Consider the following 239,237-nt stretch of genomic DNA (forward strand, 5'->3'; position numbering starts at 1 on the left):
AGGAGCCCAAATTGCTAGTCGCATGACCTCTAACCTAACCCATCTCTCCATTTTGTTTCCCTAAAAGTTCTGCAAAATATTTTGAAGTTGACTCAAAGCTCAATCAATATTCAAATATTTTTAATATCTCAGAAACCCTTGAAATTTTTCAAATATCATTTAAATTTCTCACCATGTCCATTAAAACTCTACAGGGGGTTTTGCTACAGATCTAAAATCGGAATCTATAATGCCTTAATTTTAGCATAATTTTACGATGTGTGATGTGATGTCACGCATAATGCGATTCAACACTAGGCAAATGGCTTAATCTAGGCTTTCTGGCAGCTAATTTTAAATTTAGACTCCCAATTCAACACAGTGCTAATCTTGAGCTCATTGCCAGCAACTAATCGCCTTGCTAAATACCATCTCAGGTTGATGAGATGGGATTTTATAACCGTTTTTTAATTAATGTATTATTAACTAATTAAGTTAATGACATGTTTATCCAGCAAACAAACCAAAAACATCTTCCACGGATGGCTATTGATGACAACATCACTTACAAATATTTACACTGCCAGCAGGGCAGGCATAGATATGGACAGACAACAGGCAGACAAACGGATGAATGGTTGGATGGATGTACAAAAGACCGGATTTTGTGGTGTTATGTTGCGTTTGGGGTGCAAGCGCGTAGTTCAGGCGCTTAGACAAACACTCGCATCATCACCATAACCATCGTCGTCATCACCCATCATCTCATTTGGTCTTCCCATTCGGCCATCATTATGATTAAATGAGTACTTGCAGCAATAAAACCCTCCAATCAAAAGTGATCGATGATGAGTGAAATCTAATTAAACCCACGCTAGCATTTTGGCTTGGCTGCCTCCTCTTCTTCGGGCTTCTGGCAACTGAAAATAAATAACGCCACCATTATACCTACCTCCAAGCCATGAGCAAACACGGCCGTTGAGGTTTCCAGTTACGACAAAGACAACAGAGTCAAGATAAGTATCAACACATCGCGGTACAAGAACGAAAACAGACAACAGCAACCACAAGAAAGGTGCCGTATTGTCCAAAAAAAAAAAAAATCTGTGCGTTCGATTCACAAATGACATTAAAGGAACAGTGTTTTGGGATGGGGCTTGAAATAATGCTGTATGCAGCTTAGAATTGCTCGCCTTTGTCTATGATATTGACTTCAAGGGTCCATTCAACGCGATCAGCAGCTTTGGGACAAATCTTTTAAAGTTCAGAAAAAAAGTTTGCCAACCAAATCTGTCTTGCCATCTGACACTTTTGTTGAAGACCCCACCGCCTACCTGTAAGGTCTATCATGTTGTCTCTTCTTTGCCGGTGGCTAAATAAACATCGTTGATTGTTTCCTCTTCATTCTAGCGAGACCATCAGAAAAAATTTTCAACGGTGATTTTCCCCCTCATAGATATGTATTCCGAGGTAGTTTTCTAGAAACAAACATCCTGCTGCGAGGTTCAGGGATCCTCAAAGGACGAAGAAGAATTTCTTTTTCCAGAATTCTTTTCTCCAAGCTCATCTCAATGGTTGGCTGAACTATAGTTTGCATTTAATCTTAACATTCACCTGAAATTGGAGCACCTACTCGAATGGGAGATCGAAAAATGCGTTCCCCTTTCCACCAGCGGTAGACTCCGTTCCTTTAATGAACCACCTTTCTCTTAGAGCAAGAACATCCGGAACTAATCCATGACTCTACTAAGGTTAGAACCACCAACTTGCCATCTTAGCTTTGCTCTTGCGTTTGCCAGCATCATAGCACCATGAAGATCCGGTACACATTACCTAGTTTTTTTTTTTTTTTTTTTTTTTTTTTTTTTTTTTTTTAAGCAAATTTATTGAATAGGTATCATGCTTAAAGTAATACTACAACTAGTCTCTAATTACAAAGTGACTAACTAGTAGTTTTGATGCAGACGTACTAAAAAATAATTGGGTAATTAGATTAACCTAATACAAAATATTTGAATTAAGATAATTTATTTCTATTACGTAATATGCTATCTATCTTCTATCCTGTGAAGCGTGTTAACAAATCATGGGGTTTGAATCGTTGCAGTCTTCTGAATTGATTAGAATAATCGAGCAGCTTTAGGGCCTCAGGGTTAGTATGTTGCTGGAGCCGCATTGCATGTTTCTGAGCATGGTTAGAGATTTCCTCTTTTACAGTTTTCATTTTAAGATCTCGATGTAAGTCACTATTTCGGACAAACCATGGTGCATTGACAGCTGATCTCATTGCTTTATTTTGGAACCTTTGTATTTTTTCTATATTACTGTTTGAAGCACATCCCCAAAGTTGTATGCCATATTGCCACAGAGGTTTTAGCGTCTGTTTGTAGATCAGAAGTTTGTTGTCCGTTGATAAGACTGAGTTTCTTCCAATTAGCCAGCTTAAGTTACGGTATTTTATATCTAGCTCATCCCTCTTTTTATTAATATGATCTTTCCATGTTAACTTTGAATCTAGGGTAAATCCTAAGTACTTTGCGGAGTTTGCTACTGGTATTTGCTCAGAGTTTAAGTATAATGGTGTATTTCTAGTGTGTACCTTGGAAAAATCCACGTGAACTGATTTATTACTATTTAGTTTTAGTCCCCACTCTTTGGTCCAATTAGATATATTGTTTAAGGCAGATTGCAAGCAAGTTATTGATTCTTTTGAGCTTGAACCTGAAGACATCAAGACCGTATCATCAGCAAAAGTTCCTATGAAACAGTTTTCGTTTAGAGGCATATCATAAGTATAGATAAGATATAAAATAGGGCCTAGGATACTGCCCTGTGGGACTCCTGAGAGTATGGGGTGCAGTTCGGAATATTCATTTTCGTACCGTACCCTGTAGTATCGATCTCTCAGATACGATGTGAGGATATCGCTATAATTTTCAGGAAGCAGCATTCTGAGTTTGTTTATAAGTCCATTATGCCAGACGCCGTCAAACGCTTGAGAGATATCTAAAAATACAGCTGAACAAACCTTCTTATTTTCGAATGCCTTTTCAATGGTATCGGTCACTCTGTGAACCTGTTCAATAGTAGAGTGCTTCTTTCGGAATCCAAATTGGTGATTGGGTATTATATGCCTTGTCGAGACAATTGACTCCAGCCTTTTGCAGAAAAGCTTTTCAAAAAGTTTTCCAATTACCGGAAGAAGAGATATTGGTCTGTATGATTTGGGGTCATGCGGATTTTTCCCTTGCTTTTGTACCATCACTATTTCGGCAACTTTCCAACAGGTTGGTATGTATTTATGTGTTAAAACAGCATTCATAATAGTCGTTAATCTAACAAAGCCATGGTAAGGTAATTGTTTTAAGACATCTCCTTTTATAAGATCGAATCCTCCAGACTTTTTGTTTTTTAATTGTTGCACTGCATTCCATACTTCTTTAATTGTAATTTTTTCAAATGGTTCAAAGGAAGTATCTCGATAAGAATTATTGTTATTGTTGGTAATTATTGGTGACGGATTTGAAAAGGTAGATCTTAAAACGTGGGCGAATGTATTTGCTTTTTCGATATCGCTTTTTGCCCATTGGCCGTTATGATTTAAGATTGCAACTTTTTGTTGTGTTGGTCTATGTTTATTCTTTGCAGCTTTCCATAGGGAGTAATTAGAATAGATGGTTGGATTTAAATTTGCCAAGTAATTGTGAAAGGTTTGATTGTTGTGTTTTTTTGTCAATCTGCTCAGGTTTTTTGTAGCACAGTTTAACCTTCTTTTGTCCCGTGGCGATCGTGTTATTTGCCATTTTTTCCTTAATTTTCTTTTCTCTTTTATTTTATTTAAAATATATTGGGGGTATGCCGTTGCACCTTGGGGGATAATTACCTTCGGTGTACTATTCCAAGCAGCTAATTGAATTATTTTTGTGAAAACGTCTACTTCTTCTTCGATGTCTTCCTTGCTATTAATGGGTGAATGCTTAACTGAGTTCGTAATGAGATGTTTAAAATAGTCCCAGTCTGTATACTTATTAGTTAAGACGGCGCAGGATTGTTTAACATTAGGTTGGCTCGAATACGTCAGATAAATCGGAGAGTGATCAGAACTTAGTTCATGACCTTCTTCTATTATAAGTTTGGTTCGTTCGATTTTTCTAGTTACAAAAAAATCGATCACGTCAGGAATTTTCGAGATATCTGTGGGCCAATAAGTAGGTTTGCCAGTTGAAATTACTGCACAACCCGTATGCTGCAGTGCACGGAAGAGTTCTTTGCCCTTAGGCGTAGTTAGTCTAGAGCCCCACTGGATATTCTTCGCATTGAAGTCACCTCCCATCATAAACTTATGTTTGTGTGCGTTAATAAGTTCTTCATACTGTTTGGATTTTATGTTGTGTCTCGGTGGACTATATACAGATGTTATAGATAACGGAGATTTGTCTACTATAATTGTAACCGTTGTAGCTTGAAATTCCTGTACACCTATCTTATTTTCGAGCCAATGCTCGATCGAGCTTTTAACAATGACCGCGCTCCCTCCTCTTGAGTTATTACTGGGGTGAACTGTGTGGTATATATCATAATTTTTTAACTTTAGGTAGGAGTCTTTGACAAAGTGTGTTTCGCTTATAAGACACACGTCGATATTTTTTTCTATTAATAAGAATTCTAATTCGTTTTTTATGCCTCAGTAGACCGTTTGCATTCCATTGCATCACTTTTAACATTGATAACATTACGTTTGTATAAGTGTACCAAAGAAATTTTCTTCTAGTATGCTTAAACGCATGTCTAATGATTTATTGAAGGATTCAATGGCTTCTAATTTAGACAAGATTTTGCTAAGTGTGTTTTCGTAATTGGGCTTACTTGCGTTTGCTTGCTGTGTACTATTTAATTTCGTTGCTGCAGAGTATGATTGACTTGGACGTTGTTGTTGCGGTTGAATTCTTTGTGGAATTGATACTGTATTGGCGGAAGTGCACGGGATTGCTTGTGAGAGATTTTCGACTGGCTGAGGTTGCAGGGTTTTCTGTAATTTCTGTTTATGGTTGCGCAGTTTTTGTAGTTCTTTAGCTACGATACAGCCTCTATAGCTTGCCGGATGTTGCTCACCGCAGTTACAACATTTAGGAAGGAACACAGTAGGTTTTTCGCAGTTTTTTGTTTCATGTTTGCCGGCACATCTGGCACATCTAGGTTGTTTCGAGCAATAATTCTTCGTATGGTTGTAACCTTGACAGTTCTTACATTGTGGGATGTGTTTTGGTAATTTTATTGTTTCAATTTTAACAACAGTATTTAAAATATGTTTTATTTTATAAATACTATCTAAGTTTTCAGTAGGATCAAAACTTAGGATAAAAATATCTAGCGGATCTTTTGTGTAGAAGTGGGTCTTATTGAAAGCATTCAAAATTTTGAAACCTTGAGCTTTCAAGTCCGAAATAATTTCGATGGGGTCGCATGTATGGTGTAGATTCTTTGCAATAACGCGAATAGGTCTTTCATGCTTATTTTCAAAGGAATGCCATGGAATATTAGCCTCATTGAGGGCTTTTGTGACTTCTCTGTAGTCATTGACTTCAAAGGTAGATATTTTTTGGGAGTGTTTGTTTATTTGCTTTGCAATGAAGCCTTTCACTGCTTTAGGTTTAATTATATTACGAAGTTCTCCGAAATTTTCGACAGCACTTACTATAATAGGTGGTGGGCGAAGTGGCCTTGTGGGGGGCCTTGGCTCGGCGGTTTCCGCATTCTCTGGTGTTTTAGCAGGCATCTCTTGGACTGCTGGTGTAGTAGAGACTTCATCGTCAGTTTGCTGTGACAGGGTATTGGACCTTTTCTGGCTCTTCTTCTTTTTCTTGAGGATCCATTCAGTTTCCCTAGCTAATTCCTCCTCGTCCGTTAGGTACACGGTTGGCTGGACAACATTATTTTCGGCATGGACGCCTGTATTTTCGCTAGAATCTTCCATATTTATTACATCTTCATTGATAGAGAGGTTCTGGTTTGCTGTTTGAATTTCCGCAAACTGTGCTCTTAGGGATACATTTTCCTGGTGGAGTTGATTACAAACATTCTCCAGTGTTTTAACTTTTTCCAAGAGCTCTACATTAATTTGCTCGAGCTCTTTAAGTTTAGAAACTCTGAAACAGCTAATGCTATTTCTTGGAGTGGCGGAGGACGAAGTGTCCTCCATTTCCCCTATTACTTTCAAAATAACTGCCAAATACTTTGGTGGTTATATATGGCAATGCTGTTCATTGTATCATATGGTAAACTGTGATACGAACTTGGCAGCACTGTCGTTGCCCCTATTATGGGAGACACGAACAGATGATTTGTTTTGTGCTGAATATAATTGTCTGTCCCTGTTGTTTATCGTAAAAATATATATTTACTTTTGCCAATAGTTTTCTGTTTTGTGACAAAATGTTTTATATATTGTAAATTATTCACGACACACCAGGTGCACAACTTCACGTCCAGGCAATCACCCGCGGCGCGAACCAATTGTGATTGGGTGTTAAGTGATCTAACAATTCAGGTTTGTGGTAAAAAACTTGAAAAAAGCAGGAGCACGGTAAAACGAGTACGAACGTGAACAACACCGTATATACAATGATATATACGTATAAACATTACCTAGTGAGCTAATATTGTTCCACAGTCATATGGTTGGCTACGACCTCTGAATTCGCTAAATTAGTGCCATGCGTCTTTAGGATGAGGCGCTCTAGATTTTTGGAGAGGAAGTTGTTTATTCCTATACCAAATCCATCGAAACACTCTAAATATTGGGTTGTCCAAAAAGTAATTGCGGATTTTTCATACAGTCGGCGTTGACAAATTTTTTCACAGCTTGTGACTCTGTAATTGCATTCTTGCTTCTGTCAGTTATCAGCTGTTACTTTTAGCTTGCTTTAGAAAAAAGTGTGAAAAAAAGTGTAAAATTTGATTAAATTTCATTCCAAGTCTTATTAAAAATGCATTTACTTTCTTTAAAAAAAAATCCGCAATTACTTTTTGGGCAACCCAATATCATTCACTAGGTTAGGTTAGGTTGAAAAGAGAGTGCAGATATTAATCCACCCCCCGCCACTATGGACATACACCTAAGCCAGTAATCGGCTTATTGTGCGCTCCGAAAACTCTAAAGTTAGGAATTCCGTGCTACTTACAAAATCCTTAATTGTTTTCAATACCACTCCACCACCCTACGTCGGTTCATGTCTGATATTGTGTCTCCACCAAAGTGCCGGTATCTGTTAGACGCGAAAGCCGGGCAATGACAAAAGAAATGCTCCAAAGTCTCATCATCTTCCCCACATGCCCTACACATGCTATCACTTGCAGCACCTATTTTACATAAGTGAGCTCGTAGTCCTATGTGTCCCGTTATGATACCAATAGCTATACTGACCTCCTTCTTGCTTCCTTTCAGTAATAGCCTCGGCTTCTCACCATCTGGATCCCCCATAGGAGTTTCGCCGTCCTACCGACCGTTTCGATGTTTCACAGGGTTGTATGCGCATTCGTCGCCCACTCCCTTAACTAGGACTGCGTCGAGCCGAAAGGCTGCGGATTAACCAATTTTATTGACGGGAGAACTTTTGGCCTTCACCGCCAAATCGTCTGCCCTTTCATTTCCCCATACTCCGTTATGGCACGGGACCCAAACGATGTGGATTTTGCCATCCTCAAAGAAGGCGTTAATCTTCTACTTACACTGCCAGACTGTGAGTGACCTTATCGTCCTGGTTGTTATTGCCCTTATGGCAATTTTACTGTCGGCAAAGATGTTCACACTCGACGTCCTCGCGTTAGCACCACACCACTTCACGAATTCCGTGATCGCCCGTATCTCCGCCTGCAGGTCTGTATTATGGTCAGGCAGTCTAAAACAGATCTCAGTCCCTGGGTTCTCGATGTAAACCCCCAGGCCCACTCTTTCCTCTAGCTTTGATCCATCCCTGTAACATGATCCCCCAGATGGCAATACTAGGGTTCCGTCAATCCAAGACGGTGCATATGGCAGCAGTGCCTCGCACTCGATCTCAAGGTTCGTCTCAGGTATCGTCGCCTCGATTAATCCGCGATGGTATGGGCTGCTTCCATCCTCAATCCATTCTTACATCGCCTTAAGTCTCATAGCCGCAGTGGCTGCCTCACACTTAATCTGTATGTCAATGGGTAGGATATCTAGAATAGTCTCCAGTGTCCTAGTGGGCGTGGTCCTCATCGCTCCGCCTATGCCAAGACAACATGTTCTCTGAACCTGTTGTATGGTCCAAATGTTGCACTTTTTCTCCATAGCAGTCCACCAAACTACTGAGGCGTAAGTAAGTTTTGGTCTAATCACGCTCCTGTAGAGCCAGTGGACTATCCTAGGATTTTGACCCTACGGCCCGTCTACATATTGCCCAACATCTGTGAGCCTTCTCAGTACGCTCCTGAATGTGACACTTCCAATTCAGTTTCCTTTCCAAGATCACTTCTAAGTATTTGACCTTGTCAGGTATCGAAATCTTTTTATTGAGGAATCGTGGTGCGTTAAATTGGCCCACCTTCGTCTTCCTCCTGAACAGGCATATTTCAGTCTTCTCTGGGTTAAGAGTGAGACCTATGGGTCCAGCCCAGTCAAATGCCAGATGCAAGACCATTTCGGCCCTTCTGCATAGCTCGTTTGGATGCTTACCCCTAAGAAGTATCATAACATCGTTTTCGTAGCAAACGGGTTCGAATCCCTCCTCAGTCAGCATTTGTAATAGGTCATTTATGGTGGTCACCCATAGGAATGGCGATAAAATGCCCCCCTTGTAGCGTGCCCTGTGCCACTTTCTCCCTTATAGTTATGCCATGGGACACACAATTTATCCACCTGTTCCTTAGCATATGGTTTATCCAGTCTCTAAGGACCGGGTCCACCCGGCACTGGTCTAAGGATTAGATCAGTGTGTCGGTCCGCACTTTGTTAAAAGCCCCCTCAATGTCAATGCACACCGATGTACGTTTTGACATCGAAGGATTCTTCTAATTTATGGACAACTTCGTGCAGGGCAGTCTCCACCGACCTTCCCTTTACATAGGCATGCTATTGAGCAGTTCGCTGGATGTCCTACTCTTTATCATGGTGTCCACAATACGTTCCATTACCTTGCAGAGCTTGGGTATAAATACCAACCTTGCCTGTTGCCCAGTTTTCGGACCATAAAAGAGTACTACATACAGGCCAGATTGGGCGCCAGATAGTCGGCCTCCTTCTGTAGTAACGCCGAAAATATTCCATAAGCTACGGGTGACTTAAATGGTTTGAAGTTCCTCAAAGCATCATAATTCCCAGATTACGGTGTTTCCGTGTGTCCCGTCGTATCCTGCGAAAAAGGGGTTATCATCAAAAGCCTCAACATGTCCTCCGTTATCTCCGCTCTCAAGCACTTGTCGTCTACTAACGTTTCAGCTTGGACATGGGTTTTTGAGAGAAACTTTTTAATCTTGGCGACGTCTTTAGCGCCAACGACCTGGTTGCAGTAAAACTTTCAAGAGGCAAGTTTTGCCGCTCTGGTTATCTTTTTGTATTCCTTGAGCCGTGTGTAATACACATCCCTATACACTTCCGTTTTTTTACGACGTGCTCTGTCTGCGGAACTCTTTCCCTATGTCCCGAATCTCTCCGGTCATACAAGGTTTTTCTTGGGCTGATTTACATTCTTGAAGAGGTGCTCCACAGACTATCTGTTGAATTCGAGCCTTGTTGAACCATTTGAGGTGTTGTTGCAGTATTTTGTGGGTTACCACCATGGTGTTTAGCAACACTACCAGAATCATTATAACGATTTATGGAACGATACACCAACATTTCGTTCACTTTGAGGTGTTTGAGTTCGCCAACTACAGCTGCTTGTGAAATTTTCAGATAATCATAGCGCAATCACTCAATTACTCGGAAGCAATTGCTTTCAGTGGCTTGTAAACAATATATTGACCTGTCAACAAATCAATTATCATGTAGCTATCATTGCTGGTTTGACAGATGTACCAATGTGACATTGGTTACACTTTGTGTCAGCTATACAGTATGCAGGGTTAATGCTTATGACCCATGCACAAAATCCAACTAGGAACCTAGGTTAAGTTAGGTTTAAGTCTGCCATCAGACTCATTTAGATGTTTTCGTCCATTGTAATACCACAGAAACAGAATAGTAATAATACCTTCTAGTTCCTACCGTTCCATCCATCCATCCAGATCGCTTCAAAAAGCCCAATCACTAAATCAGAAAGGTTCTCAAAGAAATGAGAACCTAAAGTGAAACTCCTTCCGACTGCTAGTGCGGGACACACACACACACAGAAGTTGTTCTATAGGCTCTTCTTCTACGATGTCCTCACAGCTTCTGCAAAAGTCGTTACTGGCAACCTTTAGTCTCTCCACATATTTTGCGATTAGACAGTGACCTGTCATGACGGACACAATGACTGAAACGTCTGTTGTAGTCAATGACAGCAAAGCGGTAGACCTCTTCAAGTCTAGATTAGGCCACATAGTTTCGGAATGCTCACAGCCCCCTCTTTGTGACTTTCTAACACTCGTTGTCCTTCGGGCCTGGTTCTGAAAACTTAGCTTACATGTCGCTAGAGGCATACCCACAGATTCCAGTGTCCCTGGTATGAGTAGGGTAGTTTCTAGTCTCGCAAGCTCCTCCGCTTTACAATTCCCTGGGATATCTCTGTGGAATGGCACCCAGAACAGGTGAATTTTGAACTGTCCAGCCATCTCCTTGAGAGATCTGCGGCAGTTGGTGGTGGTTTTTGTGTTCAGAAACGTACGTTCTCAAGGGATTTAATGGCTGCTTGGCTGTCCGAGAAGATATTTATGCCAATCGTCGTAATGACATTATATCTTACCACTTCCTTAATTGCAAGGATCTCCGCTTGATACACACTGCAGCGGTCGGGTAACCTTTTCGATGTGGCCAGTTCTAGATCTTTAGAGTACAACCCAAAGCCCACCTGGTCGTTTGGTTTGGATCCATCCGTATAGAAATCTATGTTACTTATGTTACCAGGGATATTGTAGTACCAATCGGTTCTGTCAGGAATAGTGGTATAGTACTTTTTAAGAAAAGACGGCACAGGTAGGGTGTAATCAACACTGCCTGGAACATCGTATATTGTATCAAGGATAACACAGTGTCCGTAGCCGCCACACAACCAAAGACAAAGCTCCTTTAACCTCACAGCAGTGGTCGCTGCAACTTGTCTAGCCACAATGTCCAGAGGCATTTGATGTATCATTGAATTCAGTGCATCATATGGTGACGTCCTCGGTGCGGCTGTGATGCACAAACAAGCCATCCTTTGGATCCAGTTAAATATTAAGCAGTAGTTGGGCTTTTGGAGCGCCGTCCACCAGACCACAACACCATATAGCATAATAGGACTGGCAAATGCAGTATAACCCAATGCATGACAAGCATTGGGTATATACTAGGAAACTAGGAACCAGTGAAACCTTTGGATATGATCAGCACTAATGGGCTAAGGAAGATGATTTATAAATCTGGATGTTGGAAGAGAAGTTTACTTCTTTAGACATCTAATCTTCTCTCTTTGCCAGCTTATGAATGTTATAAAAATTCCGTTTTCCAAACACTGTCCCTCCTAGTCAAGTAAATCTAACGATTCGCTATTGGTTACATGGTTACCGTGGAATATGTGAATTGCGGTTGATTTACAATTTATTTGGATGACAATGAACACGCGTGTCGACTGCCCATTTAGACATCCGCTGGTGTTGTGGTAGTCAGACAGCAAAGCAAACAATGCAACCAAAACATCGGATGTGCCTACTCAAGTGTCAAATGTTTTTGAGAGTAGCAAACAATGATGCGGATGACGGTCTTTGGGAGGGGTTATTTCTCCTTAAGGACCATTGATGTTAACCAACAAAGGGTGTTTTGTTAATTTATCGCATTTTAATCTGAAAATTGGTTTTTGTTGAAAATTTCTATTTAAGGTTGTATAGCATACGATTATGTCTCATATGAAGACTTGGATGCGCCATGAAAATGTCAAAACATAAGGAATGATAAGATAGCAAATTGTGATGTAGGTACAAAATGACATTAAGGAAAAAAATTGCATTTTCTGTTAAGAAAGAAGCGAGAGTGCGTTTATAGGGAAAGTTTTATCGAGAAGAGAATATTTTGATATTTGGTGTTGGGAATTGCCAATATTTTCAATGAGTAGTTCGTTAAAGAACGGCGGTTATACTTCTCTCATTTATGTAAGTACTGTTCGTTGAAATTTATGCTCAACGACATTGGCCCGACTTTTCATTGCTCATTTCCTATCCGATTTGGTTGAAATTTTGAACAACGACTTCACTTATGAACTTCAACAAATATGACAAATATGGTTCTAATCCTCCGCCGAGGTCAATAAACTTGTTGCAATGCGGGGGCTTAAGAATAAAATCTAGGGTCGGTGCATTCACCTGGGAAATCATACTGCCCTAGGCGCCATAGGTTCCAAGGTGAATACAATGGCTTCGGATTCAACCTGAACTAAAAGTTATCCTATGATATACATACATGAGTCACAATATTACAAAGAATAACTCTGCAGGTGGCCATAGGTTCAGTGCCGTGAATTCACCCGAACTAGGAGGTTCGGCAGGGACACAATATCTGCAGATCCCAACCTCATGTCAAACAAGCACACAACAGACACCATACTTGAACTCTACATACAATACACTGATCCGACAAGACAACATTGACTTGTCCCCCTGCGAAGATTCCTGCAATGGACTCTCGGGAGTTGGAGTGATCCAGCTTTATGAACCTGACAACAGCTGTAACCTCAACTCCTGATGGAGAGGCGGATACCTCGCAAGTGTACAAGCGGAAAGTACGGAAGACGGACGAGTAGAAACGGGAAGAAGGCTACAAACGCTCGTCATGATTTCTGAGTAAGATGGAGGGTCTAGAGCCATCTACTTTGATGATCCGTGACAAGCGTTTGATGCGCAACCATACGTACCACGTCAGGAAGTTCGAGTCTATGATGAACACTACCGGCCCTACATCGAACGATAACGGAAAAAACACCAACGCTACCACTACAACGAGAACTGTCAAATGCGCTACAGACTAAACCAAGACCGCAGATGGAAGGCCCTCGCGCCAGATACGAGCCCAGATTAGGGCACAACTGTTAAGACGAGGCCTTTCATCGATCCTGCCGTCAATGCCAGGAAAGGTGGTCAGCAGAGTCTCCTCCCGATAAGGGTATCACACTCAAATGACATGCCCAATCCAGGAAATAAGCGACAGTGTTTTGGCAATGTGAAGGCACCTGAAGGCAAAACGGCCAAGAAATTTATTAGTTTGTCAACAGCGACTGAATGACAAGTGGCTATCTTGGACCGGAGCAATCCTGAAGGCCGGCAATCCACTGAAAGATGGTTGTTAGTTGAAGAGATGATTCTCCGAGCCCTATCGGAAGCCATTGGAAAAGGCGAGGATGACTCCTTAGCGGCTTTCGATAGCGCCAAGTGGCAGAAGGGCGTCAAGGTCATCGGATGCGGTTATAAGAAAACTTTGGATTTTCTTTCGACTTGCCATTGGTGGCCTTAACCCTCTTTGGCTTGGCATGAAGATAGAGTTGCACACGGTTGATCAGATCCCCCGCTGGACTACACTGAGAGTGTGGATTTCAGTGTTGGAGGCGAAACCATACTCAGGCGGCTTAAAGGGCAGAATAAACATCTTCTAGCGGAGAACTGGACAATTGTAAGGGCACGAGCGAGGGATAAAGGTAAGGATCTCTGGATCAGGGTTCAATCAGAACCATTGTCACTCCTGAAGTCCGCGCTGACAGAGACCAAGTTCGGCTTAAACCAGGTGAGAATTATCCTGCCTACCGATGACGGCAACGCCAACCAGTAAGCTAGGGGGCATGAGCTGCCTGAAACAAGTGCAGATTAACCTGCACCACTCAGAGGCAGCCACATTTGAGCTGCTGAGGGCTATGGGGAGGGATGGTACTGATGTAGCCCTTGTTCAGGAACCGTGGTTACGTGGTAACAAGGTTCATGAATTTAGATCACGAAATCTGAATTTCACCTACCCCCAGCAGAAGGTAAGGTTAGTAGCTGTATCGTAGCCAGCAGGGTTTTGAACCTAACTCTGATTTCTCGTTTTAGCGATGAAGACTTAACGGTAGTAGCCTTGGAGAGACAGCGCAAACTATTACTGGTCCTGGCCTCCATGTACCTACCATACGATGTAGTCAGGTCAGCTGGTGGGAGGATAAGGGGCATGACCTTGTACTAGGGGGTGACGCCAATCCACACCACAGCCTCTGGGGAAGCACTTTCTACAATCGGATCAGTGAACAGGTTATAGATATAAAACTTGAGTCAAACGGAGACTCTGTAAAAGTCTTGAGTTGGAACGTCTTCATCCAGTTCTCCTTTTCGGATCACTATAGAATAGGTTTTCAGGTTAAGCATGAAATAGTGAGGTGGAGACCATAAAGAAACTCAAGAAAGTCCAACTGGGAGAAGTTCAGGGAGCAGATACAGAAACTGTGGCCCCCTAGGCGGCCTCTGGAGGACGCAAGGGAACTATAGGCTGCAAAAGATCTCGTCACGGAGTGCCTGAACGAGGCCTTTTTAAAGGTATGTCCGGAACGAGTACCGCCGTGTAAAACCCGCCAGTCATGGTGGTCACCAGAGCTGAAGGTGCTCAGGAGGCAGAGTAGAAAAGTTTTTAATAAGGCCAAGAAGGAGAACACGGCAAATGGCTGGGACGAAAATGGCAATGGCCTTGTCAAGTTCAAAAAGAAGACGAGGGGGGCGAAGAGGAGTTTCTTGGCGAAATTCGGTGGAGAATTGGAAAGCACTAGTGAGACATCTAGGTGGCGAAAAGTGTTCCCGTAGGATCGTAGCACGCCTAGCTCCCTGAAGTGCGAGGACGGGATTTACACCGAGAGTGATCAGGAGACGGTGGAACTCTTGATGGAGACGTATTGTATTTCCCGGACGGTCAAAAAGAGGTCGACGATCAAGATATCACAATACATACATATGCGGCCTCGGGGGATGACCCCATCAAGAACATCGTTGACAAGGGGAAGATAGTGTGGGCAGTCCGCACTTTCCGGTTATTTAAGTCGGCCGCACCTGACAACATTATACCGGAACTGTTGCAGGAATTCTTTGACTCACCCTGTCCTGGCTTGGAGTTACTCTACCCTGTCTTGAACGGAGTGAGGTCAAGGTGAAGGGTGAAAGGGGGACTGACGACGGAGAACTTCGAAACGACTCTTCACTAAGGGGAACGAGTGGTCGAGACGTCTCTCCAACAGAAGGACTATATTTTGGCGGCCTTCTTGGATACTGAGGGGGCCTTCAATAACGTGGAGTTAGAATTGATAGTCACCGCACAGGACCGCATGGGGATTCACCCCATAATCTCCCAGTGGACCAATATTATGCTCTTTGGCAGGATTATTGATGCGAACCTATGAGATAGTGTTGTCAGAAGGCGGGTGACAAGAGGAACGCCCCAGGTAGTGGTATTCTCGGCAATTCTATGGAACCTCGTGATAAATGAAAATCTGTTGGATCATGGCGGGGATGGCACGAAGGTAAGGACGACGTCGTGTTGCTCGTCCGAGGCAGGTTTCTGTCGACGATCAGCAGTATCAGAGAAGAGTCACTGAGGTGATTGACGCGATGGGCTACCAGAAATGGGTTGGGAATCATCTCAAAGCAGATTGTGCTGGTACTCTTCACGCGTATATATAAGATATCGGATTTCAGACTCCCGTCGTTTGACGGGATTACCCTACAGTTGTCGAAGTTGGCAAAGTACCTTGACATAGTCCCCGATTTGAAGCTGTCTTGGAAGAGGAATACCGAGGAGAGAGGCCGTAAGGTACTGTGCACTTTTACTGCTGCAGAAGGATGTTCGGTAGGAAGAGGGGTAACCCCCAAAATTATTTATGTATACGGCCATTGTGAGACCAGTACTGGCCTAAGGAGCACTGGTATGGTGGAGGGCCGTGGAGGAGAGGACTCATTCGAGAGAACTCGAGAAGGTCCAAGGACTGGCCTGCGACGGGGTCACAGGAGCATTGAAATTCGCACCGCAGGCAGGTCTGGAAGCGATGCTGATTATGCAGCCCTTAGGGGCCTATATTCCAACTTTCGCCGCCAAGGTCGCGCTTAGGCCAATGGAGCTCAGCATGTTGAAGGAGGATAATTGCGGCCACAATTCGATTCTGGATGTTATGAATGCGAAGGGTAGACTGAGGAGGATCTCCGGCAGAGGGAACTCGGCATTGAGCATGCCGAGTTCCGGCCACAATTCGCTTCTGGATGTTATGGATGCAAACAGTAGAATGAGGTGGATCTCCGCCTGAGGGAACTCGACATGCTCAAAGAAGACAATTACGGCCACAGTTCGATTCTGGATGTTATGGATGCGAAGGATAGACTCAGGAGGATCACCGACTACCTGGCAGCAGTACCGACTGGGATAAGGGCTTTCAGGATTCGTTTTCTTGGAAGGGATGGATGGAAGGCCAATGCTATGTTTGAGGAGGATGAGACCTCGATCTTCACCGATGGCTCCAAGATGTAGTCACGGACTGAATTGAGCGCGTATGCTCCGATGCACTAAATATCGGTGTGTCTCTGAGACTGCTGGACGAGTGTACAGTTTTCTAGATGTCTGTGCCATTGCAGTAGCCGCAAGAAAAATTTTGGTAAGGGTTTTAGCGCCCTCAAAGCTCAGGATTTATGTGCACAACATGGCGGCGCTCAAGGCTTTGAGATCGAGGACGGTGAGGTCGGGGCGGATTTTTGGAGACCCTGGATAAGCTTCGAGTCCACGATGTAACGCTGACATTGGTTCCCGGACATGAGGGTATTCCAAGGAATGAGGGAGCGAATGAATGCTCCAGGAGGGGTTAGTATGCGCCAGGGGGACCAGTCAACGGTCCTGCCTACGTGCAATTTGTCGAGCTACTGAACACAGAAGAAGAGATGGCCAGAGTGGTGTCGGTGGCAATATGGGACTCGGGGCGGAGGTGCGCGGCGTATTGTTTGGAGTCCCTGGATAAGCTCCGAGTCCACGATGTAACGCTGATATAGGTTGCCGGACTAAGGGGTCATGGTCAGTCAACGGCCCTGCCTACGTGCTATTTGTCGAGCTACTGAACACAGAAGAAAAGATGGCCAGAGTGGTGGCGGTGGCTATATCGGGGACTCGGCGGATGGTTGCCGGACCGCTAGGGTGCTCTGGACTGTCATCGACCAGAGGAAGTGGAGGGAGTTGCTGGCGTTCGAGAAGAAGTCGATGAGTAACAGGGGTCATTACTAGATACTATGCCATAGGCCACTTGGCGGCGTGCGTGGGAATAAAGCATAATGACTACTGCAGGAGTTGCCTCGATGAGGATGAGACAACCGAGCACTTGTCTTGTTCGTCTCCTGGTCTACAGGGACGCAGGAATGCTCTCCCTCGTGGGAAGCCGACTTCTGCGATCTGGGTGAACTTGAGAACGTACCTCTGAAAGGTCTCCTGACCTCCGGGGACCCGGCCGATCTAAGCAAACTTTTACCTTGTTTTTTATGTTTTTGCTAGGATTCGAAACAAGGCATTCTGCATCATAGACGGATTTACTAGACTGAAGTCCACGATTTATTTGTACTAAAAACTCTCCATCTTTAACAGTCTTAACATAAGCCTTTCTGAAATAAAAAAAATCATTCCACAGCAATGCTGTGGTGTGCAATGTAATGCTCAATTGAACAATTGAGCTACTTTGCCTCAAGTTGCTCTGATGCACCATACCATGCCATCGTGCCCAACGAAGTATGGTATGACTCCCTCAAATTTGCCCTGGACATTTTCCACACCAATTTAGCAATTCAAAAAAATTCGTTATGGTTGACTGCCGCCTTGGCAAGGATTGCCTTACTCACTTAACACATCTATTACTTGTAAGCATTACTTTATTCTGAGCAGAGAATTGGGTGCAGAAGCCTCTGTTTAGGGCTTTTGTAATCACAGCCAAAGTACAATAATTAAATGACGATTTGGCACAAACAACCAAACGGTTGACACGCGTTGGTTGCCCTAGCTACTCTGGAGTTATTTAGCCAAAAACGAGAAGCATTGGCTGCAGGAGTGAGCGATGGCAGTTGACATACAATTCTCATCTGTCCTATTTCTAGGTTGGCAGAGGGAGGCATAGGGCCACGTGCCCGACAAGTGACATTGGTATTAAGACTCAATTTGGCTGTTATCAAAGCAAACAAATCGAAATCTGGTACGTTCTGGTTCAATGTTACTGTAGCAATTTTTGTGGACAATGCGACAAGCGCGACAAAAATTCTTCCTCCCCACTTTTACCCATCCACAAGCATGACATTTAAGACAGTCCGTTGTTGTGCCACTGCCGTTCTTGGGAATTTGAGGAAGAAGAAGGGCAGGGTGGTTGTATGACATTCTCCAGATGAATGATGTATGAATGTTTGGGCTGTCGTGTGTGTATGTTTGTTTAATATGACATTTCCAAGAGATAAGCAGATAGGAGCAGCAAATCGTCCCCATATTCTCATTGTGTATGCACTGCTCTCTTGGAGTTTTGAGTTTTGCTTATGAGGGTTATACTCATATTGTTTCCCTTGCAGCAAGTCTTAGCCCTTTATTCACGCTACTGTTATCACTGGAAATTTGATTTATTTGGTCCTTTTTCGCTGTGAATGGCTTTAAATTTCATGTTCTCTGTATTTGTGGGCGGGGTGGTACAGAGATGAGTCTGGAGTTATTAGAAATTTGATTATGCCTCAATGACAAAGTAAATGGGGAAAGGAATTCACTCTAGCAAATTGTTATCTCTTTAAGGATGAAATTAAATTATTCTTGATCATATATTAGGAAAACAATATCGAAATAATGTGGGAAACCTTATTTCTCGGTACTGAGTAAAAGAAATTTAGAAAAATCCAAAGACTTTTAACATCATAACATGAAGTGTTATATAGACAAGCATAAAATTGTGCCACCGAAAAAGTACTCAGACTCTGTCTCTACTAAATGCAATGCCCTACACTTCAGCATATTCTCTGATAGTTATGGGCCTTCTACTTTAGTTGGAATAATAGACATATATGATGGTGATTAGTAATAAATAACCACAGGGTAGCTGACACGTAGCATTACCTATTTAAACGACCACATTTGTTTTGGGAAAATATTTTTTATGATTCAAATGACAAAAATTTGTGGAAATATTCTAAATATCGGAATTCATTCACTTTTGCTGGACATGAACACCTTTTGCCTTGATTTTTGCTTTGATCAAAAAACGAGTTGCATGGTGTACTAATGTAATCTGACGTAATATGTCCTAATCCCGTACAATCGGTATCTTCAGCGCATCCGAACTGGTATAAGGATACCCACCACCATTGGATGGGGGTATACTAACCTAGTCGTTCCTCGAAATATTGATCGTCGACCCCATTTATATTCTTGATCGTTTGGACATTTTGAGTCGGTCTAGCCATGTCCGTCCGTCCGTCTGGCGAAATCACGATAGTGGTAGTAAAGGGTGATTTTTTTGAGGTTAGGATTTTCATGCATTAGTATTTGACAGATCACGTGGGATTTCAAACATGGTGTCAAAGAGAAAGATGCTCAGTATGCTTTGACATTTCATCATGAATAGACTTACTAACGAGCAACGCTTGCAAATCATTGAATTTTATTACCAAAATCAGTGTTCGGTTCGAAATGTATCAGCGACCAACATGCTGGTGATTGCAAATGGGCCATATCGGTTCAGATTTGGGTATAGCTCCCATATAAACAAAACTCCCGATTTGACATATTTAGCCCCTAAAAGCGGCAATTATTATCCGATTGGTATGAAATTTTGCATGTAGTGTTCTGTAATTACGTTCAATAACCGTGCCAATAAGGTGGAAATCGATCTATAACCTGACATAGCTTCCATATAAACCGATTTCCGGATTTGACATTTTGAACCCCTGGAAGCATCGAAATATCGATCTGGGACTCAACAAAGTATATATTGGGTTGCCCAAAAAGTAATTGCGGATTTTCATATAGTTGGCGTTGACAAATTTTTTCAACGGCTTGTGACTCTGTAATTGCATTCTTTCTTCTTTTAGTTATCAGCTTGACATTCTAAGTCGATTAAGCCCTGTCCGTCCGTCCGTTTGTCGATCTGTCCATTTGTCGAAAGCACGCTAACATTCGAAGGAATGAAGCTGGGCGCTTTTCCACAAATACTTCCTATTAGTGCAAGTTGGTTTGGATTGTAAATAGGTTATATCGGTGCATGTTTTGGTATAGCTGCCATATAAACCGATCCTAGATTTTGACTTGTTGAGCCTCTGAAGGGCGAAATTCTCTCCCCAGTTGGCTGAAATGTTGCACCTAAATCGGTTAATAACCTGATAAAGATCCAATATAAACCGATTTCGGATCTTGATTTCTTGAGGGCGCAATTAATAACCGACGTGGCTGAAATTTTGATGAAGTGTTTTGGTTTGACCATCAACAAGTGTGACAAGTATGGCCTAAAGCGTTTCATTACCTGATATGGTTAGGTTAGGTTGAAAAGAGGGTGCAGTTATTAATCCGTCCCATGCCACTACGGGTATACACTTAAGCCAGTAATCAGGTTGTTGTGCGCTCTAAATACAAAAAAGAGTAACCTTGAAAAAGGAAATCCAAGTTAGGAAGGAAATCCAAGTTAGGAAGTGCGGGTATCTGATAGACGCGAAAGCCGAGCAATGACATAGGAATAGCTCCAACGTCCCCGCATGCCATACACATGCTATCACTTGCCCCACCGATTTTACATAACTGAGCTCGTAGTCCTATGTGTCCCGTCATAATACCAATAGCTATACTGACCTTCTTCTTACTTCCTTTCAGTAATAGCCTCGTCCTCTCACGATCCGCGTCACACCCAAAGGATTTTCGCCGTCCGCCCTACCGGTTCGCTGCTTCACAGGGTTGCATGCGCATTCGTCGTCCCCGCCCTTAACTCGAACTGCGTCGACCCGTATGGCTTCGGGTTAACCAAGTTTATTGACGGCAGTCCTCTGGTCTTCACTGCCAAATCGTCCGCCCTTTCATTCCTCCTCCGTTATGGCCCGGCACCCAAACGATGCGGATTTTGCCATTCTCAGAAAAGGCGTTAATCTCCTACTTACACTGCAAGCCTGTTCGTGACCATACCGTCCTGGTTGTTATTGGCCTTACGGTCATTTTACTGTCCGTAAAGATGTTTACACTCGACGCCCTCGCGTTAGCATCACACCACAATTCCGTGATCGCCCGAATCTCCGCCTGCAGGACCGTATTATGGTAAGGCAGTCTAAAAACGATTTCAGTCCCAGGGTTCTCAATGTAGATCCCCAGGCCCACTCTGTCCTTTAGCTTTGATCCATCCCTGTAACATGATCCCCCAGATGGCAATACTAGGGTTTCGTCCATCCAAGACCGTGCCGCTGGCAGCAGTACCTCGCACTCGGCCCCAAGGTTAATCTCAGGTATCCGATCGGAAACGTCTTCCTTTCTTTCAAAGGTTTCCTATGGTCGCCTCGATTATACCGCGATGATATGAGTTGCTCCCATCCTCAATCCATTCTCCCATCGCTTTAAGTTCCATAGCCGCAGTGGCCGCCTCACACTTAATCTGTATGTCAATGGGTTTCATATCTAGAATTGTATCCAGAGCCTAGTGGGCGTGGTCCTCATCGCATCGCCTATGCCAAGGCAACATGTTCTCTGAACCTGTTGCATGGTCCTTATGTTGCACTTTCTAACCATTAAAGTCCACCAAACTACTCAAGCGTAAGTAAGTATTGGTTTAATCACACTCCTGTAGAGCCAGTGGACGGCCCGTCTGCATAGTGCCCAACATCTGTAAGCCTTCTCAGTACGCTCCTGAATGTGGTCATTTACCGACCGATTCGCTGTTCCACAGTGTTACATGCGTTTGTCGCCCACACTCTTAACAATCACCTTCGGGTTAACCAATTTGATTGGCGGCAGTCTTGTGGCTTTCACTGCCAAATTGTCTGCTCTTTCATTACCCCTTACTAGGCCCGTGATGTCGCATAAGCTTTGAGACTTAAGGCGATGGGAGAATGGATAGAGGATAGGAGCAAGCCATGGTATAATTGAGGCCATGGTAGGAAACCTGGAAGGAATGGAAGAGGTTTCGGTTTCAAAACCTGAGACTACACTTGAGATCGAGTGCGAGGCTATGCTTACAGTGGTCAGTCTTGGATTGACCTTTCTGATCATCATGCTGCACAGATGGATGGAAGCTAGAGCGCAGAATGGGCCTTGGGGTCTATATTAAGAACCCTGGGACTGAGATCTGTTTTAGACTGCCTGCCCATAATACGGTCCTGCAGGTGGAGAACTGGGCGATCGCGGAATGCGTGAGGTAGTGTGGTATTACCGCGAGGACGTCGAGTGTGAACTTCTTTAAGGACAGCCCACATCCTTAACTCGAAGTTTCTCGACCCGAAAGGCTGCTTCGCGTTAACCAATTTCATTGGCGGCAGTCCTGTGGTCTTCACTGCCAAATTGTCTGCTCTTTCATTACCCCTTACTCCATAGGCCTTTGGTGTCGCATGAGCTATGAGACTTAAGGGGATGGGAGAATGGATAGAGGATAGGAGCAAGGCACACCACCGTGGTATAATCAGAAAACGGATCGGAAACGTGGGACGACACTTGAATTCGAGTGCGAGGCTATGCTTCCAGCGGTCAGTCTTGGGTTGATGGAACTCTGATATTGCCAAAGATAATGCTACACAGATGAATAAAAGATAGAGGATAGAGTAGGCCTGGCGGTCTATATTAAGAACCCTGGGACTGAGATCTGTTTTAGACTCCCTGACCATAACACGGTCCTGCAGGCGGAGATCTGGGCGATCGCGGAATGCGTGAGGTGGTGTGGTATTACCGCGAGGACGTCAATTGTGAACTTCTTTAAGGACAGTAAACTGACCATCAGGGCAATAACAACCAGGATGGTAAAATTACGAACAGTCTTGGAATGTAAGAAGGAGATTAACGCCTTGTTTGAGGAGGGCAAAATCCACATCGTTTGGGTGCAGGGCCATAGCGAAATAAGGGGTAATGAAAGAGCAAACGATTTGGCAGTGAAGGCCAGAGGACAGCCGTCAGTAAACTTGGTTAACCCGAAGCCTTTCGGGCCAACGCAGTCTGAGGTAGGGGAGTAGGCGACAAACGCGTAAGTAACACTATGGAACAGCGAATTGGTTGGTAGGACAACGAAAATCCTATAGGGAGATCCAAATAGTGAAAAGACTAGGCTGTTACTGAAAGGAAGTGAGAATGAGGCCAGTATAGCTTTCGGTATCATAACTTGCGCCGAGGCTGTGATGATCTCAGAAGGCTCCAAGTGAGCCATTGAATACCATACTCGTTCTTGTGCCCCTGCACCTTAATGGTGGGTATGTGGCGCAATCTCTTCGGCCTAGGCGAAGAATGCAGAAATCTAACATTCCTCGAACTATGAACTCACTTCTTTTCTGCTGGGGGCTGGGTATTGAGTCCTCCTTGTTGACGGATAGCATTTCCCGCTTTTACAGGACCTTTGGCAAACACGAATGGGCCGCAGCTGACACTGAGGCAGAATCTTGACAACCCTAAAAGCACTGGAGATGAAGTTGGTGCAGGGGCGTCTGCCCCATGGGACTGTGGCGATATACGTGGATAGTCAGACGGCACTGAAGAGTTTCTTATCGGGCCGCATAAGATCGAATCTTCATCGAACCATTAGCTCCTCTAAGTCCGGCGCCATCAAGGGGTGGTGGTTCATTATATTCCAAATCATACATTAAGATCGATTTCACGTGTCCTTTTAGATGTACACTAACACTTTTTTTCACCAAAAACTCCCATGGTAAAGTAGTAGGGAAATTATTTCATTTCATTTCATGGCATTCCATTTGAAGTGCTGTGATTTTATCACCAAACTCAAATTCTCCAACAAAATTTATATTTTTGATGGAAATAATTTCATTTATTTTGGTAGGGTTTTTCGTTTTGTTTTGACAATGTCATTCAACGATTATCAGCGACATGAGGGACAAAAGTCAATATCAATGATGATGTTGATGATGATGGTTTGGCATGGAAGAGGTAGAGTTGGCCTTATGACAAATCAATCATTTCAATGTAATCAAATACTCCAAATGCCTGAATGAATATTGGAGCTGGACACTTTGTCGCATGTGTTTCCATGCAATTACAGTTGATTGTGCTGGGGGAAGCAGAGTGCTGGGTGTTTACTTTTTGATTTGTTTTCGATTTGGATTTATTAAAAGCCAGTCAGTCACAGTAATCAAATCACTTGTCAGTACAACTGTAGCATTAGGGGCAAATTAAAAAGAAATTAGTTTGCCATTGATATCAATTCAATACAGGGATGGCAGGGAGTAGGGGGGCGATTGGTGATTGTATTAAATCGAAATTTTGCTTTTGGGGCTATGATGATATTTTAATGGTTTTGTTTTTCTATTTTTTGATTTGTTTTTTGGATATATTTGCGAGTGTGTGTGTAGTACGCCAATGACTCATCATGTAATACCAAAAGTGTTATGAAATTTTCTTGAAAAGACAAACTTTCAGCTAAATTTTCTCTAAAGGCCAAATCCCAATGAAATTTTATCTATAGAATCTCTTGGAGTTTCTCACTCTGCCATGTTTGTGGAACATTGTCCTAAGCCTAGAGAAATTTTAAAAATGTTGAAGCATTTATGATACTAACAATCAGTAACAACAGAAAATTTGTTAAAAATGAGACAGCAGCAATTTTTTGCTAAAACAGCAAACATTTTCTGCTGTTTTCAGATGGAAAAGTAGCCTATTCCATCTGAAAACAGCAGAAAATGTTTGCTGTTTTAGCAACAACAGGTTTTCTATTGTTACAGCAAACAATTTTGGTGTTTTTACTAATAAATTTCTCTAGGTACATTTAATGAGGCCATAGAGAGAGGTCAGGGGTGGTCTTTATCCCCAATACAGGAAAAAGTAAACCACAGCACCACAATGAATTATAGGCTCATAAGTCTGTCATCGTTTTTACCCAAAACATTGGAAAAAATTGATAGACCTGAAGATGAAAGAGGGACTAACCCCGGAGAACTTCAGACGGTTCCAATATTCTTGCCTCAAGGATAGGTCGTAGAAGATGGCCCCATACGAAGTGGTAAGAGAGTTCAAAACGTCTATCCAACTAAGAAAGTACAAAATGGAGTCCTTTCTGGCTATCAAAGGAATCAAATAGGCTTGATAGTCACCGACCTGCAAGATTATCAATTCGAATTCGAGTGATAGTGTAGTTCAAAGGTGGGTGACAAAGGGAACGCCGTTTATCTAAAACTTCGTTATAAATGAAGTCCAATTGGATATGAACAAGGATCATACGCAACAAATCGCATATGCCGCATATGCGAATGATGTCGCGCTTCTCATCCAAGGCAACTTTCTGTCGGCGATTAGCGGATTCATGCAACGGCCACTGATATCTGTCGCTGACTGTCACGATGGGCTACGAAAAATGCGTTGAGGACGAACCCAAGGAATATGTAGATGGTGTTCTGTACTGGGAGATTAAAGATTACGGTTTTGCGGATCTTGAAACACTATCCAGCAAAAAATTTGGAAATCGGACCGCAAATGAAGATTTAGCCGCCCGAACAATTTTTGAAATACTAAGAACACCAACTTTAGGGCCCTTCCAAGAGGCGCCCGGACCACCAAGGGCCTTGAAATTTTGCACCATGATTACCAAAGCTCTAACCATTTCAAATTTCAAAGAGCGTTAAGATCGGCCGTGACAATAGTAAGGAAAGTGAAAACGAATATAGAGCTGTGAGTATGCAGCTTAACATCAGAGTCTACTACTACGAGGTTTGCCTTTTATATTTCGGGATTAGAGAACAAAAATAATTATTAATAATCGAAATCGGTTTATAGTTTTTCAAAATATTCCCTGTCAAGATCTTTACACTTTTGCATGCGTTCACGATTTAATTCCATTTTTTGGTCGAGATGAATTCTTTTAAGTTACTGTAAACAACACAAATAGCGCTCGTATGTCAAAACGTTCTGAGTACGTAAAACCTCAAAAATGTCAAGCTTTACGATAGAGCTGTCAGTTGGCGAATTGCAACACAAGGGTTGTCCAATTCCGAAGTATGAAAGGCAACCCTCGTACCAGAGACGCAAGAACCCCATACTTCGGTCAAGTAGTGTCCGTGATCACGCTGTGAATCATATCTCGGCGATTAGCCTAGCCAGCATTCTATCCTTGCCTATCCACCACAGGAGGCATTTAACCCCTCCCTGCTACCCATTCTCGCGTCCCGGTGACCATGTGCCATGCTCACGCAGTGACTCAATCACATTCCGGCGGTTGGCCTAGGCAGCATTCTGCCCTTTTCGCTTAAAAAACTGGAGCCACTGACCACTCGTTTGAGCCAACCGCCCAGTCACGCTTACCGGTGACCAAGTGCCACGAATACGCGTGAGTAAACCACGTCACTGTAACTAGTATAGCGTGCCTTACAAACAACTACCCGTCCGTCCCAGTAACCTAGTACCACATTCAAGCCGTGAGTGAATCACGTTTCAGCGGTAAAACTAGCCAGCATTCTGTCACTGGCCCTTTAAATAGAGGAAGGAAGAAGGAGCCGTTAGTCACGCGTTCGTTATAGCCGCCTTTTCGTGCCTCCCGATAATCTTGTGCCATGATAATACAGTGAGTGTATCATGTTTCGGTGATTAGCCTTGCCAGAGTTCAGCCCTTGTCCATCAGATACAGAACCACGAATTCATGCCAACCGCCCACTCCCGCGTTTGGGTGACCTAGTGCCACGTTCACGCAGTGGGTGAATAACCCCTCAGTGGTTAGCTTAGCCAGCGTTCTGCCCTAGGTCCTCGTATACAGGAGCCATTGACCACGCGTTCGTTACAACCTCCTTTTCCCGTTTCACGGTGGATAAGTGAGTGGCTCGCGTCCCAGTAACATAGTTACACGCTCACGCCGTGAGTGAATCACGTCTGGGTGATAAGTTTAGCCAACGTTCTGCCTTGGTCTCTCAGACACAGAACACATTGACCGTGCGTTCGTTGCAACCGTCTGATCCCTCTACCAGGTGACATAGCGTCACTTTCACGCTGTGATTTATTCATGTTTCGATGGTTCGCCTAGCCAGCGTTCTGAACTTGTCCCTCGAACACAGAAGCCGCTGGGGTATTGACTTAGTATTCGTTTCCACCATCTACTCCAGCGTCATGACGACCTAATGTGGTGAATGAACTACGTCCCGGGAACTTCAGGAGCCAGCGTTTCGCCCATTGTCCCACTATCGCAGGATCCACAGCCCACTATCGCGGTAACCCCAGCCCATCGCTCCGCCCTGGAGTTGACTTAACTCCTTCTGGCCCCAATCGCGTACCGGACCCAAAGCTAGCTCAGAAGTACATAGCTTAAGAACTGCTACTTTAAACAGATAATAATCGAAAATAAAGCACATCTCGCTTCCTGTGACGAATCCTGCCCTCGGTGATCTGTGCCATAGCAACCAAAGGTAAACTTGTCGTTACAGGACAACACTGAAGAAGGTCTCAGATTATCTGTCAGCTGGATCGTCTCGAGATAGTCTCTTCAGGATCTGTTTTCCCGGGAGAGAGCATTGAGAGGCTCTTGATGTGTTGGAGAGAGATAAGATTTGGGTCTCCAAGACTCTCGAGGCTTAAAAAAGAGCAGAGGTCTTTAGTATTACGATAGCCGCAAGTGAAATCCCGGAAAATCAGGCAGTATGACAGCGCTCAAGACTTGTATACGAGGACAGTGAGGTCAAAGAGCATGGAAGAGTGTTTGGAGTGCCTCAATGAACACCGGGCTTATGGCATAGGTCTGACTTGGGATCACGTACATGATTGTAGTTCGGGAAATTGGAAAGTGGTGTTAAGTGCCATGAAATGCTCGTCCATGGTGAGGATTCCATTCGACCAAAATAGTCATACAGACCAAGTTTTTTTGGTCGATTGGGTAGCCCACTCTAAAGGTGAGTTCACTCGAAGGCCAGTCCGGCCCATTGTGACACAGTGACCACAAATGAAGATTGGGCATACCGAACAATTTTAATGAAACGCCGAGGTGACCAACTTTAGGCCCTGCCAAAAGACGCCGGACCACCTAGGGCCTTGAAATTTTGCACATGATATCGATAACAGCTTAGCTCTAACCCGTTCAAATTTCAAAGAGTTATTTCCATGCGTTCTAAAATGGTTTTCCAAGGAAAACCCCCTGTAGACCCAGGGGGTATGAGCAAAGCAGGTATTCGATCGTTTCCTCCCCATCCTTATGACAGCGCCACAGTAGACGTTGTGCGGGACTCCATTGCTCTCAGCCAGATGGCCTTTTTGTACAATGCCCGGTTATGACTCCTGTAAGCATACTCAGTGGCCACTTATTAAGGCCAGCAATTTTCTTGTCCTCTTTTGGTCAACAGCAGCCAGGAGTGTTTTGGCAATCCGCCATGCATCCACAGACTTCCACCTAGCAACCGCCTCCGTTCTGACCATCTCCCCTTCTATGTTCAGAAGTTCAAAAAAGGCAAGTGTGCAAGACCGGCGACCGGAGGCCACCGTAGCGCTGAGATTAGCATGTCTGCCTTTAATGCTGAATGCCTGGGTTCGAATCCTGGCAAGACTATCATAAAAAAATTTTCATCGGTGGTTATCCCCTCCTAATGCTCCCAACATTTGTGATGCACTATGACATGTAAAAACTTCTCTTCAAAGAAGTGTCGCACTGGGGCACGCCGTTCGGACTCGGCTATAAAAAGAAGGACCTTTATCATTGAGCTTAAACCTGAATCGGACTGCACTTATTGATATGAGAGAAGTTTGCCTCTACTCCTTAGTGGAATGTTCATGGGCAAAATTTGCTTTATTTTAGCAAGACCGTCGACGTGTTTGTTTGCCACGGAGGAGACACACCATCGACGAAAGGAAAAGGAGGGAGCAGATAGCTGGGATGAGTGAAAGGCAATATGCGCATAAAATTGTTTCTATGAAATAAAATTTTCTCTAAAGACAAAATTTCCATGAAATTCTCGCTAAAGAAAAAATTTTCCATGAAATTTTTTCTAAAGACAAAATTTCCATGAAATTTTCTCTAAAGACAAAATTTCCATGAAATTTTCTCTAAAGACAAAATTTCCATGAAATTTTCTCTAAAGACACAATTTCCATGAAATTTTCTCAAAAGACAAAATTTCCATGAAATTTTCTCTAAAGACACAATTTCCATGAAATTTTCTCTAAAGACAAATTTCCATGAAATTTTCTCTAAAGACAAAATTTCCATGAAATTTTCTCTAAAGACAAAATTTCCATGAAATTTTCTCTAAAGACAAAATTTCCATGAAAATGTGTCGCGTTTTCCTATTTGATTTTATCTCAGCCTACCATTCCCATTGCATTATTTTAGTTTATCGATAACAATTGACATATCATTTCTTGTGCTACTGTTTGAGTGACATTTAATTGACAACAAAAAAATATTAATTACCTTTATTAAATCTACACTAGCAGAGAATTTATATAACAAATGACATTTATCGATATATAAGTAAGTGTATGGGTATTTATAAAATCATTTATTGATGTATTTACATACATGCCAAATTTGCATAAGTATAGGTATAAACTCACACATAAGCCATTGTTATTGAATGTCACATGAATACAAGCAGACAGACAGAGGGACAGACAAATTCATATCAGGAAACAATTTATCTTAAAAATAAACCTAGGACTGGATAGAAAATACAGTTGGAGTATGTCATGGATGAATGGGATATGAACATGTGCACATCCATACATAAGTATGTTGTACATACACACTCATGTATGAGTGTGTTTGTATATGTATATATTAATTACATTTATTTTGTCCCTCTTGTCAAAATGACAATGATCTGATATTTTAATTGGTTTTTAATTTCGGCTCTCTGCTTTCGATTTGGTTTTTGTTTTTGTCATTGTTTTTGCCTTTGCTGCTACTGCAGTTGATGTTGTTTTTGGTGTCATTGTATGAAATCATTTTTATTATTAAATATCATTGGCCATCAGAGTTCAATGATTGCCTATGAAATGGTAAAATGCTCTTCTAAACAATTAAACTTAATCGCTTTTATTGATGATTACCCATTATATGTCTGTATGTAGTGACACACACTCTCATATGTATTTACATACATGCAAGTGAGTTTTCGTATGTAAATAATTTCCTATGAAATATCACCCATAGCCATGGCAGGTAGTAAAGTCCATTAAGTCCATGATTGCTATCGTAAAAATCATGCGAGACATGATTGCTCTATGGCCTGACTGAAGGTGAAAAACTTACTTTTTTGATGATAATTAAATAATTTATGATCTTATGTGAAAAATCATAAACAAAATAAGAAAAGGAAGGGATGAGATTTTGCAAAGGGTTATGAATGTTTGGTAGTAATTCTACTTTAACGTTAGAGTCTTCTAAACCTTCCACATCATTCTGTATGGGCCCATAGGGCTTGCACCTTTTCACGTCATTCTGTATTAGCATACACCCATAAGAGTGTCCAGTCTATGTGTGTGCTGGTCAAAACCCCTACGCACCTATATATGGTCTCATCTGGTTTCCCTTCGGAACCACACATTCCTGTCGATAGACATCGTAAGATGTTTCATTCTAAGCTTCTACAGTTATATTTCCCCATAGCAAAAAACCATACACGGTCTATATGGCAGCTATATCCAAATCTGAACCGATCTGGGCCAAATTGACGAAGGATGTCGAAGGGCCTAAGACAACTCACTGCCCAAATTTCAGCAAAATTGGATAATAAATGTGGCTTTTTTGGGCCTAAGACCCTAAATCGAAGGATCGGTCTATATGGCAGCTATATCCAAATCTGATCCGATCAGGGCCAAATTGCAGAAATATGTCGAAGGGCTTAACACATTCACTGTCCCAAATTTCAGCAAAATCGAATAATAAAAGTGGCTTTTATGGACCCAAAACCTTAAATCGAGGGATCGGCCTATATGGCAGCTTTATCCAAATCTGATCCGATCAGGGCCAAATTCCAGAAAGATGACGAAGGGCCTAACACAACGAACTGTCCCAATATTCAGCAAAATCGGATAAAAAAAGTGGCTTTTATGGGCCTAAGACGCTAAATCGGGGGATCGGTCTATATGGCAGCTATATCCAAATCTGAATCGATCTAAGCTAAATTGAAGAAGGATGTCGAAGGGCCTAAGACAACTCACTGTCCCAAATTTCAGCAAAATCGGATAATAAATGTGGCTTTTATGGGCCTAAGACCCTAATTCGGGGCATCGGTCTATATGGCAGCTATATCCAAATCTGAACCGATCTGGGCCAAATTAAAGAAGGAAGTCAAAGGGCCTAAGACAACTCCCTGTCCCAAATTTCAGCAAAATCGGAAAATAAATGTGACTTTACTGGGCCTAAGACCCTAAATCGAAGGATCGGTCTATATGGCAGCTATATCCAAATCTGAACCGATCTGGGCAAAATTGACGGAGGATGTCGAAGGTCCTAAGACAACTCACTGTCCCAAAATTCAGCAAAATCGGATAATAAATGTGGCTTTTATAGGCCTAATTCCCTAAATCCGCCGATCGGTCTATATCAAGATATAGTCCGATACAACCCATCATCGAACTTAACCTGCTTATGGACCAAAAAAGAATCTGTGCACAGTTTCAGCTCAATATCTCCATTTTTAAGGACTATAGCGTGATTTAAACAGACAGACGGACGGACATGTCTAGATCGTCTTAGATTTTTACGCTGATCAAGAATATATATTCTTAATAGGGTCGGAAATGTATATTTCGATGTGTTGCAAACGGAATGACAAAATGAATATGCCCCCATCCTTCGGTGGTGGGTGTAAAAACACACACAGCATACTTCTCTCAATCTTCTCTCCTGGGAAAGCTAGTACTGATGATCCTATCCTGAATCGTTATTGGTGAAAGGTCATCTATCAGGGAACGTCAATGTACCCTCTGCATCCATAATGCCTGGGTATAGAACTGTGACCATTTTCATACTCCTAAATGCCCAAAAGGTATTTACACGGTTAATTGGGTAAATACCCGGGTATTTACCCATTTATACCCAAAAGCCGATTATTTATTAATTTTCAGATATCTTGGGTATAAAACATTTACTTAACAATTTTTGATGATTTGGTATTCTTTGCATATAAACCTGAACTTCTGATCTCATAAAATCGGATTTAAGTTATATACAGCCGTTATATAGACCGATTTCCAGACTGAAAGTCTTGAGGCAATAGATTGGTAATTTTTCATTCAATTTCGATGAAATTTGGCACAGTTAGTTGTGATAAACCCCTACCCATTTCTGTGTGTGTGGTTCAGATCAGACTATATTTGGATATAGCTGCTCTATAGACCGACCGACCGATCTCCCGATATAGGGTATTGAGGCCATAAAAGGAATATTTTTCATCCGATTTTGATGAAATTTGAAACAGCGCGATTTAGCACTCCTCTAAACCTTTTTGTATCAAGCGGAGATCCGTGCAATCAAGGAAGTGGTGGAATATAATGTCATAACGACGATTGGCATAAATATCTCCCCAGACAGCCAGGCAGCCATAAAATCCCTGGAGAACGTAAATCTGAACCCAAAAACCGCCCGTGACTGTCTCAGATCTCTCAACGAGATGGCTGAACAGTTCAAAATTCACCTACTCTGGGTGTCGGGCCCCAGAAATATCCCAGGGAACTGTAAAGCGGAAGAGACCAGGTTAGATAGATCTGAGACATGTTGTATATCAAAGAATACTTGGCCACAATGTCCATCGTTATCACGGGAAGCTTAGATGAAAGCTACCTAGCGCGTCCACAGGTTGCGGATGGTGGAAAGCTCCATTTTTATGCGGAATAGCTGCAAATGCGCCGCGGGCAGTCAGCGATTTTCGAGAGGAGAGTCTCAGTGAGGAGTCAGGTGGCACTGGCCCCCTCCAAAATGAAAGCACTCCTTGTTCTTGAGAAAAAGGAAATGGAAAGACGTGAGTGTGAGCGAACTGAGATGTACAGGAATCAGAATGAAGTCCGGAAATTCTACTAAAGAATTAAACATCAAACCGATGGCTTTGGTGCAGGCACATTCTCCTGCAGAGACAAAGAAGGAAATCTGGTAACTGACACAGATAGCAGAATAAGGAAAGAACATTTTACCCAACTGCTAGTGTCCGATTTTGGCGGCGAAGAGGATACCGCGGAACGGTATCAAGTCAAGGTCAAGTAGCGGTGACCCGACTACAAAACAACAAGGCAGCAGGAGCAGACGGGTTACCCGCTGAACTATTTAAGACCGGAGCCGACACGCTGATAAGGCGTATGCATCAGCTTATCTGCGCAATCTGGCTAGAAGAACGCACACCCGATGATTGGAACCTCAGCATACTATGTCCAGTACACAAGAAAGGAAACAAGACGGAATGTGCCAACTACAAAGGAATAAGTCTCCTCCTCATCGCATACAAGATACTCTCGAGCGCACTGAGTGAAAGATTAAAACCTAAAGTCAATGAGATAATTGAGCCCTATCAATGCGGTTTTAGACCTGGCAAATCCACCGTAGACCAGATATTCACACTGCGCCAAATCCTGGAAAAGACCCGAGAAGGACAAATCAGCACCTACCACCTCTTTGTTGACTACAAAGCCGCCTTTGATACTCCTTTACGTTCAAAGGTAATTTAAGCCATGTTTGAGTTTGGTATCCCTGCAAAATTAATAAGACTCTGCAGGATGAGGAACGCGTATCAGTTCCTCAGTAGGAATAGGAAAGAATCTCTCCGAACCATTTAATACCAAACGAGGTTTCAGACAAGGAAACAGCCTATCGTGTGATCTCTTTAATATCCTGCTAGAGAAGACTATACGAGATGCAGATGTGAATAGATATGGCACACTAATCTCAAGAGAACACATGCTACTCGTCTATGCAGACGTCATCGATATCATAGGTCGATCACCGAAAGTATTGTAGTAACTGCAGCCTTTGACAGAATCGATAGACAGTTAGTGATAATGGATCTGGCAGTAAATGGAGATAAGACGAAATGGATGATTTCAACTCCCAAAAATCCTTGCACAACCGAGCAAATAAAGAAAATGGAGAAAGTTGGGAACCACAACTTTGGGACAGTCAGTAACTTTATCTACGTCGGCACCGCCGTAACCGAAACGTATGATACCAGTTTTGAGATTAAGCGAAGAATAATACTGGCACACAGATGCTACTTTGGACTAAGTGAGTAGTTTAGAAACAAGGCCACCTCTCGACAGACGAAGACTACACTTTACAAGACACTGATACTACCTGTGCTGTTATATGGTTCTGAAGCATGGGTACTTGTGAAAGCAGATGAGGCAGTACTTGGAGTATTTGGGAGAAAGATTCTTCGTAAAATATATGGATCAGTTTGCGTTAATGGAGAATATAGGCGACGTAGGAACCACGAGCTGTATGACGACGATAGCATAGTTACACGCATCAAAATACCACGGCTGCATTGGCTACGTCATGTTGTCAGAATGGATGAAGAAGCTCCAGCAAAGAAGTCTTTTGAAGGCAAACACGGTGGTACACTCAAGCCGGGAAGACCAAAAGCCCGATGGAAAAATCAAGTTGTGGGAGACCCTCGAAACTTTGTGTTAGAGATTTTAGAATGAGCGCAGAAGATCGAGGCGCTTGGAACGCAATTCTACGTTCGACTAGTGGAACATATGTTCTGTCATAGCCAATTAAAGTAAGTAAGTAAGTACTTGGTCACAATACAGCATTTAACTCAGTCACTGTGCACTATTACAGCACAGTGATTTTTTTAGTTTGAACGACACCCATGCTGGTCTGGATGACGATATACTTCCACATTGTTATATACCCCCTTAATATCCAAAACGGGGATCGATGTGAACTTTTTCCATTGGAGAGAGGTTTGGGCACTTCGAATTGTTTCGGGGAGAGACATGCGATTTTTGTTTTGTGCCCCACTTAAGACAAAGTTAATGTCAAATCATAAAAAGGTATGTTTCTAAAGATTTCCCAATAAAAACTAAATACCTTATATTCAGAGTGAGCTCCAAATGAAATTTTTCAACAAACCATAATCCCTTGCTTAAATATTCCAAAACATAAGTCAAGGGTATGTGAGTTGTTATTTTTGCAAAAAAACCCTTTAATTTCCTGTCGCTTTTGTATAAACTAACAATAAATACCAAACGAGTAGGTGTGCGAGTGCGTTTAGATGTCCCAGGCAATCTCATTATCGAATTATAGCCACCGCTGAGACCATGAAAATTCACTTACCACCAATGTTGTTATTATTGTTGAAGTTGTTGTTGTTCAGTTGCTGTTGTCCAGTTGCTGTCGAAATCACATCCAGTGTCAATTGAATGTTTGCCTACACAATCCACCCAAACTTTTTCGTTACTGCCACTATTTGGTGTGTGTGTGTGTATATACCCAGCATTTAACATTTCATACATATATGCATACAAAAATACTTGCGTAGATATATACCAGCTCAATACATGCGCATAGTTTTTAATTATTTTATTAATAAACATTTGCTTGGTTTTGTAGATTAAAAGTCCTTTGCACACAAATGAAAAACCGATAAAATTTTAATTTCATTTTGTGCCACACTTTACACATCATTATAAACGAGATGGAGACAACACAAACACAATGAGCCACAATCATTTACGCACAAACACACTCACACACACACACGCACTGAAACTTAAACATTTGCCAGATGATGATGCAAACAGGAAAATAGGAATATGTATATGCTTGTTCTCCTTGTATACAATCATTGTTTATATGTAGTTGAGTATAAACACACATGCTAGTATAACAAAACACTAGTGGGCAAAAAAAGAGAAAACATAATGCGACCAAACAGAGACCTAACATGACGGACACAAGGACTGAAACGTCTGTTCTAGCCAGCGACAGGAAAGTGATAGACCTCTTTAAATCTAGATGGGGCCACAATATGTTGGAGTGTTCATAAACCGCATTTTGACCATTTGTCGTTAGTTGCCCTTCGGGCCTGATCCTGAAGACATACCCCACATGTCGTTAGAGGCTTACCCACAGATTCCAGTTCCCCTGTAATTTCTAAGGTAGTTTATAGTCTCCCAAGGTTGTCTGCTGTACAATTCCCTGGGTTACCTCTGTGGCCCGGGATCCAAAACAGGTAAATTTTGAACTCTTCGGCCATCTCGCTGAGAGATCTTCGGCAGTCGGGAGCGGTTTTTGAATTCGGACATATGTTTCCCTGAGTTTTAATGGCCGCCTGGCTGTCTGAGAATATATTTAAGCCCATCGTAGTTATGACATTAAATGTTAGCCAATCCACTACTTCTTTGAGAAGTTTGCCCCTGTTCCTTAGTGGAATGTTCATGGGCAAACTTTGCAATTTACTACTTCTTAAATTGAAAGGATTTCAGCTTGAAATAGACTGCAGTGGTCGTGCAATCTTCTCTATATGACCAGTCCTAGATCTCCAGAGTACAACCAAAAGTCCAACTGGTCGTCTAGTATGGAATCATCCATGTAGTCTCTCAACCAAAGCCCCTAGAATCTATTGGGTTGCCCAAAAAGTAATTGCGGATTTTTCATATAGTCGGCGTTGACAAATTTTTTCACAGCTTGTGACTCTGTAATTGCATTCTTTCTTCTGTCAGTTATCAGCTGTTACTTTTAGCTTGCTTTAGAAAAAAAGTGTAAAAAAGTATATTTGATTAAAGTTCATTCTAAGTTTTATTAAAAATGCATTTACTTTCTTTTAAAAAATCCGCAATTACTTTTTGGGCAACCCAATATGGTGTCATCATACCCACCACCATAGGATGGGGGTATACTAATGTAGTCATTCCGTTTGTAACACCTCGAGATATTCGTTGTCAAGATTTCGACGTTTTGAGTCGATCTAGACATGTCCGTACGTCCATCTGTCGAAATCACGATAGCGATCGAACGCGTAGAGCTATATATAGCTGACTAAACGAACCGGGCCCGCTCCGCTGCGCCTTCTTTAATTGTCTAATATCTTTTTAGGGTGGGGACACTTTGCCCTGAATGCGGATATCGAATCCGTGCTATTATAGCCTATAACGCTGAACGCGTTCGAATCCTGGCGAGAACATCGTACAAAGCGGTGTTTATCGCCTCTCAACGTTGGCGACATTTGCGAGGCACACATAAAAAATGTTCCCCAAAGAGGTGTCGCACTGCGGGACCCGTTCGGACTCGGCTATAGAAAAAGGTCCCTTATCGTTGAGTTCAAACTTGAATCGGAAACCACTTATGATGTATGAGAATTTGCTCCTTCTCGGTTTCTGGTGGTAATGTTCCCATTAGGGGAGGGATGGCACCTCAGACATTTCGTCTCAAATATGGATATCAAATACGTGCTGCACTTCCAAATCCCTATAATTTGAGCCCCATATTGCCATGGCCGGTAAATATGAACCTTTTGGAGGGTGTTTTGGGGCTGGGGCGGTCACCGGCACTTTGCACTAAAAATAGATATCAAATTCGTTCTTTATTCCCAACGGAAATGAAGTTCAGTTTAGGGGGTGTTTTTGGGTGTACCCCAAAACGCTTGGCTCCAAAATTGGATATCAAATTCGTTTTCTACTCTCAAATACCTTTCGTTTGAGTCCCATACTCTCATAATGGGTCAAAAAAACCAATTTCAATTCACTTTTATTTTTGGGTAGTATTTTTGGGGTAAGGGGGAGAGTCCGCCCCCCCTCCCGTTATCAAAAAATTATATAGCCTATGTTTCCTTCCAGACCAACCTACACAATCTGTGTAAATTTCAAGGTAATCGATTTAGCTGTTTTTGAGTCTATACGGAACAAACAAACAACCCGACAAACAAACACAAATTGAATTTTATATTTAAGATATATCTCCCATGTAAACCGATCTCTGTATTTGAAATCTTGAGCTCTTACAAGCCGCAATTTTTGTTCTACCAACAACTGTAAAAAGTACGGTCCAAAACGGTTTTTAACCTGATATAGCCCCATTTTATAAACCGATCTTCTGATATGATTTTTGGGCCCCTGGAAGCCGAAACTTTTATCCGAGTCGGCTGAAATTTTGCAAGCAGTGTTCTGTTAGGACTTCCAACAACTGTGCCATATAAACCGATCTCCCGATTTTACTTCTTGAGCCCTTACAAGCCGTAATTTTTGTACGAATTGGCTGAAATTTTGCATGCGGTGTTTTGTTACGACTTCCAGCAGCTGTACTTAGTACGATCCAAATCGGTCTACAACCTGATATAGCTCCTATATAAACCGATCTCCCGATTTGACTTCTTGAGCTCTTACAAACCGCAATTTTTGTTCGATTTATCTGAAACTTTGCAAGTGATGTTCCGTTACGGCTTTCAACAACTGTGCTAAGTACGGTCCGAATCGGTCTATAACCTGATATAGCAGCCATATAAACCGATCTCCCGATTTGACTTCTTGAGACCTTACAAGGCGTAGTTTTCGTCCAATTTAGCTGAAATTTTGTACGTGTAGTTCCTTTTAACAACTGTGTCAGGTACAGTCCACATCGGTCTATAACCTGCTATAGCTCACATATAAGCCGATCTCCTGATATTACTTTTTGGGCCCCTGGAAGCCGCAATTTTTATCCGATTTGGCTGAAATTTTGCATGCGGTGTTCTGTTACGACTTCCAATAACTGTACTTAGTATGGTCCAAATCAACCTACAACCTGATATAGCTCCCATATTAACCGATCTCCCGATTTGACATCTTGAGCCCATAAAAGCCGCAATTTTTGTCCGATTTGGCGGAAATTTTACACATAGTGTTTCGTTATGATTTCCAACCGCTATGCCAAATACGGTCCAAATTAGTCTATAACCTGATATAGCTCCCATGTAAACCGATCTCTCGATCACCCTTGTTCGGTTCCTAGAAGCTCTAATTTTTACTGGTTTTAAAGAAGTTTGGTATGTGGTATAAAATTTTGCAATTCAACCAAATTTATTTTGTATAAATTTTTTGCAGAATCCATGGTGGTGGGTCCCCAAGACTCGGCTCGGCCTAACTTAGTACGCTTTTACTTGTTCTTCTTCAGCATTTTTGCAGGGAGATCTGTTTCTCTTTCCGGCTTCCGTAGAAGTGGTTGCAATGTCAGTTCTATCACTTCCAACATCTTGCATTTTCGCCCGATTGCGCTGCCGGTTCATACTCCTCTGTTTCCTTCGTCGTGTCCTGCATCGCTTTTCCGGGCTGCTGGTGAGCCCTCGCTCACCTCTGTCGTCATCCCGCTGCCCTTATCTCTCTATTTGGCTGCAAAGACTGTTTCATTGACACTGTCGCTATTTGAATCCGAGTCGGAAACACCAACTTAACTTAAAAGCTGAGGACGAACTGTGCATCCCTCTGGTTTATCCGTCTCTTCTTCGTTTATTTGTTAGTCTGACGACCATAAGCGTAGAAAGGCCTCTGGGTGTGGGGCAAAGCACCCGCCAGAAAAGTTTTAGTCCCCTAGAATTTTAAAAATTAATTTTTTGAGGCCACCATAGCGCAGAGGTTAGAATGTCCGCCTATGACGCTGAAAGGCTGGAATCGAATCCTGGCAGGAACATCCGAAAATTTGTCAGCGGTGGTTTTCCCCTCCTAATGCTGGCGACATTTGTAAGGTACTTTGCCATGTAAAAACTTCTCCCCAAAGAGGTGTCGCTCTACGGTACGCCGTTCGGACTCGGCTATAAAAAGGAGGCCCCTTATCATTAAGCTTAAAACTTGAATCGGACTGCACACATTGATTTGTGAGAAGTTTGCCCCAGTTTCTTAATGTTCAAGGGCAAATTTGTATTTTGTACATTGGGAGGCCACCGTAGCGCATGTCCGCCTATGACACTGAACGCCTGGGTTCAAATCCTGGCGAGACCATCAGAAAAAAATTTTCAGCGGTGATTTTCTTCTCCTACTCCAATTTATGAAATACTATGCCACGTAAAACTTCTCTCCAAAGAGGTGTCGCACTGCGGCACGCCGTTCGGACTCGGCTATAACAAGGAGCCAGCCCCCAGAAAGCTGGGCTGGCATTGCTAATGCTGGCGACTAGTTGTGCGCTTGAAGCATTACTCTCTAGACTACAGGTGCCAAGGCACCCACACACACCTATAGGAGGGGAGGACAACATACTTCGGTCTGATGACACCTCCGCAGCTGTTTGGTCTTTGGAGTTCATTTAGAGCCTACTCCAATTCCGAGATATGGATATTTTTCTGTGAGGAGTGAAATGAAAACACCTCCACTCCACTCAACAGCTACTATATAATCGGTAAGTTATAATCATCAGCTTGTTTTCCACTCCGTGTCCTATTGTAATGGACACGAGGAATGCGTCTGCTGTTCAAGCCAACCACAGCAAAACGATTACCTGGGATAGAACATCGGTCATGGCATCAAGGATAACACAGTGTCCGCAGCCGCCACCTTTAAGTAATGCGAGTGCAGTATCGAGGAAGCATTACCCTAGGAGAGACAAGGAGCCTGGTATACGACAAGATGGGACATACATCGTTGGATGCGTAATGCATTCTCCCATCTTAGGCCCAACATAAAGACTTTCGGTATATAGCACCTTTTTTTAGTATTTAGAGCCCACAACAAGTCGATTGCTGGCTTAGGTGTATGTCCATAATGCCATGGGGCGGATTTACATCCGCACCCTCTTTTCAAACTAACCTAACCTATTTAGCACCTGGCGGACTATTCGATATATCAGAGGAAATCTCTTTGCTCTTTAAAAAACTGCTACATAATTGCTCACTACTGTGCCTATTCATATCTATATGTGTATATAGAATATACATGCACTGTTTATATCAATTCCATGAACACAAATGGCAATAAACGCAAAAAAAATTAAATTTCACTTCCACTCCCAGCCAGTAGTACAAATCGAGCCATTGAACACAACGCAGAAATCCCAACAAAAGATAACGAAAAGAAGGAGGCGAACGAAAGAACGAAATATTAATAGATTTTATCAACTTTTTCGAGAAATAGAAAAAATGTTGCAAATAAAACCATATTAACGAGCAAATTAAATGAAAGCAGAAACGAACACAAGGAATGCCCGAACAGGGAAGAGAAAAAAGAAAGAAAACCAATTTGGATGAAAAGAAAAAAAAAACAAAAATCAACAGCAACATAGCTGGCTGGCTGGTTTGCTGGCATTAGGAGAAGGATAGGGAAAGTCAAGCATGCACCCACACAAACTCAAAAGTGGCGTTGGTTGGAGGAGGAACAACTTTGCTAGACTATAATAGAGAGAAGTGGTTTAGGGGGTGGATAGGATGGGGAATTCAAGAGCCTGCTGCTGCTGTCAGTATAGCTAAAAACTCAGAAAATCCTCCGCCCTCTTCACACAAGGTATGACTGGCAGTAGGACGGACAGACATGAAGGCAAGTGGAAATTAATTGAATTGAGAGTGCGTTCATTACCGTTGTACATCGTCATCACCAAAGTCCTCGCTCTTTTCCTTCCTCTATTCCCATTCCTTGCCTTGCTTTCATTCGCCTGCCTTCCTGCCTGCCTGACTGTCTTCTGCTTTGGCGTTGTTATAGATTCTCTAGATTCGTTCAAAATGATAATGGAAAACAAATTATTTTCAATGTCTTTGTGTGCGTGCCCGTAAATGATAGAGAGGCCTGTGGCTGTCTGTCTCTGGGTATATTTGTACATGTGTGCGTAAGCATTCAAACGAATTTATTTCCATTTCGCAACGTGACTTATACAGAATCACAGTTCAAGGTGTGGGTGTAAACAGGCTGGTATATAAGCGTGTGTGTATATGTGTATATGGGAGTTTGTATTGTGTCTACACCAAAATAAATATGGCGTCGTCCATTCGTTTTTGCTAAGGTGTATGAAGTGAGGCGTATAGCCACCCACAACCACCCACAAACAACAAAACAGGAGACAAACTTAATTTGTGCTTTCATCTTCATGGCAATACAAAACACACGCACACACACACACATACACTCATGTATATATATATAAGTATCTACCGTTAAGCGATAAAAACAACCACCATATTTTGAGGCGTAAATTAAGAAACATTTTCAAAATGAGCCCTAAGCCCAAATGAAAATAAAATATCACATAAAACAAAACGAAAAAAACCAAAGACCAACTTCATCAAGTAAATGAAATACGAGAATCCTGCAAAAGTTTGCTATACTTGAGAGGCTCATAATTCATATCTTAATGCTGCTTACAGCCATACCACAACATGTGTTAAGGCACACAACTAAATTCACACGCACTTACAGACATTTATTTCACTAGAAATAACATATATTGTAGTTTTGGAAAAAAAACTACTATTCCCCAATGTTGGATATGGAGAAAAACAATAACTCTTAAACAGTCTTCCAAAATAGTTGGAAAATCATAAAGGCAATGAGGAGCACATGAAACTAGAGGAGCTCCAAAAGGAACAGCAAGAAAAATACTTTAGAGATCGAATTTTAATAAAATATTGGCCAAAGACAAAATTTTCTAAGAAATTTCGCCAGCAAGAAAAATACTTCAGAGATCGGAGATTTCAATAAAATGTTGGCCAAAGACAAAATTTTCTAAGAAATTTCGCCTTTAAAGAAAGTTTCTTCTAATTAATTAGGAAGAGACGGATAAACCAGAGGGATGCACAGTTCGTCCCCAGCCTTTAGGTAAAAGTGGTGTTTCTTACTCGGTTTTAGACAGCGACGGTGTCGATGAAATAGTCATCGCAGCCGAATCGAGAGATGAGGACATCGGGATGATCGCCCACAAGCAGGCCGGGAAAGCGATCCTGTGCACGACGAAGGAGACAGAGGAGTGTGTACCGGTACACTTGTGAGCGTAGCAAAGCCATCGCTCACCTCGGCCGTCATCCCGATGCCCTCATCTCTCGATTCGGCTGCGATGACTGTTTCATCGACACCGTCGCTGTCTGAAACCGAGTGAGAAACACCACCTAAACTTAAAGGCTGGGGACGAACTGTGCATCGCAATCGGTCGAAAGTGCAGGATGCTGTAAGGGATAGAACTGACATTCCAAGCACTTCTACGGAAGCTGGAAAAAGAATCAGATCTCCCGAAGAGCATAACACTGCTAAAATGCTGTAGAAGAAAAAGAGCTCGCCGCTTTTAAAGTACTCTGGAAAAACCAAGCCAGCCATCCCACAATGAAGACTCCAGGAACAAAGGAAGCGCGCAGGGTCCCTGAGTCTTTATGGAGGACTGTGACTTTCGAAAGGAGGCTACAACCATCACGGAAACGGAAGATGGCCGCTGAGAATGGTATGGAGCCGGCCTCTTACCCCAGAGTGGCAAGAAAGCACAACAGAGATGAACTGACTTATGCTGTCATCAATATCGGCAGTGCATGCGGTAGGATTCCACCAGATCATCGACCCCAAGTGGGGGATCTGGTTAACGATTAGATTTTCGATTATGCATGGAATCTGCAGGGGGTCCACCCATGCGAATATAGAGGGGACATCTTTACGCTGCGTTTTACGTCGGCAGAATGTATTGATACCGCCAAACAGCTCATCAGAGGTATCCACACTCCCTGAGAGGGCGCAAAGCTCGACCTGGTAAGAAAGAAGGACATACCCCATACTCACATAGGCGACGGTCTTAATCAAGGGATGGGGCAGTAAATTTACGACAGAACGCATGTTGGGATTGGAAAAAGGAAGAAAGATGGACATCACCCAGCTCACAAAGGCGACGGTCTTCGCCAAAGGACGAGGCAGTAAATTTGCAACGGAACGAATGTTGGAATACTTGGGCAAGCAAAATCCAAGGTTTGCTCGCAGAAAAGTGGGAGGGAGGAGAAGGAGGAAGGAACTCTCCTTATGGTTGGCATTGATCAAGTTTCCGTGACGAATTTGGCTAAGATGAATTTTGGCTAAGCATGGCGCACTACGGGAGCAAAGCTGTCTTTTTCAAGATTGGGATGACTAGGATAGGCAGAAATTCTCATATTGAGACATCATGCCGTGTATTGGCAGGTGACTCAATACCGTCCAACGTACAGGGAGCTGACGACGAGACAATCACCGCCTCTCTCAATATTGGAAAGACTAGGATAAGCAAAGATCCTAGTACAAAAATATCAGGCAGTGCAGGTTAGGGAGACCCAACACAGTTTAACGAAAGGCACCGACTTCAAGATTCGGAAGACTAGGGTAGGTAAAGATCCTTATATTGAAACATTAGGTAGCGCAGCGACAGAATTCTCAATGCAGCCTAACGAACAGGTAGCCGATGATGGTACCATCACCTACCCCCAAGAAGCCAATTTACTTAAGATTTGGAAGGCTAAGATAGGCAAAGATCCTAGTATTGAATTATCAGGCAGTACAGGGAATGAAAACTCAATACAGCCTAACGAACAGGCATGCGACGATGGAACCAACACCGATTTTATAAGGTATCGGAAGACTAGGATACTAGGATAGGCAAAGAACCTAATATGATGACATCAGGCAATGCAGTGACAGGAAAGTCAAGGCAGTCTAAAGAACAGGGAGCAAAATATGAGATCACCAAGATGCCCATCTACTGGAGCACCAATGATTGAGGTAAGTCTAAAGAACAGGGAGCAAAATATGAGATCATCAAGATGCCCATCTACTGGAGCACCAATGATTGAGGTAATCCAGATAAACCTCCACCGGAGCGAGACTGCAACACTCGCTCTGATGGAGAAAATCAGCATGGACAAGATTCATATTGCCTTAATTCCGGAGCCATGGACGACCCGGAACAAAGTTTCTGGGCTGAAATATATCAACAACCAATTATTCCATGCTAACACTGATACTCGGCCGAGGACAGTCTTAAATTATATATTTTCCCCAGAGTTGTCAACGTCGGATGCAACATTGATGAGACAGGGAGACGGTGGAGCATACCTGGCATCACTTTATCTGCCTTTCGACTCTCCGACTCTGTGTGAGGAAAGCAAAACAGAGATGAAACGACGTACTTATGGTGTGCGATGCGAACTCTCGCCGCATTTCGTGGGGTAATGCCAACATTAATAAGCGGGCCCAAACCCTGGCAGAATTCTTGAATACCAATGACCTAATAACACTTAATATTGGTATCACCGCTACCTTTGTTAATAGGATAGGAAGGAGGTATTAGATGTACACATCGTCATATGTTCGGAAAATCTAATCGATGAGGTACAGGATTGGAGGGTTTGCATGGAACACTCTTTCTCTGACCATAGCTGCATTAGGTTTAGAATAGCACGGTCAGTGTCGAATCCGATAAGTTTCCGGAATAAGTTCAAATGCAACTAGACAAAATTCGGAAGACTACTCAGAAGAAGACTTGGGCAAGATAAATTATATTGCCCAAGCTTAGAAGACATTGACGAAAATGTCAACAGGATTACGACTGCACTGGTTCTTGGGTTCTTCGAAGATTGTTGTCCTGTTCAGGAATGGAAATCAGCCTAAGAAAAACCCGGATGACCGGGGAGATTCGCAATATTGGGTAAGAGATCCGCAGACTTGTTAATAGAACACGTCGTAAAAAGCAGAGGTTTATTAGGTTGTGTATTACACACGGCTCAAGGAATATTTCCGGCGTTACTACAGAAGGAGGCAGACTATCTAGCCCCCCACCTGACCAATATTTTCACAGCGTGTCTGGAACTTGCATATACTCCGGCAGGAGGCAAGGGTGGTATTTATACCCATCCCCGGCAAGGCAAGTTATGCGACGCCAAAGTCCTACAGACCTATAAGCCTTATGTCCCTTCTTCTCAAAACCATGGAACAAATTGTGGACACCATGATAACGAGTAGGACATCCAGCAAACTGTTCAAATACAAACAGCATGCCTATGTCAAGGGAAAGTCAATGGAGACTGCCCTGCACGAGTTTGTGCATAAAATCTAAGAATACTTTGATGCCAAAACGGTAGAAGAATCCTTCGATGCCACTGGCGATATGCATTAACATAGAGGGATCTTTTAACAATGTGCGGACCGACACACTGATCCAATCCTTAGACCAGTACCGGGTGGACCCGGTGGATAAATTGTGTGTCCCATGGGATAAATATAATAGAAATAGTGGCATAGGGCACGCCACAGGAGGGGGGCATTTTATCGCCACTCCTATGGGTGACCACCATAAATGACCTATTATGGATGCTGACTGAGGAGGGATTTGAACCCGCTACACAGACGATGTTATAATTCTCCTAAGTGGTAAGGAGCTGGTTCGAATCCAAAAGGGTATTATATATGGCATATGAGTGAGCTAGACCCAGGGTTCTCAAAATTAATCCAGAGAAGATTGAAATATGCCTGTTCACGAGCAAGTCGAAGATGGGCCAATTTGACTCACCACATTTCCTCAGCAAAACGATTTCGATATCTGAAATGGTCAAATACTTGGGTGAGATCTTGGACAGGAAACTGAATTGGAAGTGTCTCATTCAGGAGCGTACTGAGAAGGCTCACAGATGTTGGGCACTATGTAGACGGGCCGTAGGCTCGAAATGGGTCCTGAATCCAAGGATATTTCACTGGCTCTACAGGAGCGTGATTGGACCAATACCTGCTTACGCCTCAGTAGTTTGGTGGACTGCTATGGAGAAAAAGTGCATCTATCTCTTGCTGGTAAGATGTCCGTCTATATTGGTTATTAGCCTGCTTTGCCGTCATATTGCATACTCGATTTGCTTCGAGTAGGTTAATTTGGAATCCAGTCTTATCCCTAGGTATTTGACAGACGTCTTTGTAGGAATTATATTGTCCTCTAGGTGCATCTCTAGAGGTATGAGTATGTGTCTATCTCTACAGGTATGAGTATGTGTCTATCTCTAGAGGTATGAGTATGTATCGTCTTGTCTGCAGCAATAGCCATATGTGTGCAGCCTGCGGATCACAGTTTGGCGGAGTTTGCATTGGACCTCTTCGATGTTTCTCGCCCTTGTCACTACTGCAATGTCGTCTGTCTATTTTTTTTTTTTAATCTCGTCTTAAGTTGAATTCCAAAGGGGTGGCCGGCAATATGGATACCTGGGCGGCCCCAGGGGTCACTTGCATCCAAGTACAAATATGATGGGTTGCCCAAAAAGTAACTGCGGATTTTTTAAAAGAAAGTAAATGCATTTTTAATAAAACCTAGAATGAACTTTAATCAAATATACTTTTTTTACACTTTTTTTTTCTAAAGCAAACTAAACGTCACAACTAATAACTGATAGAAGAAAGAATGCAATTACAGAGTCACAAGCTGTGAATAAATTTTTTAACGCCGACTATATGAAAAATCCGCAATTACTTTTTGGGCAACCCAATATTTAATGCCACGAAATTAATTTATGTGCTATCAAGCAATCGAGCTAGGTTCCATCTATGCCTATCAGTCATTCGTACGTCTGCCTATCTGTTGGCACTAAGGACACTACTACAAATTGGTCCATTTTCCATTGTTTGTTAATAAAAACTGATTTTTGCCTTTGGTTGCTTCTTTTTTTTTAGAATCCCGACTAATCCCTATTTCTAATGTCGAGTTTCCCGACTTCCTGCTTTGAGAACCTGGCTAGCCCAGTCATTGGCTTAACCTGGGATTGTAAACAGGTTGTTATGCACCGAGTGTTTACTATGGTTGTATATTAGTATATGGTGTTGTGGTGTGGCGGATAGTGCTCCAAAAATCCCCTTAATGTTCAATACTCAGACGGATCCAAAGCATGTGGGCGACGAAAATACTACACAGAGGCAAGGAGGGCGACATCATGAAGCAGCTGCTGAGGGCTCTGTATTACCCTTGACACAGGGTCCAATATGTCAGGCAGTGGGGTCTACTCATTGTCTTTGGCGTCTATTTGGTAATGGAAGTACTGCACTACTATACCTGATAAGGCCGATTTGAGCTACAATACTTCCGAACATGGAATGGTTGTGGACTGGAGAACCATGTGGATTTTGAGGTATGCTCTGAAAAACTAGCCTTCCCTATTGTTGGAATGGCTTAGATGTAAAGTATTAACGACGGCTGGCATAAATTTCTTCGCAGGGAGCCAAGAAAGAACGTATAGTCATCCTTGTCGTAGATCTCATAACGAGATTGCTCAACAGTTTAAAAATCACCAGTTCTGGGTGCCAGACTACAGATGAGCTTGGTAGACTGGTAACTACCTTGTAAATTCCTTCATAACTGGAATCATAGGAGCAGATTCCCTTTGCTCTTTTACCCCATTGAAATATTCATAGGAAACTTTGCATTTTAAAAAATGCCCTACTTGTCAACACAACCTGAAAGCCATTAATCTATTTGAGCTATAAGACAAACTTAAACCATGTTGAGTTATTAAATGTCCATTTGCTACACATATTTGAATGCCACTGTCATCTCGAAACTCATTTCACACATTCACATTATAGTATGCAAACATCCTATAAAATGTTTTTTTTTTTATTATTTTCTTCTTTTGTGCTTTTTTTGCAAAATGAATAACAAAATAGCTGAAATGTATAAAAAACAAACAAACAAAACATTATTACTTAATGAACACCGAACTCATAAAACAATCAATGCGGCCTCTTAAGAAGAAGCCCCAACTGAGGAACTGAGCTCCTACCAGAGTTGATAGCAAATATTTAAAAAGCGGAAGATAGAGGGAGAGAGAGAGAGTCAAAGGAAGTAAAAGAACATCATGTGAAAATTATTGGCAACAATAATTTATGCTTAACACACAATAAAGATTCATAAAAGTGCCATGACAAACAAGCAAACAAAGGAGCAGCATAGATATAGACTGACTAACCACCACCACCAACACAAGAGATAGTCATAGTAAACAGGGTTGCCAGGGCAATTGTGGTTTTTAAGCACAAGTTTTAGAGCAAGTGAAAATGGCAGCAGGTTTGGTCATAACATAGGGATACCAATTGCGTTTGGTTACCAGATCAATGGAAATTATGGCTGCTACAACTGCCGCAGTCAGGAAATTCTGTGCTAATCACAAATTCCATAATCGGTCTCCATTCCACGCCCTTAATAAAGTTAATGTCTGGTATTGTGCCCCCACATAAGTGCCGGAGTATGTTAGCCGCGAAAGCCGTACAATGACATGAAATGCTGCAATGCATATTCTTCTTCACATGTCCTGCACACGCTGTCACTTGCCTCACCTATTCTATAAAAGTTCGACCGTAATCTTATATGTCCCGTTATTATACCGGCCATCGCAGCACAGAGGTTAGCATGTCCGCCTATGACGCTGAACGCTTTGGTTCTAAACCAGGCGAGACCATCAAACAATTTTTTTCAGCAGGGGTTTTCCCCCTACTAATGCTGGCAACATTTCTGAGGTACCATGTCATTCTCTCCAAAGAGGTGTCGCAATGTGACACACCTTTCGGACTCGGCTATAAAAAGAAGACCCCTTACCATTGGCTTCGGATTTGCCAAGTTTACTGTAGGCATTCCTCTGGTCATTACTTGTAAATTGACTGCGCTTTCATTCCCCTTATTCAGCTATGGCCGGCATTAAAACTATGAGCATAGTGGGGTTAAAATCCTTCTTACATTACAAGAGTGAACGGAGCCTTACCGTGCAATGTACGGTCTGTAGTGATGTTGACACTGTATCCACTGATGCATTCCAGGATTGCCCGTATTTCTGCCTGCAGGACCATTTAAAGGTTCCATGACGGTCAGCAACAGATGCAAGGACTTTCATAGAGGATTCCAAGACTCTCAATGTAAATTTGCAGACAATCTTCGTACTCAGACAAGAACATCTTTCCGTGCAGAATGAACTAACAGATGGTAATAACAGAAATCCGTCAATCCAAGACCAGTATAGTCTGGTAACCACTCGTCACTGGTAGGAGTGTCTAGCATTCGACCTTAAATGTCGCCGCCGAATCATACGTTCCGAAACCTCTTCCAAGCCATACAGATTTCCGATCGTCGCATGGATTATACCCCGATGGTAAGACCTGTTCCTATCTTCCATCCACTCGCCTAAAGTCTCACAACCACCGTGGCTGCCTCACACTTGATGCATATGTCGTACACCTGTAATAGTCTACAGTGCCCCAGCAGGGGTGGTTCTCAAAGTTTTCTCACCCTCTCCCATGGGGATGGATTGTTGTCTTAACCTTTCCCTTAGGGAAGGATAGTTTTCGTACCCTTTTCCTTGGGTTTTGTCAGATTTCGTACCCTTTCCCTTGGGTAAAGTTAGTTTTCCTAACTTTTCTCTTGGGGAAGGATAGTATTCTTACCCTCTCCCTTGAGGAAGGGTGGTTTTCTTAACCTTTCCTTTGGGGAGGAAAAGTTTCCCTTATCTTCACCTTGCGGAAGGGAAGTTTTTGCTTACCTTTCCTTGAGGAAAAGAAAATTTGGCTAACCTTTTCCCTATGGAGAGTAGATTTCTTACCCTTTTTCATGGAAAAGGTTAATTTTCCTACAATTTCCCTAGGACAAGGCTAATTTTCTTACCCTCTCCCTTGGAAAATGTTAATTTTCATAACCTTTCCCTTGGGGAAGAGTAGTTTTCTTAACCTTTCCCTTGGGGAAGAGTAGTTTTCCTAACCTTTCTCATGGAGAATTTAAGTTTTCCTAACCTTTCCATTGGGGACGAGTAGTTTCTTTACCTTCCAAAGCGAGAGGATAACAAAACTAAATTTTTCCAAGCGAAAAGTTAAGAAAATTACCTTTCCCCAAGGGAAAAGGTAATAACATTACCTTTCCTCAAGGAAACGGGTAATAAAACCACCCTTCCCCAAGGGAAGTGGTAATTAAACTACCCTTCCCCAAGGGTAAGGTTAAAAAAAACTATCCTTCCCCAAGGTACCTTCTTCCTAATTTTCCTAACTTTTCGCTTGGAAAAGTGTAGTTTTCTTACCCTTTCCCTTGGGGAAGGTGAGTTTTCTTACCCTTTCCCTTGGGGAAGTTGAGTTTTCTTACCCTTTCCCTTGAGGAAGGTAAGTTTTCTTACCCTTTCCCTTGGGGAAACCTTTTTCTTTGGGAAGGGGTAGTTTTCTTAGTTTTTCCCTTGGGAAAGCATAGTTTTCTTAACATTTCCCTTGGGGTAGGGTAGTTTTCTTACTCTTTCCCTTGGGGGAGGATATTTTTCTCCTCCTAATGCTGGCAACATTTGTGAGGTACTATGCCATGTAAAACTTTTCTCCAAAGATGTGTCGCACTGCGTCGCGCCGTTCGGACTCGGCAATAAAATGGAGGGAAGTTTGCTCCTCTTCCTTAGTGGAATATTCATGGGCAAAATTTGCATTTGCCTTAGTGCCACATTTATTTAGAAGTCCATACGTTATGAAGGCTTGAAAGCTGGGTGTTCACGGCAATTGTGGGACAGTAGGGTATAGTGGGTGACTGTAGATGGGAGCACATCATAGGAAGACTGGCTTTCTTCAGAAACAGAAGATCGCTGAAATCTATAATCAGGATTGGAATCCAGGATTAGGATTGCGACAACCCAGCGATTCCGATTCAGACTAGTTTGGGCCTTCTCGGACAAGATCTAAAGACTAGCCTGTTACTTAATCCGTAGAACGTTGAAAACAACACCGCTTTCAGAGTTGGACGATGCAGCCAAGTCAACCCAGACTTGGACTCTGAAGTAATTTGGACCTATGTGCCATGAATATCGATCGTTTAGACTTCTTGAGCCCAGTTGACACGTATTTTGGCCATGATGTGGTAATATTTGGAGTGGTATTAGACCCCTGACATCCACGCCAAGTCCGATCTGAATATGTGTAGGATTGGGCTGTATTGAGTGCTTCTAATTCCGCTATAAAATTTATTCATAGTTGGAGATCACATTATGCGTATTTTTCACCAGGTCTAAAATATATCCATTATGGTTGGGTCATACCCAACTTCAGCCAAACTTAAGACCTTTTTACTTATTGTTTCAATTAAAACTATGAGTTTTATTGTTAAAACAATTGTTCCGATTTTTAAAATTGAATTGCCGAAAACGACGACTTTTTTCTTGAAAAGTGCACTGTACTGAACATCCTCCCACAAGAGTAAAAGTTCCACAGTGACTTTCAACTTCTTCTCTATGTATGCACTTTTCAGCATATTTAATTTTTTTTTTTCATAAAAAATTTTATCGAATATTCTTTACAATACAAAACGGCAACCCTATTAACAACTACAGCCATACAAACGTATGTATGAATATGTATAAGGTACTTACGAGAAATCCTTTGTGGTAGGGGCAATACGAATGAAGCTCCTATGATCTATGGAGGGAGTAAATGAATATAACACCAGCAAAGCAGCTGGGGCAAAAGCCGTCCATACCTTGTACTCCACCCAACCTAGGCCTACCGCTCCCCCTCTCAACCAAATACCCAACGAGTCAAGAGATAAAGCAAGGCAACTTCGGCTTCTAAGAGTATGAGAAAACTGCATGTAAAGATATGTCAACAGCACAAGTGAATGAAGTACTCTCACACACATATGAACTTAATTACATACCCAAAGTGTTGGTGTATGTATGTATGTTTATGCATACCTCTACTCTGGTGCTCTGCTAAATGGGTAATAACACTCATAATAACTTTACACACACGAAGTAAAGAGTCCCCAACACCCCCAATCCCCTTACCCAAAATCATGTAACATTTGTTGTTGCCTGCCTGTACAATGTCTAAACGTTCACGTGAGTTAGTGTGCAAGTATGTCGCATGCCTGTGACTCGTTGTGTATCTCGTGTTGCGAAAACAACAACAACAACAACAACGAAAGATAACACTTTTCCACTTGCAATTAGTTAAAGTTTTGTATTTTTCTCATGTTCTTATAGTGTTGTGGTCGATTTCGAAATATTTTTCATTTTTCCTCGGCGATACAATCGCTGACAGAGGCAGTAGACGTTTTCCCCTCTTTGCAAAATGATAAACAAAGAAATTTCCCAGTATTTTGTGGTATAATCAAAGGAAATAAACCACACCCTAGACAGATAGCACTACACAAGACCAACAAATATTTACCTCTCTTTCGTATGGCAAATATAGAGTTGAGAATGCTACCACTTGGTATAGTTGTCTCTTTCTAACTCATTGTTATCTGGTCTTATTTGCTTCTCTTCACTGTTTTTCTCTGCCCCAGAAATGCTGCTGCTCTGCCTACCATGCTCTCTCGTGCTTGCTTGTGTTTGTTTTTCATTTCTTTTCATAGCCTGTCGTAGCTCTTCCTTCTTGTTGTTGTTGCTGCTAGACTTTGTCGCCTTCGCATTGTTGTTTATCTTAAGTGTTTGTGTTAAGCGAAACCATTTTTTTAATAGAATTTCATTCATGTTTTATTGCTTCACTCTTTTGCCTTTTGCGCAAAACAATTCAAATGCGGTTTAATAATTTTCCATCGCTTTTACACTTTTGGCTTGGCTTGGGCTGGCCATGACTTGGCTCCCACTTCAGCCAACGAGCAAAGATTGGCTCCAGATTTTTGGTTGAGACCATTTTTCTTTGGCTATTTTTCAAGTGGGTGTTTGGCAAGGTGAGTTGCCAAAACTACACGGCAAATAGAGAAGATAATTAAAGGTCACATATCATATGAGTATTTATTAAATATTTAAAGGCTTTAAATTGAACAATTATCTATTAGTAAACAAAAAATAATTAAAATTCAGAGAGTGCTTACTTAAGAAGTGGGCTGTGTTTCATTGTTGACACTTTATAAAAATTTGATAACTATTAGAGGGGAAGGGGTTGTTTTGGTGATACATGGAGATTTTTAGCTGGTTATAGTTTACAGGAGGCCAGAGGTTAACATGTTTACCCATGCAGCTGAATGCGACTTCTGATGAGAATATAAGAAACAATTCTCTGCGGTGGTTTCCGCCCATAACCTAACCTATCCCCCACTAATGCTGGCGACATCTGTGAGGTTTTCAGCCATGTAAAACTTCTCTACAAACAAGTATAGCTCAGCGGCACGCCGTTCGATTTCGGTAAGAATAAAGAGAGTTGCGCGGTTATCTAAGCGGTTCACATATGTGAGCGTTTTTTCAAAGGACCTGTGCTGCATCGGAAAAAGCTGACGCTCCACAAGGACCCCAAGTTATTGGGCGTAATTCTTGACCAGAAATTAAGTTAGTGAAGGAACGTGCACGAAACTGTCAAAAGGGGACTGAATGCGTTCTACTCCTATCGCAACTCCATAGGAAGGATTTGGGGGCTTAGGCCAGGGATGGTGTACTGGATGTTAACGACGGTTGTTCGGATTATTCTCACCTCTGGATGTCTGATGGCATAAGGCTCTGAACATCTGTAACCTCCGCCAGATTATCGAGAAGGTACAGACTACCGCAAAAGCGCTGGTATCTGGGATAAGAAGTGCGCCGAGAGAGGCGCTGGAAGCCGAAATTGTTATCTGATTTGGCTGAAATTTAGCACGAAGTGTTTTGTTATGACTTCCAACAACTGTTTCAGGTACGATCTAAATCGGTCAATAATAGGTCTTATATAGCTCCCATATAAACCGATCAAACAATTTGACTTTTTGAGCCACTGGAAGCCGCAATTATCCGATTTATTATCTTGGGCCCCTAGAATCCACAATTTGTATCTAATGTGGCTGATTTTGTACTAAGACTTCTGTTTTGGCTTCCAACATCATTTCCGAGTATGATCCAAATCGGTCAATAACTGGTATACTCCCCATATAAACAGATTCCCAATTTTGAATTCTTGAGCTCCTATAGGCCTGACAAAAAGACTTTGGTCTATCTACATACTGATATAGGCCCCGTAAATACCGATTCCCCAATATGACTTATTGAGACCATAGCAGTGATAGGAATCCGTGGTGGTGCCGAACTTGGCATGTTTTTACTTATTTTTGTTTTCATAAAACCGCAAAACGTCTTTTAGTAGGCAGCTTTTTAATATTTCTAAAAAAATTCCAGTTTGGTCTCGGCTATCTGCTTATAATTTACTCAGCCGGTACTCCATCGGGACCGGAGGCTTTTTTATTTTGGAGACAGAAGGCCGCATTTTGTCAGTGAGTTTCTCATAATCATTTTTAAGCCCTCCACCATAGAATGGGGATATACTAACTTCGTCATTCCGATTGTAACACATAAAAAGATTGGACCCCAAGTCGATTTTAAGTCGATCTAGCACAGTCCATCGGTCTGTCCGTCCGTCTGTCTGTCTGTCCGTCGAAAGCGCGCCAACTTTTGAAGGCGCTTCAAATTTTGCTCAACTACTTCCTTTTATTGTAGAAATGGGCCAATCCGTTCATGTCTTGATGCAGCTCCCATATAAACCGATCATCCGATTTTATATCTTGAGCCTCTAGAGAACCCAAGTCTTATTTAACTGAAATTTTGCACAATGACTTCTACTATGACCTGCAACAAATATTCCAAGTACAGTCCTAATCAGCATGAAACCTGATATAGCTCTCATATAAACTGATCTCCAGATAATACTTCTTGAACTTCGGGAGGGCCCAAATCTTATCCGATTTGGCTGAAATTTTACACAATGACCTGCAACACATATGCCAAATACGGTTCTAATCAGTCAATAACCTGATATACCTCTCATATTAACCGATCTCCCGATTTTATTTCTTAAGCCTCTAGAGAGCGAAGCTCTTGCCTGAATTAGCAGAATTTTTGCACAATGACTTCTCTTATGACCTTCAACATATGTGTCAAATATCCATTATCCTTTATTTGCCTATAAACAGATACCGGGGAAAGAACGTGACATAAGTGATCCATGGTGGAGGGTTTATAAGATTCGGACCGGCCGAACATAGCACGCTTTACTTGCCTTCTCTACCAGTCTATGCCATTAATTTCGTACTCTTCTATACGTATTCGACCACTTCTCGTTTTCTTCTAGCCATCTTGCAGCAAATTTTTAATCAAACTATAGAAACTCAATATGGCAATTAAAACCCCTATTACCAGCCCATGGCGCTTCATCATTCATTTTTTCGCTCAGTGCAAAACTCCATAGTTAAAGTGTCGGCGGACATTGTAAGGAAATAATATACATACAACAAAAACAATGCAAGAAACACACACGCCAGACCAGAGACAGGTGATAAACTTCAATGATGGTGTAGTGGTTGCATGTGCTCAGACGCCTGCAAGGGTGTGTGTGCGTGTGTGTATGTATGAATATGCATACGAAGAAGAATAAAAGCAGTGGCCCCCATTCACGATTTATTTGTTGGTAAGCAACGAAGAGAGCTTTTGCCTGGTGTGCTATCTCTGTCACACACCACCACCAGCAACAATAACAACACTAATCAAGACGAACAACATTTGTGGTTGTTCAACACACCACAGAGTGGCAGTACAACAAAATAAAACAAAACAAAAGCAAAGAAAAAAAATCAAAGGCAGTATTATAACTCCAAGAGAGAAAGAGGGCATGGTAAGTTTGCCGGGTTGTAAATTAAAAAAGTTTCTGGCAACTCAAGCTACGTGTTAATTGCCTTTGTAAACGTTTATAGAAGAACAGAGAAGTCGGCAGAGTTGCGACTGCAAGTAGAGAATTTTGAGTTTATTTTTGCAAAGCAAAAGAGAGGGAGATTATTTGGAGTCGGCGTTTTGTTTGAAGAGAGTGAGAGAGAGAAAATTGGTTATGTGTGTGTTTGTTTATTTTGAGTTCTTCGAAGCCTTTTTGAGGGTTTGGCAACATACATAGCATGTAGCCCAGTTTAAAGTAGCCGTTACGGCCACAGCCTCAGTGGCAGCGGTAAAAATTAAAAGCCTGTCTTTGTTGTCTAACGATCGTTTTGCGTCAATTTTAATAGAGCCGTGTGTCCTAGGCAGTGCGTAGTGGCAGCTAGCTCTTGTTTCGTGGGTGAATATGTAGCAGATTGTGAATGAGCGGTGAATGAATATGTAAGAAATGTTGGTGTATTGAAAATCGTTATAGGGTCAGACTCAAAACAAAACTAAGTACTCACCTATGCATGTAGCTACTAGCCCCATGGGTAGCATACTCTGTGTGCGTATGTATGTTTGACTAGCATTGGAATTGTAATTTGAATCAATTTGTTCAGCACCAAGCATCAACGACGCCTTTCTCGTAGTACTCTCTCTCTGCCACAACAACAACGCCGTCATTCAGCCACACAAATTAACACCTACAAAGAAAGGCTGCCTAAGCATCCCCTCACTCATTCTCTCTCTCTTACTCAGTGTTAAACATACACAGTTATGCTATGGCTTTCACTTGAGTGCTGCTACTGTGTGTCGGCATTTAAATCCACTCCACCAACGGTAAACGGGCTTTCGGCAAATTAAAATAGCGAGAAGTCAAAAGAAAAAACTCAACGCCAAGAAAACTGATTACAATTTACGTTTTTGCTTTTGCTGCTTTTCAATTCGCCCTAATTTAGTTTGTTTTTTGTTGTGATAATTGAAAATTAATTGAATTGAAACATTCTACTTTTAACTCCTTGCTCATATAAGCGTGACGTTAAGAGCAGAAGAGATTATGGTCATGCAGCAAATGGAGGGGCATAATCTGCTGAGGCAATTGACCAAGGGCTTACATTTGCATGGGACGCCAAATGAATTACCAACATCGACGGCGGCTTTACATTTATATGCCGCCTCAATGGCAGCCAAGGCTGCCTCCAATTGCATACAAATTGGCCCTTGGGCTCCATTTTTGCATTTGAATCCCGGTGTGATGGGCGGTAATCCTTTTTCCCTGCTAGAACAATCATGCCCTGTCTCCAGTTTGTCGTCTCAAGCAGCGGATATACCTTCACTAGTAGCCAGCCAACCTGTGGGAGCCCAAATATATCCTCCCATTATACCTGAAAAACCTCGTATTGCAGTCCGCCGGCATACGGATATGTTGGCTTCTGATCAACTGAACTACCTGCATGAAACTGCAAAGGAGTTATCACCAACAGCTACTGCTTCAGTCATTGCACCAGTTCAACTTAAAATGAAACTACCCATACAACTAATGCAACCTCTACCTCCAAATTTTCAGACACCCGTCGGCAAGGAACCCAATGATGAAGGTAAGTTTGATAAAGATTTCGTCTTATAAATTTCTGTGGAAAAGAAGGGTAGTTGTACTTCGTCAATAGTCGGGAAAATCGTAAGGATCGACTCCATACATGACTATATGGTAGACATGGTAGACATAAAGGATCCCTCCTTTTCCTCCCTCCCCCAAATTGAGTTGATACCATGATAATGGGCATTGGACTCATACTCATAAAGGAGTATCGAAAGAGGCTTTGTAGTCAACAAAGAGATGGTAGGTGTTGATTTGTCCTTCTCGGGTCTTTTCCAGGATTTGGCGCATTGTGAATATCTGTCTAGGGTGGATTTATTAGGTCTAATGCCGCATTGATAGGGCCCAATTTTCTCATTGACTTTAGTTTTTAATTTTTTACACAGTACGCTCGAGAGTATCTTGTATGCGATGGGGAGGAGACTTATTCCTCTGTAGTTGTTATATTCCGTCTTGTCTCCTTTCTTTTGTACCGGACATAGTGTGCTGAGGTTCCAATAATCGGGTTTGCGTTCTTCTAGGCAGATCGAGCAAACGCTGATGCATACGCCTTATCAGCGTATCGCCTCCGGCCCTAAATAGTTTAGCTAGTAACTCGTCGGCTCCTGCTGCCTTGTTTGGACCTCATTCTTACTAGGAGGGATTACATCAGGGATTGACTCTGCGGCCATCGTCGGACGTTAGCAGTTTGATAAAATGTTCTTTCCATATCCTCAGCACGCTATCTGTGTCAGTTACCAGATTTCCTTCTTTGTCTCTGCAGCAGGATGTGCCTGCACTAAAGCCATCGGTTTGATGTTTAATTCTTTGGTGGAATTTCTGGACTTCATTCTGACTCTTGTACATCTCAATTCGCTCAGACGTGCTCACACTCACGTCTTTCCATTTCCTGTTTCTTTTAACGGAATCGACGTTTCTCCCCTCTCCTTTTCTCCCGATACGTTGCTGCTAATTGCGTGGTTGCTCTATATGCCGCATTCTTGGCTTCAGTAGCATCACGGCACTCTTGGTCGTACCATGGATTTTTTTGGGGAAGGCTTCTGGTACCCAAGAATAGATTTCGCAGCATTTTCTATGAAGTAGGCAATGGTTTGTCACCGCGCCACTTTTTCATCGTGACCTCTCCGTCCTAGTTTTTATTACCCTTATGGCAATTTTACTGTCGGTAAAGATGTTCACACTCGACGTCCTCGCGTTAGCACCACACCACCTCTAGTATTCCGCGATCGCCCGGATCTCCGCCTGCAGGACCGCATTATGGTAAGGTAGTCTAAAATAGATCTCAGTTCCATGCCCACTCTGTCCCCTAGCTTTGATCCATTCGTGTAACATGATCTTCCAGATGGCAATACCAGGGTTCCGTCAACCCAAGATTGTGTCGTCTCAGGTGTCCGATTGAAAACCTGTTCCATTCCTTGCATGCACTCTACCGTCGCCTCGACAATACCGTGATGGTGTGACCTACTAATATGCTCTAACAATTCTCCCATAGCATACGCCGTTCGGACTCGGCTATAAAAAGGAGGAGGAGTCGAATCCTGGCGAAACCATCAGACAAAATTTTCAGAGGTGGTTTTCACCTCCTAATGCTGGCAACATTTGCTGGCCAAAGTGGTGTCGCACTGCGGCACGCCGTTCGGACTCGGCTATAAAAAGGAGGCATCATATCATTGAACTTCAACTTGAATCGGACTGCACTCATTGATATATGAGAAGTTTGCCCTGTTCCTTCGTGGAATGTTCATGGCAAAATTTCATTTGCAAGAATTGGTCTAATCCTGTAGAGCCAGTAGGCTATCCTTGGATTCAGCCCCCATTTCGAGCCTACGGCCCAACATCTGTAAGCCTCCTAGGTACGCTGCTGAATATGACTCTTTCAATACAGTTTCGTCTCCAAGATCACTCCTAAATATTTGACCTTGTCAGATTTTGAAATCGTGGTATGTGGTGCTTCAAATTCGGATCCTCATCCCTTACAGGTATCATAACATCGCCAGCGTAGCATAGGAGTTTAAATTCCTACTCAGTCAGCATCCGTAATAGGTTATTTAAGGTGGTTACCCATAGGAGTGGGGCATCACCAATATCCGTAATAGGTTATTTATGGTGGTCCCCCATAGGAGGGGTGATAAAATGCCTCACTTTAGCGTACCACTTTCTCCCTTATATGCGACCCTCAATTAATCCACCTGTTCCATAGCATATGATTTATCCAGACTCTAAGGACCGGATTCACCCTGTGCGGTTCTAAGAATTGGATCAGTGTGTCGGTTTGCACATTTTTAAAAGCCCCCTTCCAACAAGCTTTTGACAGTCTCAAAACATTCTGCTGACGCAAAGCGCAGCGTTAAGAAGTCCCCTCTATACTCACAGCTCATTATTTGTATTGGTCTTCCACACATGTTTCGCTCGTTAACCAGATCCTTCACTTGGTAAAGACCCTCGCCTTTGTGAGCTGGGGGATGTCCATCTTTTTCACCAGGTTCAGCTTTACACCCTCCCATGACGTGTGGATACTTTTAACGAGCTTTGGATGGTCTCAAAACATTCTGCTGACCCCAAGCACAGCGTCAAGATGTCCCCTCTATACTCACAGCTCATTATCTGTAAGGGTGGAAGATCTTCCGCACTTGTTCGATAATCCGCTCGATTTTCAGATCCTGCACTTGGGAACCGATGATTTGGTGGAATGTTGCCGATTGAATGCTGATAACGATGACTGCATACGGCAGCACATCTCTGTTATGGTTCCTTGCCACTCTGGCGTAAGAGGGCGGCTTCTTAACTGTTTCGTCAATCATATTCCCCTTCCGTGCTATGGGCGTCCTTTTGAAAGTCACAATCCTCCATGAAGACTCTGGGGCCGTGCGCTCTTCATTTGTAGCTGTTTCGATTCTATCCCACTGCGTAGTATACTGTCTGGAGTCTTCACTGAGGGAGGGCTGGCTTGGTCTTCTCAGAGTCCTTGAAAGCAAGGAAGTCCTTTTCTTTTACAACATTTTAGCAGTGGTATGCTCTTCGTGATAACTGATTTTTTTCCAGCTTCCGTAGAAGTGCTTGGAATGTCAGTTCTATCCCTGCCAGCAACCTGGACTTTCGCCTGATTGCGTATATCCCTCAGATTTCTTTGTATGTTAAAAAAGTTAAAAGACGCAGAATTTAGGATGTGTTTAACTACCATTTAAGAAAATTTTCTTAATATCAAGTAAAAAAAAATCTTAGTCAAAGGAAATTTTTCCTTGTTAGAAATTGAATATTTTTAAATTTTACGAAAAGTTTCGCGACAAGTATTCATTGTCGCAGACAAAATTCCCAAATTTTATTGCTTTTCAAGGATTTTACTATTCAAAGGAATTTAGCTACAAGTCCTTCTACGCACACCCTTCCAACATACTAATGCCCCATTCTTCAGCATATCTCTTACAGGTACTGGATGTATGCTGAATCTTCTTTGGGCTAAGTTCTTACCAACCATCTTCCTGCCTAGTAAAAGGGGCACAGTGCCTTGCTGCTTCATTTTCCTATTCATCTCTTTACATGACCACTTCGTATCTAAGACTAGGCTCAAGTATTTCGCCTTGTTTTGTCGTTTGTCAAGTATCCTATAACTCGCAGTGAAAAGTACTAAGTGTATTTTCCCAGGGATTCTATTTAGTTCATTCCTAGTCACCCACATTGACAATATTAACATTTCATATAAAATTTCTCTCAAATCAAGTAAAAAATCTCTTAACAAAGAACACCTTTTCTTCTGCCATTTTTTAACTACAATAGTATTTCATTCCTTTCCCAAAGTCAATTTCCTAACCTTAAACGATGTTAAAACCTAAGTGAAAATAGTTTTGTCATAAGTTTTATGATGCACAAATAAGGATGAGTTTAACTAACATTAAAAAAATTTTTCTTAATATTAAGTAAAAAATTCTTATTCAGAGGAAATTTTTCCTAGTTAAAAATTAAATATTTTAAAAATTGCGAAAAGTTTTGCGACAACCGTTTTTTCGATATTGAGGTATTCAAAATGGCAAGAACTGAAGCTCCACTTGCACTTAGTCCAAATTTTCAAGCGCTATTTACCCAAAAAACAAACTCTCCAGCAAGTTATTTGGTGTTCAAACACATAAACCTTGCTTCCCAAAAACTTTCCTTTTGACAAAAGTCATTCGCTATATAATTAGAAATTTTTGTGGCATATACTTGAGTCGATATTAATTATTTCCTCTCCACCAATGAATGGCTTTGCTAATCATTACAAAAACTCCCGAAGCATTGTCAATACACGCTTCAGCCATTCATAAAAATCCCAACAAATTAAAAATGATTCCAATACGATGGTGGTGGATGGATGGTGGGGCTGCTTCAACGTTTGGTGTACGGTGGGGTAATAAATTTTAATGTCATTACAGGCCACAACATGAAGCAAAAGGAAGGGAATATTAACTTTTGTTATTTTTGTTAATTTATTAAATGACTCCACGAGACGATTAAGACAAAAATAATAACCAGAAATCTTAGATTTAATTACACAACACCACACTATTCGGCCATCCATTTAAAGCAACCACCAAAAAAAACCAGCATTCCTGCAATGCTCTCTGGGCCAAAAAGAAAGAAAACCAAATCAAAATGAAATCATTCACTACAAATTGATGGCCATAAATACGGCCAAGTTAAGTACTTGGAGAGTTGGCTCAAAGCCTAAATTACATAGCTGTAGAGTAAAAGACTCTCTATGAACCAAAACGGGGGGGAGTTTGTTGTGGGGAGGGGTGTAACTTGGCTTCTTTTTTCATTGCTGTGTTTGGCTATATGATTTTTGTTAACTATTTTTGGTAAGTAGATGGCCCAAAGCCAAACCTAACAAAATTTCTTTCTCTTCTTGATGATAGAAAAATTATGCCAATTAAAACTTTACTACCGATTTAATCACAAACAACGTTATTCCATTATTGTTAACCACTGCCTCCATGGACAGCCCAGAGTGGGGTGAGTAGGGCTTAAACAAAACTCGTAATTGTTAGTTGCGCAGTCGTACGTAGTACTTTTACCACTGCCGCTTGTAGACAACTGCGCGGAAAATGAAGCCATCACAATCACCGCGACGACGACGACGGAGACGACAATGATGGATGTTTTGGCCTAGGCGGCCTTCTGAAGGGAAGTCATCATCAGCAAGGGCTTGATTGAAAAACATTAGAAGCAACGGCAACGGTAGTTAAGTGGCCAGTGTGTAAACAAGATCACTTAAAGATCCCCTTTCGAACAAATATAAGGTGTATAGAGAAAAGAACAATAGATGCCTTATTGAAGGAAACCGAGTACTACAAATCTCATTTATTGTGATGGTGATAACCCCCTTCCATCACATTTGATCTTAAAAATCACTTTAATCACCTACCCAAAATATAGATGGTCGATGAAATCTATAAAGGCTGTCATTAGTTATGTGATGAATAGCCCAGAGATCAGTGAACAGCTCTCTGTACCGAATCTTAGATGAAACCAAAGAAAATTCGATTAAAACCTTAACTGAAGAAGAAAGAAAAAAAAAAACAAGTTAATTAAATTTTTTCTAGAGCCCTTAAAGGGTGAAAGCATTGGTGCACAGTGTGGAAAAAAAGAAAAGAATAAGAGAAGGAATCCTTTATTGCTCATTTTCACAGAATCTAAGATAAGGAGTTTTGGTGACTGTCTAGTATTCTCAAACTTGGTCGGGCACTACTTAAGGATAAAGAAGAAATCTCCCAGGTCACTCTAAATAAGATGTTAGTGAGAAAATTAACAATTTCCAAATGTCTTTGTTAATCTTCTAGCTGGGTCGGTGTATATAGCTGCAACTTAAAATGGCTCTTAAGCGGTCAAATGTTAAGGTTATGGGGCGGTCCTTTAGGGTGTTTTGTTGTGGGGAGCTCCCCCATTTGACACCTAACCTCAAATATTAATATAAGATTTTTCCTTTGTTTTCATTTGAGCTCCCCATACTTAGTCTTTGATAAAAAATGCAAATTTTGCCCATTAACATTCCACTTAGGAACAGGGGCAAACTTCTCGCAAATCAATGAATGCAGTCCGATTCAAGTTTCAGCTCAATGATAAGTGGCCTCCTTGTTATAGCCGAATCCGAACGGCGTGCCGCAGTGCGACACCTCTTTGGAGAGAAGTTTTACATAGCATAGTACCTCACAAATATTGCCAGCATTAGGAGGGGAAGACCACCGCTGAAAATTTTTTCTGATGGACTCGCCAGGATTCGAACCCAAGCGTTCAGCATCATAGGCGGACATGCAAACCTCTGCGCTACGACGGCCTCCATTCGTCTCTGATATTCGTACTCTTTTTCTTAAGACCTTTCATTTGCTTTAAGTTTCGACTGATCTTCATGCTCCTTTGGGAGTGTTTTTAAGATGTTGTTTGGCTGCCACATACTGAACCTCAATATTGATAAAAGATTCGTGTTCTACTTCCAAATACCTTTCATTTGATACCCATTTTATGCCAATTGGTGAACATGCCCGTTTGGGTGGGGCGCTCCCCCAGGTTGTTTTAGCCGAAAAAATGTAAGAAATTTCTTGTGATTGGATTTGCTATAAGAATGCTAAAAAAATTTTAATTAAATTGTTGTAAGGGGGGAGGATCCACACCCTTAGAATGGAAGCAATGAACATTCAGGTTTAAAAACTGGCAATATTCCGTTGCAAATCCATTAATGCCCTAATACCTTTCCAGGGAAATTAACAATTGCTATTGTCTTTATTAATCTACTAGCTGGATCAGTGTACTTCGCAGCAACTTAAAATGGCTCTCAAGCGGTCAATATGATTTTTGTTGGAGGTTTATGGTAATGAGCCGGTCCTTTCGGATTTTTGGGGTCGGATGCTCCCCCCTCTGACACCTGGTCTCACATACTTATATCAGATTTCTCCTCTGCCTCTCCTAGTCTCTAATATTCGTACTCTTTTTCTTAAGACCTATCATTTGAGTCTAGGTTTTCGAGTCAAATTGTTTCGATCGTCGTCTTACATGTCCCGTAGGGTGTGCTTTTTAGATGTTGTTTGGCTGCCACATACTGAAACTCCATATTATTTAATAAAATATTCGTGTTCTACTTCCAAATACCTTTCATTTGATACCCATATTGTCCCAGTTGGTCAACATGCCCGTTTGGGTGGGGCGCTCCCCCAGGTTGTTTTAGCCGAAAAAATTTAAGAAAATTGTTGTTTTTGGCTTAGCTATAAGAATACAAACAAAATTTTGATTAAATTGTTGGTTCCGCCCTCTTAGAATGGAAGCAAGACCATTCTGGTTTAAATACTGGACAATATCCCGTTGCAAATCCATTAATGCTGGTGTATCGAAGGAGATTTTTTTTCTCGTATGTGAAATAGTCTTCCGCCCCTTCAGTGACCGCCAGATTTACAACCCAAGATACCTTTCATTTGATACCCATTTTGAGCTAATTGGTTAGAGTGTCCGTTTGGGTGGGGAGTTCCCCCAGGTTTTTTTACTCCAAAAATTTATTTTAAATTCTTATTTTGGTATTGTTTAAGATTGCAAAAAATTTTCGTGTATGTATCTCCTGCTTTCATTTAAGTTCCAAGTAGTTAGTCCGCAATATTCGTACTCTATTTCTAAAGACCTTCCATATGAATGCCAAATGGTTTCAACTAGGGAACATTCACTGTTGGGAGTTTTTAGGGGTCGGTGGCCGCCACATATTAAGTTCACAATATCTATATCAGATTCGTATTCCACTTCCACTTATCTTTCATTTGATACCCATATTGTCCTAATTGGTCTTCATGCCCGTTTGGGTGGGGCGTTCCCCCAGATTGCTTTATCGGCCTACATGCATTGTTGCGAGGTCTATTTAGGCTAGGGTGGCCGCCACATTTTGATTTCCCAATAGTTATAAATTTTAAGCGGTCACCTCCAAATTCATGACAACATTTGTAAGGTACTGTGCCATGTAAAAACTTCTGTACCAAAAGGCGTTGCACTACGGCACGCCGTTAGGACTCGGCTATAAAAAGGAGGGCCCTTATCATTGAGCTTAAAACTTGAATCGGACTGCACTCATTGATATGTGAGAAGTTTGGCCCTGTTTCTTAGTGGAATGTGCATGGCAAAATGTGCAATATTTATATCAGATTCGTATTCTACTTCCAATTACATTTCATTTGGTACCCATTGGTCAACATTCTCGTTTGTGAGGGCCGTTGCCCCAAGTGGTTTGACCCCGAAATATTTTTTAATATATTTTGGTGTTTTTGGATTATCATTAATAAAATTTTTGTTTGCAATTTTCTGGCAACATCAAGGACACGTTTTTTTTTTAATTTGATTTCCAACAACCTGGGGGAACGCCCCATCATGGGTACCAAATGAGAGGAATTGGGAAATATAATACGAATCTGACATTAATAATAGGGACTAAGTGTTTGGCGGCCATCCCAGGGGACAAAAACCGCCCCTTGGAGGATTCGGTCAAAAATAGGCAATATAGGTATCGAATAAAAGGTGTTTTCGAGTAGACTACGAATATGCAAAAGCCTGTCTCAAATTTGGATCCAGGAAGGACCTAGGGGTCTTGAGAATTTTGAACCCTGTTAACATAGGCAATATGGGTATCAAATGAAATGTACGAAGGAGTAGATTACGATGGAAATGTTCCCGAGGTCAAACCACATCCGCAAATATCAGCGAAATCGCAGGTGTGCCGAAAAAAGTACAGTTTTGCTGCTGTTAAATGGCTATGGAAGACTGAAAATAGATCATCATGCCAATAAGGTCATGTCCCTTGCTGTCTGTTCAAGTCCCGGACTATATCTATCAGGGAATTGCCTTACACTATGAACACGAAGACCCTTACCAGTTCTCGTTTGTCTTCACATTAACGAGACATCATATGAGAATAGGGTCAGATTGCTAATGCCTATGATACAACTTCTATTTTTATTTTCTTCTAGGGGAGGAAACTTCCGCTTACTTTATCTGATTCCGTGAGCCATGGTTCCTGGATGACAGTCTTTTCAATGCCATATCTTTCCAAAAATCTTTCCAAAATTCTCAGCGGATCTTTCGTTGCTGTCTCGTAGTAGTGTCGACTAATCTGTATACAAGGACCTTTATACAATGACCATTATCATCCAAATCGAACTTTATCCCTTCAAGCCAGAGTTCCAAGAGGGACAATGATTAAGAACCAACCAGCAATTGTGGGCCAAGTTCTCATATAGATACGAATGCAATGGCATCTGTAGTCAATGGTGATGCGAGAAGCTCAAAACCAGTCTTTTGACTAGACGAAGAGGAGGTGGCGTGACGAACAAGAGGAGGAGGCGCGTGGCACGAGTGCTATTCTAGATAAAGATGAGCCCACTATGTGGGACTGAAAAAAAGTGCGTAAATCACCGCTTGGGGATTTATAATATGGACCAAGGGCTTGGCCATATCAGAGAAATTTATTTTTAGAGAAAGATGAGCCCACTGTGGCGGACTGAAAAATAGTGCGTCAATCATCGCTAGGGGATTTATTATATGTATCAAGGGGTTTACAGAAATGCTTTTTTCGACCCCCAGAGTATTGAAGGAAAACAGATATTGGCCATTTTCGATTGTATTGGCCATATCCGAAAATTTTCACTTTAGAGTAAGATAAGCCCACTGTGTCGGACTGAAAAAAAGTGCGTAAATCACCGCTTGGGGATTTATTATATGGACCAAGGGCTTTACAGAAATGCTTTAACCAACACCAAGTGTATTGAAGGAAAGCAGATATTGGCCATTTTCTATTGTATTGGCCATATCAGAGAAATTTTACTTTAGAGAAAGATGAGCCTACTGTGGCGGACTGAAAAATAGTGTGTCAATCACCGCTTGGGGATTTATTATATGGACCAAGGGCTTTCCAGAAATGCTTTAACCAACACCAAGTGTATTGAAGGAAAACAGATATTGGCCATTTTCGATTGTATTCGCCATATCAGAGAAATTTATTTTTAGAGAAAGATGAGCCCACTGTGGCGGACTGAAAAATAGTGCGTCAAACACCGCTAGAGGATTTGTTATATGTATCAAGGGCTTTGCAGAAATGCTTTGATCGACCCCCAGAGTATTGAAGGAAAAAGATATTGGCCATTTTCGTTTGTATTGGCCATATCAGAGAAATTTCACTTTAGAGAAAGATAAGCCCACTGTGTCGGACTGCAGAAAAGTGCGTAAATCATCGCTTGAGGATTTATTACATGGACCAAGGGCTTTGCAGAAATGCTTTAACCGACCCCCACAGTATTGAAGGAACAAGATATTGACCATTTTCGATTGTATTGATCACATGAGAGAAATTTAGTTTTAGAGAAAGATGAGCCCACTGTGGCGGACTGAAAAATAGTGCGTCAATCACCGCTAGGGGATTTATTATAAGTATCAAGGGGTTTGCATAAATGCTTTCTTCGACCCCCAGAGTATTGAAGGAAAACAGATATTGGCCATTTTCGATTGTATTGGCCATATCCGAAAATTTTCACTTTAGAGTAAGATAAGCCCACTGTGTCGGACTGAAGAAAAGTGCGTAAATCATCGCTTGAGAATTTATTACATGGACCAAGGGCTTTGCAGAAATGCTTTAACCGACCTCCAGAGTATAGAAGGAAAGCAGATATTGGCCATTTTCGATTGTATTGGCCATATCAGAGAAATTTCTTTTTAGAGAAAGATGAGCCTACTGTGGTGGACTGAAAAATATTTTATTATATGGACCAAATGCTTTTTAGAAATGCTTTAAACGACCCCCAGAGTATTGAAGGAAAAAAGATATTGGCAATTGGGGCACCGTCTACATTGTCGTTCTGAATATGTCGCCCTTCAAAGAATTCTCTTTGGAGATCTCAGAGTAAGGGAGTCATGCTTCCCGAGCTATGTCTCAGAAGTCTAAGAGTTTTCCCACATCTCCTCCGTAGTTTATCGGACGCTGTCTCCCTCTAAAGTAGAGCCTTTGACTTTCTGGCTGACTTGCCATAAGAATTTTTTCTTTACAGAAATTTTCATAGAAATTTTTTCTTGAAATTATCTCTAAAAAAGTTTTTATGAAAATTTCATAGAAATTTTTTATTTAGGGAAAATTTCATAGAAATTTTTTCTTTAGAGAAAATTTCATAGAAATTTTTTCTTTAGAGAATATTTCATAGAAATTTTTTCTTTAGAGAAAATTTCATAGAAATTTTTTCTTTAGAGAAAATTTCATAGAAATTTTTTCTTTAGAGAAAATTTCATAGAAATTTTTTCTTTAGAGAAAATTTCATAGAAATTTTTTCTTTAGAGAAAGTCTCATGGAAATTCTGGCTTAGAGAAAATTTCACGGAAATTTTTTCTTTAGAGAAAATTTCATGGAAATGTTTTCTTTAGAGAAAATTTCATAAAAATTTTTCTTGGGAGAAAATTTCATGGAAATTTTGCCTCATGAGAAAAATTTGTTTTTGTGTTTTTTTTCTGCTTTGAAACACTGTGCTAATGACAGTGAAAAAGGAAAATTCAACCTGTTTTTTTAATTATTTGTTTGATTTCCTGGCTTGGCATCCTCCTGCTCATGCTGTTTGTACATGGAACAATTTGATTTTACTGCTACTGCCCACCTTGGATTGCGGCCAGAAGTTGAAATGGAAATGGTCTGTAAGGGGCCAGGCTTTATGGCCCAGTTACAAATTAATTCGTTTGCTCGACAAAACACAGCCCGGGCCAAGGGAGAGTTAAAAGAAGATGTAAGGAATAGACCAAAAAGAAATTATTCAAAAGTACACATTACAAGATGTGGATGTTGTTTTTCCCCCCAAAAAAACAATAACAAAAACATGGTTAAATTATTTCAACTTAATTAGGGACCTCATAAAATTTTCTTCTTTTGTCTGTGTGGCAGAATGTTGGCTGGCAACCTACCAGGCTACTCAAATTAGCCGAATTACCCAGCAAATGACTAATGGCAGTTAATTTCCTTTTTTTCGCTTTTCGCTCTTGTTAGGCTGAAAAAAAAAGAAACACTCACACCTTAGATTCGAATGCAGAGCCAAGTTGTCGATGAAACAATGATGGTAGCAACAGAGCAACATCATCATTTGTTTTGACCCAGAATGGTGTGAGCAGCTCGTAAGGTCATTTGGTTATGGTAAAAATGGGCGGTGTGACTGTTGTTTGGCGGCTGAGAAGACAAGCATGGTTTTTGGCTTCTAAGAGGCGTGTTGCGGTGGCGGCTGCATGGTGCATAAGCTGGCGTAGAACCTTTTGGTGTAGCCCATCAAATGGCCAAAACAATAAAACAGGCCAAACAAATGATGTTACAGTAGTCTGTCTGCACACTTTTGGCTAAGGAAAGCATCGATAGAGGCTTCTTAGTTTCTTTTTTTAATTTCTCCTAACCTCCATGATTTTGCAGCCTCAGACTGTTTGTTTGGTCTGTTTTGTATTTTGGGAAGATTGATATTTTACGTGTTGACTTCTTTATTTCATTGGAAAGCAAAACCCTGTATGGGCTCAAATTAAAGACAGACTTTGGCTTAAATGCTGCAGCTGAAAGTATATAATTTGATTATCTCAGCGTTGGAACGTCCGTCCGTCTGTCGGTTCATACTGAGTCGGTGTGTGGATAAAGTTGTTGATTGTTTTTTTTTTTTGGTTAATTCGGTGGAACGGATGTGTGGCTTAAATTTCCAATTAAAAAAATATTTATTCCTTATATCATCATCATAGGCTGGGCTGTTCTGCAGCTCTGCTCGGTTTGGTGCTCTGCCTTTAGTATATTTATCAAACTTTTGATAGCCCATAATTAAATTTTAATAAGCAACTTGAATATGTTTTAATTTAGTTGTTGGGGAATATCAATGAACACAGAATCTCATCTGCGACTGAATGACTGAACCAACTGACTGTTCAACTCGGGGAAATTCAATACACAAGGCAACAGCATATAATGACTTTATTTTAATATGAGATTAATTTCATTCGCTGGTCCATTGTCGATAATCGGACATTGAATGATCACAAAATTGTGAATGTGAAATAGCCTCTGGAGTAGCTTTATCAAGTTAAGAGATTACAGCTATGCTTTCGATTTGATTACCCAAAATGAGTTCGATGATAACTTTATTGGCTACCTAATCGAATTGGGATTAACTTGCCTAGGTGTATCTGGAAGACGAGTGTGCAATGATTGAATGCTAGCGTTAAAGCTGAAATGGTAGCCTTAAGGTAAAATAGAAATACTTCCTGTATTCTAGGTTCATTGTTCTACTTTAGGAAGTGGAATAGAATTCGAGATACTTTTCACTTCCTCTTCGGGCAAAACTCCCCCAGGGAGAAACCGCGGTAGATGTTGTTTCGGAGTACCAAATCGGTCAAGAATTGCGCCCTCTAGAAATATAGAGGGCGCAATCGGGTGATGTGTTTACTTGGAAGCTATATCGGGTTTTAGACCGATTCGAGCCATAGTTGACACATATGTAAGCGGTAATAGCTGTCATTTAGCAAATTTTCAGCAAAATAGGATAAAAATTGCGCCATCTAGAGGCCGAAGATGTGTTATCAGGAGAAGTGTTTATATAGGAGATATATCAGGTTTTAAATAGTTTCGAACCATATTTAGCACACATGTTAGAGGTCATAGGTAAAGTCATTGTGCATAATTTCAGCCAAATCGGATAAAAATTGCGCCATCTAGAGACCGAATATGTGTTATCAGAAGAAGTGTTTATATGGGAGATATATCAGTTTTTAAATCGTTTCGAACCATATTTGGCACACATGTTAAAGGTCATAGGTACAGTCATTGTGCATAATTTCAGCCAAATCGGATAAAAATTGCGCCCTCTAGAGGCTAAAGATATATAATCGGGAGATGGGTTCATAGGGGAGCTATATCAGGTTTTAAACCGATTCAGATCATACTTAATACTTAATTTTGGGGTCATAGAGGAAGTCACTGCAAAAAATGTCAGCCAAATCGGATAAGAATTGCGCCATCTAGAGGCTAAAGAAATGTAATCGGGAGATCGGCTTATATGGCAGCTAAATCAGGTTTCAAACCGATTCGAACCATAGTTGGCACACATGTTAGAGGTCATAGGTAAAGTCATTGTGCAAAATTTCAGCCAAGTCGGATAAGAATTGCGCCCCCTAGAGGTTCCAGAAGTAAAATCTGGTGATCGGTTTATATGGGAAGTATATCAAGTTATAAACTGATTCCAATTATACTTGGCACATATGTTAGAGGTAACATAAAAAGCTAATGCAAAAAATTTCAGACAAATTGGATAAGAATTGCGCCCTCTATGGGCTTAAGAAGTATAATCGGGAGATCGGTTTATATGGGAGCTATATCAGGTTTTAGACCGATTCGAACCATATTTAGCACATATGTTAGAGGTCGTAGGTAAAGACATTGTGCATAAATTCAGCCAAATCCGATAAAAATTGCACCCTCTAGAGGCTCCAGAAATACAATCGGGAGATCGGTTTATATGGGAGCTATATCAGATTTTAAACCGATTTAGACCATACTTGCCACATATGTTTGAGGTCATAGAAAAAGTCATTGTGCAAAATGTCAGCCAAATCGGATAAAAATTACGCCCTCTAGAGGCTCCAGAAATATAATCAGAAGATCGGTTTATATGGGAGCTATATCAGGATTTAGACCGATTCGAACCATATTCGGCACATATATTTGAGGTCATAGAAAAAGTCATTGTGCTAAATGTCAGCCAAATCAGATAAGAATTGCGCCCTCTAGAGGCTCAAGAAGTAAAATCTGGTGATCGGTTTATATGGGAGCTACATCAGGTTCAAGACCTATTTGAAAAATAGTTGGCACTTACGTTAGAGGTCATAGGAAAAGTCGTTGTACAGAATTTCATAACAATCGAATAAGAATTGCGCCCTCTAGAAGTTAAAAAATACAATCGGGAGATGTGTTTACATGGGAGCTATATCAGGTTTTAAACCGATTCAAGCCATTGTTGACATATATGTAAGCTGTCATAGGTAATGCCATTGAGGATTCTTGTTTGAACGGTTGAGTGGAGCGGACATTTTTTTATTTCGTTCCGCTATAATTTTCCTGAACTCGTACAAGGTCATTTTTTTTGAAAGAAAAATTTAAGTCACTCAAGGATAGCTGCGAAAGAGGTATCCCGTAGGCAGTTGATGATCTGCCTCTGTTTTCAGTGGAGCAGCAGATCTAGAGTCCGGGAGAAGGCTCAGAATGGACTCCAAAGAACCAACAGCTGCGGTGGTGGTATCAGGCCGAAACCTCGACTGGTGGAGCGGGTGCTCCAGGCTCCACTAGCCGAATCTATTCTTTCTTCGCATGCCTACCATTTGCCTAGGCCATCGGCCTTCCCCGGCAAACCAACACGCTTTTTAAGAGGTTGGAATAATAGAAGACCTATCGCTCTCAGGTTTATTGAGAGGCTTGGTGCGAATGATCCCAAGACTCTCACTAATAGTGAGAGAGACTCCCTAAATTGGGCTCGGGAATTCGCTGCACAGGTTACCCCAAAGTCTACACGTCTAGATTCGGAAACTGCACCGCAGTCAGCCCAAAGGCTGTGGTCACCTGGAGGGCTTCCCATGCCTAAAAGAACTAGGGCGAACAATAGTAAGATGGGTCCAAGAACCTTTGCTAATGTCGCTTGGGACAGTTTGGTGATGGCAATTGTCGACAAGGGAGAAGAACAGGACTGCATACCTAGGAATAATTGGAGTGGGATAGTCAATGGACTGTCATCAGTATACTCCGATGTCCTTGCGGAATTTCCTGGATCTCCTCCCGTTTGTGACGTTGACGGGGATCAACGATCAATTGAAATGTATCGTTTCGCCCTAAAAAAATTTTGGCTAGGTCTGGCCAGGTGCAGCACTAGATTTAGTCAAGAAGGAAGATATTTCTTCTCGACCAATGGCGCATACTTGAATACCAAGGATTCCCTCAGATCCTGAATCCATACTTGGAAGACTAAAGGAATGTAATTACAAACTTGCATCCACCGATTGGAAGATTGGATGAGGCTGATGGTGACCGGAGACATGCAGTATTCGTACTAAACTCCGGCTTTCGCAGACCTCAACAATTTTGAAGGGGATGTATCCTACGGATTCAACAAGTTGAAATTGAAGGTCTATAGAAGCAATGGGGTTGGGGAATTAGGAGACGACTCAGTAGTTATTGCTGAACCCTTGCCTGAAGAACTATCGACCACATCGCTAAAGTCTGGCGGATTGCAGGAGATTGCCACAATCGAGACAGCAGGTGATGGCATCGAAACAGGACCCGGCAAGCCCTGTGTGGGTGGGTCACAAAGCTGGACTGGGTGGGTTAAAGCACAGAAGTCAAAAAGTTATTCCACAGCCGCAGCTCGTGAAGCATCTAAGGAGGAATCGTTTACATCGCAAGTGTCCAGTGTCCTGAGCAAGAGTGGTTCCACAGCTGTCTCACCTGCCCCTGGATGTGTACGGAAGCTCATAATGACAAGATCTAACGAATCTTGTGAGGATGAATTCCTGATGGATTCAAAAGTCTAGGCTAATACAACATTGGTGCAAGTTCTAAATCCTGACTATGGTCCGATTTCTACAGATAAATCTCCACCATTGTAAGGCCGCTTCGGCGGCACTAAAGGTACTCCTGATAGCAGGGGGATTTGAAGTGGTTCTTATCCAGGAACCATGGGTGTATGGAGGAATGGTTCGTGGAATAAGAATTCCAGGATATAAACTCCTCAAGGGTACGGGGAATGGGAGACACGAAGCCTGTGTTCTTGCAAAGAGTAGTTTAAATGTTTTTCTTCCTCCGTCGCTAAGCACTGAAGATTCAGCAGTAGCCTTGCAATAAATAAGCCTCGTTACTGGCTGGCCTCCTTATATATGGCACACGATTCAGATATGCCGCCTTCAAACTTTAATTTGCTGCTTGACGGCGCTTCTGTAGGAAGAAGAGCCTCATTGTATCAAGTGATGCTAATGTACGTCACCAGATATGGGAAACTTCGCAATTTGTAATAAAGGGGTTAAACCAACCTTTTTTCCCAGGAACAGGTAGGAGTTACTAGATGTTACTTTCACGTCGGAAGATATATGCGCAAGAATATGCGAGTGGAAAGTGTTGGGTGACCACAGCTTCTATGATTATCGTTCTATTAGTTTTGGCCTTGGGGAAAATACTGTAGAAGTGGTCCCTCGGCTAAACAGAAGAAAGGAGGATTGGGATAAATTTCGGCACAAATTCTGCACGTCTATCCCTTCTAGACCAGATAAGGAAATGGAAACTACGGAGGATATAGACATAGTGGTCAAGCGAATCTCGGAGGACCTGAATGACTTGCTTGTGTTAGCATGTCCTAGTACCAAGCCAAGGGGCAAACAGTGACCGCCATGGTGGACCCCAGAGCTGGTTGGTCCAAGAAAACTCTTCAACAGAGCAAAAGCCACTAGAGCACCACACGATTGGGGCATCTATAGGGCTAAGTTAAGAAAATATAAGGGCGAGCTTAGAAAGGCTCAGAACAAATCCTGGGTAGAATTTTGCAGCTCCGTGGAGGATACATCTGAGGCCTTTAGGCTAAGGAAGATTCTGTCCACGAAATCTATTACGGTGGGGTATACTCAGAAGTCAGAGAAAGTATGGACAATGTCTAGTAATGAAACGCTAGAACTACTCATTGATACAAATTTCCCGGGAAATTCTTAAACGGACAGCGTGGCGTCAGAAGTGGTTGTCACTGATATTCATTCATCGGAGACCATTAGGGAAATTGTGTCTGAGCCGAAATCCTTTGGGCGATAAGAAGTGACGACTCCTTTAAGTCGCCAGGTCGTGATGATGTGAAAATTCGGAGTCAACTCCCAGGGGGGCCGCTACCCCCGGAAAACCGCCCAAACCGGTAATTGGAACTAGAATGCGAAACTTCTATAAAAATTTGGGGTCAAGTCTGTGACAAGGAAAGTGCCCAAGCTCACTAAATCACGGGGTGATTTTCCCTTGATTTAGTGCCGTATTCACGCCGTGAGTGAACGACGTCTCCGAAACACACATAGTCAGCACCTCGCCTTTGTTTTTTAGACATAAGAGCCGCTGAGCCCGCGAATATGACCACGTGCTTTCTGCCTTAGACGATCACCCCATGATTTAGTGCCGTATCCACGCCGTGAGTGAATCACGTTTCTGAAACCCACTTAGCCAGCACCTCGCCTTTGTTTTTCAGACATAAGAGCCGCTGAACCCGCGAATACGACCACGTGCTTTCTGCCTTAGACGATCACCCCATGATTAAGTGCCGTATCCACGCCGTGAGTGAATCACGTCTCTGAAACATACATAGCCAGCACCTCGCCTTTGTCCTTCATATATAAGAGCCTCTGAGCCTGCGAATACGACCACGTGCTTTCTGCCTTAGACGATCCCCCATGATGTAGTGCCGTATCCACGCCGTGAGTGAATCACGTCTCTGAAACCCACTTAGCCAGCACCTCGCCTTTGTTTTTCAGACATAAGAGCCGCTGAGCCCGCAAATACGTCCACGTGCTTTCTGCCTTAGACGATCACCCCATGATGTAGTGCCGTATTCACGCCGTGAGTGAATCACGTCTCTGAAACACACATAGCCAGCACCTCGCCTTTGGCCTTCAGACATAAGAGCCGCTGAGCCCGCGAATATGACCACGTGCTTTCTGCCTTAGACGATCACCCCATGATTTAGTGCCGTATCCACGCCGTGAGTGAATCACGTCTCTGAAACACACATACCCAGCACCTCGCCTTTGGCCTTCAGACATAAGAGCCACTGAGCCCGCGAATATGACCATGTGCTTTCTGCCTTAGACGATCACCCCATGATTTAGTGCCGTATTCACGTCGTGAGTGAATCACGTCTCTGAAACCCACTTAGCCAGCACCTCGCCTTTGTCCTTCAGACATAAGAGCCACAGAGCCCGCGAATATGACCACGTGCTTTCTGTCTTAGACGATCACCCCATGATTTAGTACCGTATCCACGCCGTGAGTGAATCACGTCTCTGAAACATACATAGCCAGCACCTCGCCTTTGTCCTTCAGACATAAGAGGCACTGAGCGCGCGAATATGACCATGTGCTCTCTGCCTTAGACCATCACCCCGTGATTTAGTGCCGTATCCACACCGTGAGTGAATCACGTCTCTGAGAGGCACTGAGCCCCCGAATATGACCATGTGCTTTCCGCCTTAGACCATCACCCCGTGATTTAGTGCCGAATCACGTCTCCGAGACCATCGTAGCCAGCACCACGCCTTTGTTCTTCAGACATAAGAGCCGCCGAGCCCATCAATACAACCACGTGCTTTCTGCCTTAGACCATCACCCCGTGATTTAGTGCCGTATCCACGCCGTGAGTGAATCACGTCTCCGAAACACACATAGCCAACACCTCGCCATTGGCCTTCACACATAAGAGCCTCCGAGTTCTCGTACGCATACGCGTGCCATCGGCCTGCGACCACCACACCGTGATTTGGTGTCCTATCTACGACGTGAGTGAATCACGTCTCCGGGACTAATATAGCCAGGACGCAGATCTCCGTCTGGAACTTAAGCCATAATCGATAACACTTCGATTAAGTACTATTTACCAAATAAAACACATTGAAATAAATATAAATCGACTTTTCTCTCTCTGTCACTGACACAAACAAATTTCTATGAATGACCCTGACTTCGGAGAGCTGTACCCCAGCAACCAGTGGTAAACTCGTCGTTACAAATCTCAGGAGGGCCGTCCCACCCCAAATGAACATGTAGGCCGATCGGGACAATATGGGATTCAAACGAAAGTTACTTGAGAGTAGTATACGAAATGGACATGTCCACGTAACGGGACAACATGGGACTCAAACGAAAGTTATATGAGAGTTAAATGCTAAAATAGATGATTTTCAAATTTAGACCTTGTCAAAAGTGAGTCGCAAACACTTATGGGTGAAACGAAACACACCGGGCCAGCTAGTTTCTTATATATTTCCCTCTTGTGCCCATAAAAATTTCACTATTTTACTATGCGAGCACATGCTTAAATATAATTGAATGTGTTAAACGTAAATTCAATCCACTCAATTGGAAAATAATGGTAATTAAATGAAAAACAAATTACGGAAAATGAAAAACAGCCAACCAGAACGAAGCAGCAGCATGTGCATATAATATGCACTGAAAAAAATTATAAGAAAAATTAAACTATTTAATAAAATAAAGAAAAATATTTAATTTCAGAAATATGGGTTTGGTTTTTAATTTTTTCGCAAGTTCTATTGAAAAAAAATGTGTTTTAACATTTTTTCCTTAGCCTCTCCATTTTTTACGGTGTATTTTTTTAAAACCTCCATTAAACCATCCATAAAACTATGCCGCCTCTTTCCCTCTTTGTAAACGACCATTATTATAATCGTTATTGCCGCTGTTTGTGGCTTAGGGAAGCCGGCTGCCATTGCCAGCAACGGCAGCAATGGCAGCATAGTGACTCTGTCTACTATTATTAAATGACAATAAACAATAAAAATTTAGTTGGCAACAATAAATAGCAATAAACACACAAACACACATACGCCTATAGTACTCGCACACTAGAAAATCACTGATTTTCAATTTTCCAATAAAAGTTGAAATCGCTATTTTAATCAATTCACAAATTAAAATATTCGCCTACACAGTTAGCCAGCCAGAAGCGTCATAGCCCAGGGCATGACACTCCCAATACCCATAGTTGGCTTGGAGTACACAAAACTACTTCCTATTGTTGTTGCTCGTTTGGGGGTGTCACAAAATCAATCCACGTTGCATAATTAACCACAAATGACAGAGTACTTATTCATTGTTTATGAGAATGGCTCGGTGGTTAATTAAAATTGGCATATGACGATCAATGTGGAGCTGAAGCACTGAAAAAGTGCTGGGAGCAGGTTATTGATTGACAGCATGGAGAGATGGTTAAGTTTAGAAAAAACTATTGAACATATTGGGTTGCCCAAAAAGTAATTGCGGATTTTTCATATAGTCGGCGTTGAAAAAATTTTTCACAGCTTGTGACTCTGTAATTGCATTCTTTCTTCTGTCAGTTATCAGCTGTTACTTTTAGCTTGCTTTAGAAAAAAAGTGTAAAAAAAGTATATTTGATTAAAGTTCATTCTAAGTTTTATTAAAAATGCATTTACTTTCTTTTAAAAAATCCGCAATTACTTTTTGGGCAACCCAATATTATAAATGGCGAAAAAACCTGTTAAGAGGCTAGCCACAATCCATATAAAGGACAGAATTTACAATATCTGCCTCATTTGCGCCCATGCTACGAGCGCCTAGAAGGAGAATATGACCGCTGTCCCGCCCATGATACTAAAATCGTTCTGGGAGATTTCAATCCGAAAATAGGGAAGGAAAATATCTCAGTCGGAAAATTTAGCCTTGACGAAGAAACATTCCATAATGGATTAAGGCTAAAAGACATCGCCGCGGCAAAGAACATGGTAGTAGGTTAGGTTAGGTTTAAGTGGCAGTGTGCCATCAAACTCATTTAGACGTATTCGTCCCTTGTGATACCACAGGAACAGAAGAAGGAAGATGCCTTCTAGTTCCTACCGTTGAACGAATGTTCACATCCGCTAAATCAGACGGGTTCTCAAGGAAATGAGAACCTAAAGTGGAACTCCTTCTAACTGCTAGTGCGGGACACGCACACAGAAGGTGTTCGAAAGTCTTTTCTTCTTCGATGCCCTCACAGCTTCTGTAAAAGTCATTGCTGGCAACCTTCGGTCTGTCAGCATGTTTTCCTGTCATGACGGACACAATGACTGAGACGTCTGTTCTAGCCAATGACAGCAAAGCAGTAGACCTCTTCAAGTCTAGATTAGGCCACATAGTTTTGAAATGCTCACAGCCCCCTCTTTGTGACCATCTATCATTCGTTGTCCTTCGGGCCTGAGTGATTGTTAAGGAATCGTGATGTTCGGGAGCTAGAATGAACTCCGAAAATTCTAACAAAGAATTAAACATCAAACCGATGACTTTGGTGCAGACACATCCACCTTTAGAGACAAAGAAGGATATCTTGTAACTGGTACAAATAGTGTGCTGAGGATATGGAAAGAACAATTTTCCCAACTGCTGGAATCCATTGATAGTTACCATGAATGTATCATAGAACCAATCCCTGATGATGGTATAGAATGTGTACCACCTAATCAGAACGAGGTCTACGTAACAGTAACCTAACTGAAAAATAATAAAGCAGCAGGAGCCGATGGGTTGCCGGCTGAACTATTTAAGACCGTAGACGACAAGCTGATAAGGCGTAAGCCACAGCTCGTCTGCGCAATTTGGTTAGATACTTTTTAAAAAATTATATAAAGTGACTGTTCCTAAAAAGCTGCCGGTAAATGCTTTCAGAATTGCCTATCTGATATAACGAAGTTTTGAGACTTTTAAACGGCGGTATGAAATAATGCCCCAATGCAATAAAGCCCCAAACGAAAAATGAAATAAGACCCCAATTTTTTATACAGTAAACAAAAACAACGATAATTTGGGCTTTAATTCGTTTTATGGGGCTTTATTTCCTTTGAAAATTAGGGCTTAATTTCGTATGAAATAAAAGCTTAAATTTAAAAATGACACAAAGCCCCAAACTTAGTTTTTGGGGCTTTATTTCGTTTTATTTTTTCATTTAATATGAGAGAGCAGCACATTTCGAAAGATTTGCCTGACTAATGTCTGGCACTCTTATTGGGACATGATTTTATATTAAAATTGGGCCTTTATTTCATATGAAAAAATGCCCCAAATTTACGGGCCTTATTTCATTTTAGTTTGGGGTGTTTTTTTCATTTCGTTGCGGTCTTATTTCATTTTTTACTTTTGGGGTTGTTTTTCATTATGAAGTAAAGATCTATTTATTGGTTTTTATTTCATTTTCCGTTTGGGGCTTTATTGCATTGGGGCCTTGTTTCATATCACCTATTAAACTATAAAACTATCTTTTTATACCCACCACCATACGATGGGGGTATACTAATTTCGTCATTCTGTTTGTCACACCTCGAAATATTCGTGTGAGACCACCCATGTCATTTTAAGTCGATCTAGCCATGTCCGTCCATCCGTCCGTCCATCCGTCTGTCCGTCCGTCCGTCTGTCACTCCGTCTGTCCGTCCGTCTGTCCGTCCGTCTGTAAGTCCGTCTGTCTGTCCGTCTATCGAAGCTATCCGCTTGAAATTTTGCGCAAATACTTCTTATTAGTGTAGGTCGGTTGGGATTGTAAATGGGTCAAATCGGTCCATGTTTTGATATAGCTGCCATATAAACCGATCTTGGGTCTTGACTTCTGGAGCCTCTAGAAGGCGCAATTCTCCTCCGATTTGACTGAAATTTAGTACGTGGTGTTTTGTTATCACTTCCAACAACTGCGCTATGTATGGTTTAAATAGGTCCTTGTTTTGACCCATATAAACTGACCTAGGGTCTTGACTTCTTGAGCCTCTAGAGGGCACAATTCTCGTCCGATTTGACTGAAAATTTTGCCCGTAGTGTTTTGATATCACTTCCAACAACTGTGCTAAGTATGATTCAAATCGGTTAATAATTTGGTATAGCAGTCATATAAACCGATCTTGAATCTTGACTTCTTGAGCCAATAGAGCGCGCAATTCTCATCCGATTTGTCTGAAATTTTGCATGAGGTGTTTTGTTATGACATCCAATAACTGTGTTAAGTATGGCGCAAATCGATACATAACCTGATATAGCTGCCATATAAACCGATCTGGAATCTTGACTTCTTGAGCCTCTAGAGGGCGCAATTATCATCCGATTTGGCAGAAATTTTGTACAACGGCTTCTCTCATAACTTTTCACATACGTGTCTAATATGGTCGGAATCGATCAGTAGCTTAATACAGCTCCCATATAAACCTATCTCCCGATAGGGGCTTCTGGAGCCCCTACAAGGCGCAATTCTTATCCGAATGAACTGAAATATTATACAATGACTTCTACAAAGTTCAGCATTCATTTATGGTCCGAATCGGACTATAACTTGATATAGCTCCAATATCATAACAGGTCTTAATCAATATTCTTTGTTTGTCTAAAAAGAGATATCGCGCATAGAACTCGACAAATGCGATCCATGGTAGAGGGTATATAAGATTCGGCCCGGCCGAACTTAGCACTCTTACTTGTTTAATTTAAAGTCCGATATACCCAATCCGTATGATTTAACCCACGACTTAATGTTAACCTCGGCAAAAAAATTCACTAAAACTCAATTTCAATAGATTTTAAAAATGCTTATTATCATAACTATCTCTCTCTCTCCCCCTCTAACTCGTATTTAAATTAATAATTATTTTAATGAACTCAAATTTATTCCACCAAACATTGCAACAACAACAACTCTAATGGCTAAAAGCAAAAACAAAACATATTAACATATTAGCTGCCACAACTCAACTATGGAGTGAGAAAAATTGTTATCGTGTTTGAAATTAATTTCGCATTTAAATGGCCGCAACATTGGGGAACACTTGGCAACAGACACCTATACGGTATTTGAAGCGCCAAAAGGCTTGGCGAGTATTTTGCCACGATCCAGCAATTGGCTAAGCAGGCTCTTATTTGGCTATATGCTAAGCACCAGCTGCATCAAACAACCACGAATCGACGCAACATGCAACAGAACTCCGCAACTAAAATTTACTGATCTGACTGCCATATCGGCAACATAGAGTAGCAAATATTCGAATATGAAGCCTTAAACCATGTGGCCAATTGGGAGTTGTTGCAACAAACAGCAGCTAGCTGGCGAGGCTAACCAACACTGGCCGTTTATTCGCCAGTTGGACCAAAGGAAAATGGCAATTATTATTATGGCTTCCCCACATTCATAGATGGTTATTAATTTAATTGTTGGCAAAGGAGGTATTAGAGAAGAATGAAGAGGAGGAGAGTGTGTGTAATTTTCCAACTGCTAACATTTCCATTAGCATAAATGCTGATAAACACATGTTTGGTAGGGAGTAGTTTTCCCACTGAGATGAACATTTTTGTAGGTAATACTCCGCTACTGTAAATCCATATGGCCTTGACTATGGAAATGTCTGTTAAAAGTTAGAAAAAAAGTCATTAAAATTTGGCTTAAGGAAAAAATTTCATTTAAAGTTTTTTTTTAGAGAAAAATTTAAAAAAATTTTTAAAACAATTTTTTTAGAAAAATTTTTCTTTTAAGGAAAGTTTTAGACATATGTTGGGATATTCAATAAAAGCTTTTTCTTTCGTGAACATTTTATGAAAAATTTTCCTTAAAGGAAAATGAATGAAACATTTTCTTAAGACAAAATTTCATGAAAAACTTTCTTTTTTGGGAAAATTTTATGAACATTTTTTTTATAAACAGAATATTTCATAAAAATTTTCTTAACAAATAATTTAATGAAAAATTTAATAAACAATTTCATTTCTAGGAAAATATTCATGAGAAATTTTCTTTTCAGGAAAAATTTCTGAAGAAAAATTTTTGGACCAAATTTGATGACAAAAATTCTTTAAAAAACTTTCTTTAGAGAAAATTTCAGGAAACGGTTTCTTTAGAGAATGTTCAATGAAACGTTTTCATAAAAGAAACTTTCATTAAAATTGTCTTTAGAGAAAATTCCCCGAAAAATTTTCTTTAGAGAAAATTTCAGGAAACGGTTTCTATAGAGAATTGTCAATGAAACGTTTTCTTAAAAGAAACTTTCATAAAAATTGTCTTTAGGGAAAATTTCCCGAAAATGTTTCTTTAGAGAAAATTTCCCGAAAATTTCTTTTAGAAAAAATTTCCCGAAAAATTTTCTTTAGAGAAAATTTCATGAAAATGTTCTTTAGAGAAAATTTCCCGAAAAATTTTCTTTAGAGAAAATTTCATGAAAAATTTTCTATTTGGAGAAAATTTCATAAAAAATTTTCTTTAGAGAAAATTTTATGAAAAATTTTCTTTGGAGAATATTTTATGAAAAATTTTCTTTGGAGAATATTTCCTGAAACATTTTCACAATTTCATAAAAAATTTTCTTTAGAGAAAATTTTATGAAAAATCTTCTTTAGAGAAAATTTTATAAAAAATTTTCTTTAGAGAAAAATTGTATGAAAAATTTTCTATTTGGGGAAAATTTCAAGGACATTTTTTTTAAAGCAGAAAATTGCATAAAAATTTTCTTTTAAGAAAATTCAATAACAAACTTTGTTTTTAGGGAAAATTTAACGAAATTTTTTATTAAAAATTTTCTTTAGAGGAAAATCCCATAAAAATTTTTTCTGGAACAAATTTGAAAAAAAATTTTGGAGAAAATTCCACAAAAAAATTTTTGGACCAAATTTGAAAAAAACATTTTTGGAAAAATTTTCATGAAAAATTTGCTTTAGAGAAAATTTCATGAAAATTTTTCTTTATAGAAAATTTCATGATAAACTTTCCTTATTTTCTTTATAGAAAATTTCATGATAAACTTTCCTTAAAGAAAATTTCATGAAAAAATTTTAATAATAAAAATGTTAAAACCAAATTTCAAGAAAAATTCTCTTCAAAGAAAATGTAATGAAAATTTTCTTTAGAGAAAATTTGATAAAAAAAAACTCTTTTGGGGAAAATTTAATAAAAATTTTTTTATGATAAAAAATTTTTGATTAAAAATTTTCTTTAGAGAAAATGTGAAAAAAATGTTTCCTTAGAGAAAATTTGATAAAAATGTTCTTTAGATTCCATTGCAGAATATTGTCCGGCAATAGACCATTTCGTTCAATGCTTTCTATTCAAAGAATTGCATAGCAAAGACCTCCAAAAGTAGGGCAAAATGAGTGATGTTGCTCCATAGCATTTGACCGGCTTTCTGTAGAGCGATTTCTGATTCGCCGGAATCATCTTTAACAGAAATTTGTTTCAAAATTCAAGAGAAATTCTCTTTTGAGAAAATTTCATAAAACATTTTATTTAGAGAAAATTTCATGAAAATTTTAATTTACAGGGAAATTTCATAAAAAAAAATTTTATGGACCAAAATTAAAAAAAAAAATTCTTTGGAGAAAATTCATGAAAAATTTTCTTAAGAGAAAATTTTTTTAGAGAAAAATTTTTTTAAAAATTTTTATGAAAATTCAAATATTTTCTTAAGAAAACTTTTCTTAAACCACATTTTATGAACAATTAGTGCAAATTTCATGAAAAATTTTCTTTTTAAAGGAAATGTCATGAAAAATTTTCCATATTTCATAAAACATATTTTATGAAAAATTTTCTTTTCAGGAAAAATTTTATGAAATTTTTTTTTTTAAGGGAAAATTTTTTAAAAAATTTTCTTTAGAGAAAATTTTATGATAAATTTTCTTTTCAGGGAAAAATGAAGAAAAATTTTCTAAAGACAAAATTTCAAGAAAAATATTTTTAAAGAAAATTTCATAAAAAATATTCTTAGAGAAAATTTTATGAAAATTTTTTTTTTGAGAAAATTTCATAAAAATTTTTCTTAACAAAGAAAAAACTTTTTACGGCAAATTTCATGAACAATATTCTTGGAGAAAATTTTATGAAATTTTTCTTTAAGAGAAAATTTCATAAAAAAATTTCTTTAAAGAAAATTTCATGAAAACAGTTCTTAAGACAAAATTTCGAGAACATTTTTCTTTTCAGGAAAAATTTCATAAAAAATTTTCTTACAAGAATATATCATGAAAAATTTTCTTTTCATGGAAAATTTCATGAAAAACTTTCGTTTCATGGGAAAATTTTACGAAAAGTTTTCTTTTTATGAACAATTTCAAAAAATTTTTACTTTTAGGGAAGTCTTCTTTAGAATTTGAAAAAAATTTTCTTTAAAGATAATTTTATTAAATATTTTCTTTAGAGAAAATTATATAAAAAATTTCTTTAGACAAAATTGAATGAAATATTAGCTTTTTATGAAAAATTTCATGAAAAATTTTCTATTTGGGAAAATTCAATAAACAATTTGCCTTCTAGGGAAGAATTCATAAAAATTTTGTTTTAAGAGAAAATTCATGAAAACATTGGATCAAAAAAATTTTATAAAAATCTTGACTGAGGAAAAATTTTATGGAAATTATAGCTTTGCAGAGAATTTTAGGGAAATTTTTCCTTTAGAAAAAATACTATGGAAATTTTGTCTTTGCCGAGAATTTCGTCAAATTCCAAGTCTTTAGGGGAAAATGCTATGAAAATTTGATATTTTAAAACTTTTTTTTTTAGAAATTTCGTCTATAGAGAAAAAGTTATCATTGAAATCGGGTCTTTGGCCACCCACTTACCCCTGCTTGGAGTATCATTCATTAATATTTCCAGATAAAATCCCCTTTAATAATCCTTTCCTTACTGTTGCTTTTGGCAAATTTCGAAAAATTCCAATTTTTATTTCCAATTTGAATTCCATGTTTCATTCATAAGCTGCCAACAAATGCCTACCAATTAAATACCAATTTATTTTCATACACTTTCATATTCAATATTAAGCAGTGCCTATGCCCAGCAGACACCCAAAAAGGCTCTGATCCAGTGTAGCAGGCCACAGGGCTGTTTTAAAATTTAAATTAAATCTGTTAAATTCAATATAAAGTCAATTACATGGTTTAGTCAGCTGGCTAATGTTATTGTCCTACTCGTTCTCCATCTCGCTCTTGCTCTCGCCCTTGCCCTCATTCTCATCTTCAGCACCACCAAGCTTCGTATGATTTGAGGCAACAAGACAAGACAAGGCCACTGAGACTTGTGGGCTTCCAATTTGTATTTTAAGTCTCCAAGGACTAGACAACAAAACAACGACATTAGTGTATGGAGGAGAGTCAGAGCCAGAGCCGGAGCAGCAGCGGCGGCGGCGACGGCAGCGATACAAATGCGAATCAACTATGCGCAAATTCGACATGAAATTATGTAAAGCTTAAGTAAAAGATGAGCTCGTCAAGAATTATGACACTCTGGGGGATACATGGACCAGTCACTGAAGTGGCAGTAGCTAATAAAGCTGCGAAACAACAACACATTCCAGTTGGGGTGTATTTGTCAGATTATGTAGCCAATTGCCAGAGTTGTCATGTATAATATATAGAAGAATCTTTTAATGAATTTATTTTATTTGAATTTTTAGGAAATTTTGTCTTAAGGAAAAGTTTTATGGAAAATTTGCTTAAGAGAAAATTTCATGAAATATTTTTTTAGAGAGCATTTCATGGAAATTTTGCCTTTAGAGAAAATTTCATGAAAATTTTGTCTTTAGAGAAAATTTCATGAAAATTTTGTCTTTAGAGAAAATTTCATGGAAATTTGGTCTTTAGAGAAAATTTCATGGAAATTTTGTCTTTAGCGAAAAGTTCAATGAAATTTTGTCTTTAGAGAATATTTCATGAAAATTTTGTCTTTAGAGAAAATTTCATGGAAATTTTGTCTTTAGAGAAAATTTCATGGATATTTGGTCTTTAGAGAAAATTTCATGGAAATTTTGTCTTTAGAGAAAATTTCATGGAAATTTTGTCTTTAGAGAAAATTTCATGGAAATTTTGTCTTTAGAGAAAATTTCATGGAAATTTTGTCTTTAGAGAAAATTTCATGGAAATTTTGTCTTTAGAGAAAATTTCATGGAAATTTTTTCTTTAGAGAAAATTTCATGGAAATTTTGTCTTTAGAGAAAATTTCATGGAAATTTTGCTAGCCCATCGCGACATTCTCCCCAGTGACCCTTCCATGATCTCGCTAATCGTCGACAGGAAACCTGCCTCGGACCAGCAACACAATGTCATCCGCATAAGCGATTATCTTCATGACATCTCCGGCGAGATCCAACAGAATTTCATTCATCCACAGTGGATACCTGTGCGGCCCAATGCTGCGACTATCGATCGATATCCAAAAATGCTTCCATAGTGTTTTCCTTCTGTCGGAGGGACGTCACGACTTTTTCGTGGGGGACCATCTCTACTGACCTGGCTTTGATGTGTGCGTGAAATTCTCCAGTGCTTTGAGTAAAAACAATGGCAGACTAATGGGCCCATAATCCTTCATCGTACAGTTGTTTATTTTTCCCGCCTTGGGGATAAAGACCACCCTGTACCCTATCCAAGCCCTTGGTAGGAGGGCCATGCCAGGCTTGCCCGGAAAATTTGTTCTAGCCAGGGCAGGGTGAAAATTTGATGGAAATTTGGTCTTAAAACAAATTTCTTGGAAATTTTGTCTCTAGAGAAAATTTCATTCAAATTTTTTGTGCTTATAGGAAGTTTTATGGAAATTTTGTCTTTAGAGAAAATTTCCCATAAATTTTGTCTGTGAGGAAAATTTCATGGATTTTTTTTTTCAAAAAAGGGCAACACTTGTGATGACTGCTAGCAGAGATCATAGCCACATCAACAACCACAGCATGTCCTTATTTTCAAACCAACAAACCATCACTACCATCAACCCCACCCCTTCCCCCACTTCCACTGCAAACCACCCGCCTTTACAAACACAACTATTTCCCTTCTCTGCTTATGTATGATGAATGTTTGGGGAGTGGGAGAAGGGAAACTGTTGTTGCTTCCACAATTGTCCCCCAAGAATTTCAACGCTTATGTTCGTTTATATTGAAACAGATTGCAACTCTTAAACAGCACGCTGTGGTCTACCATTTGAAATAAATGACTGGCAACCAACCGTAACATAAGCTACCGAAACTAAGGAGAAGACCCTGAAAGCACACAAACACACAGAGACCATACTAGAAATTGAACAAAATTCATGAACATAGTCCTTAACTGCCGATGGCAGAATACAAAAAATCACAACAACCACAAACACCCACAAAAACAAAAGCAGGGGTCAGGGCCCAAATCTCTGGACTACTCATATGCTCAGAGCAGAGTGCAGAGTTTACCAAAGCAAAACAAAACCAAAAAATCGGAGGACATCTTACTTGGGAGGAGTGTAAATAGAAAGTTTCTTCATGGCAATGGGAAAAGGACATATGGCGCATGTTCCATGTTTTGTTTTTTTTTAGTAAGCGAGGGACGAGTAAAAAGTTTTTTGGTCTTAATTTTCAGTGAAGTGAAGTTCTCACCAAGGACGAAATTTTTTATGAAATACTCTTTAAAAACAAAATTTCGATGAAATTTTCTCTTAAGACAATATTTCCATAAAATTTCCTCCAAAGGCAACATTTCCAAGAAATTTCCAAAAAAATGTTCCCTAAAGACAATATTTCCATAACATTTCCTACAAAATTTCAAAAGAAATTTTCTCTTAAGACAAAATTCCCAAGAAATTTCCTCTAAAGACAAAATTTCTTGGAAATGTCTCTAAAGACTAAATTTCCAAGAAATTTTCTCTAAAGACAAAATTTCCAAGAAATTTTCTCTAAAGACAAGATTTCCATGAAATTTTCTCTAAAGACAAAATTTCCAAGAAATTTTCTCTAAAGACAAAATTTCCAAGAAATTTTCTCTAAAGACAAAATTTCCAAGAAATTTTCTCTAAAGACAAAATTTCCAAGGAATTATCTCTAAAGACTAAATTTGAATAATTTTTTTAAGAAAAAAAATGCTGTCCCTACCGTTTCTCGTTCCTCTAGTTACTTATCACCCTTCCCTCGTATAAAGGATAGTGAATTTTCGTAAATTCTTATTTATTATGGCTGTATCTTCCGGCGTCGGTGACTTGTACATGTTGAACATGTTCTCAAAATAATTTGTAGCCTGTTCGAGCATTTATCCTTGTGGGTCGAAGTAAATGAGAATGAATGTAGTGGTGTGAGTATGTATGCCCACATACATCCATACATATACTTGTCTCGTACATACATGTAAAGACTTGATACCCAGCATTATTTGTTGGTCTTCTTCTTGTTCTCATTGACTGGCAGAGTTGCCTGTGTCTCTTAAAATTCGAGTGGATAGCTAAAGCCAAACATTTTGTTGTAAATATTGGCAGTGCTTTCCTATGTGGGTGTGTTGTTGTTGCAGATACTCTGTCTGGCTTAGACACACACACACACATATACGTACATTTACACACACTTACATATGGGCCACTTGTAAATTGGAAAATTGGTGTAATTTTGTTGCCGTTATATTCAGTTTCTTCCGTTCCCTCCCGCTCTTTTCAGAACGCTAAAGCTTTGCCTTTAAGGCCACTAACGTAAAAACATATTTGTACTCGTGTACATGACTGTATATTAGAGTGTTCCAAAAAAATCAAAGTTGTTTATTGAAACTCAAACTTTCTGATGGCTAATAAAACATTTCATAGCAAATTTCTTGCAAATCTGCTGAAAATTGTCGAAACTACGTCCTTATAAGTGAATATAGACTGTTACATATACACTAGCTGTACCCGGTCCCCTCTGCTGCGCCTTCATTAGCACCAGGCGAAACATTTCTGTACTTTCTTTGTGTATCTACCAAGCACCATATACCTTATATTGAACCCCACGTAGAGCCATGATTGACAAATATTCACATTTTGGGAGCTGTTTTGAGGGGAAGGCAACATCCTATAACTTGAACCTAATTTTTAATACCATATTCATTATCTTCACCCGAATACCTTTTATTTGAGTATTTGGCACGGTTTTGGGGCGCCCCCCTCGGTAATCACATCCAAGTTTCAATATTCGATAATCATATTCGTACTCTACTCTCGAATACCGTTCATTGGAGTCCCATTTTGTCCAGAAGGATCCATTTTGATTTTGACCCGTATTTTGGGCGGCTTTGCTTCCTAGATACTTAGGTCCAATGTTTAATAACATATTCATACTCTACTCCAGAATACCTTTCATTGGAGTCCTATATTGTCCTGGTCGTTCCATTTTTTATTTTGGGTGGTACTCAGGGGCATTTGAATCCAATTTTTGACGCCATACTCGTATACTTCTCCCGAAAACCTTCAATTTGAGTCCCATATTGGGTTTTTGACGGCTACCTAGTTACTTGGACCCAATTTAAAATCATATTTCACTTATTTTAAATCATATTCGTACTCTGCACTCAAATACCCTTCATTTGAGTCCCATATTGTCCCGATCGGTCTTCTTTTGATTTTGGGCGCTACTTTTGGGGGGTTTTGAGCCTGGGCCCAATTATTAATACCATATTCGTATTTTACTTCCAAATACCATTCATTTGAGTCCTATATTGTCCCATTCGTTAAATATGTCCTACTGGGGGGTTTTGGCGGGTGGCAATGCCCCTCAGACACCAAGGAATAAATTTGTATGTCCGATTTGTACTATACTTTTAAATACTTTTCATTTAGTACCCACATTACTCAAAGCGGTAAAAGTTTCCTGTTGGGTGATGTTTTCGGGGGTTGGGGACCCACTCGACATTTAGGGTGACATCTTTATGCCAAGTTCGGCTTCTACTCTTAAATACCTTTCATTTGATACCCATATTGTCCCAATCGGTAAACATGCCCGTTCGGGTGGGTTTTGGGAGAGGGCGTCCCTCCAGGTTACTTGACTCCAAAATTTTATATCAATTTCGTGTTTTTGTGCAAAGTTCGGGTTCTACTCGTAAATATCTTTTTTTTGATACCCATATTGTCCCAATTGGTAAACATGCCCTTTTGGGTGGGTTTTGGGATGGGGCGTCCCCCCAGGTTACTTGAGTGTATTTTTTCTATATACACAAGCAGACCTTGTTTTGCGGCCCTTTTTGTCTCGAGCAGCATATATGTTCGGTGTATGGTTTCTTTTTTTGTCACCGTTGCCTACGGTTTTTCTTGGGTTGGGCAGTCGCCAGTATATTTTCCTAAATTATTGGGTTGCTCATAAAGTAATTACGGATTTTTTAAAAGAAAGTAAATGCATTTTTAATAAAACTTAGAATGAACTTTAATCAAATATACTTTTTTACACTTTTTTTCTAAAGCAAGCTAAAAGTAACAGCTGATAACTGACAGAAGAAAGAATGCAATTACAGAGTCACAAGCTGTGAAAAAATTTGTCAACGCCGACTATATGAAAAATCCGCAATTACTTTTTGGGCAACCCAATAGAATATCAAATTCTTACTCTACTCCGGTCTGGTTTAGGCGTCGGTCCCTCAGACACTTGTCAAAGAGCTTTCTTCGAGTCCCGTATTGTCGCCATATAAATGTGCTGCTAAAGTGCTTCGTGCCTATTATTAACCTCAAATACACACTATCCTGTCATTGTCTATTTTATCTCATTGTCTTCTCCCTAAAACAGTTTATTTCATTACTATTTTATGTCGATGGACAAAGAAGCTTTGGGGGTGGGGCGGCACCCAAGAACCAAATATTTCATATGAGAGTTGTGCTTTACTTTCAAATTCCTGTAATTTATACCCACAGTTCGCACTATACTTTAATATACCTTTCATTTGATACCCATATTGTCCCAATCGGTATATACGTCCTGTTGTGGGGTTTTTAGGGATGGGGAAACACCTAAGGCACCTAGAAATAAATCTGTATATCAGATTTGTACTCTACTTTCAAACACCTTTCATTTCGTACCCATATTGCCTAAGGCGCTAAACGATTATTTTTGGGGGATGAGGGACCCTTCAACACTTGGGGGCCAATTTTGTACAAAATTCGAACATTACTCTTAAATACCTTTCATTTGATATCCACATTGTGCCAATCGGCAAACATGTCAGTTTGGTAAGGGTTTTTGGGTGGGGCGTCCCCCCAGCTTATTTGACCCCAAAGTTTTATACCAATTTTGTGTTTTTGGGTTACCATAAGGCGGCATAAACATTTTTGCTTAAATCGGTGCACTCATCTCCGAGATCTGGGGTTTTTGAAAATTGAGGAGAGGGGCAGGTAGAACTTCCCTTTAAATCGCATTTTGTCCTGATAGACCTTTATGTTGTATTGAAGGGTATTTAGTTGGTGGGCGGTCCCCAGACTCTTTGTTCTAAGATTGTATACCAGATTCATAATCTACTTCCTAAGACCCTTTATTTGATACCCATTTTGTGATTTTGGTCTTACATGCCCGTTTTGGGGGTTTTTGGGATTGGAGAGGTCCCGTAGGCACCTTGGACCAAATTCTTATACCAGATTCGTACTCTACTTCCAATTACCTTTCATTCGATACCCATTTTGACCCAATCGGTAAATATGCCATTTTAGGATGCTTTTTTTTAGGGTGGGGAGGCACTTGGTGTCAAATTTTCAAATCAAGTTGTACTCTACTCATAAATACTCTCTACACATTTTCTGACTTCTGAATATATCCCACCGTAATAGGTCTCATGGACAGAATCTTCCTTCGCCTAGAGGCCTCAGATCTATCCTCCAAGAAGCTACAATATTCCACCCAGGATTTGTTCTGAGCCTTTCTAAGCTCGCCCTTATATTTGCTTAGCTCAGCTTTATAGATGTCCCAATCGTATGGTGCTCTTGTGGCTTTTGCCCTGTTGAAGAGCTTTCTGCAGCCCTTCCTTAGACTAACCAGCTCTGGGGTCCGCCATAGTGGACGCTGTTTGCCCCTTGGCTTGGCACTAGGACACAAGCGAGTCATTCAGGGCCTTCGTGATCGGCTTGATCATTATGTCTATATCCTCCGTAGTTGCCACTTCCTTTTCTGGTCTAGAAGGGATAGACGTGCAGAATTTATGCCGAAATTTATCCCAATCCGCCTTTCTTCTGTTTGGTCGAGGGCCCACTTCTATAATATATTCAATAAGCAGCTAACCCCTTTCTTCGACATCCGAAGTTCCCCATATCTGGTGATGTGCATTAGCATCACTTTCTACAAAAAGGCTTTTCTTTCCTGCAGAAGCGGCTTCAACCAGCGACTTAAGGTTTGAAGGCGGCATCTCTGAATCGTGTGCCATATATTGAGAAGACAGCTAGTAATGAGACTTATTGTATTTACTTTAAGGCTGGTTACTACCAAATCTTTAGTGCTTAGTGACGAAAGAAGAAAAACATTTAGACCACTCTTTGCAAGAATACAGGCTCTGTGTCTTCCATTCCCCCTACCCTTAAGTAGTGTAAATCTCAGAATTTTTAGTCCAAGAACCATTCCTCCACACACCCATGGTTCCTGGATAAGAACCAAGTCAAATCCCCCTGCCAATAGGAAGACCTTTAGTGCCGCCGAAACGGCATTACCATGGTGGAGATTTATCTGCAGAAACCGGACCATAGTCAGGATTCAGAACTTCCACCACTGTTGCGTTCTTCGTCTTCTGATTCCGCGAGGAATTCATCCTCACAAGATTCGTTAGATCATGATGAACTTCCGTATGCATCCAGGGGCAGGTGAGAAAGCTTTGGAACCACTCTTCCGCAGGACACTGGGCACATGCGGTATGGACGATTCCTCGTTAGATGATTCACTAGCTGTAACTGTCGAAGTACTTTTTGAGTTCCGTTCTACCCCGCTGGCGCACACCTCGAGCCCGGTCCAACCAGATGATCCACCACACAAGGCTTGTCGGGTACCTTTTCGATGCCTTCCCCTCCTGGCTCGATCGTGGAAGGCGAATTTTCAGTATCCTGTAATCCGCCAGACCTTAGCTATGTGATCGATAGTTCTTCAGGCAAGTCTTCAGCAACAACTGCTGAGTCGTCTCCTGATTTCCCCCCATCCCCATCGCTCCTATAGACCGTCAGTGTCAACTTGTTGAATCCATAGGATACAATTCCTTCAGACTTGTTGAGCCGGAGTTTAGTATGAATACTGCATGTCTCCGGACACCATCAGCCTCATCCAATGTACCAATCTTCCAGTCGGTGGTTGAAAGGTTGGGATTACATTCCCTTAGTCTTCCAACTGTCGATTCAGGATCTGAGAAAATCCAGGATCTGAGATCTGAGAAAATCCAAGCATACGCCATTGGTCGAGTAGTGATATATTCCTTCTTGACTAAACCAGATTTTACCAATCTGCAGGGTATGCGTTTCAAAAAAAACTTTTTGTTTTTTGGGACACTCTAATGTACATACAAATAACATGTATGTACACATATGTTTATATTTGTTGTAGTATATGAATGTTTGCCAGAATGTTTTAGTTCCTTTTTTATACCTACCACCGAAGGATGGGTGTATATTCATTTAGTCATACCGTTTGCAACACATCGAAATATCCATTTCCGACCTTATAAAGTATATATATTCTTGATCAGCGTAAAAATCTAAGATGATCTAGCCTTGTCCGTCCGTCTATCTGTTGAAATCACGCTATAGTCATTCAAAAAAGAGGTATTGTGCTAAAAATTTGCACAGATTATTTGTTTGTCCATAAGCAGGTTAAGTTCGAAGATGGGCTATATAGGACTGTATCTTGGTATAGCCCCCATATAGACCGGTCCGCCGATTTAGGGTCTTAGGCCCATAAAAGCCACATTTATTATCCGATTTTGCTGAAATTTGGGACAGTGTGATGTGTTAGGCCTTTACACACCCTTCTTGAACTTGGCCCAGATCAGTTCAGATTTGGATATAGCTGTCATATAGACCGATCTTTCGATTTAAGGCTTTGGGCCCATAAAAAGCTCATTTATTGTCCGATGTCACCGAAAATTGGGATTGTGAGTTGTGTTAGACCCTTCAACATTCTTCTGCAATTTGGTCCAGATCGGTCTTGATTTGGATATAGCTGTCATATAGACCGATCCGCCGATTTAAGGTCTTAGGCCCATAAAAGCCACATTTATTATAAGATTTGGCTGAAATTTGGGACAGTGAGTTGTTTAAAGCCCTTCGAAAACTTTCTTCAATTTGGACCAGATCGTTCATGATTTAGATATAGCTGTCATATAGACCGATCCGCCGATTTAAGGTCTCAGGACCATAAAAGCCACATTTATTATCCGATTTTGCTGAAATTTGGGACAGTGTGTTGTGTTAGAGCCTTCGACATCCTTCTTCAATTTGGCCTAGATCGGTCTAGATTTTGATATAGCCGCCATATAGACCGATCTCTCGATTTAAGGCTTTGGGCCCATAAAAGCTCATTTATGGTTCGATGTCGCCGAAATTTGGGACAGTGAGTTAAGTTAAGCTCCTCGACATACATCTGCAATATGGCATAGATCGGTCCAGATTTGGATATAGCTGCCATATAACCTGATCTCTCGATTTAGGGTCTCAGGCCCATAAAAGCCACATTTATTATCAGATTTTGCTGAAATTTGGGACAGTGAGTTGTGTTAGGCCTGTCCACATCCTCCTTCAATTTGGTCCAGATCGGTCTTGATTTGAATATAGCTCTCATATAAACCGATCCGCCGATTTAGGGTCTTAGGCCCATAAAAGGCTAAATTATTGTCCGATGTCGCCAAAATTTGGGACAGTGTGTTATGTTAGGTCTTTCGACATACTTCTTCAATTTGGCTCAGATCGGTCCAGATTTGGATATAGCTGCCATATAGATCGATCCGCCGATTTAAGGTCTCAGACCCATAAAAGCCACATTTATTATCCGATTTTGCTGAAATTTGGGACAGTGAGTTGTGTTAGGTCTTTTGACATCCTTTTTCAATTTGACCCAGATCGGTTCAGATTTGGATATAGCTGCCATATAGACCGATCTCTCAATTTAAAGTTTTGGGCCCATAAAAAGCGCATTTATTGCCCGATGTCGCCGAAATTTGGGGCAGTGAGTTAAGTTAAGCGCCTCGACATACATCTGCAATATGGCATAGATTGGTCCAGATTTGGATATAGCTGCCATATAAACTGATCTCTCGATTTAGGGTCTTAGGCCCATAAAAGCCACATTTATTTTCCGATTTTGCTGAAATTTGGGACAGTGAGTTGTGTTAGGCCTTTCGACATACTTCTTCAATTTGGCCCAGATCGGTCTAGATTTTGATATAGCTGCCATATAGACCGATCTCTCGATTTAAGGCTTTGGGCCCATAAAAGGCACATTTATTGTCCGATGTCGATAAAATTTGGGATAGTGAGTTGTGTTAGACCCTTCAACATTCTTCTTCAATTTGGCCCAGTTCGGTCCAGATTTGGATATAGCTGCCATATAGACCGATCTCTCGATTTGGGCTTTGGGCCCATAAAAGGATCATTTATTGTCCGATGTCGCCGAAATTTGGGACAGTGAGTTAAGTTAAGCTCCTCGACATTCTTCTGCAATATGGCACAGATCGGTCCAGATTTGGATATAGCTGCCATATAGACTGATGGCTCGATTTAAAGCATTGAGCCCACAAATGTGTATTTATTGTCCGATAGTGAGTTGCGTTAGGCTCTTCAACATTCTTCTTAAATTTGGCTCAGATCGGTCCAGCTTTGGATATAGCTGCCATATAGACCGATCTCTCGATTTTGGAGACATACAAGGCGCATTTATTGTCCGATTACTCCGAAATTTGGTGCAGTGAGTTGTGTTAGGCTCTTCGATATATTTGGTCCAAATTGGAATATATTTCGATATAGCTGCTATGGTGGCATAATTATACATTTTTCATCGAATTTTGGCGAAAGGTGGCTTACATATATACCCGAGGAGGTGGTTATCCAAAGTTCGGCCTTAACGCCTTTTTACTTGTTTGTTTTGCTCTGTGCTTCGTATATGGCAAAGTGAATGTAGCCATTTAAAGGATACGCTTGTTGGCATTTTGCCTGTTTTAAGTGAGCTTGTGTGTGGGTTTTAGCTGCTTTTTACAAACATCCTTACATAAAACCTCTACAAAATAAAGCTAACAAAGACAATCCCTTACAAACAGTAGACTCCCAGCTCCCCCTTTCCATTTTCTCAGGCCTCCATTTATGTTTCCCCCTTATACGTCCCCCCATCCCTACCTAAAAACACTCAGATGGTTTCTAATAAACTTAAATGAAGGCAATTTTGTGGCGTTATTTTGGGGCTTATATAGAAACAATAAAATGCCTGTATAGAACTCACTTTAATAAAGTATTTTTCAAAAATGTCTACGATTCCTTTCTGGGGCTGTGTGATTGTTTATTTAGAATGGAAGAACATTTTTGGAGTGTTTTCTGATTCTTGTTTGCATTTAACCTACTCAAAAAAAGGGAAAGCTGGCTATTAAGATTAATGTCAGCATTTATGCATTCTTAGATTACAATCAATTTCTGGAACTCTAGAATGCAGTGAATCAAAATAATGAGTAAAATCAAAAAAGGGTTGTCCTTGGTTTATCCTGCAAACCAATAGGGGTTAGTTGGAGAGAAAAAACAATTTTAAATTTTAAATGTCTGTGACAGAGGCAATGTTTTATCATAACCGGGGTTTCATTTAGAAGAGACTTGGCAGTTGCCCTAAAGACATCAAGCAAATTTTCTGATAGGTAAGGTTAAGTTAGGTTGAAAATAGAATGCGGATATTAATCCACCCATGCCACTATGGACATACACCTAAGCCAGTACTCGGCTTGTTGTGCGCTATTAATAATAAATAATAAACTAGCCTCGAAAAAGAAAATCGAAGTCAGGAATTCCCAACTACTTGCAAAATCCCTGACTGTTTTCCATACCACACCCCTAAGTTGGTTGATGTCTGGTATAGTGTCCCCACCTAAGTGCCGGTATCTGCTAGACGCGAAAGCTGGGCAATGAAAAAGGTAATGCTCCAACGTCTTATCATCTTCCCCGCATGGCCTATGCATGCTATCAAATGCCGCACCGTTTTTAGATAAGTGAGCTCGTAGTCCTATGTATCCCGTTATGATACCGAAAGCTATGCTGACCTCTTTCTTACTTCCTTCTTAGCAAAAGCCTCGTCTTCTCACGATCTGGATTTTTGCCGTCCTCCTACCGACCGTTTTGCTGTTCCCCAGATAGAAGGCGTTAATCTCCTTCTTACACTGCAATCCTATTCGTGACCTTACCATCCTGTTTGTTATTGCCCCTATGGCAATTTTACTGTCCGTAAAGATGTTCACACTCGACGTCCTCGCGTTAGCACCTAAGTACCCACCCAGTATATTGGCCGCGAAAGCAGGGCAATGACATAGGTTCTCCCCATAGGATTTTCGTCGTATTACCGATCATTTACCAGTGAAACAGGTGTTCGTCGATCACCCTTTTAACTCGGACTGCGTCGACCCGAAAGGCTTTGTGTTAAGCAAGTTTATTGGCGGCAAACCTTCGGCCTTCACTGCCAAATCGTCTACTTTTTCATTTCCCCTTACTCCGCTATGAGCCAGCACCTATACGATGAGGATTGTGCCATCCTCAGAGAAGGCATTAATCTCCTTCTTACATCCCAAGGCTGTTTGTGACCTATCGTCCTGGTTATTGCCCTGGTGGCCAGTTTATTGTCCGTAGAGATGTTCACACTCGACATCCCCGCGTGAACACCATACCATTTCACGCATTCCGTGATTGCCCGGATTTCTGCCTGTTTTAATGGTCAGGCAGTCCAAAACAGATCTCAGACCCTGGGTTCTCAAAGTAAATCCCCAGGCCCACTCTGACCTTTAGCTTTGATCCATGTGTGTAGCATGGCAATATTAGGATTCCGTTAGTCCACTACTGTGCTGCAACAGTACCTCGCTCTCGACCTCAAGTGCCGTTTTAGGTACCCGATCGGAATCCTTTTCCCTTCCAGGTTTCCTATCGTTGCCTCGATGGTAGGAGCTGCTCCCAACCTCAATCCATTCTCCCATCGCTTTAAGTTTCATAGACGCAGTGGCTGCCTGACACTCAATCTGTATGTCAATGAGTCGGATATCTAGAATAGTCTCCAGTGGTCTCTAGTCCACCAAACTACTGAGGCGTAAGTGAGTATTGGTCTAAACACACTCCTGTAGAGCCAGTGGACTATCCTCGTATTTAGGCTCCATTTCGAGCCTACGGCCCGTCTACATAGTGCCCAACATCTGTGAGCCTTCTCAGTACGCTTCTGAATGTGCCACTCCCAATTAAGTTTCCTATTCAAGATCACTCCTAAGTATTTGACCTTGTCAGATATCGAAATCATTTTGTTGAGGAAACGTGTTGCGTCAAATTAGCCCACCTTCGTCTTCCTCGTGAACAGGCATATTTCAGTCTTCTCTGGGTTAACATTGAGACTCTTGGGTCTAGCCCAGTCATATGCCATATGCAAGACCTCTTCGGCTCTTCCGCATAGCTGGTTTTGATTCTTACCCAAAAGAAGTATTATAACACCGTGCGTAGCAGAAGGGCTCAAATCCCTTCTCAGTCAGCATCCATAATAGGTAATTTATGGCGGTCACCCATAGGAGTGGCGATAAAATGCCCCCTTGTGACGTGCCCTGTGTCACTTTCTCCCTTCTTTTTATGACATGGGACCCGCAGTTTATCCAAATCCAGTCTCCACCGACCTTCCCTTGACATAGCCATGCTGTTTGTATTTGAGCAGTTCGCCGGATGTCCCACTCTATATCATGGTATCCACAACACGTTCCATGGTTTTGAGTGCAAAGGACGTAAGGCTTATGGGTCTGTAGGCCTTTGGTGTCGCATAACTTGCTTTGTCGCATAACAGGCTTTCGGAGTATATGCAAGTCCTAAGAAAGCCGTGAAAATCGTGGCCAGATGAGGGGCCAGATAGTCGGCCTCCTTTTGTTGTGAGGCCGGAAGTATTCCATCAGGTCAGGGTGACTTGAATAGTTTAAAACTCCCCAAGGCTTCATTGAACATAAATTCCGTTATAACAAGCCTTCGATCAACGTCATTATTCCAAGATTACGGTATCTGTCCGTGAATCCCATCGTACGCTGTGGAAAATGCGTTTTCATCAAAAGCCCCAACATGTCCTCCGTAGTCTCTGCTCTCACTCCCATGTCGCCTACTAAGGTTTCAGTTTGGACATGTGGTTTTGAGAGAAACTTGTTCATCTTGGCTGCGTCATTAACATTATGGACGTCTTTGCAGAAAAGCTTCCAGGAGGCATGGTTTGCCGCTCCGATAATCGTATTGTATTCCTTGAGCCATGTGTAATACACATCCCAATAAACTTCCACTCTACGACGTGCTCAGTTATAAAATCTGCGGACCACTTTTGCAATATTGCGAATCTCCCCTATCTTCGAAAGGCCCCACTAGTGCAGTCGTTATCCTGCTGACATTGTCGTCAATGTCTTCTATGCTTGGACAATCTAATTTTGGTTTTCAACTTTTTATTATAGACTCCTGTCGCTGCGCTGCCTGATGTTTCAATATTAGGATCTTTTCCTATCCTAGTCTTCCGAATCTTGAAGTCGGTGATGGGTCCTTGGGATCAGGTCCTTGTTCGTTAGGCTGTGTGGGATCTCTCATCCATGCGCTGACTGTAGTCTTGGTTTTTCGATCATTGCTTATCCTAGTCTTCCCAATATTGGTGGTTGTCTCGTCATCAGCCCCCTGTTTGATGGGCGGTTGGGCTCAATATAATGATTTTTGCCTATCCTAATCTTTCCAATATTGAAAAAGACAGCCCTGCCTTAAGTTTTTGCCAAACTTGTCACGGAGATTTGATCTATGTCAACCACAAGCAGAGTTCCTTCCTCCTTCTCCTCCCTGTGTAAGACCACCCACTTCTCTGCGACCAAACCTTGGTTTTGCTTGCCAAAACTTCAGACCTGCCAGCGGTGCGGATCTCAATGCACCTGTGACCCCAACGCAGCCCAATCGCTGGATCATCTTAAACTCCCTCGTACGTGTCCTCCTGTCCACATCTCTTCACAATGCCCTTAGATCAGTATTGGTCTCACAATGTCCGATACATCCAATAAATCATCTTGAGGGTCACCGTCCATTTCCTACCGAACATCGGGCTGCAGGACTAAAAAAAGTGCATAGTGCCTTACGGCTCCCTTCCTTCGTATTCCTCTTCCAGCATAGCTTCAAATAGAGGACTATGCCAAAGTAGTTCGCCTTCTTCGACAGCTGTAAGGTCATGTCGTCCAAGGACGGAAGTTTGAACTCCGGTGTCTTATATCTGCGAGTGAAAAGCACTAGCTTCGTCTTCCTTGGACTGGTTCTCAACACATTTCTGGTAGCCCATCGCAACAGCCTCCTCAACGACTTTTTCATAATCTCTCTAATCGGCGAAAACATCCCAACCTGGGGCATTTCTCTTGTTATCCGCCTTCTGACCACACTTTCTCCCAGGTTCGCAATAATAATCCTGTCACAACATTGCGGCGACTATTGATCCTATCTCCACGTTATTGAAGGCCCCTCAATATCCAAGAAGACCGCCATAGGTTATGTAAGAGTGGCAGTCCTTTACAGACGCACTTATACAATTTTCAGTCCATTGTGATACCACAGTAGCGACCGACCAAGGCCTCTGGTGGGTATGGAACCCCGACACACGACCCCTGCACTGGCAATTCGAGCACGCTACCAACTCGGCTACCGGAGCGTCATAGTGTACTCCTTCTGCCATAGGGACGTCTCGACCTCCCCTATAACTTCATGAAGGGTTTCCACCGACTTGCTTTTGAGGTATGCGTGTTGTGCCCCCATGAAGTTCTCCGGCGTCAGTCCCTCTCTCACCTACAATAACCTCACTCTTTTGAAAGTTAGCGTGTTTTCGTCATACGGACAGAAGGACAAATGTTTTCTGTTAACAACCATTATATCCTGACATTTTCCAGGATTTTGTAGATCATTTCATTTGCTAATTTCTGCTTTGGTGTACAACTCATTATGTCTGCCCTTAATCATAGACACCCATAACAAAACAAAAACACTTAACTTAACGCCAAGCAAAAGGATGAGATTTAAGGACAACCCTTTTTTATTCAACCAACAATTAATGGGCGGCAGTTAAATGGTGGGTCTATGGAAGGATGGTTGAATGGTTGGATGAAGGTGCAGTTGCTTTGTTAAATTACCAGTACAAATCTCTTACGACAACAACCAGCCTCAACAAGACTGACAATTATCCTCTGGTCTAATTAACTACAAAACATTACAAAACCTTTGTAATGCTAGTAAGCCAAAGCAGTGTATTTTATAGCCAGTGTTGCCAATAAGAAAAAATAATTTGAAGGAACTTTAAATTAAATGATTTTTTTAGAAGAGACCGATTAAAGGCAACTCTTTATTCACCCACTTATGTGCCTCATAGAATTGCTAGAACAATGACTTTAATGCCAGGGCGTCATCAAAGCAACAACAACAGCAAACAAAAGGACTCGACTAGACTTGCCTTGCCTTCACTCGACTCCATTCGATTCGGAGTGCCTTGAAATAATAGAATCTTTTAAAGCGATTTGCATAAACTAAGGAAGTGAGGCGTTACAATATGCCAACCTTCCACAGCCCATCATTTTTGGGCCATTTGTGTTGGGGAAATAGAAAAAAAAAAGTCCGCAACAACAATTGCTTCCGCCTTGCAGGGACCAAGTAGCATGGTTCTCCGCACTCAACAACCCTCTCATGGCAAAAAGAGATATGAAAGGCAGGAATTGCAAGTTGTAGCAGTGGATGCCCTTGCCTTTAGTTACATTAAACAAAAGTTTAAAGGAAGTATTGCAGCCATGGATATCAAATAATCCGCTGATGCCTGTAATGAGTGGTAACAAACCCCACCAACAACAAGAAGAACAACAACGGCAATAGTAACTGCCTGCCAAAACAAACATAAAAGATACCCCATATCCGCCAACTATTCACCAAAGTGGCAAACAAGCAACAACCCAACAAAGTGTGATTGTCGACGCATGAGATCTAGGGGGAAATTTCATTGTATCTCCCATTGTGTGTGCTAGTGTTGGAGGGGCGGGGGAGACAAAATCGTTTTGTTAAGACTCATTTGCCAGCGAAATAAGTAAGAAATAATGCTTGAATACAGCCAATTTATTTACTGCGCGCCCGTGCTACCAACGAGACACAACAAACCAGCCATTCAGCCATACGAAAAAAGAAAACAACCAACACGCAGCCAATCCACAATGCAGCCAACCAAAGAACCATTCCAGCCAGCCATTATTACAGAGACTAAAAAATTAAGGTTGCCAGCTTCCTCCACAACGACAACAAACCGGATTTACTTTATCGACTGTAAGGCAATATTTTCAGTAAAATTTTTGTTTTTAAAGAAAATTTCAGTGAAATTTTGTCTTTAGAGAAATTTTCATGGAAATTTTGTCTTTAGAGAAAATTTCAGTGAAATTTTGTCTTTAGAGAAAATTTCAGTGAAATTTTGTCTTTAGAGAAAATTTCAGTGCAATTTTGTTTTTAGAGAAAATTTCACTGAAATTTGGTCTTTAGTAAAAATTTCACTGAAATTTCGCCCTTAGGAAAAATTTCACTGAAATTTTGCCTTTAGGGAAAATTTCACTAAAATTTTGCCATTAGGGAAAATTTCACTGAAATTTTGTCTTTAAGGAAAATTTCATCGGAATTTTGTCTTTAGGAAAAATTTCACTGAAATTTTGTCTTTAGGGAAACTTTTACTGAAATTTTGTTTTTAAGGAAAATTTCACTGAAATTTTGTCTTTAGAGAAAATTTCACTGAAATTTTGTCTTTAAAGAAAATTTCATAGAAATTTTGTCTTTAGAGAATATTTCATGGAAATTTTGTTTTTAGAGAAAATTTCATGGAAATTTTGTCTTTAGAGAAAATTTCATGGAAATTTTGACTTTAGAGAAAATTTCACTGAAATTTTGTCTTTAAGAGAAAATTTCATGGAAATTTTGTCTTTAGAGAAAATTTCATGGAAATTTTGACTTTAGAGAAAATTTCACTGAAATTTTGTCTTTAAAGAAAATTTCACTAAAATTTTGTCTTTAGAGAAAATTTCACAGAAATTTTGTCTTAAGGGAAAATTTCACAGAAATTTTGTCTTTAGGGAAAATTTCACAAAAATTTTGTCTTTCGGGAAAATTTCACAGAAATTTTGTCTTTAGGGAAAATTTCACAGAAATTTTGTCTTTAGGGAAAATTTCACAGAAATTTTGTCTTTAGGGAAAATTTCACTGAAATTTTGTCTTTAGGGAAAATTTCACTGAAATTTTGTCTTTAGGGAAACTTTCACTGAAATTTTTTCTTTAGAGAAAATTTCACTGAAATTTTTTCTTTAGAGAAAATTTCACTGAAATTTTTTCTTTAGAGAAAATTTCACTGAAAATGTTGTCTTTAGGGAAAATTTCACTAAAATTTCGTCTTTAGGAAAAATTTCACTGAAATTTTGTCTTTAGGGAAAATTTCACTGAAATTTTGTCTTTAGGGAAATTTGTCGGAATTTTGTCGGGGGCGAGGTGGGACTCGGTAGATGGTTGGCGGACTGCGAAGGCGCTATGGCCGGTCCGCGACTGGAGGAGGATGAGGAAGTTGCTCACGTTCGATAAGAGGTCACTGTGCTATAGGCTGCATGGCGGCGCGCATGGAAAACTATGTGTGGGGCGGATCTTTCTTCGATGGCGACCTAGAGGTTGTCTTCCCGGGCAGGGAGCTTTGGTCTGGGGGCGTCTCCCCATTCATGGTTCTCTCTGTCTACACTGGTGGGTCCAAGCTGGATAGCGTCACCAGGATAGGGGTTTTTGTTGAATTCCTAAAAATTAGAAAGTCACATAAACTGCTGGATAGGTGCAGTGTTTTTTAGGCAAAGATTTTCGAAATCCTCAGGGCCTTTGATGTGATACTGAGTCAGGAACGGCGGCCTTCTAAGACTGTCACATTTATGTGGGCAGACAGGCGGCGCTGAAGGCCCTGGCTGCGGGTCACGTGGGGTCGATGCAAGGAGCGTGGGGAAATGAAAGGAGCGTCTCAAATGTTTGGAGGCTGCTGTCAGATTGTACTGGGTTCCGGGCCATCAAGGTGTGGCGGGGAATGAAGCGGCCGACGAACTAGCCTTTTTGGGTCGCAGCTAGCCTCTAGGATAGCGACGCTGATGGTGAACCCTCGGCTGTTGGGGCTAGTGGATTCTCGAACTGGGAAAGTGTGATCTTGGATTATTGGTGTGAGTCCTGACCGGTCACTACAATATCAGGTCGCTGACATGGCAATGAGCCTAGAAGATGAGGTTTTCTGCAAGGTCTGTGGGAATAAGGAGGAGTTGGAGACGTTAGAGCATCTGCTGTGCCAGTGCACCGCCATGACATAAGAAGAAGAGGTAGGATTATGGGTGAACACCTCTTCGCTTCACTGAGCTCTTTACAATCGTTCTATCCGCGAGTCATTCTGGACTTCTACAAAGGTCTGGGATGGTTGGTGGGACTTGTTTCGGTCTCTATGCCGGCTTTTTATTTTTTTTTACCCAACATCATAGGATGGGAGTATACTAATCCAGTCACTACGTTTGTAACAGTTCGAAATATTGACCTTAAACCCTATAAGGTATATGTATTCTTGATCGTCTCGACATTTTAAGCCGATCTAGCCATGTTCGTCCGTCAGTTTGTCGAAATCACGATAGCGGTCGAATCCGTAAAGATAAACGCTTGACATTTTGCACAGATACTTCTTATTAAAGCAGGTCATTGGGAATTGCAAATGGGCCATATCGGTTCAGATTTGGATGTAGCTGTCATATAAACCGATCTCCCGATTTGACTTCTTGAGCCCCTGGAACCCTCATTTGACTTCTTGAGCCCCTCCGATCTAGTCAAAAATTTGCACATAGTGTTCTATTTTAACTTTTTGAAACTGTGCAAAGTGCGGTCCAAATCGGTCTACAACCTGATATAGGTCCCATATAAACCGATCTCACGATTTGACTTCTTGAGCCCCTGTAAGCCTCAATTTTCATTCGATTTAGCTGATATTTTGCACATAGGGTTCTGTTATAACCCTCAACAATTGTACTGAGTACTAACCAAATCGGTCAAGAACATGATATAGCTTCCATATAAACCGATCTCCCGATTTGACTTCTTGACTTCTTGACCTCCTGGAAGCCTCAATTTTTGTCGTATTTGGGTAAAATTTTGCACATAGTGTTCTGTTAAGACTCTCAACAACTGTGCCAACTGTGGTTCAAATCGGTCAAGAATCTCATATAGCTCCCATGTAAACCGATCTCCCGATTTGACTTATTGAACCCTTACAAGGCGCAATTTTTTCCCGATTTGGCTGAAATTTTGCATGTGGTGTCCCATTATGACTTCCAACAACTGTGTTAAATAAGATTGAAATCGGTTTATAATCTTGTATAGCTCCCATATAAACCGATCTCGCGATTTGACTTCTTGAGCCCATGGAAGCCACAATTTTTGTCCGATTTGGCTCAAATTTTGCATGTGGTTTTCTGTTATGGCTTCCAAGAACTGTGCTAAGTATGGTTCAAATAGGTCTACAGACTAATATAGCTCCCATATAAAACGATCTCCCGATTTGTTTTCTTGAGCCCTTACAAGCCGCGATGTTTATCCGATTTGGCTGAAATTTTGCATGCTGCGTTCTGTTATGACTTTCAACAACTGTGCCAAGTACGTTCCAAATCGGTCTACAACCAGATATAGCTCCCATTTTTAGCAGAATCCATGGTGGTGGGATCCCAAGATTCGGCCCGAACGAACTTAGCACGCTGTTCATATCTTTGAGATGTTTTTGAATTTTTCTGCTCATGGCAACTCTGTTCCCCAATAAACTTATCCGCCAGAGTTATTCTACTTCAGCTCTATCTTGTATTCGGCAGACTGTAGGACAGACAGACAGACAGCCAGTTACTGTCAGCCATCTAAACAGCCACAGATAGGCGTTTTTGTTGGCTAAACTTAAATTGAAAACATTTAATAAAGGATCAGATCAGAACAGAACCGAAGAGAATATTTTTGTGCCGTTTCTTTACAACTTTCATTGTGATTTTCTGGCCTTGTCTTGTTGTATTCTTTTTTTCTCTATTTTTTTTATAGGCCCTCATCCACAAAATGGTTATTGTTGCTGGTTTGCCTTTATTATTGTAGATATTTTGGTGGAGATTATTTTGAGTTAATGTTTTGTTGCTCCACGTAGTAGTACCCATTTTTTTAGGGGTAATTGTGTTTGTAGTGACTATTCCAACATTCTTCAGTTACACCCAGTGTGCTGTTATACGAAAACTGAGTGAGTCGACTCAAGCAGTCATCGTCGTCGTCGTCGTCATCGTCTCTTATTGAGATGTTTCAGCGATAATCAGTTAAATGGCTAAATTACTTTAAATGGCATACTTTGTCTTCATTTGCTTAATTTCAACCTTCTTTCAACCGCCAGGTGAAGTCAAACACCCAAAAAGAGAGACAGACAAACAGACGATTTAGTTCAGATCTCATTAATTAAGGTTGCCTGATAGTTAATTAAAATACCGGTATAACTCAAAGCCGAATAAAAAAACCCAAACGAACAACATCTTCATTGCAAGATAATCATGAAGAGCAGCTAAGTACCAAGAAATTATGATTGCGAAACAAACGATGATGAACATGATGATAGGGACCCTGGCTTTATAACTTCCATTTAACAAAAACAAAATTCAGATAATTTCACAAACCACTTGAGTTGCAAGAATTTAATTGAATGGGGCATTTGACAAGAGCCATTTCATTTAGTGGGGAAATTTTGATGTTTTTTTTTCTTAAATAAATGGCCAAATTGCTAAAATTCTTACATCAAGTAGAAAGTTGCTCAAGTTAGGTTGAAAAGAGGTTGCTGATATTAGTCCGCCCCATGCCACTATGGACATACAACTAAGCCAATAATCAGCTTGTTGTGCGTTTTAAATGCTAAAAAGTAACCTCGAAGAAGAAAATCTAAATCAGGAATCTTGTGCTTTTAATGAAATCCCTAATTGCTCTCCATGACAACAATCCAAGTGAATTCATGCCTGGTTTTGTGTCCCATCTTTCTCGCCATGCCCCATGAAGTTACTTTATTTGCCACTTGCTGAACAGACCCGCTCTACTGCGCCTTCTTCACAATATATAGAACAAAATTATCCTTTGAATATTTATTTTCGACGATTAAAGAGCTTTTAGTGAAATAAAATGCCTTTATGTGAATCCCCATATGATCCATATTGGCCTATGGATTCGCTCGAAGGGTTAAGGATGTTGGATGTACTCCATTCTTAAAAGACTTTATAAAAACCGAATATTTTCATGGGCATTTTGGGAGCGAGGAGGGACCCAGGGTGTTGGTTTGTGGGTTTAAGGTGTGGTGTGAACCCCCAGAAATGTGGTCCCGAATTTGGGTATCAATTTCGTGCTCTACTCCCAAATACCTTTCATTTGAGCCCCATATTGCCATGGTCGGTAAATATGTATTTCCGGTTTAGGGTGTTTTTGGGGGGATGGGGTGGTCCTCTGGACCCTTAAAAGTATCAGCATCGTGCTTTACTCTTAAATACCATTAATTTAAACCCCATATCGTGCTCTACTCTCTTTGAGCCCCAAATTATTATGGTGAGCAAATACGTCCTATTTGGGGGTTGTTATGGGCTTGGGACCACCGTAGCGCAGAGGGTAACATGTCCGCATATGACGCTTAATGCCTGGGTTCGAATCCTGGCGGGAACATCAGCAAATTTTTAAGCGGTGGTTATCCCCTCCTAATGCTGGCGACATTTGCGAGACACTTTGCCATGAAAAAACTTTTCCCCAAAGAGGTGTCGCTATGCGGCATGCCGTTCGGACGACTCGGCTGTAAGAAAGAGGTCCCTTATCATTGAGCTTAAACTTGAATCGGACAGCACTCATTGATATGTGAGAAGTTTGCTCCTGTTCCTTGATGGAATTTTCATGTGCAAATTTGCATGGGGTTGGGACTTCCTCTAGGCAGTTGTTCCCGAATGTTGATATCAGATTTGTGCTCTACTCCCAAATATCTTTCGTTTGAGCTCCCTATTTCCATAGCCGGCAATCATGTCCGGATGTGTGTGTGAGGGGGGGGGGGGGGGGATGTTGCTTCGGGGGATGGGAAAATATATATCACATTCCTGTTCTACTCTAAAATACCCTCCTAATTGGGGGATGTCATGGTGGGTGGATAGGCCCCAACGATACCTTTTCCCTAATGTGAGGGGTTAAATAGGTCCCATCGATACCTTTTCCCTAATGTTGATATCAGATTCGTGCTCTACTCTCAAAGACCTTTCATTTCAGCCCCATACTGCTGTGGTTGGTAATTTTGTCCTCTTTGGGAGGTATTTTGGTGGAGGGGCGGCCCCCCAAACCCTTATTCCCTAATTTGGATATCAGATTTGTATTCTACTCTCAAATACCTTTTATTTGAGCCCCTTATTGTTATGGTCGATATATAGGTCCGATTTCGGAGTGTTTTGGGGCCTAGGATGGTCCCCAAACACTCGATCCTAAAATTGGATATCGGATATGTTTTGTACTCAAAAACACCTTTCATTTCAATCCCATATTGTCGTGATTGGTCTATTAAAAATCGCACCAACCATCTGCAAGAATGACTTTTTGAAAATGGATTTTTCTTTAAGCATTTTTAAGCTGGCGATCAAGACATTCAGGGCTTCGGGTCCCCTTCAGATCCACACTAAATATGCAGGACTACGGGTCCCGATCAGATACACACTAAATAATTTTTTTTAATTGATTATCTACTTTAAAATGCGTATTTCAAAGCTGCCACTTGAGATAGCACATTATTAAACATCCGCATGTCCTTTCTGTGTCTATCCCAATTTGAGGGCAAAAAGTGTACTCTACTACCAAAGGCCTTTTGTTGCTGTCCTTTTCTAACCTGATTGACCTTCATATATTACTTTTAATTCCTTTTTGTTTTTGATAGGATGAGGGGAGGGGGTTTGCACTCTGATAAGTTCTTTAATTTGTGTACAATATGTCCTCAGTCGTCCTACATGATAGTTTGCTGTTGTTTATATTAGGAACGGAGGGTCGGTCCCCCCGATGCTAAGACCTAAAAACTATTACTTTGAGTCCTTTATTGTCGCAATGTACATGTCTTGCTGAACGGCAGATATTTGCATTCTTATATCAGCATTAGATTCGAATTCTACTGTTATAGACTTTTAATTCCCATATTATCCCGGTCGAATTACTCGTCCAATTGAAGGGTATTTAGTAGGTGGGCCGGTCCCAGACTCCGCCAAGTTTGCATACTAGATTCCCATATTATAGCGATCGAACTACACGTCCTATTGAAGGGTAATTAGTGGGTGGGCCGGTTTCAGACTCTGGCAAATGTGTATACCAGATTCGCAGTCAACCGCCAAAGAACTCTCATTTGTCACCCATTTTGTGACGTTGGACATTCATGCCCGTTTTGGGGATTTTTAAGGTTGGGAGGGGGGCCGAAGACACCTTGGACCAAATAACAGATGTGTACTCAACTTCCAAAAACCTTTCATTTAATACCCATATTGTCCCACTCGGAAAATATGTCCTGTTGAGGGGTTTTGGGGGGTGAAGAGGCCCCTCAGACGCCGAGGAATAAATTTTTATGTCAGATTCTTACTGTACTTTTAAGTACCTTTCATTTGATATCCATGTTGCCCCAATTCCTATACATGCCCTGCTAGGGGTTTTGGGTGGTGGGGTGGCACCTCGAAAACCAAGCAATACATATTTATGTCAGATTTGTACTGTACCTTTAAATAACTTTCATTTCATACCCACATTGCCCAAAGCAGTGAAAGTGTCCTGTTAGGGGGTTTTGTGGGGTCGGGGGACCCCCCAAGCACTTAGGGTGAAATTTGCGTGCCATGTTCGTGCTCTACTCTTAAATACCGTCCATTTGATACCCACATTGTCCCAATCGGTAAATATGTCCGTTCGGGTGTGTTTTGAGATGGTGCGTCCCAAAGCCGTGAAAGTGTCCTGTTGGAGGGTTTTTGTGGGGGTGGGGGATCCTCCCAAACACTTAGGTTGAAATTTGTATGCCAAGTTCGTACACTACTCTTAAATACCTTTCATTTGATTTCCATATTGCCCCAATCGGCAAATATGTCCGTTCGGGTGGGTTTTGGGATGGGGCGTCCCCCTTGGTTACTTAACCCCAAAGTTTTATACCAATTTCGTGTTTTTGGGGTACCATAAGGTGCCACACAAAAATTTGCCCAAATCGGTGCACCCATTTCCGAGATCTGTCGTTTTTTAAATTGGAGCAAAGGGGAAGGTCCGGCGATCTAGCCATGTCCGTCCGACCATCTGTCGAAAGCACGCTAACTTTCGAAGGAGTAAAGCTAGGCGCTAGAAATTTTGCACAAATACCTCTTATTGCAAATTGAAAATTTTGCTCATGAACATTCCACTAAGGAACAGGGGCAAACTACTCACATATCAATGAGTGCAGTCCGATTCAAGTTTAAGCTCAATGATAAGGGGCCTCCTTTTTATAGCCGAGTCCGAACGGCGAGCCGCAGTGCGACACCTCTTTGGAGAGAAGTTTTACATGGCATAGTACCTCACAAATGTCGCCAGCATTAGGAGGGGAAAATCACCGGTGAAATTTTTTTTCTGATGGTCTCGCCAGGATTCGAACTCAGGCGTTCAGCGTCACAGGCGGGCATGCTAACCTCTGCGCTACGGTGACCTCTTATTAGTGTTATTAGGATTGCAAATGGGCCATATCGGTCTATGTTTTGATATAGCTGCCATATAAACCAATCTTGGATCCTGACTTCTTGAGCCACTAGAGGGCGCAATTCACATCCGATTTGGCTGAAATTTGGCATAAGTTGTTTTGTTATGACTTCCAACAACTGTGTTAAGTATGGTTAATAACCTGATATAGCTGCCATATAAACCGATCCGGGATCTTAATTTCTTAAGCGGCTAGAGTGCGTAATTCTCATCCGATTTGGCTCAAATTTTGCATGAGGTATTTTGTTATGACTTACAGCAACTGCACTCAGTATGGTTCAAATTGGTTCATAACCTAACTTAACTGTCATATAACTGTTCCGGGATCTTGATTTCTTAAGCTTCTAGAGGGCACAATTCTCATCCGATTTGGCTGGGATTCTCCCAGACCATATTAGATACATACGTATCTAATATGGTCTGAATCGATATATTGGGTTGCCCAAAAAGTAATTGCGGATCAACCCAATATAATCTTTTTATATAAATTTTTTTATAAACTTTTGAGATGTTTTTTTTTCTGAGTGTAATTCAAAACTGAAGACACGCCTATGGTGTATTGATATCGTAATTAATTCCCTAATCGACTTACCAGCTAGTGATTCGCATAAATGTTGCAAATACATATCAACATTTCAATATCCCTTGATAACCGGTATCAAGAGGACCATCAGCATTAACAATATCAACCAGAAGTTACTCACTGAAATGAAACAAAAAATAAAAAAAAAACATTAGAGTACTCGTTTTGTATATTTTTTAGTTACATACGAGGGGTGGAATAAAAGTATTTGATAAAAAAATATAACAAAAAATTATTTTTTAGATAAGATAATATTTTCTAAAGAAAATGGAAATAGAATCTTATTTCTGTAAAAAATTGGTTTCTGTAGAAAATTTCATATTTCTTAGACATTTTCTCAATATTTTCTTTCTATAGGTAATATATTCACATTTTTTCATAACACACTAACTGGGTGGAGAGTCTCAGTGAGGGGTCAGTTGGCATTGATTCATTACTTAAATACTGAGTGCCAATTATACTTCAAATGACAAGGCGAGTTATTGAAGCCTTCAAATAACCAATGGCCAACATCAACGTCTAGTCACAGGTAAGTTTGGACTGGAGGCAAGCGTCAGATCGTGGAGCAATCAGCTCGCGACATCGAGGGATAAATGTCACAAAACCCCCTCGGTTGGGACGCTGGGCCAGTAACCCGCCCCCGGAAAACTATGAGAAACAAAAGGATAGCAAAAACGGATCCCCCTAATGTTGACGACCCTCGGAAACGGAAATAGGACCATGATCTGCGGATCTGCACCTGGAATGTTCGGACTTTTTATAGAGAAAGTGGAGTATACGCACTGGCGGGTGTATTGGAGAAATACGGAGGATACAGTAGCGCAGAGGTTAGCATGCCCGACTATGACGCCAAACGCCTGGGTTCGAATAGCAAAAACGGACCCCCTAACGTTGACGACCCACGCAAACGGAAAAATGACCATGATCTGCGGATCTGCACCTGGAATGTCCGGACTCTTTATAGCGATAGTGCAGTATACGCACTGGCGGATATATTGGAGAAGTACGGAGGCTACAGTAGCGCAGAGGTTAGCATGCCCGATTACGACGCCGAACGCCTGGAACGAGGTACTGTGCCATTTGAAAAAAGGTTATGGCAGCCATGTAAAACTTCTCCCAAAAGAGATGTTGAACTACGGTATGCCGTTCAGACTCGGCTATAAAAAGGAGGCCGCTTTTCATTGAGCTTAAACCTAACATGGCGTCACAATTGTGACGAACTACAGCTGCTATAACACGAAGCATGAAATTGGCTGTGGATTTGGGGTTAGTTGGAGAGTGAAACACCATGTCACCAGCCTTAATCTGGTGGATGATAGGCTAGCCACAATCCCCATAAAACCGAATTTTTTTAACATCAGCCTTTTGTGGTCATGCCCCGAAAAACAGTGGGAGAAAATTGGAAAAAACTAGTTAAAATATATGCCGTATGAGAACGGGTAGGAAAAGACGAACGAGATATTTTGGTGATGCTTTTCGAATTTTCCAGGTATCGTTAAAATATTAAAAATAAATTCTGCCCGAGATTTTTTACAAAAATCTCCGAAATACCCCATTCGGGTTGAGATGGTTTCAAATCGGCATTTTTTTAGTAAATTTGCTGTGGGAAATATTGTTAGGTGCAACAAATGTTTTGCATGGGTTTAGCGGACATATGAAGAAAAACATGTGAAAGAGCACCAGTTCGGCCTGGCCGAATCTTATATTCCCTCCACCATGGATCGCATTTGTCAAGTTTTTTTAATTACTTACTTTAATTACAAACTTACAGAAACGTAGTTAGGACGTCATTTTACCCTAAAGATTTTAACTAACTATAATATTTGGAGCCATGGTAAACAATTTTAGCAACAAAAGATATATGGCAGAAAAACTTTTTCTTTTTTTACACTTTTCTGTGCCACTGTAAATAAGCTCAAGAAGTCTAATCGGGAGATCGGTTTATATGGCAGATATATCAGAATATGAACTGATTTAGACCACACTTGACACATTTGTTGGAAGTCATACCAAAACTACATATGCAAAATTTCAGTCAAATTTAATAACAATTGCGCCCTCTAGAGGCTCAAGAAGTCTAACCGGGAGATCGGTTAATATGGCAGCTATATCAGGATACAGACTGATTTTGATCATACGTAACACAGTTTTTGGAAGTCATACCAAAACACCTCACGCAAAATTTCAGCCAAATCGGACAGAAATTACGCCGTCTAGAAGCTCACGAAATACAAACGGAAGAACGGTTTATATGCCGGCTATATCAGGTTATAGACAAATTTAAATCATACTTGGCGCAGTTTTGGAAAACGACATACACAAAATTTTAAACAAATTGGATAACAATTGCGCCCTCTAGAGGCTCAAGAAGTCTAACCGGGAGATCGGTTTATATGGCAGCTATATCAGGATATGGACTGATTTAGACCACACTTAACACAGTTTTGGAAGTTATACCAAACCGATATGTGCAAACAAATCGGATTAGAGTTGCGCCCTTTTAGCAAATGTCCTCCCAAGTTCCAGGTGCCACTGTACCTCCTGCTTCTTTCTCAGAGGGATTTGAGCCTAGACCACCTTCGATAGCCCACTTCGCTGTAGCACTTAGAGCTTCCTGAAGTATGTCTTTAAGATTGTGGGTAAACTTTCCCCTAACTGCAATAACCGTCATCAGCATACGCCACCACTTTTACCCCCTTTTTTTCCAGAGACAATAATATATTGTTATTGGCTATATTCCAAAGTAGAGGAGACAGTACACCTCTTTGAGTTGTCTCTCTTTTGACACTGCCGATACCAATGTAACATCTTGTACCTTCTGCCTGTTTCTGGTAATTAAGTTTGGATTTTTCCCTATATTACCAATCGCCAGATATCCCCCTTTCTTTGATATCCGAATTTTCCCATATCTGGTGATGTGCACTAGGATCACTTTCAGCAATGAGGCTCTTTTTCCCTACAGAAGCGACTTCAACAAGCAACTTAAGCCTTGAAGGCGGCATCTCTGAATCGTTTGCCATATATAGGGAAGCCAGCCAGCAATGAGACTTATTTATTTCAAGGCTGACTACTACTGAATCTTCAGTGCTTAGCGACGCAAGAAGAAAGACATTTAGACTACTTTGAGAGAATACAGCCTCTGTGTCTCCCCTTCCCCATACCCCTGAGTAGTTTAAATCCCGTCCACGGACCATTCCTCCACACGTCAAATCCTCCTGCCATCAGAAGGACCTTTAATGGTGCCGAAGCGGTCTTACAAAGTTGGAGATTTATCTCCATAAACCCGACCATAGTCAGGATTTAGTAATTCCCACCACTGTTGGGTTAGCCTCGTCTTCTGAGTCCGCCAGGATTTCGCCTTCATATGATTCGTTTGATCTTGTCATGATCAGATTTCCATGCGCATCCAGGGGCAGTTGTGAAAGCAGTGGAATCACACTCCCTCAAGATACTGGATACTAGCGGTGGGGACGATTCCTCCTTGGATGCTTCACTAGCTGCTGCTGCGGAAGTACCTGTTGAATTCCATACTCCCCCGGCGGCGCACACCTGGAGCCCAATCCAACCGGACAGGGATTGTCGGGCCCGGTTTCAACGCCTTCTTTTGGAGGTAAGGTTAAAAGATTGGGATTACAGTCCCAAAGGCCGGTGTCCAACCGACCACTGGATAACACTATCGTAGTTATCCTTGTGTGACTTAACATTTTTCCCGAAAATAGCTACCTATTACGAGTTAAGAATATTCTCGGGGAGCGATTAACAAAAACGTCCGCTCCACGCAATGGTTCAAACAAAAATCTGCCCCCTTGACCCGAAAGTTGGTATCAGATTCATGCTCAACTCCCAAATACCTTTCATTTGAGTCTCATATTGTTATGATTGGTCTATAAGAAGTTTTTTTTTTAATTTTTTAGTCAATATTTTGTTTTTATGGAAAATTTTGGCAAAAGTGTATTTTTATAAAATTTTCTAAACTTTTAAATACTTTTTTAATGTTTTTAAAACATTTTCGAAAAATTAAAAAAAATTACAATTTTTTTACCCAACCTCGTGGCTATTTTGTATCCACACAACAACAAAGAGCAAACATTGTTTCTCTATTAGCTCAGGCATCTGGTGTTGAGCGGAAGCAAGAAAAAAACCAGACTCCGGTAATGTTTTTATTAATTGAAAAGTTAATTAAAAGCGCTAAAAGTTACACATGCCACCGATTTTCTCGCCGCGGGCGTTCAATTGTTTCAAAAACACAACAAACGGCAGCAAAGACAAAAACAAAAAAATAACAGAACTCGTTTCATGTTTTTGGTCTTGTTTAGACAATGTAACACATTGGGGCAGCAAAATAAAGGAAGGCAACGGCGAATGGTGAACAAAGCTAAAGAAGAGGCAAATGAATAAGGGAAACTGGTTCGTTATTATGATGGCAACTCGATAGCTGAGCTGGGAGACTGTCTACAAACCATTAAAAGGCTGCATTGATATTAAAGACGATCAACATCCAAATTTATGTGCTCAGCTTCACTTTGCTCAAAATATCTCTCCTCTCTTTTCCTCTGCTTAAACTTGTCTTGAAATTTACCGCTGATTGAGTTGTTTTCCCCAAGTCAAAGCCCCAAATTTAAGGCAATTTTGCTTTGGGTCCTACCAGGAAACGCCAAATCCTTGGCAACATGCTGGCAACTCAAATACAAGCCTGGCTTTCCTTTTCCATAGCAAAATATCTTCGAACACTCGTCTCGAAAGGGAAAAAAAAACAAAAACATGCCTTAACATATTTCACCAATATTTCAATAATGAATGAGGAAGGGTTTCCAAATTAATTATGTTAACATGATGAATGACTTCTTGTTTCTTTGACTTGGCATACTAAAGCCATTGCTGTTTTTTTTTTTGGGCGGGCGACCATAAAACGAAATTACTTACATATATATTTGGTAATCATTATAAAATAAATCACAATTCAATTTTGAGCCAAAAAAAAACAATTTTTTTATGGCCTTTTACCAAAAAAGTAGTATGGCAGATTTTCTATAGAAAACCTTATTCAGCCAGGCTGAATTGAAGATTTTCTATAGAAAACCTTATTCAGCCAGGCTGAATTGAAGATTTTCTATAGAAAACCTTATTCAGCCAGGCTGAATTGAAGATTTTTTATAGAAAACCTTATTCAGCCAGGCTGAATTGAAGATTTTCTATAGAAAACCTTATTCAGCCAGGCTGAATTGAAGATTTTCTATAGAAAACCTTATTCAGCCAGGCTGAATTGAAGATTTTCTATAGAAAACCTTATTCAGCCAGGCTGAATTGAAGATTTTCTATAGAAAACCTTATTCAGCCAGGCTGAATTGAAGATTTTCTATAGAAAACCTTATTCAGCCAGGCTGAATTGAAGATTTTCTATAGAAAACCTTATTCAGCCAGGCTGAATTGAAGATTTTCTATAGAAAACCTTATTCAGCCAGGCTGAATTGAAGATTTTCTATAGAAAACCTTCTTCAGCCAGGCTGAATTAAAGATTTTCTATAGAAAACCTTCTTCAGCCAGGCTGAATTAAAGATTTTCTATAGAAAACCTTATTCAGCCAGGCTGAATTGAAGATTTTCTATAGAAAACCTTATTCAGCCAGGCTGAATTGAAGATTTTCTATAGAAAACCTTATTCAGCCAGGCTGAATTGAAGATTTTCTATAGAAAACCTTATTCAGCCAGGCTGAATTGAAGATTTTCTATAGAAAACCTTATTCAGCCAGGCTGAATTGAAGATTTTCTATAGAAAACCTTATTCAGCCAGGCTGAATTGAAGATTTTCTATAGAAAACCTTATTCAGCCAGGCTGAATTGAAGATTTCCTATAGAAAACCTTATTCAGCCAGGCTGAATTGAAGATTTCCTATAGAAAACCTTATTCAGCCAGGCTGAATTGAAGATTTTCTATAGAAAACCTTATTCAGCCAGGCTGAATTGAAGATTTCCTATAGAAAACCTTATTCAGCCAGGCTGAATTGAATACCTCTCGTTTCAAATCCCTTACTTCAAAAGAACTTGCGTGATTTCTTTGATGGCATTACAGCAAAAACTTAACTCTACCATAATGTGTTTTGATGATATATGCGCCGGGCGACTGAAATGGCAAAATGAATGAAATGCACCAACATTGATTCATGTGATGCAGTAAAAATACTTAAAAAAACAGTCACGAAATGCACTTCAGACCAAAGAAAAAAGCAAAAAGGAAGGAAAGAAACAAAATACAATAAAAAAATTCAATTAATTGCTTAAGTACAGAGTCCAGTCATTAAACGCACACACGGGATGTTGTGATGATACTCAGCGTTAAAAAAAGCGTCAAAAAGAGAAATTGGCAACAAAAGCATGCCATTATATGTGGTGATCTGTTATTTTAAGTTACTGCCAAATTGATTCTTCTGTGTATCATCGTTGGTTTCAAATAATTGCAGTTTTTCCTACTCTTTTGTAATTCCCGGTTAAATGTGTGTTTTGACATTCATTAATGGGTTTCTACTTGGCCCTTTGGGTAGCTGATAAATATGAGGTTTTCACGGGGATATACATCTCCTTCAATGAATTTTAAACTTGAAATATTGTCTGGAGAATGCGTGAATACTTCAATTTGAGAATTTTTGTGCTAGAAAGGTTGTTTCAGTGTTTTTTTTTTAAAGAAAATGGAAATATAGGAAACTAAGCTTGGAGATATCAACCAAAATTATGATCAAAAACATATGAAGCTTAACTCTTTGTACCTATCTCCTTAGAGACTGGATAAACCATATGCTAAGAAACAGGTGGAAAGAATGTGGGTCCCATCGCATGAATATAGGGGAGAAGTTGGCACACCACAGGTGCATTTTATCACAACTCCTATGGGTGGCCACCATAAATAACCTATTACGCATGAATAACCTATTACGCATGAATAACCTATTACGCATAAATAACCTATTACGCATATCTGCTACGCAGACCATGTCACAATATTTCTAAGAGATAAGGATTCCAATCAGCTATGCAGAAGGGCCGAAAGGGTCTTGCAGATGACATACGATTGGGCTGGACCCGTTGTTTACCCAGAGAAGACTGAAATCTGCCTGTTTACCAGGAAGACGAAGATGGACCATTTAGAAGTACTTCCTTTTCTCAATAGAACGATTTCAATATCTGACAAGGTCAAATACTTAGGAGTGATCTTAGACTGGAAACTGAATTGGAAGTGTAACATGCAGAAGCGTACTGAGAAGGTTCACAGATATTGGGCACTATGTAGGCGGGCTCGAAATGGGACCTGAATACGAGGTCCACTGGCTCTACCGGTCCACTGGCTTTACCGGAGCGTGATCAGACCAACTTACGCCTCAGTAGTTTGGTACACTGATACAACAGGCTCAGAGAACTTGTTGTCATAGTAGACGTAGGGGAAGCTAAGAGGACCACGCCCACTAGGGCACCAGATATTATTCTACATATCTTACCCATAGACATACAGACTTAAGGTGGAAGAATGGGTAGAGGATGGGAGCAGGTCGCACCGTCGCGCTATAATCGAAGCGACAATAGGCACCCCGAAAGGAATGGAATAGGGTTCCGATCGGATACCTGAGACAACACACTGTGGGATATAACCCAAGAAAATAATAAAAACAAGTAAAAGCGCGCTAAGGTCGGCTGGGTTCGAATCTTGGGAACTCACCACCATGGATTCTGCTAAAAATTTATTCAAAATAAATAAAGTTGAATGGCATAATTATATTCTACACACCAAACTTCTGCCAAACCAGCAAAACTTAAAGCTTCAAGGAACCGAACAAGGATGATCGAGAGACCGGTTAACATGGAAGCTATATCAGATTATAGTTGTAGTTGTAGTCAGACACAGTTGTTGAACAAAACACTACATACAAAATTTCAGCCAAATCGGACAAAAATTGCGGCTTCCAGGAACTAAATAAGTCAAATTGCGGGATCGGTTTATATGGAAGCTATATCAGGTTATAGACCGATGTGGACCCTACTTGGCACAGTTGTTGAAAGTCATAACAAAACACTACATACAAAATTTCAGCCAAATCGAACAAAAATTGCGGCTTCCAGGGGCTAAAGAAGTTAAATCGGGGGATTGAATTATATGGGAGCTATATCAGGTTATAGACCGATTTGGACCGTACTTGACACAGTTATTGGAAGTCATAACAGAACATTATATGCCGAATTTCAGGCAAATTGAGGAAAATTGTGGCTTCCAGGGGCTCAAGAAGTCAAATCAGGAGATCGGTTTATATAATATTTTCGATCATAGGCCTTTGCAGCTGTATGTTAGAAGATCGAATAGAGACCGATGGAGTCAGGTACCTGACCATCCTCAAACTTTAGGCATTCTTTTGTTCTGCGGGGGATGGAGATGCGACGTGTTGACATGTTCTATGCGGGCGTATTATTATTCACTAGGGCAATCATTTATGTTTGGCGGGTTCAACGCCATTTTCCAGAAAAAGGATCTCTGGACTGGGAGTACAACGCCCTTCACGGGACTTTCTCTATACAGGGATGGATTTGAATTGGTTGGGGAACACGGAAAAAAGTCTTCATTGAAATCTTTGGTGCTGAAGGCAATGGAGAGGATAATGATGCGGGGGCAGTGACGCAATCTGACAGCCACGATATACATGAATAGTCTGGCGGCGCTAAAGACTATGGCGTCGGACCATGTGAGATCGAAACTGGTAGGAAGATTCAAAGAGCTTCCGTGGTAAAGGCTGTCAGGCACTGCAGCGCACCGTGCCATCAAGGTGTAGCAGGAAACAAAGCGGCTAACAAGCTGGATTGCCATAAGCACCGATCATGCTTTCCGCTATGCGAGCTTCTTGGTAGGGTGAACGCCGTTTACGATGAGAATGAGTGATGTGAGTTACAGGGTGGCAAAGACCCTGTATCCGAGTATTTCGCGCAACAGGACATCGCTTATACTGGGGCTAACAGAGCATGACTTCAGATTACTGATAGGTGTCCTGACTGGTCATTGCAGTGGCAGAGTATTGAGGTGGCGCAGAGCGTATAGAGGCAGACTTCTTCAGGAAGCGCGATGAAGGAGAAGAGTTGCAGACGAACGAGCACTTGTTGCGTCAATGTCCGGCAATTGCGAGGAAAAAAAAACTGGATTCCCTCCAGACACTTAGTCCTCTTGTCATTTTGGAATTCTGTAGAGGCTTCGGAATTGGCTAATTGGATAATTTTCTCGCCGGTGAGAGTTTCTTGTGGTTGTTGTAGCTGCATTTGCCTACGAAGGTAGCGTTCCCATTGAATCTCCTGTAGGTGAGCAATTTCTTTCCGGTCTATAGGACCGATCGCTGTATGAACATTGTGGCCATTGGTTATTTAAAAGCGCCAACAACTCTGGTCTTTGCATTTGCGCTAGACGCAGGTTAATGCAGATTTTGCAGGCTTTCCGACGACGAGGAGGAGTTGCAGTCGACGAACACTTTTTGTGTCAATGCCCGCAAATGCAAGGAGAAGACGCAGGATAATGGGTGAACACCTCTTTCCGTGCCTGGATTCCCTCCAGGCACTAAGTCCTCTTGTCATTTTGGAGTACTGTAGAGGATTCTGAATTGGCTAACTGGATCATATTCTCACCGGTAAGATTTTCATCTTGTTGTTATTGTTGTTCTCGCAGCCACATTTGACTATGGCGGTAGCGTTCCTAGTCAAGCGCCAATAGGTGAGCAAGTTCCTCCCGGTCCATATAACTGATCGCTGCGCTGCGGGAACATTGTGACCGCTGGTTATTTAAAGGTGTCAATAGCTCGCCTTGTCATATCGAGCATCATGCAACTTTGCCTATGAACAATTCCAGTAAGGAACAGAGGCAAACATCTTTCATATATCCACAGGATGTGGATAGTGCAATGATGGGCGTGTTGCTACTGATTGCAGGGTTGCTCGGTCGGCCGCATTTTTGGTTTCAGTATCAATTCGACACTCCTGCTTGTACCATGGGCTTCTTGAGTGAGGCTTCCGGTGCCCAAGTACTGATTTCGTAGCATTTTTGAGTCGTCTGTATGTCCTATTAGAATTGTTTCGTCTGGCCGCCAAAGCTTGCATTAGTTTTGAACTCGTGCATCCTTAAGACCGCTGTTTTCATTTTGATAATTTGACACCGAACATTACAACACCTAAATCAGAATCATCAAATTTATGATGCAAAATATAAATGAGAATGCCTGCTCTGTTGATTCATGTTGTTCACTAGCACCATAAATGCCAGTAGTGGCCTCGGTATCAGTGGCTGTTTTTTTTTTTTCTTTCTTAGGGCAGTCATGGAAGAACGTTTTAAAACGATTACCGTAATTCGTAGGCCACAAACAATAATTAGTTTCCATTACGGAAATGGCGGCCATATTATCACCCAAGCAAACAGCAGATTCAACTGAGTGCCATGCCCCTAGTACGTGATCTTGCTTTATACGTCCATCCGTCTGTCCGTCCATTCGTTGGTTCGTCCGTTTGTTCCGTTGGCATTGATGTCTTTATTTGTTTCCACTTAAATGAAATGTATGCAAGACTTTAAAACACTTACAGGTGGCGGTCTCCTTTTAAGCCAGCAGAACCCCATCCCAGGGATACACACGCAGTCTCAGTCTCCAAAATTGCCATGCTAAGCCGCGATGTAGCTGTTGCGGCAATATGTTTGTTTGCTTTCTTCGACTAACAACAACTGAAGGTGAAGTGATTGTTGATGCGCCTGTGCGCAATACAAACCAACTTCAGGCCAGCCAGCCAGCCAAACAACCAGCCTGTAGCTGGCCAATAAAGTCATTTTGCAAATGATCCTTTATTTGTGAGCGACATGCTCTGTTGTTTGCAACCTGCAGCGGCTTTGTTGTGGCGAGTTGGCTTGTTGGCCATGATGGCCAAGTTGATTATGATCATTATCATTGCCATCGTCGTCGTCTTCATCATCATAATCATCATGGCAAAGTAGTCATTTGTGGCGATAAAATATGACAACTCAATCATGATCCATAAAAGTGTTGTAAGCAATTTATTTTAACGATACCTCGTATACGCGTTGGACAGACTCGTAACGCAACCCATCGAGGTAGACGTGAGATAGTGCAACTAAAATTGATTACTTTGATGGCTGAGTAATTGTTTTAATATCAAGTAAAGGAAAGTGTTAGAGGAGGGTAGAGGACTTTTCGAAGGCGAAAATATAACAATCTGAAATTTGTCACAAAATTTTGACTATTTAGAGAGAGCGATTAGATAAAGTCGACTATGAACTTAAAACCAACTAAGTTAGATGAAGAATGAAAATATGGACCATGCACAGTTAAAGTATCGGGGGCCTAGTACAGCTCACAGCTCCAAATTGTAGCTACATTGGGCAATAAATGCAGCTTTTATGGGTTTAAGACCCTTAAGGGGCAGATCGGTCTGTATGGCAGCTATATTAAAATCTGGACCAATCCGGGCCGTATTGAACAGGAAATTCGAGGAGCATAACATAACTCACTGTCCCAAATTTCAGCGAAATAGGACAATAAATGTGCCCTTTATGAGTCCAAGACCTTAACAGAACGATAGATGTATAGTTTGGGAAACATCAGGTTCCCGACTCGCTCAGACTAATGGAAATTTTCTTTGGTACACCCCCACTGCTCCCACCCAATTTAAGGCTGGCCTTGAAAAACTGGGTAATCATAGTACAGAAATCCCTTTTCGGGAAAACGACATCCTGACCGTCAACAAGGAAGGACCTCCCTGGTACGTAAACCATCGGCCATCATATGGCCTCAGAACAAAGGAATGCCCATAGTTTTAGGAACGACAGGTTTTTTACTCTCTCGGTCTAAGAAGAAATCTTTGTTGTCGCATCCCCAATGCCACCATTTAATTGAGACCAATCCGTGTACACAGAAGGACTTGGAAAAGGCGGGTTAAAACCCAGTCCAAATATCACTGTCCAGGAAAAGGACGTACTGCCCTTTAACAAGGGAAGGCTCCCGGGATACTAAATGCGTCGTGTTGCATATAGCCTCGGAACGAAAGAATGCCCATAGTTTAAGGAACGCTTGGTTCTCGACTCTCTCCGTCTTACTTGTCTCATCCGGCGCCCCATTTAATTAAGACCCACCCCTTTATACAGAAGAACCTGCAAAAGGCGAGGGGCTACCCAGTTCAGAGATCCCTTTCCCGGAAAACGACGTACTAACCGTCAACAAGAAGAGACTCCAGTGGTAGATTATCCTACGATATGTCCTCCGTTGGTTCCCAACTCTCTCAGACTAAGAGTCGATTTTCGTTGCCCCTATCCAAATTTAAACCAAATACACAGAGATCCCTTTTCGGGAAAACAACGTTCTATCCGTTAACAAAGAAAACCTCCCCTACAGGAACGTACCCAAGGGGGCTATGGGCTATGAATGCTAGCGCAAGTACTTATTATTGTTATGTAGTTCCAATCCGCTGACCTTAACCAATCCAGGCAGGTTACTAAACGCCCCCTGAACGAGGTCCGGAATAGCCATTATGAAGACGACGCCATAAGTAACGACCCTCGCCAATACTTTCTCAAAGAACCTGAGAATCTCATTGTTGACAAAAAGCCCCATGAGGGGATAAAACCTCTCCTTATGGATTTCCTCGACCCGTTCCATTCTTGAAAAAATTTAAAACAGCATTCTCGTTCAAAGGCCACAATTGGGAATAAAAACACTTTTAGTAGATTTCCTCTAGTCTATTTCTTCTTAATCGAGCCTTGCGCTGGTATTGAATGTATCATCCTGTCTTGCAGCATCTTATCAATCCAATTCACTTAGAGAGAGAGAATCCTCATCATTACCAGAAACTCATTTTTAGACTCCAATTTCACGCAATTTAAAGTATTTGAATCTTCAAGAAGGCCGCCAAGAGATGCTGCCTATTTTAGTTTCCTTCGATGTAGCCAACCAAATCATGGACACTGTCAACCGACCCACCCTAAGTCTAAGTTTACTGGCAGCTGCACACCAGTGAAGAGTCAAGAAGGGAAAGGGCCGATCAAAATCATTACATCTTTTGAAAAAATTCATGAGTAAAAATTTTTGAACCAAACTTAAAATGCTAATAGGTCCTTAACAATTCGTAAAATCCAGACACTGACAGCAATACGTAACGCTGAAATTCTTACATAAAAATAGCACCAGAGTTAGAATCGCACCAAAGTTGATCCAGACTTAAAATGCTTATAGCTGCTTAACAATTTGTAAAATCCAGACAGAACCAGTTCAGTGTTTTTGGGGTTATTGGCAAGCCTGTTGGCCGTATCCCAATCAAATGGAGTCTATGAAATCCATCCCCGCAGGCATCCACCTTTGGCCTCTTTATTTCATAAGACCTCAGAGTCCCATTGACAACCAGAAGCCACAACATAGGGGACTAAATTCCGTCTTATGGAGTTCCTCTAGCAAGCAGTTTTGCGTTGATAGTCCTGTCATTCAACATCGTATCTACCCAGGAGGAAGAGAGAGAGAGAGGATCATTATATCCACCAAAGAGTCGTCTGCAGACTTCAACCTCACGTCAAAAGTATGAAAATTCATCAAAAATGTGTGAAAAACTCCTTAAAAAAATTTTAAATTGTTTATGTTAACTTAAAATGCTTATAACTCCTCAAAAATGCGTAAAATCGAGATAGTAATGCTTAACACTGAAGTTCACACAGATTAAAAAAAAAAACTTTAAATTTTCTCATTCCATAAATCAACTTTACCATGATATTGTTACAGCTATTCTAGCTTTATAATTGAGAAAATCTTTCTCTTTACATGATCTACATGGATAAAGTCTAAATTGACTCTCTAAAAGATCCAAACTTCAAAGGCTTATATTTTCCACTTAAGGTCTAGGAGAAAAAATCATTTCCTCAAGAACCTCGACTTAATTGAATTATCTTTCAGCATTTTGTTTACGATTAAGCCTTGGCCATGGTTCATCAAATTGAAATGAAATTGTTGGACGTGTTTAAACATCAGCACTGATGGACTCAAGCACATTTGCGGTTGGGATGACTTTGCACACTTGCCCATTTAGGGATCATTTTAAAGACCTAAACAAATACCAATACATGTGGGCTGTGATGCTACAAAGAAAACGCAGGCGTTTTCCAAGTAACCACAACCATCAGTAATAATCACACAGGCAGGGAGTTTAGGAAGACCAAGATGCAAAGGCTATGCAAGGTATTAAATTGAAATATTTCTTTGTGGGGGAAAAATGATTATGCCTTCAAAGATGGTTCTGTTCCAAATAAGCGTTGGTTTCAACCCAAACAAAGCTGGCGCAGTTCTTCCTCATCCGCCTGAGCGACCAAGGAAGAACTAAACTATGCCTTAGCTTAAATGATTCTTTTTTTCTTCTGCATGGATGGCTGGTTAAGGGGGGAGATCTAAGCAGGAGAATTGCATGGATAGTTTGTTGCCGATGTTGCGTTCGAGGCTACGTTAATAAGAAATTAATGTCTTGATCATTTTCGATCGTTATGTAAATCAATCAGGCAAATTATACCTCAGGGGCTTGCCACAATAATTAGACCCTGTTCGTTGCTCAAAACGAAAGCAAACGAGAGGCTTGTAGTTTGAAAAGGGTTTCCAAACTTGACAAATGTCCAGGGGAAAAACAAAGAAACGGGAATTTTGAGAACATGATATTGTCTGAAGGTATTTTGAAGTTGTATCTGGATGATTGAGTTGGTGGGCTAATTACCGACATCTAGAAAGGGTAAAATGGGAAGAGTGAACTGAACTCGCCTCACCCTTTGTTTGGATGCTCAGTTCAATCATCGGCCAGCAGTCGCTCTGCAATTCTGGCAAGCTAGGCCGAACTCAACATTCAGTATTTGCACTGCTCTCTTACTTGGAAACCCAGAGCATGGGCAGACCAAATACAGAGTGGGAAAAATGTTATCGCGTTGTTGGCTTACTTACACATACATAACACAAGTAGATTGATAGATAAGTCACCTTATTGTCCACCCTCGACTCTAATTAGGTTAGGTTGAAAAGGGGGAGAGAATATTAATTCGCTCCATGCCACTATGGACATACACCTAAGCCAGTAATCGGCTTCTTGAGAGCTCTAAATACTTAAAAAGCAACCTCGACTCCAATTAAATTGTATTATCACTTAAAGTTAATGGGTCCTTAGGTTGGCCCTGCAGACGACTGAACTTATCTCAGCCTTCGACAAAATTAAGTTATAGACCTACATTAAAAGGTTCTCCATACAAAATTCTTTTTCCATAGTTCCTTTCCAGATTTCCACAGGATTTCCTACCCGAAATTTATGAATATCATGAAAATTTGCATTATGTAGTCTCTTGTCACTTTTGTCCTGCCTTAATCCAAATTCTGCCAAGCAAACCCCTATAAAAATTGCTGCAAGTTGGCACAACTATTTTATCGGAAAAAATTAAAAAAAAAATGTTAAAAATTAAAGACATGCAATGCAACATCCACAAGGAAACCAAAGCTGACACGCAAGAATATGAACAACCGATCGATATGAACACGTACCACCACCACCATTAAAAGAACTTCAAAATTTGCCAAACAACATAAACATGTTGCATGCCTTGGACAGTGGAAGATTTTGGCACTAACCTAAACGTATTGGTCTGGAAACGAAATCCTTATGAAAAATCTCCACAATTTCAGTTTGAATCAGGTTTTTAGCTCTATAAACTATTGTGGACAAGGAGAAGATTCTGAATTTTGTGTCATGGTTCTATGGACTCAGGACCTGTGGATATGGCTCTAACAAAGTGTAGACATCAGGATCAGGGAATAGCGGTGAGTTGGACTACCCTGTAATTCCATCTCGGAACCGCTTTTGCATTACTTCGTAGTGCATGTGTGGTGATTATCCATATCATCATCATTGTGTCTCCGTCCAGTCCTCCGCATCTATACTTTACTCGATAGGTCCAGCTCATAGACATAGCCTGGGGTGGGTATCGTACATAGCAGCATTCATGGTAATGGGATCCCAAGATTCGTCCCTCTCTGAGTGCCTGGAAGGTGTCACAGCATCTGAGGCTATTGAAAACGTTCTTCACATCCAGTGTTGCCAAGAGGACCTTCGACCTTGACTCTAAGAGATTGTGGACATTCCTGCACGGAAGCCATGTTGTCTTATTGAGAGTCCACCTCCCTCGATGATGGCGTCCTGGAGCCGTGGCTTTATCAGTCGCTCGGCCGTATCCGGCATAAAAGGTCGCCTGTATGAAGACGGGTATGTGGGATCACATTTACTCTTGCTTATGACTGTTGGGCAAAGCAATTCAAAATTTTGGCATGCTCTATGTGATCAGCTTTCAAGCTCCACGGATCAGCTTCTGGACTTACTGTAGCTTCCGAATTGCAAAATTTGGAAATGATCGTGCTTGGGTGCTTCGATTTTCATTCTAAAATTTACACAGGAGGCGATGTCGATATGTGACATATGTCTCGTTACAGTCAGCTGGCATCAAAAGGCTGTCAGGCTCTGCTGATTCCAATGCCTTCAAGGGGTAGCGGGAAACGAAGCCGCCGACAATGATAAGCGCAGATCATGCAACGGAGTCAGCGAGCACTCCACGGTGCGAGCATCTTAGTATGGTGAACGCTTTTGACGATGACCGCGGGAATGAGACTTGGGCTGATGCTGTGGGTTGCAGGGTGGCAAAGGCCTTGAGCTCGAGTATTTTGCGGCCCTTGACGTCACACTGGGCCCAGGGAGAGGCAAATTTCTGCAGGGTATGCAATGACGAGGCAGTATTGAAGACGGTCGAGCACCTATTGTGCAATTGCAGCGCGATTGCGAGAAGAAGACACAGGCGTAAAGGATGAGAACTTTTTCTGAGCTTGGCTCACGTCATTCTGAATTTTGCAGTTCTGTAGTGGCTGGCTTGGGCATGCTCTCCCCGATGAGAATTTCTTCCCGGCCCGCCTGGTTCCCTACTTTCTTTGTCTCGTGCGTTGGTTTATTTGTTCTGTCTTTTGAATTATTGTTCCGTGCTATGGTGTACCGCTGTTTGCATTTCTCCGATTTCTTTTTACACCCTTCATCATAGTAAGGGGGCATACTTTGGTAACACCTCGAAAAATTGGTCCAAGAACCCATAAAGTATATATATGCAATGTCCTTCCGTCTGTCGAAAGCACGCTAACTTCCGATCTCAGATATTTAATTTTTGGGCCTCTAGAGGGCGCAATTATTTTCCGATTTGGCTGATATTTTACACGCGGTGTTTTCTTATCACTCCCAGCAACTGTGTTAAGTATGGTCCAAATCGGTCTATAACCTCATTTAGCTGCTATATAAAACAATCTCGAAACTTGACTTCACGAACCTCTAGATTAGGCCACATCATTTTTGAATGCTCACAGCCCCCCCTTTGTGACAATCTATCATTCGTTGCCCTTCAAACTTGACGTCGCTAGAGGCATACCCACAGATTCTAGTTCTCCTGGAAAGTGTTATGTAGTGCCTAATCTCGCAAGATCGTCTGCTCTAGAATTCGCTGGATATCTTTATGGCCCGGCGCCCAGAACAGGCACATTTTGAACTATTCAGCCATCTCTATGAGACAGCAGAAAAATCTGCGACAAACGAGGGCTGCTGTTGAATATTCTACTCTACTCTACACTACTCTACTCTACTTAACTCTACTCTACTCGACTCTACTCTACTCTACGTTACTCTACTCTACTCTACTCTACTCTACTCTACTCCACTCTACTCTATTCTACTCTACTCTACTCTACTCTACTCTACTCTCCTCTACTCTACTCTACTCAACTCTACTCTACTCTACTCTACTCTACTCTACTCTACTCTACTCTACTCTACTCTACTCTACTCTACTCTACTCTACTCTACTCTACTCTACTCTACTCTACTCTACTCTACTCTACTCTACTCTACTCTACTCTACTCTACTCTACTCTACTCTACTCTACTCTACTCTACTCTACTCTACTCTACTCTACTCTACTCTACTCTACTCTACTCTACTCTACTCTACTCTACTCTACTCTACTCTACTCTACTCTACTCTACTCTACTCTACTCTACTCTACTCTACTCTACTCTACTCTACTCTACTCTACTCTACTCTACTCTACTCTACTCTACTCTACTCTACTCTACTCTACTCTACTCTACTCAACTCAACTCAACTCAACTCAACTCAACTCTACTCTACTGTCTCAATCTATTGAAGGTCTATTCAAAGATGTCGAAAAGGATGGAGATAGGAACTAACCGATATCCTTCATTTTTGGTATTTTTTTGAATATCTCAATTGCTTCCTCACTCAAATTACTCCATTGTGCGATAATGCATTCAACTTCTTTGCTATGTGCATTAAAAGTAAAAAACTACCAGAGGGCTGGTCTTAGAGAAGGGAGTGTTTTATCGCCAAAACGTCTTTATTAAAACCGACCAAACATTAAGACGGCATTTTAGGCACCAAACACTGTCTTCCGCATCAAGCGCAACAGCAAACCAAACAACATCAGCAATGAAGCAGCAAGCAACCAAGCTCAACCACTCTTGTGGAAAATTGATACTTCTCGTTTTTTTTGGTTTTGGTTTCAGGAGTTCTATACTTTGGATCGATTGAAAAAGTGGTAACGAACACACATTCTATAACAAATTTGAGGCAAGTAAGTGATCGTTGGCGAGCGATGGATGGATGGATGGCCAACAATGATGATTACTCGCCAAAGTGGTTGCAAGTCGTATGGATCTTTCAATTGGTTGTCTGACAGGGCAGTGCGAGTACCTGCATCGTTTTCATACTGCGAGTGTTATACGCACGGAATACTAAGCACCCGGTAACAAGATGCGTAAAACTTATTGATTTTTTTTTTCATTCGCCCAGTGTTGCGTTGTGTTGTTGTGCCATCAAAATTTAATCAAAACATGTTGTTAACTTGGCTCTGACGGCAAAAGCCAACAGCAAGTATGTCTTGGCTCCCTCTGCTGGTCAATGACGGTGGCGGCGGTTAATGGCCACTAACAATTCCCATGAAGAGATATGAGGCCTAAAGACGGACGGACGGAAGGACACCTCAATATACCCCAAGAGCTTATTAAATACAGCTGATATTTTTCATACTCTCGTTGATTGATGGCCAGCAGTGTATGCTGAACTACAAACACAGGCTGTTGTTGTTGTTGTCAGCCTTCTTGGTATTCTGGTATCATCTTATCTGCTCTCGAACTGATAAGCTAGCCTTAATTAAAAATAATATTTCTCTACATGTGTGGAATTTCAATGTATTGCAAAATTAATAAAAAAAAATAATTATTTACAAATTGTGAACATTAAGGGAGGATCTTTGGTCAGATGCCTTATTTGAAAAGTTGTTAAATGAAAATCTTCAGAGAGCTGTATAAGTTCATAATTTCCTATCAAGTCAGGTTATGAACAAAATCGAACCATGAATAGGTTAGCTTGGAGGGTACACGGCTATCAAACTGGGTTACTAGCCGCTTAACACGGAGACCTTAGGCCCATTGTGCTCACCCAAGAAGTAAAAGTGAAGAGGATAAACATACTCCACAGAACGATACAAGACTGCAAATAAGGACAGAACATCGGAACTAACAAAAAGGAAAGACAAAAGAACAAACTCACCGTCGAGAGTATGATTCAGTCAACCAATTCTACAGAACTCCAGCATGACAAGAGGGCTAAGAACCTGTAACCAGGTTCAGAAACGGATGTTCACCCATTATCCAGTGCCTTCTCACAATTGTGGGGCAGTGACACAGCAGGTGATGGACCTGCAGAAATACACCTATCCCTGCGCTTTGCGCGACGTCAATGACCTGACGTTGCAATGACCAATCAAGACTTTTATTAGCAGTCCTTAGTCATGCTTACTCAGCCCTAGGATATGTGACTTCCTGTTTGACGAAATACTCGGCCACGGACCTTTGACACCCTATAACCTAAGCACCAGTCCATGCCTTATTGGCGCAGTCAAAGTAAAAGGCGTCCACCCAAGAAGCTACCAAAGTGGCTCTCACTGATTCCATAGCAAGTCCTGCGGCAATCAGCGATCCATTTCTGGCCAGCTCAGCGGTCGATTTGATTCCCGCCACACCTTGATGACCTGGCAGAGCAGAGCCTGAGAGCCTTTCCCTTGGATCGAAGAAGCCTTTTGCATCTTCTAATCAGTCTTAACTTCAAGCTGCCCTATGCCAGAGCCTTAAGTACCGTCTGACACATATATTGTAATAGATTCAAACCATAATTGGTATAGCTGAAGGCCATAGCAGAAATCATCTTGAAAAATTTCAATCAAATCAAATGATACATTCTATTGGGTTGCCCAAAAAGTAATTGCGGATTTTTTAAAAGAAAGTAAATGCATTTTTAATAAAACTTAGAATGAACTTTAATCAAATATAATTATTACTTTTTGGGCAACCCAATATTAAATAACAAAAAAAAATTGGTCAATATCTAAAATACAAATCAAATCAAATTGCGCCCTCTATAGGCTACAGAAGTAAATATCTATCAGGTTATGGACAGCTTCCGACAATACTTCACACTTCAGTCTCTAGATTGTGAAATTTACCCGATTCGGCTGACATTTGACACAAAGACTTCTGACATTACCTCCAACTTCCATGCTAGGTATGATCCAAATCCGTTCATAACCTGACATAGCTCCCTCATAAGCCGATCTCCCGATTCTACTTCTTGAGCATATAGACGGCGAACTTTGTACTCGATTTGGCTGATATTTGACACAAAGACTTCTCTCATAGCCTGATGTGGCTTCCACATAAACTGATCTCCAGATTTCACAACTTTAGCCTCCAGAGGGCGCATTTTTTTCCCCAGTTTCTGCTGAAATTTTGCACAATGTTTTCTGTCATAACTTCCAACTTCCATGCTAAGTATGATCCAAATCCGTTCAAATCCTAATGTTGCTCCCACATTAACTGATCTCCAGATTTTACATCTTTAGCCTCTAGATAGCGCATTTTCCCCCGATTTGATATAAAGACTTCTGTTAAAACTTCCAACTTTCATGCTAAGTGGGGGCAATTTTTTTACCCGACTTGGCTGAAATTTGGAACCTCGTGATTAATGAAATCCTGATGGATCTCGGTGGGGACGGCACGAGGATTATCTCTTATGCAGACGACGTCGTGCTGCTGGTCCGAGGCAAGTTTCTGTCAACGATCAGCGAAATCATGGAAGGGTCACTGAGGAGGTTGTCGCGATGGGCTGCCAGAAATGGGTTGAGGACCAACCCAGGGATATCGGAGATACCGGAGTAAAGACTCCCGTCCTTGGACGGGGTCACCCTGCTGCTTTCGAAGGAAGCGAAGTACCTAGGCATAATGCCCGATTCGAAAGTGTCCTGGAAGAGGAACACCGAGAAAAGAAACCGTAAGGCACTGTGCGCTTTTTACTTCTGCAGGAGGATGTTCCCAAGGAAGTGGGGGTGACTCCCAAGATGATTTATTGGATTTATACGGTCATCGAATCCTGGCGAGACCATCAGAAACAAATTTCAGCGGTGGTTTTCCCCTCCTAATGCTGGCAACATTTGTGAGATACTATGCCATGTAAAACGTGACACAGGCTACGGCGTAGGTAGGTCAGTGCTTGTTTAGCGAAGGGCGGTTCTTCACCTCCCGCTCAGGTTTCTCCACTCCTCCTGTCGTTTTCTTTTTATTCGTGTATAACCTCTAGTACGAGGTCTCACTTTTTCCTTTTTCTTCCCTTTCTCTCTCTAGGTTACCACACACTGGCCTCCGAGTGAACTCACCTTTGCTGGGCGACCCATTCAACCTAACCTAACCTGGCTGTAATTTAGCATGAAATCTTCTTTAATAACTTTCAACTTCCACGATTTGTATGATCAGGTTCATAACATAATGTAGCTCCCATATAACCCGATTTTCCGATTTTAAATCTTTAGCCTCTAGAGGGCGCATTTGTTTGTTTATTTTTTTTTTGTTAGTTTGATTGGGGGGGAGGACCCTCCCTTCCCCATTTTTCACAAACGCCAGGTCTCGGAGATAGGTTCACCGATTTAAGCGAAATAAAATATGCAGCCTGATGGTAACCCAGAAACAGAAAATTGATATACAACTTTGGGGTCAAATAACCTAGGGGGACGCCCCATCCAAAAACCCATCCAAACGGACATGTTTGCCGATTGCGACAATATGGGTATCAAATGAAAGGTATTTAAGAGTAGAGTACAACTTGCTATACAAATTTGATACCAAGTGCCGTAAAGTACGAATCTGATATAAGAAGGTGGCTACAGGATCTCCCCAATCCCAAAATCCCCAAAACGGGCATGTATGACCAAAATCATAAAATGGGTATCAAATAAAAGGTCTTAGCTAGTAGACAATGAATCTGGTATACAATCGTAGAACAAAGAGTCTGGGAACCGCCCACCCACTTAATAATCTTCAATACAACATATAGGTCGAAGGCACATAATGGGAAGGTCTAAGACAGTAAAATACGAATCTGATCTCTGGACCTCTCCCCAATTTTCAAAAACCCTAAATCTCGGATATGGGTGCCCCGATTAAGCAAAATTTTGGTAACTCAAAAACACAAAATTGGTATAAAACGTTGAGGTCAAACCATCTGGAGGAATGCTCCACCCCAAAACTCACCCTAACGGACATGTTAACCAACTGGGACAATATGGGTATCAAATGAAGAGTATTTAAGAGTAATGTTCGAACTTTGTACAAAAATTTGTCCCTAAGTGTCGAGCTGTCTCTCCAACCTAGGAGTCTGAGGGGTCTCCCTAACCCTAAAATCCCCCCAACAGGACAATATAAGTGTTAAAGGAAAGGTATTTAAAAGTATAGTGCGAACTATGGGTATAAATTAAAGGTATTTGAAAGTAAAGCCCAACTCTCATAGAAAATATTTGGTCCAAGGGTTTTTTTGGGGGCCGCCCCACCCCAAATAACTTCCAAAGCGGGCGTATATGTCCGTCGAGACAAAATAGACCTGAAATAAACTGTCTTAGGGAGAAGACTAGAGGATAAAATTGGGCTTGAATGAAACGTTTTTCACAGGAAAGTGTGTGTTTGTCTGTCCCGTATAGACTCAAAAACAACTGAACCGATTTTCATGAAATATTCACAGATGATGGAGTACCCTTTTTCTCACCGGGGGCTCGGTGAAGAAATGGTACTACATTTTTTGATATCCGAAGGGGGGCGGACCCTCCCCCTTACCCAAATTTTCAAAAATGCCAGATTTCATAAATGAGTGCACCGATTTAAGAGAAATTTTGTATACCAATAACACGAAATTGGTATAAAACTTTGGAGTCAAGTAACCTGGGGGGACGCCCTATCCCAAAACCCACCCGAACGGGCATGTTTACCGATTGGGACAATATGGGTATCAAATAAAAGGTATTTAAGAGTAGAGCGCGAACTTGGCACAAAGATGTCACCCTAAATGCCAAAGGGTTCCCCAACCCCCAAAAACATTATCCAACAGGACATTTTACCGCTTTGGGTAATGTGGGTATTAAATGGACTTTGGGTAATGTGGGTATTAAATTAGGGAGAAGACTACAGGATAAAATTAGACTTGAATGAAAACTTTTTGACAGTAGAGTGTGTATTTGAGATTTATATGAGGCACCAAGCGCTTTAGCAAGACATTTATATCGTGACAATAAGGGACTCGAAGAAAAGGTCTTTGACAAGTGCCTGAGGGACATCTTTTTTTTTGGAAAATATACCGGCGGCTGCCCAACCCAAGAAAAAATCGTAGGCGACCGGGACGAAAAAAAACATCAACCGAACATATATTCCGTTCGGGACAAAGAAGGCCGCAATTAAGGGTCTAGTTGTGTATATAACAAATACACTTACCAAATCAATTAGTTTAAAAAAGCAATTTTAGGGTGTAGCAAAGCACACCGGGCCAGCTAATAGCTCCTATATAACTGAACTCCCAATAGAATTTATTGAGCCTCTAATGCATAACTCTATCCGCTGGGTTACGAGTTACACAGAAAGTCTTCCCAGTTTGATTTGATATTTTATAGCAAACTCTTAGACAGTAAAACTCTAAAATGTTTCATTTCGTTAAAGTTTTGATATCTGGAGCTGCCTCCAAAAAAAAATCATTTGACTTCAATAATGAATGACTGCCGTTGATATTGCTTTGCATTGCACTGTCCCTTGTTTTCCAAGCACTAAATATTGCAAAAGAAAACAAATTGTTTATGTAAATTAAAAATGCTCAAAACAAAGTGTCTTTCGTTTTTTTGTTTTTACTAATTTCAAAGGTCGTTAAACAAATACGCTGAAGTGGAACCAAATCAAAACAGCAGACGTTAATATATTATTACCTTAACCCAACCAACCAACATTTCAAAGCTACCAACAGCACCACCACTTTTATTATCATCATCTTCATAATCATCTGTATGATCATCACCATCACAACAACGCAGTGATTGCGCACTTTCACTAAATTCCTGGGTCATGCTTTACTTGCCGTACATCCTTTTAGGTTTTTAAGAATTAAGCGTTAAAAATTCATTTGCCGACTAAAATAAGGGCATTACAAAAAGTCAGTCCGAGTCCATTGCCCACAGCATAGAGGTGAAGTGAGTGAGGTAAGCCGTGTGGTGTTACTGTTGTTTAGGGCAACTTTGAGAGGTGATAAAAACAACCCCTCAAAATAACATGAAGTCCTTAAACATTAACCTCCCAAAGGAACAACGAGACACACAATGTGCTTGGACAACAAACCTAACCAACCCCACCCATAATATACACAAATTGGTTTCCAAAAAAGGAAGTTTAAAAAAACCCACACAAAGTAAGTGAAAAATTGCTATAAAAAAAATCATATACCCTAAATTTTTGTATAAAGTTCCACATTCATTGCCTTTTTAGTAGTAACTGCCTCATTTTTGTGGGTCGGTAGTGTGGTGACATTTTTTTTTTCTTTTGCTATGATATCCCAAAGACAATATTTACTCTTGGGAGTAAGTTAATTAGGAGTTTGTCACTGGATTTGAATAAAATTTCCTAAAATTTTATTTATTTTTCAGAGATTTTTTTTCGATTTTTTTTTCTTTTTTACATAAAATTTGTATGTGATATATTAGGGTTTAATTAACGATTTTGTACGGGCGTTTTTTTTTGTGCTAAAATAAGGGAACTCTTTTTTTGTTATGCTGACTTTGCAACTAACACACAGCGTGTGTGCCTGTCACATGCCAAAACTATTTTCCTGGGTGACTGGATTTTAACCCCTGACATTTTTTTTACTCGTTAACAGTTTTTTGTTGTTATAGCACCTTGACTTTTGTTAGCGAGTTAATGATTGATGAATGCTGGGAGGCTTTCTGGACTTTGTGACAGTCGCACGTCTGCCATTTTTTGGAAGGGCGTTAAATCTTTGGATAATTCAAATGACTTTTAAATTTTCCTAAACGTGAGAAATCCTTTCAATTGTTTCAGCTCATGGGAAATTTTTTAAATCGATTAGGTGTTTGAGGGTTTCAAGCGCAAATTTCGATCAAATCATAAGTTAGGACTATGGAGACGCTCTTTCCAGGCAACCAAGATGAGATTGGTCATCATGATATCCTAATAATCAAAGCAGCGACCTCTACGAAAGACCCCATCGATGACATTGTAGACGAGTAGAAGATAGTGTGGGCAATTCGCACTTTCCAGCCATTTTTAGAGCACTTCTCACTGCGGACGCCTCCCCAGGTGGTGGATTGCGGAAAGCTTATCCGATATGAAGGCTACGGCGGAAATAAAATATGCGGGGCGAACCAAAAAGTTGGCACAAGCAAGGGGTGTCCCTCTTGCACGGATACGAATATGAACACGATGGGTCCGTGCAATACGGTCGGCAGTGGATAAGATGAGAAAATGGCCAACGATGGCGTTCGCAGACTTTCAGAAGATTTACCATCAAGAAAACCTGGCCTAGAGGGTCGCTGACAGCTCCAGCACTAGGTACCGATGCGATGGCCCAATCCGCCATCCATCTACAAAAGTCACGATTACAGAAACATCAACGCGAAATAATGGAACGGACAACCCCTTATGACGATCTATGGATTCAGAACACGGTTTATGATTGGAACATGGAACGTCAGAACTCTCCCAGAAGCATCGAGACTTTACCAAGTCCAGAACAAGATGACAAACTACAACCTAAACAACCTCGGTTTAAGAGAAGTACGATGGCCAAACTCCGGAACTATGGATCTTCAAGATGCCTACCACTTTAATTTTTCGGGAAATGAAATCCACCGAATAAGGGGGGTCGGCCTTTTACTGTCGCCGAAGGCAAAGCGAGCTCTTCTATCATACAATGTTACATCTGAACGCATAATGACGGTAAGATAAAGTTCACAATTTCGCAAAATATCTACTGTGCAATGGTACGTACCAACCGAACCTGATGAAGACGAAACAAAGGATCAATTCTATTCCCCACTCGACTCAGGGAGATAATGCCTAGGTGGGCAATAACAAAAATAATTTACAATCAATCATAGGCATGCACGGATCTGGCGATACCATGAATGACTATGGAGACAAATTGGTTGGTTTTTGCGAAATCGGCTCTTTATTGGTGGTACAAAATTCCCCCCCAAAAAAATATACACAAATATACTTGGAAATCTTACATTACTTTAATTGGCTGTTACAGAACATTTGTATGTTGATGCGTGGAACTATGCTATCGTCATCATACAGCTCGTGGTTCAAACGTCGCCTATATTCTCCATTAACGCAAACTGGTCCATATATTTTACGAAGAATCGTTCTCTCAAACACTCCAACCACTGCCTGCTTTCACAAAAACCCGCCTCAGAACCCTATAACAGCACGGGTTGTACCAGTGTCTTGTATAGTGTAACCTTCGTCTGTCGAGAGGTGGCCTTGTTTCAAAACTGCTTACTTAGTCCAAAGTAGCATCTGTTTGCTAGTATTATTCTTCGCTTAATCTCAAAACTGGTGTCATTCGTTTCGGTTACGGCGGTGCCGAGGTAAATAAAGTTGTTGACTATCTCAAAGTTGTGGTTCCCAACTTTCTCCATTTTCTTTATCTGATCGGTTGTAAAGGGTGATTTTTTTGAGGTTAGGATTTTCATGCATTAGTATTTGACAGATCACGTGGGATTTCAGACATGGTGTCAAAGAGAAAGATGCTCAGTATGCTTTGACATTTCATCATGAATAGACTTACTAACGAGCAACGCTTGCAAATCATTGAATTTTATTACCAAAATCAGTGTTCGGTTCGAAATGTGTTCATTCACCGTAACGTTGCGTCCAACAGCATCTTTGAAACAAGTAAAAGCGTGCTAAGTTCGGCCGGGCCGAATCTTATATACCCTCCACCATGGATCGCATTTGTCGAGTTCTTTTCCCGGCATCTCTTCTTAGGCAAAAAAGGATATAAGAAAAGAGTTGCTCTGCTATTAAAACGATATCAAGATATGGTCCGGTTCGGACCACAATTAAATTATATGTTGGAGACCTGTGTAAAATTTCAGCCAATTCGTATAAGAATTGCGCCCATTGGGGCTCACGAAGTTAAATAGAGAGAGCGATTTATATGGGATCTGTATCGGGCTATAGACCGATTCAGACCATAATAAACACGTTTGTTGATGGTCATAAGAGGATCCGTCGTACAAAATTTCAGGCATATCGGATAATAATTGCGACCTCTAGGGGTCAAGAAGTCAAGATCCCAGATAGGTTTATATGGTAGCTATATCAGGTTATGAACCGATTTGAACCTTATTTGACACAGTTGTTGAAAGTAAAAATAAAATACGTCATGCAAAATTTCAGCCAAATCGGATAGGAATTGTGGCCTCTAGAAGCTCAAGAAGTCAAATCCCCAGATCTGTTTATATGACAGCTATATCAGGTTGTGGACCGATTTCAACCATACTTGGCACAGTTATTGGATATCATAACGAAATATTTCGTGCAAAATTTCATTTCAATCGGATGAGAATTGCGCACTCTAGAGGCTCAAGAAGTCAAGACCCAAGATCGGTTTATATGGCAGCTATATCAGGTTATGGACCGATTTGAACCATACTTGGCACAGTTGTTGGATATAATAACAAAACACGTCGTGCAAAATTTCATTTTAATCGGATAAGAATTGCGCACTCTAGAGGCTCAAGAAGTCAAGACCCAAGATCGGTTTATATGGCAGCTATATCAGGTTATTGACCGACTTCAACCATACTTGGCACAGTTGTTGGATATACTAACGAAACACGTCGTGCAAAATTTCATTCCAATCGGATAAGAATTGCGCCTTCTAGAGGCTCAAGATGTCAAGACCCAAGATCGGTTTATATGGCAGCTATCCCAGGTTATGGACCGATTTGTATCATACTTGGCACAGTTGTTGGATACTATAAAAAAACACGTCGTGCAAAATTTCATCCCAATCGGATAAGAAATGCGCACTCTAGAGGCTCAAGAAGTCAAGACCCAAGATCGGTTTATATGGCAGCTATATCAAAACATGGACCGATATGGCCCATTTACAATACCAACCGACCTACACTAATAAGAAGTATTTGTGCAAAATTTCAAGCGGCTAGCTTTACTCCTTCGGAAGTTAGCGTGCTTTCGACAGACAGACGGACGGACGGACGGACGGACGGACATGGCTAGATCGACACAAAATGTCACGACGATCAAGAATATATATACTTTATGGGGTCTCAGACGAATATTTCGAGTAGTTACAAACAGAATGACGAAATTAGTATACCCCCCATCTTATGGTGGAGGGTATAAAAATACGGTCCAATGATTCCACCAGCGTACAAACCACACCAAACAGTGCATTTTTCGGGATGCATGGGCAGTTCTTGAACGGCTTCTGGTTGCTCTTCACTCCAAATGCGGCAATTTTGCTTATTTACGTAGCCATTCAACCAGAAATGAGCCTCATCGCTGAACGGTGAATGAACACATTTCGAACCGAACACTGATTTTGGTAATAAAATTCAATGATTTCCAAGCGTTGCTCGTTAGTAAGTCTATTCATGATGAAATGTCAAAGCATACTGAGCATCTTTCTCTTTGACACCATGTCTGAAATCCCACGTGATCTGTCAAATACTAATGCATGAAAATCCTAACCTCAAAAAAATCACCCTTTACAAGGCATTTTGGGAGTTGAAATCATCCATTTCGTCATATCTCCATTTACTGCCAGACCCATTCTCACTGACTTTTTCGATTATTCTTCTTCAACGGCTGCAGTTATTACATCCGGTGACCGACCCATGATGTCGATGTCATCGGCATAGGCGAGTAGCATGTGTTCTCTTATGATTAGTGTGCCATATCTATTCACATCTATATCTCGTGTAATCTTCTCCAGCAGGATATTAAAGAGATCACACGATAGGCTGTCTCCTTGTCTGAAACCTCGTTTGGTATTAAATGGTTCTGAGAGATTATTTTCTGTTCGTACTGAAGAGCGCGTATCAGGAAGTGTCATCCTGCAGAGTCTTATTAATTTTGCAGGGATACCAAACTCAGATATGGGTTGAAATACCTTTGAACGTAAAAGAGTATCGAAAGCGGCTTTGTAGTCAACAAAGAGATGGTAGGTGTTGAATTGTCCTTCTCGAGTCTTTTCCAGGACTTGGCGCAGTGTGAATATCTGGTCTAGGGTGGATTTACCGGGTCTAAAGCCGCATTGATGGGACCAATTATCTCAATGACTTTAGGTTTTAATCGTTGACACAGTATGCTCGAGAGTATCTTGTATGCGATGGGGAGGAGATTTATTCCTCTATAGTTGGCACATTCCGTCTTGTCTCCTTTCTTGGGTACGGGACATAATATGATGAGGTTCCTATCATCGGGTATGCGTTCTTCTAGTCAGATTGCGCAGATAAGCTATTGCATACGCCTTATCTGCGTGTCGCCTCCGGTCTTAAATAGTTCAGCGGGTAACCCGTCGGCTCCTGCTGCCTTATTGTTCTTTAGTCGGGTCACAGCAACTTGGACTCTGACTAGGAGGTAAACATTCTATACCATGATCAGGCATTGGTTCATCGGTATCCTCTTCACCGCCATCGTCGGACACTAGCAGCTGGGTAAAATGTTCTTTCCATATCCCCAGCACACTATCTGTGTCAGTTACCAGTTTTCTTTCAATGTCTCTGCAGAAGGATGTACCTGCACCAAAGCCATCGGTTTGATGTTTAATTCTTTGGTAGAATTTCTGACTCCAGTACATCTCATTTCGCTCAAACTCACGTCGTTTCATTTCCTTTTTCTTTTTGCGGAATAGACGTTTCTCCTCTTTTCTTTTCTTCCAATACCTCATCTTCACCTGGCGCGTTGATACTGATTGCAGGGTTGCTCTATATGCCGCATTCTTGGCTTCAGTAGCATTTCGACACTCTTAATCGTACCATGGGTTTCTTCAAGGAGGCTTCCGACACCCAAGTATGGATTTCGCGGCATTTTCCTTGGAGTGGGCAATAGTTTGCCATTGCGCCATTTTATCATCGGAACAAGAAGTGCTTTCGTCAAGCAGTTGGGTCAGTCGAGTGGAGTATGCCGCTGCCATCTGTTGTTGCTTGGAGCTTTTCAATGTCCAGCTTCCGTGCAGTGTCAGATCGTACTTTCCTCGCCATGTTCAAACGGGTGCGAATCTTTGCTGCAACAAGGTAATGATCCGAATCTATATTCGCTCCACGGATGGATCGTACATCTAACACGCTGGATGAATGCCTTCCATCTATCACAATCTGATCAATTTGGTTACTCGTGTTTTGATCCGGTGGCAGCCATGTGGCTTTGTGAATATTTTTATTTTGAAATTTGGTGCTACTAACTACCATGTTTTTGCCGCGGCGAAATCTATCAGCCTCAACCCATTACTGGACGTTATCTCGTGGAGGCTAAACTTTCCGACTGTTGGACCAAAAATGTCTTCCTTCCCTATCTTCGCATTAAAATCTCCCAGAACGATTTTAATATCATGGGCGGGGCAGCGGTCATATTCTCTCTCTAGGCGCTCGTAGAAAATATCCTTGGTCTGCTCATCCTTGTCTTCCGTCGGGGCATGGGCACAAATAAGGCTGATGTTGAAGAATTTGGTTTTTATGCGGTTTGTGGTTAGCGTCTCATACACCGGAGTAAAGCTGGAGACATGGTGTTTCAGTCTCCGACTAACCACAAATTGCAGTGACGTTTGGTGTTGGAGTGACGCCATTCCCAGTCCACCGTACTTTTTGCAAGGCGGTACTATTTGCCTTGTACTTCTCTAATACATCCAACAGCGCGTATACTGCACCCTCTCTATAGAGAGTGCGGACACTCCAGGTGCAGATCCACAAAACATATTCGTTTTTATCGTTTGCGCGGGTCGTCAACGTTGGGGGGTCCGTTTTTACTATTCCTTTGCTTCTCATAGTAGTTCTCATGGTTTACCGGGGGCGGGTTACAGACCCCGCCCAACCGCATGGGTTTGTGGGATTGCATGTATCCCTCGTTGTGGCGATCCGCTTGCTCCAAGATCCGACGCTCGCCGCCAGACGCCCCTAACCTGGAACAGACGCTGATGTTGGCCATTGGTTATTTGAAGGCGCCTAAAGATGTTCACACTCGACGTCCTCGCATTACGTAATCGCCCGGCCTCCGCCTTCCGGACCGTATTATGGTCAGGCAGCCTAAAACAGCTCTCAGTCCCTGGGTTCCCGTATAACATGATCTTCCAGAGAGCAATACTAGGGTTCCGTCAGTCCAAGACTGGGCCGCCGGCAGCAGTGCCTCGCACTGGATCTCAAGTATCGTCTCAGGTATCCAATAAACCTCTCCCTTCCTACCAGGTTTCCTATCGTCGCCAATAACTCGCCTTGTCATCTCGAGTATCATTGACTCTGACTCCTCACTGAGACTTTCCTTTCGAAAATCGCTGACTGCCTGCGGCCGCATTTGCAGCTATTCCGCATAAAAACGGAGCTTTCAACCATACGCAACCTGCGAACACTCCCGGTAGCTTTTAGCTAAGCTTTCCGTGGAAACGATGGACACCACACAAGTCGGAGCTCAAAGCCTGTGTGGTGATCATAGTTATGCCGTGTCGGCCGGGTTCCCAAGCCATTTAAATTGGTCGGACCGAACCGATTCATAACGCCACTACTGCAGAAACCCTCTGACATGGCTAAGTGGGATATTCCGGGCATGGTCTTACATACCAAGGCGATAGAAAAGGGTATGTCTGACCTATGACCCAATGGATGAAAAAATAAATTATAGTACACCAAAGGTTTACAGGCTTATTAAGCTGTCATTACTTTTATGAAAAAAAAAAAAACACTGAAAAGATTGATATACCGAAGAGGAAAGAGGGACTGACACCGGTGATCTTAAGGTGAGGGCTCATCAAGCATATCTCAAAGGTAGGTCGGTGGGGCCGGCCCTCCACAATCTCGTGTCTCGTGTCATATAAGGTTACGGACCGATTTAATCCATATTTGGCACAGTTGTTGTTGTACCTCTCGTGTCTCTCTGGAGATCGGTTTATATGGCAGCTATATCAGCTTATAAATCGATTAGGACCCTACTTAGCATAGTAGTTGGAAATCATAACAGAATATAAAGTGCAGAATTTTAGAGACATCGGATAAGAATTGCGCCCTCTAGAAGTCAAGATCCAGGATGGCTCAGCTTGTGAATCGATTTGGACCATACTCACCAAATATGCGTGAGGTGGTGTGGTGTTAACGCGAGGACGTCGAGTATGAACATTTTTACGGGCAGTAAACAGGCCATAAGGGCAATAACAAACAGGACGGTAAGATTACGAACAGTGTTGGAATGTAAGAAGGAGATTAACGCCTCCCCTGAGAATGGCACGATCCGCATCGATTGGGTGCCGGGCCAGAGCGGAGTAACTGGGAATGGGAAAGCAGACGATTTGGCAGTAAAAGCCAGAGAACTGCTGTCAATAAATTTGGTTAACCCGAAGACTTTCGGGTCGACGCAGTCCGAGTTAAAGGCATGGGCGACGAATGCGTATGCAACCCTGTGAAACAGCTAAACGGTCAGTAGGACAGCGAAAATGCTATGGGAGATCGAGACCGGGAGTAGACGAAGCTATTATTGAAAGGGAGCAAGAAGAAGGTCAATATAGCTATTGCTATCATAATGGGACACATAGGACTACGAGCTCACTCAAGTGGTAGCATGTGTCGGGCATGCGGGGAAGATGATGAGACGTTGGAGTATTTCCTATGTCATTGTCCGGCTTTCGAGTCTAACAGATACCGGCATTTACGCGGGGACACAATACCAGACATGAACCAACAAGTTAAGGGCGTGGGCGGCGAATGCGTTTGCAACCCTGCGGAACAGCGAAACGGTTGGTAGGACGGCGAAAATCCTAAGGGGAGATCCAGATCGTGAAAAGACGAGGTTATTACTGAAAGGAAGTAAAAACGAGATCAGTATAGCTCTCGGTACCATTACGGGCCACATAGGACTACGAGCTTACTCAAGTATAGTGAGCATTTAGCATATGTCGGGCATGCAAGGAAGATAATGAGACGTTGGAGCATTTCCTATGTCATTGCCTGGCTTTTGAGTCTAACAGATACCGGCACTTACGTGGGGACACAATACTAGACAGGAACCAACTTAGGGTCGTGGCATGGAAAACAATTAAGGATTTTGTAAGTAGCACGGAATTTCTTACTTAGATTTTCTTTTTCGACGTTACTTTTCTAGTATTTACAGCGCGCAATAAGCCGATTAATGGCTTAGGTGTATGTCCATAGTGGCATGGGGCGGATTAATATCCGCACCCTCTTTTCAACCTAACCTTACCTATCCCATATATTGAATGTCATAGCAGCCAAATCGGCTACTAATTGTACCCTCTAGAGGCCCAAAAAGTCTAGATCCAATTGGGTTGCCCAAAAAGTAATTGCGGATTTTTCATATAGTCGGCGTTGACAAATTTTTTCACAGCTTGTGACTCTGTAATTGCATTCTTTCTTCTGTCAGTTATCAGCTGTTACTTTTAGCTTGCTTTAGAAAAAAAGTGTAAAAAAATTATATTTGAATTAAGTTCATTCTAAGTTTTATTAAAAATGCATTTACTTTCTTTTAAAAAATCAGCAATAACTTTTTGGGCAACCCAATATATCTAAACATGGACCAATATGGCCCACTTGCAATCCCAACTGACCTACACTAATAGGAAGTATTTGGGCAAAATTGCAAGCGCCTAGCTTTATTCCTTCGAATGTTGGCGTGTTTTCGCCAAATAAACGAACGGACGGGCAAACGGACGGTCGGACAGAGGGATGGACGGGCAGACGGACATACATGGCTAAATCGACTTAGAATGTCAAAACTATTTGTTGGGTCCCACATCAATTTATCGATGTGTTACAAACGGAATGACGAAATTAGTATATCCCCATCCTATGGTGGAGGGTATACAAAAAGAAGATGAGAGTCCTCGCACCATATCCAGACCATATACACGAATAGACGTAACAAGAAGTACGGAAAACCAGAGAGGGGAGTGAAAACGGCTAACCCTCACGGAAGCATGTATGTACCTTCGCCGGATCTTATCGTATTCTCCATCGGAATCATACCGTCCCGTCCACAAAATCTCAGGAGACCTTCCAGAAGTACGTTCGCTAAATCGCAGAAGAGCTTGCGTCCCTGCAGACCCGGACATGAACTGATCAAATAGCGATAGTCTTCGCCTCATCCTCTTCAAGACAACTTCTGCAGTAGTCATTGAGCTGTGTTCCCAAGTGCGCTACCATGCCCCTATGACACATTGTACGGTTATGGTCTTTATCAAGGTGCTCAGCGACCTCTTATCGAACGCCATTAACTCCTTTGTTCTCCTTCGATCGATTGCAGGCCACAGCACATTAGCGGTCCGGCAATCACCCGCTGAGCCCCATCTCGCTACCCACCCCGCTCTGGCCATCTCATCAACTATGCTTAGTAGCTCGACAAATGGCAAGTAGGCAAGATCGGTGACTAGTTCGACCGGCCAAACAAAACCCCCAGGGCACTCTCGTCCACCCTTTCATTTCCTGGACTCTTCATGCCCGAGAACCCATATCAGCGTGGCATCGTGGTCCCAGAACCTATCCAGGGACTCCAAACAATCCGCCCCACACCTCAACCTCACCATCCTCGAACCCAAGATCTTGAGCGCCACCTATTGTCCAAGTTCTGAGTTTTTAGGGCTTGTAGATCCCTTATCGGAATTTCTGTTGAGACTGCTGTAATGGCACAGACCTCTGACTGAAAAGCTGAACACACGTCCAGTGGTCTGCGTAAGACATACAGATATTGAGTACGCCGGAGTAGACTCCTAATCCAGTATGTACTCATTCTAGGAGGAATTCTGCCTATATCAGCAGAATATTGTGTACGAAAAACAATTGGCTGTTCTTAACTAATGCCTAGAAGCAACAAAAGCATGATTTCTGGAGTATTGCTAACAATCATCACATTTTAATTATCATCATTTAATGTCTACACGATCGTGAAGTCTTCTTTACTCGAGGATGTATGTAGTAGCAAGACATGTCCTATGCTAAATTAAATATGCTGAAATATTAAAAACTCTGAATGGCGGTTATTTCAATTTTTAAGTTTGCGAGTAAACCGAACAAAATTATGTTAAAGTTAATGAATTCAATGCAAAAGATGTAAGCACGAAGAAGAATGGAAATGTTAACCATTTTTATATGTTTTCTTAGGGAATGTGGGATTTTGTTTTGTTCTGTATAACGTGAAACATACTTGGATGTACTTCAAGAATGTGTGACCATGTTCATAATGGCGAAAGTTTCAAAATCCATGGGACATGACATTGACAATCACTAACTGAAGAAATACTCCCTACAAACACTAACTTAATTATCTCCTGATACCCTAACTCTTAGTTTTATTCTGAACCCACAGCTAATCTATCTATCCAGTTTATTGTTAGAGCTTGATGCGAGTCCTTAAAAAAACGAATCGCATGATAGGAGAAAAACTTTACTTCATTCATTCCCTATGACCAGGACTGTTGATACCAAATGTTTACCCCAGGTTAGTAGCATGTTTACATCAACCACCATAGAATTGGAGATTGTTGTTGTTGAAATTGTTGTTGTTGTAGCAGTAAGTTGTATTCTATCATTCATCAGCTTGGTCCTGTTGAATATCAAGATCCAGGAACTCTGTGACTAACATGGGGTGCATCCAGAGGGATCTGGGTCTGAGACGAGTGGGTCTACCTGGACAGTTATGAAGGTGGAATGTGTCATTTGATCCCAGGTCACTATCGGGACACACATCCTGCACGTTGGCATCAGTTGTAGTTGTGTAGGAGTTGTGACGGCTGTATCTGCCGGATCGTAATTGACCCAGAACCACTCTGGGTTGCCGGGAGAGATAAATTTCTTCAGGTGCAATTGGAGGAGGTCGTTCTCCAAGGACCACATTTACCCGGCGTGCCTGCATGGATATTGTCTAGACCTTGTAGCACTGAACCTCTCACTCTAGAACATGTGGATCCGCCTAAAAGCTTCTGGGCGGTGGATACCTGTCCACAAGATGATGATATGGATAATGCCTGCGATAACAGCCGAGAAGGTATTGCAAGTGACTTGAGAACATTTCTGCTTTTTCTGACCTTAACGCAAATTGCTGTGGCATGTGGGCAGAATTTGTAAGATCTTGATGGTTCGAATTGTCACTTCATCCATCACATTTACCCACCGCTCTTGTAGTAGCTCTTGCAATGCTTCTGCCTGATCTTCACTCCAAAATCAACAATTCTGCTTATTTACGTACCCATTGAGCCAAAAATGAGCTTCGCAGTCTGCCATCAAACTCACTTAGACGTTTTCATCCATTGTGGTACCACAGGAAAAGAAGAAGGAAAACGCTTTAAAAAGTCCAACAACTTGCGAATGTTCACATCCGCTAAATCAGACAGGTTCTCAAAGAAATGAGAACCTAAAGTGGAACTCCTTCTGATTGGTAGTGCGGGACACACAAACCGAAGTTGTTCTATAGTCTCTTCATCGATGTCCTCACAGCTTCTGCAAAAATTGTTGCTGGCAACCTTCAATCTGTCAGCATGGAATGCTCTCAGCCCCCTCTTTGTGACCATCTATCATTCGTTGTCCTTCGGGCCTGGTCCTAAAAACTTAGCTTACATGTCGCTAGAGGCATACTCACATATTTCAGTATCCCTGGAATGTGAAGTTCCTAGTCTCGCAAGCTCGCCTGCTTTAGAATTCCCTGGGATATCTCTGTGACCCGGCACCAAAAACAGGTGAATTTTGAAATGTTCACCCATCTCGTTGAAAGTTCTGCGACAGTAGAGGGCGTTTTTTTGTGTTCAGAAATACGTTCTCCAGGAATTTAATGGCTGCCTGGCGGTCTGAGAATATGTTTATGCCAATCGTCGTTATGACATTACATCCTAGCCATTCCACCACTTCCTTAATTGCAAGGATATCCGTTGGCACAATAATTTTTTTTATCAAAAAGCGGCTCAGGTAGAGTGTAATCTACACTGCCTGGACATCGGACATTGTATCAAGGATATCGCAGTGTCTGTATCCGCACACATAACCAAAGAGAAAGCTCCCTTAGCCTCACGACAATGGTATTTGTCTAACCACAATTTCCAGAGGCATAAGATGTAGCATAAAATTCAGTCCATTTAGAAGGTGTCGTCGTCAGTGCGGCTGTGATGCACAAACAAGCCATACTTTGGATCCGGTTGACCATTGAACAGTTGGTGGACTTTTTGAATCGCCGTCCACCAGACCACAACACCATATATCATTATAGGTCTAGCAACTGCAATATATAGCTAATGCATGAAGTGAGGCCTAATTCCCAACTTTTGCCAATGGCTGTCTTGCAGGTGTATAGGGCAAGGGTTGCCTTTCATGCCCTTTCCAAAATGTTGGATTTGAAGTCCAGTTTCCTGTCAAGCAAAAAAGTCAGGAAGTTTGCTCTTTCTGTAAATGGAACATTCTCTCCTCCCAAGGAGACAGATGCCATGTAGGTAACAGATATCTCCCGCTGAAGAGAAGAACTTCTGTCCTGCATGGATTTTCGCCTAGAGAACCGTCGGTAGCTTCCTAAAGTGTAGCTCTTAGAGTGCTGGGAAACTTTCCCCTAATCGCAATTGCCACGTTATCAGCATACGCAACCACATTTGCGCCCTTTTCTTCCAGAGACAATAATATATTGTTAATGGCTTTATTCCAAAGTAGAGGAGACAGTACACCTCCATGAAGTGTTCATCTGCTGACCTATCTTTTTAGATCCACAGTACCCAAGCCTGCCATAATGCATCTTTTAGTAAGTAAGTTATTAATAAACTTTCTTACGATAGAAACTCCAACTCCTTCATGATTGACGTCGGCTTAAATTATTGAAAACATCTTCAATGTCAAGAAATGCTACCATTGTATATTCCATGACAGCGAGAAAATCCCCTATGTAGCCGACTAGGTCGTGAAGGGCTGTTTTAGTGGACTTGCACTTACTATATGCATGCTGCTGCCGTGCCATGCGAGCTCCAGGGATCTTTGCCCTAAGATATGTTTCTACCAACCTCTCAAAAGGATGACATATTAATAAGACGAAAATCTTTCGACTTTGTGAGGTAAGATTTTCCTGCTTTCGGAATGAAAATGACCTTCGTGGCCCTCCATCCCACAGGTATATATGACATGCTGATACACGCAGAGTATATCTCCCTAACCCAAGGACACAGACAGCTTGTAATTCAACCAGTTATACATCATCAGGGTCTGGCGTCTTCAAAGAGTCGAAACTTCTTATCGCTCAAAGAATTTTCGTCTCAGACAAAATTACCCCAATAACCTCCGAAGAATGCATACCAGTGACAACCTCTTCTACCGTCGCGTTGTCCGTTGGAGAATTTCCCGGGAAATGTGTATCAACGAGTAGTTCTAGTGTTCCACACTAGACATTATCCATACATTCTCTGACTTCTGAATATACTCCACCGTAATAGGTCTCGAGGAGAAAATCTTCCTTAGCCTAGAGGCCTAAGATGTAGAATGCAGAGTTCTACCCAGGATTTTTTCTGAGCCTTTTTCAGCTCGCCCTTATATTTTCTTAGCTCAGCCTTATAGATGTCCCAATTGTGTGGTGCTGTTGTGGCTTTCGCTCTATTGAAGAGTTTTCTGCAGTCCTTCCTTAGACAAACCAGCTCTGGGGTCCACCATGGCGGTTGCTGTTTGGCCCCTTGGCTTCGCACTAGGACATGCAAACACAAGCGAGTCATCCAGGGCCTTAGTGATCTGCTTAAGCATTATGTCTATGTCCTCCGCAGTTGCCACTTCCTTTTCTGGTCTTTCTTCTATTTTGCCGAGAGACCAATTCTGCAGTATTTACTCCAAGGCTGAAACTAATATAACGATGATCAGAGAAGCTGTTCTCATTCAACATTTTCCAGCCGCATATTCTTGCACTTATCTGGATCTGGGTCTGAGTCGAGTGGATCTGGCATGCTGATATACGCAGAGTATATCTCCCTAAGCCAAGGAACCAGTCTATCAGACACAGCTTGTAATTCAACCAGTGATACGTTATTAGGGTCTGGCGACTTAAAAGAGTCGAAACTTCTTATCGCCCAACGAATTTTCGTCTCAGACACAATTTCCCAATAAACTCCGACGAATGCATACCAGTGACAACCTCTTCTGGCGTCGCGTTGTCCGTTGGAGAATTTCCCGGGAAATGTGTATCAATGAGTAGTTCTAGTGTTCCACACTAGACATTGTCCATACATTCTCTGACTTCTGACTTCGAGGAGAGAATCTTCCTTGGCCTAGAGGCCTCAGATGTAGAATGCAGAGTTCTACCCAGGATTTTTTCTGAACCTTTCTCAGCTCGCCCTTTTCTTAGCTCAGCCTTATAGATGTCCCAATTGTGTGGTGCTGTTGTGGCTTTCGCTCTGTTGAAGAGTTTTCTGCAGTCCTTCCTTAGACCAACCAGCTTTGGGGTCCACCATGGCGGTCGTTATTTGCCCCCTTGGCTTCGCACTAGGACATGCAGACAAAATCGGGTCATTCAGGGCCTTAGTGATCTGCTTGAGCATTATGTCTATGTCCTTCGCAGTTGCCACTTCCTTTTCTGGTCTTTCTTTGCCGAGAGACTACTTCTGCAGTATTTACTCCAAGGCTGAAACTAATATAACGATGATCAGAGAAGCTGTGGTCATTCAACATTTTCCAGCCACATATTCTTGCACTTATCTGGATCTGGGGATCTGAGTCTGAGTCGAGTGGGTCTGGCTGGGCAGTTAAATAGGTGACGTGTATGGTGTGGTGCCTGGTCACAATCGGGACATACAACATCAGAGAAGCTGTGGTCATCCAACATTTTCCTGCCGCATATTCTTGCACTTCCGCTACAAAGGTAATATCTAACACCTCTCGCCTGTTCCGGGTAATAAAGTTCGGTTTATCTGAACTGCAATTGCCATCGCCAGATTGCAACTTATAATATATTCGATAATCAACTCTTCCGCATATCTGGTGATGTGCATTAACATCACTTCCTACAATGAGACTCTTCTTTCCTACAGAAGCGACTTCAACCAGTAACTTAAGGTTAGAAGGCGGCATATCTGAATCGTGTGCCATATATAGGGAAGCCAGCCACACATAATACTTATGTACCAATTTTTCGATTGTACATCTTGAGCCTCTAGATGGCGCTATTCTTTTCCGATTTGGCTGAAAATTTGAACGATATGATCACCCATATCCATAACAAGAATAATTCACAATCCCATGTTAGCCAGTTGTACGCCCCAGGTTGATCCGATAAAGTCCACACCTATACACATATATGACCACACCTATACATATATATATATGACTTAGGTCACATGGTGTTCAGTTAAGTAATGTTAATTTTAAAGATCATCAATATTTTCTCCCTTGTACTGTTGTCTGAGCTGCTGAAACTTGTAAGGATCCTTTGAAGAAGCCATTATTCAACACCATTGTCCAAGGTGTTGCACAATGGCTTTTGGTAATCACATGTGGCTGGGCACTGTAATTTAAGAACTTGAAACATATACTTGTCGAAATATGCCACAGAAATTAGCGTAGCACACATATGCTTATAACTACGACTACCAACGATACTTTCGTGTAAAAATATTAGCACATGGTCTATTCATGAGGATGCAGACAACTCCAGATATGTATAAGAAATATCTATGAGGTTGAATATTCTGACTGTGGCTGAGCTGGATAGTTGGTTGTTGGTCGGTTGGTTGGTGGGTTTTTGGATTCTTGTAAATTAGCATAAATGCACTTAAATTGTTTGCAATTATTTGCCATTGTCGAGTTGTTATTTGTCTTATTTCGTCGTTTAGTTAAATGGCTAGTACCACAGATACCCCTGCCAGACATGTTGCCGATGAAGCTTATATGGTATGGGCAACGCCATTGCTTTGAATGTGGTATACATATGCCCGAATGGTCTGCTTATGAGTGTGGATTATATGGTCTGGTTTGTCAAAAGGTGTCATGGTTTGCTACCGGGCTTTACAACTCATTTATGACTATGGCAATGTGCTATGGCTGCCATGTTGGTGGCTCCTTAATGGTTTCTTTTAGTGAAATTATTGAGGGCACACATAATGAGCCTTCAAGTATTTTGGGGAAGGTTGAAGTAATGTAGGATATTGACAGGGGGTAAAAACTACTGCATTCAAGAATCTCTTCTATTATAGGTCCGAATCTTAAAGCGGATCCAAACCTGTTGAAGTCTTGAAAGAAAACCGGAAGGTTTCCTTAAAAAAAGCTTCTTTGGCGACAAAAAAAATCCAGTTCCATGAGTTTATTTTAACTCACGGTGGAGCTCATACGTTACACCCTATGTTGCATGTAAACTAAAACTTATCTCATTATGTGCAGTATGTTAAACGGAAGAAGCTTAGAAGCTACCACGGAGGTTAAACGTAGCACCCATCATCCATTCACATGCTAAATGCAAATGAGTGGCCTGAAATTAGTGCTAATATTTAGTTGGAGTCGTGGAGCCATGTGGTTTAGTCGGCCAAAGCGAACATTTGTTAAAATTCTCAAACATTTACATGTTTGAGCTTTCTAAGGAAATTCAAAAATAGAAGGAAGAAGAATGAGCCAGATGCGAAAAATCATAATTTTTACGAAGGCGAAAGAAAATAAACATGGTGGTAAACATTTGAGATCAACTTGTGGCATGGGAAGATACAAAGATCATATTCATTCCAAAAGCAGGAAAATCTTACCACACGAAGGAGAAAGACGAAGGAGACTGCTACAACGAATGTTGTTGTAGCAGTTTGTTGTATTCTATCTTCCGTCTGCTTGATTCTAATCAGTGACAAGATCCAGGAACTTATGAACTACTAATATAGGGTGCGTCCTCAGGGATCTGGGTATGAGTCGAGTGGGTCTGGCTGGACAGTTAAACAGGTGAGGTGTATCGTGTGGTGCCTGGTCACAATCGGAACATACATCTTGCAAGTCGGCATCAATCCTTGCTCTGTAGGAGTTGAGACGGCTGCATCTGCCGGAACGTAACAGAGCCAGAACTACTCTGGTTTACCGGGGGAAGTCAATTTCTTCAGGTGCAATGGGAAGCGGTCATTTTCCAAAGACTAAATTCACCCGGTAGCCATTTACCGCATCTGCTACCGTGTCTGCATGAATGTTGTCTAGACCTGCTTGATCTAGAAGTTCTCTTCACTAGCGCTGAACCTCGCGCTCTAGATCATGTAGATCTACCTTAAGGTTTCTCTGCGATTACAGCCCAAAAGGTATTGATTAGACAGCATGTATTGGGTTGCCCAAAAAGTAATTGCGGATTTTTCATATAGTCGGCGTTGACAAATTTTTTCACAGCTTGTGACTCTGTAATTGCATTCTTTCTTCTGTCAGTTATCAGCTGTTACTTTTAGCGTGCTTTAGAAAAAAAAAGTGTAAAAAAAGTATATTTGATTAAAGTTCATTCTAAGTTTTATTAAAAATGCATTTACTTTCCATTAAAAAATCCGCAATTACTTTTTGGGCAACACAATAGTTATGTCTTCGCACGGGTACGATTTTTGTCTCCTGATGGAGGAGGTCCACATGAGAACTGAGAAGAAGCCTGAATATTATTCCACTGCGTGTGATAGAGCTGAAGAGACCACACTGGCGCTGCATAACTTACCACAGACCAACCAATTGCTTGGTATGTGATCAACAAGGATTCATTGTCTGCACCTCAAGTACTGCCGGCAAGTGACTTGAGGACCTTGTTTTTATACTTTTGACGTTATCGCAAATTGCTGTGGCATGTGGAGAGAACGTGTAAGAGCTGTCAAATGTGACGCCAAGTATTTTGGGACACTTGATGGTCGGAATCATTTCTCCATCGACCCTTACAGTCAGCTGGGCATTCATCATCACGCGTTTTTGTAGTGAACAGTGTGGCTGAAGATTTGGTGGCAGATATCTTCAGATTTCTTGCAGCGCAATATGAGGAAAGTTCGTTCAGGTAGACGTTCAACCTATCGCAGATGTCAATAATGGGTGGGGGGCCTGATGCCATGATCGTACAAACGTCCGCATATGATACGATCTATATGCCGTCTGGAAGGGGGTGGAATGGAGGATAGGTAGAGGTGAAACAGTGCCGGAGATATCACCCCGCAGATTTCAACAATGGGTGGGGGGCCTGATGCCACGGTCCTACAATCGTCCGCATATGATACGATCTCTATGCCATATGTAGAGGGTGGAATGAAAGATTGCAAATTGCAAATTTTGCCCATGAACATTCCACTTAGGAACAGGGCAAACTTCTCACATATCAATGAGTGCAGTCCGATTCAAGTTTAAGCTCAATGATAAGGGCCCTCCGTTTTACAGCCGAGTCCGAACGGCGTGCCGCAGTGCCACACCTCTTTGGAGAGAAGTTTTACATGGCATAGTACCTCACAAATGTTGCCAGCATTAGGAGGGGAAAACCATCGCTGAAAATTTTTTCTGATGGTCTCGCCTGGATTTGAACCCAGGCGTTCAGAGTCATAGGCGGACATGCTAAACTCTGCGCTACGGTGGCGGGAAATGGAGGATAGGTAGAGGTTAAACAGTGCCGGAGATATCACCCCCCCCCCCCCCCTGGGGGAACTCTCTGTTTCACTCTCACTCTACGGTGCTTCGACTTCTTATCCATAAATTCCACAAATGACTGGCGACCACACAGATAATTAGCTACCGTTTCAAGCCTGGCTAGAGGGACGTTGTGGTGATGTCCTCAAATAGTTTGACATGGCTGACCGTGTCGAACGTCTTCGATAGGTCCAATGCCACGAAGACCGTCCTATCACCTGGCCTGGTCTCATTGAAGCCATGGCAAATGTGTGCGGTGATGACATGCAAAGTAGTTGTTGTGCTATGCGGTCTTTGAAATCCATGTTGATGCTCGGCGAATGGAAATTGGACTCGGAAGGAGTAATGCTTCAAGCGTCTTTGCTACTGGTGAGAGATGGGAGATCGGTCTGTACGACTCTACCAAACTCGGGTCCTTTCCAGGCTTCAGTAGCGAGATCACTCTGCCAATCTTCCAGACATCGGGTACTATAAAAGAGTTCAAAGAAGTATGGTACGCAACTCCAGGTAAATCTATGGGGGCCCAACGCCTTGGATGATTTGGAGCCACGGATGACATTCGTAACTTCGATGACATTCGTAAATTGTGATGGCTGTTCATCGGCTCGGAGACCACGGATACGGCGAATAGCTCTCCTCCTTGACCTGTTACTCTCGGGAAGCACAATAAATTGACGGTTAAACAACCTGTCGCATCTCTTTGGATCAGTCACGGTTACATGGCCAAAAGTGACTGAGGTCCTGTCATCCCGTCAACCGGAGTTTGAGAGTGTCTTAACAGTAGACCACAGCTTGCCTTAACCGGTGCCTAAGTTACATTGCTTCAAGTGTTCCGGCCACAAATTCCGCTTAGGTTCGTTGACTTCCCTGTTTCTCTTCAGATTCAGCTCGCTAATGTTGGGGTCTGTGGGTTCCATACAACGATCCCATGACGCTCGTCTGCAAGTACTACAGCCCGCGCCGGGAAACTGGGCCGCACTTGGGGTATTCGAACGGCTGATATAAAGCGAGCGGGTACTGGGTAAATGATGTCTTGGAATTTCCTCTTGGAAACTAGCACATCCGAGGATGGTGTAAATTCACTAAAGCGGTGATTGGTGTACTCTTTGAAACCAGCCCAATCGGCCTTCTTCTGATTGATAAAGCGGCGATTGGTGTACTCTTTGAAACCAGCCCAGTCGGCCTTCTTCTGATTGAAAAAGCTCCCAGAGGTTATAAATTCGGGTGGTCGGTCGATGGTGAGAATTATGGGGAGGAGGTTTGACCTGACTAGCTAAAAAAACTTCTGTTCTGACTTTCAACTTCCGTTCCGAGTATGATCCTAATAGGTCTAAAAACTTATACAGTGAGAGAGGAAGTACTTGGAGTATTTGAGAGAGAGAGATTCTTTGTAAAATATTTGGACCAGTTTGCGTTAATGGAGAATATAGGCAACGTATGAACCAGGAGCTGTATGAGCCATATGACGACGATAGCATGGTTACACGCATCAAAATACAATGACTGTGTTGGCTAGGTCATGTTGTCAGAATGGATGAAGAAGCTCCAGCAAAGAAGTCTTTTGAAGGCAAACACAATGGTACACGCAAACCGGGAAGACCAAAAGCCCGTTGGACAGTTCAAGTGGTGGGAGACACTACGAAACTTGGTGTCCGAGTTTTTAGAATGAGCGCAGAAGATCGAGGCGCTTGAAACGCTATTCTACGTTCGGCTAGTGGAGCAAATGTTATGTAATAGCCAATAAAAGTAAGTAAGTTACCACCGTTTTAAATTTTGTCCGATGTTCTTGCCAGGATTCGAACGCATGCGTTCAGCGTTATAGGCGGACATAGGCTACAGTGACACGAAATCGATAACCACATTCAGGCATCCCCACCCTAAGAAGATATAAGAGAGTTAAAAAAGACATAGCGGAGCGGGCCCGGTTCGTCTAGTAACTGATGTAATTCAAATACAAACTGAGTTAATAAAGTTAAATTTTTAGCGGAATCCATGTAGGTGGCTACCCAAGATACGACCCGACCGAACTTAGCACATGTTTGCTTGTTAGATTTTTATACCCTCCACCATAAGATGGGGGGTATACTAATTTCGTCATTCTGTTTGTAACTACTCGAAATATTCGTCTGAGACCCCATAAAGTATATATATTCTTGATCGTCGTGACATTTTATGTCGATCTAGCCATGTCCGCCCGTCCGTCCGTCCGTCTGTCTGTCGAAAGCACGCTAACTTCCAAAGGAGTAAAGCTAGCCGCTTGAAATTTTGCACAAATACTTCTTATTAGTGTAGGTCGGTTGGTATTGTAAATGGGCCATATCGGTCCATGTTTTGATATAGCTGCCATATAAACCGATCTTGGGTCTTGACTTCTTGAGCCTCTAGAGTGCGCAATTCTTATCCGATTGGAATGAAAATTTGCACGACGTGTTTTGCTATGATATCCAACAACTGTGCCAAGTGTAGTTTAAATCGGTCCATAACCTGATATAGCTGCCATATAAATCGATCTTGGGTCTTTACTTCTTGAGCCTCTAGCGTGCGCAATTCCTATCCGATCAGAATGAAATTTTGCACGACGTGTTTTGTTATGATATCCAACAACTGTGTCAAGTATGGTTCAAATCGGTCCATAACCTGATATAGCTGCCATATAAACCGATCTTGGGTCTTGACTTCTTGAGCCTCTAGAGTGCGCAATTCTTATCCGATTGAAATGAAATTTTGCACGACGTGTTTTGTTATTATATCCAACAACTGTGCCAAGTATGGTTCAAATCGGTCCATAACCTGATATAGCTGCCATATAAACCGATCTTGGGTCTTGACTTCTTGAGCCTCTAGAGGGCACAATTCTTATCCGATTGGAATGGAATTTCGCACGACGTGTTTTGTTATGATACCCAACAACTGTGCCAAGTATGGTTTAAATCGGGTCTTGACTTCTTGAGTCTTGACTTCTTGAGCCTCTAGAGGGCACAATTCTTATCCGATTTGAATGAATTTTTGCACGAAGTATTTCGTTATGATATCCAACAACTGTGCCAAGTATGGTTGAATTCGGTCCATAACCTGATATAGCTGTCATATAAACAGATCTGGGATTTGACTTCTTGAGCTTCTAGAGGGCGCAATTCCTATCCGATTTGGCTGACATTTTGCATGACGTATTTTATTTTTACTTTCAACAACTGTGTCAAATAAGGTTCAAATCGGTTCATAAACTGATATAGCTGCCATATAAACCGATCTGGGATCTTGACTTCGTGACCCCTAGAGGTCACAATTATTATCCGATATGCCTGAAATTTTGTACGATGGATCCTCTCATGACCATCAACAAACGTGTTTATTATGGTCTGAATCGGTCTATAGCCCGATACAGATCCCATATAAATCGTTCTCTCTATTTTACTTCGTGAGCCCCAATGGGCGCAATTCTTATACGAATTGGCTGAAATTTTACACAGGTCTCCAACATATAATTTAATTGTGGTCCGAACCGGACCATATCTTTATATCGTTTTAATAGCAAAGCAACTCTTTTCTTATATCCTTTTTTGCCTAAGAAGAGATGCCGGGAAAAGAACTCGACAAATGCGACCCATGGTGGAGGGTATATAAGATTCGGCCCGGCCGAACTTAGCATGCTTTTACTTGTTAAAATCTATTCTTCTGCTACGAGTAAATCTACCATATGTCAATGAACTTTCAAAGTTTTCATCCCAACTAAGAGCAATACAATTATTAATCGTTCTTAGAGTAAATGAATGTTCATCGTAATTTTGCGTGCAATATGAATTTTGCAAAAAATAATAAATAAATTTCTCCTCCCTGCTTCTATCATTCATCCTTAAGTGATTTCTCTTGCACACAAACAACAGACTATGGATTTCTTGGCATTTGTTGGACAAATCTTATGAGCGTATTGGGACTTCACAATTCATGATGAAGTCTAGGAGTCCCCAAGGATATTGACTTTCTAATCTGCACATAATTTTTATCAATTATTAATGAAATCGACACTGTGTTTGTGGCGGTAGACCACAAACGCAAGGAGTGATTGAAAAATATGGGCATCACGTTTCCAACAATACATGAAGAACTCTCAAGTCTCATATGTGCAGGAATAGCCGCTAAAACACTTGTCTGCTCCTTGAGCAAAAAAAGTAGCGAGATGGTGTGAGAGGGTGGAGGGGGTGCAGGTTGGTACTTGAAATAATCATTTATACATGTTTACATCACATCTGTGATCTTTTCAAACATAGGGAATTTCTTTTTCCATCTTTTCCCTTGTTAACAACTTTAATGGGAGAGTAACAAAATTTCATTCTTGTATGACTGCTTTTGAATGTGAAGTGTAATCATCCCTTTTGCGTCTTCGGCAACTTTGCCCCTGACATTTGAAATCGACCTCTTTGTAATCGTTTGGGAGTTGAGGCTCATCACACAACCAAGTGAGCATCGCAGTCATACTCACTGAGTACTTCTTACTCAATGCTGGATATTTAGTAGTGTTACATATGTAGACATTGTTTCCTCGGTATTTTTGATGTTGTTATTGTTGCTGTTATTGTTGTTTGGCTGTTGCCTTTGTTTGTTGTAGCTGGGTGTTGTTGTCTTAGCCCCTGGGGCATAATAAATAAAATTATCTAAATCATTGTCATTGTTGACTTCTTGACTATGTCGTTGCCCTGCTTGAAGTACAAGCCCTCAGAGAGAGGGAGAGTGAGTAAGAGAGAGAGAGAGAGACGAAAAGAGAGTGAGAGAAAGCATTGACCAGTTTCTGGCTTTTGTTCTTTTCTTGTTATCCTTGCCACATTGTAATCAGTTTGATTTACATTCACAAGTACATCGTTCATGTCATTCATATACAACTGCAAGCATATGAATGAGGCCTTAGGTTGATGGGCTAGTGGAGTGGTGTGATTTAAATTGATAATAACAATGATTTGAAATGAAATTTTATTAAGAACTCAATGTCCACAGGGATGAGATGTTGGAGAGTGTTGTAGATGACTATGGTCATCCATTTTTACCCCTTTAATTAGGTTTACAATTGAAACATAGGTAATTAAGTATCCAAAATTTTAATTTGAATTGTTTTAAGCCTCATAAATAAACACTGAAGCATGTAAAAGGGCTAAAGCAAGGCAGGTTTATCATTAACAGGGAGAGTGTCAAATAGAGATGGAGGTAATTCACTTCAGCAAAATCTGTGAACCGGGAAGACCAAAAGCCCGATGGAAAGATCAAGTTGTGGGAGACACCTCGAAACTTGGTGTCAGAGATTTTAGAATGAGCGCAGAAGATCGAGGCGCTTGGAACGCTATTCTACGTTCGGAACGCTATTCTAGTGGAAGAAATATTCTGTCATATCCAATTAAAGTAAGTAAAATCTGTGAAGAGTTTTAACTGAAATTAACAATATCAGGAAAAAAACCTAAAATGCAGAGTTCCCAAGACAATAGACAAACATAAACAGTGATGATTTGCAAAAGTCGCTTGGTAAAGCATCTCCAGATTGTATTGAAAACTAAAACTCAAGATTAAAGAAAAATTTGAAACTTATAGATCTCTTGTATACCATTTCTATACCTTTAATTTTATATTTTCATTCAAACTTTTTAGATTCAAATGCTGAAGATGATGACAACCAATGCAACAAGTCCAAGCGGCAAAGATGTCGCACTAACTTCAATTCATGGCAACTGGAAGAACTGGAAAAGGTCTTCCTATGCAGTCATTATCCAGATGTAGGATTGCAGGAAACACTTGCCTTTAGATTGGGTTTAAAACAGAGTCGAATAGCGGTAAGTAAAATAAAAGCAAGTTCTTTGAATGACTATTTCAAATAGAACAAGTAAAAGCGTGGTAAATTCGGCTGAGCGGAATCTTATATACCCTCCACCATGGATCGCATTCTTTTCCCGGCATTCTTCTTAGGCAAAAAAAGGATAAAAGATAAAATTGGCTCTGCTATTAGAGCGATATCAAGATATGGTCCGGTTCGGACCACACTTAAATGACATGTTGGAGACCTGTGTAAAATGTCAGCCAATTCGAATAAGAATTGCGCCCTTCTGGGGGCTCAAGAAGTATAATAGAGAGAGTATCAGGCTATAGACCGATTCAGACCATAATAAACACGTATCTTGATGGTCATGAGAGAAACCGTCGTACAAAATTTCAGAGAAATCGGATAATAATTGCGACCTCAAGAGGCTCAAGAAGTCAAGATCCCAGATCGGTTTATACGGCAGCTATATCAGGTTATTAACCGATTTGAACCATACTAGACACAGTTGTTGGGTTATATAACAAAATACTACGTGCAAAAATGCATTCAAATCGGATAAAAATTGCGCCTTCTAGAGGCTCAAGAAATCAAGACCCAAGATCGGTTTATATGGCAACTATATCAGTTCATGGACCGATTTGAACCATACTAGGCAAAGATTTTGGATATCACAACAAAACACGTCGTGCAAAATTTCATTCCAATCCGATAAGAATTGCGCACTCTACAGGCTCAAGAAATCAAGACCCAAGATCGGTTTATATGGCAACTATATCAGTTCATGGACCGATTTGAACCATACTAGGCAAAGATTTTGGATATCATAACAAAACACGTCGTGCAAAATTTCATTCCAATCGGATTCGGATAAGAATTGCGCACTCTACAGGCTCAAGAAGTCAAGACCCAAGATCGGTTTATATGGCAGCCATATCGGGTTATGGACCGATTTGACCCATACTTGGCACAATTGTTGGTTATCATAACAAAACACGTCGTGCAAAATTTCATTCCAATCGGAAAAGAATTGCGCACTCTAGAGGCTCAAGAAGTGAAGACCCAAGATCGGTTTATATGGCAGCTATATCAAAACATGGACCGATATGGCCTATTTACAATACCAACCGACCTACACTAATGAGAAGTGTTTGTGCAAAATTTCAAGCGGCTAGCTTTACTCCTTCGGAAGATAACGTGCTTTCGACAGACAGACGGACGGACGGACGGATGGGGTCTCAGACGAATATTTCGAGTAGTTACAAACAGAATGATGAAATTACTATATACCCCCCATCCTAGGGTGGAGGGTATAAAAAATCTCCTAAGGAGGTCGAATATGACCATTTATTAAAAAAAATTATTCTGGAGACTGGAGAGAAATGTGGCCACCATGGTCACATGGAAAAGGATGGCCCTTCCAAATTAGGTCAGCAGACAGGTCTCGGGATGCTCTATCCAGTAATGTAAGCAATTAGTCCAAAAAGATCGCCTTAGGGGGTCGAATATAGCCATTTATTAAAAAACAATTGATTCTGGAGAGAAATATGGCCAACATAGGCATCCAAATCAGACAAAAATTGTGGCTTCCATGGGCTCAAGCTGTCAAATTCGGAGATCGGGTTATATGGGATCTATATCAGATTAAATGTCGATATAGACCGTTGTTTACCACGGTTGTTGAAAATCGTAACAGAACACTACGAGCAAAATTTTAGCCAAAAGTTTAGTCGTAACAAAATACTACATGCAAAAATTCAACAAAATCGGACAACAATTGCGGCTTGTAAGGGCTCAAAAAGTCAAAGCGGGAGATCGGTTTATATGGGAGCTATATCAGGTTATAGACCAATTTAGACCATTTCTGGAACAGTTGTTGGAAGTCATAACAGAAAACCACACGCAAAATTTCAACAAAATCGGACAACAATTGCGGCTTGTAAGGGCTCAAGAAGTCAAATCGGCAGATCGGTTTATATGGGAGCTATACCTAATTCTAAACCGATATGGCTCATTTACAATCCCCAACGAACTACATCAATAAGAAGTATCTGTGTAAAATTTCAAGCGGCTAGCTTTACGCCTGCGACCGCTATCGTGATTTCGACAGACGGTCGGAGGTGTGAACGGACACGGCTAGATCGACTCAGAATGTGGAGAGCTCCACCATAGGATGGAAATATACTTATTTCGTTATTCCGTTTGCGACACATCGAAATATTGATGAGACCCAACAAAGTTTACAAATATTCTCGAACGTCTTAACGTTCTAAGTCGAAATAGCCATGTCCGCCCGTCTTTCTGTTTCATCTATCTTTCAATTATTATCCAATTTGGATGAAATTTTGCGTGATTTGTTTCGACTGGCAACAATAATGCAGAGTATAGTTCAAATCAGTCCATAACCTGATATAGCTCCAATATGTACCGATCTCCCGATTTTACTTTTTGAACCTCTAGAGTGCGTACAGTGTCATTTTCTGTGACCCCTAGGGGCACTGCAACTCACAAGTGGCAGTGTGTACGGTTTTTCCGCATTGCACAATTTCGTCTGGTCCCTGCTCGGGCGCTATATTTTCTAGAAACATCAATCGACTCCAGGGTTTCAAATTTTAACATATAAACCCTAATTCATAATACAAGCTCCTCGTGGATATTCAGAACCTACATCTTTATTGAGTATTCGGTTTACAACTTCACACGGTGAAAAATATTAAAGAGATCACACGATAGGCTCTCTGCCTAAAACCTTGTTTGGTATTGAACGATTCGAAGAGATTCTTTCCTATTTTGCTGAGAAGCGTGTTTCAGCAAGAGTCATCCTGCAAAGTCGTATCATTTTTGCAGGGATGCCAAACTTAGACATAGCTTGAATAACCTTTGAACGTATAGGGCTGTCGAAGGTGGCTTTGTAATCAACGAAAAGAGGGTAGGTGTTGATTTGTCCTACTCGGGTCTTCTCCCGGATTTGGCGCTTTGTAAATATCTGGTCTATGGTGGATTTACCAAGTCTAAAGCTACACTGATGGGCCCAAATATTTCGTTGACTTTAGGTTTTAATCTTTCACACATTACGCACGAAAGTATCCTATATGAGATGTGGAGGAGACTTAGTCCTCTGTAGTTGGCACATACCGTCTTGTCCCCTTTCTTGTGTACGAGACATAGTATGCTGAGGTTCCAATCATCGGGTATGCGTTCTTCTAGCCAAATTGCGCAGACGAGCTGAAGCATACGTCATATCAGCGTGTAGCCTCCGGTCTTAAATAATTCACCCGGCATCCCATAGGATGCATTATTTTTGTTTTTCAGCCGGGTTACTGCTACGTGGACCTCGATTTGACTAGGTGGTACACATTCTATACCGTCATCTTGGAATGGTTTTATGGTATACTCATGGTATAACTCATGGTAGGAAAAGTGTTCTTTCCATATCCTCAGCACACTATCTGTATCAGTTACCAGATTTCCTTCTTTGTTTTTGCAGAAGGATGTGCCTGTACCAAAGCCATAGGTTTGATATTTAATTTTCGGTCCTCATTCTGACTCCTGAACATCTCGATTTGAGGGAGGTTTTTGGTCAACAAGTACGGATGTTGCGGCTCTTTTCATAGAGTGGGCAATAGTTTGCCATTGCGTTGCTATACTATCAGGACAGGGAGTGCTTTCTTCAAGCAATTGAGTCAGCCGAGTGCAGTATGCCGTTGCCACCTGTTGTGTTTGCAGATTTTCAATGTACAGTATTCAGTGTCAGATCCTACGCTTCTCGCCACATGTAGACGGGTGCGAATATTTGCTGCAACAAGGTAAAGATCCGAATCGGCGTTCGCCCGTCGGATCGTTTGTTGAACACCTTCCATCTATCACAACATGATATTTTTGGTTTCCCATATTTTAATCCGGTGACAGCCATATGGCCGTGGGAATCCTTCTATGTTGGGATTTGGTGTTGCTAACTACCATGTTCTTTGCCGCGGCGAAGTCTACTAGCCTTTATCCATTATCGGAACCTTCTTCGTGTATGCTAAGTTTTCCGACTGTTGGGCCAAAGATATTTTCCTTCCCTATTTTCGCATTAAAATCTCCCAGAACGATTTTAATATCATGGGTGGGACAGCGGTCATATTCTCCTTCTAGGCGCTCATAGAAAATATCCTTGGTCTTTTCGTCCTTGTTCAACTTTACATGTCTTAAACCTTCTCCTTTAAATCCAAAAATCCTTTGTAATTGATTGTAAACCAGTACAAATCACAAATTAGTCAAATGTCATGCCATGCCAGGCCATCTATTCGGTAAATTTCATTTCAATTGACTAAATGTGACATAGGCTACGACTATGGAATGCAATTACCGAATAACTGATGATATTACATTGTTAACTGACATCATTGTTGTTGTATTGGAAATTTTATTGTTTTACAAATTAAATAATTTCAATTCAACATGAACATGAACAATGGCACGAACATGGAGCCTACAATTCCATGTGGTATGGACAAAAAAAAAATATTATACGAACAATACCTCCCCAACCCACAAATGGCACTCTTTGCAATCAATTCATAGGAAGGATAGATAGGCAAAATGACGATTACTCGAATGAAGAAGACCACAGATAGATAGTATAAATGAATTCTCATGTCGATTGTGATTAGAGCAAAAATGACATTTAAGTTAAAAATTGTTTCTTGACATGACATGCCAATTTCTTCAGGGCAGAAGGTGGTATTTGTAGTATTTAACAGGGTGAACCGTAAATGATTGTACCGTAGAGCCGATATAGATTTTGCTTGGCAGCACTATAGGCATATATACACTCCTATATATTTTTTCAATACTTCGAAGAGTTGTATAGCTAAAAAATGAACTAGATCAATTGAATGGATCACTGAACTGAACGAACTGATCTAGAGTTTTCAGACGGTCATAATCATTTATCAGCGCAGCGAGCAAAGGAATTTAACTAATGAACTAACTGAACGAACTAGTTCAGTGGTCTAAATTGGGCTAAAAGAGCGGTGACTTAAATAGTTGATATTGTCCAACAGATCGTTATTCACCAGCGCAGTAAATAAAGGAATTGAACTTGTGAACTAACTGAAAGAATTAGTTCAGTGAGCTGAAATTAGTGGTTATTTCAATTCGTTTTACTCCATAGTGATACCATAGCTGAAATTTCATCAAACACAACCAGAAAACAAAGAGAACTAGTGAACTAACCGTACAAACTAGTTCATTGGGTTAACTTTAATCGGCGATAATGTCTTTTTTATTTTCCAACGAAGATAGCGAATGAATTGAACTAATAAATTAACTGAACAAACTAGTTCAGTTGGCTAAAATGAGCTAATTAGAGCGATAATTTCCAACAGTTCTTTATTCACCAACACTAGCAGGGAAAGAATTGAACTAATGATTGTAAGTGATGCCACTGTAACAATAAATGAAAGATTCCTTTGAGTTCCCTCCGATAAACAACCTAATTGCTTGGGAATACTCATATTTATTAACTAAGGCAAGTCTTCAAGGAAATGGGTAGCCAATAAACTGTCCAACACCCAGTAATACTTTGGGAGTTTAAATTTTATCCAGCGCAGTCAGAAAAAACATTTAACTAGTGAACTAACTGTACGCACTAGTCCAGTGAGCCAAAATGAGCTAAATAGAGTTTTAACTTTAATCGATGATAATGTCCAACATTTCTTTATTCGCCAACAGTGCCAGCGAATGAATTGAACTAGTGAACTAACCAAACGAACTATTTTGGTGAGCTGAAAGTAGTGATAATTTCAATGAATTTTACTCCAACGTGATGCCTTTGTAACAAGAAAGGGAAGATCCCTGTGAGTTCCTACAGTTAAACCAACCAGTTCGCTTTAAACAACCCAAAAACTTGGGAATATTTTTTTTGTCATTTCAGAAAAGCCTTTAATGAAATGGGTACCCAATAACTTGTCCAACACTCACTTATACTTTGGAAGTTTAAAGTTCATCTAGCATAGACAGGTAACAAATTGAACTAGCTGTAACTTAGAACGTCAATAACGACAATATACAACACTTTTTTTTATCAACCAACGCTGTTAGCGAACGAGTTAAACCAATCGTCGATTCAAGTTATTGCTCTATTTAGCTAATTTTTGTCCACTGAATTAGTTCATTCAGTAAGTTAACTAGTTCAATTCGTTCGCTGACAGTGTTGGTGAATAAATAAATTTACCGCACTGTTTAGCTCATTTTGGCCCACTGAACTAGATCGTTCAGTTAGTTCACTAGTTAATTTTTTTTGCGACTGGGCCAGATAAAATTTAAATTCCTAAAGTATTAGTGGGCGTTGGAGTGATTATTGGGTACGCATTTCATTGAAGGCTTTTCTGAAGTAACGAATACGAATATTCGCAAGCTTTTGGATTGTTTGAGCTAAAAATAGAGGTTATTTCAATGATCTATAGTGATATAACAGTAACAGGAGAAGAAAGATCCCTTCGATTTCCTTCTGTCTAACCAACTCATCCGCTAATAACTTAGGAGTGTTAAAATCCGCTTCATCTGTTCACGAGGAAGGTGAGATGAAGGTGAGCTAATTCGACGCACCACTTTTCCTCAAAAGAAGAATTTCGAAATCTGACAAGGTCAAATTGGAAGTGTCTCATTTAGGAGCGTACAGAGAGCCTCACAAATGTTGAGCACTATGTAGACGGGGCGAAGGCTCGAATCCGAGAATAGTCCACTGGCTCTACAGTAGCGTGATTGGACCAATACATACATAGACCTCAGTAATTGCTGGACTGCGATGTCGAAAAGTGCAACATAAGGATATTATAACAGGTTCAGAGAACATGTTGTCTTGGTATAGGCGGAGCGATGAGGACCAGGACCCGCCAGGGCACTGGAGCCTATTCTAGATATCCGACCCATAGATATGTAGATTAAGTTTGAGACAGACACTGGGGCTATGAGACTTAAGGCGATGGGAGAATGGATAGAGGACATACCATTGCGGTATAATCGGGGCGACGATAGGAAGCCTAGAAGGTATTAAAGAGATTTTCGGTCGGATACCTGAGAGCACGCATAAGGTTGAGTGTGAGGCACTGCTGCCAGCGGCATAGTAATATGATTGACGGAACTCTGGTATTGCCATCAGGCGTGCAAGAATGCCGTCAGATCGAAAGAGGAGACATTCCGAAATTGGCGTTTGAAAAAAAAATCCACCAATGAATTGCTGTGAAAACAGACAAGAACTTCGAGTGGCAGAGTATTTAGATGCGAAAAGTTTCTGCACGAACATCGTCTTCGTGGCAAAGTTCTCACTTCTCCAATGGGATACTTCCCATTTCGGTCGTTTGTGAAAAGAGTGCAAGGCAAATCATCAGCTATCCTGAATCTCATTAAAAACGACCAGATATCCCTGACCCGGTTGATAGGGCTAATCTGCTGGCTGAGATTTTTGCGGGAAATGCTTCCCTGCCGGAATGCGATCAAGCACTTCCCGTTATTAAAGACGTATCTAGTTCCACGTCTCAGATATATTTTCAAACACGTGGAGTCAAATGGGTTCTTCGTATGGCATATCGTCACTTGTTCTATGTAAGTGTTCTTCGACGATAGCTCTCTCAACCTTGCTTACCGTGCGGATGTTTTCTCAGCGCATTTGAAGATTGCAAATGTGCTGCCTATCCACAAGAAGGGCGAGGCTACCAACCCTGGCAATAACCGACCAATAGCTGTATGTTCCGCGCTTTCCAAGGTTATGGAGAGCATGGTTAATCACCATCTTGTGAGATACTTAGCTACCGACAGAATGAGTTCTGCAGAAATCGCTGAACTGGCGACCTGATGGCATTCCTGTTGGAACATTGGAGTCGCCCTATTCACCAGTTCATGTATCGCCCTATTCACCAGTTCGAGTAAGGTCGTCGGTCTGAATATCTTCCAGGCATTTGATAGGGTCTGGCACGGTGAACACCTCTCACAGCTTGGTAATAACTTCGCTCGATTTATATCGAGTTTTCTTAGAGATCGCACTATACGAGTTGTAGTAGAAGGGTTCTCGTCTAGCGAATATAGATTGACCGCAGGAGTATCACAAGGCTTTGTCCTTTCTCCCTCTCTTTGTTGTTATTTTCATTGACGATCTATTGGATCAGACTCTGAATCCAATCTACTCCAACCTCTGCCATTCATTTTCATTTCGACCATAGGCCGAGTCTTCGAGAGATTAAAGTCAAGAGGCGCATTTTGGACGCAACACTCTGCCGCCGTTTGCTGGCCATTTCTGCGTGAGGTCGAAAGAAACCCAGGAACTGAAACTGTTTTCGATTGCTTGACAATTAAACGGTCCAGCAGGAAGAGATCCGGAGACGATGGGAGTTCCAATGCTGATGTCTTTGTTGACCTATGGAATCTTATAGTCTTTGGGACGGGTCTTTTATGTGAAGGTTTTTGGGACCTCAAGACAATGGAGACGTTACAGGATTGGCTGCCCGTATTATAACGATGTATGCGTACAGACAGGCAGCGCTTAAGTCTCTGGAGTTGGACTATGGGAGGACATTCAAAGAGTTTCTTCGGAGCATGGAAAAGGCTGTCAGGCTCAGCCGAATCCCATGAAATATTGGCGGGGAATAAGGCATGTGAGCCGCTAGCCAGGATTTTATCATGTGTTGCAGGTTCGCCAAAGCCCCGTGTCCGAGTGTTTGGAATAAAGTGTCTCACTTGTCCTGGGACTAGCTTAAGTGTATGTCCATAGTGGCATTGGACAGATTAATATTCGCACCCTTTTTATACCCACCACCGACGGATGGGGGTATATTCATTTTGTCATTCCGTTTGCAACACATCGAAATATCCATTTCCGACCCTATAAACTTTATATATTCTTGATCAGCGTAAAAATCTAAGACGATCTAGGCATGTCCGTCCGTTTGTCCGTCTGTCTGTTGAAATCACGCTACAGTCTTTAAAAAAAAGAGATATTAAGCTGAAATTTTGCACAGATTCTTTTTTTGTCCATAAGCAGGTTAAGTTCGAAGATGGACTATATCGGACTATATCTTGATATAGCCCCCATATAGACCGATCCGCCGATTTAGGGTCTTAGCACCATAAAAGCCACATTTATTATCAGATTTTGTTGAAATTTGGGGCAGTGAGTTGTGTTAGGCCATTTGACATCCTTCGTCAATTTGGCTCAGATCGGTCCAGATTTGTATATAGCTGCCATATAGACCGATCCTCCGATTTAGGGTCTAAGGCCCATAAAAGCAACATTTATTATTCGATTTCGCTAAAATTTGGGACAGTGAGTTGTGTTAGGCCCTTCGACTTTCTTTGTCAATTTGGCCCAGATCGGTTCAGATTTGGATATAGCTGCCATATAGACCGATCCTCCGGTTAAGGGTCTTAGGCCCACAAAAGCCACATTTATTATCCGATTTTGATGAATGAGCCCATAAAATGCTCATTTATTGTCTAATGTCTCCGAAATTTGGAACAGTGGGTTAAATTAAGCCCCTTGACATACTTCTGCACTTTTAGGTTTTGGGGCCATAAAAGACGCATTTATTGTCCGATGTCGCTGAAATTTGAGACAGTGAGTTTGGTTAGGCTCCTCGACGTCCTTCTTCAATTTTGCCCAGATCGGTTCAGATTTGTATATAGCTGCCATATAGACCGATCTCTCGATTTAAGGTTTAGGGCCCATAAAAGAGGCATTTATTGTCCGATTTCGCCGAAATTTGGGACAGTGCTTTGTGTTAGGCTTTTCGACATGTTTATGCAACTTGGTCCAAATCGGTTCAGATTTGGATATAGCTGCCATGTAGACCGATATCTCGATTTAAAGTCCTGGCCCCATAAAAGGCGCATTTATAATCCGATTTCACTGAAATTTGACACAGTGACTTATGTTCGCCTTTTCGACATCCGTGTCGTATATAGTTCAGATCGGTATGAGGTATATGAGTATAAGGTATGAAATTTTCACCGAATTTTGATGAAAGGTGGTTTTCATATATACCCGAGGTGGTGGGTATCCAAAGTTCGGCCCGGTCGAACTTAACGCCTTTTTACTTGTTTTAACCTAATCTAACTTTCACATCCGCTAATTCAGATAAGACTTTCAAGAATTTGGCACCAGATAACCTAACTAATACTTTGGGAGTATAAATTCCATTTAATTCCAATATTTCGTATACTAAATGTTGGGTTACTCTATTCGTCTCAGTATTCTCCTTTAGTTGAATCTACCTTTTTTGTCCAACCAATCAAGAAATTGCCCACAGCAAAGCAGCATAAGACATTCTGCAATGGAGTTTCCATACTCAATGTGCCCAATCAATGGAACACCACATAGCACCACCATGTTGCATGTGTAGTTGCATGTCTATCGCTTGCCACTTTGCAACTGCGGCTTCGTAGAAAACAATTTTGTGTTGTATTGAAAAGATAGTTAAGGTAAATTGCCATAAAACCATTTAATATTGAATTTAGTCATTATGGACAGGTCTATTTTTATTAATATTTCATTTATTTTATATTTATTTTCCCATTTTTATGGTGCACTCAAATGAAGGCAAAGCATAAATGCATGCAAATTCCTGGCTTACAAAATAGGCACACAAAAAAGAAAATCATGGCAGAAAGGGCCCAACACAATGAAATGCTGTATATATGAGTGTTTAGGTGTACAAAGCATTACAACTTCGAAACTTTTCGCTGTCAATTGTAGAAAAAATAGTTACTTCCGCTGTTAAGGAAATGGCATGGCGTTTAGCGACTTGTATAGTAAAAAATACGATTTTTTGCCATGCACCCTTTCGTGTTCATTGAAAATGTGCCCATTAACCATGATTTGAGTAATTTTATAAACTGAGAAAATATGAATTTGTAAAGCAATAATAAAATATACATTTATTTTTAATAGAATTTGTAATTGTTAACCTCAAATGTAGGGAAGTCGTTAGAGATTTCAAGAAATCTCTTTTACTCGGCCGTGTAGTAACTTATATACCCTTCACCAAGGATTGCATTTGTCAGGTTCCCTGAAGGACTTTTCACAGGCAGATTAGAGGGCAGTACAAAAGCCAACCCGGAGATGGGATATTCCATGTATGGTTGATGGCATTAAAACAGTAGAGCGAAACTTCTAAAGTATTTGGAATTCTCAGATTAAACTTTTTTGGGTCCTTTTTCTATAACTTTGACCAAAGAAGAATGGTCTTCATACTTTACGAAATATTCGCAATATATGATAAATGGATGGGTCGATTTATGCGGCTTACTGTTTGTACCTTGGAAGTGAACAATAACACAAATCTTTACCCAGGGGGAGCGCCCCACCCAAACGGGCACATAGACCGATCGGTACAATATAGGACTTAAATGAAAGGTTTGTGGGAGTATAATACGAATCTAACTTAAAAATTAGTCTCCAAGCTCTTAGAAATCGATTTATAACCTAATAAAGCTGCGATATAAACCGATCTGGGATTTTAACATCTTGAGCCTCTAGACTGCTCAATTCTTACCGGATTTGGCTAAAATTTTGTATGTGGTGTTTTGTTAAGACTTTCAACGACTGTACTAAATACGATCCAAATCGGTTCATAACCTGATATAGCTCCCATATAAACCGATTTTGGATCTTGATTTCTTGAGCCTCTAGAGGGCGAAATTCTTATCCGATTTGGTTAAAATTTTGTATGAGGTGTTTTGTTATGACTTTCAACGACTGTGCTAAGTATGGCCAAAATTGGTTCATAACCTGATATAGCTGCTATATAAACCGATCCGGGATTTTAATATCTTGAGCCTCTAGACTGCGCAATTATTATCTGATTTGGCTTAAATTTTGGTGTTTTGTTATGACTTTCAACAACTGTGCTAAGAATGGTTCAAATCGGTTTATAACCTGATATAGCTTCCATATAAACTTATCTCCCGATTATACTTCTTGAGCTTTTGGAGAGCGCACCCGATTTGTCGTCTGGAAGATCATGTTACACGGATGGATTAAAGCTGAGGGACAGAATGGGCCTGAGCCGTTGAGAACCCAAGGAATGAGATCTGTTTTAGCTTGCCTGACCATAATACGGTCTTGCAGGCGGAGATCCCGCGATCTCGGAATGTGTGAGGTGGTGTGGTACTAACGCGAGGACGTCGAGTGTGAAAATCTTAACGGACAGTTAAATTGCCATAAAGCCAATAACAACCAGGAGGGTAAGGTCACGAAAAATCTTGCAGTGTTAGAAGGAAACTAACGCCTTCTCTGAGGATGGCATCGTTTGGGTGCCGGGCCATAACATAGTCGATCAACTTGGTTAATCCGAAGCCTTTTGGGTCGACGCCGTCCGATTTAAGGGCGTGGCCGATTACTGGCTTTGGTGCATGTTCATAGTGTTATGAACGGATTAATATCCGCACCCTCTTTTCAACCTGACCTAAGTATAATACAACATCCGGCACGTTATATTGGGTTGCCCAAAAAGTAATAAATTTTTCATATAGTCGGCGTTGACAAATTTTTTCACAGCTTGTGACTCTGTAATTGCATTCTTTCTTCTGTCAGTTATCAGCTGTAAAAAAAGTATATTTGATTAAAGTTCATTCTAAGTTTTATTAAAAATGCGTTTACTTTCTTTTAAAAAATCCGCAATTACTTTTTGGGCAACCCAATAGCTGTCAGCACCACACAGGCCGGAACATTGATGTCCGATCTGTGTGGAGTTCATTGCTATCACGAGAAGCTTAGCTGTGAGCTACCGGGCGCGTTCACAGGTTGTGGAATGCTCCCTACGGAGTAGCTGCAACGACAGTCGCGGACAATCAGCGGCATCGAGCGGAGAGTCTCAGTGTGAAGTCGGGTGGCACTGGCTCTTGCACAAATACTGAGTGCCTTTGATGCTCGATATGACAAGAATTGTTATTGGCGCTTTTAAACAACCAATGGCCACCATGTTCACGCGGCGATCGGTCCTTTGGACCGGCACGAGTTTGCTCATGCTAATCATGTGGAGGTGGCGATCCAACGACGCCCAATAGGGCACTGGACACAATTCTAGATACCCGACCTATTCAGTCGTCTCAGCAAATGGCGACAAAATAAGTTCCCTTGTGTTCCAAGGATTGTTCAGCTTATACAGCAGGAACCATGGGGACGGGACATTGCAGGTGGTGTAATTCCCTGTGGCAATGGGTCATGAGCAAGAAACCACACCCATACGAGTGCCCGACTGGGCAACAGACGGAGCCAAAAAGACTAGGTATTTCGAGCCAGAGGATGTCCCTTGTGGACAGCGCGGAAGCTGATGGAAAAATCCGGCTGTGGTGAGCCTTGTTACCCGCTGGCCGGAGGCAAAATTTAGACCTTTGTCAAGCGCTGAGAGACCAGCTCGTATTTGAGGCCGGAGTGGAAGTCGGAGTCGGACTATTGAGCCGGAGTCGGAGTTCGGAGTTGAGCACGCTAGCACCGACTCCGGCTTAATACTCCACATCCGACTTAGACCCCGACCCGAGGTCGATGTCGAGGGCTAGACTCCGCAACGTCATGGATCTCTACTGAAGGGATTAAGTCGGTGCTGACTAGGCGAAACATCTATACAGGAAGGTGCAAAGTTCTTTCCACAAAGTCCTGTGCGGAGAGTGGCAACCTGATTCTGAGGGCATCGATGAAAAACGCAAATATTTTTGAAATGTATTCTACTATTTGTAACATTGGCAAACCCCCACTTAGAATTTCTTAAAATGACACTTGGAACCCCTACACATAGTTACAGATGTAATTGAAAGAGTAAATGCATGCCTTGTTCACCATCACCATCATCATCTCATCATCATTACATTATAAATGATTCCGCCGTGTATTATTAAATGCAAGCAACAACTACAATATGACAACTACAAAAACTATTTGAAGAAAATCGGTCTGTGATAAATTGAGCGATTTAAAATAATCACTCGTCACAAGTTAATGGAGTTGATGGTTATTATTTTATCATTATCCAGACTGGGGTAAATAATTCATTCAACATTTTTGTTGTTATAAATTTGCAATGCAAGTTATATCAATCGCATTAAGCCATCAACCATTTTATACAGTTGTTTGTCTGGTTGTCCATCCCTATGACCATTTTCCATTTTGGTCATCTATTAGTACATGTTTTTCGCTTTTTTGTTATTTTATGAAAGTTTTGTTGTTGCTGCAATGCCATCGTCATAAAATTTTCTACAAACTAAAAAACATTTTAAAGTATGGACATTGAACTTGCTACGCCTGAGTGATGTCGTATGCAAAATTATTGTCTGAGTGATTGAGTTGAGTGCCTTACACCAATGTAGATAGTGAACATTTCAGTTTTTTCCTGTAAGCATGCCTTTTTTCTTAGGAGTTCTTGAAGAATCAACTTTAGTAAATTAAGCAGAACTGTAATAATGATGAAGAATGTCTATAATTCCTTGAAAAGTAAGACAACTCGACTTGGGCTTTATTTGCATGTCCCACTTCTTGCAACCTCAGTGTCTCTGTGACCAACTTTTATGTAAGCACATTCAACCCCTTTATAACACATATCTCCTTCTGTATATCAAAACTCTTTATTCATATGAATACAAGAATATTAAACTCTCATTTTTTCTCACTTTTAGGTATGGTTTCAAAATCGCAGAGCAAAGTGGCGCAAACAGGAAAACACCAAGAAAGGACCAGGACGGCCGGCGCACAACTCCCATCCGCCCACTTGTTCTGGAGAACCTATACCCTGGGAGGAATTACAAACCAAAAGAAAGTAAGTACAGATTCAACATTTCTTCCGTAGCCTTTTTCATCAAAAAATCAAATCTTTATATCCTAGAGCTCGACTCCGCAAAAAGATTGAGAAAGTCATTCAAAGACAAGCTAGGAAATTGCGCATGAAAGGCATTGAGGTAAATATGGATAAACTTAGAGCTGAATATCTTGCCCAGCATCAACTAGGCGATGAGCTATCCGATACCGATGAAGCCTTAATACAAGTCATTAATGAGAATGATGAGTATGATTTGCAAATTGACATTGTGAGGAATGAAGATAGAAGTATTACCATGGAAACGGATTATTACAATTCTCAAAGCTCTATGACTAACACAACCAAAGAGACCGCAAGTGTGGAAGACAATCATGAGGCAAATGCATTACAATCCAATAGCAATGAGACAGATGATGACTTTGATATTGAGCTGAAGTTTATGCCATCTTATCATGATGACCATTTCAAGTGGAATGATTTGGCATCCACCAGTGATATTAAGCCAAATGAGAATAATCTTAATGGAAACCTTATTGTAAAGGAGGAGAAAAAAGAAGATTATAAGCGTAGCATACCTTTTAGCATAGATTATTTATTGAATTACAAAACATGAGAGAGACTTACTATGACTTATATGTGAAAAATTGCAATCAATAACGAAGAAGAAAATAAGAATCATAATAAATGTGAACACCAAAATTTCTAAATCCACAATTTTTGTCTGTACTGTGACTTTTATTTGCATCTTGAACTCTGCTGTAGGTTCTGTTCCTGGGAAATTAATCATTATGGTAAGTCGAATTTAATAGAATCAAGGAACCGAATACTGATTTTGGTAATAAAATTCAATGATTTGCAAGCGTTGCTCGTTAGTAAGTCTATTCATGATGAAATGTCAAAGCATACTGAGCATCTTTCTCTTTGACACCATGTCTGAAATCCCACGTGATCTGTCAAATACTAATGCATGAAAATACTAACCTCAAAAAAATCACCCTTTACGAGATGAAGATGTCAATAGATATGGCACACTAATCACAAGAGAACACATGCTACTCGCCTATGCCGAGGACATCCACATCTTAGGTCGGTCACCGGAAGTAGTACATGCAACCTTTGAAAGAACCGAAAGAGAGTCAGTGAAAATGGATCTGGCAGTAAATGGAGATAAAACAAAATGGATGGTTTCAACTCCCAAAACGCCTTGTACAACCGAGCAGATAAAGAAAATGGAGAAAGTTGGGCAACTTAATTTACCTCGGCACCGCCGTAACCGAAAGAAATGACACCAGTTTTGAGATAAAGCTAAGAATAATACTTGCAAACAAATGCTTGGCCACCTCTCGACAGACGAAGATTACTCTATACAGAACACTGATTCTACCCGTGTTGGTGTATGGTTCTGAGGCATGGGTACTAGTAAAGCAGATGAGGCAGTGATTGGAGTATTTGAGAGAAAGATTTTTCGCAATATATATATGGACCACTTTGCGTTAATGGAGAATACAGGCGAGCTATATGAGCTGTATGACGACGATAGCATAATTACAATTATCAAGATACAACGGCTGCGTTGGCTAGGTCATGACGTCCGAATGGATGAAGAAGCTCCTGCCAAGAAGTGTTTTGAAGGCAAACCGGAAAGACCAAAAGCCCGATGGAAAGATCAAGTGGTGAGAGACACCTCGAAACTTGGTATCAGAGATTTTGAGATTTTGGAATGAGCGCAGAAGATCGAGGCGCTTTGAACGCTCTTCTACGTTCGGCAAGTGGAAGAAATATTCTGTCATAGCCAATAAAAGTAAAGTAATAACATTTCCCACCACCTATACTTCAAGCAAAAATGGAAAATAAAAATCAGGAGATTGACTGATATAGAAGCAATATCAATGCATAGACTGAATTTAGCACAAGTAGGGAGTGTCCGCTTGCACGGATACAAATAGGAACACGATGGGTCCGTGCAATAGGGTCGGCAGCCAATGTGCCATAAGAAATGGCTAACGGTGACGTTCGCCGACTTTCAGAAGATTTACCATCAAGAAAGCCGGTCCTAGGGGTTCGCTGGCAGCCCCAGGGCTAGCTAGCGCCCAAATCCAAATCGCAATCTATCTAAAAAATCACGATTACAGAAGGTTAGGTTAGGTTTAAGTGGCAGTCTGCCATCACATTCACTTAGACATTTTCGTCCATTGTGAAAAAAACAGGAATAGATGAAGGAAGATGCCTTATAGTTCCTACCGTTGAACCATCCAGGTCGCTTTAAAATCGATTACAGAAACATCAACGAGAATAATGGAACTGACAACCCCCCGATGACGATGTAAGGATTCAGAACACAGTTTCATAAACCGTTAGAAATTGGAATGTCAGAACTCTCTCAGAATCATCGAGACCAAGTCTGAAGAGAGATGTCAAACTACAATCTAGACATCCTAGGAACTAAGGATCATCCGGAACTAAGGATCTTCAAGGTGGCTACCACTTGATTTTCTCAGGTAATGAAATCCACCTAATAAATTGAGTCGGTCTTTTACTGTCGCCGTAGGCAAAGCGAGTTCTTTAGAGAGTTTTAGAAGGCGGGTCCGTTTCACTTAAAAGAAAAATATAAGAATCTTTATCTCCCAACCTTGTCTCTGCGACTCTCACTTTTATAGCTTTTCACCTATATTTTTCTAAAGCAATACTACGGAATGTTTCCATACCACTTTCATTCACTAAAACAATTTGCCTCATAAAGCCAACAATTAAATTTACACCACAAAGCAAAAGAGGCTATCTTTAATTGCATTTAAAAATGCTATCTGATCTCTTACACTCCCTAGCGCTCTCTGTGAATGGCTAGGAAATAAATCTTCAAAGTGTCTGAAATTATTAAAGCAATGTAACCAGTAGCGTTTCAATCGCCAACAATATTGCATTAACAACTTTTGTCTTAAGGAAAATGGAAAACAACTTAATTCATGCTGTTTAACCCTTTTTGAGCTGTGGCAAGCAGTCTTTGAGTTGTACAAAATAATTACAGCAAGGTTTTACATGATACCAAATTTAAATTAATATACGTCAAACTCAACACATATTTAATAGTAAAATTATACGTTTCCATTACAGATCAGCCAACCAGCCAGCCAGTCAACCAACCAATGACGCGGACAAGCTCAAACGATCGCATTTTGAGAGATACGAAAATGACTGAAATAAAATACTCGTAACAACCAGATCTTAACACCGCTATTGGTTGATTTTATGACATTCAGAAATATGAAGCCAATAGTGTAGGAAGGTTGTGGAGAAAAATGGGGGCCTTTGAAATCAAAGTTTTGGCAAATGCAAAGTGGGCATATCACATTTTTAGAATAGGTCGAGAAGTTGTTTCATGAGTATAAGAGACCCTGTTTTACATCATAAATTTTCATTTAAAATAAAACAATTAAGAGCGTGCTAAGTTCGGCCGGGCCGAATCTTATTTACCCTCCAACATGGCTCTCATTTGTCGAGTTCTATACGCGGTATCTCTTTTTAGGCAAACAAATAATATTGCTATTGGAGCTATATCAAGTTATAGTCCGATTCGGACCATAAATGAATGCTGAACATTGTAGAAGTCATTGTGTAATATTTCAGTTCATTCGGATAAGAATTGCGCCTCGTAGGGGCTCAAGAAGCAAAATCGGGAGATAGGATTATATGAGCGCCGTATCAAGCTATTGATCGATTCAGACCATATAAGACACGTATGTTGAAGGTCATGGAGATTAGCCATTGTATAAAATTTCTGCCAAATCGGATGAAAATTGCGCCCTCTATAGGCTCAAGAAATTAAGATCCCAGATCAGATGGCCAGATGCCAGCTATATCAGTTTATATACCGATTCGAGCCATACTCAGCACAGTTATTGGAAGTCATAAGAAAACACCTCATGCAAAATTTCAGCCAAATCAGATCAGAATTGCGCGCTCTAGAGGTTCAAGAAGTCAAGTTCCAAGATCGGTTTATATGACAGCTATACCAGATCATTAACCGATTTAAATCACCCTTAACACAGTTGTTGGAAGTGATACCAAAACCAAAACACTACGTGCGAAATTTCAGTTGAATCGGATGAGAATTGCGCCCTCTAGAGGCTCAAGAAATCAAGACCCAAGATCGGTTTATATGGCAGCTATATCATGACATGGACCGATTTAAACCATACTTAGCGCAGTTGTTGGAAGTGATAACAAAACACTACGTGCGAAATTTCAGTTCAATCGGACGAGAATTGCGCCCTCTAGAGGCTCAAGAAGTCAAGACCCAAGATCGGTTTATATGGCAGCTATATCAATACATGGACCGATTTAAACCATACTTAGCGCAGTTGTTGGAAGTGATACCTAAACACTACGTGCAAAATTTCAGCTCAATCGGACGAGAATTGCGCCCTCTAGAAGCTCAAGAAGTCAATACCCAGGATCGGTTTATATGGCAGCTATATCAAGACATGAACCGATTTGAATCATACTTAACACAGTTGTTGGAAGTGAAACCAAAACACTACGTGCGAAATTTCAGTTGAATAGGACGAGAATTGCGCCCTCTAGAGGCTCAAGAAGTCAAGACCCTAGATCGGTTTATATGGCAGCTATATCAAAACATGGACCGATTTAAACCATACTTAGCGCAGTTATTGGAAGTGATACCAAAACCCTACGTGCAAAATTTCAGTCGAATCGGACTAGAATTGCGCCCTCTAGAGGCTCAAGTAGTCAAGACCCAAGATCGGTTTATATGGCAGCTATATCAAAACATGGACCGATTTGCTCTTTATTGGTCTATGAATTCGCTCGAAGGACTGAGGGTCACCTTAGCTTGGATATTAGATCTACACCACTTTTTAAAACAACTTTATTTGAGCCCGATACTCTCATAGGGATTTTGGGAGTGGTATGGCCCTCAGGGTGGTGGTTTGTGGGATAGGGGGTGGTATTGTCCCCCAGATACTTGGTCCTGAAAGTGGGAATAAGTTTCTTGCTCTTCTCGCAAATACCTTTTATTTGAGCCCCATATTGCCATGGTCGGTAAATATTTATGTCCGATGAAGGGGTGTTTGTTGGGTATGGGGTGGTTCGCCAGAGACTTAGCCTTAAAAAACTATCAGAAACGTGGTCTACTCTCAAATACCTATTATTTAAACTTCATATTGTCATCGGTTTATGGGATGAGTCGTTCATCAAACACTTGGTCCTACATTTATATATGAGTCGTATTCTACTGCCGAATTCCTTTTATTTGAGCCACATATTGCCATGGCCAGTAAAGAGGTCCTGCTTGGGGGGTATTTTGGGGAATGGTGTTTCCCAAGAAAATTCGTATTCTACTCCCTAGTACCTTTCATTTGAGCTCCATATTGCCGTGGACGCTAAATATGTACGATTTAGGGGTGTTTTGGGGGTGGGGTGATCTGCCAAACATTTAGCCCTGAAAAATATTAGCATTGTGGTCTACTATCAAATATAATTTGTTTGACTCCTATATTGCCATTGAATTAAGGGGAATATATGGGATGAGTCGTCCTCCGTCCATATGACACCAAAAAAGAAAATCAAATTCGTTTTCTAATCTGAAATACCTTTCATTTGAGACCCTTATTGCAATCATCAGCAAATATGACCCGATTGGGGGGTGGGCCCTAAAACCAATTAACATCGTGTTCCACTCTCTTTGAACCCCAAATTGTCATGGTGAACAAATACGTCTTATTTGATGGATGTTATTGGGTGGGACGCTCCCTAGACAGTTGGTCCCGAATGCTGTTATCAAATTCGTACTCTACTCCCAAATACCTTTGAGCCCCATATTTCCGCAGTTGACAAACATGTCCGGTTTGGGAGGGGAAGCATTTTGGGAGTTGTGGAGGCCACGTGGTGCTTTGGCACTGAAAATATATATCAGATTCGTATTCTACTCTAAAATACCTATTATATGAGCCCCATATTGCTAAGGTCGGTAAAATTATCCTATTAGGGGGTGCATTGGGGAGAAGGCGGCCCTGTAGACACTTTTTACGGAATGTTGATATCAGATTCATGCTCTACCCCGAAAGACCTTCCATTTGAGCCCCATATTGCCATGATCAGTAAATACAATCAGTCCTGTTTGGGGGGTGTTTTGTGGAAGAGGTGCACCCCCAGAAACTTGATCCCACATTTGGATACCAAATTCGTATTCTACTCGCAAATACCTCTCATTTGAGCCCCATATTACCAAGGTGGGTAAATATGTCATATTTAGGGGTGTTTAGGGGGTTGGGGTGGTCCCCCAAACACTTAGTCCCACATTTGGATATCAGATTCGTATTCTAGACTTAAATACCTTTTATTTGAGCCCCATATTGCCATGATCAGTCAATAAGTCCTGTTTGGGGTTGTTTTAGAGAAGGGGGCGATCCACAGAAACTTGGTCCCGAAAGTGGATATCAAATACCTTTTATTTGAGCCCCATATTGCCATGGTCGGCAAATATGTCCGATTTTAGGGGTGGGGCGGCTCCCTAAACACTTGACTTCATATTTGAATATCAGATTTGTTTTCCACTCTCAAAGACCTTTAATTTGATTGTCGTGATTGGTCTATAAATATATTTGGTGGGTTTTTGGGTGGGCAGCCCCCCTAGGTACCCCATCTGAAATTTGGATATAAAATTTTTGGTTTTAGGTTACTATAAGAGAGCACACAAAATTTCGCTTAAATCGCACTACCCATCTTCGAGATCTGGCGTTTCTGAAAATTAGGGTAAGGGGGAGGGTGCGTCCCCCTTCAGATACAAAAAATGTAGTACCTTATGTTCACCGCGGGATCATTGTGCATCTGTGAAAATTTCAATAAAATCGATTCAGCCGTTTTTGAGTCTATACGGAACAGACAAAGAAACAAACACAAATTGATTTTTATATATAAGATTTCGGCTGACTTCGACAAACCATTTTCAAGAATAAAACTCCTCAAATAAAATTCCTGAAAATGGTTTAACCAAGTCAACCGAAATATCGAAATAAAAAGAAATTCAAACCACGAAGGTTTTTTTTTTAAATTTCTCATGCCACTGGTTGGCAAGCACCGAGTAGACACTTAGGGCTTGAAATTTGCACATATGTACATGTGAAATTGGCACTTGCTCCACATTTTCTTTTCTCTGGACCTGATTTGGGGGCACGCAGATTTATACTTTTTCACCTATCTCTATGTTATAACAACAGCCCATACAGGCTTCCCAGTCAACTCACTTTTATGCTTCAACTTTCTGTAGAACTCTCTACCTATTTTCAAAGGCATTTAGTTCCCAAGGCCCTTCCCGCTTGAACACCCTTGCTATACGTTTGTATAATTATTTGTATGACTTTGGTATGGAATGACTTACCAACGCCTTCAGGTGATGATGACGTTGCACACAAACCAATGATGAAGATGAAGACGTTATCTGGAAATGATGTCTTTGCTAGATGCTCAGCTTCCTCGTAAGAGAAATATTTGGTTAATCTGTGGCCAGACACTTTCCACGCACACACTGCGATCGTTCGACGTCTCGAGGCATAAAACGGCAAGTTACTCCCATAGCCCAAGTTGAGTTAGTGCCAGTGCGCGTTTGTTACGGCGCGTTAAGGACTGAAGGCGCGAAATTAATGAATCATTCACACCTGCATGACGGATTGCATGTATTCATTATTATTGTTGTTGTTGTTGGCGTTGCAGTCGTCGCCGCACGCTGTCCTCTGTTGTTATTTAAGGCTCTTCCTTTCCAAACAAAGCCTTGCCGCACCACCTCCAGAAAGGGCATCATGCCATGCAACAAAACGAACAGAAATGAAATCACTACAAATGTGATTGTTTTCAACATTGTTGGTATGTTGCATGCTCGATGGCTAGTTGGATTTTTTTAGTGTCTGTCGCGCCTTGAAGCCAGACCTTGATGAATATAAGCAGAAATGATGGTATGTAATAAACTGTGATGGTACGATTTTTGGAACATTAGTTACTAAAAAGAAGTACCACGTTATCTCAAGAAAAAAATTGTTTTTTGTTTTGTAAAAATTGCCAAAAAAAAATTTAATTCGATAAATTCTTAACGATACTCGATTTTCGATAAATTTTTTACGAATATCGAATTTTGACAAAATAGTCCCAAATTCTGCCCCCTTTCCCAAATACAAATTTACCAACATTTAGTTTGAATATTTTTTAACAAAATCGTTTTCGATAAATTTTTTACGATAATTTCTCAACGAAACCTAAATATCGATAAATCTTTTATTATAATTAAATTTCAATGATTTTTCAAAAAAATAAATCGCTGCATATAAAATGTTCCGAAATAGTTGCAAAAATTTTAAAACATATTAGTTCGATATCATGATAACGAAAATCGATTTTCGATAAATTCTTTATGAAAATGGAATTTCGATGAAAATTACCTACCTTCATTACGAAAATCGATAAATCTGATAAATTCATTATGAAAATCGAATTTCGATGAAATATCCCTAACCCATAAAGGTAGAGAGAATTTCGATTAAATATCCCTAACCCATAATGGTAGAGAGACATATGGGGAGCGGGTTAAAGTTTTAAAAGTTTTACAAACATTTTGGTTCGATAGCTTCATAACGAAAAAACAAATTTAAAAACTTTCCAAAAAAATTAACTAATAAAATAAAGCCTCCTTTTGTCCCAAATTTATAAAAATAAAACAAAATTAAGTTCGATAACTTCTTATAAAAATTAGATTTTTGAAAAATTGTGTACGAAAATCGAAACTCGATAAATTCTGTATTAAAAAATAATTTCAATAAACCAAAAAAAAATTCCACTTTTTTCGAAAATTCTATGCGACAATTGATTTTCCGTAGTTGCTATGCTAAAAATCGAATTTCCATTGTCTTTATACATATTAAATTTCAACAAATTTTCACAAAGAGAGAGATGACATAATCCAATTTTAATAACTTGTTAACGAAAGCGATTTCGATCCATTCTTCACGAAAATTAATTTTAGATAATAACTTTCCGAAAACTGATTTTCGATAATTTCTCTACGAAAATCGAGTTTTGATGATTTCCTTAGCCGATTACTGGCTTAGGTGTATGTCAACCTAACCTTAGTTCGATAACTTCTAAACGAATATGGATTTTCAATAAATTCTTTATAAAAATTAAATTTAAAGGCATTTCTAATCCTACAAATATAAATACTGCCTTACTGATAAAAAGTTTTTGACAAAAGTTGAAGTTCGATAAATGCAAAACAAAAATCGATTTCCGATTTTTTTTTTTTTTGAAAGTCGAATTTTGATAAATTATTCATATCAAGTTCAATTCGATTCGACAAAACTTTAAATTCGATAGCTTCTTAAGAAAATAAATTCTTTATAAAAATTAAATTTCAATGCATTTAAAAACTCATACAAATATTAAGTCTCAAATACCGTTTTATTGATAAAAATTTGATTTAGAAAATGGAAAATTGATAACTTCAGAACAAATAATCTATTTTCGATAATTTCTTTACAACTATCGAATTTTGATAAATTCTTTATAAATATTAGATTTTCACCAATTTTCCAAAAGAAATTAGTGCCAAATTTGGAAAAATGTACGGGAATACAAACAGAAATCCGATAACTATTTAACGAAAATCGTTTTTCCATAAATTCTTTATAAAATTTAATGTCAACGAATAAAAAAAGTCTTCAATATAACACTGATTGTCCCAAACTTGACAAGAATTTATTCTCGATAAGTTCTTAACGAAAATCGACTTTCGATAATTTCTTTACAACAATCGAATTTCGATAAATTATTTATAAACATAAAATGTTCAAAAATTTTTCAAATAAAAATTAGTCTCAAATACGGAAAAATTTACTATAAGCAATCTGAAATCCGATAACTTTTTAACGAATATCGTTTTTACATAAATTCTTTATACAATTCAAAGTCAACGAATTAAAAAAAAAATTACAATATATCACTAATTGTCCCAAAATTGGCAAAAATTTTAATTCGATAAATTCCTAAGGAAAATCGATTTTCGATTATTTCTTTACAACAATCGAATTTCGATAAATTCTTTATAAACATTAAATTTTAATCAATTTTCCCAAAGAAATTTGTCCCAAATTTTCTACGACAATCGTTTTTCCATAAATTCTTTATAAAATTCCATTTCAACGAATTAAAAAGAAATTCTACAACATAACACTTATGTACCAAATTTGACAAAAATTTATATTCCATAAGTTTTCAACGAAAATTGATTTTCGACAACAATCGAATTTCGATAAATTTTTTGTAAACGCAAAATGTTCACCAATTTTCCAGAAAAAAATTACTTAACTTACAAAAAAAGTTCTCAAATACTGCTTTTTTGTGTCAGAATTTGTAATAATTTGACAAAAATTCACGATAGATGAATTCTTAATGAAAATCAGTATTCGTTATTTTTACAAAAATCGAATTTAGATAAATTCTTTAAATATCAAGGAATTTTCAAAAAAAAAAAATTAAAACATACGCTTTTGGCTCTTACTTCAAATTGGGAATAATTTAACAAAATTTCAAAGTCGATAACTTCTTAACGAAAATCGATTTACGATAATTTCTTTATAAAATTAAATTTGAACGAATTTAAAAAAAAAACTTTATAATAGAAAACCCACTGAAAAATTTGAAAAAAATTTAAGATCGATAACTTCTTAAGGAAAATCGATTTTCGATAATTTCTTCAGAAAAATCGATTCTTAATAAAAAATAAATTTCCACGAATTTTTTAAAAAACAAAATCTACAAATCAAATGTACTTTTTTCTAAGCCAATTTGGTACCATTTTAACAACCCGTTTACCCATTTACCTATTACCATCACTACCATGCTAAGGTGTCAGCCAGCTAGCGAGCTAGCGTTGCGTTGCAGTCTGTCAAACTTGTTGTGTTTGTGTGAAGGAGGAGTTACCTCCCTAATTTATTTAGTTGATGTGTATATTATGAGAATTGTTTTTAATTTCTTTTCAAGCCGCATTTTTATGACTTTTGTTCATGTAGCGTGCACACAAACACACACACACACACACACATATACATACTAGTGCATTCAAATAAGGAGAACAAATAAGTTATTATGACCAAGTTAAGTATGCACTCGTAGTGTTAAGACATGGAACATATTTACATGTCCTGCCCCTTCCTTCACTATTGCCCTCTTGGCCATGGTCCAGCTAAAAGAAAGCCAAAGAAAGCAGCAGTTATGTCGGTAGGTCACAAGAAAGTTTATATTGCCGCAGGATGACTGATGACTTAAATTTATATGAATGTGTGTGTTGGCGAGTATTATGAATTCACTGTTATGTGCATAGGCTGACATGCATGTAGGTGTGCAAAGAGTAATTAATAAGTTTGGACTCCAAACACCCAAAGGCTAGATGCACACATCTTGATCTCATTTCAATGCAAGGAGTTTATATTTTTGGCAAAAACGCATTAAGGGAATTTTTTTAACATGCCATAGCATCGCGAACTCCCCAAGGGGTTTTGAACCTACATGACATGTGGTATTAAGGAATTTTTGAAACGGGATCAAAGGCCTTAAGAGATTCAATAAAATCTTGGGAGGATATACAATTTGGTGGACATCTTTTGAGAAGGGAATTGAAGGAACTCATGAAGGAAAGAAGAATGCTTCTTTGCCTGAATCGATTTTCGTAAAGAGAGAACACGGCACAGATCTGGAACGAAAATCGCCGAGCGCTTTAAGGGTTGGAAAAGAAGACGAGTAGAGCGAAGAAGAGTTCCTGGACGAAATTGTAGGCAAAATTGAAAGCAGATATATTCACGTGAGTGATTTTTCACTCACGCACGACTTTTTTATATTGACTCACCTTCACGCCTGCTCACGAGTCAAAAATTTTACTCACTCACGCTAGCTCAAGCACAAAAAAATTGCGACTCGCAAAAAACTTGCAAAACTTGAAAAAATAATTTTGCTTTCAGGGTTGGAAAAGAAGACGAATAGAGCGAAGAAGAGTTCCTGGACGAAATTGTAGGCAAAATTGAAAGCAGATATATTCACGTGAGTGATTTTTCACTCACGCACGACTTTTTTATATTGACTCACCTTCACGCCTGCTCACGAGCCAAAAATTTTACTCACTCACGCTAGCTCAAGCACAAAAAAATTACGACTCGCAAAAAACTTGAAAAAATAATTTTGCATGAAGCGAACAACAATTTTTTTCAAACGTCTGCGCAAATTATGAGAAAAATAGTTGAAATAGTAGAACTCTGATGATGGTGACGAAAATGGGAAACAAAATATAGTGCCAACCCTTGAAACTATTATGGTTTCAAGGGTTGGCACCATTTGCAGGCATCATTTTTATACCCACCACCATAGAATGGGGGTATACTAGTCTAGTCAATCCTTTTGTAACACCTCGAATATTCGTCTAAGACCCCATAAAGTACATATATTCTTGATCATCTCGACATTTTGATTTGAATTAGCCAAGTCCTTCCGTCCGTCCGTCTGTCGAAATCACGATAGCGGTCGAACGCATACAGCTAATCGCTTGAAATTTTGCACAGATACTAAGTATTGACATGTAAGCTGAGTTTTCAGGACCAGGCCCAGGACCAGGGGGCTGTGAGCATTCCAAAACTATGTGACCTCATCTAGACTCGAAGAGGTCAACTGATTTGCTGTCATTGGCTAGAACAGACGTCTCAAACATTGTGTCCGTCATGACAGGTCACTGTCTAATCAGAAAACATGCTGACAGACTGAAGATTGCCAGCAACGACATCGAGGAAGAAGAGACTATAGAACACCTTTTGTGTGTGTGTCCCGCAATAGCAGTAAGAAGGAGTTCCACTTTAGGTTCTCATTTCTTTGAGAATCTGTCCGATTTAGCGGATGTGAACATTCGCAAGTTACTGGTCTATTTAAAACGATCTGGATGGTTTAACGGTAGGAACTAGAAGTCATCTTCCTTCTTCTGTTCCTGTGGTATCACAATGGACGAAAATGTTTAAGTGAGTCTGATGGCAGACAGCCACTTAAACGTAACCTAACCTAAGAATTGATGTAGGTCATTTGGGATTGCAAATGGGCCATATCGGTATCCCGATTTGACTTCTTGAGCCCTTACAAGCCGCAATTTTTGTTCGATTTGGCTGAAATTTTGCTTGTGGCATTCTGTTATGACTTCCAACAGCTGTGTCAGGTACGGTCCGAATCGGTCTATAACTTGATATAGCTCCCATATAAAGCAATCTCCCGATTTGCCTTCTTAAGCCCTTACAAGCCGCAATTTTTGTTCGATTTGGCTGAAATTTTGCTTGTGGCATTCTGTTATGACTTTCAACAGCTGTGTCAAGTACGGTCCAAATCGGTTGATAACCTGATATAGCACCCATATAAACCGATCTCCCGATTTGCCTTATTGAGCCCTTACAAGCCATAATTTTTGTCCGATTTAGTTAAAATTTTGCATGTGGCATTCTGTAATGACTTTCAACAGCTGTGCTAAGTACAATTCGAATCGGTGCATAACCTGTTATAGCTCCCATATAAACCGATCTCCCGATTTGACTTCTTACGCCCTTAAAAGCCTTAATTTTTGTTCGGTTTGGCTGAAATTTTGCACGTAGTGTTTTGTTATGACTTCCAACAACTGTGCCAAGTACAGTCCTAATCGGTGCATAACCTGATGTAGCTCCCATATAAACTGATCTCCCGATTTGACTTCTTGAGCCCTTACAAGTCGCAATTTTTGTTCGATTTAGCTGAAATTTTGCATGTCGCATTCTGTAATGACTTCAAACAACTGTGTCAAGTACGTCCCAAATCAGTCTAAAACCTGATATTGTTCCCATATAAACCGATCTCCCGATTTGACTTCTTGAGCCCCTACAAGTCGCAATTTTTGTCCGATTTGACTGTTACGACTTCCAACAACTGTGTGAAGTACGGTCCGAATGAGTCTAAAATTTTTGTCCGATTTGTCTGAAATTTTGCATGCGGTGTTCTATTACGACTTCCAACAACTGTGCCAAGTACGGTCTAAATCGCTCTTTAACCTGATAGAGCTCCCATATGAAACCATCTCCCGATTTGACTTCTTGAGTCCATACAAGCCGCAATTTTTGTCCGATTTGACTGAAATTTTCCAGGCGGTGTTCTATTACGACTTCCAACAACTGATACGGTCCGAAACAGTCTATAACCTGATATAGCTGCCATAAAAAGTGTTTTGAGTCGTGACTCAAGCTCACGCACGAAAAATTTTAATTCAATCACGATCACGTGATTTTTTTTTTTGGATCTCACTCATAAATCACGTGATTCACCCATGACACGACTACTCACGACTCACGTGCTTAGCTCTAATTGGAAGACACTTGTAATGAATCTAGAATATATTGGGTTGCCCAAAAAGTAATTGCGGATTTTTCATATAGTCGGCGTTGACAAATTTTTTCACAGCTTGTGACTCTGTAATTGCATTCTTTCTTCTGTACATTTGATTAAAGTTCATTCTAAGTTTTATTAAAAATCCATTTACTTTCTTTTAAAAAACCCGCAATTACTTTTTGGGCAACCCAATAGATGGGCAGCATACACAACCGCACTGAAATTCCTATGCCCGCTGGTATAGGAAAAACGAACGAACGAGCACACAAACAGAGTAAACACTTCGTGTGGCCTCGATCGGTTAACTAAAGGGTGATTTTTTTGAGGTTAGGATTTTCATGCATTAGTATTTGACAGATCACGTGGGATTTCAGACATGGTGTCAAAGAGAAAGATGCTCAGTATGCTTTGACATTTCATCATGAATAGACTTACTAACGAGCAACGCTTGCAAATCATTGAATTTTATTACCAAAATCAGTGTTCGGTTCGAAATGTGTTCAAATTTTGACAAATTTTGTTCAGCGATGAGGCTCATTTCTGGTTGAATGGCTACGTAAATAAGCAAAATTGCCGCATTTGGAGTGAAGAGCAACCAGAAGCCGTTCAAGAACTGCCCATGCATCCCGAAAAATGCACTGTTTGGTGTGGTTTCTACGCTGGTGGAATCATTGGACCGTATTTTTTCAAAGATGCTGTTGGACGCAACGTTACGGTGAATGAACACATTTCGAACCGAACACTGATTTTGGTAATAAAATTCAATGATTTGCAAGCGTTGCTCGTTAGTAAGTCTATTCATGATGAAATGTCAAAGCATACTGAGCATCTTTCTCTTTGACACCATGTCTGAAATCCCACGTGATCTGTCAAATACTAATGCATGAAAATCCTAACCTCAAAAAAATCACCCTTTATATTTCGAAGTTATTTCATTTAGTTGATGTTTGAGGATAGTCACACAAACACAGTTTGGACTTTTCCACAGTGGTAGTGTGCCCATCATTGATCTAGAATGAGCAAAGTGCTCTCTAAGGAACATCAATGGAGGCACAACAAGCACACCTCAAGGTTAGGTCAATGTCAAAGGTCCTCTAGGTAGTGGTTGGAGATGTCGAGTTGCCTCTCCGACTGAAGAGGTACGCTTTGGTGGCCTTCCAGGATATTTTGTCTACTGTTTGAGGAAATTGTTAAAAAAAAATCTTGTTGTGGAAATTAAAAATGACTTTACCCTACATGTTCTTAAAATTAACGCAGAGTCAGGCAGTTTCAAGGATTCTTTGAAACCACAAAAATATTCCCCAACATATAAAGCCAAATCACCTATAAACTCCTTTTACACAAAATACCCTACCCAATAAGTGTGACGTAATTATCCGGTAATGTGCCACACGAATTGGCCACTCCGTTAGATATTCCCCAACAAATCAGTGGTCAATATTCGTTCACTACTCTGCCCAATGATGAGCAGATAGAGATGTCATAAACCGTGAATAACCACTTGGCCCAATAAACCATTTGCACCATTGCTTCAACTGCCCAGCACAAAGAAATGACGTCCTCATTCTAAGAATGGGTTCATAATTTTTCAATTATCGCAAAGTTATTTATACGATGCTGGGTGAAAACATTAAAATACCTGAGTTTATGAAGGGCATTGGAAATGGCAACAAAATATGTAAGCAAGGCAAGTCGATCCACGATCGTTGGCCATACAAAATCTTTCTTCCTTTTCTCACTCTCTGTCTCTGGGCCATGTCGCTTGTCTTTGTGAACAAGAACAGACTGACGTCTGCATCTTAATCCACCAGAATATGGTACTTTGAAATCCTCGGCGATACTATCCCAGACTCTCTTGCAATGGGCGTTAACTTAACTTAATACATTTATTACAAGACCACAACCAACAACGCCATGACACACCAACCGACCAAGAACTGCCAAATAGCCGCAACTCCAGCGCTGAGTAATAATTATGCCTCACGTTGTTATCCTAATTTACGTCCAAAGCGCGCAAACTTGAAAACAATTTCGCACAAAGATGTTAAGCTAAGCTTGCCAAACGGACAGACATGATCGTAACTTGGCCAATCTTGTGTAACGTATTCTTTCTTTCCGTGCCTCTTGCTGGTCAACTGAGGTTTAATCCTTCTGCGAGTGTTCTGTGTTCGGGGGATGAGCAATAAAAAATACCGCCGCTAGCGCTAATAATGAGGGCATACCATTAAAAAGCAAAACAGACAGTCACAAACACTTCTGTCCGTTTGCTGCTCTTGCCATGGACATAATCAAGTCCATGCCAGCAGTCATCGTCATCATCGTCACCTTGCTTATGAAACTTCTACAAGAAGCAGCAGCTAAGTTCCATTGAGCAACAGTGATCCCAGGGGAGGAACATTTTTCTTAGAAGTCATAGAAAAATACTTTTGGGTTGCCCAAAAAGTAATTGCGTATTTTTTAAAAGAAAGTAAATGCATTTTTAATAAAACTTAGAATGCACTTTAATCAAATATACTTTTTTTACACTTTTTTTCCAAAGCAAGCTAAAAGTAACAGCTGATAACTGACAGAAGAAAGAATGCAATTACAGAGTCACAAGCTGTGAACAAATTTATCAACGCCGACTATATGAAAAATCCGCAATTATTTTTTGGGCAACCCGATACGTCCGAAATTTTAGTCAAATCAAGTAATAATTGCGCCCTCTAGAGGCTCAGAAAGTCATATTGGGAGATCGATTTATATGACAGCTATATCAGGTTATAAACCGATATAGACCATGCTTGGTTCAGTTGTTGGAAGTCATACTAAAATACCACGGATAAGAATTGCGCCCTCTAGAGGCTCAAGAAGTCAAGATCTAAGATCGGTTTATATCCAAGATATATCAGGTTATGAACCGATTTAGACCATACTTAGCACAATTGTTGGAAGTCATACCAAAATACCAAGTGCAAGATTTCAGTCAAATCGGATAAGAATTGCGCCCTCTAGTAGCTCAAGAAGTCTAATCGGGAAATCGGTTTATACGGCATCTATATAAGGTTCTGAGCCAATTTCAACCATACTAAGCACAATTGTTGGAAGCCGTACCAAAACGACAAGTCAGCCACATTTTAGCCCAATCGGATAAGAATTGCGCCCTCTAGAGGCTCAAGAGGTCAAGATCTAGGATCGGTCAAATCAGATAAGCATTGCGCCCTCTAGAGGCTCAAGAAGTCAAGATCTAGGATCGGTTTATATACGAGATATATCAGGTTATTAACCTATTTACAAACAAGGTAGAGATCTATCGAATCGCACTGTTTCAAATTTCATCCAAATCGGACTCAATACTCAATATATGGACTCATTACTCTATATCGGGAGATCGGTCTATATGACAGCTATATCCGAATATGTTTCGATCTGGACGATATTCAACAAACAGGTGTAGAGGTCTATCAAAACGCACAGTTTCAAATTTCATCCAAATCGGATGAAAATGCTCCTTTTATGAGACCAATGCTCTATATCGGGAATTCGGTCCATATGGCAGCTATATCCAAATATGGTCCGATCTGGACGATATTCAACAAACAGGTTTAGAGGAGTACCGGAACTCGCTGTGCCGAGTTCTACCAGTACACACTGTGTCAAACTTCATCGAATTCGGATAATAAATGGATCTTTTATGAACTCAATACCCTATATAGGGTGGTCGGTCTATGGAGTAGCTATATCCAAATATAGTTCGATCTGAACCGCTCTTTACCAAAATGGATAGGGGTCTACCAGAATAGAATGAAAAATGACTAATTTATTGCCTTGACACTTTAAGTATGGAGATCGGTCTATATCCGCAATTACTTTTTGAGCAACCCAATACATAACAAAAATCCAGTTTTATGAGATCATAAGGCCAGGTTTAGATACAAAAAATACGAAATCATTAAAAATTTTTTGGAAAATGTTTTTATGAGCAAGATATCTGCATAATTATAAATACCTAACTTTTGGTTATAAATGGGTAAATACCCGGGTATTTACCCGATTTACAGGGTAAATATATTTTGGGTATTTGACACAGTTATTGAAAGTAGAAACAAATCGGATAAGAATTGCACCCTCTAGAAACTCAAAAAGTCTAATTGGGAGATCGGTTTATATGGTAGCTATATCAAAACATTAACCGATTTGGCCCATTTACAATCCCAACTGACCTATGTGAAGAACTTGTGCAAAACTGCAAGCACCAAGCTTCGCTCGTTCGAAAGTTAGCGTGCCTTAGACAGACAGACAGACGGGCAGGACTAGATCGACTTAAAATGTCATGATGATCAAGAATATACACACTTTATGGGGTCTTAGACCAATATTTCGGGGTGTTACAAGCAGAATGGCGGTGTTAGTATGTTCTCATCCTAGAATGGAGGATATAAAAAGAAAACTAAACTGCAAGATAGAAGAGCCAACAGAAAAATTAAGCCAACACAAAAGACCCAAAAAAAGTAACCAGGCGAACCAGAAAGAAATCCTCAGCGCTGAGGGCATGGTCTAGTCAACCAATTCAGACCCCTACAGAAGAAGAATGACAAAAGAACTCAGTGCCTACAGGGAATTCTGTCAAAAAAATAGTTGTTCACCCATTATCCTGTATCTCCTAGCAATTGCGGGGCAGTGACACAAAAGGTACTCTACCGTCTCCAACTCTTGTTCGTCATTGCATACCTTGCAGAAGCCTGTCTCTGCATTCAGCGTGACGTCATCGCTGCATCCAGCGTGACGTCAAAGACCGACAGTGCAAAAGCCAGCCGAAATCATGCTTCCTCGGGCCATATATATCCGACATTCTGTTCCACAAAATACTCAGCCAAAGGGACTTGACCACCCTTGGACCCACAGCATCAGCTCACGCCTCATTATCTGATTTACCCGGTCACAAGCGTCCATCCTACCAAAAAGCTCGCACCAGCGAGGTTTCACTGATTCCGTAGTGCAATCTGCGTCAAACAGCGATCCATTACTGACCAGCTCGTCGGCTGCTTCGTTCCCTGCCAACCCTTAATGGCCCAGGACCCAGCAGAGCCGGACAGCCCTTAACATGCTTCGGAGAAGCTCCTTGCATCGTCTTAACTCTCTTGACCACACATGGCTCGAAGCCAGAGCCTTCAGCGCCGCCTGACTGCCACTATACACGAGTATCATGGCAGTCAAATTTGTCCGATGCTCTTGCATCGACTTTGTCTAAAGTGCCGCCAAGAATTGTCCCAGGCTACCCAGCCCAATTTATACCCAACCGTGTATACAGAAGGTCGCGGAATAAATCCAACTTGCAAGAAAAAAAGTAAGGAACCAGACGGGCCACGGAGAAACTCGCACCTTGAGAGTGTAATTCAGGCCTCTGCAGAACTGCAGAATGAAAAGAGGACAAAAAAAGACTGCTATGTTTTTTAGCGTCGCGTTGAAAAATGCAACAAATGCGACTGAAGCAACGTCCAAAAGTTAAGGAATTTTCAGCTTCGACAACTGAAATTGAGCGTCATTCTGTGTTGCCTTACGTAAAGTAGTGTTTTAAGGCGTCAAAGTTAAAAATTGATTTATTTTTGCGCGTTGCTTTTGTGGAATTTGTTTGCAGAGTGGCATTTTCGCGACACTCAAAAACAAAGCCTGGACCAAATCCAGCCACGAAAAGAGTGGTTCGTCCATTAACCTGAGTCTTCCTCTCGAAATTGCGGGGTAATGACACAAAAAGGTACTCAAACGCCTCCAACTCCTCTTCGTCATCGCATACCCTACAGTTTAACTCTTCCTGCGATTGGCGCGACGCCAAAAATCTGGCATTGAAGCTCCCAGCAGTCCGAAGTCATGCAACTGATTAACCGAAATACTCAACCAAAAGGGCCTTTGCCACCCATCTGGTACCCACATAACCACCCCATGCTCATGCCATACGCACGGTAATGATAGAAAGCGGTCAACCTGCCGAAAAGCTCTCACAGAGGAGGGCACACTGTTTGCGTAGCACAATCTGCGCCAAACAGCTACCCTAGCCTGGCCAGCTCGTCGGCCGCTTCGTTTCCTGCCAACCCTGGATGACTCAGGGCCTAGCAGAGCCTGACAGACTTGAGCACGCTTCGAAGAAGATCCTTGCATCTTCTTAACTGTCTCCACCACACATGGCTCAACGCCAGAGCTTCAGCACCGCCTGACCGCCCCCATTAATCATGGCAGGCTATTTCGGCCGCCGATCTTGCATCGACACCTTCTAAAATGCCTCCAGGACTGCGAAGACCTTCGTCAGAAAGACGCTAAACCCCTTATAAAGCCTTAATTACACCCTAATTCCGAAGAATTCAACGCCCCTGCATCGTCATCGTCTTCAGTGCATTCAGAACTGCGAAGATCACCGCCTGGAAGACGCTTCATCGCTCCAGAAGTCTCCATGATTTTCTGATTTCAAGGAATTCAATGAAGTCTTCCTCCCTGGTGTGCTATCCAATTTGGACCCATCCATATATATACAAGTTCCCGGGAAGGAGGAAAAATCCCCCATCTAGGGATTCCTTCTTGGAATCAACCTTTTAACAAGGAAGAACTCACCTGATGCATAATCCTGCCGCAACGACATATACCCTGCAGCCACGGCCGCCACGCCTAAAATCCTTCCCCCAGCAATATAGAAGACTGGCCAAAGTTTGAGAAATGCCAGGTACTTCCTCAGTCCTAGGCCGATTTTCGTAGCCATGAACCCAACATTCATCACTTTTCTCCCGACACTGCTTCTTACTAGAGGTGTGCACGCATTCAAGTGAGTCGTGAATTGACGAGACACGCATGATTCACGACAAAAATCGACAACAAGGAAGATCTCACCACGTGATTCGTGAGTGAGATCCAAATTCAATCACATGATTGTATGGAACCGTTATTGAATTGAAATTCTTCCTGTGAGTCCGTGAAATCATGTTCACGACATTAACCACGACTCACGAGAAAACCACCACTCACAAGACTCTCAGGACTCACGAGTAAACCCCGACTCGCGAGATACTCCCGACCCACGATACACTCTCGATTCGTAAGTGGCTCCTGAGTTTTTCGTGAATCGTGTTTTTCTCGTGAATCGTTCGATCTTCACTCTCTCTTCATCTCGAAAGACATCAGAATCCCTTTGATAGCCAGACGCTATAGGGTGATAAAACCACTCCTTGTGGAGTTCCGCTGGTCACAATCTTTTCAATCGAGCCTTTCGCCAGTGATGAGTGGCTAATCCGGCCGATCAGTATCGTATCAACCCAGAAAAAGCGGAGGACCTTTAAGTCCACTAGAGCTCCTCCTTTGTCCAAGAATACCGACAAAGTGAAGTCGCCCACATCCAATTTTCCCTCAATGAAGCGAACCACAACATGAAGGGCATTGTCGAGCGGTTGAGCCTTAGTGTAAGCAATGCTTACTGCTTACTAAGCATACCAGTGATAGCTTCATACCAGTGAAGGGTCAAGACGATTCCCAACACATGTGCCAATTAGGAACTCCAGAGTCTGCAAAATGAAAATTGAGAGATGGAGTGGCGTAGGATCCTTGGGCAGAGAGCGGTTCGGTTTGCCATCCTTCGATATGGAAACCACCCTAACCTACCCTGTCGGTACAGGACTACCCTGCCGCTAAAGGACTACCCTGTCGCTAAAGGACTACCCTGTCGGTAGTCCAGAAAAACGCAGCTTCTAAAAACCAACCGGTCCTGCCCTTCGCAACATAGCAGTCACTACAACTTTCGGGCCCATTAACTTGTAGGGTTCAAACGAACTCACCCCAGACAACGGATGGTAAAATCCGTTATCACGGTATCACAGTGGCAGTTATCACTGACGTGTTGTATGAGCGGAACACGGTTACCATCCCGGTATATAGGCCTACTGAGTACGTCCAAGCAACCATGGAATTGAGTAACAGCCAGTAACCAAGCGTCTTAGAGCTTGACTCCATCCAAGTTCCATTATCTGTTAGAATGCTTCCAAGATTATTCGGATTTTAGAGAGAACCCTGCGAAACCTGTAGAACTCATTTACTCCCTCTAGCGACTCGCAGACCTATGAGGCCCGTCTGTCCGTCAGTCTGTTGAAATCTCGCTACAGTCTTTAAAAATTTACGTATAATGATCCAACGCTTAGTTAAAATGTTTTATTTCTTTTCTTCAACATTTGTACCACTGTCCTCACCATGACTAAAAATCGTGTTTTTTTACCACAACATAACTTTTTGGTTATAAGTTCGCCCAATTCTGCTAATACTGTCTAGAGTGCTGTGTGAAAAAAGAAACGAGGAGATTTGGAAAATTGATTTCTCACCTTGGTTCACGTTTGCAATTCGTTTCCACTTAATAACGATGTTGCTTTCATTCAATGAGGAGGCATCATACTTCAGACTCTTAGTTGCACTACTTGCTTCCAAAATATTTTACAATACAACAACTCATTGTTGCCTTTGTTGTTCATATAATTAATTAATACCTACCCGTTTATATCTTTGTTGCTGCAGCAGAGGAAAAAAAAATAGGAGGCTGACATTAAAACGTGATTGCTGGCTTACTCGAGTACTTTGGGATGTTTCTTTTTTTTTTTTTTTTGTTTTGGAGGCATTCTTATCTACAGTTTAAGCGGTTTCCTTTAGCCAGCTTAGCCTTTCTTATCTCTGCTGCTTGCTAGTCGTCATGGTTTAAAAAAGATATTTTTGGGAGGCTTTATTATGCATTGCCCGTGGCTAATTCCTGCTTGTTTTAATTGTATTTTGTGCTTTATTCAATTTTAACTGATCGCTGTAGAGCACGTCTCCTAATCAATTCATGCTTCTTATGGTTATAGTCTATTCAGTTATGGAGATTGAAATTTGAAAATTGGTATACCCAAGGAGAACTACAATAAGGGTGTGAAGCTAAACTTGACTGTTAAGGTAGTCTTAGCCGAGACATGAACCAGGAATGGCTGAAATTGAAATAAACTTTCAAAAGTAACATATCTCTGGCAATTTTTAGCGGAGCCCCAAAGAAACAGAATTCGCCACAGTAAGCTTTTGTTCTCTTAGCTTCATTAGGCAAAATGTCGGTATTCGATGTCTACTTTGACAAGACAACTGGAATATAATTCTCACTTGGCTCCTTAAACGATGTATACACCATTCTGAAGCTAGTCAGGAGTCATTGAGCAGACAGAGTAGTAAGACGTATGGCCTAATCCACAGTCAGAATGCCTCGAAGCTCTAAGGATTTCAGCATAGAATCCGAACGCAATCCGTTTGTATCCTCATTGACGGTTCCGTTGATACCATAACTAACGCGATTAGTTCACATTCTATCGCTGATTCGTTCCCATCCATTTTATATTACATACCCCTTTCTGAGGCTAGTGAAGTAAGAGTTTACTATTCAAGTTGTTGTAGCCGAGACATGAACCAGGAATGGGTGAAATTTAAACAAGCTTTTAAAAGTAATACATTTCCGGCAATTTTTGCAAAAATTTTGTATCCCAAGAAAGCCCCAAAGAAGCAGAATACGCCACAATAACCATTTGCTAGGTTAGCTTTATTCAGATAGCCACAAATTAGAATTCAAATCATTAAAAATCTTGATATTCGACGTCTATTTTAACAAGACAAGTGAAATATAATTCTCACTTGGCTCATTTAACAATGTATACTTTGAATCTCACAAATTTCTGAGGCTTGGCAGGAGTCGTTGAGCAGACAGAATAGTAAGATATATGGCATAATCAACAGTCAGAATACCTCGAAGTCCTAAAGATTTCATCACCGAATTACGCAATCCGTGTGCATCCTCATTGACGGATCCGTTGATACCATAACTAACGCGATTAGTTCACATCCTCACGCTGATTCGTTCGCATTCATTCTGTATTACACACCTCTTTCTGAGGCTGGTGAAGTAAGAGTTTACTATTCAAGTTGTTTTAGCCGAGACATGAACCAATAATGGGTGAAATTTAAACAAACTTTCAAAAGTAATATATCTCTGGCAATTTTTGGCGTATTTTAGAAAATTTGGTATCCCAAGAAAGCCCCAAAGAAGCAGAATTCGCCAAAAAAAGCATTTGCTACGTTACCTTCATTCAGATTGCCACAAATTAGAATTCAAATCAGTAAAAATTTCGATATTCGACGTCTATTTTAACAAGACAAGTGAAATATAATTCTCACTTGACTCATTTAACAATGTATACTTAGTATCACATTCTTTCTGAGGCTAGTCAGGAGTCGTTAAGCAGACAGAATAGTAAGACATATGGCATAATCCACAGTCAGAAAGCCTCGAAGCCCTAAAGATTTCATCACCGAATAACGCAATCCGTTGGCATCCTCATTGAAGGATCCGTTGATACCATAACTAACGCGATTAGTTCCCATTTTATCGCTGATTCGTTCCCATATATTTTGTATTACATACCCCTTTCTGAGGCTAGTGAAGTAAGAGTTTGCTATTCAAGTTGTTTTAGCCGAGACATGAACCAGGAATGGGTGAAATTCAAACAAACATTCAAAAGTAATATATCTCTGGCAATTTTTGACGTGTTTTAGAAAATTTAGTATCCCAAGAAAGCCCCAAAGAAGCAGAATACGCCACAATAAGCTTTTACTCCGTTACCTTCATTCAGGTTGCCACAAATTAGAATTCATATTAGGCAAAATGTCAGCATTTGATGACTATTTTGACAAGACAAGTGAAATATAATTCTCACTTGGCTCCTTAAACGATGTATACTTAGTATCACACCATTCTGAGGCTAGTCAGGAGTCGTTGAGCAGACAGAATAATAAGACATATGGCATAATCCACAGTCAGAAAGCCTCGAAGCCCTAAAGATTTCATCACCGAATAACGCAATCCGTTGGCATCCTCATTGAAGGATCCGTTGATACCATAACTAACGCGATTAGTTCACATTTTATCGCTGATTAGTTCCCATCCATTTTGAATTACATACCCCTTTCTGAGTCTAGTGAAGTAAGAGTTTGCTATTCAAGTTGTTTTAGCCGAGACATGAACCAGGAATGGGTGAAATTCAAACAAACATTCAAAAGTAATATATCACTGGCAATTTGTGGCGTGTTTTAGAAAATTTAGTATCCCAAGAAAGCCCCAAAGAAGCAGAATACGCCACAATAAGCTTTTGCTTCGTTAGCTTCATTCAGATTGGCACAAATTAGAATTCATATTAGGCAAAATGTCGGCATTCGATGTTTATTTTGACAAAACAAGTGAAATATAATTCTCACTTGGCTCCTTAAACGATGTATACTTAGTATCACACCATTCTGAGGCTAGTCAGGAGTCGTTGAGCAGATAGAATAGTAAGACGTATGGTATAATCCACAGTCAGAATACCTCGAAGTTCTAAGGATTTCATCACCGAATAACGCAATCCGTTGGCATCCTCATTGATGGTTCCGTTGATACTATAACTAACGCGATTAGTTCACATCCTAACGATGATTCGTTCCCATCCATTTTGTATTACATACCTCTTTTTGAGACAGGTGAAGTAAGAGTTTACTATTCAAGTTGTTTTAGCCGAGACATGAACCAGTAATGGGTGAAATTTAAACAAACTTTCAAAAGTAATATATCTCTGGCAATTTTTGGCGTATTTTGGAAAATTTGGTATCCCAAGAAAGCCACAAAGAAGCAGAATACGCCAAAATAAGCATTTGCTCCGTTACCTTCATTCAGGTTGCCACAAATTAGAATTCATATTAGGCAAAATGTCGGCATTCGATGTTTATTTTGACAAAACAAGTGAAATATAATTCTCACTTGGCTCCTTAAACGATGTATACTTAGTATCACACCATTCTGAGGCTAGTCAGGAGTCGTTGAGCAGACAGAATAGTAAGACATATGGCATAATACACAGTCAGAAAGCCACGAAGCCCTAAAGATTTCATCACCGAATTACGCAATCCGTGTGCAGCCTCATAGACGGATCCGTTGATACCATAACTAAGGCGATTAGTTCACATTCTACCGCTGAGTCGTTCCCATCCATTTTGTATTACATACCTCTTTCTGAGGCTGGTGCAGTAAGCGTTTACTATTCAAGTTTTTTAGCCGAGACATAAACCAGGATTGGGTGAATTTCAAACAAACTTTAAAAAGTAATATATTTTTGGCAATTTTCGGCGTATTTTGAAAAATTTGGTATCCCAAGAAAGCCCCAAAGAAGCAGAATTCGCCACAATAAGCATTTGCTTCGTTAGCATCATTCAGATAGCCACAAATTACAATTAAATAAGCTAACAAATTTTATGGGCAATATTAAAACATAAAAGTAGATCTACGATGAAAAGCCAAAGGGAGCAGAATCCGCCAATCTAATCAAATTGGCAGAATTCGTAACAAAAATGGAGATATTTGAAATTTAGTGGTAGAGCATTGGTGGTTGGCCATGGTTTGGACATTTCTGGTTGGGATCTTTACTAAAAGTTATCATCTGCAGAAAACTTAGGGTAAGCAGGTACACCTCCACCATTGTAGGGCCGCTTCGGTGGCACTAAAGATACTTCTAATGGCTAGAGGGTTTGACGTTGTTCTTATCCAATTACCATGGGCGTGTGGAGAACTGGTTCGTGTACTAAGAATTTTTGGATTTAAACTACTCAAGGGCCTGTATTCTTGCAATGAGTAGTCTAAATGCTTTTCTTCTTCCTTCGTTAAACACTGAAGATTCAGTAGTAGTTTGGACATTTCTGGTTGGGATCTTTACTAAAACTTATCTTCTGCGGAAAATTCACGTTAAGCAGATACACCTCCACCATTCTAAGACCACTTCGGCGGCAGTAAAGGTACTTCCGATGGCAGGAGGATATGACGTTGTTCTTATCCAGTTAGCATAGGTGTGTGGAAAAATGGTTCATGGACCAAGATTTTCTGGATTTAAACTACTCAAGGGCCTTTACTTTGCAAAGATTAGTCTGAGTGTGTTTCTTCTTCCTTCCCTAAGCACTGAAGATTCAGTAGTAGACATCCTTTATATTAAAAAGTCTGATTATTGGCTGGCTTTCTACAAAATAGAACACGATTCAGATATGCCACCTTTAAGCCTTAAAATGCTAATTGAAGCCGCTTCTACAGTGGAAAAAAGTTTTATTGTGGGTAGTGGTGCTAATGCACTTCATCAGACATGGACAAGTTTGCATATCAACGAAAGGGGTGAGCTGCTTATCGCAATGTAAATTTGCCCATTATAAGGCAAATTGAGGATTAGGGACAAACTTCTCACACATTCCGACACAAAAAAAGAAAAAGTTCAATTGCAAGTGGCCTCCATTTTATAGCCGAGTGCGAACGACGGGCGGCAGCGACATCTCTATGGAGAGAAGTTTTTACATGGAGTAGTACCTCACAAATGTCGCCAGCACTAAGAGGATTTATATGGGGGATATGTATTTGAAACGTATGTTAGAGATCATAGAAACAGTAACTGTGCTAAAAGTCAGCCAAATCGGATAAAAATTACCCTCTCTAGAGGCTCAAGAAATAAAATCGGGGGATTGGTTTATATAGGAGCCAGGTTATGAACCAATTCAGGCAGCTATACCAGGTTATGAACCATATTTCACAAGTGTGTTTAAGGTCATAGAAAAAGGCATTGTCCAAAACATCAACCGAATTGGTTAAGAATTACACCCTCTAGAGGCTCAAGACATAAAATCGGGAGATCGGTTTATATGAGATCTATATAAGGTTATGGATGGATTCAGACCATATTTAGCAAGTATGTTTAAGGTCACAGAAGAATTCGTTTTACATAATTTCAGCCATATCGAATAAGAATTGCGCCCTCTAGAGGTTACAGAAATAAAGATCCAGGATCGGTTTATATGGTAGCTTTACCGGGTTATTAACCGATTTAAATCATACTTGGCGTAGTTGTTGGAAGTTTCAACTAAAACCCTCATGCTAAATTTCAGTCAAATCGGATAAGAATTATGCCTTCCAGATGCTCAAGACTTATAATCGGGAGATCAGTTTATATGACAGCTATATCAGGTTATAAACCTATTCAGACCATACTAAGCACAGTTATAGGAAGTCATAACAGAACATGGCATGCCAAGTTTCAGTCCAATCGGATAACAATTGCGTCCTCTAGAGGCAAGAAGTCAAGATCCAGGATCGGTTTATATGAAAGCAATATCAGGTTATAACACAATTTAGACCATACTTGGCACAGTTGTTAGAAATCATAATAAAACACTTCATGCTAAATTTCAGACAAATCAGATAAGAATTGCGGCCTGTAGAGGCTCAAGAAGTCAAGCTACGCGATCGGTTTATATGGGAGCTATATCAGTGTATGAACCGATTTTTACTATATTTAGCACAGTTGTTGGAAGTCATAACAAAACGTTTCATACTAAATTTCAGACAAATCGGATAATTATTACGCATCCTAGAGGCTGAAGAAGTCAAGCCCCTCGGTCGGTTTATATGGGAGCTATATCAGATTATGAACCGATTTTAACCAAACTTAACATAGTTGATTGAAATCAAACCAAAGAACTTCGTGCACAATTTCAGTTAAATCGGATAAGAATTGTGCCCTCTAGAGGCTCAAGAAGTCAAGCCCCTCGACCGATTTAGACCACACTGAATACAGTTATTAGAAGTCCTAACGAAACACTCCATTCAAAGTTTCACCCAAATTGAGTATGAATTGTGTCCTCTAGTGGCTCAGGAAGTCAAGATCCAGGATCGGTTTATATGGGAGCTATACCAAAACATGGACCGATATAGCCAATTTTCAATCCCAACCGACCTACTCTTATAGGAAGTATTTGTGGAATATTTCAAGCACCTAGCATTATTTTTTCAAAAGTTAGAATGCTTTCGACAGACAAACATGGCTCAATCGATTTGAAATGTCAAAATATTTTGGGGTATTACAAACGGAATGTCGAAATTAATATACCCCCATCCTATGGGGGTATATTAAAAAGATGGGTTGCCAAGTGAGCCATTGGCAAAAGTTTATAACAAGTAAAAGAGTGCTAAGTACGGCCGGGCCCAATGTACCCATATTAACTAATAGGGGGGCCTATATCACCATATTGACCGATTCGGATAAAACTTATCATGGATGTTGTAAGTCATAACTCAAGTCCTTGTTCCAAGTTTCAGCCAAATCGGATGAAAATTGAGGCTTCTGAGGGATCAAGAAGTCAAATCACGGGATCGGTTTATATGGGGGCTACATCTGTTTATAGTCCAATTCAGATTATACTTGGCTTTGATGTTGAAAGTTTTAGCACAAGAATTTGTTCCAAATTTCAGCCAAATCGCATGAAAATTGTGGCTTCTAAGGGCACAAGAAACCAATTGATTTATTGACGGACCGACGGACGGACATAGCTAAATAAACTCAGAATGTCTAGACGATCCAAAATCAATCAATATTTGGAGGTGTTACAAACGAAATGAGTATAGTATACCCCCATCCTGGTGGTGGGTATATTAAGGGGCCTCCTTATTATAGCCGAGTCCGAACAGCGTGCCGCATTGCGACACCTCACAAATGTCGCCAGCATTAAAAGGAGATAAGCACCGCTAAAATTTCGCTGTTTCCGTTGTTCTCGCCAGGTTACGAACCCAGTCGTTCAGAGTCATAGGCGAATATGTAAACCTCTGAGCCCCATGCCACTTTGGACATACACCTAAGCCAGTAATCGGCTTGTTGTGCGCTCTAAATACAAAAAAAGTAACCTCGAAAAAGAAAATCTATGTTAGGAATTACGTGCTACTTACAAAATCCTTAATTGTTTTCAATGCCACTCCCCTAAGTTGGTTCATGTCTGGTATAGAGTCCCCACCTATGTCCCGGTATCTGTTAGACGCGAAAGCCGGGCAATGACAAAGGAAAAGCTCCAACGTCTCAACATCTTCCCCGCACTCCCTACACATGCTATCACTTGCCGATTTTACATAACTGAGGTCGTAGTCCTTTGTGTCCCGTTGTGATACCAATAGCTATACTGACCTCCTTCTTACTTCCTTTCAGTAATAGCCTCGTCTTCTCACTATCTGGATCCCCCGATAGGATTTTCGCCGTCCTACCGATCGTTTCGCTGTTGAACAATGTTGCATGCGCATTCGTCTCACACTCCCTTAACTCGGACTGCGTTGACCCGAAAGGCTTCGGGTTAACCAAGTTTATTGACGGCAGTCCTCTGGCCTTCACCGCCAAATCGTCTGCCCTTTCATTTCCCCTTACTCCGTTATCGCCCTGCACCGAAACGATGCGGATTTTTTTCGCCGGATCCTCAAAGAAGGCATTAATCTTCTTACACTGCAGGACTGTTCGTGACCTTACCGTCCTGGTTGTAATTGCCCTTATGGCAATTTTACTGTCGATAAAGATGTTCACACTCGACGTTCTCGCGTTAGCCCCATACCACTTCACGCATTCCGCGATCGCACGGGTCTCCGCCTGCAGGACCATATGATGGTCAGGCAGTCTAAAACAGATCTCAGTCCCTAGGTTCTCAAAGTAAAACCCCAGACCCACTCTGTCCTCTAGCTTTGATCCATCCGTGTTACATGATCTTCCAAATGGCAATACTAGGGTTTCGTCAATCCAAGACTGTGCCGATGGCAGCAGTGCCTCGCACTCCATTTCGAGATTCATTTCAGGTATCCGATCGGTAACCTCTTCCCTTCCTTCCAGGTTTCCTATCGTCGCTTCGATTGTGCCGCGATAGTATGAGCTGCTACCATCCTCAATCCATTCTCCCATCGCCTTAAGTCTCATAGCCGCAGTGGCTGCCTCACACTTAATCTGTATGTCAATGGATCGGATATCTAGAATAGTCTCCAGTGCCCTAGTGGGCGTGGTCCTCATCGCTCCGCCTGAGGACTTTATGTTGCACTTTTTATCCATAGCAGTCCACCAAACTACTGAGGCGTAAGTAAGTATTGGTCTAATCACGCTCCTGTAGAGCCAGTGGATTAACCTAGAATTCAGGCCCATTTCGAGCCTATGGCCCGCCTACATAGTGCCCAACATCTGTGAGCGCTCTCAGTACGCTCCTGAATGTGACACTTCCAATTCAGTCTCCTCTTCAAGATCACACCTAAATATTTGACCTTGTCAGACAGCGAAATCGTCTTATTGAGGAAACGTGGAGCGTTAAATTGACCAACCTTCGCCTTCCTCGTGAACAGGCATAATTCAGTCTTCTCTGGGTTAACATAGAGACCTCTGGGTCTAGCCCAGTCATATGCCATATGCAAGACCCTTCCGGCCCTTCTGCATAGCTGAGCCCTTACATGCCGCAACTTTTGTGCGATTTCGCTGAAATTTTGCATGTAGCGTTCTGTTATGACTTCCAACAACTGTGCCAAGAACGGTCTAAGTCTATAACCTGAACCATAGCTCCCTGGAAGCCGCAATTTTAATCCGATTTGCCTGAAATTTTCCGTTCCGTGTTCTATTACGACTTCCAATAACTGTACCAAATACGGTGCAAATCAGTCTTTAACCAGACAGAGCTTCCATGTAAACCGGTCTTTCGATCCTCCTTGTTCGGTCCCTAGAAGCGTTAATTTTTGCTGGTTTGACAGAAGTTTGGTATGTGTGTACACATTTTTAGCAGAATCCATGGTAGTCGGTTCCCAAGATTCCGCCCGGCCGAACTTAGCATGCTTTTACTTGTTTTATGATACAAAATCGAAGAGGCCCTTTTTACATCCAATTTTGAAAATGAGTAGCCCACTGACCACTTAAAGAGGATGAATGATAGGAATTTTAAAACCAAAATCCATCTCCCTACTTCTCAGTATGGCTCTTGTTCTTCCATTTGAATTCATTTGCCACCAAATAATGTTTCAATTAATACCGCAAGGGCAAATATTAAATTATCAGAAAAACAGCAAAGCGACGAAACTCAATTCAATTTGGCCAACTGTTGAAGTTTTTAGTTTGGCCAAAAAAGTAATTTCCGGCATGAAAGCAAAAAATATTGAAAATAAATTCAAGTAAATTGCCTCACCTGTTACACATGCATCTTAGCAGGCCATCCGACTTGACGATCCTCTCTTGGCATTCCCAAAGGTCAATTTTATTTATTGATCATAAAATATGAAATTTAAAGATAGAGAGAGAGCTGTTTTTTAGCACAAACTCTTCCCACATTCATGGGAATGGACACGCATGACCATTAAGACATCACACCATGACAAAGTCAACTACAGTAGAATGTGGTCAAAAAAAAAAAAAAACTGCAGCAGATGGAATGAATGAATGGAAGCTTCTAAAAGTTTAATTTACACAAATAAATTATGAAATTACGCAAAGTTCACCTTATGGTGTTGCTTATCGAAGGATATGTCTTCCATGCCCCAGCAAAAACAAACAGATTCCTGCTGCATGATAACAATCATATTAAATTAGTCCTTCGTGCATCATTACACCTCAATTATATTTAAGGTTATGTCCGAAACTTAAGATGATTGAAAGGAAGTGCTGTGGGTCTTTGTTATCGACCACATGGTGCTGCCAACAGAATGGGAGTGCTCCTATAATCGATTGAAGATGTGCAGTCATAAGAAAAGTAATAATTGCATCAAATTTTTTACTTTGTTTTATGCGAAGGGTAATATCTGACCTATCAAAAAGGAAAGATCCTCTTAGGAAAATAATCAAAATGTTCTATTGTGTCGAAAATTCATCCACAAACCTTAATAGTTAACAATTTTGGGTTAGGAGGATGGAGGCTACCGTGGCGCAGAGGTTAGCATGTCCACTTATGACACCGAACGCCTGGGTTCATATCACAGCGTGAACATCAGAACAAATTTTCAGCCATGGTTTTCTCCTTACTAATGGTGGCTGCTCCGTCCGTCTGTCGAAATCACGATAGCGGTGGAACGCGTAGAGCTAGCCCCTTAAAATTTTGCACAGATACTGTATATTGATGTAGGTCGTTAGGGATTGCAAATGGGCCATATCGGTTCAGATTTGGATATAGCACCCATATAAACCGATCTCCCGATTAGACTTCTTGAGCCCATACAAGCCGCAATTTTCATCCGATTTGGCTGAAATTTTGCACATAGTGTTCTGTTATGACTCTCAACTACTGCGCCAAGTATGGTTCAATTGGGCCTACAACTAGATATAGCTCCCATATAAACCGATCTCCCGATTCGACTTCCTGCGCCCCTGGAAGCCTTAATTTTTATCCGATTTGGCTAAAATTTTGCATTCGGTGTTCTGTTATGACTTCCAACAACTGTGCTAAGTACGGTCGAAATCGGTCAATAAGCTGATATAGCTCCCATATAAACCGATCTCCCGATTAGACTTCTTGAACCTCTGGAAGCCGCAATTTTTGTCCGATTTAGCTGAAATTTTGCACATAGTGTTCTGTTATGACTTTCAACCACTGTGCAGAGTACGGTCCAAATCGGTCAATAGCCTGATATAGCTCCCATATAAACCGATCTCCCGATTAGACTTCTTGAACCTCTGGAAGCCGCAATTTTTGTCCGATTTAGCTGAAATTTTGCATTCGGTGTTCTGTTATGACTTCCAACAACTGTGCTAAGTACGGTCGAAATCGTTCTATAACCTGATATAGCTTCCATATAAACCGATCTTCCGATTTGACTTCCTGTGCCGCTGGAAGCCTCAATTTTTATCCGATTTGGCTGAAATTTTGCATTCGATGTTCTGTTATGACTTCCAACAACTGTGCTAAGTACGGTCGAAAATGTTCTATAACCTGATATAGCTCCCATATAAACCGATCTCCCGATTTTACTTTTTGAGCCCTTACAAGCCGCAAGCAATTGGCCGGTCTGTGGTAAGTTATGCAGCGCCAGTGTGGTCTCATCAGCTCTGTGACACGCAGATTTGAATGTGGTCAGAGTGTGGACCACCTCCATCAGGACACAAAGTTCTTACCCGTGTGAAGACATAACTATTGGGTTGCCCAAAAAGTAATTGCGGATTTTTCATATAGTCGGCGTTGACAAATTTTTTCACAGCTTGTGACTCTGTAATTGCATTCTTTCTTCTGTCAGTTATCAGCTGTTACTTTTAGCTTGCTTTAGAAAAAAAGTGTAAAAAAAGTATATTTGATTTAAGTTCATTCTAAATTTTATTAAAAATGCATTTACTTTCTTTTAAAAAATCCGCAATTACTTTTTGGGCAACCCAATACATGCTGCCTAAGCAATGCCTTTTGGGCTGTTATCGCAGAAACCATCCAAACCACCATCTTGTGGATAGGTATCTACCGCCCAGAAGATTTTAGGCAGATCTAAAGCGTGATTTTTTTAGCTATGATCTTTTTGGCAACACTGGTTAAAAGAGCTCACGTACGTTTTTTGTTTTGTTTCACTTAAACACATTCAGTTTGGTCTATAATTTAGCCATGAATCGTCATACAAACGAACAACGCTTGCAAATGGTTGAATTTTATTATCAAAATGCGTGCTCTGTTAAGAAAGTTCATCGCGCGCTTCTTGTGTTTAGGGACGAAGCTCGTGTTTGGCTCAATGGGTACGTAAATAGGAGGCCACCGTAGCGCAGAGGTTAGCATGTCCGCCTATGACGCTGAAAGCCTGGGTTCGAATCCTGGCGAGACCATCAGAAAATATGTTCACCGGTGGTTTTCCCCTCCTAATGCTAGCGACATTTGTGAGGTACTATGACATGTAAAACTTTTCTCCAAAGAAGTCGCGCACTACGGCACGCCGTTCGAACCCGGCATTAAAAAGAAGGCCCCTTATCATTGAGCTTAAACTTGAATCGGACTGCACTTATTGATATGTGAAAAGTTTGTCCCTGTTCCTTAGTGGAATGTTCATGGGCAAAATTTGCATTTTTGGGTACGTAAATAAGCAGAATTGTCGATTTTTGGAGTATGGATCAGCCAGAAGAATTGCAAGAACTACCAATGCATCCACAAAAAGTCACAGTTTGGTGCGGTTTATGGGCTGGTGGCATCATTGGACCGTTGTTAATGGGCAAAATTTGCATTTTTGGGTACGTAAATAAGCAGAATTGTCGTTTTTTTGAGTGTAGATCAGCCAGAAGCATTGCAAGAGCTATCAATGCATCCACAAAAAGTCACAGTTTGGTGCGTTTTATGAGCTGGTGGCATCATTGAACCGTACTTCTTCATAGATGATGCGATTCGTAACGTAACTGTGAATGGTGAGCGCTATCGTGGAATAATATCCAACTTATTTTTGTCCAAAATGCAAGAGCTTGACTTACATGACATGTGGTTTAAACAACACATGTCACACAGCACTCGCAACAATGGACTTATTGAGAGACGAGTTCGGTGAACATTTTATTTCCGTTCAGAACTGGTCCCATGGTCGCCTAGATCGTGTGATTTAACGCCATTAGACTATTTTTTGGGGGGCTATGTTAAAGCTCATGTCTACACAGACAAGCCCACTGCAATTGACGCTTTGGAAGATAACATTGAAGCATTTATTCGTGAGATACAGGCCGAAATGTTGTAGAGAGTATGCAAAAATTGGAGTTAGCGTATGGACCATTTGAGGCGCAGTCACGATCAACATTTGCAGAAAAAAACTACAAACATTAAATTATATGGACTGTGCTATCGATTCAAGTAAAGATTTCATGCATTTCTCTGAATTTTATATATATTTTTTTTGAAACCTTTCCTATAGCTCTTGAAAAATCACCCTTTTTATATCCAGGCCTTACAAACAATTAGGGATTTTGAAGTAGCACTGAATTTCTGACTCAGATTTTCTTTTTCGAGGTGACTTTTTCGTATTTAGAGCGCACAACAAGCCGATTTCTGGCTTAGGAGTACGTCTTAAGTAGCATGGGGCGGTTTAATATCCGCACCCACTTTTCAACATAACCTATAACTTAACCATTATCCTCTTTCAGCTTCTGCCTTTCAAGAGAACACGAGCAAAGAACTTGAAATATGTGATTTATGGTGGAGGAAGGGTATAAAAGATACGACCCAGTCAAACTTAACACCTTTTTACTTTTTTGCCGATATTCGCAATATTTATAACATATTTATTTATAAAGGCGATTTATCAGAGACCTCCCTCTAGTGGCAAAATAATTTGAAGGCTTCATCGTTGTTTATGCCCTCTACATGTGGCAACATCTGTTTCAAGCGTAACTCAAATGTAGATGTCACCATCGCTTAATCCAATAAGGTTTGTGACCATGAAATTTAGTGTACTTTTGCATACATGACGCTAGATGGCGAGAAAATACCTTTATAAAAGATTATATTTACAATATTTCATACCCAGTATAAGCGATTCAAGCGATGGTCCTCTTACCTGGGTTAGGTTTAGGTTTGATAAAAGTGGCAGTCTGAAATCAGTCCCGTTTAACAATTTTTGACAATTAAGATACCACAGCAGCGCTTTTTATGGAAGGTATTTTAAACTTGTATGCCTGAAATGTTTCATTATTTAGCATAGAAATATGCGCTATTGTGGCATAATAAGAACATTTCCCAATAGTAGTAACAAAATATTAAGTTCTTGTTTTCTACATGCTAAGATTTTAAATTTCACTTACCTGTGTTTTGCCATTTCTTTGCTTCTTTAACATAAAATGCCATAGTTGAACGCCAACTTGATTACCAATAAGCACCTTCTAACTGCAGCGACCGCCTTGCAAACATGTTGTTGTTACTTAACATACATATGTATGTATATGCCATTAACAGTGGATAGTTCCATAAAGTCCCCACTATGTCTGCTTTCGCTTGTGCATTTATTCAAAACAAACATAGGTTAACCGTTATATTCTCCCCCCACATTGTTGCTATATCGTAAACACAGTTCTGTTGTTGTTGTTTTTGTTGTAAAACAAACGCGACATACACCACACCAACGATTGCCAAATACAAGACGAACAGCTCTGCCAGCAGAGCTAGCGACATACATACACACACACACACGAAAACGGTTTGTAATTTATTGAATCTCTCCATTTAACTCTCAATGGTAAAAGAGCGACATTTTTTACTTCCGTGTAGTAGTAGGAAGGTACATATTTATTCCGAAAACTGCCGAAAACTCTCTCTTTCTTATATGCATTTTGTGCCAAGTACATTTTGATCTAATTCTTATTTGCCAGCAAAACGATTAACACCAACAATACCGATTTGTCCAATTCTGTTTAACCACGAAGCGAACGAAGTTCACACTTGTTACTTTAACTTTTGTTATAAGCGCACATACACACACACGCACACGAAAAAATACCGGAACAACTTTAAAAACATGCACAAAATTTGCAAAAGTCTTTATACAAAACGATTTAATATGTAAATACATACTCGTAATACCTTTCTTCTTCTCATCTGCTTATCCTTGCACACTCATTCAGAAACAAACATGTGTTAGCCGTTAAATTCTCCTCCCACATTCATTGTCCCAATATCGAAAACACTATTTTATTGTTGTAGTTTTTGTTTTAAAACAAACGCGGCGAGCACTATATTAACGAACAGCTCTGCCGGCAGAGTTAGCGACATACATACATACACACACCAACACGAAAACATTTTGATTCCCTCCTTTTAACATTCCATGGCAAATACTGAAATTTTTTACTTCCGTAAAGCAGTAGAAAGGTATTTTTCCGATTTTCTAATATGAGTGCCTATGCAATAAAAACTCTCACTTTCTTATATGTATTTTGTGCCAACTATACATATATATATCTAATTTTTTTTATTTGCCGGCAACCGATTACCACCAACAACACCGATTTGTCCAACCACGAAACGAACGAAGTACGAGTAGACACTTGTTGCATTGCCTTTTGTTATAAGCACGCACGCACACACACACGCATACACCAAAAACGAATCCGCAATAAACTTAAAAAGGCATACATTTTCTCAAACACTTTTTACGAAAAGATAAATAATAATAGATATTAATTTCAACTCTTTTGGAATGTACACACCTAATACTAGTACATTTTACACTTTATTTTACAAAATTAACTTAACGATTGCCCGAGATGTATGCCTTTAGCGCGACCACCGAAATTTTAACTCCGCACGCACCGATCATTGAAAGAAAACTAATGAGATTTGCCACCCCAAGGCAAATTCCTTTGCTACATTCACATCCACCAGTTAGTTGTTGTAAAAACAGAATACAAAAACAATGCATGCATTTTGCCTACAAGACTCTTCTTTATAGGAATGACAGAGATTGGAAGAGAAAATATAACGGTCTTATTTATATTCAAATAAGAAGGAGATCAAGAGAACACTTTGCTCATTGGAATTGTAAAGGTTCAGAAGGGAACTTAATGAGTGGAGAGAACTTTTGTGGTTGGTGTTGCTTTGAGTGAAACTGATGTATTGAAATGTTGTTGTGCGGTAGAGGAAACTGGGGGGATAGGTGTTTCGAGAGAAACTACCTGCCCTGCTTTGTTTTGAGACGATTTTTCAAGGCCAAAAAAAGCAGCAACACAATAACTATGCAGAAAACACATTATGGTGACAAAAAAAAAAATAATAAGCAAGACAGCATCTATATGTAGAAAAACGCTTAATGTCTGCCAATTAATGAGATTCTTTGCTCCAATGGGATTTCGTATTTTGCTAAATTATTGCGGCTTATAGGTAGAAATAAATTCAGGATAGGTCTTTATAAATTTTTTGGCCCGTCTTATTTTGCAACGATTAAAGCCAAAAAAAAGAACAGGTAATCGTGAAAAAAAGTTTGTGTACTTACAAATTCATTATAATGCTGCTATTGGATATGTTGGTTAAAATTTCATACAATAGGCAAGGAAAAGTGAATATGCATTCTTTGCTAACGTCAAATCGGTGAGTAGCTGTACTGTGAGTATATAATCAGCGAATGAGAGGAGTTGAAGAATGTATGTACATACATACACACATTTCACTATTTGACGATGGAATATGGCAAAAAAAAGAAATGAGGCTTATGTGCGATTTTTGTCGGGCTTTTAAGGGAAGTGGAAGGGGGAGCAATGAAACGATATTAGGGATGCCATATTGTTAAATTTGTCGGCATTTGATGTTTTTAAGTAAATTCTATGTATGATGGTGGATAAGTATATGCGATCCACAAATGTTGATAATTAGATGTTGTACGTCGAGAAGAAAGAAGTTTTTTTTTTAATTTTGTAACCACACAGAAACAAATGTTACGAAAATTTTTTCAATTAAAAATGTAAAGAGAAATAGAAACGTTTTCAATAAAAAAAAAAATAATTGATCCAATAATTTCTTTTTTTGAATCTAAACTTTTATTCAGTTACAATCGTGATTGAAATTTTTGCCAATTTCAATAGAAAAATATGTGATTTAGCGCAAAACGTGTGTGATTGAAATGTCTATCTTTTCAATAAAATAATTCTTTCAATCATTTTTTGAACCAATTAAATTTTACCAATTATACATGGTATTGATTTATAAAAATAATTTTAACAAAATTATTAATTGCTTTGATCATTGTTGACATTGAAATTCCATTTTCCATTGAATATTGACATGTCTTTGGTTAAAATAAATTTATAGTGAGAATTGGAAGAATGCCAAACAGAAAATCGACAATGTGAATACATAAATAGATGAATAATATATGCGAAACGCAGCTAAAAATGGAGAACGTGGTAGAAATTTAATAAGGCAGGTTTTTATGTACATTAATCTTGTCCTATAGTATTGGAATATTTAATAATCCATTTATGAAATAGGCATCTTAATGTTGGCCAACAGAAACAAAGCTTTCTAAATGCAGCCCTTCATTTGGATCAATACTTCAAGATATTATGTGTGTTAGCGTTCTCAAAATTTATGCAAATTTGCACAAATTGTTACTGGAAGTCATTCGCGTACTTTGTCAGGAGAAGAGAATGGAAGAGTGCGTGAGAGCGAGCACAATTTTGAGTGTTAGGTAATTGAGAGGTTGCAAATTTCTACAGGAGTTTTTTTCCAGCAGAAATTTGCAGCACCGAACAGCTGTTTTATGGAATTCAGCTGTTTAATTTAAATAAATGGCAAAAGAGTTAAAGGCTAGTCTTACTCATCTGCCAATTTTTTTACTAGAAAAGTACGCGAACAGGCCTATTATAACGAAATGCTAAGGTTGGCATTCATTAATTTTTTTCCATATGAAAACAATTTCTTCTTTATACACTTTAAAGAGACGGCAATGCTGATAAAATTCTGAGACGTAAAGTAAATACCCAAGTGAACGACGTACAGTCCAAACACTTCTTATATTCAATCTACCTGTGCATATTGCTATCCTATTGACTTTGGTTTAAAGCCTCATTGACAGCAGTAGAAAATGCAACTAACCCTGAAAACAGCTGTTTTTTTGCAAATCTTTTAACATAATGTTTGCATATTTTCAAGGTTTCCAATTAATTTTTAAATTGACCCAACTAAAAATGTCAAGGAAATTTTTACAAATTGAAATGATTTTTTTAATTGGCCACCATTTTCACTGCGTGCATAGGACTTCCATATACTGCCAGAGTCTGGTTAGAGGAAAGGATGGTATTTATACCCAAGCCCGACAGGGCAAGTTATGTGACACCAAAGGCCTTACGTCGTTTCTACTCAAAACTATGGAACGTATTGTTGATACCATGATAAAGAGTAGAACATCCAGCGACCTGCTCAAGTACAAACGTCATGTCTATGTCAAGATGCTGCCCTGCAAAAGATTGTGCATAAAATAGAAGAACCACATTGGCGGTATGAATTGACATCGTGGAGGCACCTACACACAGATCCAATTCTTAGAGCAATACCATGTGGACCGGTTTCTTAGAGACTGTGTAAACTATATGCTTAGGAACAGGTGGATAAATTGTGGGTCCCACGACATAATGGGTGAAAGTGGTACAAACACGCCACAGGGAGGTATTTTTCACCACTCCTATGGGTGAGCACCCTAAATAACGTATTACGGATGATGACTGAGGAGGGATTTTAACCCGTCTGCCTTGCAGACGATGGTATAATACTTCTAAGGGGTAAGGATCCGAAGGGCTGAAAGTGTCTTGAAGATGGCATACGTCGGGCTAGACCTAGCGGTCTCAATGTGAATCCAGAGAAGATTAAATTTTGCCTGTAACGAGGAAGACGAGGGTAGGCCAATTTGACGCACCACGTTTCCTTAATAGAACGATTTCGATATCTGACAAGGTCAATACTTGGGAGATCTTGGACACGAAACAGAATTCCAAGTGTCACATTCAGGAGCGTACCGAAAAGGCTCACAGATGTTGGGCACTATGTAGGCGGGCCATAGTAGTTTGGTGGACTGCTAGTAGTTTGGTGGACTGAGATGGTGAAAAACAGCAACTTAGGTACAATATAATAGAACAGGTTCAGAGAAAATGCAGCCTTGACATAGGTGGAGCCAAAAGGACCTTGCCCACTAGGGCACTGGAGACTATTCTCGACATCCGACCCATAAATATAGAGATTAAGTACGACGCAGCCACTGCGGCTGTGAGACTTAGGGCGATGGGAGAATAGGAGCAGATCATACCACTGCGGTATAATCGAGACGACGATAGGAAACCTGTAAGGAATGTAAGTGGTTTCCGATCAGATACCTTGAGGTCGAGTACGAGGCACTGCAGCAAGCGGGGCAGACTAATACTGACAGATCTCTGATATTGGTCAATCAATAAACTTGATCAGCCCGAAACTTTTCAGATCGACGCAGTCTGTGTAAAGGGCGTCACATTGTGAAACTGGAAAACGGTCGGTAGGACGACGAAAATCATATGGGAAGATCCGGACCATCAAAAGTCAAGGCTACTACTGAAAGGAAGTAAGAAGGTCAGTCTAGCTTTCGGTATCATAGCGGGACACATAGGGCCACAAGCTCACTTATGCGAAATCGGTGCAACAAGGGATAATATGTGAAGGGCATGTGGGGCGGATGATGAGACGTTGGAGCAATTCCTATGTCATTGCTCGGCTTTCGCGGCAAAAAGACACCGGTACTTACGTGGGGGCAGAATACCAGACATAAGCCAACTTATGGGGTGGTGTGGAAAGCAATTAAGGATTTTGTAAGTAGCACGGTATTCCTAACTTAAAATTTTCTTTTTCGAGGTTACTTTTTATGCAGCCTCTTTTCAACCTAACCTATTGATGTATGTCGTTGGGGATTGTAAATGGGCCATATAAACCCATCTACGGATTTGATTTCTTGAGTCCTTAGAAACCGTAATTGTTGTCCGATTTGGCTGAAATTTTCAATGTAGTTTTTGCTATGACTTCCTACAACTGTGCCAAGTACGGTTCAAATAGGTCAATAACCTGATATAGCTCCCATACAAACCGATCTCCTGATTTGACATTTTGAGCCCTTGGAAGCTGCAAATTTTGTCCGATTTAACTGAAATTTTCCACGTAGTGTTCTCTGACGACGTCTAATAATTGTGCAAAGGTCCAAATCGATCTATAACTTATTATAGCTCCCATTGAAGAAAATTGGACTGATGATGCCACCAGCCCATTAAACACACCAAACTTCCATGGCATACACATGTCATTTATATGCATCTTTTGGAAGTTGTATTGATGGCTTTGAGCGCTAGACAACGGTAACGGCTCTCGCTGCTGCTCCGTGTGCCCAGGTTCGAATCCCGGCCGGGCTCAGCCGAATTTTTAATTTCCCGTTTTTATTCCTGTTAGGGCAAATATCATTTAATTTCACAATTTTTCGTTTGTTTTTTTTTTTTGAGACGAGCGCAATGATCGAAGATTTTTGTAATGGAAAAGGAAAGCCAGAGATCACAACACACACCAACCACTACGGGACGCGTATCGTCATTTGGTTAAAATAACTCATTGGTGTCGAGGCTTCAAGGACCATACATTGATAGGTCTTAACTATACCGCGAAAATATGTCGACAGATTTTCATCGAACTGTTACAACTAATTGCAGTAGTTTTTCAACTAATTCCATTCGTTGGTTTTGTGAGTTTCTCCATGATAAAATGGCAGATTCTACTGTAGACTTTTTACTTTCACAAATCACGTTTGGACTTTATTATTATTATCCAGTGCTGCCACTCCGAAAAAATTAACTACTAAAAAAATAACCCTTGATAACATTCTCATAAAAATTTACTAAAAATTATCCAAATTGCAAATTTGCCCATGAACATTCTGTTAAGGAAGAGGCGTAAATTTCTCACATATCAATGAGTGCAGTCCGATTCATGTTTTATCTCAATAATAAGGGACCTTCTTTTTATAGCCAAGTCCTGACGGCGTGCCGCAGACCGATGTCTCTTTGGGGAGAGGTTTTTACATGACCTCAAAATTATAGTTACCAATAAATAGTTTAAATAGAAAATTTTGTTCTTTTCAACATTTAATTATTAACATTTACGGATCGCAATATCAATCTAACCAAAAAAAATTGTTCACTTAAATTATCGGGGGGATTCCATCATACAACATTTTGTCAAAAACTTCAAATGCCGATAAATTAACGAATATGGCATCCCTAATATCTTAAGATTGTCTACCCCTTCCATTGCCCTCAAAAGCAAGACAAAAAAATCCTACATTAGCCAAATCAGTTTTTCTCTCAAATTCCGTGGTCAACAAGTAAAATGTGTGTATGTATGCATAAACTCCCCCCATTCTCTGTATTTATTTTGCAAGAACCGTTATGTATACCCACTGATTCACATTGGCAAAGAATGCATAGCTACTTTACTGTGCCTTTTGTCTAATTTCTTCAACATGTTCGATAGCAGCATTCTAATAAATTTCTAAATACATAATCGTTTTTTTTATAACTAACAGGTGTATTTTTTTTGCCTTAATAAATTGTCGCAAAATAAGAGAGAGCAAAGAATTTAGAAAGACCTTTATAGATTTTTTTTCCCCCATTAGGACAAAAAATTTGAATTACTACTGAAAAAGATTTTCTCTTGATTGGTATTTAATACTCCCCAATCGATATAAGCTTTATTCAGAATTTTATTTTAATCAAATTCCCTGAAGCCGCAACAAAATTGGAAACTACGAAATGTTAATTGGGACAACCTAATAATTGGCAAACATTCTCTTTACAAAGTTACAGTCTTGCTTGTTAATTTTTGTCATCATAATGTGTTCCCTCTTATAGTGTCTTTCTTGTCCTAGCCTTGAATAATCGTTGCAAAAAAAGCAGAGCAGGCAGTTTCTCATCAGACACCTATCCCCCAGCCATGTTATCTTACCCCTCTGCAACACTTCAAAGCATCCTTGTCTCATAAAGCATATTTAACCCCTTCACGGTTATATTTAACCCCTCCGCTTCATTTCAAAAAGCTTCACTCAAAACTCCTCTTCACCCAACAGTCATGTTCCCCTCTGAACCATTCCATTACTAATGAGCAAAATATTCTCTCGATCTCCTTATTTCAATACAAATAATACCGTTATATTTTCTCTTCCAATCTCTGTCATTCCTATTAAGAAGAGATGTCTTGTATGCTAAATGCATACGTTGTTTTTGTATTCTGTTTTTACAACAACTCACTGGTGGATGAATGTGCAAGGGATGTTGCTTTTGGGTGGCAATCTCATCTCATTAGTTTTCTTTGAATGATCGGTGCGTGCGGAGTTAAAATTTCGGTGGTCGCGTTAAAGGCATATCTCGGGCAATTGTTAAGATAATTTTTGCAAAACTAAGTGTAAAATGTAATCGTATTAGGTGTGTGCATTGTAAAAGAGTTGAAACTAGTACCTATTATTACTTAGCAGTGTTTTCGCAAAGTTATGCCTTTTTAAGTTTATTGCGGATTTTTTTTTTCGTGTGTGTGTGTGTGTTTGCGTGCTTATAACAAAAGGCAATGCAACAAGTGGCTACTCGTACTTCGTTCGTTTCGTGGTTGGTCTATTCGGTGTTGTTGGTGGCAATCGTTTGCCGGCAAATAAAAATTATATCAATATGTACTTGGCGCAAAAGAGATGCGAGTGGATAGCCTTGATTACGTGTACATATTAGAAAATTGGATTAGTAAAAATTGTACTTAAGTACTAATTCACAGAAGCAAGATTCCTCTTCTTTGCCATGGAATGTTAAATGGAGGGAATCTAAATATTGCAAACTGTTTTCGTGTGTGTATGTATGTCGCTAGTTCTGCCGGCAGAGCTGTTCGTCTTGTTATTGGCAATCGTTAATATGGTGTTCGTCGCGTTTGTTAAAAAAACTACAACAATAGAACTGTGTTTCCGATATTGGAGGGTGGTAATCGGTTGTTGGCAAATAAGAATTGGATCAAAATGTAATTGACACAAAATGCATATAAGAAGAAAGTTTCGGAATAAATACCTTCCTACTACCTACTCTATGGAAGTAAAAACGTAGCTCTCCCCCTTCCATTACCCTCAAAAGCAAGACAAAAAATCTTACATTAACCAAATTAGTTTTTCTCTCAAATTCCGTGGTCAACAAGTAAAATGTGTGTATGTATGCATAAACTCCCCCCATTCTCTGTATTTATTTTGCAAGAACCGTTATGTATACCCACTGATTCACATTGGCAAAGAATGCATAGCTACTTTACTGTGCCTTTTGTCCTAATTTCTTCAACATGTTCGATAGCAGCATTCTAATAAATTTCTAATCGTTTTTTTATAACTAACAATTGTTTTTTTTTTGCCTTAATAAATTGCCCCAGAATAAGAGAGAGCAAAGAATTTAGAAAGACCTTTATAGAATTTTTCCCCCATTAAGACACAAAATTTTAAATACTACTGAAAAAGATTTTCTCTTGATTGGTATTTAATACTCCCCAATCGATATAAGCTTTATTCAGAATTTTATCAAATTCCCTGAAGCCGCAACAAAATTGGAAACTAGAAAATGTTAATTGGGACAACCTAATAATTGGCAAACATTCGCTTTACAAAGTTACAGTCTTGCTTGTTAATTTTTGTCATCATAATGTGTTCCCTCATATAGTGTGTTTCTTGTCCTAGCCTTGAATAATCGTTGCAAAAAAAGCAGAGCAGGCAGTTTTTCTTCAAACACCTATCCCAACATTGCAACATTTCAATGCATCCGTGTCTCACAAAGCATATTTAACCCCTTCACGGTCATATTTAACCCCTCCGCTTCATTTTAAACAGCTTCTCTCAAAACTCCCCTTCAGCCAACAGTCATGTTCCCCTCTGAATCATTCCATTACTAATGAGCAAAATATTCTCTCGATCTCATTTCAATACAAATACACCGTTATATTTTCTCTTCCAATCTCTGTCATTCCTATTAAGAAGAGTTGTCTTGTATGCTAAATGCATACGTTGTTTTTGTATTCTGTCTTTACAACAACTCACTTGTGGATGAATGTGCAAGGGATGTTGCTTTTGGGTGGCAAATCTCATTAGTTTTCTTTGAATGATCGGTGCGTGCGGAGTTAAAATTTCGGTGGTCGCGTTAAAGGCATATCTCGGGCAATTGTTAAGTAAATTTTGCAAAACAAAGTGTAAAATGTAATCGTATTAGGTGTGTGCATTGCAAAAGAGTTGAAACTAGTACCTATTATTACTTAGCAGTGTTTTCGCAAAGTTATGCCTTTTTAAGTTTATTGCGGATTTTTTTTTCGTGTGTGTGTGTGTTTGCGTGCTTATAACAAAAGGCAATGCAACAAGTGGCTACTCGTACTTCGTTCGTTTCGTGGTTGGTCAATTCGGTGTTGTTGGTGGCAATCGTTTGCCGGCAAATAAAAATTATATCAATATGTACTTGGCGCAAAAGAGATGCGAGTGGATAGCTTTGATTACGTGTACATATTAGAAAATTGGATTAGTAAAATTTGTACCTAAGTACTAATTCACAGAAGCAAGATTTCTCTTCTTTGCCATGGAATGTTAAATGGAGGGAATCTAAAAATTGCAAACTGTTTTCGTGTGTGTATGTCGCTAGCTCTGCCGGCAGAGCTGTTCGTATTGTTATTGGCAATCGTTAATGTAGTGTACGTCGCGTTTGTTTAAAAGAAAACTACAACAAGAGAACTATGTTTTCGATGTTGGGACAATGAATGTGTGAGGCGAATTAAACGGTTAACGCATGTTTGTTTTGAAGGAATGTGCAAGGATAAGCAGACGAAGAGGAAGAAATGTATTTACATTTTAAATCGTTTTGTATCAAGCCTTTTGCAAATATTGTGCATTTTGAACGTTGTTCCGGATTTATTTCGAGTGTGTATGTGTGTGTGCGCTTATGATAAAAGTTAAAGTAACAAGTAGCGTTCGCTTCGTGGTTAAACAGAGTATGACAAATCGGTATTGTTGGTGGTAATCGGTTGTTGGCAAATAAGAATTGGATCAAAATGTAATTGGCACAAAATGCATATAAGAAGAAAGTTTCTTGGCAGTTTTCGGAAAAAATACCTTGCTACCACCTACTTCACGGAAGTAAAAATGTCGCTCTTTGCCATGTAAAGTTAAATGGAGAGATTCAACAAATTGCAAACCGTTTTCGTGTGTGTGTATGTATGTCGCTAGCTCTGCCGGCAAAGCTGTTTGTCTTGTTTTTGGCAACTGTTAATGAGGTGTACGTCGCGTTTGTTTAAAAACAAAAACAACAACAATAGAACTGTGTTTTCGATATTTCAACAATGTGTGGGGAGAATTTAATGGTTAATCCATGCTTGTTTTGAATAATTGCACAAGTGTAAGCAGACATAGTTGGGACTTTGTGTAACTAGACACTGTTAAAGGCACATGCATACATTAAGTAACAGCATATGTTAAGTAACAGCAACATGGTGTTTGCTGCAGTTAAAAGGAGCTAATTTGTAATCAAGTTGCTGTACAATTATGGGATTTTAAAGAAAGTATGAAATGGGAAAACAAAGGTGAGTGAAATTTACAATTTTGCTGCCTTATTCTCAAAACTTAATGTATATTTGAAATATGTTTTTTTTTTTAAAGAATTCCTTTATAGAACTGTCTAAAACCCTATTTTAAATCTACATTAGGTTATGTGAATAAGGATGTTAGTTTATAATTAACATGGACTTAACATTTACTAAAAAACATTTTTGAAAAATATTCTTATTATAAAGTTGTAGGTACTTAAAATCATAATACCTAGGTTATGTGAATAAGGATGTTAGTTTATAATTAACATGGACTTAACATTTTATAAACATTTTTGAAAAATATTCTTATTATAAAGTTGTAGGTACTTAAAATCATAATACCTATTTATTATTCAAAATTATTAAATTATGAAACATTTTATGAAAGATTGATATACACACATATATTAAGATCATTTCTAATTAGAATCAAATTAATATAGTGTTATCCAACAAGATACAATTTATTGCATGCCCATATTCACAAAACTTAATAATGCACCTAAAAAATTAGTTTATTAAATAGATTTTCCTTATTGAACTGTCATATAAACCTACTTTCAAGCTGCATGAAGGTTTGTAAATGTGGGCATTAATATTTAAAATTGTTAATATAAAGGGTGATTTTTTTGAGGTTAGGATTTTCATGCATTAGTATTTGACAGATCACGTGGGATTTCAGACATGGTGTCAAAGAGAAAGATGCTCAGTATGCTTTGACATTTCATCATGAATAGACTTACTAACGAGCAACGCTTGCAAATCATTGAATTTTATTACCAAAATCAGTGTTCGGTTCGAAATGTGTTCATTCACCGTAACGTTGCGTCCAACAGCATCTTTGAAAAAATACGGTCCAATGATTCCACCAGCGTACAAACCACACCAAACAGTGCATTTTTCGGGATGCATGGGCAGTTCTTGAACGGCTTCTGGTTGCTCTTCACTCCAAATGCGGCAATTTTGCTTATTTACGTAGCCATTCAACCAGAAATGAGCCTCATCGCTGAACAAAATTTGTCAAAATTTGAACACATTTCGAACCGAACACTGATTTTGGTAATAAAATTCAATGATTTGCAAGCGTTGCTCGTTAGTAAGTCTATTCATGATGAAATGTCAAAGCATACTGATCATCTTTCTCTTTGACACCATGTCTGAAATCCCACGTGATCTGTCAAATACTAATGCATGAAAATCCTAACCTCAAAAAAATCACCCTTTATAATTTTCTATGAATATCTAATGAATTGAAAACAAAATTTTAATGAAATCGGATTTTGAGGAATTTTATATGGAATTGTATGTTTTTCTAGACTTTATGCGAAAACCAAGTGTTTTCTTTTTTGTTTTTGCTTTTTTTTGTCTTTGTTGTCAATGTGCCTTTAAAATTGTGTGTTTTTGGTTGGAATTTACCACAGGGATAACTACAAACCAATGGTAGCTATCCCAAAGAGAACTAAATCGCATTTTAATAATTTTTTGTGACTGCTACTATCACTTTACCTAACCCTCAGGTAAAATAGGTATATATCATTCCAATTTAGTCTTCATGGCTTATGGTGGTGTTTGAAAATAGTTAAGTACAATCTCATTTTATAAGGCTTTCTGCTCTCGCCATCTAACGTCTTGTGCGCATGTTGAGAACTATTCTTAAATCAAAGCCACAAACCCTGGTTGATTATGCAATGGTGACATCTACATGGCAATTGCGATTAAAATCTTTGCCACATGTAATTGGTGTTGCCAGATGTAAATGGTACAAATGATGATGGAGCTCTTTAAATATGTTACCACTAGAGGTCTCTGATAAATAAATTAAAAGATTTCAATGCTTCGAACAGTGGCTTCGTGTTTTGTTAAGATGAAATTTTTCAAGTTATCCTGATTTCCCTTAACCCAATAACGCCTGACCCTCGACGCCCTTGTCCGACTTTGATGACATTTCATATATTCATTATTATTTGAAAAAATTAAAAGAAAATTTTCTTTTTATATCCTTGGCCACTAGTTTTTACAACAAAAAAAAATTTTCTTAACACTTTATGACCATTTTGTGAAGAAAAGTGGATCTCAAATACTTTGACATATAATCGCACCCACTGTCAAAAGTAGTAGTCTTATCGCCATTAGTTTATTTTTATACCCACCACCATAGGATGGGGGTATACTAATCTAGTCATTCCGTTTGTAACAACCTGAAATATTCGTCTAAGACCCCATAAAGTATATATATTCTTGATCGTCTCGACGTTCTAAGTCGATGTAGCCCTGCCCGTCTGTCGAAATCACCATAAAGATCGAAAGCGTAAAGCTAGCCGCTTGAAATTTTGCACAGGAACTTAATACCGACGACCTACAGTTGAGGATTACAAGTGGACCATACCGGTTCAGATTAAGATATAGCTTCCATATAAACCGATCGCCCGATTTGACTTCTTGAGCCCCTGGAAGCCACAATTTTTGTCCGATTTGGCTGAAATTTGGCATGTATTGTTTTGTTATGACTTCCTAAAACTGTGCCAAGTAAGGTCGAAATCCATCGATAACCTGTAATAGCTCCCATATAAACCGATCTCCCCATTTTACTTCTTGAGCCCTTACAAGCCGCACTGTTTGTCCGAATTAGCTGAAATTTGCATGTGATGTTCTGTTATGACTTCCAACAACTGTGTTAAGTACGGTGGAAATCGGTCCGTAACCTGATATAACTCCCATATAAACCGATCTCCTGATTTTACTTCTTGAGCCCTTACAAGCCGCAATTTTTGTATGAATTGGATGAAAGTTTGCATGTAGTGTTCTGTTATGACTTCCAACAACTGGGCCAAGTACGGTCCGCATCGATTTATAATCTGATATAGCTCCCATATAAACCGATCTCCCGATTTGACTTTTTGAACCCTTACAAGCCGCGATTTTTTTCCGATTTGTCTGAAATATTGCATGAAGTGCTCTTTAAGGACTTTAAACAACTGTGCCAAGTACGGTCCGAATCGGTCTATAACCTGATGTCTAGCTGTCTAGCTTTTCCAAAGCCATCAATACAACTTCCAAGAGATACACAGAATCATATGTATACCATGGGAGTAGTGTAATTGTGTACCCAAAAAATCTTCCAATACACAAAAATACATGCATTGGGAAAAATACAGATAATAGACAGGATTGTCAAGCGTGGTTAATGTGTTATTAAAATCATAAAGGCGTTTTCGCAATAAATTCGGTATAAGTAGAACATACCAACGCACAGCGTTTGAAGTCTTTACACCTAATATGGCTGATGGGTAATCCTAAACCAAATTACGAAACGCGTCCCATAGTGGTTGGTGGGTGTAGCGATCCCTGGCTTTCCTTTTCCATTTGCGAAGAAAAATCTCCGATCATTGAGCTCTTCTCGAAAGAGAAACAAACAAAAATTGTAAGATTTAATGATCTTCGCCCCAACAGGCAAAAATTGTAAATATAGAAAATTTTTTGTAGAATTTGTATTTAAGTAAAATTTGGCAAAATTTTATTTTTATGGGATTTTTAGTCAAGTCTTCATTAATGAAAATTTAAAAAATTTCCTTTATTGAAAAAATTTAGTCAAAAATTCTTTTCTATTAGAAATTTTGTCAAAATTTTCCGCTTATTTGAATATTTCTACAAATTTCTTTCTAAAAAAATCTTACCAAATTTTTTTGGTTATACACATAAATTGTTTTCCTAATTACTAAAAATTTGACAATTGTTTTTGTTTGCTGAAAATTTTGCCGGATTGTCTTGAACAAAGAATAGTTAAAACGTTCGAAATAATTTTGTCAATAATTTTATTTTATTTTTATAGGTTAGGTTGAAAAGGTTTGTAAATAATTATGAATATAAATAATTTGTCAATAAATACAAATTAAAAATAAATAAATACAATTTTACATATATATGAGCCGTTAATATATACAAGACTTAATTGAGATTGTGGCTGCTGCCGACTTTCGATATCGCCGCCAGTCAGAGTGTCCCATATTCTGTGCTAAGTATAACTTTCTTTATTCAAACATTTCATTGCAGAAAAGGGAAACTTCTTTGATATCAAGAATTCTCCACAACAGAAATACTTGCGCAAAACTCCGTTGGAAAGAATGAATGTTGCAAGTTGAACACTGCTGAAACATCTTTTAAGGTTCTCTTCGGGATATGAACCCAATGAACAGCCAAAGCTTCATGATAATGCAACAAACAAAGCGATGATTTCTCAACTTCACCAATGCACCATAGTTGTACAACATCAATGCGACACCTTTAGTGGGTAGTTGTTTGAACCAAGACCATGCAATGAATACGCTGTCATAGTCAAAAACTCCGTTTGCCAATCTCTCTACTCCTCCATAGGTCGCTCTAATATTTTGTGTTGTGAACATGCAATACGGCAACCCTTGGAACAATAGACCTGATCGCTACACATCTTTTGAGCCAGATCAGGAACCGCCTTGGGCAGAACTTGACAGTAATCGTAGCACATGTAACAATCAGGAATACCGCGACAAGTGCTGAAATTCATTAAATTCTCCTTAACGGCATTGGTGTTGGTTTTCATAAGAGTCTGAAAATAGAAATGAGGAGAATGATTAGTTAGTTAAGATCATTGGTTTAATTGTTTAAAAAAAATTAAAAATAGTTTTTGTTTTTTTTTACTGAATACACACCTTTAAATAACACTTTTGACGACATTGATGTATCTTCAAATATTTCTGCAGTTTGATGTCCTTGGAGAAATCTACAACTTTAGCCTGTGTCGCATACTCCTTGAGTATTACAACCATCAATAAGAGAACAACAAATTTACAATTCGCCATGGTTTTACTTTGCTTTGCTTTTATCTCTTGTATGCTGAATGTCTTTTTGAGAACTGTTGAACATTTTGTATTTCTACTGGCCTTTTATACTCTCCCCCTAAGGAACAAATTTCATTCATAAACCTTCTAGGAATTTCCAGGCCTTTGTCCATTGTTCACAGATCTTTACCTGAACACCCGCTCATTTAATCAATGGCTGGTAAAAGGTTTTTTCCCCTCTCCTTTCATTCATAATTCTTTGGGAATTTCTAAAATTGGCATATTTTCCGAAATTTGGTAATTGGCACACCTCAGGTAAGGCCAAGAGATTCCTGGTAATGCTTTGTTAGAAATTGTACTTTACCACCCACTGGCCAAGAATGATTTTGGCTCTTGACTTTGGGCGGATGTAATTAGTCGTGACTAATCTCAGGTATAAAATCTTCATTTTTTGGGAACAAATGAAGAAAATCCCCCGAGGTATTTCATTGATGCGTGTATTTTTTGCTAATCAGAAAATTGTGGACATTTCCTCTATTAACGAGAGTAGAGTTTGACATATAGGTTGGGATTTATGGAAGACAAGACTTAATGGATTTTGTAGATTTCATTACAAAATCCAGGACATGCATTACGCAATAGTTTACGAATACTTTAGGCGATCAATGCCAGATCACACCTTTAAACATACAAATAGAAGAAAACAGAGTGTGAAGTCAGACTCATCGTGTATTTGAAAATTAGATATGAATTAATGTAGGAAATTGGGAAATTTCCAAACAAATCCCAAATAAATAGTAAAGACAAATATTAACACATGGGAGATAAAATGCTATATCAAGGTATATTAACTGAGAGGCAAAATCTATACCAAACTATCATTACAGACACTGGTATTGCAGGCTTTAAGGAAAATTGGATTCTGTGCAGCGTATGCATGGTATATTTAAAATTTTACTTCATCGAAAATCTCATCAATTTCAAATTAATTTATTACCTACATATAAGTATGTATGTGAAAATATATAAAATATAATATAAAAATTCCCGATAGAGCACCATCTATATGTAAAATTTAAAATTATAATACAGAAGACCTAATACAGAAAATCCTAGCAAAAAATGGCCAGTATCTTGGTTTCTTTAATACTTAGGGCTTCAAATTGAATTGATTCGGAAAGAGCGTGGTCCATATTATATTTCCTGTAAACGGTTTCAGCCCACTATTTCCCAGTTGGCCACAGTGGGCCATTTATTGCGAAAAATGTGGCATCATATGAAAAAATTACCAAATTTAGCCAAAAATAGCCAATATCTTGGTTTCTTTAATACTTAGGGCTTCAAATTGAATAGATTCGGAAAGAGCGTGGTCCATATTATATTTCCTGTAAACGGTTTCAGCCCACTATTTCCCAGTTGGCCATTATCTCTGCAAAATGGGCCACCATATGAAAAATTACCCAATTTTGCCAAAAATGGCCAATATCTTGGTTTGTTTAATACTTAGTGCTTCAAATTGAATAGATTCGGAAAGAGCGTGGTCCATATTGTTTTTCCTGTAAACGGTTTCAGCCCACTATTTCCCAGTTGGCCACAGTAGGCCATTTATTGCGAAAAATGTGGCATCATATGAAAAAATTACCAAATTGAGCCAAAAAAAAAAGCCAATATCTTGGTTCCTTTAATAATTAGGACTCCAAATCGAGTAGATTCGGAAAGAGCGTGGTCCATATTATATTTCCTTTAAACGGTTTCAGCCCACTATTTTTCAGTTAGCCATAGTGGGCCATTTATTGCGAAAAATGTGGCATCATATGAAAAAATTACCAAATTTAGCCAAAAATAGCCAATATCTTGGTTCCTTTAATACTTAAGGAACCATAGATTCGGAAAGAGCGTGGTCCAAGTTATATTTCCTGTAAACAGTTGTATCCCACTTTTTCTCAGTTGACCACAGTGTGCCTATTTCTTCTATTGAGTGATGAATTAAATTCGACATCCATATTTCTTTTACGACTTGTATTTTATTTAAATTTTTATAATATTTTAATTTTTCTTCATATTTGTGTTTGAATTTCCTTTTTTATATTAGAATTTTTCCATATTTGTATTTAATTGTTATTACTTTTGTATTAGGATTTTTTGTATTAGGTTTTCTGTATTATAATTTTAAATTTCACATATAGGTGGCGCTCTATCGTGAATTTTTATAATTGCGGATTTTTCATATAGTCGGCGTTGACAATTTTTTTCACAGCTTGTGACTCTGTAATTGCATTCTTTCTCCTGTCAGTTATCAGCTGTTACTTTTAGCTTGCTTTAGAAAAAAAGTGTAAAAAAAGTATATTTGATTAAAGTTCATTCTAAGTTTTATTAAAAATGCATTTACTTTCTTTTGAAAAATCCGCAATTACTTTTTGGGCAACCCAATATAATATATTTTCACATACATCATATAATTATCTTTTTTCCCTGGTTATTCATCATAGACATCCTCATATGCTTGGCATAATTATATTTTGTCCAATTAGGTATCGCACATATGGTCAATTGTGTAATTTGTACAATAAGAAAATCCGTCATTGTTACCTAGCTCAGGCTCTTGGCTTGATAATTGTTTGGAAAATATGAAGAGTGTTTCCCTGGATTACGAAAATGCTTACCTAACTTGTAACGATGTCAAGCCATGGGCGATTGACTTAGAACACGTGAGAGAGAGTGGCCTCAAATAAATTGTCTATGGAAACGTAAAAAAGATAAACGTGCAGGTAGAAAAGAATTTTTGACAAAATATTCCATAGACAAAAAAATTTAAATAAACTTTTTAAAATTTTTTCAATAGACAAAATATTTTGACACAATTTACCTAAACAAAAAATTTTGACCAAACTTCTTATAGAAAAATGAAAAAAAGAAATTTTGATAAAATTTCCTAAAAACAAAGAATTTTGACAAAATTTCCCATTTACAAACAATTTTGACGAAATTTCCCATTTACAAGCAATTTTGACGATATTTACCATAAGCACATACATATTTTGACAAAGTATTCTATAGATTAGAAATTTGTTTGTGATTTTCGAACATCTTCCAGCTCGAAATCATATTCAATACTTTCTATTCAAAGAATAGCATAGCAACGAACTTATAAAAGTTGAGCAAGTGTGTGTTATTATTGAAAACACTTTGACCGGTTAGTGGATCATGATTTCTGATACGCCATGTATTTTCATCACCACCTTTGTCAAATTGATTAAGGTGCCCTACACACCAACCACTATTGATTACAATGTAGAGCACGCTTTTTTTTGAAACAGGGCTCAAAGAGTCCTCCAACTCTTCTTAGCGCAGCAAGAGAGAACAAAGCCTTACTTTCCACTATTCCGATACAAAATAATCATCAATGCTTTACTTACTTTAATTGGCTACGACAGAATGTTTGTTCCACTAGCCGAACGTAGAATAGCGTTCTAAGCGCCTCGATCTTCTGCGCTCATTCTAAAATTTCTGACACCAAGTTTCGAGGTGTCTCCCCCACCAACAACATGACCTAGCCAACGCAGCCGTTGTATTTTGATGCGTGTAACTATGCTATCGTCGTCATATGGCTCATACAGCTCGTGGTTCATACGTAGCCTATATTCTCCGTTAACGCAAAGTGGTCCATATATTTTACGAAGAATCTTTCTCTCAAATACTCCAAGCACTGCCTCATCTGCTTTCACAAGTACCCATGTTTCAGAACCATATAACAGCACGGGTAGTATCAGTGTCTTGTAAAGTCTAGTCTTCGTCTGTCGAGAGGTGGCCTTGTTTTGTAAACTGCTTACTTAGTCCAAAGTAGCATCTGTTTGCCAGTATTATTCTTCGCTTTATCTCAAAACTGGTGTCATTCGTTTCGGTTACGGCGGTAGATAAAGTTACTGACTATCTCAAAGTTGTGGTTCCCAACTTTCTCCATTTTCTTTATCTGCTCGGTTGTGCAAGGCTTATTGGGAGTTGAAACCATCCATTTCGTCTTATCTCCATTTACTGTCAGACCCATTTTCACTGACTCTCTTTCGATTCTTTCAAAGGCTGCAGTTACTACCTCCGTTGACCGACCTATGATATCGATATCGTCGGCATAGGCGAGTAGCATGTGCTCTCTTGTGATTAGTGTGTCATATCTATTCACATCTGCATCTCGTATAATCTTCTCCAGCAGAATATTAAAGAGATCACACGAGAGGCTGTCTCCTTCTCGATAACCTCGTTTGGTATTAAATGGTTCGGAGGGATTCTTACCTATTCTTACTGAGGAACGCGTATCAGCAAGTCATCCTGCAGAGTCTTATTAATTTTGCAGGGATACCAAACTCAGGCATGGCTTGAAATACCTTTGAACGTAAAGGAGTATCGAAGGCGGCTTTGTAGTCAACAAAGAGATGGTAGGTGTTAATTTGTAATTTGTCCTTCTCGGGTCTTTTCCAGGAATTGGCGCAGTGTGAATATCTGGTCTAGGGTGAATTTACCTGGTCTAAAGCCGCATTGATAGGGCCCCATTATCTCATTGACTTTAGGTTTCAATCTTCCACACAGTACGCTCGAGAGTATCTTGTTTGCGATGGGGAGGAGACTTATTCCTCTGTAGTTGGCACATTCCGTCTTGTCTCCTTTCTTGTGTACGGGACATAGTATTCAAGGGTTCCAATCATCGGGTATGCGTTCTTCTGGCAAGATTGCGCAGACAAGCTGATGCATATGCCTTATCAGTGTGTCACAACCGGTATTAAATATTTCAGCGGTTAACCCGTCGTTTCCTGCTGCCTTGTTGTTTTTCCTTCGGATCACTGGTACTTGGACCTCATTCTGACTAGGAGGTAAACATTCTATACCATCATCAGGGATTGGTTCTGCGGTATCCTCTTCGCTGCCAACATCAGACACTAGCAGTTGGGTAAAAGGTTCTTCCCATATCCTCAGCATGTTGTCTGTGTCAGTTACCAGATTTCCTTCTTTGTCTCTGCAGGAGGATGTGCCTGCACCAAAGCCATCGGTTTGGTGTTTAATTCTTTGGTAGAATTTCCGGACTTCATTCCGACTCCTGCACATCTCAATTCGCTCGCACTCACGTCTTTCCATTTCCTTTTTCTTTCTGCGGAATAGACGTTTCTCCTCTCTCCTTTTCTCCCGATACCTCTCCTTCATCTGGCGCGTTGCTACTGATTGCAGGGTTGCTCTATATGCCGCATTCTTGGCTTCAGTAGCATCTTGACACTCTTAGTCGTACCATGGGTTTTTTGGAGGAGGCTTCCGGCACCCAAGTACGGATTTCGCGGCATTTTCCATGGAGTGGGCAATAGTTTGCCACTGCGCCATTATATTATCGGAAAAAAAGAGTGCTTTCATGAAGAATGCTAAGAACAACAAATACATCAACATTGCCAAGCTCATTTCGTTGTGCACTCGAACACTACAAGTTTTTTTTGTTTGGTGCTTACGCCGAACTGACCTACAACACAAAAAATTTTATATAATTCAGAGGATATTCAACCTCTAGACAAAAAATGTTGACAGAATTTCCCACAGACAAAAAATTTGACGAAACTTTCCACAGACAAGAAATTTTGGCAGAATTTCCCACAAGCAAAAAAATTGACAAAATTTCTCATAGAGAAAAAATTTTGACAAAATTTTCCATAGACAAGAAATTTTGATAGAACTTCCTATAGACAAGAAATTTTGGCAAAAAAATCCAGTAAAAAAAAAATTTACAAAATTTTCCATAAAAAAGAAAAACTACATCTATAGACAAAAAAAATGCATAAAAACTCCTATAGACAAAAAATTTGGATAAAAACTTCCGAAGACATAAAATTTTGACAACATTTCTTACAGGCAGGAAAAATTGAAAAAATTTCCCATAGACAAGACAAGTAGGGAAAGGCAAAAGTCGGGCAGTGCCGACTGTATAATACCCTACACCTACCCTAAAAGTACAAAGTGGGAGCTTTATTTAATTCTGAACCAATTTTGTTGGACCTCAGCGGATTTTTTCAGATGGGTTATTAAATAATCCGTGTCAAATTTCGAGCAAATATTTCTAAACTGTAATACCTACGGTAGACAAATGACACAATTTTTGCAAACTACCCAAAATCTGACACATATATAAATGCGAGCTATATCAAAATCTGAACCGATTTGGACCACACACATATAAATGCGAGCTATATCAAAATCTGAACCGATTTGGACCAAACTTCTTAGGTAGTCGTCGAGGAAAGCGTTGTGCAAGAGATTGGGAAGATTGATCAAAAAATGCGCTTGCAGTGGCTAATTCCTATGCGATTTGGCTGAAATTATGCATTGTTGTGTTTGTGTGTTATGTCTTCCAACAACTGTGCTAAGTATGGTTCAAATCGGTCTATAACCTGATATAGCTGCCATATAAACCGAGCTGGGATCTTGACTTCTTGAGCCCCTTAAGAGCGCAATTCTTATTTGAATTGGCTGAAACTCTACACAATGACTTCTACTATGGTCCTCAACCTTTATTTTAATTATGGTCCGAATCGGATCATAACTTGAAATAGCTTCAATATCATAGCAATTCTTTTCTTTTATCCTTTGTTTGCCCCAAAAGAGATACCGGGAAAAGAACTCGACTAATGGGATCCATGGTGGAGGGTATATAAGATTTGGCCCGGCTGAACTTAGCACGCTTTTACTTGTTGTTGAAAGCATTCAATCGGAACACAGGGCTATGTGACAGCTGCATACAAATATAATTGATCTGGTCCATACTCTGATGTTGAGGGGTCCAGGCAACTTACTATAACGGCGAAAATGTCTCGCATTTTTTGGCTCAACAATTAAATCATGAGATCACTTCAACCAAACTCGGCACGGTTGTTCATTGAAATCGGGCCAAAAATACGACTGTATGAAATCAAAATTTCATAAATATACACAGCATTTTTGGCCAGCAGAATATTTTCTTAAAATTTGGTAGGAAATAATTTTCTTGGGTGGCAACACTGTTGTTGTAGCAGTGAGGCGGCAGCCCTTGCCGATGGAGAACTCCATCGGGTCAATCCGGTACGTACAACTGGCTGCCATGGGATTGTGGCAACACTGGTTGTGGATACTGGAATGCTCTATACGGAGTAGTTGCAATGGCAGTCGCGGACAATCAGCGGTAGCGAGCAGAGATTCTCAGTGAGACAGCACCGAATCTTGAACAAATACTGAGTGCCCATGATGCTCGATACGGCAAGGCCATCACTTTCCCCCGGCGATCGGTCCTTTGGATCGGAACCAGCTAGCTCACCTAGGGGTGCTAGACGAGGATCGCTACCTCCATATATAGACATGTGGCTAAGACAACATCTCATAAAAAGCGGATTTACTGCTTGATTTCGCTGAAACTGTGACTTGTATAAAATTTCTCAGGACCTGAATCAAATATGATCCAGAGCAGCCCATATTTGGCTTTAACTATGGATATGGCAGTGGAGTTAAAATAAAATAGGATGATTTATATACCATAGTGGTGGGTATCCAAAGTTCGGAACCGCCGAACTTAATAAGTTTTTACCGGTTTTAATATTTTTTTTTTTCTTTTTCAATTTTCCATAAATCCCATTCTTGTAGCCCTTATTAAAAAAAGCAACTCCTTCAATTTTTTTTTTTGTTTTTACTATTATTGTTTGTTTTGTAAATATTTTATGTTTTTTATTGAAATGATCCAATTTTGCATCTCTTTCAATATTTGACATATTGGAGGGGATAATTTCTTGCATTTTTGCATATTTTGTTCCTTTAAAAAGTG

At 40.4% G+C, this 239,237-nt stretch overlaps 3 protein-coding genes across 3 annotated transcripts; 2 read left to right on the forward strand and 1 right to left on the reverse strand.

Moving 5' to 3' along the window:
* The first annotated feature begins 57,769 nt into the window (after positions 1 to 57,769).
* On the forward strand, positions 57,770 to 162,840 carry LOC131996891 (uncharacterized). The gene is made up of 2 exons (XM_059367075.1): positions 57,770 to 58,310; positions 162,781 to 162,840. The coding sequence occupies exons 1-2, from the start codon at positions 57,770 to 57,772 to the stop codon at positions 162,786 to 162,788; spliced, it is 549 nt and encodes a 182-aa protein (XP_059223058.1). The 3' UTR covers positions 162,789 to 162,840.
* Positions 162,841 to 163,118: 278 nt separating this feature from the next.
* Positions 163,119 to 178,936, forward strand: LOC106083901 (homeobox protein unc-4-like). The gene is made up of 4 exons (XM_059367077.1): positions 163,119 to 163,125; positions 163,302 to 163,483; positions 178,114 to 178,253; positions 178,320 to 178,936. The coding sequence occupies exons 1-4, from the start codon at positions 163,119 to 163,121 to the stop codon at positions 178,864 to 178,866; spliced, it is 876 nt and encodes a 291-aa protein (XP_059223060.1). The 3' UTR covers positions 178,867 to 178,936.
* A 52,028-nt stretch (positions 178,937 to 230,964) lies between these two features.
* On the reverse strand, positions 230,965 to 231,442 carry LOC106083890 (uncharacterized). The gene is made up of 2 exons (XM_013247184.2): positions 231,293 to 231,442; positions 230,965 to 231,189 (listed from the first exon to the last, which is right to left on the reverse strand). Exons 1-2 carry the CDS (start codon positions 231,440 to 231,442, stop codon positions 230,965 to 230,967), a joined length of 375 nt encoding a protein of 124 aa, XP_013102638.2.
* Between the last annotated feature and the right edge of the window lie 7,795 nt (positions 231,443 to 239,237).

This window comes from Stomoxys calcitrans, chromosome 4 (assembly GCF_963082655.1).
Source record: "Stomoxys calcitrans chromosome 4, idStoCalc2.1, whole genome shotgun sequence".
In the NCBI taxonomy this organism is placed as follows: domain Eukaryota; kingdom Metazoa; phylum Arthropoda; class Insecta; order Diptera; family Muscidae; genus Stomoxys; species Stomoxys calcitrans.

Coding starts and splice junctions, on each gene's coding strand:
- LOC131996891 (XM_059367075.1), top strand. CDS start 57,770: ATGGTCATGCAGCAAATGGAGGGGCATAATCTGCTGAGGCAATTGACC.
- LOC106083901 (XM_059367077.1), top strand. Junction 163,484..178,113: donor TAAAACAGAGTCGAATAGCG/GTAAGTAAAATA, acceptor TCTCACTTTTAG/GTATGGTTTCAAAATCGCAG. Junction 178,254..178,319: donor GAATTACAAACCAAAAGAAA/GTAAGTACAGAT, acceptor TTTATATCCTAG/AGCTCGACTCCGCAAAAAGA.
- LOC106083890 (XM_013247184.2), bottom strand. CDS start 231,442: ATGGCGAATTGTAAATTTGTTGTTCTCTTATTGATGGTTGTAATACTC. Junction 231,190..231,292: donor GTCAAAAGTGTTATTTAAAG/GTGTGTATTCAG, acceptor TTCTATTTTCAG/ACTCTTATGAAAACCAACAC.